The sequence below is a fragment of the Camellia sinensis genome, chromosome 2 (genome assembly GCF_055761805.1).
Source record: "Camellia sinensis isolate YWXY chromosome 2, ASM5576180v1, whole genome shotgun sequence".
NCBI lineage: Eukaryota > Viridiplantae > Streptophyta > Magnoliopsida > Ericales > Theaceae > Camellia > Camellia sinensis.
This window is the reverse complement of record NC_138962.1, coordinates 85,445,402-85,733,759: the sequence shown is the minus strand read 5'-3', so window position 1 is coordinate 85,733,759 and position 288,358 is coordinate 85,445,402.

Sequence of the window (288,358 nt, the reverse complement as noted above, 5' to 3'; positions counted from 1 at the left end):
ACTACAATGTAATATATATGGATATGCTAGGAAGATGGCAATGGATATGGCACGCAGGCCAAACCAAATCTTGCCTAGGAAAGGTATGTACGCATACAGGCCATGTGTAACACAGAAAAGGTGCCGTAACCCTCAACCAACATGTCAGCGTGGAATCGGCGCGATACACATGCAGAACTGTGTTTTAACATGAAAAGTAAGGGCACATACCGAACCAAGCTCAACCTGGAAAGGCGCAAGCCATAGGCGGAAGGCGATGCAATGAATGCATGCAGGCTACAATGCAATATGTACAAATATGCAATGGAATGGATATGGATACAATGAATATGGCACGCAAGCCAAACCAAATCTTGCCTAGGAAAGGCAAGTACACATACGAGCCATGTGTAACACAGAAAAGGTGCCGCAACCCTCAACCAACATATCAGCGTGGAATCGGCGCGATACACATGCAGAACTGTGTTTTAACATGAAAAGTAAGGGCACATACCGGACCAAGCTCAACCTGGAAAGGCGCAAGCCATAGGCGGAAGGCGATGCAATGAATGCATGCAATCTACAATGCAATATCTACAAATATGCAATGGGATGGATGTTTATAAAAATGCATGACAATGCAGTGCAATGCGACTACTGGGAAAAATGCAATGGATGCATGCAAGCTACAATGGAAATGCATGACAATGCACTATGATTGTTTTTTGTTTTTTTTTTGAGATGCACATGATGCAAGTGCGACACGCGTGCCATACGGAATGTAAGGTGATACAAATAAGACACGCATGCCTCATAAGATGCGAGAATGATATGAAAGAAGATTTTGACAATTGGACTTATACGCTACGCGAAGCCGGTTTGTGTTCAAAACAATGCAATGTACTAATAAGTACAAGCGAGGTGCGCAAGATAGCGCGATAGGATGCATGCAAAATGCAAGTAAGGTGCACAAAACAGTGTGATGCGCAAGAAAGCGCGAATGATTTGAAATGCACAAGACAGTGCGATACGCTAAACAGCGCAAGTGAAATACAATGCACAAAACAGTGCGACAATTTGAAATGCACAAAACAGTGCGCCGGTTCGAAATGCACAAAACAGTGCGCCGATTTGAAATGCACAAAACAGTGCAATTGATATGCGATATACATGGGGCAACTTTTGGACCTTGTAAAAGTCAAAAGGATATGAAAAGGATACACCTTGCATGGGTTGAAGTGCTACGCACGGCAGATGCAGTCCGAAGTCAAAACGGAGGCCGGTTGAGCAACGGAGATGCTCTTTCTTGCACTTTCTTGAGCTATGAAGACCATAAACTTCTCACATGGCCTAAACAAGGCTGTGGGAACACCACCGGCCGGAAGGGGAGGCCACCGGCTGTCCACCGGCTGAGGAATAATTCCATCGGCACAAAATATTGCCGGCCGGCACAAAATATTGCCGACCGGCAAACAGTTGCTGAGTCGGGGCAGATTCGACTTTTCACTTTGGGTGTTTTAAAATAGGGCTTCAAACCCTATTTCCTCACTTCTCCACCACCGAAAACTCTAACCCTCTCTCTCTAGAGTGTTTTGCTCACATTTTTCGCCCATTTCTTCGCGTTCTACGCCCGTTTCGTCGTCGGATTCGCGATTTTCTTCGCGTTTCGGACATTTTCAACCGATCACATTTTTGTTTCGGTGCCTCGTTTGGCGTTTCCGCCTTTTCGGGGTTTATTTCCCTTGTTTTCCTCTTCATTCCTGTGCCTTTTCACATTCTGTCCTTTTCGGCCATTTCTGACCCTCTCGGGAGTTGACTTTTCGGTTGACTCTTCGTATTCCGGCCCGATTTTCCTTCCTCCGACCATTTTCTCATCATTTTCGATATGGCGGACGACATTCCACGTGGCGGGACTCCCCCGAACCACGAGATGGATCCCGGGGTCGAGCTCTTACCGTTGAGCGAGCGCCCGTTCGACCCGGCGACCTACCGGCCGGCGATCCATGTTCTGCCCCCCGACGGCCTGCGTCAGTTCCGGAGCTTCGAGAGGCACATGGCGCCTGAGCTACTACTGCGCGAGCCTACCTCCCACCTTTCATTCGGCACTTCCGAGGTAATTCTTTGTCTTCTGCTTTACTTTCCGCAATGTAGGATACAAAACTGTCATAGTTAGTTGTACTCTTTAATTGCTTGAATCTGACATGCTGTAGACTGTAGTTGACTGTAAACATACATACAACTGATATCTGCTTGAGACTGACACATGCACACACACTGCACTAGCCCTAAATCACTCAAACACACTGCACTCACTGTATTTCACTACATACACACTGGCACCCAGCATTTGTCTGAATCTGACAAACCTGCACACGATGCTATATCTGTTCTGAAACACCCAAACACGCTGACACATCACACGTATTATTTCACTGTAAGCACACCGGCACCCGGTATTCCTTTAAATCTGACAAACCTGCACACATGCTTCATCTGTTTTTTCAAAACTGCATTTTGAATGTTGTCTTGCAATCGTTATTTTCTGTTTACAGGAGGGTTCCCATACCATTCGCGGGTATGGGAATACTGGTGCTCGGGAGTGGTATGATGAGCTCCCTGGCGCGGTCCAACGTATCGTGGATCGAGCGGGTTTTGACGCCTTCTGCCGAGGACTCTCCAGGCTCTCCACCTGCAGGCCTCTCCTTGCTGCTCTGGCGGAGAGATGGTGGGACACCACCGATTCTTTTCACTTTTCTGCTGCAGGGGACATGACGATGACCCCTTATGACTTCTCGATGCTCACTGGCATCGAGGTAGGGGGTGATCCGATCCCTTTTGACATCGCGATGGATGAGTGGACCGCTGCTCAAGTCCATCTACTGGGGGAGGCCCCACCTCTTGCTTGTCCAGGCTTCGTGCGGTACTCCTGGTTCGAGGTACAGTTTCGGGTTCAGCCCGTGTTGGAGGAGGAGGCGCAGATGACCCAGGAGGACGTGGAGAGGTATGCTCGCGGCTTCCTCATGTTCCTGTTTGGGACTACCATCTTCGCCGACCGGGCGAACACCGTGCCTCTCTGTCTTCTCAGCGCACTGGTGGACGTCCGAGACATTTTGCACTACGACTGGGGTGGCGCCGCTCTGGCCACTCTTTATGGATACATGAGCTCGGCTTCTCGCTGCAGCGGCCAGCTACTCGGAGGCTACTGGCGGGCTTGGGAGGTACACTTCTTCTTCGCTTTTCATTTCTGTCCGATATTCTCTGTACTCTGTACACTGCACACACTGTAGTCTGCTCTATACCTGCTGTATACTGTACACACGGCACACACATACATTCTGCTTCACACTGACTGTACACTGCTCACACTGTACACTGCACACAATACACTGCACAACACACGGCTCTGCCATTTCTGCTTTATTCTGCATTCTGCTTCAACTGATAAATGCACTGGCATTTACCTTGCAGTTGTGGGTTTACGCCTACTTTCCTAGGCTTGCTCCTGTGCCAGTTGCGGAGACTCCTCTGGCCGTCCCGTTTTCGAGTCGCTTTGACGGGAGGTGCACCCGGCGACCACGAGAGACATTCGGCTTCTTCCGCCGATACTTCGATACCATTACCCCTGCCGAGGTATGTTTTACTTACAGTTCATTTAAGCTTCGCTTTTCCACTGTATATTTCCAAAACAGTAGATAACAAACTATCTGTCACTTTCAGATCACATGGCGGCCGTGGGCTCCCTTGCCGGCGGCGATGCGGGATCGGTTCGCTGGTGCGGAGGAGACCTCGCGTTTCCGGATCTTGCTTGAGGGCCCGGTCCGTCGGGCTTGGTACCTGGGGGAGCGTTTCCTACGCCAGACCCTGGGGTTACCTGAGCAGATAGTCCCGGTTCACCCCCCCGCAGATATGAGGGAGACCGAGAGGCTCACCAGCGAGCAGATGGACGACTACACCATTGGCTGGGAGGAGGCCGGCTTCAGAGGTACCGGAGACTATCAGGAGTACGTGCGGACGTACCTGATGCGACCTTTGAGCGGCCGTCGAGCAGAGGGGGCCAGGCCTGTGGCATCGACGGCTGGGGCCGGAGCGGGAGTTGGAGTAGGGGTTGCCAGGAGGGCCCGGGTCCGTGGCAGGGGCGGAGTGCAGGGAGGACGAGGAGTTGGCTGGCCTGCCCTGCCCGCTGTACTGACTTTCCAGGGGCAGGGTGGGGCGACCTATCAGATCCCCTTCGCCCCTCCACCGGCTGGTCACGATTTCATCGACGTCCCCGACTTACCACCGGTACATATTACTGCACTTTGTATAGTCATTTCATTTCAGTTTATTTGATATTCCACAGAATACTAATGCATCTGACACTTTTGCAGGCTTCTCCTGGGTATACCCCTCAGTCGTTGGCGATGAATGCCTCGATGATGGGGATGCTTCAGCAGACTTTTGACCTCCTAGCCCTCTACAGCATACCGGTATGTTCTTCTGACACTGGCCTCAAACCATTCATACACTGCTTCACATAATCTGACGCACGGCACAACACCTGATACACTGATCTCGCAGTATCTGACACACTGCATACACTGCATTCTGCACCGTACTCTGCGATGATAAACTGCTCACGACATTCATATACTGTACTCAGACACTGCATTCTGCACTGATAGACTGCTCACGACATCCTCATACTGTACTCATACACGGCATTCTGCACTGATGGACTGCTCACGGTATTCATACACTGAACTCTGCATTGCATTCTGCACTGATAAACTGTCTACAATTTACTGATGCATTTTCCTTTTATGTACTTTTTCAGCCTCCTTTCCAGATTCCCATGGCAGGAGGTGCTCCAGCTGGGCCTTCTGTCCCTTCCCGGGGGAGAGATGAGGAGGGCCGGATATTTCCCTGTACCAGGGGAGGGCGTACTCATGTCGGGAGTAGCTCGCGAGCTCCAGTCCCGGACGATGATGATGACGAGGAGTCAGAGGCGGAGGCAGAGGCGGAGTCCGAGTCATCGGAGGAGGAGACCGGAGGCGGTTCCAGCTCGGGCTCTGATCACGACGCTGATGATGCTCCTGTACCCTCGTCCAGGAAGAGGACCAGGACAGACTGACGGCCCTTGGAGTGCTCGATACAGATGCGGATTTTTGTCATTTTTCTTCTTTCTTGTACTTTTGCTTTTTTGTTGGTAGATAGATTACCTTGTATTGCCGCAGGCAGATTTTGTTTTCTTCGAAACTTTGTACTTGAAAAAGATTATGAAATGAACAGATTTTTGCTTAAAAAAGTGTTACATTTACATATCTCGTGCATTGCATCGCATTCTATCATGTTACACCTCAATGTAGATGAAATTGATTGGTTATCTGAAAATTAAAAACTTGCACTGTAATAATCAAATAACTAAACAGCCAACAGCAAAATAACCCAAGCAACCCACTGCCTGATTCTTGGACACACTGCCCTTACTCTGTTAGGGATTAATCTGCATACAGCCCATAACACAGCATTCGATTCATTCTGCACACAGCAAATTCTGAACAAATGGCCCAATCTAACAGGACGGACCTCAAAGATGGGACCGGTTGGAGTCGAAACACGTTCAAATGTAGAGAATGGCACAGCATTCCGAGTGTAAATGATTTTTGAAATCGAATGAGGGTTTTTCAAACCGGGATATCGAGCCTACAACTGAACACAGCGGGGAGGACTCAAACAAAGAGGTACACGACCTAAACACAACGAGACACGCTCGGGAAAGACTACAAACAAAAGACAAGACCGTCAAATGAAAGAGACACGACACACAGACGCGTTAGCGAAGATGGGGACCTCGGACCGCGAGGAGCCAGTTCAATCTGGGTAATGTTTCCCGCCCTCTCTGATTTGTGATTCTCACATCACTCGGCTCTCGAGCTCGGATTTTCTCTCAAAACCCTCTTCCTCACTTTTCTCTCTACTTACACCTCTCTATTCTTCATTCTCTCATTTTTTGTCCCTCCCCGGGGTGATTAATGGATGAATAAGAAGACGTGGGTTCATGCTCAACACCGTTAGCTCACGGCCATTTCTTCTGACGGGTAGAGCGCTCTTCTGGCAAGTATGTCGATGACGGGGGAAAGACAGAACGCCTGGCTCAACTGTGCCCCTAGTTCATCATTTTAACCATTTTTTCGTTTTTGCTTTCTACTAAAACGGTTTTGATCAAAATGAGAGTCGGATTAACGTACTTGTTCGATTTTTGATTTGAAAACCGTGCAAGTAAGGCATGTAAGCACTGAAAATTTTCCTTTTTGGGTCCAAGACAATGGTCCGGTTTTGGAAAATGAAATAGTTTTCGAGAAAATAGTCAGCCTCAGTAAAAATTTTCAAAAACTATTTTCCAAACAGTCAATGCTCAACAGGCATGGAACTTACTCTTCGAGATGCGCAACCTCGGATCGGAGGCAATGGAAAATTGCCCCCGGTTTGAAAAGGGGGGGGGGAGGCAACGGAAAGTTGCCCCTAGTTTGAACGGTGGCTCACAGCGGCTCGTGGCAACGGAAAGTTGCCCCTTGTTTGGGATGGTGCCGCAGCAATCCGCAGACAGTCTTCATTGGCGGTGGTCGAGCTCTTGGACACAGCGATGACGAAGACGGTCACAACACATATATGGACACAATCACCATGAAGGGTGTTGGCAACTGGACTTTGGGATGAAATCGAAACCATTGCATGGACTGAGACGCTATGAAAGCGTTGGGGGCTGGACTTCATGATGAAGTTGCCTACGTATCCCAAACATGGGAATCAAGCCTCACGTAGTTCCGGTTAAGGTACACTCGGGTATTTTAACCTTCATTTTGTTTGGCTCTCACTTTTGCCAAGGCGCCCAATGCGGGTTTTCGACCTTGCGAGCTTCTTATCATTTTTTTTTTGTTCATTTCTTTTTGTTTTTCGCATTTTTTCTTTTTCTTTTCATTTCTTCTTTTTTTGTATTTTTTTTTTTGCTTTTTTTTGTATTTTTCTCTTGCTCTAACTTTTGCCTGGGTCGCCCTTCCGGGTTTTCGACCCAGCGAGCCTCTCAAAGGGTAAAAGTGTAACAAGTCCATGCCAAATGGTTTTTGAAATTGAAGCCTCTCTGTGTCTAGGAGAACGGCTGTTGCAATGATTTGCGGAGAATCTATCCCGGTTACTCCACAAGCTTCCTCCGGTGAGATCTACTCCTTCTGATTCGGTTTTGGTGCCTCTTACTCGAGGGCTGCTTCGAAACTGGCCATACAGACCTTTCATGGCGTTTGTCCGTTGAACTTTCTGAACGTTCTGAACGGGTTCAAAGTCGGAAAACAAACGGGTTGAATCTTGAGGCTGAGAGCGATCCTAGGCCGTGCGACCTCAAGAGGGATTCCACACAAGTCTTCACAGGGCCGCGTAAAACATTTGCTTTGAAAGTTTTTAAGAAAGCGACAAATCGCTCGCGTCGAAGATAGTGTGGAACCAATCTGGATCAAGCCAGGATCCTTCTCAGTACTCACACCGACAAGCATGATTTCATTCATAAAAAGGCTTAGCACGCCTTTCTTTCTCTCAAAATGATCAAAATTTTGCAAAACCCGAGGAATTCCTTCCTCTTCGTTTTTATCACCGCGGTGTTCAAAAGGTTTGTTTTTTGAAAAACTTAGGTTAATGCAATGAGTTTGGCGAGCAGGAGAGCAGGCGAGATGTACTGTCAGCCCGATCAAATTCTCTGGCACTTATGCTGAAAGCAAGCATGAAGTTTGAGATAGCAACAGCTGTTTCATTCGGCTTTGTTGGTGCAACTGGCCCCTCGGCAGAAACAGAATCAAAACAAAAACAGATAATTACAAAACAAAACGGTGTTCGGGACAACAACCCCAGAATCACCTGGTATTATATACAACGGGGACTGACTCGATACAACAAAACAGACCCTTAAGCAAAAAAGAATGACTCAAGACAAAGAGACAGACTCAAAACAAAAGACTGACTCGATATCCAAGCCAGGATTTACAAAACTCGGTTTCACCGATGCTCAAAAATGCGTGCCAGACGCTTCATCCAAAATATACCAAATGTCGCCCGCAGGCGGTTCACTTTACATACTCGCAGTATCTGAGCCCTCGAAATCCAACAACTGGGTGGTAACGGACTTGCCTGGGGTGGGTGGGAGGATAACCTTGTTATCGATAAAATCCTGCACTTCATGACGAAGGCGGGAACATCCATCGGTACTGTGACCGGACTGTTGGTGGTACGCGCAGTACAAGGTAGCATCATGAGTGGCGGGGAGATTCTTCGGGAGTGGCCGAGGCTCCAAAGGTTTAAGATGCCCATTCTTTGCCAATATTAGTAATGCCCTAGACAAAGGCATGTGGAGGTCGTGAAAGACCCTGCGCCCTCGGGGCAGGTACTTTGAAGTTTGAGGATTCTTGCCAGATGCGCTAGCGAAAGGGTCGGCTGGCACTGCCTTGGCTTTTTGACCCTTTCCCGGTGCAGGGTTGGGAATGACAGGAATTGTCTGGGCATGACGGGGCCCATCTTGATTTTCTACTTGGCTTGAACTGCCTTTGATTGGAGTAGGGAAAGCATCATCCACAGCTTTGGTCACGACCGCAGATGTTTGTTGCTTGTTCATCCCTCTGACTTTCAGAGCCTCGACTGCCCACAGCAGTTGTTCAATAGGATCGGCGTCTACCTTTGCCTTGTCTTTTCCTTTGGCCTCAGCCTGATCAAGGGTCTGGGTTGATGCTGGCATGTCGCGACTGTAGCTGGAAGCCACCTCTGGCTGGCTGAGCTCTATCACGATCCGCCCCAGTAGCGGGGGCTCCTGTGGTATGAAATTCCCGGCATATGGCGCCGCTGGCGGCGAAGCCGACATTCCATAGGCTAGATCGGCCACGGTCCTCTGGAGGTCACCTATCATTCCCATCAATTCGAAGGTGGTGGGCTCACGAGCCTGATATAACTGGGGAGCCTAGACCGGGTGCACAACGGGCGACCTGGGTGGGTGTGACATACTGATGCTGGCCTCACTCTGCGGAGCAGTCCCCTGCTCTAATGCAGCCGTCATAACCACAACTTCTTCTGAATTTTGTGCCGCCATAGGTCCTGCCTCGGCAAAGGGGAGACACTGACTATTCTGTATCAACTCTGCGACTCTCTGAACCTTGAAAGGAGAAACAAACAGCATTTCAGCCCCAATCAGATCAAATACGGGTGTAGCCGAACAACTGTACCCTACTGCTGATCACTGTTCCCAGAAATCACTGTTCCCAAAAACTGAACCCGATACCCGCAGATAACTGATCCTTATAACTGACACTGATACTGGTGTCCTCAGGTTTGATACTCAAACTTGCAAACTGACATGTACTTTTCCTGTAGAAATACATTCTAGAAGCACATAGCAGGTAAAGAGAACCAAAACACCCCTATGTTGGGGTAGGGTTTCCCTGTCCTATTTTGTCAGGAGCTAGGGTTTCACTATGCACACAGCGGTTTTCAAACAACCTAACATCGGGTAAGCAACCTGTCCTAACTTGGAATGGTCACTATGGATTTCGAATATGCACTAGGTCGAATGGTCAAAAAGGGTGCCCCGGTAAACCGGGGTTTGCGTTCCCATGCTGTCAGAGCCCATAGCCGGTCAGCCTTATGGACATGCCCTGACAAGACAAGCCTCCGGCAAACCGTTCAGGAATGGCAGATGGCAAACATTGTGTTCCTAGGCGCACCAGTGCAAATGCAATGCAAAGAAACACATAAGCGAAATCAAAACAGGATATCATGAGTTCGAGTCAAGCTCTCTAAAAATCCCCAGCAGAGTCGCCAGAAACTGTAGACGCGCCCGCGGAGGGAGGCCTCGCTGCTACAGTTCGGACTCGATTTGTGTCACGGTTCTTAATCTGAACCAAAGAGTCCAAATCTGACAAATCGTTTTGAGAAACAGATTTTTGAAAAAGTAGTGCCAAACATGGACTGCTTTGCCAGATACAGAGTCGCCACCTAAATATTTTTTAAAATGGGGGAATTTAGGAAACCCTGACTCGGTGCCGAAGGCCACATGTCCATCATCACCGGAGTTGTCTCGGCTCGGGAGCTTGTGTACGATTGGGGAAGGTCAGCTATGAGCACCCCCTTTCACCCGGTCCAAAGACCGGCCTCTACTAACCATGATGTCCGATTTTGAAAACGCTTATGTATTCTTATTCCATTTATTAGCCTAGAATTACTATGTTATGCGCGCAGCAAACAAGTATAGACTAGATTGCCTAATTTGGAAATAAGCATTGCATATCCGTTTGTTTTGGAAAATGTTTTGGATTTGCTACTCGCAAGTAGGCTAAAATACGGATTTCAACGAGTTTTTCCAACTCAAACAATCCAACCTCCACCCACAGGCATTCAAAATAGTTTAACACATAAACACTTAGCCGCATGGCAGGCATACTGTCATGTTAACATTCACACGCATGCGAGATGCTAAAGCGAAAATACTTACATCGTACTCCGTGCCAAAACAGTAAACTAGTTAGCAAACATGCGTGTCCTAGTTCATGTTGAATTGCCTAATGCAACACATACAGGATGCAATTAGATAGACTCGGCTAACCTAAGCATGGCATCTGAAATGCGATCAACTATCACATAGTCAATTTTTGAATTGAAGTACAAATGCAGTTAGCGTGATGTACTGAGCCTAATGCATGCAATACAAATGCATGGATGCACGCATGCATAGCATGAGGTATGCTAATTTAAACGTGCCCTAATCTACCATCATAAGCAGGTAAATAAAAGGGAAGAAAGACGTGAGGTTGGAAGACATACACACACTCACGCACACTTATTACATATTTACCCTCACTCGGAGGGACCAAATAAATATTACAAATTAATTAACTAGGCAAGCTAATTAAATATTACAAATTAATTAATTTAATTAACAAATTAAATTAAGCTAAGAAAACAGATAAACTGCCTCGGGAAACGCGCCGCCATGCATAGGCTGCCTCTGTTTTCCTTCCTTCACTCCTGTGGAGGCTGTCAAAACCTCAGGACTGCGTCCTTGGGCACTGGGGAGTGCCACCGGCTGAGTGGAATTACCACCGGCAGTGGTGTGTGGCCATCGGCATAAAATGAAGCTGTCGGCAGAGAAATTGTTGCCGGTCGGCACCTTACACTGCCGGTCGGCAAAGTGTTCCTGCAGAATCTGCAAATGACAGCAACAGAAGGCAAGGCAAAGCATGGCAGCACAATTCAAGGCATATATGCACCAATCATGTCCCTTATCATGACAATGACTCAAAGGGGCATGTGCCTCGATTCTTGGACCACCAATCACGCATTTCCATGCATTATGGCCCAAAGAACCAAGTATGCAACTTTGATTTCAAATGCAATGCAAACCAATCAAACCAAACAAGGCCCAATTCCTATCATCAAGTCAAGGAACAAGGCATGCATGCAAGATGCAATACAACCTAAGCATGCAAGCTAAGGATGCAACATGGCATGGCAACTAACTTATGCAAGCATACAAGCAAACATAGGGGCATGCAAATGGATGCAATGATGGACTTATGCATGAATTAGGCAGCTCTAAATAGGCCTAAAACAGTAGCCAAAATGCTATAATGAGGGACCAAATACATGCACACATGCACCTAATTGAAGGCCAACACTTAAGCACAAATTGAACAACCCTCAAACATATTTGAAAGGGGGAATCATAGACTAATTAGCATGCAACATAAGCATTGAAATCATGCTAAAACATGGTGCCAAACCAAGCAATACATCAAGCCAAATATGCAACAAATGGCCTAAGTGCTCAAAACAAACCAATGGAGCATTGGACTACACTAAGCAAGACCAAACATGGCATGAGCTTATTGACCAAAAACAGAGTTTTGGGACATTAATACAAGGACTAAGGATCACTTAGATGGCATCCAAATGACTCAAAACAAAGGCATGCATAATCACCAAAACATGGAGCATGAGATGACAACCTTACAAGGCATTAAAGGGACATCAAATGCGAGCTCTCAAGAATACAATAAGGTCTGAAATGGCATGGTGGATGGTCCCAAATCACCAAAACAATGCAAGGATGGCATGCTATACATTCACATACTTAAGGCCAACAAGCCGGCATGCAAAGGGGCTATATGATGCATGCCAAATTCGACCCAAACAACCTAGGACAGACCTAGAACATGGCAAAACATGCATAAAAACTTCACAAGACTAAGCCTAAAACATGCTCCAACAAAGGCTAACAACCTAAGGCACATTGAGGCAATAACATGGCATTACAAGGCAACTATGCTAAGCATGCATGGAGTACCAAAACCAATTTAAAATCATGTTATATTATGGATATATAAGCATGAAAAACAGCCTAAACATGCTCAACACACACTCAAGCATAATGCTCTCTCAAGAGGCCAAAACATGCCCTTTTCAAGGACGACAAGGAGAGGGGGTGACCCTCTCCTTCTTGGGACTTCAAGGCATCACCTTCACCACTGAAATCCCTCAAGATTTCAGTGGTGAGGAGACCCCAACACCAAAATCCCGGAGCTATCACAAAATGGCTCAAAATGAGGCCTTTCAAGGCCTAAGAGGGGTCAACCACCCTCAAACAACAAAACACTCTTAATAAACAATAAAGAGGGCCTGAAAATAGAACTTTTTTGTATTATACACTAAGCTCAAAAAGGAATTCAAGATAGGTAGAAATACAAAGCAAAAATGGGGTAAAAAGGGGTGAGATTCTTACCCTTGAAGCCTTCTTCAACAATGATGCTCCAATGGCCTTCCTTAGCTTGAATCCAACACCAAAACTTCAAAACCAGTCCCTTAGAACCTCAAGAGCCAAAGGAAGGTGAAACACTATGTGTTTGTGTGCAATAGTATGGACTAAACACACTAAAACACACACAAGAGGGAAAAAGAGAGAGATAAGGTGTAACAAACCCTAACCCCAGATCTCAAAACCTAACAATGGCTGTCTAAGCTCTCAAAATATCTTAAAATGTCTAACCTCTCAAGCCAAGAGACCAACCTCTCCCTTTTTGGCACTTCTTGTCTTGTAAAGCTTACAAGACAAGCTTCATAAGAGGGAGATCCCGCCATACACGTGTATGGAGGGGAGCAAAAGCAAGACAACTGTCTTAAAATATCTGTAAAAGCAGATGCACAGTAATCGGCTGGCCAAAAATGCCATCTTGGCCAAAAAGAGTGCCGGCCGGCACTAAAAAGTGCTGACCGGCAACAAATAGTGCCGGCCGGCAATATACATTGCCGGTGGCAGCAAAAACCAGCCGGTGGCCTTTAGCCACTGCCGGTGGTGGGTGGGGATGGTCTACAAGCCCTACCCTGCCTCTCAAAGGCAAAACACAAGTGTTTGGTGTGAAACCAGACACTAAACGGTTGAGTTCGGAGATCCTGAGGCAGGGCACGCGAGCCGAGACCTCCGGGAACTCCAAACGAACACAAACATGGATAATCACCGAGTGTTCCAAGCGGTGACGTCCAAGTCTTGAGGACGGTCAAAAATGGGGTGTCTACACCAACATGGACTGCTTTGCCAGATTCAGAGTCGCCACCTAAATATTTTATTTTGGAAAATTTAGGAAACCCTGACTCGCGCCAAAGGCCACGTGTCCGTCATCACCAAAGTTGCCTCGGCTCGGGAACTTGGGTACGAGAGGGGAAGGTCATGCAATGAGCACCGCCGCTCGCCCGATCAAAGATCGGCCTTTACTAACATGATATCTTGTTTTTGAAAACACATGAGCTCTTATTCCAGTTATTAACCTAGAATTACTGTGTGATGCGCACAACATACAAGTATAGACTGGATCGCCTAAGTTGGAACAAAACATCTCATGTTTGTTTTTGAAAGCGGTTTACCACTCGCAAGTAGGCTAAAATGCGGATTTTGCCACCCTCAAGTGGGCTTAGGAAACATGGTGATTTGCCACTCTCAAGTGGGCTTAAAACTCGCAATCAATGAATTGTTCCAATTTAAGTAATCCAACCTTCACCCACAGGCATTCATGCAGTTATATAACATAAGCAGTTAACCTCATGGCAAGCATGCTATCATGGCAGTCACTCACACACATGCAAGGATGCTAAAGCATAAACACTTACCGAGTACTCCGAGCCAAAACAAAAGCTATGTTAGAAATCAATGCATGATCCTAACTATGTCAAGAATGCCTAATGCAACACATGCAAAGTGCAACTAAGATAAACTTGACTATTCTAAAATATCATGTGAAATGCAATTTGATACATGTATTCAAACAGGAATTGAAATACAATGCAGTTAGTATAATGCGCCGAGCCCGGTGCATGTAACACAGATGAATAGATGCAAACATGCGAGCATAAGGATGCTAATTGAAACATGCCCTAAAACTAACCATCAAAAGCTGGTAAATAAAAGGGAGAAAGAAATGGGATTGAAAGGCATGCATCACACACACGCACACTTATTACAACAATTGTGCCCTCTCGACGGAGGGTCCGAATAAGTAATACAGAACCGACTAATTAACTAACTATTCTAGCTAATTAATTATTACAAAACAAATTGAAACAAACAACTATTCTAAGTTTAACAAAAGCACTGAAATGGCCTCATGACGAGGGATGCATGCATGCTCGAATCGCCTCGCCCGGAAATCCATTGCGATGGCCCAACTTGCCTCTGTTTGCACTTGTTTCCAGAACACTGCACAAAACTCCAGAAAGCTGAAACACCACCATGGGGACCTATAGGAGGGCTGCCGACCAGTTGTTGGCGTTGGAGACCACCTGCCGACCACTTTCTGTGCTGAAAAACCAGAAAAAGTGGTCGGACAGCTAGTATTACTGGTCGACCAACTAGTTGTTGCTGCCAAACTCCACTTTGCTGCAACAGAGAGCAAGAAAGGGCATGGCAAAGTATTTGCTACATATGTATGCACAACCACCCTCCCTATCATTACATAAGCTCAAGGGAGTGTAGTTCTCGACCCTCAGGCCGTCAATCACGCACCTCGATGCATGATGGCCGAGAAACCAAATTGCACAATTCAATATGAAATGAATGCATAAGTAAACACATAAAGCCTAACACTTTATCATGGATGATCAAGAGCGTCGACGACCGAGAATTGAGGCACGTTTCATCACTTTAATTATGAAACGTCCCTCGTTTCTCGTGTTCAGATTAATGCTTAATCCAAACACAATGCAACACGTAACATGACATACACAATGCGACTCAAGCATGCAAACATGCAATGTAACCTAAGCATGCAAATATACAAGGGACATGATAGCATACACAATGCCAATATGGAATGCAACATGAACAACCTAACAAGGCTAATGGCATGCATAATGCACAATGCTAATGTACGCATACTCAATGCAAGACAACATAAGCATGCGACAATATGACACAATGCAACTAGCATACACAATGCGAATGTGAAATAGCATACTCAATGCAACGAACTACATGGCATGCGCAATGCTAAGTGGACTTAAACCGAAATGGACAGACCTCAGTCATGTCCAAATCAATGGCCAAACATGCTGAAATGAAGACTCTAAGGACTAGCCAAGCATGCGTACATGTTAATGCAAGATTAAGGCACAAGACACAACTCTCCAAAGGCATTGAAAGGATGAAACATGGAGTACAATGGCATATGGTCCAGCACTGAAATGTCATGCTAAATGACTTAAAATCATGCAAACAACTCATGTGATGCATGTTGCAAGGCATAAGCATCAAAGCTAGTGAAGTATATTACACTAGAGGCATGCAAGACAATGCTCAAATGGACGAACCAGCCCCAAACAGACCTTATGCAGGCCAAAACAGTAGCCAAAATGGACTGAGATGATGGCTTGAAAGGCAAGAAAATGAGGCTCATACGATGGCTCATAAACAAGGCATAAAGGTGCAACTCTCAAACACATTGAAGGAGTGACAAACATGAGAGTGTGGCAAAGATATAAGCTTTGAAATATCATTTAAAATGATGCCAAGGCATGCAAACATCACAAGTATAGCATGGTAGAGGCCTCAAAACTCAAGACTAGTCAAGGCATTTGCACTATAGCTATGCAATGCATGAAGCATATGGCCAATATAACCCAAAATAATCCTAGAGCATGCCAAAAAAATGACAAAACATGCATGGAGCAAAGCCAAAACAAGCTAGCATGAAGGGTCAAAACATGGAGTATGTAAGGCCAATAAGGAGGTTTACACTACACCTACCAAAGCCAATCATGTGATGACTTAACCAACAAAAATTAGAGTTATGACATGTCAAACTAACACCAAAAATGGGCTAATACCAAGTCAACACATGCTAGAATAACAAGCTCACTCATTAGGCATGCAAGACTAGTAAAGAGGACTTACACTACAAGTGTAAGAAGCAAATGAGGGATGCCCTAACCAACAAAAAATAGAGTTATATCATGGAAAAATAAGACCCAAAACACACTAAAATGGTGGTCCAAAAGCCTAGGCAAGATGGCATACACATGGGCTCTTTTTAAGACATAAAGCATGAACCCTTCAAAGCATTGAAAGAGTGAAACATGTGAGTGCATGGCAATGAAACATGCTCTAAAATATCATTCCAAATGATTCTAAATCATGCAAATAGCCCAAGCAATGCATGCTAGTGGCTTAGAAACCCAAGGCTAGTGAGCTAAAATGCACTATGGCTATACAAAGCATGGCATGCATGACCAAAACAACATAAATTAGACCTTCACAATGCTAAAACATGACGAAAAGTTTCTTGGAGTTAAGCCAAAATCACATTAGAATGATGGTCTAAAACATGATGCATGTTGGGCTAGTGTGCAAGTTTACATTACAAGTGTATAAAGCATGCAAGAGGTGAGTAAACCAGCCTAAAATAGAGTTATGGAAGGTCCCAAAAGTCACAAAAATGAGCCCAAACAAAGACACAAAGAAGTAAAAACACATGCTCATTTGGTTGGCCATCAACACTAGCAAACAAGACAAGAGGAGAGGGGACCACCCTCTCCTATTTGGGCCCTCAAAATAGGGTTTTTACCACTAAAAATCCTTTGGATTTCAGTGGTTCTAAGACCAAAAGAAGTTGTTTGAAAAGTTTAAAAGTTAGCTCACAAGGCATTACAAGCCAAGGAGCAAAAAGGAGGACAACCCCCTAGCCAACCAAGGCACAAACCAAGACTTTTATGACTGAAAAACAGAGGAAAAGCAAAGGTTTTTGTAGTTCAACACTTCCCCAAAAAACAGCCCCAAAGTGGTGTGAAAAGATGGCCAAGCAAATGTGTAAAACAAGCTTAAAGGGAGAGAGATGTTACCCTTGATGCACAGCTGCAAAACCAGCCCAAAATCTGAGCCAAAACACCTTTTGAAGCTCCAACAAAGTCCCAATTAAGCTTCAAGCAACCTCCTTCCAAAGATGGACCACTTTCACCAAGGATGTCTAGGCAAAAGAGAGGTATTTCTCTACTTCCATGCACAAAAGACAAGAGGGAGAGACTTAAGAGAGAGAGGTAGAGATTTTGGTCTGAAAATTCTAGAGAGAGAGGAGTTTTTAGAGAGAGAGGCTCTCAAACTTGCTCTAGAAGTTTCCCCTTACAAAATGGGAGATATGGCTCATATATAGCAAAAAGCAAGAGTTGGTTCGAAATATCTGTTTTCAGGACAGTTGGAGGTTGTGGAGAACAGCTGGAGAGAAAATATCTTCAAAAAATCTGAGTTTGGGACCTGCCAGCCACTTTTCTAGTCGACCGACCACTTTTCTGGTCGGCCAGATACTTTTTCTGGTCGGCCAGCTACTTTTCTTGGTCGGCAGGAAAATTCTGCTTTCCAAGTTCAACTTCAAATGGGCATAACTCCTTCATCTGGACTCTTTTTCAGGTCATTCTTGTGTCCACATTGAAGCCCCGGAAGTAAGATTTCCAATGGTGGCAGCCTTGCATCAAAATTTTAGCTGTGCAAAAATTTATGCCTGTTTTGGTGAAGCCATGCAGTTTTGGTCCTACCCGGATTCATGCCGAACTTCTCCCAAACTAGTTTTCTTCTCTCCTTTCCTCTTTTCTTCAACTCCAAACCCCTAAACAAAGTGTTTTGAAATATTTTTCAAAGATTTCTTCTCCCTTTCATTCATTTCCACTTTGTCCTTACTCGGTTTACCGAAAAGCACAACATTTAACGAAATGCGAGCGTTGGAACATCGTAGGAACTTTATTTTTAAAACATTTTGAAAGAGAGGGTTTTAAGGTCTAAAATCTTTTGATCAAGATTGTTTTGGTCCAATAGGGGTATGAAGTTGGGATTTGACTCTCTCCTTGGTGAAGAAACTAAACCTTTGCCCTGCACACCTTTCTCCACCAAGTAAACCATCAGTAGTGCCCAAGTCTTAAGGGTGGTCAAAAATGGGGTGTCTACAGTTGCCCCTCTTTGACAGAACTCGGAAGTCATGAAGTGATGGGAGTGGATGTCAAAGCCCAGAGACGACCCTTTTTTGACAAGGCCGAAGACTTGGACAAACAAACAAAATATAGATGCAGTTGGTTGAACCCGCAGGCTGCCTACGTATCCCTTTGCAAGGAATCAAACCAGCGTAGTTCAGGGGCATGACGCAAAATGTTATGCAAGAAGATTTTGATAATTGGACTTATACGCTACGTGAAGCTGATTTGATAATTGGACTTATACGCTGTGTGAAGCCGGTTTGAAAATTGGACTTATATGCTACGCGAAGCCGGTTTTAAAATTGGACTTATACGCTGCGCGAAGCCGGTTTGATAATTCAGGATTTATGCAATACAATGCAATGTAATAGCTAGGAAGTGAAGGTACCTTACAGGGCAATTGGAAATGACTTACCTCATGCTGCTGGGGACCTTCCCCTTCTTCTTGGTTGCACCGCAGGTACTACTTTTCTCCCTGACTATGGTCGCAGCTTTCCCTATTCTCCAACAGGGTGACAGACTAGGTTTGTTCAGTATCTAGAATTGAGGCACATACACATGCTATCTCAATCTATGGGGCTGCCATACAGATTTCAAGCCGAGGATATACCCCTAGGTATTTAAACCAGACTTTAGTCTCGAAAATCCCGAACCTTTGCGTTCTAGGCATGAGCCATTCGAACTCTAGTTTCCACCGTCTCAGTTGGTCTCCTGGGAACTCACCGCAAACACAGGAAGGTGGCTATACCAGACCACCGGAAGTCGTTCGGGCACGACAAACACTAAAGGAATTGCACCTTTAGAGGATTTAAGGTCTCCTAGACCAGAGAGTGCACAAGACAGTACGAACGAAGATGCAGGATTTAAGGTCTACTAGGCCAGAGGATTTAAGGTCTCCTAGACCAGGGAGTGCACAAGACAGTGCGAATGATACAAAAATACAATGTGCACAAGACAGTGCGATGCAGAATGAATGCATAAAACAGTGCCAAGAAGATGGGTGTGCAAGACAGTGTGAGCAATGCAATGCACTAACAAGTGCAGGTAAGATATGCAAGAAAGCGCGAACAATGCAATGCATTAACTAGTGCAAGTAAGGTGCGCAAGATAGCGTGATGCAAGGCAATGCATTAACAAGTGCATGTAAGGTGCGCAAGACAGCGCGATGCAAGTTCAATGCAAAAGATACAAGCATTTTTTTTTTTTTTTGCAAGATGAGAGTATGTAATGAAATGCATAGGATAGTGCGATGCGCAAGAAAGCGCGAGTATGAACTGCACAAAACAGTGCGATGTGCGAGAAAGCGTGAGTGTAAACTGCACAAAATAGTGCGATGCGTGAGAGAGCGCGATTGTAAACTGCACAAAACAGTGCGATGCGCAAAAGAGCGTGAGTGTAAATTGCACAAAATAGTGCGATGCACGAAATAGCATGATAAAATGCATGCACAATGTAAGTAAGGTGCACAAAATAGTGCGATGCGCAAAATAGCGCGATGCGCAAAATAGCGCGATAAAATGCATGCACAATGGAAGTAAGATGCATAACAATGCAAGGTAGACGTGCGTGATAATACGACAAGTAGTGTGCATAACAATGCGCTTAAAATGTGCATAACAATGCGAGAAAGGTGTGCAAAACGATGCATTTTGCATTTCTTGCACACTTCATGCTTTTGCTATGTATTATATCTTCTCGTTCTGAACACATTCATATGCACAATACTTCTGTTCATTCTGGCATACAGCTCGCACATAGCACAATACTGATTTGGCACGCAGCTTATTTAGAATACGATGATAACTTGGCACACAGCTCACAGCACAATATTCTATTAATTTGGCACACAGCTCACTTGGGCACACGACACATTTGGGCACACAGCGGATTTGGGGCACACAGCGGATTTTCGCACACAGCGCATTTGGGGCACACAGTACATTTGAGCTGTAGACACCCCATTTTTGACCGTCCTCAAGACTTGGACGTCACCGCTTGAACACTCCGTGATCATCCATGTTTGTGTTCTTCTTGAGTTCCCGGAGGCCTCGGCTATGCGCCTTGCCTCAGGATCTCTAGACTCGACCGTTTTGTGTTTGGTTTTGCACCAAACACTTGTGTTTTTGCTTTGGAGGGCAGGGAATGGCTTTTGGGACATCCCCATATTCCACCGGCCATGGCTTCAGGCCACCGGCTGTGTTTTGTTGCCATCGGCCAAATGTGATGGCCGGCCGGCCAATTTGACTGTCGGTCGGCCACTTTGATGGCCGGCCGGCCAAGTGTGGTTTTCAACAGATATTTCTGTAGACAGTTGGCACCTGTCATTCTAGGCCATACCCCAGCCCATACCTGGACGTGGGTGTTCTGAGGAGCTGCAGATTGATACATATCTATATCAATAAAGCTCTCTCACATAGGAGAAAGAGAGAGGAAGGAAGAGAGACAACTTGGAGCAAAAAATCTCTCTCTCTCTCTTTCTCTACATTTTTTGCCTCTCTCTCTAAGGTTTAGGGCTTGTTTGTGCTCAAAAGTGCATTTTCTTTGCACTTTAGCATACAAACACCTAGTTCTCTACTCCCTTTATTGAGCTGAGGTCCTTTGAGGTGATTTTTGGGGTGATTTGAAGCCTTTTTTTGGTCCAAAAGTTGCTGATTTGCTGCTGTGCTTCAAGGGTGAGCTTTTACCGCTTTTAAGCCTTGTTTTCATAGCTTGTTTTTCCATATTTGCAATTGTTTTGAGCTTAACATATAACATAGAAAAGTCTTGTTTTTGAGTGCTCTAAATAGTTTGTTAAGGGTGTTTTAAGCTTTGGGGTTGTTTGACCCCTCTTAAGGCTTGTTTGGCCTTTGTTTTGTGCCATTTCAGTTGAGCTCCGGGACCATTGTGTTTGGGCCTCCTCACCACTGAAATCTTGAGTGATTTCAGTGATGAGGATGGTGCCTTGAGATCTAAGGAAGGAGAGGGCCACCCTCTCTCCTTGTTGTCCTTGAAAAGGGCCATTTTTGCCTCTTGAGGGAGCATCTTGTTTAAGTGTATGTTGGCCATGCTTTAACTGATTTTTGTGCTTATTATGCATAATATAGCTCTGTTTTCAGTTGGTTTGGACACACCTTGCATGCCTTGCATACATGTCTTGTAATGCCACATTTTTGCCTTAACATGCTTTAGGTGTAGACCCTTGTTCTAGCATGATTTAGGCTTAGCTTTGTGAAGCTTACATGCATATTTTGATGTGCTAAGGGACTGTTTTAGGTCATTTGAGTCATTCATGTCTTGCTTTGTATAGCTACCATGCAATCCCTCTTGAATGCCTTAAGTTGTGGCTTATCTAGCATGCATTACTTGCATTGTTTCAGTGGTTTGGAACCACTTACCATGTTATTTCAGTCCTTATAACATGCTTGTATGCTTGCCTTTGATGCCTCTTTGATGCCTTATGAGGTTGTGCCTTGTGCTCCATGTTTGGTCATTGTGCATGCCCTTGAATTTAAGTCATTTAGAGACCATCTAAGTGGTCTTTAGGCTTTGTTTTAATATGTTGAAACTCTGTTTTGATCATTTAATTCATGCCATGTTTGGTTTTGCTAAGGGTAGTTCAATACCTCCTTAGCTTGCCTTAAGTACTTGGACTATTATTGCATGCTTTGCTTGTTTTGATTAATTGGTTTGGCACCTCTCTTTCATGCAATTTCAGAGCTTATGATACATGCCATATGCCCATGTTTGTCTTCCTATTAAGTGTGGTTAAAGGTTGCTTATGTGATGTTCAAGTGTTAGCCCATTTGCATGCATGTGTGTGTGTGTATTGGTTATCATTTCCATAGCATTGGCCACTGTTTTAGGCTTTTTTAAGGGCTGCCTAATTTAGTTTAAGTCCACCCTTTGGCATGTTGTTGCATGCTTAGCTTATGACATGTTGTTGTATGTTGAAATGATGCTGCATTTGGCACGTATTCTCCTCATTGTTTTGGTTGCTTAACATACCATATGTTTTGCATGCTTGTGTGTTGACATTGTGCCTTGTATGCTCATTTAACTTGCATGCTTGGTATATGCCTTGCATGCTTCCCATATGCTCATGTTGCATGCCTAGTTAACATACTTAGGTTGCATTGCATTTGCATGCATGCTTCACCTCTTGATCAAGCCATGATAGAGGTTGAAAGCCCCTTGGTTTGTTTATGTGCATTGCATTTCATTTGAAATCAAAATGCACACTTGATTCTTTGGGCCATCATGCATGGAAATGCGTGATTGGTGGTCCAAGAATCAAGAATCATATCCCTTTAAGTCATGAATATGATAAGGGGTGTGATTGATGCATACATTGCTTGAAATACATTGTCATGCCAAGTTCTGTCCTCTGCTGCTGTCAAAACAGATTCAACAGGAAGATTTGGCCGGCCGGCAGTGTTTAGTGCCGACCAGCAAAGAATGTTTGGCCGAGAGTTCAATTGATGGTCGATGACCACTTCAAAATGGCCGGTGATGATCCCACTCAGCCGGTGGTGTTCTACAACACTCAGAGAAGCAACCTTGGGAGTTGTGCAATTTTCAGAGAAGCAGAACAGTCAAAACAGAGGCAAACTTGTGCATGGCGTTGGATTTCCGAGCAAACCCAAGCACGCGCGCATTGGATCCTCTTCCCGAGGCCTTTACTGCTTTCTTAGCATAGTTAATTTGCTTAATTAATTAGGTGGTCAGTAATAATTAATTATCTTGTAGGTTAATTAATTTGTATTATTCTTTTGGTCCCTCCGAGCGAGGGTGAATTTGTAATAAGTGTGGGTGCGTGTGTGCTTGTTTTCCAACCCCCACTTCTTTCTCCCTTTTACTTACCTACTTTGATGGTTAGTATTAGGACATGTTTACTTTAGCATACCTTATGCTATGCATGCGTGCATCATTCATTAGTCTTGCATGCACCAGGCTCGGCGCATCATACTAACTGCATAAGTATTTCAAATCTAACTTGAATACGTGCTACTTGTGCATTTTAACATGTCATTTATAGACTAGCCGAGCCTACTCTAGTGACATTCCGTATGCGTTGCATTAGGCATTTAAACATGGACTTGGATCATGCATGATTACTAACATGTTCTTGTTTTGGCACGGAGTACTAGGTGAGCTCTTTATGCTTTACATCTCACATGAGTGTGAACGTTAACATAATAGCATTACTACCATGAGGCTAGATGCTTATGTGATATAAACTGCTTGAATGCCCGTGGGTGAAGGTTGGATTGTTTGAGTTGGGATAACTTGTTGAAATCCGTATTTTAGCCTACTTGTGAGTAGCAAATTCCAAAGCGTTTTCCAAACAAACGGATACGCAATGTTTTGTTCCAATTTAGGCGATTTGGTCTATACTTGTTTGCCGTGCGCATAACATAGTAAATCTAGGCTAATAACCGGAATAAGAACACATAACGTTTTCAAAACAAGATATCATGGTTAGTAGAGGCCGATCTTTGATTGGGCGAGAGGGGGTACTCATAGCTGACCTTCCCCAATCGTACCCAAGTTCCCGAGCCGAGGCAACTTTGGTGATGACGGACATGTGGCCTTTGGCACCGAGTCAGGGTTTCCTAAATTTCCCAAAATAAAATATTTAGGTGGCGACTCTGTATCTGGCAAAGCAGTCAATGTTTGGCACTTCTTTTAAAAAATCTGTTTCTCAAAACGATTTGCCAGATTTGGACTCTTCGGTTCAGATTAAGAACCGTGACAATTTGAGAGTCCTGAACTGTAGTGAGCCCAAAACGAAAAGAACGGGACTCGTCCTCCCGGGGCGTTCGGGGACGTCTACAGTTTCTGGCAACTCCGCTGGGGATTTAGAGAGCTTGACTCGAACTCGTGATATCCTGTTTTGATTTCATTTATGTGTCTCTTTGCATTGCTTGTGCATTGGTGCGCCTAGGACATCGTGTTTGCCATCTGCCATTCCTGAACGGTTTGCCGGAGGCTTGACTTTGTCAAAGCATGCCATAAGGCTGACCGGTTGTGGGCTCTGACAGTATGGGAACACAAACCCCGGTTTTACCGGGGCACCCTTTTCGACCATTCGACCTAGTGCATATCGAAATCTGTAGTGACCATTCCAAACTAGGACAGGTTGCTCACCCGATGTTAGGTTGTTTGAAAACTGTGGCGTGCATAGTGAAACCCTAGCTCCTGACAAAAATAGGACAGGGAAACCCTACCCCTCCATAGGGGTGTTTTGGCTCTCTTTACTTGCTATGTGCTTTTAGAATGCATCTCTACAGGGAACATACATATCAGATTGCAAGTTTGAGTATCAGACCTGAGGGCACCAATATCAGTTTATGAGAATCAGTTATATCTGTGGGTATCTGATTCAGTATTTTGGGGGCAGTGATTTCGGGCAAAAGTGATCAGCAGTAGAGTACAGTTATTTAGCTATACTAGCGTCCGTTCTGATTGGTCCGAAATACTGCGCGTTTTCTCTTTCAGTTCAGAGAGTTGATACAGAATAGCTAGTGTTCCTCCTTGCTAAGACAAGATAGATATCTGATCTGTCAGTCACCGTTCAGTACAACGAACTTATCATGACGCAGAATTCAGAGGAGATTGTGGTTATGACGGCCGCATCAGATCAAGGAATCACTCTGCAAAGCGAGACCAATGTCGATGTACCGCATCCACCCAGGTCGCCTGTCGCGCACCCGGTCTGGACCCCCCAGTTGTATCAGGCTCGTGAGCCCACCACATTTGAATTGATGGGAATGATAGGTGACCTCCAGAGATCCGTGGCCGATCTGGCCTATGGAATGTTGGCTTCGCCACCAGCTGCACCGTATGCCAGGAATTTCATATCACAGGAGCCCCCGCTACTGGGGCGGACTGTGATCGAGCTCAGCCAACCAGAGGTTACCTCCAACTACAGCAACGACGTGTCAGCAACAACCGGGCTTCGCTCTGATGTAGTAACCGAAAACCCCGATCAGGCTGAGGCCAGAGACAAGAACAAAATGAAGGCAGATGCCGATCCCATTGAACAATTGTTGTGGGCAGCCGAGGCTTTGAATGCCTGGGGGATGAATAAGCAACAAGTATTTGCAGTCATGACTAAAGCTGTGGATGATGCTTTCCCCACTCCAACCGAAGGCGGTTCAAGCCGGGCGGAAAATCGGGATGGGCCCCGTCATAACAAGACAGTCCTTGTCATCCCTAACCCTGTACCAGGAAAAGATCAGAAAGCCAAGGCAGTGCCTGCCGACCCTTTTGCTAGTGCGTCTAGCAAGAACCCTCAGACTTCAAAGTACCTGCCTCGAGGGCGCAGAGCCTTTCATGCCCTTTACATGCCTCTGTCTAGGGCATTTCAAATATTGGCTAAAAAGGGACATCTTAAACCCCTCGAGCCTTGGCCTCTCTCGAAGAATCTCCCTCTCTCGCATGATGCTACCTTGTACTGCGCGTACCACCAACAGTCCGGTCACGGTACCGATGGTTGTTTCCGCCTTCGTCATGAGGTGCAAGATTTGATCGATAATGAGGTCATCCTCCCAACTACCTCAACAAAGTCTGTTACCACTGAGCTGTTGGACTTCGAGGATATTGCAAATTTGTGATCAGGGGTTGGACCACCTGCGGGCGGCGCTCGGTGTATTTTGGATGTGGCGTCTGGCACGCATTTTTGGAGCATCTGCGAATGCTAGTTTTGTAAATCCTGGCTTCTATGTCGAGTTAGTCTTTTGTTTTGTTTTGAGTCTGTCTCATTGTCTTGAGTCCGTCCTTTTGCTCATGGGTCTGTCTTGTTGTAGCGAGTCAGTCCCCTTTGTATAGAATGTCAGGTGATTCCGGAACTGTTGCCTCAAACACCATTTTGTTTTGTAATTATCCTTCTGCTTTTCTTTTGAGTCTGTCTCTATCGTGGAGCCAGTTGCAACCAGGGAATCTGAATGAAACAGCTGCGGCTATCATGTCTGATATTAAAATAATATAACAAGATGGGCTTTTAATATGGGCACTACACACCCAATCACTCTCCTTTAAGCTTTACTTGGTTGATCATAAACACTAAGAAAAGGAGAGGGTCGGCTAGAGAGAGAGAGGGTGAAGGAAAATTGAAGTTTTGGCCTCAAAGCTTGGTGATCTTGAAGGCACACTCAAGAATTTACCATAGATTGTAAGGATTAAGCTCCTAGGTGAGTAATCATCCCTTGATTCATAAGTTTGGACTTGTGATTTTGTGTATTCAAGCTAGTTGGGTAATCAAGAGTGAGAATTGACATAATTTGAGTTGTATGTGTTGAATTTAAAGTCAATAGATGCATGCATGTAGGAAATTACTATGAATTTCCATATTTGAACATAATGTGTGTAATCTCTGTTGAATCTTGTTTGAAATCCATGTATTTGACCATCTCTTCACCTATTAAGTTGACATGAATGAATATTTCTCACATGCAAGAGTAGATCATGGAGGTATGAGCTTTGCATGTTTGAATTTGATGTATTGGTGATGAGTTTGGGTTAATTTGAGGCGTGCATGTAAGTAATTCAAGAAATGGAGCTTCATTGTGTCATGATTTGGTGTTGGTATCATGTGGGTATATGTATGTGTGAAATTGAAGCCATAATATGCAAGAAATGTGGTTGAAATGTCGAAATTGAACTCAAGAAACCATTCTAGAAAACCCTGAATTTATGATGTCCGCTCGAGTGGGGGAACCGACGCTCGAGCGGGGAATTCATGCTCCCAGTATTTTTTTGCAGGCATGGGTCCGCTCGAGCGGGGAAGTCCACGCTCGAGCGGGGAGCTATGTAGACAGACCTTCTGCTCGAGCGCCCGAGTTCACGCTCGAGTGTGAATTTGATACAACCATCACTTTTGCAGACCTAATGGGTCCGCTCGAGCGGGGACCCTATTTTCTGAAATTTTGAAAGTGTATTATGTGTTTCGTTTTCCGTTCTCTTTCACTTGCAAGCACTCTTAGGCATGCATTAAGCATTGTAATTGAGTTAAAGAGATAAGAATGAAGCCTAAAGAGAAATATGTGAATTAAAGAACGGATTGAATCGTTTGTGACCCATATGTGCTATATGATGTGTAGGGTCAAGCTCCAGGGCAAATCCACAAGCCGATCACTGTGAGTAATATCTTAACTAAGATATTTGAAATATGTTGTTGTCCAAATTGCTTACTTCTATGTAAGTTTTATAAGTTCATTGATTCGATTGGTGGACAATGGTTGTTATACTAAATGATTGGGCCAGAGTTCGTTTTGATAAGAATGAATAAATGGGCCAGAGGCCGTTTGGACAAGAACGAATGGATGGGCCGAAGGCCGTTTTGACATGAATGGATGGGTCAAAGGCCGTTTTAACATAAATGAATGGGCCAAAGGCCGTTTTGACATGAATGGATGGGCCAAAGGCCGTTTTGACATAAATTAATGGGCCAAAGGCCGTTTTGACACGAATGAATGAGCCGAAGGCCGTTTCGACACGAATGAATGGGCCGAAGGCCGTTTTGACATGAATGGAAGGCCTAAAGGCCAGTTTGATATGAAAGTTTGAAAGGCCTAAAGGCCAACTTGATACGAAAGTATAAATGGGCCAAAGGCCAGTTTGACATGAAAGTTTGAATGGGCCGAAGGCCAGTTTGACATGATAGAATGAATGGCCCAGAGGCCAGTAGGATCTATATCTATTTTGATATGAAAGTTTAAATGGGCCAAAGGCCAGTTTGACCTGAAAGTTTGAATGGGACGAAGGCCAGTCTGACATGATAGAATGAATGGGCCAGAGGCCAGTTTGATATGAAAGTTTGAAAGGCCTAAAGGCCAGCTTGATACGAAAGTATAAATGGGCCAAAGGCCAGTTTGACATGAAAGTTTGAATGGGCCGAAGGCCAGTTTGACATGATAGAATGAATGGGCCAGAGGCCAGTAGGATCTATATCTATTTTGATACGAAAGTTTAAATGGGCCAAAGGCCAATTTGACATGACAGTTTGAATGGGCCGAAGGCCAGTTTGACATTATAGAATGAATGGGCTAGAGGCCAGTAGGATCTGTATCTATTTATATGCTAGATAGAAATATGAATTGGGCCTAAGGCCATCTGATGTATATTGTTCCAATGTATTTTCGTTATTCGATATTATTCACTAGGCTTTCGCTCACGCTCATTCATGTGTTTGTAGGTGAGCCAAGAGAGGTCCAAACCCAGCCCCAGTGAAATCTGTATGGAACAACTAAGGTTTTGAAGAGTTAGCCCTTGCATCTCACGCACTAGACACGTCTTCGCCCTCCTGCCATTCTATGTTATTATGTCATGTTGGCGAGGACTTTGGTGTACGTTTGTATATAGCTTTGTTTTGGCTGACTTAAATTTGAATGATCCTGTCTGTATAGAACTTTATGTTACTATACTTTCTGTTGTGAGTTATTAACTTATGTATGTATGGAATGTTATGATGTGCATATAAGCACGGCTCTATGGACAAAGTTTTAAATTGCTTCCGTTTGGCCCCCATTAACTCTGTTAAAATATGTCTGGTTTGGTTTGAGGCTGTAGGTAATCTCATGATTACTGGCCGGTTATGTCCTTAACCCACGGGGGCGGGTTCGGGTCGTGACACAAAGGCCAACCAAACCAAACCTTAACAGAGGTATGACATGGCAAAACATCACCAAAAACATGCTGAAATAAAATCAAATTATGCTAGAAAGGCATGCTACTTCATGAAGCATACAAGACTAGTTAAGAGGATTTACACTACAAGGGCAATAAGTATGCAAGAGGTGACCAAGACAGCCAAAAACAGAGTTATGGCAGGTCTGATAAGTCACAAAAATGAGCCTAAACAAAGCCATAAAGAAGTAAAAACACATGCTCATTTGGTTGGCCATCAACACTAGCAAGCAGGACAAGAGGAGAGGGGACCACCCTCTCCTATTTGGGCCCTCAAAATAGGGTTTTTACCACTAAAAATTCTCTGAATTTCAGTGGTTTTAAGGCTAAAAAGAAGTTGTTTCAAAAGCTTAGGAAGATGGCTCAAAAGGCTTTACAAGCCAAAGAGCAAAGGGAGAGACAACCCCCTAACACAAAATAGGCCTAAACCATCACTTTTAGGACTAGAAAATAGAGGTTTTCTTACTTCAAAACAAACCAAAAACAGTTTACAAATGTGGTAAAACAAGTATGCAAAGTTGGCCAAGATAGTGTACAAAATGAGCTTAGAAGAGAGAGATGCTTACCCTTGAAGCACAGCTACAAAATAGGTCCAAACTCTGAGCTAAAATCAGCTTTTGGAGCTCAAAATGATCCTCAAAGAACCTCAGCCCAATGGTGGTTGAGTTTGATCAAGGATGCCTAGGCAAAGGTGAGGTATATCTCCAAGTATAGCTCTTGTTGTGCACACAAAGGCAAGAGAATGAGAGAGAGGTAGAGATTTGGCTCTGAAATTTGTAGAGAGAGAAGGACTTTTACTGAGAGAAGCTCTCAAAACTTGCTTAGGAAGTTCTCTCTTTTGTTCTCCTTTGAAAATGAGATATAAGGCTTCATTATATAGCAAAATATCAACTTTGCCGAAAATATTTGATTTGGGACAGCTGGAGCAAGTTGGAAACAACTGGAGAAGAAATATCTGCCAATTCTGGGCTTTCTGGACATTTTTGGCCGATCGGCCAACATTTGTGGCCGATAAGGTTCAATTTTGGCCGACCTATGGTCGATGAGGTCAAATTGTGGCCGATGGACTCCCATAGAGGCCGATGGAAAAAATCAGCCTTAGTCCCTGACTTGAAGCAAGCCTAACTCCTTCATCTGGACTCCTTTTCAAGTCATTCTTGAGCCTAAACTGTAGCCCCGGAAGTCTTATTTCCAAATTTGGAAGCCTCACCTGAAAATTCCATGTGTACTAAGAGATATCCATCTTTTAGGGAAGGTTGCTCAGTTTCGGTCCAACCAGAATGATGCTCAACTTCAACCAATCATATCTCTCCCATTCGGACATGGCTTTAGGGGATTCTTGGGTGTAAAATGAAGCCCCGGAAGTAAGATTTCCAACGGTGGTGGCCTCATAGCTGAAATCCAAGTATTCAAAAGGATAGGCCTGATTTAACGAGGGTTGCCGGCTCTCTCTCTTAACGGTTCATGCCCATCTTCTTCCTCAACTAAGTTTCCTCCCTCTTCTCCTCTTTTATTCAACTCCAAACCCCCTAAACAAGGTGTTTTGAAAGATTTTTCAAAGATTTCAACTCTCTTTCATTCATTTCCACTTTGTCCTTGCTCGGTTTACTGAAAAGAGCAACATTTGACAAAATGCGAGCCTCGGAACATCGTAGAAACTTCTTTTCAAAAATATTTTGAAAGAAGAGGGTTTTAAGGTCTAAAAACCATTCAAAATATCTTTTGTCCAAAATGGGATGTGAGGTTAGGATTTGACTCTCCTCTTATCGAAGAAATCGAACATTTGCCCTGCACATCTTTCATCACCAAGTAAACCATTAGTAGCGCCCAAGTCTTAAGGTCGGTCAAAAATGGGGTATCTACAGTTGCCCCTCTTTGACAGAACTCGTGAGTCATAAAGTGACGCGAGTGAATGTCAAACCCTAGAGACGACCCATTTTTGACAAGGCCGAAGACTTGGACAAACAGATAAAATACAGATGCAGTTGGTTGAACCCGCAGGCTGCCTACGTATCCCTTTGCAAGGAATCAAACCAGCGTAGTTCAGGGGTAGGATGTAACATGATATGCAATATAACAAAACAATGTAATGATATAGAACATATTTGAATCATCAAACCACTAGCAGTGCAAAACCGCACAAATATCATAAAGGGATGGAGATGCAAAATCAAACTACGTTTAACATAGAAAAGGTGTCGGAACCCTCAAACCACAATTGTCTTTAGTGGGATAGGTGTATGCACATGCAGAACTATGTGTTTCACAAAAAGAATACAAGTAATTGGGTGGCATGATACAAGTGAGAAATGGCCTGCTGAGGAAAGATCGTGATCCTACATGCTGAATGCAACAAAAAAACTACGATGTAATGGATGCAGTGGATGCAATGAATAAGGTGTGCAACCAAACCACATTTTGTCTAGAAAAGGCATAGACACCAAACAGACCACGTCTAACACAGAAAAGGTGCCGACACCCTCAGACCACAATTCTCTTAGTGGAATAGGCGCGTACACATAATCACAGAACCATGCTTTAACGCAAAAAGTATGGGCACATGCCAGACTAAGCTTAACATGGAAAGGATGCAGGTGATACAATGGACAATGCAGTAGATGCATGCCATAAATGCTATATACAATGTGATAGATGCAATAGACGATGTAGTAGCTAAAATGCAATGTAGCTGGGAAGTGAAAATATCTTACAGGGGCAATTGGCGATGACTTCCCTCATGCTACTGGGGATCTTTCTCTTTCTAGTTGTGTTTCCAAATCGCTGGTACTACTTTTCTCCCTGGCTATGGTCGCAGCTTTCCCTATTCTCCAACAGGGTGACATACTAGGTTGGTTCAGTATCCAGAATTGAGGCGCATACACATGCTATCTCAATCTATGGGGCTGCCATACAGATTTCAAGCCGAGGATACAACCCTGGGCATTTAAACCAGACTTTAGTCTCAGAAATCCCGAACCTTTGCGTTCTAGGCATGAACCATTTGAACCCTAGTTTCCACTATCTCAGTTGATCTCCTAGTAACTCACTGCAAACATAGGCAGGTGGCTATACCAGACCACCGAAAGTCGTTCGGGCACGACAAACACCAGAGGAATTGCACCTTTAGAGGATTTAAGGTCTCCTAGACCAGAAAAAAAAAAAAACAGATATGATGCAATAGATAATAGATGCGATGCAATAGATAATAGATGTGATGTAACAGATAGTACAGTAGATGCAAAAGGTGACATACTCCAACCATGCTGGAATCATGAGAGGAGGAAAAACAAATCCCAAAAACGCTGAAATCGTGTGAGGAAAGGAACACTCAAACCACGTTGAAATCGTGAGAAGAGGTCAGAAATCGCTCAGGCTCGCGCTTCACGCGTCCCGAGATACTCTAATCACGTCGAAATTGTGAGAAGAGGAAAACAAAATTCCAAACACGCTGAAATCGTGTGCGGAAGGGCACACTCTAACCACGCTGAAATCGTGAGAAGAGGAAAACAAAATTCCAAACATGCTAAAATCGTGTGAGGAAGGGCACACTCTAATCACGCTGAACTTGTGAGAAGAGGAAAACAAATTCCAAACACGCCGAAATCTTGTGAGGAAGGGCACACTCTAATCACGCTAAACTCGTGAGAAGAGGCTCTAAGAAGAAAACAACTCAAAGGCGCGCTTTACGCAACCTAAGAAAAATTCCAAACACGCTGAAATTGTGTGAGGAAGGGGACACTCTAACCACGCTGAAATTGTGAGAAGAGGTGCAAAAATAACCGCTCGGGCTCATATTTCACGCATCCCGAGATAAAACACGCCCACAGCAGCGCTTTACGTGTCCTGAGATAAATTCCAAACACGCTGAAAATGTGTGAGGAAAAGAACACTCTAACCACGCTGAAATCGTGAGAAGAGGTCTGAAAACAAACAATTAGCAGTGTGTTCCACGCAACCTGAGAAAGCCCCGGGGGACAACAATCCTAAACACTGCTCAGCGTAAAAGGATAAATGATACAAGATAACCCAAGATGCAAATAAATGCAATAAGTGTGATGATACGAGACATGTTACAACATGTTACAAGCAATGTAGTGCATGATGTTTAGGGAATACAATAAACAAACAAAGTGGCACTTTAGAAAGCACCTTAATGGGATGAGTGGCGATGAACCGCTATACTCTGATGGGGATCTCCCCTTTGTGTTCAAAGAGATAAGAATGAAATGCTGACAAGGGGTAACTTCTGCATGTAGAAACCACAAATGTCGTTTTCCTTCCTGATCATATTCACAACTTTCCCTAGGAACTCATTGCAAACACGGCCAAGATGCCCCTGGCAGGGAATGATGCTCAGGGAGAGGACTTCTGATCGCCTTTCTGGCTTGAAGTAGGCTTGATCTTAAGCTTGAGGTAGAGGCGCACTCACACTTCGGAGCATTGACAAGGCCTGAGGAGGTGCATATGGAATGCAGTCTCGGAATTTTCTGAAATTGAAACAAACTCAGATGCTTCAATTTTCCCTCTTTTCTTTTGCTTTGTAGTCTGGAACCCATATAGCTTCAGATAGGTCCTAGTTTTATTGTTCTGACATGACTTGGGTTGAACCTTGCAGCTTTATGAAAGAACAAATTCTGTTTTGCACATATGTAGAGAATGACACAGCACTCTGAGCACAAAATGATTCATTTTGAAATTAAAAAATGAGAAAAAGGGTTCTCAACAGGGTATTGAGCCTACAACTGACCACAGCAAAAATGACTCAACAATGGAAAACAAAGGTAAAACAACCTAAACACATCTATTGACACACGAAATGACTCAAAACAAGAATCGAGACAGACAAGGACACAACAAAACACAAGACTCAAATGTGCACAGGGAGCCTGTTTCTCCAGGTTTTGTTTCCCATCCTTCCTCATTTGTGATTCTCACATCACTCGGCCCTCAGGCTATGTTTTTCCGAAAAAAAAGCCATTTTCTCACTTTTTCTCTCAGCGCACATCTCTCTATTCTTCAATCTCTCTGATTTTTTTATCCCTCCCCTAGATGGTTGATGGATAAAGAAGAAGTTGCGGGCTCTTGCCCCTAGCATTCCGCTAGATTCTTCTTTTTCTGCTCACACAGTGAACTTTCCCACAAAGGGGTTGCGCTACAACTGGGTGTGTAGCAAATCTGCAGCTAACCAGACCTTTTTGAACAAGGGAGTGGAATATCCTGCTCCTTTTCCAGTTCGTGCTTTGCACTTGACTTGATACCTCGCTGCTCGGCGGATGAGAGAGCTTTCGGCCCTTTGCTCTTTGTTTCAGTTGTGCCCTTTCTGGCAGGTAGAGTGCCCTTTCTGGCAAGTAGAGTGCCTTTTCTGGCAAGTATGTTGACAATGGGAAAAGACAGAACACCTGACTCAACTATGCCCCTAGTTCATCATTTTGACTATTTTTTGTTTTGGCTTTCTACTAAAACAATTTTGACCAATATGAAAGTTAGATTAACATGCTTGTTCAATTTTTTGATTTAAAATCATGCAAGTAAGGCTATGAGCACTGAAAAATTTCCTTTTTTGGGTCCAAGAAGTGGTCCAGTTTTGGAAAAATAGAATAATTTTTGAGAGAAGATTAGTCAATCTCATTAAAAATTCTCAAAAACTCTTTTTACAAATGGCCACTGCTCGACCAACACCGAATTTACTCTTGAGATGCACAACCTCAGATCCAAAACAAAGGAAAATTGCCCCTTGTCTAAATGGCACTACATGGCAACGAAAAGTTGCACCTTGTCTGAATGGCACCACAACGCACCATAATCAGTCTTCAAAGTGACGATCACAACCGAACTCTCGGATACAGAGAAGACAAAGATGATCAGAACCATTACATGGACAGAGTCGATTTGGAAGTGTTTATGGCTGGACTTCAGAACGAAGTTGCCTACGTATCCCAAACATGGGAATCAAGCCTGACGTAGTTCCGGGTTAAGGTACACTCGTCTATTAACCTCTCCTTTTACGCTCTAATTTTTGCCAAGGCCGCCCTTTCGGGTTTTCAACCTTGCGAGCTCTGCTTTTCTTTTCTTTTCATTTCTTTTCTCATTTTTTCATTTTCTTTCTCTTTGCATTTTTTTTTCTGTTTTCTTTTCTTTTCTTATTTTTTTCTTTCTTTTCATTTCATCTTTTCTTTTCTTTTTCATTTGCTCTAACTTTTGCCTGGGTCGCCCTTCCGGGTTTTCGGCCTAGCGAGCCTCTCAAGGGTGAAAGTGTAGCTTTGTCCACGTTGATCGGTTTGAGATCTCGAAGCCATCTGAATCTAGGAGAATGGTTGTTGTTCGCTGATGATGTACAAGTCCATCCAATGCAGGCTGAATTTGCCCTAGTGTTGTGGATAGGAACTCAATTGTCCTTTAGCAATACTTCCTTCTTTCCTCCCTTTTGAGATTTGGCATTCTTGCTGATCTTCGTTGGCTTGAGAAATGTCACAATTTTTGACTCTTTGAGTACATCGGACATTTTTGCCCCTATTTCAAGGGGGGGCTTTTGATCTAGCTTCGCAAGCTTCCTTTGATAACATCTGATCTACTTGATCCGACTTCCTTGCCCCTAGTTCGTGGGCAGCTTCAAATCTGGCCACACGGGCCTCACGTCATGATTGACCTTTGAACATTTTGAATCCAAGTTCAAGGTTTGAAAGCAAAAAGGGGGCGAGTCTCAAGGCTGAGAGCGATCCTATGCTGTACAATCTCACGAGCGATTCCACGCAAGTCTTCGCAGGATCACGGAAAACATTTTTTGAAATCTTTTAAGAAAGCAACTAGTCGCTCGTGAAGACAATGTAGAACCAATCTGGATCAAGCCAGGATCCTTCTCAGTACTCACATTAACAAACATGATCTCATTCATTAAGGGCTTAGCATGCCTCTCTTTTTCTCAATTGATCAAATTTTTGCAAATCCCGAGGAATTCTTTCCTCTTTGTTTTCGATACATTGTTCAAAAAGTTTTGAAAAACTTAGGTCAATGTAATGATTTCAAGGCACAGAAAAGTAGGCAAAAAGCACTGTCGCTTCATTCAGATCTTCTAGCACAACTGGCTTAAAGCAAAAACAAACTCAAGATTATGAAAATCACTGTTGTTTCTTTCAAATTTTCTGGTGCAACTGGCCCCATGGTAGAAATAAACTCAAAGAGTGTAAAAGACAGACACAAAACAAGCAAGTGATGCCCAAGGTAACACCTCCGAAATTGCCTGACTACAACGCAACAGGACTAACTCGATACAACAAGACAGACTCAACTGACTCAGTATGAAAGGACTGACTCCATACAAAACAACAAGACTGACCCAATACCCAAGTCAGAAAGTACAAAAACTAGCATTTGCACAATGCTCAAAACAGTGCGTGCCATATGCCACATCCGAACTAAACTGAGTGCCATCCGCAGGTAGTTCATCCCCCGATCACATCACATTATCCCCCAAGTTCACTGATCTAGTGTCGATAGACTTTGCAGGACTCGGTGCGACGATGACCTTGTTATCAATCAGATCTTGTACTTCATGGCGAAGATGAAAACACATGTCAGTGTCATCACCGGTTTGTTGATGGAAGGCACAGTACTTGGCGGCATCATATGAGAGAGGGAGGTTATTTGGTAATGGCCGCGGCTCCCGGGGCTTCAGATGGCCTTGTCCTACAAGGATTTGGAAAGCTTTGGACAAAGGCATATAGAGGGCATGGAAGACCCTCTGGCCTCGGAGTGGGTACTTCGAGGTTTGTGATTTTTTACTAGATGCACCAGCAAAGGGTTTGATAGGTGCCGACTGGGTTTGCCGATCTCTTCTGAGTGTAGGATTAGAGCTAAAAGGAACATTTTTGGTACAACGACCTTTCTCCTAGCTTGCCCCTTGATTCAAACTGCCCCCAACTTGAGTGGCAAAAGTATCATCCACAGTTTTTGCAACCACTGCAAGTACTTGCTGTTTGTTCAGCCCTTCGGCTTTTAAAGCCTTAATAGCCCACTGAAGGTGTTTATGGGGACCAATGCCTGCCCCTACCTTGTTCTTACACTTACCTCCATTTTGTTAAAGGATCGGGTCGCTATATCAGAGCGATGCCCAGTTGTTGTCGACATGCCAACACCCAAATCTGAGATGGCTTCAGGTTGGCCTTTTTCAGTTGCAGTTTGCCCCAAGATCGAGGAGCCTTTCAGATTGAAACTTCTAGCCTGTGATGTAGTCGACGATGGAGCCAAAATTCCAAAGGCTAAATCTACCACAGTTCTCTGAAGATCTTCGATCATCCTCATCAACTCAGAAGTAGTGGGCTCACGGGTTTGAGATGATTGGGGTTCGGGGGCATCCATCATGCACAAGTCCATGCTTTCTGGAATGAACACCTCAGGCTTCGGTAGATGGGCTGGGGTGATGTATATGCTGGGGTTGTAGTCGGATGGCAATATATGGATCTGATTGAGATGCAGAGATGACGGGTTAGTACTAGCCCGAGGTCCTTTAGGTGGAGGTATGGTCTCTTCGTCAATAAGATCCTGAATCTTATGACGGAGGCGGATGCAATGGTTCATATCATGACCGTGTTGTTGATGATAGGCACAGTATTTAGTTGGGTCATATCTTGGTGGAAGAAGATTTGGAAGGGGTTGAGGTTCTAGGAGCTGTAGGTGCCCTTCCTCTCGCAGCATTTTCAAAGCTTGAGAGAGACTCATGTAAAGAGGGTAAAAATTTTGGGCTTGGGGCCGATTTGAGGTGGTTAGTTTTTTGCCATTGAGGGAAGTGGTGACAGTGTCTACTTCTGAGCATTTCGCAGCTGTGCTACCTTCAGTAGTAGCATTGGAACTGTGAGCAACATTTCTCTTCAAAGGCTCATTATTTTCTACAAAGATCCCTTGTCGGATGGCATCCTTGATTTGAACCCCCATACCATGAAGGTCTGGAAAGGTAAACAGTGGTAGAATGATCATCTTCTGCAGCAACTTGCCATGTAGATTCCGAACAATCACCCTGATCTGATCTTTGTCGGAAGGCCTTGTAGTCATCATCAAGGCCTTTGCTCTCCATCTCGTCACGAACTCTGAGAAACCTTCATTTGGCTCTTGGCGGGTGACTTCAAGATCACGAGTTGTGACCTCGATCTGTGTGTTATAGGAGTATTGAGCAATGAAGGTCTCAGCCAGCTCTTCCCAGTTCAATTTCACAGAGTCCTTCAATTTCGCATACCAGATTGCGGCTATCCCAGACATGGTCCGGCCAAAGAGAGATAACTTCTGGCTGTGGTCAAACACATTGGCCTCAAGATATCAGAAAACAGGTGGAGATACACCATTGGGTCTCCAGAGCCATCGAAGCAGTCGATACGCGGCATTTTAAACTGCTCCGGTAAGGTAACTACAGATTCAGTATACCTATCCTCTAAATCCAGGATGGAGTTCACTCCCTGTGCTCGTCTGAATAACTTCTTCAATTTATTGACCTTAAGTGCAGTTGGGTCAACCTCAAATCCAAACGGAGCTTCAGCTTGATAGACAGGTGCTTAAGAGACTTGCTCTGGGATTGGCTCCGCCAGATTACCCTAAGTCTCTTGGACATTTGCAGTATGGGCAGTGGCTCCGAGTGTCGGGTTACCCGTGAGAGGTGCATGAGATGTAGAAGTCACCGCCTGCTGTGGCTATTGTTGTTGTAGCTGGGTTATCACTTCGGCCTGATGAGCCATGACTTCAACCTGATGAGCCGTGACTTCAGCCTGACGGACTGCGTTCTGCTGTAGTGCCTCGATTGTTTGTTGCAGGTACCGCATCTATTCTTCCACATTGGCTGGGGGATACAGAGCCATGGAAATGGATGATTGATCTCGTGCTGAGCTGAATGCAGACAATTGTTCCCAAACCAGACTAACCCGAGTGAACTGAGGGATGACTGCCGTAGAAACTGTAATGGTGAATTCTGCCTGAACCTCCTTCGTCTTGTAACCGGTGGGGGTAAGGCAAACACAGGTTGCTTCTGAACCAATTCTGACTTGAAAAAGTCTATCGAAACAAGTCCAGTGTACTCAGGGGATATTGGAGCCTTCTGAAGCTATGGTTCCAAGACAACCTTGCAAAAGAGAAAACAGACAATATCTCAACCTGATTTTACCAGAACAAATATGAGCACAGCTGAATGACTGCACCTCTTTACTGAATTCTTCCTGTAAACTGATACCCTTAGGTAAAACTAATTCCCCCAAACACTGATGCCCATAGGCCTGATACTCAGACTTGCAAATTGATACACACATTCTTATAGAGGCACACTCTAAAAGCACATAGCAAGCAAGTGAGAGCCAAAACACCCCTATGGAGGAGTGGGGTTTCTCTGTCCTATTTTGTCAGGAGCTAGGGTTTCACTACGCGCACAGCAGTTTCAAACAACCTACAATCGGGTAAGTAACCTGTCCTAGCTTGGAATAGTCACTACAGTTTTTGATATGCACTAGGTCGAATGGTCAAAAAGGGTGCCCCGGTAAAAACCACGGTTTGTGTTCCCGTCGTGGCAGAGCCCGCAACGGGTCAGCCTTATTGCACGCTTCACAAAGCGAGCCTCCGGCAAACCGTTAAGGAATAGCATACGGCAAACATGGTATCCTAGGCGCACCAATGCAAATGCAATGCAAATGCAATGCAAAGAGACACATAAGTGTAGTCAAAACAAGATATCATAAGTTCGAGTCAAGTTCTCTAAGTCCCCAGCAAAGTCACCAGAAACTGTAGACGTGCCTGAACATCCCGGCTCCACGCGCGAATTGGCGCAAAAATCCCATTTTGTTCATTGGGCTTACTACACTTTGGACTCAAGTGTCACAGTTCTGAATCTAATCTTGCAAAGTGCAATGCAAAATCGATAAATCACCAAAGAGTCCAAATCCGACAAATCGTTTTGGAAAACTGATTTTTATAAAGAAGTGCCAAACATGGACTGCTTTGCCAGATACAGAGTCGCCACGTAAATGTTTTATTTGTGGAGAATTTAGGAAACCCTAACTCGTGCCGAAGGCCACGTGTCCGTCATCACCAAAGTTGCCTCGGCTCGGGAACTTGGGTACGAGAGGGGAAGGTCATGCAATGAGCACCCCCACTCGCCCGATCAAAGACCGGCCTGTACTAAGCATGATATATTATTTTGAAAACATATGTGTTCTTATTCCGGTTATTAGCTAATCTTTACTACGTGATGCGCACAACACACAAGTATAGACTAGATCACCTAAGTTGGAACAAAACATCTCATGTTTGTTTGAAAATGGTTTGAAGGTGCTACTCGCAACTAGGCTAAGACGCTAATTTTGCCACCCTCAAGTGGGCTTTGAAACAACGTCATTTTGCCACTCTCAAGTGGGCTTAAAACTCGTATTTCGATGAATTGTTCCAATTCAGGTAATCCAACCTTCACCCACAGGCATTTAGGCTGTTATATCACATAATCAAGTAGCCTCATGGCAAGCATGCTATCATGGCAACACTTACACGCATGCAAGATGCTAAAGCATAAACACTCACCGAGTACTCCGAGCCAAAATAGAAACTAATTAGTAGTCAATGCATGATCCTAGTTCATGTTAAGATGGCTAATGCAACACAGACAAAAATGCAACTAGAGATAGGCTCGGCTATTCTAAAATGGCATATGAAATGCAATTCGATAATCATGTATTCAAGTAGAAAAGATGAGACAAAAAAATGTCTCATTATGAGTAACACTTTATTTTATTATTGGAAGATGGTTGCAAAATTTTTAAGAATTTACTTGAATATCGAGAATGTAATTTGGTTGTGGAAACCTTCAAAGAAAAGGAGAAAATGTGGAATTTTTTTTCCTACATGGTTGTGTTCTAAAAAATGTCACCTTTTTGTGGGTGGTTTGCCTTGTGCTACGATGTGTTCTTGATTTCGGGGACGAAATTTTCCAAGGTGGGGAGGTTGTAGCACTTGTATCTTTTAAAACTTTTGGGAAGTGTATTTGAATCCTTTATTTTATTTTGGGAATCTTTGGAGCTGTTGTATCTTGGTTTTGGAGGAGTAAAATTCGATTTTAATTTGTCAAGATTGTTCGTTCGCAGTTGATTTTATTGAAAAGTTGTTTGGGAACTCAGAAATCTTGTTCTGGGGTTGACACTAATCTTGGTGGTGTCGACACTTGCCTTTTGTTGTTGGACTCAAGGATCAACAGTGGTCTGGGAAAGGTCGACCCTTGTCTATTGTTGAATCTGGAATTGGCTTCTGAAATTTAGGGTCAACACCAGGGGTTCCAAGGGTCTACCCTTGCCTGCTGCACATAATTTTTTTGTAGTTGCTGTATTGAGATTGTAAATAATGTGAAGGACATCGAATACTTGTGAACATGTTTCAAAAAGGCAAACCGGTGTAAGTCCGGAAAGTGGGAGAAAATGTAAAGGGCTTTGTGAAATTGTTTTCAAGAATTTGTTATTGCCATATGAATTTTGGAAAATGGTAACAAGAAGAACGAAAAGTGAATTACTTTTGTTGTTGAATGAAATGAATGATTTTAAGAAAAGTTCTTATATAAGTATATTTATATATAAACCGTCACATTATGTATATGATATGATATAAAGCATTCATGGTCATAGCTATCTGTAACGTTGTTATTGTTTAAGATCATATTGGAATTCCTACTGGACTTTATATTTATCCCATGTTGCTAATCCTTTTTGAAGCGCAGTTAAGAAGTGTTCAAGATCGAGGATCATCCTTAATTGTTGGCCACGGGGCCTTATTATTTTTGTGCGGAATGCCATTGTTGTAAAAAGGTTAAACCCTTTCTTTTTCTTAATGTAAGCCTAAGGGCAATTTATTTATTTATAATTCATGTTGCATTCACTTCATATTCGAATGAGAGACCCTTTAATAATAGTACTTGTTATTGTATTGAATTTCCGTGCATGATCTCTGAAATTGTATTATAATAAAAGATTTGGTAAAGGTATCCGTTGGCATAAAAAGTGGGGCATTACAACCAAAGGCATTCTACCGGCTATTAACACAAAGTAAAAACAAAACTAATTAAGATTTTTTTTTTAAAAAAAAAGTGATTTTTTTTTATTTAGTAGTTTCAGAATAAAAAAAATTGCTAAAATTTATAGGTTATTGATACAAAATAAAATTAAAATGAAACTAACTAATATTTTGAAAAGAAAGTGTTGCTATTATTTTTATTTAGTAGTTTCAGAATACAAAAACTGTTGAAATTTATAGGTTATCGACACAAAATAAAATTAAGAAATAAAAAAGTGATCCCCTAAATTGTTTTTAATTAAGTAGCTTTAGAATACAAATATTGTTAAAAATTATTAGTAATGGACACAAAATAGAGTTAAAAATTGTATAATAAGATATCATAAATACTTATTTTTTAACTACACAAAGTTTAAATTTTCAAAAATTATAGGTGCCATTTAACTCTTATATAATTTTTAACTTACTACACCGCAATTCTTATTTTTTAGAATTTTTTTTTTACAATATTTAAAAAATTATAGGTGACATTTCACTCTTATCCAATTTTTAAACTACTATTTTATTTTGTTCTGTTATGTTCTCATTTCATATGCTTATAGTTCATCCTCAAATTTAAATTTGATTTTTTTTTTATCTTTATCTTATATTTACATAATCTACTCTCGCTCTTAATTTTTAGTTGAGTTTATTCTTTTTCAAAGATTTATCTAATTTTCCCTGTCCATATTCATTTCAAAACTGTCACACCCCGGATTTACATGGTCCAGCTCACTTGAATAAGCCACCTAACGATAACAATAGATAACAACTCTCATGCAGGTGTATATAATATAGTCACACAATATATGTGTTTATCCAATTTCATACATTCTTAGTTATAACATCTAAGTCGAATGGATGTTCTATAACTAAAATATACACAGATGTTATAAAATTAAATTGAACGTCCAAAGGCTTACATCTTGTACAAAGGGTGTAACCCTCACAAGAATGGCACACAACAAAATATGAATTCAAACACAACTTTACGTCTCAGTCCACATCCGCACATGCACACTTGAAAAATATTTTCAGCTACGTGGGGTGAGCATAAAGCCTAGTAAAGAGTATTTATAGTGATTCTAATTTAGACTTGACCTATTTGATGTTTTTGATTTGAGATTTACTTCCTTCTACTGATGTTCTTGTCTTGTTTTCCCTTATCTCTCTTTGAGTTTGGCTATTGAGATGTGTTGGTTGCGTTTGGAACAGATTGGTAGCTTGTTTTTCAAGCTGTTGTTGCCTAGAATTTTGTTCCTTCGCTTTGAGCGATACTTTTTGCGCTCGAGCGGTCTTTGTGAACTCTCAGTACTTTTACAGGTCTGTAAAACTACTAGGAGATGGTATGCTTTGCTCGAGCGATGGTCTTCTATCTATAAAACTTATTCAGTTTGTATTCTTCGCTTGAGCAAAGCTTCTTGCATTTGAGCAATGCAACTTATTTTGTCTGGTCGCTCGAGCGACACATCTTGCGCTCGAGTGATTTGTGCGTATATCAATTCGTAAAATCACTTTTTTGAGACACTTTTTCACCTCACTCTCTCTTTAAACATTTCAAAACTCTATTTTCTCTCACTCTCTCTGTAAAACTCATTTGTTTCACTCAAATCAACCTAGATACGTCGATCTTTTCACCCGTGTCCCTTTGTTAGAAAGGTAGAGTTTGACGAGGGCTTCATTCTAATCAAAACAAAGTTGATTTTCGGTGCCTTTGAGTTTCCTACACTTTGTCTCTTGCCTTCAAAACTTAAGGTTTCTTCGCACTGCCTATGTGGTTTCTAGGGTCGACACCAGCCTTCCTAAGGGTCAACCCTTACCTGTTGCTGAAATTTCTGCAAGTGTTGCTAGAGTTTAGGGTCGACAGTAGCCTTGGTGGTGTTGACACCTGTCTTTTGTTGTTGGCCTCAAGGGTCGACACCAGTCTGGGAAAGGTTGACCCTTGTATATTGTAGAATCTGAGTTTAGTTGCTAAAATTTAGTGTTAACCCTTCCAGTCCAAGGGTCAACACCTTGCCAACTACCAGCATTCTCATTTTTACCTGAAGGGTCGACACCACCACACCAGGGGTCGACCCTTGTGTGTTTATTTTCAAAATTTTGGGTCTGAATGGGCCCTACTTTTAGGGGGGGGTTTTGGACTTATTCTTTTCAATGACCTTAGGGCTACTTTTCTACTATTATAAATAGACCCAAAACACATCTCTCTCATGATTTTCTTCTTCTTTTTCCTCTCAAACCGTGAGTCTCTCGTATTCTCTCTCTAAACTAAACTTTTTCCCACTTAGATCTTTAAATCTACTCACCTAGAAGTATCTTCTCACCTGGGTCCTTTGGGAAAGGTTATAGAGCACGTCAAGGGCTTTCTTTTGATCCGAGGACTTCGAGATTTCATCAACTTTGGGCTTCCCCATGTTTTCTTTTCACTTCTTTAAGGTAGGATACTTTTACCCTAGTATTTCTTTTGCTTGAAATTTCTTTAATCTCTCTTCTCAAAACATGTATATAAATGTTGTTAAAACCCATATCTATGATGAAGGAGAAAAATCTCCAAATTTGGTAAAACCTTAAATTCTCAATTTTAGTAGAAAACACCAAATTGAATGGAATTTCTTTGATTCATGAAATATTGTGAATAATAAGGAGATTAAAGATGTGGATGTTGATATGGTAAAGGAATTGTGGCTTGGATGTTATTTTTCTTTGAATGTGGTGTAAAATTCTATTCTTTGGTAATGTTGGATGTTTGTTGATGGAATAAAATGTGATTGAATTATTAATTGTCATGATTCTGGGTAAGAGTCAGTTTTGGAAATGTGGTGTTGTGTTGGTACCCGCGCAGGGAGTTTAAAAGGTGCCCAAAAGCCTTGTCTAGGCTTATTGCTGGACGAATGTAGGAAAAATGTTTTTGGGAGTCCACAAAGTGCTGCCGTATTGTAGCCAGCAAAAGTGGAAAAACAAATGGTTTTCTTTGGGTACCCATTCCCTACCGTATAATAGCTGGCAAATGTGGGGGTAGTTTTAAAACAAAAGCAAAGGGTGTTTGGAATTGGATGCTTGCAGATAGACTCATGGCTTGTTTTCTATGGTGGTTATTGTTTAATTGTTGTGCTTGATAACATGAGTTATAACTGTCACTATTTGGTTATCATGTATCCATATATGGTCAAATAGGTTACTACTGTCGATTTGTAAAGAATTTTTCTTCCTTAGCATCACCATTAACTAGATTGACCCGTAAGGGAGTAAGGTTTGTTTGAAACGAAGCTTGTGAGAATTCCTTTCAAGAACTAAAGCTTAGATTGACCACCGCTTCAATTCTTATCATTCTGGAATGAGGCTTAAGTTATATCTCTAGAGAGGGATTGGGATGTGTTCTAATGCAAGAGAGTAAAGTGGTAGCATATGGCTCGCGCCAACTGAAAACTCCTGAAAGAAACTACCCAATGCACAACTTAAAACTCACTGTTGCTGTTTTTGCCTTGAAGTTATGGAGACATTATCTATATGGTGAAAAGCTTAAAGTTTTCTCCGACCACAAAAGCATCAAATACTTATTCTCCACGAAAGACTTGAATCTACGCCAACGACGATGGATGGAGTTTCTAGAGGACTATGACTTTGAGACACACTACCATCCCGGCAAGGCCAATATAGTAGTAGATTCTTTGATTAGAAAATCTATAAGTATGATAACTAGTCTAGCGATGAGGGAATGGAATATGAAGGAGGATTCCAATGAATTTGCTTTACAGCTTGGTAAATCCTCGGAACAAGCTACCCTCTTCTCCACCATCGCACAACCTACCCTTGTTGCGAGAGTGGTTTAAGCACAACTGGGTGACCCAGAAGTGGATGCAATTAGAGGGAAAATTTTTCAAGGGAAAAGAGAAGAGGGCCTGAATATCCACTCAGACTCCAGTGTCCGTTACCTCAGCCGGTTATTTGTACCTGAATCCATGAGAAATGAAGTTTTGAGGGACTTCCATCATTCTTGCCTAGTTGTGTATCCTAGAGGCACCAAAATGTATCATAACCTAAGCCACCAATTTTGGTGGAGGGGCACGAAAAAGAATGAAGCCTCATTTGTGTCCAAATGTTTGACATGTCAACAAGTTAACACTGAACACCAAAGACCAGTTGGATTGTTGCATCCTCCCAGTTATTGAATGGAAGTGGGAACACATTAACATGGACTTTCTGGCCTCCCTGGAACTCAAAGAAGCAATGGTGCAGTATGGGTGATTGTAGACAGACTTACTAAGTCGGCTCGCTTTCTCGCTAAGAGCATGGGAGATTCCATAGAGTTTCTAGCTGAGCTTTACATCCGTGAGATTGTTCATCTCCATGGAGTACCAGTGAGCATAGTGTCTGATAGAGAGCCTTGCTTTACAGCTAGGCTATGACAGAGTCTTCAAAGTGAATTGGGTACTCAATTGAATTTTAATACTACTTACCACCCACAAACCGACGGGCAATCTAAACATACTATCTAGATTTTAGAGGACATGTTGAGGGCATGTGTGCTAGATTTTAAAGGTTCTTGGGAGAAGCACCTACCCTTAGTTGAATTTGCTTATAACAATAGCTACCAAGCAAGTATTGAGATGACACCTTTTGAGGGACTGTATGGGCATCCGTGTAGATCATCAATGTGCTGGACTGAAGTGAGAGATTCACCCTTGCTAGGCTCGGATCTTGTTCATGAAACTACCGAGAAAATAGCTCTCATTTGGAAAAGGTTAGTCACCACTCAAAGTCAGCAAAAGAGCTATGCAGATAGAAGAAGACGATCCTTATCCTTTGAAGTTGGTGACCATGTCCTTTTGAAGATATCTCCTAGAAAAGGGTTGTTGAGATTTGATCGGAGTGGAAAGCTATCACCTAGATTCATTGGCCCCTTTGATATCATTAAGCGGATTGGAGAAATTGCTTATCGCCTTGCATTGCAGCCATAACTCTCCAAGGTCCACAAAGTGTTTCATGTGTCTATGCTTTGCAAATATGAACCCGATCCCTCTCATGTGATAGATTGGATGGAGATTGAGATAGATAAAGATGTGTCCTATGAAGAAAAAACAACTCCAAATCTTAGATACTAGAGAACAAGTTTTGAGGGGTAAAACAATCCCCTTAGTTAAAGTGTTATGGAACCATCACGGTGTGGAGGAAGCTACATGGGAGCGTGAAGCTGAGATTCGTGAGAAGTATCCAGACTTATTTTATAACTTGTGATGTGCTTGTTTTGTTGCTCCTTCTTTGTACTTAATGAATTGGAAATTAACTAAAACCTTCTATTATTTCCTTGTCTGGGAGTCAAATTGATATATATATATATATATATATATATTGCTTGGTTGCGAGATTGCGGAGGATTGATAAGTATATCGTCATTGCCATATTTTAGTGCCATATTGGGAATTGTTAAGGATTGAATAAATATGATATTGTTACCATACCTTGTTATCTTGGTGAGAACGGATATTATTTCGAGGGCAAAATTTCCTAAGGTGGGGAGGTTGTAACACTTGGATGTTTTAATCCATTGGAAGGTGTATTTAATCCCTTTATTTTCTCTCTGGGAGTCTTTGGAGTTGTTGCATATTGGTTTTGAAGGAGTACAATTCGATTTAAACTCGTTGGGTTTGTTCGTTCCCACTTGTTCTTGTCGAAAAGTTCTTTGGGAACTTAGAAATTATGTTCTGGGGTCGACACCAGCCTTCCTAAGGGTCAACCCTTACCTCTTGTTGAAATTTCTAGAAGTGTTGCTAGAAATTAGGGTCGACACCAACCTTGGTGGTGTCGACACCAGTCCGGGAAGGGTCGACCCTTGTATATTGCAGAATCTGAGTTTAGATAATGAAATTTAGTGTCGGCCCTCCCAGTCCAAGGGTCGACACCTTGCCAGCTGCCAGCATTCTCATTTCTTCCTAAAGGGTCGACACCACCACACCAGGGATTAGCCCCTGTGTGTTTATTTTCAGAATTTTGGGTCCGAATGGGCCCTACTTTTGGAGGTATTTTGGACTTATTCTTTTCAATGACTTTTCTACTACTATAAATAGACCCAAAACACATCTCTCTTATGATTTTCTTTTCTATTTTCCTCTCAAACCATGAGTCTTTCGTCTTCTCTCTCTAAACTCAACTTTTTTCCACTTAGATCTTTAGATCTACTCACCTAGAAGTATCTTCTCACCTGGGTCCTTTGAGAAAGGTTATAGAGTGCGTCAAGGACTTTCTTTTGATTCGAGGACTTCGAGACTTCATCAACTTTGGGCTTCTCCATGTTTTCTTTTCACTTCTTTGAGGTAGGGATGCTTTTACCCATGTATTTCTTTGTTTTGAAGAGATTTCATAGTGTGGTTGTGACTTATGAGCGAATTTGAGGATATTGTTGGATTAATCCCATATTTTACCTAAATAAACCATTTTACTTGACTTTTTCTTGAAATTTCTTTACTTTCCCTTCTCAAAACATGTATATAAATGTTGTTAAAACCCATATCTATGATGAAGGAGAAAAACCCCCAAATTTGGTAAAACCCTAAATTCTCAATTTGAGTAGAAAACACCAAATTGAATGGAGTTTCCTTTGATTCATGAAATATTGTGAATAATAAAGAGATGAAAGATGTGGATGTTGATATGGTAAAAGAATTGTGGCTTGGATGTTTTTTTTTCTTTGAATGTGGTGTTATATTCCATTCTTTGGTAATGTTGGATGTTTGTTGATGGAATAAAATGTGATTGAATTGTTAATTGGCATGAGTCTGGGTAAGAGTCAGTTTTGGAAATGTGGCGTTGTGTTGGCACCTGCACGGGGAGTTTAAAAGGTGCTCAAATCCCCTATCTAGGCTTATCGCTGAACGAATGTAGGAAAAATATTTTTTGGTGTCCACATAGTCCTGCCGTATTGTAGCCGGCAAAAGTAAAAAATAAAAAATAAAAAAAAAAACGGATGGTTTTCTTTGGGTGCCCATTCTCTGCCGCATAATAGCGGGCAAATGTGGGGGCGGTTTTAAAACAAAAGCAAAGGGTGTTTGGAATTGGATTCTTACTGACGGACTCATGGCTTGTTTTCTGTGGTGGTGATTGTTTAATTGTTGTGCTTGATGACATGAGTTGTAACTGTCACTGTTTGGTTATCATGTATTGATATGATTGATAAAGATTACATGTGAAGACAAATTCCTTTTTAATGTTTTGTCGCAACGATACCATAATCCTATTCAAAAGATTAAATACTTGGTTAAATGTATTCCTACTAGGCATATAGCTCAACCCTATTTTATTTTTCAGGAATTGACAAAGTATCACCTCACTGATGGATTAGAACAAGCAATAGCTCCTTTTGGTAGTGGTGCTACATGCACAATGCTACAAGCAATAGCTCCTTTTGTAATTTGTATAATGACTGGGGTCAATCATAAGTTTTGCCACATCATCAATTGGTACACTAGTTAGTATACTAATTGGTGGATATAGCATTACTTATAGACTCAAAGTTAGACTTGTGAATGTATACCTGCATATGTTACCCTTTTGTACGAGTAACTGAGATTAATGGAAGATACTTACCTTATCATTGTTGTTATTTATTAATGTTATGGGTGGGTTATTGTATTTATTTCGGGCATTACAGTATTTCAAAAACTAAACATGCTCCATAAACATAAATGATCATAATGCAATACATATATACAATATGCCCAAATGCATTTCCAAATCCATCTGATTTCTCAATAAGATCCTTTCTTTCCAATTGCCAAAAACCTTACGTTTAATCAAAATGTTTTTCGAGTTCAGAACATCTGTTTGAAACAAAAATCCATTTCCAAAAACCAATCCAGGTATCTCAATACCAACCAGCAAATACATTGCTAAATCAAATGTGAATACATCGCTAAACAAAAGAAAATAAATTGCTAAAACTATTTCCAAAACATCCTGATCCAAAACCAAAACGATAATAAATAAAATGGGTAAATCTCCAGTGCTAGTGTTCATGCGGGTAACTATACAAGTCATAAGGTCATTTTTACCAGTGCTAACAGAAAGGCTCAACACCTATTGCACGGGTTTAGGTCTTGCATGAGCCAACTTAATTCAACTTTAACACCCCCTCATAGCATCACCATTTTATTTACCATTTTTCCAATAGCACAATACGTTTGATTCAAAATATTGTTTTCCAAAACAACGCAAATGTTCTAAAACATAACATGAGAATTTCCAAAACCTCTTTCCAAACATACAGTTTCAATTTCCAAAAAAGAATCCATTGCATGCTCCATGATATGAATGATTTCAATTTGCCTAACCCACATGCAATTTCTATAGCGATAATGCTTTAGACCAGACCCATTTTGTATTCCGGACTCGGGTTTCATAGTTATATTTTGTTGTTCATGTCTTGCTTCCCTTGTACACCCTTAAATTTGGTTATTGGACTGTGGTGGTTGTGTTTGGAACAAGTTGGTTGCTTGGTTTTCAAACAGTTGTTGCCCAAGATTTTACTCCTTCGCTCGATCAGCACTCTTTGCGCTCGAGCGGGCTTTGTGAACTATCAGTACTTTTGCACATCTGCAAAACTACTAGAAGAGTGTATTCTATGCTCAAGTAGTTCCTTCTATACTCGAGCGGCCTTTCTTGTGCTTGAGCGTTGGTTTTTCGTCTGTAAAACTAGTAGGAGTGTGCATTCTGCACTCGAGCATCACTTCTTGGGCTCGAGCGGAACAACTTATTTTGTCTGATGCTCAAGCATCACTTCTTGCACTCAAGTGGACTGTGTTTATATCAGATCATGAAAGTGACTTTTTACATCATTTTTTCATATCTTTTCTCTCAAAATCCTAAAGTTGAGACCCTCTCTCTCTAAAACCTACATTCTCCCTACATTTTCATCTAGATCTAGTGGTTTCTCCACCTGTGTGCCTGTGTTAAAAGGTAGAGCGCGTCATGGGCTCTCTTTTCATCCGAACAAAAGTGGGTTTCTGTTCATTTGAGGTTTCTTCACTCTCTCCTTGATCTCTAGCTTCGAGGTAGGGACTTTCTATACTCTTCTATGAGTTTTAACTTAGTTTTTTGTTGATGTGTAAGAAATATTGGAACTTGGGGTGATTTTGAACAAACTTAGGGTTTTGATTTGAAATCGAATGAGGGTTTTTCAAATGTATGTATTGAAAATGGTTATGAGAGTAGATGTGAGGTTGTGTAGAGATAAATTTGTTAATTTGGATACCCGTGATGAATTTTGGAAGAAAATGGAGTTTGCCCTAAAATGTCTCAAATAGTTATTTGGTATAAATAAATGAAATTGGCATTAGGAATATGAAATTAGATGGATGTTTATATAAATAGTGGAGTTGGGTATGTATTACCTCTCACCTATGGAAATTTGGATAATTTATCTGTCTTGAAGATTGTTTATCTATTTTGGGCTATTGGTGAAGGATAGCTACGATTGTTGTAGAAATTGCATGAGGATTAGGTGAATTGAAACTAATCTCTTATCCGTTGTCATTGAATATGACTATGTTTTAATAAATGTATGATGTGTGGGAAGAGAAAAGGGATGTACTTTATGTTTGGGAGAAGAAAAGGGATGGACTCTGTCGAATTAAGTTACCCTGTGTGTCCAGGGTGAAAGTCCCGAAAACCGTGCATATACATGGGTGTCGATTCTGCGGACGAAATATCCGTAAATGGCAAATGGAAGTGTTTGTATAATGGTTATGTTGGTTAGAAACTCACTGAGTTGTATCCTCAGTTGGTTATTTAAACGAATTGGTGAATGACTCATAAAATGAGATAAAATGGAGAATGACACATGAATTGAGATAAGATGAATTGGAATAACATGAATTGTGATATAAAGCTTGGCATGACACTGTTTTGTAAAAGAGTTGTAAATGGTTTTATCATGGGCATTAGATATGCATCTCATACTCATATCTTTGTTAAGATTCATATATTGTGTTAGATTGTTTCTACTGGGTTTTGGCTCACCCTATTTGGTAAAAACCATTTTCAGGTGATAGAAATATTTATGAATGAGTATTGGGATATTGGATTGTATTTTCTGCCAAGACAGTAGCTTACAGGGATTTGGAGCAAAAGCTTCTTTTGATTGTATTTACTTTGTATAGCCAAGGGCTTGATTGTATTGAGCTAGACTCATTTTTGTTTAACCAAACACTAACTTGGAAAGATGTAAGCCTTTAGGGCATACGAATATCTGTTTAGATTTCATTCCTTTTTACTATTTGTAACACATACTGTAGATTCAGGATGAATTATTTATGAATGTATATCGCATGTGTCACCTTTTATATATAAACTCTGATGAATGAAAGTACTTTGTTTCAACTTTATTTCTGCTTATGAGATGGGTTTAACATATTTATTTTGGGGTTTACAATTTCTAAAATACTGTAATGCTAGCCTCCACTGATAGCCAAAACAGTTATCTCTAATGCAATGATTACAAGATAAAAAAAATACGAATATACAATCCAATATCCCAATCCTCATTTATAAATATGCCCAATAACCCAATATTTTCCAAAAAGGGTAAAAATACCCGCCATTTCCAAAATCCCATAACATTTTGTTTCCAACCAAACTCTTTTCCGAAATCCGTCCAATTTCCAAAACAAAATCATTCAAGGTATTTCACAAATCGTGGCTTTTTCACTTTTAGAAATCCATATGCAATGTTATATAGCGAAAATAGATTTAATAGCAAAGTCATAATCAAACAACCCCTAATTTGGAACAAACCCTCAACCTCCAAATCATAATTCCAAAATCAACTAAATGACTACGAAATCTAAATAACAAAATACGCCACAAACACGCTGCTGAACTCATATTGAGTTAAAGAAATAGATCCTACCTCTTGAAGCGAAGAGAAGACAAGCCGGAAAAACCATCGGCGATGAAAATACGATCCACTCAGATTAAATGGAAGCCTTCACCGAGCTTTACCCCAAGCTTAAAAGTTTGAAAAGGGTAAACAGTTGTCATGCCCTGGATTTACACGGTCCGACTCACATAAATAAACCACCCAATGATAAAACAATAGATAGCAACTCTCTTACAAATGTATATAATACAGCCACACAATACATGTGTTTATCCAATTTCATACACTCCTAGATACAACATCTCAGATGAATGGATGTTTTGTAACTAAAACATACAGCAGATGTTATATCAAATTGAAATGCTTAAAGGCTTACATCATATACAAAGGGTGTAACCCTTATAAGAATGGCACACGACCTAATAAATAAAATAAATGGCCAAGGCCTACATGAAATCGAACCCCCTACTCGATTCCAAGCACAACTCCAGCAACTAAAATTCATATCCACAAACCACACCATATACCTGAAAAACATTTTCAACCACGTAGGGTGAGCATAAAGTCCAATAGAGAATATTTCAAAAACTAAACATGCTCCACCAGCATAAATGTTCATGATGCAATATATATACAATATGCCCAAATGTATTTTCAAATCCATCTGATTTCTCAACAAAATCCTTTCTTTCCAATTGCCAAACCTTACGTTTAATCAAAACTTTTATAAGTTCAAAACATTTGTTTGATATAAAATCCCCTTCCAAAAGTCAATCCAGGTATGACAATACCAACCTGCAATTACATTGCTAAATCAAATGTGAATACATCGCTAAATAACGACAAATACATTGCTAAAACAATTTTCACAACACCCTGTTCCAAAACCAAAATGATAATAAATAATAGGGCAAATTACAAACACCCCCCTCGAGGTTTGGTGAAAATACAGATTCCCCCCTGAGGTTTGAGAAATTACATCCTACCCCCTGAGGTTTATATTTCCATAACAAATTGCCCCCTGTGGTTTTTATTTTCATACAGATTTCCCCCCTAATTTCCCCTAATTTGTTATGAAAATTTGACACTCAGGGGCAATTTGTAATTTCTCAAACCTCAGGGGGGAATCTGTATTTTTACCAAACCTCGAGGGGGGTGTTTGTAATTTGTTCTAAATAAAATGGGTAACTCTCCAAGGCTAGTGTTCATACCAGTAACTATATAAGTCCGAAGGTCATTTTTACCAGTGCTAACCGGAAGGTTCAACACCTACCGAGCGGGTTTAGGTCTTGCACCATGGACACACCTCAATTCGGCTTTAACACCCCCCATAGCTTCACCATTTTATTTACCCTTTTTAATAGTACAATACATGTAACTCAAAATATGATTCCCCAAACGAAATGAGTGTTCTTAAAAACATAACACAAGAATTTCCAAAATAACCTTTTTGAAAATACACAATTCCAGTTCCAAAAATTTGTTTTCAAAATCCATAACATGCACATGACATGTATGGTTTTATAACATTCTGGTTTGTCTAATCCACATACAATTTCTAATAAACGGCAATGCTATCCTCCATCGATAACCAAAACAATTATTTCTAATACAATAATTAAAAGATAACAATACAGATATATTTTCCAAAAGAGTACTAATACACTTTTTCAAAATCTCACAGCCATTTCCTTTTCATCTCTTTCCAACCAAACCATTTACCAAAAATCAATCCAACTCTCAAAACAATATCATTTAGGATTTTTCTAGAAATTAGTACTTTTCCACTTTTAGAAATCCATATGCGATTTTGTATATCCAAAATAGCTGTAATAGCAAAACCATAGCCCAACGACCTCTCAATTTCACAAAACCTTCAAGCCCAAAATAAATTTTTGAAATCAACCAAATGACTACAAAATATAAATAACAATGTACGCCACAAATACGCTACTGAACTCATATTGAGTTAAGGAAATAAACCCAACCTCTTAAAGCGAAGAGGAGACAAGAGAGAGAATGGAGAAACCTCAAAGACGCCAAAAACCAACTTTGCTCTGATTAGAACGAAGCTCTAGGTGAGCTCTATCCTTTTAACAAAGGGACTAGGGTTATAGCGATCCCGGATTTTCCCCTTTATGTACAATATTTTGGACTTAGGTTCCATGGTTGAGTATTGTTGCATTTGTTTCATTTCTGTCCTTTAATTCTTTATGTATGAGTTTTAGGATGTGTTGGACAGGTTTGTAACAGGTTAGTTGTGTTTGGGAACAAATGGTTGCTACCCAGATTTTGGTGTCTTCGCTCGAACGAGGCTTTTGCCGCTCGAGCGAGATCTTTGTTTTAATTCCTTCGCTCAAGCCAGGGTTCCTTCGCTCGAGCGAGAGTTGAGTTTTGTGTCTGGTAGCTCGAGCAAGAAATCTTGCGCTCGAGCTTATGTCTGCTTCTGGTTCTGGACCTGAGAGTTGCATTTCTTGGCTCGAGTGAACTTTCCTTCGCTCGAGCGAGCGAGGTCTATGTTTTGGGATTCTTGGCTCAAGAGAGCTTTTCTTCGCTAAAGCGTGCTTCTGGTTGCAGACCTGAAGCTTCGAATTGTTGGCTCGAGAGAGGATTTCTACGCTCGAGCAAGGTATCTTTGTGTCTGGTCGCTCGAGCGACCACTCCTTCACTTGAGCGAGCCTCTGTTGTATTAGTACATAGCAGCCATCCCCTTCATCATTTTTTGATACACTTTTCATCTCAAAACCCTAGATTCGGCTCTCTCTCTCTCTCTACACTTACCTTCTCTCTAGGGTTTCATTTATTTCTAGTGTGTTCCTACCCTAATCTCTTTGTAAGAAAGATAGAGGGTCGTGTGGGCTACCTTTTAATCTGAAAATTTGGGGATTTGGAGCACTTTGGATTTTCATCATCTTCTCCTTTGGTCTCTTCATTTTGAGGTAGGGATACCCTACTCCATCTTATGAGTTTTGTCATAAATTTTGGGCATTTTGATTAGTTGGTGTTGTTGGGTAATTTTTGGAAAAGTTAGGGTTTGATTTGTAATTTATAGAAAAGGGGGTTTTCAACTGTGTTAAATCCCATGCGTATAAGAGACCTTGGAAAATGGAATTATTGTTGTTATATTGATGAATTTGAACCTTAGGGTTGATATTGAGAATCAGGGAAAAATGCCCTAGTTATGTGATAAATTAATTTGAATAATTAATTTGTGGGAATATGAAATTAAGTTGGAAATTATGAAACTGGAGAATTATAAAGTTGAATGGTGTAGTTGGATTGATTAATCGCTCACCTATGTAAATGTTGATATTATATCTGTTTAATGTATTTATTTTTTGTTTAGAAATAACTGCTTTGGGCTGTCAGTGGAGGATTGTCTTGATTGTTGTAGACATTGCATGATGATTAGGTGAATTAAAACTAATCGGTTGAATATGGCATTGAATATGACGGTTGGAATAATACATCGAATATGTGTATTGATTGATCATGTATATGGTAATTGTTTATATACATTGTATTGTGTGAGAGGAGATAGGGGATGTACTCCACGGTTTGAGGGAAGATAAGGGATGGACTCTCAAACCCGTTTGGGAGGAGATAGGGGATGGACTCTATTAACACAGCAAATATGTGTATTAAATTGAAGTATTGATACAACAAATATGTGTATCATTTGAAGTATGGAAGTGTTTTTTTTAAAATGAGTTGTGATCTCATTTGAATTATAAATTATGTAAGTGTTTTAATTTGAGATATAGTCTCATTGAATTGTTTAGCCACGTTCTGAGCCATGTTTATGAAATGATTTGGATAAGTAAAGGAAAGTGAAATGTAACATGGACATGATTGTCATGGAACTGTATTGTGATATAAATTGGTTTATAAGTGTTTACCATCTATCAAATGCTATTGTTTTAGTCATTGCTCATTTTTGGTTTAGTATATCTCTACTGGGCTGTGGCTCACCCTGTATGGAACATCATTTTCAGGTTCAGGTGACATGCTACCTCCAAGGACATAGCTTGGAAGGTTTTGGGAGTTGAAGACTCTTTTGGTTGTTTTGTCGTTTTGTCGTTTTGGTATTACATGTAACTTCAAGCCGAGGGCTTAATGTGTATGAGTTAGTACTCTTTTTTTTGTAACCAAGTGTTGGCTTGGAAAGTTGTAAGCCTATAGAGCATTTACTTTTGTTGTCAACGTGTAATACTTTTGTAATGAATATTCTAATAAATAGAAATATGTTTTATTCTCTTATGTCTATGCATGTCAAGAATGGGGGTTTATATGTATTATTTTTTAGGGCGTTACAAGTTGGTATCAGAGCGTACTGGGTTCGAATACTTTGGGTACGCGGGAAGTGGTTAGTACCACAATGGGTTTGTCTCGCTTGTTAGAGACTTTGGTATAATGTTATGTGCTTATGTGATAACATGTTTATGTGGTTATATGGGAATGGAATGTAGTTTCTAGGATGTTGATTGGATCCTTGGGTTTCTGGGAGTCTTGTTGGAAAAGCACTTGATCAATGCTGCTTCTAACCGGAACTCTAGCAACGCCTCGGGACTGTCATTATCCGGGAATGAAATTCGTAAGTGCTTATGTGATTATGTGCTTACGTGGAATGAATTACTATTGTCCATGCATTAGGACGCGAGTGTTATAGCTTTAGCACATTTGTGAATGTGCTAATGTTCTTCCTTACCTTTATCAGGATGTCAGGACGAGGACGTGGTGGTAGACGAGGTAGGCCTAGGAGGCAGGAGATGCCTATACCGGATGATATTCCGACGCAGCAGCAGAGGGTTGGCCAGGCCAATGTGGCCGAGCCAATAGGTCAGCAGGCCATGGGCGCCTTAGTCCACGAGATGGCAGGAGCATTGAGGGAATCTATGGGCATTCTCAGGGCTGAGAATCAAGCCCAGGCCCATGTAGTTGAGGCAGGGCCTTCCTTTCTGAAGAGGGAGTTCTTCCGGTCTAACCTGAACGAGTTTGTTAGAGATCCTAAGGAGTCACTTAAGACTGATGAGTGGGTTGAGCAGATGACGAAGACGTTTGAGATGCTTGGCATCAAAGACGGGGCTTTGAAGGTGACCTTGGCGTCCTTCCAGCTGAAGGGAGACACGGGTCAGTGGTGGAAGTTTGTTCGGGGCCGTATTGGTGGGACTTGGGAGGCTTTCGTTGACGTCTTCTAGGAGAAGTTTTTGTCTCCCGCTGTCAGGGAGAAGTTGAGAAATCAATTCTGTCAGCTCAAGCAGCTGAGTTCATCAGTGGCTGAGTTTGAGGCCGCATTTACCTGTTTATCCAGGTTTGCACCTGAGCTTGTGGCGTCTGTGGAACGTCGTTGTCTTGAGTTCGAGAGGAAGTTGAGGCACGGACTCAAGGTTAGGGTTGCTGGGCCCATGACTCGGGAGTATGGACGCCTTGTGGATGCTGCAGCCCATATGGAGATTATTATGCACGAGGAGGAGGAGAGGTTGAGGGACTCCAAGAGGAGTCAGGATGGCTAGGGGGATGGTAGGAGGCAGAAGGGTTCTAATCCTCAGCAGTCCTAGGGTGCTTTTGCTAGATCTACCTTTCCAGTGCTGAGTTCAGGCTCTGGGAGAGGCAGTCAGGGAGACGTTACTTGTTACAAATGTGGTCAGCTGAGCCACAAGTCTCCATCTTGCCCGCAGAGGGGAGGAGGTCAGAGAGCAACTTCATCTTCGGCTCGTCCTCAGAGCTAGAGTCAGGGCAGAGGTCAGCCGCTCTCTTGTTACCAGTGTGGTCAGGCGGGACACCTGAAGAGGTTCTGCCTGCAGTTGAGTGGCACATCGGGTGCGTCTGGTTCAAGGCAGACGTAGAGTTCTTAGCCAGCACAGTCTGTTCAGGCCTCGAGGGCCAATCAGGGGGTGTCATCGTCTCAGTCTGTGCAACAGTCTTTTGCTCCTAAGGGTGAGCAGGTAGATCAGAGACCTTCTGGGTGTGTGCATGCTGTTACCGTGCAGGATCTTGTACCAGCTCCATCTGTTGTGAGAGGTACCTTTTTATTTTGTAACTCGGTTTCCAATGTATTGATTGATACGAGTTCATCCCATTCCTTTATATTTGTTGCATTTGCTTCTGTTTTGGGGTTGGAATTGGCACAGTTAGCATCTCCTATTTGTGTTGTATCACCTGTTGGGGGTGAATTGATCTTGAAACAAGGGTGTCGGGGCTGTGATATTGAAGTCGCCGACCGCCGGTTTCCATTTTCTTTTGTAGTTATGGCTATGTCGGGTTTTGATGTGATTTTGGGTATGGACTGGTTATCGTCATACCGGGCTGTTATTGATTGCTACCACCAGAGGGTGGCTGTATGTACCTTGAGTGGGGGTTGTTTCCACTTCTTGGGGGATCGGGTTGTAGTGTGTTGCCACCAGTGTATGATCCGCGAGGGCGGAGTGAGCATAGTGGTCTTCTCGCTAGCTTTATGAGTAGTGAGTGTGACGAGACTCAGATTGTATTGCCTAGAGTGGTTTGTGAGTATTCGGATATTTTTCCCAAGGGCCTTGTTAGCTTACCACCTCATCGAGAGATTGAGTTCTCTATTGATCTAGTGCCCGACATGGCGCCGATTTCTATGGCACCATATCGTTTTGCCCCGGCCGAGTTGATTGAGTTGAAGATTCAGCTCCAGGAATTGCTAGATAAGGGCTTTACTCGCCCTAGCACTTCACCGTGGGGAGCACTAGCCCTCTTTGCTAAAAAGAAAGATGGGGCTTTGAGACTTTGTATCGATTACCAGAAATTGGATCGGGCTACGGTTAAGAACAAGTACCCTATGCCTCGTATTGATGATTTGCTTGACCAGTTGAAAGGGTCCCGTTGTTTCTCTAAGATAGACTTGAGATTGGGTTACCATCAGTTGAGGGTCAGGGAGGAAGATATTCCGAAGACGGCATTCCGTATGCGGTATGGCCACTATGAGTTTCTGGTGATGCCTTTTGGGCTCACCGACGCACCGGCAGTCTTTATGGACTTGATGAACCGGATCTTCTGGGAGTTCTTAAATCACTTTGTGATCGTCGTCGTGGACGACATTCTGATTTATTCACCTTCTGAGGAAGAGCACGATGAACACTTGAGAATAGTGCTTGAGTTGCTTAAAGCCCATAGGCTGTATGCCAAATTTGGAAAGTGTGAGTTCTAGCTAAGAAGGGTCAAATTCTTAGGCCATGTAGTCTCCAATGAGGGGGTGTCTGTTGATACATCCAAGATTGAGGCAGTACAAGATTGGGCACAGCCTAAGAGTGTCTTTGAGATCCGCAGTTTTCTGGGATTAGCTGGGTATTACCGCCGGTTTGTGAGAGATTTCTCCAGGCTAGCTTCGCCGTTGACTAGATTGACACGAAAAGGGGTCAAATTTGTATGAAGTGAGACTTGTGAAAAGTTGTTCCAAGAGTTGAAAGTTAGACTTACCACCGCTCTAGTGTTGATTATTCCGGAGAGGGGTTTGGGTTATGCGGTTTATTGTGATGCCTCACGAGAGGGTTTGGGTTGTGTGTTGATGCAAGAGGGGAAAGTGGTAGCCTATGGCTCACGGTAGTTGAAAATACACGAGAGAAATTACCCTACACATGACCTAGAGCTAGCAGCTGTAATTTTTTCCTTGAAGAGTTTGAGGTATTACCTTTATGGTGAGAGATTCGAGGTATTCGAGGTATTCTCGGATCATAAGAGTCTGAAGTATCTATTTACACAGAAAGACTTGAATTTGAGGCAGAGGAGGTGGATGGAGTTTATTGAGGATTACGACTTCGAGTTGCATTATCATCCGGGGAAGGCCAATGTTGTGGCCGATGCCTTTAGCAGGAAATCCATTAGTGATGTAACTTATATAGCCATCCGGGAGTGGGAGATGTTGGGTGCACTTGGCGAGTTTGATTTACTTTTGGGCAAATCTGTTGAGACTGCAGCCTTGTTTTCTGTAGTTGCGCAGCCTACACTTGTGACTTGAGTGTTAGAGGCACAGAGAGGTGACCTTGAGGTAGAATCCCTCCGAGAGAAGATCTCCAGTGAGAAGGTCAAGAAGGGTTTGACGGTGTATCCCGACCTGAGTGTGAGATATCGAGACCGTTTGTTTGTGTCAGAGCCTTGCCGAGAGGAAGTACTCCGAGAGTTTCACCATTCACGCCTTGCGGTGCATCCAAGAGGCACTAAGATGTATCGTGATTTGGGTCGCCAGTTTTGGTGGCGGGGCATGAAGAAAGATGTGGCAGTTTTTGTGTCTAAGTGCCTTACTTGTCAGCAAGTGAAGGTCGAACATCAGAGGCCAGCAGGTTTGTTACAACCCTTGCCTATTGCCGAGTGGAAGTGGGAGCATGTCACTATGGACTTCTTTGTAGGTCTTCCGAGGACTCAGCGGGGTAGTGATGCTTTTTGGATGGTTGTAGACCGGTTGACTAAGTAAGCGCACTTTATCCCTATGCGCGTGAAAGATTCGGTAGATCATCTTGCCGACTTATATATTCAGGACATAGTAAGGTTGCACGGGGTCCCAGTGTCGATCGTCTCAGATAGAGATCCATGTTTTACTACTAGGTTGTGGTAGAGTTTGCATAATGCCTTGGGTACTAGATTGACCTTTAGCACGGCTTATCATCCTCAGACTGACGGACAGTCTGAGTGTACTATTCAGATCCTTGAGGATATGCTTCGAGGTTGTATCCTTGACTTTAGTGGGTCATGGGAGAGACACTTGCCCTTAGTGGAGTTTGTCTACAACAATAGCTTCCAGTCGAGTATCGGTATGGCACCGTTTGAGGCCTTGTATGGTCGACCTTGTAGGTCTCCAATGTGTTGGGCTGAGGTGGGTGATGTACCTTTGTTGGGCACGGAGTTGGTTCGGGAAACGACGGAGAAAGTTGAGCTTATTCGTAGGAGGTTTGTTACAGTCCAGAGTCGTCAAAAGTGTTATGTCGACTGTAGGAGGAGGCCTTTGGTATTTAAGGTAGGTGATCATGTCTTTCTGAAAATATCACCTAGGCGGGGTTTGATGAGGTTTGGGAAGAGTGGGAAGTTGTCCCCTCAGTTTATTGGCCCTTTCGAGATCCTTGAGAGGATTGGCGAGGTTGCCTACCGTTTAGCTTTGCTGCCGCAGTTGTCCGGAGTGCATGACGTGTTTCATGTTAGTATGCTTCAGAAGTACAAGCCGGATCCATCGCATGTATTGGATTGGACTGACTTAGAGGTTGATGAGGATGCCTCATATGAGGAGAGACCGGTGCGGGTCTTGGACAGGCGGGATAAAGTCTTGTGAGGCAAGACCATTCCCTTGGCAAAAATTTTGTGGAAACATCACGGAGTTGAGGAAGCCACTTGGGAACGTGAGTTGGAGGTTCGTGAGAAATATGTGGGCTTGTTTGTTAATGTTTAACCCTGTATGGGAATTTTGTTGTATTAATAAGCTTTAAGAGTATTGAATATGTCTTAAGTTGTAAAACATTGTACGTGTTTCGGTTTATGGAGGTACTGTGAATTATGCCTTGAGAATGGAAGTTTATTTTAACATAGTGTATGTTAAATATGTTATAGAAACGCAAATATATCATGAATATTGAATATGTTATGAAATTATGAATCATGGTATTAGAAATTGTTGAATTTCAAGGAAGTGTATGTTGATAATGCATGTTGTAACTTATGTTATAAATTGCCTCTTGAATAGAGATGGGATGACCGGTAATGGGTCAGGATGTGGAATGTTGAATGGCAATGTTGTTAAAAATTGAGAAAAACATATTTTTGAAAACTTGTAACTAATTTCAGGGACGAAATTCTTTAAGGGGGGGAGGTTATAGCGATCCTGGGTTTTCCCCTTTATGTACAGCATTCTGGACTTAGGTTCCGTGGTTAAGTATTGTTGCATTTGTTTCATTTCCGTCCTTTAATTCTTTATGTATGAGTTTTAGGATGTGTTGGGCAGGTTTGTAACAGGTTGGTTGTGTTTGGGAACAAATGGTTACTGCCCAGATTTTGGTGTCTTCACTCGAGCAAGAACTTTGTTTTAATTCCTTCACTCGAGCCAGGGTTCCTTCGCTCGAGCGAGAATTGAGTTTTGTGTCTAGTGGCACGAGCAAGAAGTCTTGTGCTCGAGCTTGTGTCTGCGTCTGGTTCTGGACCTGAGGGTTGCATTTCTTGGCTCCAGCGAGCTTTCCTTTGCTCGAGCGAGCGATGTCTATGTTTTGGGTTTCTTCGCTTGAGCAAGCTTTTCTTCACTTGAGCGTGCTTCTGGTTGCAGACCTGAAGCTTCGAATTGTAGGCTCGAGCGAGGATTTCTATGCTCGAGCGAGGTATCTTTGTGTCTGGTCGCTCGAGCGACCACTCCTTCGGTTGAGCGAGCCTCTGTTATTATTAGTACATAGCAGCCGTCCTCTTCATCATTTTTTGATACACTTTTCATCTCAAAACCCTAGATTAGGCTCTCTCCCCCTCTCTCTACACTTACCTTCTCTCTAGGGTTTCTCTATTTCTAGTGTGTTCCTACCCTAATCTCTTTGTAAGAAAAATAGAGGGTCGTGTGGGCTACCTTTTAATCTGAAAATTTGTGGATTTGAAGCACTTTGGATTTTCATCATCTTCTCCTTTGGTCTCTTCATTTCGAGGTAGGGATACCCTACTCCATCTTATGAGTTTTGTCATAAATTTTGGGCATTTTGATTAGTTGGTGTTGTTGGGTAATTTTTGGAAAAGTTAGGGTTTGATTTGTAATTTATAGAAAGGGGGTTTTCAAATGTGTTAAATCCCATGTGTATAAGAGACCTTGGAAAATGGAATTATTGGTGTTATATTGATGAATTTGAACCTTAGGGTTGATATTGAAAATTAGGGAAAAATGCCCTAGTTATGTGATAAATTAATTTGAATAATTAATTTGTGGAAATATGAAATTAAGTTGGAAATTATGAAATTGGAGAATTATAAAGTTGAATGGTGTAGTTGAATTCACTAATCGCTCACCTATGTAAATGTTGATATTATATCTGTTTATTGTATTTATTTTCTGTTTAGAAATAACTGCTTTGGACTGTTGGTGGAGAATTGTCTTGATTGTTGTAAACACTGCATGATGATTAGGTGAATTAAAACTAATGGGCTGAATATGGCATTGAATATGACGGTTGGAATAATACATCGAATATGTGTATTGATTGATCATGTATATGGTAATTGTTTATATACATTGTATTGTGTGGGAGGAGATAGGAGATGTACTCCACGGTTTGAGGGAAGATAGGGGATGGACTCTCAAACCTGTTTGGGAGGAGATAGGAGATGGACTCCATTAATACAGCAAATTCGTGTATTAAATTGAAGTATTGATACAGCAAATATGTGTATCATTTGAAGTATGGAAGTTTTTTTTTTTTTAAATGAGTTGTGATCTCATTTGAATTTTAAAGTATGGAAGTGTTTTAATATGAGATATAGTCTCATTGAATTATTTAGCCAGGTTCTGAGCCATGTTTATAAAACGATTTGGATAAGTAAAGGAAAGTGAAATGTAACATGGACATGATTGTCATGGAACTATATTGTGATATAAATTGGTTTATAAGTGTTAACCATCTATCAAATGCTATTGTTTTAGTCATTGCTCATTTTTGGTTTAGTATATCTCTACTGGGCTATCGCTCACCCTATATGGGACATCATTTTCAGGTTCAGGTGACATGCCACCTCCAAGGACATAGCTTGGAAGGTTTTGGGAGTTGAAGACTCTTTTGGTTGTTTTGTCATTTTTGTATTACATGTAACTTCAAGCCGAGGGCCTAATGTGTATGAGTTAGTACTCTTTGTTTTGTAACCAAGTGTTGGCTTGGAAAGTTGTAAGCGTATAGGGCATTTACTTTTGTTGTCAACATGTAATACTTTTATAATGAATATTCTGATAAATAGAAATATGCTTTATTCTCTTATGTCTATGCATGTCAAGAATGGAGGTTTATATGTATTATTTTTGAGGGCGTTACAAGGGTGTAAAGATCAACAGATCTAGGTGTATTTGAGTGAAAAATATGAGTTTTAGAGAGAAAGAGAGTCTCAACCTAGGGTTTTGAAATGTTTAGAGAGAGAGAGATGAAAACTGACTCAGAAAGTGATTTTTACGATCTGATATATACGTAGACTGCTCAAGCGCAAGAAACACCGCTCGACCGACTAGACACAATAAGTGAGACTGCTCGAGCAAAGAAAGTACCACTCGAGCAAAGAATATAAACTCCCAAAAGTTTTATAGACATAAGACCATCGCTTGAGCTCAAGAAATACCGCTCAACCCAATACTGCTCGGGCACAAGAATGACCGCTTGGGCGAAGAATGCTACCCTCCTAGTATCTTTATAGGCCTACAAAAGTACTGAGAATTCTTAAAGACTACTCGAGCGCAAGAAGCACCGCTCGAGCGAAGAGGCCAAAATCTGGGCAATAACCATTTTAGAAAACAAGCTACAAACCTGTTCCAAACTCCACCACGACACTCCAATAACCAAACTCAATGAAGTACAAGATGAATAAGACATGAACAACCATATAAGACAATGAAACCTGAATCCAGAACAGCAAATTGGTCAGGTCTAAGCCAGAATCGCTATAACAATAACGAGAGAAGGAGAGAAAAGATCTGAAAAAGTGATATTTTCTACGCACTTGCAGCTTAGATAAGCGCACCTTTGCGACCGCGATCTATAACCTCGTGCGTGCAAACCAGTCACGCAACACAATCGCGGGCACGATCTACCAAAGCATGACTAGTACCTTCGCGGGCACTACTGGCTTACTCGCAGCCTGGCACCGCGGCCTCTCCCAGTCCACAGACCCAACTACTAGGCCAAGGGACCTAAGAGCCACTTTGGGTCACAGCCCACTCGCGAGCGCGACCTGTAGAAGTGCCCATCGCGAGCGCGGTCATACTGGTCGTGGGTGCAACCAGCCTAGCTTCAACACACTAGGCTTCTGCCCAACAGCCAGCCCAAGGTCCTCTCACGGTCCAATCTACCCATAATGGTCCACGTCACTCGGGACAACCCCGTGTCCGAACTGAAAAAGAAAAAGCGTCGGGTTAAACTAACCCAGGCCACTACAAAAACACTTGAATTTAAAGGATTTAGGATAAACAGAACTAAAGCATAGTACATGTAGTGAATTTTTAGTAATAGTAACAATAGAAGTAGATGAGAAGTGAAGTGTGGACAATTTCGTTATTTAGGATCGATTATCGCAACGGTTGGAGAGATTGGTAGCAGATATGGTCCATAGAATTAAGGTGGGGTGGATTAAGTAGAGGAGTGCGTCTAGGGTAATATGTGATAAACGAGTATCCACTAGACTGAAAGAAAATTTTTACAGAATGCCTATTAGACCAACGATGTTGTATAGGATGGAATGTTGGGCAACTAAGAAACAACATGTAGATAAAATGAGTGTTGCTGAGATGAGGATGCTAAGGTGGATGTGTGGAAAGACTAGAAAAGATAAAATTAGGAATGAGTGTATTCGTGAATGGGTAGGATTAGTATTGATAGAAGATAAGTTAATAGAGAATAGATTGAGATGGTTTGGTCGTATACAATGGAGACCAACAGAGACAGTAGTGAAGTGATATGATACACTAACAGTAAATGGAGACCAACAGAGACAGTAGTGAAGTGATATGATACACTAACAGTAGATGGAAGTGTTATGGGAAGGGGTAGACCTAGATTGACGTGGGAGAGTGTAGTAAATAGAGATATGAATTTCCTTAATTTGACCAACTAAATGGCTGTTGATAGAGTCAAATGGAGAAGAAGGATTCATGTAGCCGACCTCATTTAATAGGACTTAAAGTTTGGTTTGATTTGGTTTGGTTTGGTTATATTCATCTTCAAAACTATTATTTTATCTTTATCTTATATTTATAGAATTTCACTACTACTCTTCCTTTTCAATTGAGTTTATTCGATTGAGTGTATTCCAAAAAAAAAAAAATAATAGTAATAATTAGTCCAGCATATCTATGTAAACCTAGTGAAATCACTCAAATCTATTATTTAAATACCCATCTAAATTAATATCACAATATTTAGTTAATTTTTAACATCTTTAGTATTGTTTATCATATTTTGTTATTTGTCCATGTATAGCATGGGGTTTTACGTTGGCATAATATAAATGCAAAGATAAATATAAGAACATAACTTTCAATGTTTGCCTTAGTTCTTTGATAATAATAACATAGTGACTTAAAGTAATAAATTTTGTTAAATTTATGTATCCTTGATTGCATCATGCATGTCCCTTGTAGCTACATAATTAACAAGAGAATATAACAATAGTAAAATTAAATATCAATAAATTACTAAGCAAATAAACTTGTATACAATATTTTTTACTACTACAAAAAGAAAAAGTACAGAGATAAGTTGGATTTATTGACAATGTTTGCTATTTTTTTATTACAAAATGTATAAATTTGTTCAAAAATACTAATTTTTTCTCAACACAAAAAGTAAATTTAATTACAAAAATTAATAAATTTTATTATAAAGGTCAGAACTTTTTTATGATGTGTAATTGCACATAATAATATTTTTCTTTGTGTAATAGATTCCAATACTCATATATATATATATATATATATATATATATATATATATATATATATACGTATCATGGAAGTTGTTTGGAATAATCTAAATAAGTATATTTTTTGACTTTTTACGAAAAGATATATAGAAAAGTAGAGAGGTGATGTGATTCAAAAAAAAATATACAAAGAATATATATATATATATATACTATTTTAATACACTCCAAACAAGCTCTAAATAATAAGACGTTGTAACACCCCAAAAAAATATACAAGGATTATAACAACAATCATGACTCTTAAGAAATACCAGAATAATCCCCAACACCTTTCATTACATGATCCCTGTGTCTATACAAAATAATCCCACATGCAATTATACATTCAAGGAATTCTAGCACTTGAATCTATAGCATGTAGACTATTCCATCAAAATAAATAAATGCCCTTGAGGGCTTACAAGTTCCAAGGCTTAAGCCCGGTTACACAAAATGGTCTCTCGGACCCATACATGAATAGCCCTTGGCTTACAAAAATTACAATCACAAACAAAATAGAGTCTTGTGCTCTTAATACATACTTCCACACCCTAGTTCGGCAGGTTCACCACGTCTTTTTCTGCACCAAAATCTCATAGGGGTGAGCATAAAGCCCAGCAGAGAATTCTTAACAAAGTATATGCATTTATACAAGATTCCCAATATGAAATGCACATACCATGCTATGTCTTAGAAAAAGATTTCATTTACATCTTTTGAAAACCACCATGCCAATGATAACTTGAAATCTCTACAATTCAGAAATTTACAAATTAATTCAATGGGGCGTTAAATACGACTCAGGTAATCCGTAGGTTGGTATCTGCAAGTAGGCATAACTAGCACTACCAAAAACTCCACTTTACCGGTTGCTAACCGGAAGGGAAGTCGTACCTCCTCTGCGCGTGTTTTCGGTCTTTCACCCCGGACACTCAGGCCAACTTAATCCATTTCATCTATACCTCCTATCTGGACTTACCAACGTATTTACTCCAAAACATTTCAATAATTCCCATTTAAAAAATATTCTTTTCTCAATGTAAACTATTCCAAACTCAAATTCAAAATGTATAATTATCAATTGAAAGAGAATGTAATGCAATAATTAACAATGCCTCATAACAATCCCCCATTTTTAAATATCTCAACAACGATACGATGATAACCACAATTTCCCATTTTCCTCTCTTCAATATTATTTAACAAAATACCACATATTTAATTCAATCTATCAACATGTAGTAACCTTTCCACATCTTGTACAATTCTCAACATTTTAGTCATTTCAAGACTATATGCATTATTTTTGAACATCAACTTCCCAAATCACAATTCTCATATTTCATGGAACTTAACAATGTGCCAATTCATAACTACACATGTATATGCATTTAACAATAAATTCAAGTATGGTCTCCAAATCCTCATACATCAAAAAGTTGTCATATTTGCGAACAACAATATAAAATTTTCACTCACTCCTTCATTTAACCCAAAAAAATCTATAAATCCCCAACATTTTTCCAAAACCCCCAATTTCTAGGTTTTTCACAAAAACTAAACATTTCCTCATCTCTTAGCAAAACCTCACTAAAAACATCATTCTTAAACAAAAGATGAACTTCTTTTACAAAGCCACTAATTTCTTGAGTCAAAACCAATTTTTTAAATAATCAAAGAGGAACTCTCAAAATCAACCAAAAACTTGCAAAACATATATATAACTCTAAGAAATTCTCTACCTCAAGTTTTTATGGAGATGAGAGATGAGAAACCCCCAAATTTGACGGTGTTGAAACGAGAACTCCACCGCACATAATGAAGCTCTCTAGAAGCTATCCAACTTTAATGAAGAAACTATAGGCAAATTTCTAATGGATGTAAGGAGATCAAGGATTTGATCTTGTTTTGGTGTAGGAAATGTAGAGAGAATGGAGAGAAAAAAGTTTCTAGAGAGAGAAAGATGCAACAAAAGTGAGATACAACCAGCCCAAAAAGAAGAAAAAGTAGAAAATTTGAACTCACCTGTCACCTCACGTGCGGGACCCATGCTCGCACGTACGGAGCGTGCCTTCCGCACATGCGGCCCTCCCTCCTTCGCACCTGCTGCTCCAAGTGCTTTTATTCTAGTATGCACTCAGTCACTCCCCTTGTTTCCACACATGCGGCCTCACCTCCCACACGTGCGGCCCCTCTTCCGCATGTGCGGCCCTGGTTTCCCCAATCCAGAAATTTTTTCAGTTTGATTCTAGACACTCCGGACTTGACCGTGCACCCTCCGAAACAAGTGACACTCAAAACCGAAATGAACAAGGACATGAATTTGAGAAAAACTTCTGAACGCAACGAACCCAATGAAGACAAATGAGTGAAGTGACGTTGTAATACCCCTGTCCCGTAATATGTTAATTGGTCCTTAATAAGATGTGATTATGTGTTTGTTATGGTTTTGTATGCCATTATGTGAAAATATGTGGTTTTGAATTTCTATCTGTTCACCGTAGGAATATCTGTTTGATTTTACCACTTCGGAAATTAAATTGGGGGCCTTATCGGCCGCAGAACCCGAAATTGATTGCGCCATTGTGGTCGGCATAATTTTTAGAGCCTACGGTGAAATTTAATTAGAAATTGATTCGGGTCAGATTAAGTTGATTAAATTGATAATTTAGTGCCCAATTGTTTATTATTATTATTTTGGAATAGTGGGGTTTGATGCAAAAGGGCACTACACCCTCAATTCCTTCCCTTATGTGGCTTTGGCTGATTAAACTCTCTAGAGAGAGTGAGAGACCCGAAATTGAGAGAGAAAGGGGGAAATCATCTAAGTTTGCTCTTGAAGCTTTGGAGTCTTGAAGGCTAGCTCAAGAATTAACCATAGTTGTGAAGATTGAAGCTCCTAGGTGAGTGATCAACACCTAATTCATGAATTTGTGTATGTAATAATGTGAATTCACAGAGGATATCTGATCAAGAACATGAATGGTGTTGAGTATGATGAAATTGAAGTTTATATGCACATGCATGCATAGAATTGCCATGAAATGTATAATCTAGCATGTATTGAGTTAAACATGGAAATAAAGGTGTTAAATCTTACATGCAAGCATGTTTTTGTTGAGCTCCATGAGAATGAGCACCATTTGCATTATTTGGAATGAAAATGAAGTCAAGATTAGCATGCATGTTGAATAATTAAAGATAGGAGCTTTGGAAGGCATGAATGTGTATGATAGAATTGAGCTTGAATTAAATTGAGCCATGCATGTATTTGATTTATGAAATTGGGCTCCATGAAGATGTATTTTGGTGTTTATACCATGTTAGTACAAGTATATGTGAAATTGGAGCCACCAAAAGCATGGAATGACGGTTTGAATGTTGAAGGGAGCTCAAGAACACAATCTGGAAAACCCAGAATTTTGATGTCCGCTCGAGCGGGAAACCTGACGCTCGAGCGGAGAAATCGAGCTCCCAGCACTTTCTGCAGACATGGTTCCCGCTCGAGCGGGGAAGTTGACGCTCGAGCGGGGAGCTATGTAGACAGGCAGTCCGCTCGAGCGGCCGAGTTCACGCTCGAGCTGGAATTGAAGGCAACTAGTACTTTTGCAGACCTAAGGGTCCGCTCGAGCGGGGGAAGTCCACGCTCGAGCGGGGACCCTATTTTCTGAAATCCTGTTTTTGCATTTTGTGTTCTGTTTTCCGTTCTCTTTCACTTGCAAGCATTCTTAGGCTTATGTTAAGCATTGTAAATGAGCTAATGAGATAAGAATAAAGCCTAAAAGAGGAATATGTGAATTAAGGAACGGATTGAATTGTTAATGACCCCTTTCGTGTTCATGGAATGTGTAGGGTTAAGCTCCAGGGCGAATCCACAAGCCAATCACTGTGAGTAATATCAATATTTGAATGCTTGCGAATGTCCAATTGTTTAATCCCTTTTAAGCTTTATGAATTGCTAATTGGGTTTGTGGACGTAAGTCTGATATGGATGAATGAATGGACCTAAGGTCGTTTTGAAATGAATGATTGGACCAAAGGTCGTTTTGATGTGAATGAATGGACCAAAGGTCGTTTTGATGTGAACAAATGGACCAAAGGTCGTTTTGATGTGAACGAATGGACCAAAGGTCGTTTTGATGTGAATGAATGGACCAAAGGTCGTTTTGAATTGAATGAATGGACCAAAGGTCGTTTTGATGTGAATGAATGGACCAAAGGTCGTTTTGATGTGAATGAATGGACCAAAGGTCGTCCTGATATAAATGAATGGACCAAAGGTCGTCCTGATGTAAATGAATGGACCAAAGGTCGTTTTGACACATGTGAGTGGGCCAAAGGCCGTTTTGACATGAATGAGTAGGCCGAAAGCCGTTTTGACATGAATGAATGGGCCGAAGGCCGTTTTGACAGAAATGAATGGGCCGAAGGCCGTTTTGACAGAAATAAATGGGCCGAAGGCCGTTTTGACATGAATGGAAATCTGAGTGGGCCAAAGGCCAGAATGGTTGGAACTACAGTCACTTGATTTGAATTTCGTATACTTATATATCTGTTAAGTAGAAATAGGAATTGGGCCTAAGGCCGTTTGGAACCTGTTGTTCTACATTGTTTACGTAATTTCTGTATTTGATATTATTCACTGGGCTATCGCTCACGCTCATTCATGTGTTTGTAGGTGAGCCCGGAGAAGTCCAAACCCAGCCCCAGTGAAGTCTGTGAGGAACAACAGAGGTTTTTGGAGAGTCAGCCCTTGCGTCTCACGCACGAGACCCGTCTTCGCCCTTCCGTTATGTATTTATATCTTGTCATGGTGGCGAAGTTTTTGATTATGTCTGTATATAGTTTCATGGGTTGACTTAGTTGGACGATCCTGTCTGTATAGAATTTTATGCTACTACATTTCTGACGTGAGTTATTAACATGAGTTGGTATGGAATGTTATGATGTGCATATAAGCACGGCTCTATGGGCAAAGTTTTAAATTTTGCTTCCCTTTTGGCCCCTTTACTCTGATGTGTTAAGTCTGTTTTGGTCTGAGGCCGTAGGTAATCTTAGGATTACTGGCCGGTTACGTCCTTAACCCATGGGGGCGGGTTCGGGTCGTGACAGACGTACAACAAAACCGGTCATCACAGACGTGACAAGTGTAGATTATTACTTATTAAAACATAAAATTATTAAATAGTGCTTATTTAAAACCGACCTCCTAATAAGTATTTCATTATTATTTTCCAAATCAAAGGCACAACAATGAGAGGCACACACAAACAGTTCATCGTATATAAAACAATAATAAAAGACTTATTGTCTTTATGGCCTTGATATCTATGTAATTAATAACAAAATATAATAATAGTAAAATTAAATAATAATAAATAACTAAACAAAGAAATTTGTATATAATATTTTTTACTAATATAATAGAAAAAAAAGTACAGAGATAAGTTGTGAATTATTCTATTACTGCAATATAAATATATTAGACTTGATATTAAAATAAAATATTTGTAAGAAGGTGGTTATTTCTGCCCCAAGCGAGGATGCGCCTATGTATTTAATATCTAATTCTTTAAGATAAATATTTTGCATATAATATTATAGTGTGATTTCCTAACATTCTTGAATTTATGTCCAACTCGCTATTAATAATTTAAAAAATGTATATATTTTTACAAATGTATCATAGCTGCACTCGTATACTATTTTTTTTAAATTTTGTTATATTACCGTATCTGTATCCATATCTATATCTATATCTATATCCATATCCATATCCATATCCATATCCATCCTTCATCGACTATATCTATCTAACTACTTCACATGTCGACTATATCTATCTAACTACTTCACATGTTAAGTTTTGATAATTCCTTCAGCTTTTTTTTTTTTTTTTTTTTTTCCACTTCCTAACTGATTGATTTTCATAGAACACTGGTTAATTATTATTTATGGGTATGCAGAGATATCAATTGAATTAATCTTCTATAGATAGTTTCTCAGATCTCCAACCATACCTTGTTTGATTTACTTCGCTTTTCTGAAATTTATTTTTTTTTTTATTTTTCGCATTTTTTATGTTTAGTAAATTTTTTAATATTTTAAGTAATTTTTTTAAAATTTTTAGACGGACCTAATCTAAATGCACTTAAACAAATATAATATTTATGAAAATTTTCTTTAAAAAATTCACTAAGTACAAAAATATAAAAAATTACAAAAACACAAAATTTCAATAAACCTTTGAATTTATTGATTTTTCAAAATAATTTTTCACAAATATTTTATTAAGTGTATCTAGGTTAGGTGCACCAAAAAAAATTTAAAAAATGTTAAACTATTAAAAACATTCACTAAAAATAAAAAAATAAAAAAACTCAATTTAACAAAAAAAATAATCTAAACCAAAATTTATTTATTTATTTTCTTTCTTATTTTATTTTTCTTTTTGTGGAGAAAATGAGAAGCAACATTCAGTCATAAGAGAGGATGAAATTGTAGAATTCACTTCTCTCCTAGGCACAGAAACAAACCCAAATTGAAGAACATACAACAACAAATAATGCACAAATCTAGGGATTAGAATTTGCGACACGATACGATAACACAATTCGAATCGTGTACAAAATTAATGGGTTAGGGTTTACCATTTTTTGACACGAACACATATATGATACGACCCGATAACATGAAATTGACACTAAACAAGTCAAGTTAGCGTCAAATCTGTATAACACGAAATTGACACGAATAACTCGTATAATGAAGAATTAGTTACATATTTTAATATTATTTCCACTAAAAAGTATCATAACATTTTTTAATATTTTATGTAATTACATCCAATTTATTAAGAAGTATAAATTTAATGTATTTTTTGTCTATTATTTGAGTTAATCTAGTAAAAAAAATATAATAATTTTAATTTTTTTAAATTAAGAAAATAAAATTAAGTTGAAATCAAACATTTTTATAAATAATTATATTTAATAGAGATTAGTTTCATTAAATTTAACTTATGAAGAAATTTTCAAATTTTTTCATACATTTGATATTTTTAATTAATAGTGAAATTGTTTGACATGACACCTTAACACAAGCTGAATCGGACACGAGCTGAAAATGACATGCCACGATAACATGAAATATTAGACGGGTCGAGTTAGTGTTAAGATAATTCTGACATGAACCTGAGATGACACGACAAGAGCAGAACCCAACATGACACAATGCCCACCCTTACACAAATTAGTGAAAAAAAATACCTAAAAACTAATAAGATTAATTTTTTTTTTGGTTGCTTTAGAAAAGTAATAAGATTAATGTATTAAACTAAGAGAGAAATAATGCAAAGGAAAAATCATTGAAAAATTTCCAAATTAGGAGATATAAATCTAGAGAAAGAGAAACCTAAGATTTGAGATAAATGAGAGATCTAAGAGAGAGAGAGAGAGAGAGAGAGAGAGAGGGAACATAGATGGATTGGTCGAGGGAGTCCAGATCCTCTCTAGCCTCCTCTTCGGGTGACAGCCTAGATTGGGCCACGTCACCCCTAAAAGAATCTGCAAATCAGATTAGCTAAAAAAATTCAAATTTCATTCAACAAAATAGAGGCCAAAACATAAAAGAGACAACAAACAAAAAAATAGAGAGGGAGAGGGAGAGGAGATACATATTGGGCCACCATAGTCGTTCTCCACCGACAACTACCATCCATCATTCTTCACCGGTGACCACCGTTCATCGGTCGTTATTGTCCACCAAAGTGAAGAAATCCAATTTTTTAGATCGTCGGTCTTTATCCATTGTTGTCTCTAAAACCATAGATTGAACCAGGTTCCTCCTCCAAACTCTGACATCTAGATAGGTTCCTCCTTCAAACTTTGAAATCCAATTTTAAATCTAGATTATAAAGTTAAGGTTTTGATTGAAAAAGTAAAGTATACTTGAAATTAAAAAAATTAGGGCTTTGATTTAGGGCTTTAAAAAATTAAGGTTCTTGATAGTGGTTCTGCATTTAATGTATAAATGGTGTTCATAATTTCATATTGTTCACAGATTTATAATTTCATGTTAGATTTGTATTGTTGTTTCAAGAGAGTATATATATATATATATATTGTTGTTGTTGGTGTATTGTTAATGAATACATTGACTCATCCTCGTTAGTAATCTTGTTAATTTGATTTTCTGGTTGTGAAATTTAATTCATTGCATTAAAAAACTCGTTCAAGTCTTAATCTCCCCAACCTTACTTATATGCAAGATTATAGGTAGGCAACAAATTAGAGATTGATGAATGGATTAGAGATTGTGCATAAATTGGAGATTGCTGAATGCTTTTTGCTCTCTTAATCCATTGGATGAAGATAAATTGGAGATTGGGGATTTATTAATTGAGAGGGGAAAAAAAGAGAGAGAAATAGGGACATTGATGAATTTTGTATTGTTGTATTTGAACATTGCTAAATTTGCTGATGTTCTTTGCTTCTCTTTGCTCTTTGCTAAATCTTGGAAGTTGGTTGATATTATAAATGATTTTTGCTATTTGATATTTTTTTGTAGGTCAATGTCAATATCAACGTCAAATGCAAGTATGGGCAACATTAATGAAATTAGATTCGACAACCGTAATTGTCGATGTGGCAACAAAGCTATGGTTAAGATTTCTCAGTCAACGGATAACCTAAATTGCTTATATTTTTTATGCCCCCATTTCTGTGAATGGTTGTAAATTATATGAGTAGTATATCCCTCCACATATGCAGCATAACTTGAAGGTGGTCGATAATGATATTCTTGAAGAACTCATAGATGTCTTGTCTACTCTTAGAGAAGTAATTATCTTGAACAAGAAGCTTATAGACATGATTGAGAAGAGTAGGAAACGATATAGAGACTTAGCAATGGTGATTGAAAGAGTTGGTGATGAGTTGAATTACACCTTTGCTTTTATTGTTCTGTTGTTGGTGGTAGTTCTCATACTAGTAAATTTGAAATAGTGTATGTAATGTAGGGTAGAATGAGTATGACTTGTATTGTAGGTTGAATGTGTATTTAATGTATGGTGGGCCACTACTATTTTGTTAAAGTGGTAATGAATGTAATGGCTTTTTTTTTTTTTTTTTTTTTTTTTTTGTTTAATGAAGTGGTAATGATTCTTTTTGTTTAAGGGTTGAATGTAATGGCTTGTTTCTTCTTATCAGCTAAAAAAGGTTCAGTGTGTAAATTTTATTTTTGCCTTACAACCATGCTGCATTCTTTGCTATGATCTTTTGGAGATACTTGTAAATAGTGAGATTTAATCTCAAATACTTGGAGGAGGAATTGAAGTACCACCCATGGCAAAGGAATTAGGAGGAGGAGGAGGAGGATGAACATTTTCATGAATGTAGACATATCCTCCAATAGATAATGGAGAAGGTCTAACTGTTGGAGCTGCAACAGGTTTTGAAGAACTCACAAATTTAGCAAGTGATTTGTTTTTAAAGCTTGCTTCCAATGCCAGCTCACATGGACCTTTTATCCTCCTTTTGCCCTTACTAGTTGGGTGCTTTTTCTTTAATCATGTTAGAATTTCTACAACATGATTGTTGTCTTCAGAAGCCACTTCCAAGCTTTGATGTTGATCACCAGTACTTCATTTTCGGTACAAAAACGGGCACTTAACTTGCTTTCAAGATTTGCACCTAATGTAGTGACTTGTGAATAAGAAAAATCATAAGTTTTCCTCAGTTTCAGCAGCTTTACATGCTATTACTCTAAATGCAGTCATCAATGTCTTATACCTAGAGGCTTGTTGGAACTTGACATCTACTTGAATCTCATTCCCCAACTTGTCCTTCACAGCTTCTTCTCGTGCTTGTTTGGTCGACCTCTTCATAATGAATTGTAAAGAAACCTCTTTCAGCTTCAATATTTCTCTCACAACCTTCAAACAGTGACCGCACAAAATCCTTTTCATTTCAAACTTTGTACATCTACAAGCCAAAGAGCCATCCATCTCCATCTTCACTTTCCTTGCCTTTTTCCCAATAGCATCAACAATTGTGTATAGGGTACAACCATCCCCATATTCAATTACTTATATGTCTTATTCAACAGAAAGAAAATACTCATCTTGAAACTCCTCAAAAATATTTTTAGTGTATACATTACCCATTTGACTTAACATTCTGAATGGCACTGTCACCCTTGGCAAACTTTGGCACAAAGTATATCCTGCTTCTAACTCCTTGTACCACTTCTCACAAAGTACCCTTTTAAAATGCACGAAGAATTCATTTAAATTAAAATCAGAACAAATGTAATTTTTCAAAAACACATTAAAAGATTCACTGAGTTGTGTTGTACTCATTCCTGCAGCCCATGTTGATCTAACATATGTCCTGCCTCCTTTTTCATCCGATCCCATTTTTACTTCACCCTAAAAGTCAACTTCAACCAATGATTATCATGAGCATCATATGTATCAAGTATTTCCCCCAACTTCATTTTCCATTCATTTTCATCCTCAATATCAAACATAAATCTATTTAATACACATTTCACCCCCTTATCTTGAAAAAGATAATTAACATGCCTTAATGCATTTTGCATCAAAGGCCAAGTGCACAAACAGTGACTCGTGTCACACATAACAATGGGTATGGCCTTAACCATTGCAACATCTTGATCGGTAAACAAAGTTTTTGATGCTTTTTTGACATAGCCTCTAAAAAAGTTTGAAATAAACATACAAATGTTTCGGCAGTCTTATCATATAACAAAGCAACACCAAAAACAGCTATTTCTCTATGATGGTTAAATGCCACAGAAGATACAAATGGCCGATGCTCTTTATTTAACTTGTAGATAGTATCAAATTTAACTACATTGCCAAATTGGACATAATCCCTGATCATTTGTGCATCGGCCCAAAACATATATTTGTTATTTACTCCTTATTATCTAATTGGACAGCAGAAAAAAAAAAAGATGGATTCTCCAAAGATTTTTGTTGAAAGTATTGCAACACATTACCTACTTCCCCATACGCTAAACTTTTTTACCTTTTAGTTCTCAAGTAATTTTTTTGATCTAATTTCAAAAACCCAAGAGACTGCCTCTCACCAGCTTCCCTACCGATGAGTTCAAAAGACTGCCCTAAAAGAATACCAGACTATAAGGCTAAGTCTAACTGAATTGCTTGGGTTACTGATATCTTTCTCTGCGATGGCAACATATGGGCACAATCAAGAGATACAAGTTCACGGTTGTGTTTTTCTTTAAAATCAATCACAACAAATTTCCCAGTACTGGCATCCAATTTAACAAAAAGTTGGGCCTCACAACCAGTTCTAGTTTCAGCTCTAGGGTTTTTTGTCAATGGGTCTCACTTGTCAACCTTCTCAAATCCCTCCTTGTTGCAAACAAAATTTCTAGAAATAATTTGTTTAGTAAACTTCTTTTTCTTACAATATTCACTTCTATGCTAAACCCCATTCTTCCTCCATAAGCATTATAAAAATCATATGCACCTTCTTCTGAATCAAAGGTCATTCCTTCTTTTGGCTTCTAACCATAATCATTGTCAGGTTCCATATCCATATGAAAACGCAACTAAAAAGCAAAGGCAATGAAATGGGAGAAGTATTAATACACAATAATAAAGTAAAATCAGTTGGGTTTTAGAGTTTTTATGGGTTTAGGTGTCAAATGGTTCCAAACTTTCTCATAGATCTTATTCATGTTTGTGTTTCAAATCATCCACCTAATTTACAAACATCAGAGTAGAAATTCTAGAACATTAATGCTGGTTCATTGGTACTAATACCTATTTAGCTCAATCGCTCTTTTGTCAAAAACCAAAATTTACAAACATCAGAGTAGAAATTCTAGAACATTATTGTTGGTTCATTGGTACTAACATCTATTTAGTTCAATTGCTCTTTTGTCAGTAATTCAAGACTGGCCTCTTTTTTTTTTTAAGCTGAATATGAAGTCAATTTGCATATATTAGCATAATTTTCTTCTCTTGCTTTTGTAAATCATATTTTGAATTGCTTTCTAAGAACCATCAGAATTGATATTTACAAGAACTCAAGTGACCACACCATGGAATTCTTAGGTTCAACTTTTGAAATTGTGAAGAATTTGGGGGAAACAACTAGAAAATGGTTCAAGTATATCAATAGGCTTGATGCAAACATGAAAAATCTTAAAAGAATGATAGAGGAGTTGAGCATTCAAGAGGATGATATAAATACCGAACTGAGCAATGCAGATTAGCAATTAGGAAAAAGATTAAAAAAAAATCACTAAAAAAACATATTACCTCCAGGGCTCTGGTTCACGGTCGCCGATGCTCTGGTTCACGGTGCAAAGCTTAGGAGTAAGGATGATGTGCTGAGGGAGAGAGGGAGAAACTGAGAAAAAGTCGTTGATGTTCGCCATTGATTTCACGAGATGGGGTTGTCACTAGTGAAGAACACAATAGGGAGGGAAAAAGTGGATGGGAATATATTGGAGGAAAACCTCTGTTTTGATGAATGAAATTTAAATTTTTTTTATTTAGCTAATCTGAGCCGCAGATTCTTTTAGGGATGACATAGCCCAATATGGGCCATCATCCGAAGGAAAGGCTGGAGAGGAGGGTTGGAAAGGATCTGGACTCTGGTCGAGGGCCTTGAGGCCGTGGTCGGTCATTCGACATCGATGGTGTTTGTTGTTTGATGGAGAGCTACAGTATGGAAATCGATAGAGAGAAAATTGCAAATGCATTTTTTTGTAATTGTTTTTTATTTTTGGTAAATGTAATATGGGCACTCAATTCATGAATTCAATTTTGGATTTTCTTTGCCCAAAAATCCACACTTTAAAATACTTTGTTTATAAGGACAAGTTCTTGTAAATTGACCAAACTACCAAGGTATATATATATTGTTTACTAACCAAACCCTAATCAAACACCTTTCTCTCTCTCTCTCTCTTTCTCCATAGCTCTTCTCTCCTTTCTCTCTCACCGCCGCTCCACCACCACCTTCATCGCTCCTCTCTCTCTCTCTCTCTCTCTCTCTCGACATCTTCGTCCCCAAGTCAGCGAGCGTGAGACGACCGTTCTCTCTCCTCATCATCATGAACTACGATAAGATTTCAAGCTTTAATGCTTGACCTGAGTGAACTGGTTTTGGAGCCATGGATCTAGATCAACAAGGCTACCAATGTTACCCTACGGATCCCCCGCTTCACGCTGATGCGATCTACCACTTCTCACTCCAGAAAACCACGTTAATCTGATCTGATCTCGTTGACTGCTAATCGACGAAGAGATACCCTTGGGAGCCACTAAAGTCTGTCACCGTATCTGGAATCGTCGCACATCTAGATTTTCAATGCTTCCTTCAACAACATGTATAGAAACATATATACATCGTTATACAGATATGCATACAAAATCGAACTGGTGAACAATAGATCTACGATTTTTTTTTTTATTGTTATTGTTGTGTGTGTATGTAGTAGTGTTTTTTTTTTTTTTTTGTTGATCGTTGATAGTTTTGTCTTAGTTACATAGGTATTGTTTTGCTTGCATCCGGAAGATAAGTTTGAGATGACTGTTCAAGCTACAGAGATGGTGTTCGATGAAATACATAATAGAGGAATAGAGCGCGACATCACAAGTTACTCAATTTTTTTTTTTAGTGGTTGTTGTTGTTGATTATTATTGTTGTTGTTGTAGTAGATCTAATCCAGATTTGTAGAGGAGGCCACCAATCTCAGATCTGTATTTTATTGTAGTTGATTTTTTTATTTTTTTTTATTTATTATTATTATTCTTGTTCTTGTTTTTGTTTTTGTTGTTGAAACCAATTGCAACAAATAAGGAGGAGAGAGAGAACATATATGGACTTTTTTGTTTTGTTTTTTTTTTTTTTGAACAGATCGGGGTTGGTTTGGCTTGACATTTTAACAGATAGAAAAAATAAATAAAAAAATGAGGAGATAGAATTAATTCAAGAAAAAATATTAAATAGATAATAAAATTTGGACAAATATTTGAATAGATAAGGGGAAAAAATTGAACAAATAGTCACAAAATTAAACAGATAAAAAAACATTTAAATTGATAGCTAAAAAAATTCAACAGATAGTCAAAAAAAATTCAACATATAGTCAAAAATTAAAAATAAAATTAAAAAGATGGAATTTTGACAAATATAAGTTAGGGAAAAAAATGAGTAGATAATAAAATTTAGATAGATATTTGACTAGATAAGGGAAAAAATTAAACATATAGTCAAAAGAATTAAACATATAAAAGATATTTGAACAGATAGTCAAAAAAATTTGAACATATATATATAAATTTGAACAAATAGTCAAAAAAGTCAACAGATAAATTAAGGATAAAATTGAAAACAAAATATCCTCCAAAATAATAAAAAGGGTTTCTCACCAAACTATTTCATAAATGATGGACTTCTCACCAACAAAAAATATCTACTGAATCTAATGCCTTATATCATTCTTAGGTTGGACATTTCAACAATTATCTCATGTAATATATTGTAAAATTATATTATTTTCTTGTTGATGTTTTGAAATAGGGGTGTAAATTTGACCTGGCCTAGCCCGACCTACCTGAGCCTAGGTTTGGGCCGGCCCATGTTAGGTCGCGTGGGCTCTTGTCAAAATTCAAGTCTGACCGGGCCGGTCCATGAGCAAGAAAATTACGGCCAGGCCCAGTAGGTATTCGGGCTTGGGCCTAGGCTTGGGCTCTGGCTTGAACATTTATTTTATTTTTTTTCTATTTTTTCAACCAAAAATTTATTCTTTTCCACTAAAAATGACACTAGGCCTCGGGCCGAGCATTGAGTGAGCCACGAGTCAGGCCCACAGGTCGGATCGGGTTTCAAAATGACAACCCAGGCCCAAGCTTAAGATGTTGGGTTAGACTTGGGCCCGGGCCTAACTAGGCCGAGCCCACCCTAGGCTGTGGGCGGGCTTCAAGGGTGGTTAGTATGATAATTTTGTAATTTGAAAAAAATATTTAATTTATAATGTTGGGTTGAAATAAAATTTTGAGACTTCATTTTTAAATTAGGTTTGAGATAAAAACTAATAAAAGTTAACACAACCCTCCTCACCCTGCCCCACCCCTCATTTATAATATATATATATATATATATATATATATATTTAAATTTTTTAATAATTAATAGTCTTTTATGAAAATAAAATAAAATAAAAAAATAGCAACACATCTCTATTAGGTTAAATTGATAAGTTTGGAACTTAGAAGTTTTTTTAGGATTGGGATTAAGATGGTTATATTAGACCCAATGTTAGGTCGGACCAAGCTTAGAGTGATACACATGCTCTTACTACAGTGCAGACCCAGTCGGAACTTGACCCTATCCAACGTTTATTCACCCCTAGTTTGAAGTGAAGTGTATTAATGTCGTTAATTTAAGGAATAATTCTTTAAAAGACAAATTATATTGACATCTTTTAAACTTTGAAAAAAATACAGAAAGAAGTCATTAATTTAAAAAATAATTGCTTAAAGGGTAAATTACATTGATATTTTTTAAGATTTGAATAAAATACAACAAGCACCACAATTTTGATATAATTATACCGACTTTCATTTTAATAAAGTTAGAGGGATTGAAACTAATATAAATGGTGTGTGTGTGTGGAGGGATAATACATTGGTCCAAGTCCAAACACAATTGTGCAGAGCGGCGCAAAGGAAAGGAAAAAAAAACTAGATTGCTCAGGGGCCCATTAGAGACAGCTGGAAAGACCATGGCACGTGATTGAGTTCATGAAGCACAAAGATCTCTTTCTAGAAGGAGATCAACAATAAGCTAAAGGATCGTTGGATTTATCCTCATCTAATAGTAGATTGGTCTGTTGTCTGCAAAACTGCTAGAAGTGTGCATTCTGCACTTGAGTGTTATTTCTTGTGCTTGAGTAGAACAAAATGTTGTGTCTTATGCTCGAGCATCAATTCTTGCACTCGAGCAGACTACACGTATATCAGTCCGAGAAAGTCACTTTTTACATCACTTTTTCACATCTCTTTTCCTCTCCACTTTTCAAAAACCCTAGATCTTCATCCTCTCTCTCTCTCTCTCTCTACATTTTCTTCTTGATCTAGTGGGTTCTCTACCCTAGTGCCTGTGTTAAAAAGTTAGAACGTCGTAAGGGCTCCGTTTTGATCTGATTGAAGTTTGGTTTCAACATCTTTGAAGTTTCCCCATCTCTTCCTTTGGTCTCTCAACTTTGAGGTAGGGATTCTCTACACTCTCTGTGAGTTTTAACTTGGTTATTTTGTGACGTGTGAGAACATTGGGTTGTATGGTGATTTTGACAAACCTAGGGTTGTGATTTAACTTCAAAAGAGGGGTTTTCAAAAAGTACGTCATGGAAATGGTTATGGGAATAATTATGAACTTGTGATGCATCAAATTTGTTATTTTCGACATTTGGGTTGGATCATTGTAATTATTTTGGGGGCATTACAACTTGAGATTAGAGTGTACTAGGTTTGAATACTTTGGGTACGTGGGAAGTGGTTATTACCACAATGGGTTTATCTCGCTTGGCAGGGATGTTTGTATGTTTGTAATGCTATGTGGTAACATGCTTATGTGATTATGTGAGTATGGAATTTAAATTTCTAGGATGCTGGTTGAGTCTATGGGTTTCTGGAAGTCCTGTTAGAAGAGCACTTGATCATTGCTATTTTTAATTGGAACTCTGGCAACGTCGCGGGATGGTCATCATCCGGGAATGAAATTCGTTTATGTTTATGTGACTATTTCCTTATGTGGAGTGAATTACTGTGGTCCATCATATTAGGACGTGAGTGAGTTAGCTTCGGCACATTTGTAAATGTGCTAATCTATTTGGTTTCCTTCCTTAGGATATTAAGACGTGGACGTGGATGTGGAAGTGGTGGTGGCAGGCGTGGTAGGCCTAGAAGGCATGAGGTGCCCACACTAGATGAAATTTTGGCACAAGAGGAAGGGGTTGGTCAGGCCAACATGGCAGAAGCAGTAGGTCAACAGGCCATGGGCGCCTTAGCCTGTGAGATGGTCAGAGCATTGCGAGAATCCATGAACATTCTCAGGGCTGAGAATCAAGTCCAAGCCCAGGTTGCTGAAGCGGGGCCATCTTTCTTGAAGAGGATTTTTTTTTTGATCAAATCCGGACGACTTTTTTGGAGATCCCAAAGAACCACTGAAGGCGGACGAGTGGCTAGAGCAGATAGTGAAGACGTTCAAAATGTTTGGCATCGAGGACGACCAATTGAGAGTGACCTTGGCATCCTTCTAGCTGAAGGGAGATGCGGGTCAACAGTGGAAGTATGCGCGTAGGCGCATTGGGGTGACTTGAGAGGCCTTTGTCAACGCGTTCCAGGATAAGTTTTTGCCTCCTACTATTAGGGAGAAGTTGAGAGATCAGTTCTCTAAACTGGTAAAGTTGAACACACTAGCGGCCAAGTTTGAGGCCACATTCACCAGTTTGTTAAGGTTTGCACCAGAACTCGTGGCGACTAAGAAGCGCCGTTGTTTGGAGTTTGAGAAGCGGTTGAGGACTGAGCTCTTGTTCAAGGTTGTTAGGTCAATGATTAGGGACTATGGGTGACTCGTAGAGTCGGCGGCTCATCTCGAAACCGTGATACAGGTAGAAGAAGAAATGATGAGGGGCTCCAGGAGGAGTTAGGAGGTTTAGGGAGACGGTAAGAGACAGAGGGGTCATAATCCCCAGCAGTCCTAGGGAGCTGAATCGAGGTCCACTTTCTAGTGCCAAGTTCGAGTTCTGGGAGAGGTGGTCAGGGGTAGTTCACTTGTTACAAGTGTGGCCAATTGGGCCACAAGTCTCCAGCATGGCCAGTTGGGGCAGCGACCTACATCGTCTTTGGCTCGTTCTCAGAGCCAGAGTCAAGGAAGAGGCCAGTCACTCACCTGTTTTCAGTGTGGGCAGGAGGGGCGCATGAAGAGGTTTTGCCTATAGTTGGGTGGCACACCTAGTGCATCTGGTTTCAGACAGACATAGAGTTACCAGCCAGCCCAGTCAGCACAAGCCTTGAGGGCCACTCAGGGAGCCTTTTCGGCTCAATCCGTATAGTAGGCTTATGCTCTGAGGGTAGACCAGAGGCCATCAGGTCGTGTGTATGCTGTTATAGCGCCAGATCTTGTACCCGTGCCTTTGGTAGTAAGAGGCACCTTCTTGTTTTGCAATTCAGTTGCTAATGTGTTGATTGATACGGGTGCATCTCAGTCTTTTATCTCATCTGCATTTGCATTAGTTTTGGGATTAGAGTTGGCTTGGTTAGCATCTCTTATCTATGTAGAGTCACCTATTTGTGGTGAGCTTGTTTTGAAACATGGATGTCGGGGCTGTGACATAGAGGTTGTTGATTGCCGATTTCCCTTTGCATTTGTATTGCTCAACATGTCTAGTTTTGATGTTATACTAGGTACAGATTGGTTGTCATCCTACCAAGCTGTTATAGATTGCTACCGTCAGAGGGTTACTCTATGTACCTTGAGCAGTGAGTGCTTTTATTTTTTAGGGGACCGGGTGGATAGGGTCTTATCACCGGTGTATGATCCGGATGGACGGAGTGAACTCAGTTACCTTCTTGCCAACTTCTTGAGTAGTAAGTGTGATGAAATCTGAATCGAGCTGTCGAGGGTGGCTTGTGAATACCCGGATGTTTTTTCGGAGGATCTTACTAGTTAACTACCTCACCAGGAGATCGAATTCTCTATTGACTTAGTGCCTGGCATAACACCGATTTCCATGGCACCGTACTGGTTTGCACTAACTGAGTTGAGTGAGTTGAAGATTCAACTCCAGGAGTTGTTAGATAAGGGCTTTATCCGCCCTAGTACTTCACCTTAGGGAGCAGCCGCTCTTTTTGCCAAAAAGAAAGATGGTGCATTGCAGCTTTGTATAGACTACCGGAAATTGAACCGGGTAACTAGTAAGAACAAGTACCCAATGCCTCATATAGATGATCTGTTTGATCAGTTGAAGGGGTCTTGTTGTTTTTCTAAGATAGACCTGAGGTTGGGTTATCACCAGCTGAGAGTAAGGGAGGAGGATATCCAGAAAATGGCATTCCATATTCGGTATGGCTATTACGAGTTTCTTGTGATGCCCTTTGGGCTAACCAATGCACCGGTCGTGTTTATGGATTTGATAAACTGGATCTTCCGTGAGTTCCTAGATCACTTTGTGGTCGTCTTTGTGGATGCCATCCTAAGGAGGAGCACAAGGAACACTTACGAGTAGTGCTTCAATTGCGTAGAGCCCACAAACTATACGCTAAGTTTGGGAAATGTGAATTTTGGTTGAGAGAGGTTAAATTCTTAGGCCACGTAGTATCTGGGGAAGGGGTAACTGTAGATTCATCCAAGATAGAGGCAGTACAAGATTGGGAGCCACCTAAGAATGCTTTCAAGATCCGTAGTTTCTTGGGGTTGCCTGGGTATTATCATCAGTTTGTAAAGGATTTCCCCAGGCTAGCTTCACCGTTGACTAGGCTAACGAGGAAGGGAATTAAGTTTGTGTGGAGTGAGACTTGTGAGAAGTCTTTTAAGGAGCTTAAGTTTAGATTTACCACTGCTCCGGTATTGATTATTCTCGAGAGAGGGTTGGGCTATTCAGTATATTGTGATGCCTCGCGGGAAGGTTTGGGTTATATATTGATGCAAGAGGAGAAGGTAGTAGCCTATGGCTCGCGGTAGTTGAAAACTCACTAAAGGAACTACCCTATTCATGATTTAGAGTTAGTGGGTTGATCTTTGCCTTGAAGATTTGGAGGCATTACCTGTATGGAGAGAAGTTTGAAGTGTTTTCTAATCATAAGAGTTTGAAATATCTATTTACACAGAAAGACTTGAATCTGAGGCAGAGGAAGTGGATGGAGTTCATAGAAGATTATGACTTTGAGTTACACTATCATCTTGGGAAGGCCAATGTTGCGGCTGATGCTTTAAGTATGAAATCCGTCAATAGTGTAGCATATATTGGCGCTGTTTGGGAATGATGATTTAAGGCTATTATAGCCTAAATTGCAAAATTAGCCCAAAAGTAAATACTGTTCATAATTTTCCAAAAAAAAAAAAAAAAATTTATAGGCTGCAGCCCTACACTGCCACAGCCGAAAATTGTAACATCATGGGCTAAATTACCATTTTGCCCCTTTATATCCAATTAAAAAAATATAATTTAGGGACAAATTTGTCATTTTAAATTCAAACATCATTTCAACACACTTTTCAATACAACAACTCAACTAAAAATTCATCTCATCTTCCCAAACACAAAAACTAAAATAGCCTACTAAAATAGCCAAAAAGCCAAATAGCCTACTAAAATAGCCACTTCCCAAACGAGGCCATTGCCATCCGAGAATGGGAAATGTTGGGTGCTATTGTGGAGTTTGACTTGCATGTTGGCAAGTCTGTTGAGTATGCAGCCTTGTTTTCGGTAGTAGCTCAACCCACACGTGTGAGCCGAGTGATAAAAGCAAAGAGGGGTGACCATGAGGTAGAGTCCCTCCAGGAGAAGATCTCTAGTGGGAGGGTAGAAAGAGGCTTGAACGTATATTCCGACTCTAGTATTAGATATCTTGATCGCCTTCTTGTGCTGGAGTCTTGCCGAGAGGAAGTACTCTAAGAGTTTCACCATTCAGGCCTTGCGGTGCATCCGGAATGCACGAAGATGTATCACGACCTTAGTCGCTAGTTTTGGTGGAGAGGTATGAAGAAGGATGTGGCTGTGTTTGTATCGAAGTGCCTTACATGCCAGCAAGTGAAGGCTGAGCATCAGAGGCCAGCAGGTTTGTTGCAACCTGTAGACATCCCATTTTTGACAGCCCTTAAGACTTGGGTGCAACTGATTGCTCACTCAATAATGAATGTGTACGCTTGTCAAATGCTTGATTTCCTCAGCAGGAAATCTCAGTTTTTACCCACAAAACTTGGGTCTTGTTTTGGACCAAAATAGCAATTTTTCAAGCCTGATCATCCAGGGACCTGCAAACCCACTAGTGTGGCCTGCCGCCCACGATTAGTGGCCTATCAACCAATAGACACCCCATTTTTGACCATCCTCAAGACTTGGATATGCTTGCAGGTACATCCAATGACAAGTTCGATTACTCGTTGAGTATTCGAGTTCGCGACAGAACGTCAAAGGTTTGAGCTTCCCAAACCATGTTTTCTTTCTATCTCATTTTTGGACCATGTGTTGGCCCTTTCTGCATGCTTCTGGTGAGGCACTGCTGACCATATTTTGGCCCTGTTGGCCATGGTTTTCTCTCTGGCTGCCATTGATGAAGCCTGCCGGTCATCAATGAGGCACTGCCGGCCACCATTGATGGCCGGCAGAACACTTTGTCACAGCAGATTTCACTCCAGATATTTTGAGCCAGCTGGTTTCCACTCATCCCTCCTCCATACGTGTATGGAGGGATGAAGCCCCTTTTCAAGCTTGTTGAACAAGTTTTGTATTGCTTTCTTCTATAAGGAGAGGCTCTTCCTCTCCAGCAAAGGTCAGCATTTTTGGAGAAGTTATATCTCTCTCTCTCTCTTTATTTCTCACTCTCTCTCTATATTGTATTGAATAGTGTCTCAAAGTGTGTTTTCCTCTCACTTTTGCACTACAACACGTAGTCATACACCACCATCTTTGAGTTGAGGTTCTTGGGAGTGTTGTTTAAGCTCTGAAAGTTTATTTTTGGCCCCTGAGATTGCTGGTTTCGAAGTTGTGCTTCAAGGGTGAGTGTTTTCCCCATTTAAACTTTTCTTTGTATACCATTTTGGCCATCCTTGCATATTGTTTTAGGCCTTGCTTTCATTTGAAAAAATTTCTGTTTTTAAGTGCTTTTGATGTTTGTTTAAGGCTTCTTTGGTGTTAAGGGTGTTCTACTCTCTTGTTTCCCTTGTTTGGCCTTGTTTTGTAAGGCCTTTGGGTTAGTCTTTGGTTGGCCTTTTAACCACTGAAATCCAGTGGATTTTTAGTGGTAAGCATGTGGCTTTGAGGCCTCAAATCAGAGGGGGTGAACCCCTCTCTTTTTGTTTTTGTTTGCTTGTATTATTGGCCAACCAAGTGAGCATGTCTTCTTACTTCTTGGAGGCTTTGTTTAGGATCATTTTGGTGACTTTTAGGACCTTCCTTGACTCTGTCCATGGCCTGTTTGGTTACCTTGTGCATGCTTCTTGTATGTATAGCCATTTGTGGCTCACCAAAGTAGCATGTCTTCCTATCATGCTTATTTTGACATACCATAACTCTGATTTTTATTGGTTAGGCCATGCCATGTTTGGTTGTAATAGGTGTAGTGCAATCCCCCTTGTTGGCCTTACTTGCACCATGCTTTATGCCTTTCATGTTGACTTGTTTTGGCCTTGGCCCATACATGTTTTAGATTCATTTTGGCATGATCTAGGACTGTTTTGATTGTCCTTGGTCCTTTGGGGTTTGATTCATGGCCTTGGTACAAGCTCCTTAGCTAGCCTTAAGCTTTGAACATCCTAGCATGCTATGCTTGCATTGTTTAGTTGATTTGGCATCAATTTACATGAGATTTCAGAGCTTACTTCATTGCCATATTATCATGATTGTCACTCCTTGCTTACGTATGAGAGTTGTGTCCCTATGCCTTAATTCTTAGTCCATTATATGTGCATGCTTTGCTTTGCATTTCATACCATCATTTCATCATCTTGGCCACTGATATGGGCATGACTGAGGTCTACCCATTTTTAGTTTAAGTCCATTTACCATGTTGCTCAAATGTTGTTACATTGCATCATGCTCGCATGCTTGAGTTGCATGACATTTGCATGCTTGTTGCATTGCATGGTACATTGTATGTGGTGGCATGTTGTTGCATGCTTGAGTTACATTGCATACTTGCATGCTCATATTGCATTAGCATTGTGTTTGGCACACCTTGCACTGTATTGTGTTTGGTTTGGGTGTTAAGCCAAACACGAGGAATGAGGGACGTTTCATACTTGAAGTGATGAAACGTGCCTTAATTCTCCGTTGCCGATGCTCTTGATGACGCATGATAGAGTTTTAGGCTTTATATGTTTATTTGTGCATTCATTTTACATTGAATTTGCACAAGTTGGATCTTTGGCCATCATGCATCGGGATGCGTGATTGATGGTCTTGGATCCGACTATGCCTCTCCCTTGATGTTTTGTGGTGATATGGGGTGGCATAATGCGTGCATACCCTTGGGAGACCCTCTCTTTTCTCTATTTTGTGCTCTGCTGCAGCTTGGTGTCACAGCACACCAGTGGCCGGCACCCTCTTGTTGTTGGCCGGCAGTCCTTCATTCTTGGCCGGCAGTACTTGCTCTTGGCCGGCAAGGGGGTCAGTAGAAGCTCTCCATGGCCGGCAGGCCACTGGTGCACTCCCCAACAGTGTTTTGGTAAGTTTCAGTAGCAAGCACTGGAAGACACCTTGCAAGCAAAGCCTCAAGAGAGCAACCGGAGAGATTTTTCGGGACGGCGACCGAGCATGCATCCTCTTCTCCTTTAGGCAAATCTGAGGCAGCCTAGTTTACATAATTTAATGCTTACTTGTTAGTTAGTATTCGAATTTGTAATTTAATTAGTTAATTTGTTAATTAATTAAGTTTTGTAATAATTAATTAGCTTGTTAGTTAGTTAATTAGTCGGTTTGTATTATTCATTCGGACCCTCCGTTGAGAGGGCATATGTTGTAATAAGGGTGCGTGTGTGTGTGCATGTCTTCCTACCCCCATTTCTTTCTCCCTTTTATTTAATCGCTTTCGATGGTTAGTTTTAGGGCATTTTCAATTAGCATACCTTATGCCTTGCATGCGTGCATCCATTCATTTGTCTTGCATGCATCGGGCTCGGCGCATCATGCTAACTGCATTGTATTTCAATTCCAATTTGAATACATGTATCGATTGTTGCATCTCATATGCCATCTTAGAATAGCCGAGCCTATTTCTAGTGCATTTTGCATGTGGTGCATTAGCCATTGTTGACATAGTTAGGATCATGCATTGATTACTAACTAGCTTTTGTTTTGGCTTGGAGTACTAGGTAAGCTTTTATGCTTTAGTATCTTCCACGAGTGTGAGTGTTGCCATGATAGCATGCTTGCCATGAGGCTAACTGCTTATATGATATAACTGCTTAAATGCCTGTGAGTGAAGGTTGGATTACCTAAATTGGAACAATTCATCAAAATGCGAGTTTTTAAGCCCACTTGAGAGTGGAAAAATCATGTTTTCTAAGCCCACTTAGCGGTGGCAAATCCACGTCTTAGCCTACTTGCGAGTAGCATCTTCAAACCATTTTCAAACAAACAAACACGAGATGTTTTGTTCCAATTTAGGCGATCTAGTCTATACTTGTGTGTTGTACGCATCACATAGTAATTATAGGCTAATAACTGGAATAAGAACACATGTGTTTTCAAAAACAAGATATCATGTTAGTAAAGGCCGATCTTTGATCGGGCGAGCGGGGTGCTCATTGCATGACCTTCCCCTCTCGTACCCAAGTTCCCGAGCCGAGGCAACTTTGGTGATGACGGACACGTGGCCTCAGGCAACGAGTCAGGGTTTCCTAAATTTCCCCATAAATAAAATATTTAGGTGGCGACTCTGTATCTGGCAAAGCAGTCCATGTTTGGCACTTCTTTAAAAATCAGTTTTCCAAAACGATTTGCCGAATTTGGAATCTTTGGTGATTTATCGGTCTTGCATTGCACTTTGCGAGATTAGATTCAGAACCGTGACATTGAGTCCGAACTGTAGTAAGCCCAATAAAGAAAAATGAGATTTCTGCGCCTCATTTCGCGCGCGGGGCCCGGGACGTTCAGGGCGCATCTACACAGCCACTTGTGTAAATTTTCAGATCTTTTTGCCAACTGTGCCAGTTGTCTCCACAGATGCATGCACTGCACTAGCTGTGTCTATAGAGATATTTCCGAGATAGTCTCATATATTTCTATATATGGATGACTCCCTCTCACTTTTTTAGGGTTAGAAAAATTTAAAGAGCAAAAAGTTTTGCAAATTATTTCTCTCTCTACATTTCTCTCTCTTCCTTGCAACTTACATAGCCTTCGCCTAGGCACTCTATACCAAACCTTGAGGGATCTTGGCTGAGGTGCTTTCGCTTTCATTTTAACACTTGAGAGTATGGAATTAGTGGTTTTGGGAATTCAAAGGGTCATTCTTCTTCAAGAAGTATACATCCTAGGTCTCTTGTATCATCTCTTTCCTATCTTTTACTGCTGTTTTTGCACTATTGTTCACCTATTTTGGAGGGCTGAAACTTGTGGTTTAAGGCCATTAAAAGTAGGGGGTAGATCACCCTTCTTTGTACCTTGTTTCATAGGCTTTTGCCCTTGTGTTTCCCACCTCCTTATCAAAATTTTTTGAGCTTTTTACCACTGGTTTTCAGAGTTTTCCATAGGTTAAAAATCCTGTTTTGAAGTCCTAAAAATTGAGGGGGTAGCCTCCCCTCCTTCTGCTTGCTTACTAGCTTGAATTGCTCCATGTTGTAGCTTACTCTTTTAGCTCTTTTGACTTCCATTCCAGCACTATTTTAGCCTATTTTAGGACTTTTTTTATGTGTTTGTTCCATTCATGCTTTGTTTGATAGGTTTGTAGTGTAATGGTCCTCATAGGTTTGGTGTTTTAAGCATTGGACACCAATCTATTTGAGTTGATAGCATTTATTTCAAGCTTTCCATATTTGTGTTCATCTTTTAATCACCTCTGCACCCTCCCTCTTTTCTTGGCTATTATTGTTTTAAAAGTCGTTTCAAACCGATTGTTTGTTTAAGCTTGAGATAGAGATATTGTGCTTAATGGTTTAATCCCTTTGGGGGTTCATTACCAATGGCATGGTGTCTCTCTCAAGCCCAAAACAACTCTTTGTTTGATGCTTTTTTCCATTAGTGGACTTAAAACTCATTATTAGACTTAATGAATTAAGGAATGAGGGGTAATTAAAATGGAGTAATAAAATTGGAACTAAAAGTGGTACAAGATAACAAACTAATTTGGTGTTCAATCGTGCGTTAATTGAATACATGGAGACTTGGGTCATTTCATACTTGTTAGTGATGAAATGGTTCAAGTTTCCAAAGTCAACCACTTCCCTTGATCAATCCATAATAGGGAGGAGGTTTTGTTGGTCTTTCCTTACCATTTTATCCCTTGATTCATAAGTCGTCACGTAATGAATTTGTGCTGATTAATGGCTTACAAATCAAGGTTACCACTCATTTAAGTTGTTCGATGATAAGGAGGGGTAAGGTGGACAAACATCCCCTAAAGATTCTCTGTTTGTGCTCTGTTGCAGTAGGAAAGAACCAATATTAGCGGCCGACAGACCACTTTTACTAGGCGGCAGGCCACTATTAGTGGCCGGCCGACCACTACTTCTTGGCTACCGGCCACTTTTTCCAGCCAAGCAATGTCCTTTTTCCAACAGAGCAGAGGATGAGGTAGATAAGCAATGCAATTTCCTAACTGTGCAACAGAGGCATTCCAATAGCAAAATGGAGAGCATTTTGGGTGGAAATCTACATCCATGTATGAACCATCCTTCAATTCTCGAGATCCGTTGAAATAATGTTGTAATAGTAGTATGTCGTACTTAAAGTAACGGACTTGTAACTAATTAGTTGATTTAGTTAGAATAGTTTTGTATTGTACTTAATTAATTAGCTAAAGTAGTTAGTTAATTTGTGGTAATAATTAGCTTAGCTAGCATAGTTAATTCATTCATTTTGATTTATAATAGTTAGTTAATTAGGTAATTAATTAGTTACTCCATTCATTCGGCCCTCCTGGGCGAGGGCAAATTGTAAGAAGCATGTATGTCTTCCAACCCCACGTCTTTCTCCTTTTTATTTATCTGCTTATGATGGATAGAATAGAGCATCATGCTACAATTAGCATTTCCCATGTATAAAGCATCCACTTGTCTTGCATGCATGAAGTTCGGTTCATCATGCTAGCAAACATTGTCGTTTAAATACTTCTTTGAAAACGTGCTTAAAAATGCATGCTAACAAATCGATTCATATGTCATGCTAAATAGCTTGACTTCTAATTACATATTGCATGTGTTGTATTAGGCATAATTCATAGTTAGGATCATGAATTTTTCTAACTAGTTTCTCTCTTTTGGTTCACCTCGGGAAATGGGGTAAGCTTTTATTGCTTTAGCATATTGCATGCGTGTGACTATTGCCATGACAAGCATGATTACCATGAGGCTAAGTGCTTAATTGATATAATTGCTTGAATGCCTATGGATGGAGGCTAATTGCTTAAACTGGAATAGTTTGATCAAAGTACATATGAGATCACTTTTTCAAGTAGTACATGTTCGAAACAATTTTCAAAAACAAACTTGAAATCAAAGTATTACAATTTTTGCAAATTAGTCAATACTTGTGTGCAACACATAGCAAGGTTAGCCTAATAAATCGGAACAAGAGCATATAATGTAAATAAGAATCACATCATGATTAGCAGAAGCCGATCTTTGATCGGGCGAGCAGGAGTGCTCAATTCATGGCCTTTGGCACAAGTCATGGGTTTCCTAAATTTTTCAAAAATATTTAGGTGGCGACTCTATATCTGGCAAAACAGTCCATTTTTGGCATTTTGATTCAAAATCAATTTTCCAAAAGATTTGTTAGATCTGGACTCTTTAGTGTTTATCAATTTCACATTGTACTTGTGAGATTAGATTCAAAATCACGGGAGTCTGAACTGTAGGGCTATCGTATCCGAAACGAGCACGAAAAGCGAGCTACAGTTTCTGGCAACTCTGCTAGGGAAATTAGAGAACTTGACTTGAAATTCATGATGCGAATTTTTGTCAACATGCATATGTGTAGATCGCCCGAACGTCCGCCCTGTGCGCGAAGGCGCGAATCGTTTGTTCGTTAGCTACTACAGTTCGAACTCATGTCACAGTTCTGAATCTAATCTCACAATGTACGATGTAAGATCGATAAATCACCAAAGAGTCCAAATCCATCAAATCAAACTGATTTTTATAAAGAAGTGTCAAACATGGACTGCTTTGCAAGATACAGAGTTGCCACCTAAATATTTTATTTTGGGGGGATTTAGGAAACCCTGACTCATGCCTAAGGCTACGTGTCCGTTATCACCAAAGTTGCCTCAGCTCAGGAACTTGGGTATGAGAGGGGAAGGTCATGCAATGAGCACCCCCGCTCGCCCGATCAAAAGATCGGCCTTTACTAAGCATGATATTTTGTTTTTGAAAACACATGTGTTCTTATTCCTGGTTATTAACCTAGAATTACTATGTGATGCGCACAACATACAAGTATAGACTAGATCGCCTAATTTGGAACCAAAACATTGCACGTTCGTTTGTGAAAATGATTTGAAGTTTGCTACTCACAAGTAGGCTAAATCCGGGATTCGATGAATTGTTCCAATTTAAGCAATCCAATCTTCACCCACAGGCATTCAGGCAGTTATATCACATAAGCAGTTAGCCTCATGGCAAGCATGCTTTCATGGCAATATTAACACACATGTAGTATGCTAAAGCGTAAACACTCATAGTGTACTCCGAGCCAAGACAAAGAACTAGTTAGAAATCATGCATGATCCTGGTTCATGTTAAGATGGCTAATACAACGCATGCGAAAATGCAGCTAAAATAGGCTCGGCTATTCTAGAATGTCATGTGAAATGCAACTTGGTACATGTATTCAAATTGGAATTTAAACACGATGCAGTTAGTATGATGCGCCGAGCCCGGTGCATGCAATACAGATGAATGGATGCACGCATGCAAGCATAAGGTATGCTAAATGAAATATGCCCTAAAACTAACCATCGTAAGTGGTTAAGTAAAAGGGAGAAAGAAATAGGGATTGGAAGACATGCATCACACATACGCACGCTTATTACAACAATGTGCCCTCTCGAGGAAGGGACCGAATAAGAAGCCAACTAGCTAATCTAAGCTAATTAAACTAATTATTACAAAACAAACTAATTAACCAATCCTAGTCAACTAATTATTACAAAACAAATTGAAATAGCTAAACGCATTAACTATTAAAGTATAAAACAAAGCATAAGCTAGCTATCTAAGCATGGTAGCTAAGGAAAGCAATAAAACAGGAACCTCGAAAGGGAAAATAATGCATGCATGCCCAGTCACCTCGTTCGAAAATCCTATGCGATGCCCTGATTTGCCTCTATTTTCAATTGTCCTCAGAACCTTGCACCAAACTCCAGAAAGCCGAAACTCCACCTTGGGAACCTATGGGAGGGTGGCCGACCACTTATTGGTGTCACCAGCCACTGGCCGACCACCTGTCTTTGTTGAAAGCCAGAAAAAGTGGTCGGCCAGCTAGTTTTTCTGGCTGGCCGACCAGTTGTTGCTGCCAAACTCCAGTTTTCTGCAACAGAGAGCAAGAAAGGGCATGACAATGTATTTGCAAGATATGTGTGCACAACCACCCTCCCTATCATTTCATAAGCTCAAGGGAGTGAGGTTCTCGACCCTCAGGCCACCAGTCACGCATCTCGATGCATGATGGCCAAGAGGCGAAGTTGCACAATTCAATATGAAAATGAATGCACACATAAACACATAAAGCCTAGAACTCTGTCATGTATGATCAAGAGCGTCGGCGATCGAGAATTGAGGCACGTTTCATCACTTTAAGTATGAAACGTCCTTCATTTCCTGTGCTCGGATTAACACTTAATCCAAACACAATGCAACATGGCATACACAATGCGACTCAAGCATGCAACATCATTAACTTAAGCATGCAAACATGCAATGCAATATGAACAACCTAACAAGGCTAATGGCACGCACAATGCACAATGCGACTACATTGTCATGACCTAAACCCGCCCCCATAGGTTAAGGACATAACCGGCCAGTAATCCTGAGATTACCTATGACCTCAAACCAAATCAGACATAACTCATCAGAGTAAATGGGCCAAACGGAAGCAAAATTTAAAACTTTGTCCATAGAGCTGTGCTTACATGGCACATCATAACAAATGATACGTATACATATTAATAAGTCACATCAGGAAATACAGTAGCATAAAGTTCTGTACAGACAGGATCATTCAAGTCTAAGTCAGCCTACCAAAACAATATACAAACGTGTCCAAAGTCCTCACCAACATGACAAAATACAATAAAATAACAAAAGGGTGAAGACGAGTCTTGTGCGTGAGACGTAAGGCTGACTCTTCGAAACTTGGTTGTTGCACACAACTTCACTATGGCTGGGTTTGGACCTCCCTTGGCTCACCTACGGACACATGAATGAGCGTGAGTGAAAGCCCAGTGAATAATATCAAATAAAGGAGTTACAAAAATGGTATTTAGAACAACGTACTTCAAACGACCTTGGGCCCAATTCGTATTTCTATTTAGCATATATATATATATATATAAATATAGGTCAAGTGACTGTGGTTCCAAACACATCATATGGCCTCGGGCCCAATTCATTCGTGTCATACGGCCTTTGGCCCATTCGTTCATTCATGTCAAACTGGCCTTCGGCCCATTCACTCTATCATGTCAAACTGGCCTTTGGCCCATTCATTCTATTATGTCAAACTGGCCGTTGGCCCATTCATTCTATCATGTCATACTGGCCTCTGGCCCATTCATACTCTCATGTCAAACTGGCCTTTGGCCCATTCATTCTATCATTTCAAACTGGCCTCTGGCCCATTCGTACTTTCATGTCAAACTGACCTTTGGCCCATTCACGTATTGCAAACATTTGTCCACAATTGAAGTTAAGAAACTCATAAACTTATAGAGAGACAAGTAATTGGACAAATGACGTATTTCAAATATCTCTGTGAAGGTATTACTCACAGTGATCGGCTGGATGATTTGCCTTGGAGCTTGACCCTACATATTGCATAACACACATGGGTCACAAACGATTCAATCCGTTCCCTAATTCACATGTTCCTCTTTAGGCTTCCTTCTTATCCTTTCAACTCATTTACAATGCTTAATGCATGCCTAAGAGCACTCAGAAGTGAAAGAGAACGGAAAACGAAACACAGAATGTATTTTCAAAATTTCAGAAACAGGGGTCCCCGCTCGAGCGTGGACTTCCCCGCTCAAGCGGACCCATGAGGCGTGCAAAAGTACTGGTTATGACATATTTACGCTCGAGTGTGAAGTCGGGCGCTCGAGCTGGAGGCCTCACTACATGGCTCCCCGCTCGAGCATGAACTTCCCCGCTCGAGTGGACATCATGTCTGCAGAAATTATTGGGAGCCCGAATTTTACGCTCGAGTGGCGGTTCTCCCGCTCGAGCGGACATCAAATTTTCTGGATTTTCCAAAACTTGTTCTTGAGCTTCAACTTGACATTCAAAGGCTCTAAACACATGATTTTGGCTTAAACTCCACATAAACATGTACTAACATGGTACAAGCACCAAATTACAACACAATGAAGTTCAATTTCATTAATTTCTTACACGCATGACTCAAATTAACCCAAACTCATCACCAACTCATTAAATTCAAACATTCAAAACTCACACCTCTATGATTTGCACATGCATGTGAGAGATACTCATTATTCCCAACTTAATTGATGAAGAGATGATCAAATACATGGACTTCAACCAAAATTTGACATGGATTACACACTTTAAACTCAAACATGGAAATTCATAGCAATTTCTTACATGCATGCATCTATTGACTTCAAATTCCACAAAACTAACTCAATTTCATCATAAGCAATTTAATTCATGCCCTTGATTATTATTCAACCTTAAATTCACAAAATTACAATTTAAAATCCATGAATTTACTTACCTAGAGGCTTTAATCTTCACAAATTCTAGTTGAATCTTGAGTCCAACCTTCCAATTTCTCAAACTTGAGCCAAACACAAAATTTTCTTTCTTTCTCCCTCTTTAGCTGACCCTCTCTCTCTCTCTCTCTCTTAGAGTTCATATCAGCCAAATATAAGAAAAGAGAGGAATTGAACATATAATGGCCCATTAGTAAGCTCCTATAATTCACATTATTTTAGTATTAAATAATTGAGCACTTAATTCATTAATTTAATCCATTTAATTTGATCAGAATCAGTTTTCAATTAAGTTTCACCGTAGGCTCTAAAAATTATGCCAATCACAATGGCGTAATCAATTTTGGGTTTGGTGGCTGATAAGGCCTTCAATTTAAAATTCCAAGATAGATAATCAAACAGATATTCCTACGGTGAACAAATAGAAATTCAAAACCACATATTTTCACATAAATGGCACACAAAATCATATCAAACACATAATTACATTCATAATAAGGACCAATTAGCATAATACGGAACAAGGTTATCACAATCTTCCCCCTTTTAGGAAGTTTGGTCTTCCAAACTTATTTTACCTTCGTCGGGAAACAAATGTGGATAGCGTAGGCGCATTTCATCTTCTTTTCCCACGCGGCATCCGTCCCATAGTGTTCTTTCCATTCCACTTTCACCATTGGGATGGATTTGCTTCTCAATTGTTTCACTTGCCAGTCAACGATTCGTTCCAGCGATTCGGCGTATTCCATATTTTTATCAATGGCTACTCGGTGATAATCAATCACATGAAACGGGTCTCGGAGGTAACCCCTCAACATCGACACATGAAACACGTTATGGATTTGTTCAAATCCCGGTGGCAAAGCAACTCTATAGGCAACTGGACCAAGCCTTTCCAGAATTTGAAACGGCCCAATGTAACGGGGCGACAACTTGCCCTTCTTTCCAAATCTGACTTGGCCTTTCATCAGAGACACACGGATGAACACATGGTCACGAACCTCATACTCAAGAGGTCTTCTCTGAACATCTGCATAATTCTTTTGTCGGTCCTGAGCTGTTTTGAGCCTTTGCCAAATAGTTTTAATCTTCTCAGAAGTGTCTTGCATAATTTCGGGCCCAAGTAAAGCTCTATCCCCGACTTCTGTCCAACAAATTGGTGATCTACACCTTCTACCATACAAAGCCTCGTATGGTGCTATACCGATGTTGGAGTGGAAGCTATTATTGTATGCAAATTCTGCAAGTGGCAAATAGTCTTCCCAACTCCCCTGAAAATCCAAGGCACACATCCGAAGCATATCTTCCAAAGTCTGTATTGGTCAGTCTAATTGCCCATCTGTCTATGGCTGGAATGCAGTACTAAACCTTAGTTCTGTTCCCATAGCTTCCTACAAACTCTTCCACAATCTAGATACAAATTTCGAATCTTTTTCGACACAATAGATACTGGAACTCCGTGTAAACGGACAATCTCGTCAGCATAAATGGTAGTCAATCTATAAGCATTAAATGTAGTTCTAACAGGTAGAAAATGTGCAGATATAGTCAGTCTATCAACTCTAACCCAAATAGAATCCATACCTCGAGGAGTTCGAGGTAGGCCGACATTAAAATCCATAGTCACATGCTCCCACTTCTATTCAGGAATGGGGAGAGGTTAAAGTAGACTGCCCGGTTTCTGATGTTCAGCTTTAACTTGCTGACATTGAAGACATTTGAACATATATTCTGCAATTTCCTTCTTCATCTTAGGCCACCAAAAGCTTTGCTTCAAATCCCGATACATTTTGTTGTTACCTGGATGCATAGCAAACATCGATTTATGGGCTTCGTCTAGAATTCTTTTCTTTAATTCCGGAATATCTGGGACACACATATGGTTTCGAAACCTCTACACTTCTTTTTCAATGCTGAACTCTACTTTTGGAGTTGTCTCATATTCATCAATCACTTTCTTGAGGAATTCATCCTCATTTTGTTTCTGCTTAATTTCATCAATGATTGTCGGTTCGACTGAAATAGTGGCTATCAATCTGCCCTGTTCACACAATACCACTTCAATTTCAGACTTCTCAAAATCTCGCAAGATTTCTTTCTGTTCAGTAAGCAAACAAGCCATACTCCCTGTTGATTTTCTGCTCAAGGCATCAGCAACTGTATTAGCTTTCCCAGGGTGATACTGAATCTTAAGATCATAGTCCTTTATCAGTTCCAGCCATCTCCTCTGTCGCATGTTCAACTCCTTCTGTGTAAAGAAGTATTTCAAACTTTTGTGATCAGTGTAGACTTCACACTTTGCCCCATGCAAATAATGTCGCTAGATTTTCAAAGCAAACACCACTGCAGCCAATTCCAAATCGTGTGTTGGGTAGTTTTTCTCATGTGGTCTCAATTGTCAGGAGGCGTAAGCAATAACCTTTCCGTTCTGCATTAATACACAACCCAAACCTTTATAAGACGCATCACTGAAAATCACAAAATTTTTCGTACCTGTGGGCAATGTCAATACTGGTGCAATAGTCAGTCTCGTTTTCAATTCATGAAAGGCTAATTCTCTTTCGTCGCTCCATTCAAACGATTGCCCCTTACGTGTCAACTAGGTAAGAGGTACAGCTATCTTGGAAAAGTCTTTCACAAATCTCCTGTAACAACCAACTAAGCCCATGAAAATGCGGACTTCTGTCACATTTGTCGGTGTAGGCCAATTCACAATTGCCTCTATTTTCTGTGGGTCCACTAAAATCCCTTCCTTGTTGATAACATGCCCTAAGAAAACAACTTCATCCAACTAAAACTGACATTTCTTCAGTTTAGCAAATAATTTCCTTTCCCGAAGTATTTGTGAGACAGTTCTCAAATGATGTTCATGTTCAAGTCTATCTTTAGAATATATCAAAATGTCATCAATAAAAATCAGAACAAATTCGTCAAGGTAGGTTTTAAAAATTCGGTTCATTAAGTCCATAAATGTTGCCGGAGCATTAGTCACTCCAAATGGCATAACAAGAAACTCAAAATGTCCATACCTCGTTCTAAATGCGGTTTTCTCAACATCTTCTGCCTTTACTTTCAACTGATGATACCCGGATCTCAAATCAATATTGGAAAACACTTGTGATCCCTACAACTGGTCAAACGGGTCATCAATACGGGGTAAGGGATATTTATTCTTTATTGTTACCTTGTTCAATTCCCGATAATCGATACACAAGCGTAAGGTTCCATCTTTCTTTTTCACAAACAACACCGGTGCACCCCACGGTGAAGTACTAGGTCGGATAAACCCCCTGTCAAGCAGGTCTTGCAACTGTTTTTTTAATTCTTTCATTTTGGCAGTAGCCATTCTGTAGGGAGTTTTAGAAATAGGCTGGGTGTCTGGCATAATTTCAATTGTAAACTCTATCTCCCTGTCTACCAATTCCCTTGGTAGTTCATTTGGAAACACATTTGGAAATTCTCTAACAATAGGGATATTTTTCAACTCAACATCTACAGATTGTTCAGACAACACATAACACAAATAACGCTGGCACCCTTTCCTGATTAATTTGCATGCCTTCATTGCAGATATTAAATAAGGTGGAGGTACTACCCCATTACCCACAAACACAATTTCTTCTTGTTCTGGTGGTCTAAACACAACCCGTTTTGTCACACAATCAATGGTGGCACAATATTTAGTTAACCAATCCATGCCCAGAATTATATCAAAATGCCTAAAGTTCAAGGGTAACAAATCCACATATAGAATGGCATGCCCAACATGCATGTCACAAAAGCGATATACAGATTCACACAATACAGATTCCTCGGATGGAGCAGATACATGTAACGACCCCAAAATCCGTATTAGAGATTACCTTTACGGCCTTATGGGTTAATGCATTTTAATTTATTGATATGTGTTCAAATTGAGGAATTATCTGTTGAGCCACGGTTGTAAAATTGAAATTACCGACCTTTACAGGTTCAGAAATCACAATTGAGGACTTGGATGTGTTAATGAAATTTTTTAAAACTATTTGGGAAACTTAATTGGAAATCTAATTTGTCTGATTCGTTAATGTGCGTTTGGGTGGTTGACATGGTACTGCAAATTGAAGGCCTTAGAGGCTTCAGAAACCAGAACATAGAACATATTTCTGATCATCATAATTTTTAGAATCATCTGGAAAGTTTAATTGAAATTTAATTTTTCGCGATTCGTAAGGGCGTGTTTGGCTCTCCCTTGTGTTAAACTTAAGTATGTGATATATACATATATGGATAGGCCATGTGAGTTGGGGGTTTTATCATTTTGAAGTCAAATAAAATATCTAAGGGAGAGGGAGAGGGAGAACCATGAAAGAGAGATAGAGAGGGAAAGAGGATCATCCATGGAAGCTTGGAAAATTGAAGAGATTAAAGGGGAAAAACAAGGAATAAAGTTAACGTATGTGGATTCAACTATTATCTTTGTAAATAATGCATCTACTACATGAAATCAATGATGGATTTGGGGAAAATTAATATGCAAATGAACAAGTGTGTTGGGTTATGAATGAAATGAGTTAAACTCAAGGAATTGAACCTTGATTTCTTTAAATTTGCTTGAATTGGGTTCAATCTTAAGAATGATTCATGGAATACCAAGTTGTGGTGTGAATATCAACCATGTGTATGATGTATTTGTATGATTTTGGAGTATATATTATAGAAGCTTGATTATATAGAAGATGAGACTTGAGTTTCTAATTTTGAGGCAAAGATTGATTTGTTTAAAATGGAATTGCACTTGATTGATGCTAGTTTATCATGTTATGAGATAATTTTACATGTTTTTGAGTGGTTTATGTTAAGAACCAAGTTTAAAAATGGAAAAAACCAAGTGTTGGAGAAAAAAGAGCCATTTTTGGACAGCAAACTGCCCAGAGCCGCACGTGCGGCTCTGTTTCCCGCACGTGCAGGAGACAACTTTGTCCAGCCAACTTTGAATAAGCATATCTTTTTCCTCGGGACTCCGTTTTGAGTGATTCTTGAGCCTAAAATCAAGCCCCAGAAGTCTAGTTTCCAATGGAAGTGATCTCACTCCCAAATTATAAATACAGAAATAGTTATACCTAAATTAGTGACAACTATTCACTTTTTGTCAGCCAGGTTTGTACCATTTCTTCACCTAAACCATTTCCCATCAACTTCTCCTGTTTACTGAGACATGGATTACAACTTATTAAGGAATAATGAGCTTGGTACCACCATGGCTAATTGATTGAACGATCAAAGAGAATAAGTAAAGGATCGAATATAATCTCATATTATGTGTTGTGCACTGTACTTGTAGGTCGAGACGAGGACATCGTCCTATTACTACCGGGAGCAGATCACTGTGAGTAGTAGTACGGTAGTCGTACGTTCAATTATCGTTAATGATTTTTATCATTAATATGCTGTTCCTTGCAAGTAATTAAGTTAACAATGTGTCGATTGGAAAATCTAGAGGCATTATTGAGCGATATTACTGTTGACAAAGAAGACTAACATTCTATTATTTGCAAGATAGCTATAGTGATTCATGATGAACAAAGGGAACGTATAAGCACTATGGAACCATGGTATTCACGTATCTTTGAAATCATTCAATCTGTAAATGTGCTTATCTCTCACTAATAATTATCAGGAATGTCATGTTAAACTTAAGTTAACTATGTTAACTCATGTGAATGATGTAACGGCTACAATTAGTACTTTGTTAAGTACGAGTCAACTATGGTAACATATATGAACGATCGAACAAAGGTGTATGCTTCTATATGCTATTAATAGATCAAGTGAACTACGCCATTTCTTAATGAATAATTAATTAAGACCACGGATTGTTTTATACGTTAATACCTGCTAAGAATTATGAGAAACAACGGATTGATTTACGGATGACTCAACCTGAAGACAGAATTAAATATCAATGACCTTGTCATGTGGCTCACGTTATGATGTAAATTGTTCTGTCTTTGTTAAGTGTACTGTAATGACATGATATAGCAAGAAATACTCTATGTTCTGATATGTTACGTTTTGACTTAATGAACAGTTGTCCATATATGTAAAGTATTCATGACATCCGTAGCACACGGCCCTTACCCGGGGGTAATAATACCGTGGTTCAAGGATGTTACAAGTTTACATATGTTACAAGTTCAAGTATGTGCAAGTTTAAGTATGTTACAAGTTCACGTATGTTATAAGTTCTCAGTATCGGGGGATTCCTTTATGGAACTAACAAGAATGCTTTATATTGATTTGTTAGCGCTAGCGAAGTGCCAAGTATAATCAAGTATGAATTCTGATTTCTGTTTATGATTCAAGTATAATGCATATGTATGAATTTGTTTCCGTTTATGGTATGACATGATATGTATGGTTTGGTCTGTAAGACCCATTAATTACTGGTATGGAACAAAGTGCTACTTGGAACTACATCGTGAGCCACCTCTAGAGTCCATGTGAGACACCTCTTGAATCCATACATATATGAACTGGGCTTAAAGCCAATCTGGGCCTATGGCCATTCTATATGATCTATTAGGCTAGAGGCCATTCTGTGTTTTAGGAATGGAGCAACGTGCTGTACGGAACTAAGTGCTACAGTGCGAGTTACCTCTAGAATCCGTACGGGCCACCTCTTGAGTCCACACATATGTGAAAGTTTTGAGGCTGAAAGCTGTTCTGTGAAAGTTATGAGGCCTATGGCCATTTTGTATGATTTGTAAGATCTGTTAATATGAAACAAAGTGTTGTACGGAACTAAGTGCTGCAATGCGAGTCACCTCTAGAATCCGTGCAAGCCACCTCTTGAGTTCATACACACAAGTTCAAGGGCTTAATGCCAACATGTTCAAGGGCTCAATGCCAACACGTTTAAGGGCTTAATGCCAATATGTTCATGGGCCTATTGCCACTCTGTTCAAGGGCTTAAAGCCATCATGCTTCAAGATATTATGTTTTAAGTCATTATGTTTCAAGACTGGGCCTAAGGCCATTATGAAATTAGTGCAGAATCAATTAACCTTATGCCCTCTTTATTTATGTATGCATTGATATGTATTATACTTCAAGTTGAGCATTGAATCATTTATGTACTATTATTCACTGAGCTTCGCTCACTTTGTGTTATGTCTATTCTGTAGGTAATTACTTTGGGAGTCCGTCTTAACCCTTGATGCTCACCCTCCAATTGTCAACCTCAGTATGCCCAGACTCCCAGACCAAGCCCATGCATTTATGTGAAGTTTTGTTAAGATTTTGGCTTGCACTTTAATTATTTACTTAAGGTTAATATGTATGTATATACCCCCTTTCTTTACCAATGTTCGAATATACGCTCATTTATATGTATGGGTATGTATATAGATAAATAGCTCTCACGTATGTGATCCTGGCATGTTAGTTTTAGCTCAATGGATGTTATTCTATGTTAATTTGTAACATTAAATGCTTCCGTTCAGGCCCCATATATTATGTATATCAGGTTATCTGTCTGTATCTGCATAGGTCATGCCTGAACTTTTAGGGGCGAGTTTGGGGTGGGACAAGTGGTATGAGAGCACGAGTTGCTATCTCACACACGAATCCATCAGGCTATAGGATGTCTAGAAAAGACTTAGGTATCATGCATGACATCCTTATTGCATATGAAAGGAAATGATGGCAACGTTAAATGTAATCTGTTAACCCTAACGATTATGATCCATGTCTATTGTACATTTCTTGTGTATGTTGTAATTAATTGTTGAGCATAACATGACAAGAATAAGGATAGTGGATCAGGAGGATTCTACCTCCGTCTGGTTAGACAGAATGAAAAGGGAAAATGCTTGGTAAGGCAACTATTTTTTATGCAAATAATTAAGTAAAATGTATGTTATCGGTGGTTTTTTTTTGGACTGATAGTTGAATTGTTTAAACACTAAGTATGGAATATGTTTAAGACCAAAGAAAATGATATATGTGATACTCTAACTTTTATGATATAGTTATGTCTTCCGTGCCGTAGTAATGTTTGGATCCATGATTTTGAAAAACTATTGTGTTAGGTATTTTGGTAAGTTGTGTTTTACATGATAGTTGAATTATATTAAGTGTAACCGGCTGTAAGAGAAGGTTATGTATCAGTGCTCCCCCTTTGAATTGTGTAAAAGGTTAATTCAATATAATCTGTTTTGTTATGTGAAATTTGTAATCCGTAATCAGGATTTTGTAGAAAGAATTATTGAACGACATGAAGAACTTTACCGACATTATGTATCCGCCTACACGAGACTTGTAAAGAAGAGGCAGTTAAAATCCTGTTTCTGTATATCAATGACTTAAGATTGAGAAACCATTTTTGTGAAATATTTTTATGTAAATATGCAAATGTTCGATATTACAAATTGCCCCTCTGGTCCTCTATTTTGTATTGGAAGCTATAATATGAACTGTTCTGTATGATGAGGTAAACTTTGTTCAAAAGAAAGGACATGGAGATATTCTATATTGATGGTACCGATATGTACCCCACTCATGATATGATTACGAATTGACTTACTGTCATATTGAACTGACCTTTGCTAAGAATCCAAACTCTGATATTAATGGTCAAATCATTTTGTTGCTATATTATTGAATTCCTAGACATTATGGAATCTGGATGGACGTGATTACTGGCTATTGCTGACCCATGGTAATTATAAGTTGTGAATGCGAAACCATGTGGTTGATCTCGTGTCTGATAGTAGGAAAAGAAAGAACCATCTGAATAGTGGGATATTGAAACGATTAAAAAGAGGCCAAATTAATTTGTGCTGTCACAAGAAGATGTTCCACCTTATAGTTATGGTTAGGAATCTGATTTTAAGTGATAAGTTAATTCTGATTATTTGAGCCTTCATTGAAGTTGAGGATTTGAGCCTGACTTTGAATATTCAAAATTTAGACCTCACTTATCCTATCTGTTATGGAAGTAAAGCGCTTGAGGATACTTCAAAGTATTGAAACCATGGTTTTGAATATTTAATTTATCAGTGAGCAAGTCGTTAATGTAGAACTCATTAATTTATTCCAGGCCTAATTGTTGTAGTATGTTTGTACCATTGGGAACCCGATTAAGTAATGAACACTTCCTTAACCTTTGAGGAATTATGATAATGGGGGTTGTTGTGAACCTAAAGAATTTGAATTATGTTTGATAGGTTATGAGTCGCATGCAATCGAATACTCGAGCAAATTCATTTCTGTGAGCAATAACTTGAAATGTACAAGATTCATGAATAATGAGATGATGTTTTGATGATATTGAGTATTTTTATTAATTGGGTTACCAATTAGCTAGTAAAGATGAATTACTAGTGACTCTTGGAGCAAACTCCACTGAAATTGACTATATAGGATTGTGAATTGTTAAATAATTGAGAAGTGTTGTATACCCAAGACGAAACTGGACTTGTGGCAAGGTGAATCAAGTTTGGAGGATCAAACTTTTTAAGGTGGCGAGGATGTAACGACCCCAAAATCCGTATTAGAGATTACCTTTACGGCCTTATGGGTTAATGCATTTTAATTTATTGATAGGTGTTCAAATTGAGGAATTATCTGTTGAGCCACGGCTATAAAATTGAAATTACCGACCTTTACAGGTTCAGAAATCACAATTGAGGACTTGGATGTGTTAATGAAAATTTTTAGAACTATTTGGGAAACTTAATTGGAAATCTAATTTGTCTGATTCGTTAATGTGCGTTTGGGTGGTTAACTTGTTACTGCAAATTGAAGGCCTTAGAGGCTTCAGAAACCAGAACAGGGAACATATTTATGATCATCATAATTTTTAGAATCATCTGGAAAGTTTAATTGAAATTTAATTTTTCGCGATTCGTAAGGGCGTGTTTGGCTCTCCCTTGTGTTAAACTTAAGTATGTGATATATACATATATGGATAGGCCATGTGAGTTGGGGGTTTTATCATTTTGAAGTCAAATAAAATATCTAAGGGAGAGGGAGAGGGAGAACCGTGAAAGAGAGATAGAGAGGGAAAGAGGATCATCCATGGAAGCTTGCAAAATTGAAGAGATTAAAGGGGAAAAACAAGGAATTAAGTTAAGGTATGTGGCTTCAACTATTATCTTTGTAAATAATGCATCTACTACATGAAATCAATGATGGATTTGGGGAAAATTAATATGCAAATGAACAAGTGTGTTGGGTTATGAATGAAATGAGTTAAACTTAAAGAATTGAACCTTGATTTCTTTAAATTTGCTTGAATTGGGTTCAATCTTAACAATGATTCATGGAATACCAAGTTGTGGTGTGAAGATGAACCATGTGTAAGATGCATTTGTATGATTTTGGAGTATATATTATAGAAGCTTGATTATATAGAAGATGAGACTTGAGTTTCTATTTTTGAGGCAAAGATTGATTTGTTTAAAATGGAATTGCACTTGATTGATGCTAGTTTATCATGTTATGAGATAATTTAACATGTTTTTGAGTGGTTTATGTTAAGAACCAAGTTTAAAAATGGAAAAAACCAAGTGTTGGAGAAAAAAGAGCCATTTTCGGACAGCAAACTGCCCAGAGCCGCACGTGCGGCTCTGTTTCCCGCACGTGCGGGAGACAGCTTTGTCTAGCCAACTTTGAATAAGCATATCTTTTTCCTCGGGACTCCGTTTTGAGTGATTCTTGAGCCTAAAATCAAGCCCCGGATGTCTAGCTTCCAATGGCAGTGATCTCACTCCCAATTCTAAATACAGAAATAGTTATGCCTAAATTAGTGACAACTGTTCACTTTTTGTCAACCAGTTTTGTACCATTTCTTCACCTAAACCATTTCCCATCAACTTTTCCCGTTTACTGAGACATGGATTATAACTTATTAAGGAATAATGAGCTTGGTACCACCATGGCTAATTGATTGAACGATCAAAGAGAATAAGTAAAGGATTGAGTATAATCTCATATTATGTATTGTGCACTGTACTTGTAGGTCGAGACGAGGACATCGTCCTATTACTACCGGGAGCTGATCACTGTGAGTAGTAGTACGGTAGTCGTACGTTCAATTATCGTTAATGATTTTTATCATTAATATGCTGTTCCTTGCAAGTAATTAAGTTAACAATGTGTCGATTGGAAAATCTAGAGGCATTATTGAGCGATATTACTGTTGACAAAGAAGACTAACATTCTATTATTTGCAAGATAGCTATAGTGATTCATGATGAACAAAGGGAACGTATAAGCACTATGGAACCATGGTATTCACGTATCTCTGAAATCATTCAATCTGTAAATGTGCTTATCTCTCATTAATAATTATCAGGAATGTCCTGTTAAACTTAAGTTAACTATGTTAACTCATGTGAATGATGTAACGGCTACCATTAGTACTCTGTTAAGTACAAGTGAACTATGGTAACATATATGAACGATCAAACAAAGGTGTATGCTTCTATATGCTATTGATAGATCAAGTGAACTACACCATTTCTTAATGAATAGTTAGTTAAGACCACGGATTGTTTTATACGTTAATACCTGCTAAGAATTATGATAAACAACAGATTGATTTACGGATGACTCAACCTGAAGACAGAATTAAATATCAATGACCTTGTCATGTGGCTCACGTTATGATGTAAACTGTTCTGTCTTTGTTAAGTGTACTGTAATGACGCGATATGGCAAGAAATACTCTATGTTCTAATATGTTACGTTTTGACTTAATGAACAGTTGTCCATATATGTAAAGTATTCATGACATCCGTAGCACACGGCCCTTACCCGGGGGTAATTATACCATGATTCAAGGATGTTACAAATTTACGTATGTTACAAGTTTACATATGTTACAAGTTCAAGTATGTGCAAGTTTAAGTATGTTATAAGTTCTCAGTATCGGGGGATTCCTTTATGGAACTAACAAGAATGCTTTATATTGATTTGTTAGCGCTAGCGAAGTGCCAAGTATAATCAAGTATGAATTCTGATTTCTGTTTATGATTCAATTATAATGCATATGTATGAATTTGTTTCCGTTTATGGTATGACATGATATGTATGGTTTGGTCTGTAAGACCCATTAATTACTGGTATGGAACAAAGTGCTACTTGGAACTACATTGTGAGCCACCTCTAGAGTCCATGTGAGACACCTCTTGAATCCATACATATATGAACTAGGCTTAAAGCCAATCTGGGCCTACGGCCATTCTATATGATCTATTAGGCCAGAGGCCATTCTGTATTTTTGGAATGGAGCAACGTGCTGTACGGAACAAAGTGCTGCAGTGCGAGTTACCTCTAGAATCCGTACGAGCCACCTCTTGAGTCCATACATATGTGAAAGTTAAAAGGATGAAAGCTGTTCTATGAAAGTTATGAGGCCTATGGCTATTTTGTATGATCTGTAAGTTCTGTTTGTATGAAACAAAGTGTTGTACGGAACTAAGAGCTGCAATGCGAGTCACCTCTAGAATCCGTGCGAGCCACCTCTTGAGTTCATACACACAAGTTCAAGGGCTTAATGCCAACATGTTCAAGGGCTCAACGCCAACACGTTTAAGGGCTTAATGCCAATATGTACAAGGGCCTATTGCCACTCTGTTCAAGGGCTTAAAGCCATCATGCTTCAAGATATTATGTTTTAAGTCATTATGTTTCAAGACTGGGCCTAAGGCCGTTGTGAAATTAGTGCAGAATCAATTAACCTTATGCCCTCTTTATTTATGTATGCATTGATATGTATTATACTTCAAGTTGAGCATTGAATCATTTATGTACTATTATTCACCGAGCTTCGCTCACTTTGTGTTATGTCTGTTCTGTAGGTAATTACTTTGGGAGTCCGTCTTAACCCTTGATGCTCACCCTCCAATTGTCAACCTCAGTATGCCCAGACTCCCAGACCAAGCCCATGCATTTATGTGAAGTTTTGTTAAGATTTTGGCTTGCACTTTAATTATTTACTTAAGGTTAATATGTATGTATATACCCCCTTTTTTTACCAATGTTCGGATATACGTTCATTTATATGTATGAGTATGTATATAGATAAATGGCTCGCACATATGTGATCCTGGCATGTTACTTTTAGCTCAATGGATGTTATTCTATGTTAATTTGTAATATTAAATGCTTCCGTTCAGGCCCCATATATTATGTATATCAGGTTATGTGTCCGTATCTGCATAGGTCATGCCCGAACTTTTTGGGGCGAGTTTGGGGCGTGACAAGTGGTATGAGAGCACGAGTTGCTATCTCACACACGAATCCATTGGGCTTTAGGATGTCTAGAAAAGACTTAGGTATCATGCATGACATCCTTATTGCATATGAAAGGAAATGATGGCAACGTTAAATGTAACCTGTTAACGCTAACGATTATGATCCATGTCTATTGTACATTTCTTGTGTATATTGTAATTAATTGTTGAGCAGAACATGACAAGAATAAGGATAGAGGATCAGGAGGATTCTACCTCCGTCTGGTTAGACAGAATGAAAAGGGAAAATGCTTGGTAAGGCAACTTTTTTTAATGCAAATAATTAAGTAAAATGTATGTTATCGGTGGTTTTTTTTTTTGGACTGATAGTTGAATTGTTTAAACACTAAGTATGGAATATATTTAAGACCAAAGAAAATGATATATGTGATACTCTAACTTTTATGATATAGTTATGTCTTCCGTGCCGTAGTAATGTTTGGACCCATGATTTTGAAAAACTATTGTGTTAGGTATTTTGATAAGTTGTGTTTTACATGATAGTTGAATTATATTAAGTGTAACCGGCTGTAAGAGAAGGTTATGTATCAGTGCTCCCCCTTTGAATTGTGTAAAAGGTTAATTCAATATAATCTGTTTTGTTATGTGAAATTTCTAATCCGTAATCAGGATTTTGTAGAAAGAATGATTGAACGACATGAAGATTCGAAACACAAAGCATGAAGGATATGGCAAAGGCAACAAAACACAGCTATAACATGCATGAGTCAACAAAACACAAAGTTAGCAAGACCAATTGCACTACTGCTATACAAAGCATGAAGGATATGGCAAAGGCAACCCAAAACAGTCCTAGAACATGTTAAAATGAGTTTAAAACATGCATGGAAGGAAGCCAAAACAAGCTAGCATGAAAGGCATAAGGCATAGTGAATGTAAAGCAAATAAGGTGGTTTGCACTACCAAGCATGGAATGACTTAACCAACAAAAATCAGAGTTATATTAGGGCAAAATAACCCCAAAAACACATTGAAATGATAGATCGCAAGCTTAGGCATGAAGACATACGCAATGGTTCATGTTAAGGCATAAAGGGGCCAAACCCTCCAACGCATTGAATGAGTGACAAATGCGAATGCATGACCACAAAACATAAACTAAAATCATATTACAAATGATTCCAAATCATTCAAATAGTTCAAGCAAGGCATGCTAGTAGACTTGATACGCAAAGCTAACAAGCTAAAATGCACAATAGCTATACAAAGCATGGCATGCATGGCCAAAACAACACAAATGAAAGCTAGAGCATGCTAAAACATGGGCAAAATCTTCTTGAAGTTAAGCCTAAAGCATGCTAGAATGACATGTTAAAGCATGAGACATGTGAGGCTAAATCATGGAATTGCACTACAAGTGCACGGAGCATGCAAGAGGTGACCAAACCAAACCCTAACAGAGGTATGACATGGTAGAACATCACTAAAAACATGCTGAAATGGACTCAACATAAGCTAGAAAGACAAGCTACTTCATGAAGCATACAAGACTAATTTATGAAATTCATACTACAAGTGTATAAGGCATGCAAGAGCCAACTAAACCAATCCAAAAAAGATCTAAGGTATGTTAAAACAACACCAAAAACCCAGTGAGATGGCCCCAAAACGAGCTAGAAAGACATGCTCAAACATGAGACACAAAAAGCTAGTTTGTAAGATTTACACTACAAGTGTATAAGGCATGCATGGAATGACCAAACCAAGTCAAAAGAGATCTGAGGCATGCTGAAATAACCCCAAATATATGCTAGGATATGGCCAACAAAAGCTTAACAAACATGCTCAAACATGAGGCATATGAAGCAAGTATTCAAGACACAAGTAGAGGGGATGACCCTCTCCTATTAGGGACCTCAAAACCACCTTTCCACCACTGAAAATCCTTTGGATTTCAGTGATAGAAAGGTCATGCAAAGGGTACAACAAGAGCCTAAAGGGATGGCTCAAAACAAGGCCTAACAAGGCCAAAGAGGGGGTAAACCACCCCCAACCAAAAAGTGACCTTAAACAAACTTCACAAGGACTGAAAAATAGAACTTTTTGTAGTTTAAAGTCAAGCCAAAAACAGCATGCAAATAGGTCTGAAAGCTTAAGCAAAAATGGGGGTTTAAAAGGTTAAAAGCTCACCCTTGAAGACCACCTTTAAAGCTGCAACTCCAGCAACGTTTCCAAGCTCAAACTGAACCAAAAACTCTAAAACCAACCTTAAGAAGCCTCAGCAACAAGAGTAAGGTGTTTTAGTGAGTGTTTTTGTATTAAAGTATGGTAAAACTACACTTTTAAAGCACAAAAATGAAGTAAAGGGAAAGATAGATACAAGGGTGTATCTATATCTCTCAAGGCAATTTTTCTGAACTTAGAGGAAGGAGGAGGTGGTTCTCTCTTATAGATAACAAAAGGTAAAGCTTCTTGAGGAAGCTAAGGCTCAAGGCCATCCCTCCATACACGTGTATGGAGGATGGTTTCAGTGCCCTCCAGCTGTGCCAACTGGAGGAAAATATCTCCAACAAGGTGCCAAAAAGTAGCCGACCACTTGAAGTGGTTGGCCAGCTACTTTAAGTTGTCAGCCGACCACCACAAGTGGTCTCCCAAGACGACAAGTGGTCGGCTATGGTGGGAGATGATCAACACACTGAAAACAAGTTAGGGGTGGGGTGGCCGACCAGAAAAGATGGCCCAAAGACCAAAGAGACCAGTTGTCAGACCAGAAAACTGGCTGGCGGGAAGAAAAGTGGTCTCCAAGGGAAAATACTGGTCTCCCACCCTTGTACCGCCTTCCAAACAAGGAAAACAAGGTTTGTACCAAAAACAAACCAAAACGGATGCAAGACGAGAGATCGGGAGGCAAAGCAAGCGGCCGAAAGCCTCGAAAACTAGTCTACGGGCAACAAAAGTGGTATACAACCACAAAAGTGGTCTCCTGGACCACAGTGTTCCTCTAGGCAGAGAAAACAAGGTGTGGTTCAAAAACCATGCCAAACGGAGAACGTTAAGCAGTCTTGAGTCCAGGCGCGCGGCCGAAGGCTCCGAAAACTAGAAACTGGTCTCCAAACAAGAAAAGTGGTCCACGACCACAAAGAGATGGTCTACCAGACCACTCCCTCCCTTCAGGAAAGAGAAACAAGGTTCAGTCCGCAAACCGAGCCAAAGCACAAAGAGTTCGGAAGCCCGGAGGCAAGACTCTTGGCCGAAACTCTGAAACCTTTGAATGGACAGAACATGTACTATCACCGAGCGTTCAATCGATGACGTCTGAGTCTTAAGGTCGGTCAAAAATGGGGTGTCTATAGTTGTCGCTCTTTGACAGAACTTGAAAGTCATAAATGACGGGAGTGAATGCCAAAGCCCAGAGACGACCCATTTTTGACAAGGCCAAAGACTTAGTCAAACAGGCAAGATAACAGAGAGATGCGCTCGCAGCCAGGGGTAGGATGCAAATGACATGCACAAAGCTGAGCATAACTTATGATCATGCAAAGAAAGCTGTAATGAAGCAATTATACACAATAAATACAACAGTTTAAGCAAGCGAATACAAATCAAACTACAATGCATGAAGAAAGGATGTAAGAGAATTATACAATTCTCGCTACGTCTCACGCGGAGTACATACAATACCGTCTGCTTCGTCTGGTCGCGTCAGCTTCAAATGAACCATACATACAATATCGTCTGGTCGCACCAGCCTCAAATGATCTGTACATACAATATTGCCTGGTCGCACCAGCATCAAATGAACTGTACATACAATATCGTGCCTGTAAAAGAAAGAAACTTAACAGGTGCAATGTCGTTAGAAACATGCATAGCAATGCAAGTGAAAAGTGCGTGATAACGCAAGTAAAGTGTGGGTGCATTACAATGCAACCAGAACGAGCATAACAATGCAAGTAGTGTGCATAACAATACAAGCGAAACGTGCGTGACAACGCACGTGAAGATTGCACGACAATGTAGGTGGAAGGGGTGCACGACAATGCAACCTAAGTGTGACGCATAACAATGCGGAAAGGGGTGCATGACGATGCAACCTAAGTGTGACGCATAACAATGCGGAAAGGGGTGCATGACAATGCAACCTAAGTGGGACGCATGACAATGCGAAAAAGAGGTGTATGAAAATGCAATGCATTAACAAGTGCAAATAAGGTGCGCAAGATAGTGCGATAAAATGAAAGCATAATGCAAGTAGGGTGCACCAAGTAGTGCAATGCGCTAAACAGCGCAATGCGCTAAACAGCGCGAGTGCATAAGAAAGTGCGAATGCACAAGACAGTGCGATGCGATAAACAGCGCGAGTGCACAAGAAAGTGCGAATGCACAAGAAAGTGCAATGCGCTAAACAGCGCGATGCAAAGCAAAGGATGACATATTCCAACCACGCTGCAATCATGAGAGAACGAAAAACAAACAATTAAGCGTGTACTCAACGCAACCTGAGATAAATTCCAAACACGCTGAAATCGTGTGAGGAAAGGGACACTCAAACCACACTGAAATCGTGAGAGGAGGTCCAAAAACAACCCGCCCAAGCGCGTACACGACGCAACCTGAGATAAATTCCAAACACGCTGAAATCGTGTGAGGAAAGGGACACTCAAACCACGTCAAAAAGCATGAGAGGAGGTCCAAAAACAACCCGCCCAGGCGCGTAAATGACGCAACCTGAGAAATATTCCAAACACACTGAAATCGTGTGAGTAAAACGACACTCAAACTACGCTGAAATCGTGAGAGGAGGTCCAAAAACAACCTGCCCAGGCGTGTACACAACGCAACCTTAGATAAATTCCAAACACTTTGAAATTGTGTGAGGAAAGGGACACTCAAACGACGCTGAAATCATGAGAGGAGGTCCAAAAACAACCCGCCCAAGTGCGTGCACGACGCAACCTGAGATAAATTTCAAACACGCTGAAATCGTGTGAGGAAAGGGGAAGAGGGAGAAGCATAGGGATATATCCTCATGTTTCGGAATGGCTCAAGCATTGGAATACATTCCAAATGCTCTTAACCGAAAAGGGAGGAACATAGGGACGTATCCCGGTGTTTCAGAAAAAGAAACATAGGGACATATCCCCATGTTTCAGAAAGAAGGAGAAACATAGGGACATATCCCCGTGTTTCGGAATGGCTCAAGCATTGGAACATATTCCAAATGCTCTTAACCGAAAAAGGAGAAACATAGGGACGTATCCCGGTGTTTCAAAAAAAGAAACATAGGGACATATCCCCGTGTTTCAGAAAGAAGGAGAAACATAGAGACATATCCCCATGTTTCGGAATGGCTCAAGCATTGGAAAATATTCCAAATGCTCTTAACCGAAAAGGGAGAAACATAGGGATGTATCCCGGTGTTTCAGAAAAAAGAAACATGGGGACATATCCCCCTATTTCAGAAAGAAGGAGAAACATAGGGACATATCCCCGTGTTTCGGAATGGCTCAAGCATTGGAACATATTCCAAATGCTCTTAACCAAAAAGGGAGAAACATATGGACTTATCCCTGTGTTTCATAAAAAGAAACATAGGGACATATCCCCGTGTTTCAGAAAGAAGGAAAACCTCCCAGCGTATCACACGCGAGAGAGGAAAGGGAAAACCTTTCAACGTATCACACTCTAGAGAGGAACGAGAAAACCTCTTAGCGTATCACACGCCAGAGAGGAAAGGGCTGAGCCAGAAAGTGCAGTCATCCAAACGCCTGTCAAAGGCGAGAGGAGAAGGGTAGGTCCAAACGCATGCCAAACGCGAGAGGAGAAAAGTATCAGTCAAACTTAACTGGAACTTCTCTGAATGAACAGTACATACAATACCGTGCATGAATGAGAAAGAAACTTGATAGGTACAATGCAATACAATGCATGATGTTTAAGGAATGCAATAAACAAACATAGCGACATTTTAGAAAGCACCTCATGGGGTGAGTGGCGGTGAACCGCTCTACTTTGATGGGGATCCCCCTTGTGTTCTTCAAACACTTACCTTTAACTCACAGTATAAAGGCTCTAAAATGTTGACAAGGAGCAACATCTGCTGACGAAACCACGGATGCCGCTTTCCTTCCTGATTATACTCACAACTTTCCCTATTCTTCAACGGGATGGCAGACTAGGTTGGTCCAGTATCCAGAATCGAGGCACACACCTACTACCTCAACCTATGGGTCTTCCATATAGATTTCAAGCTGGGGATACACCCCTGGGTATTAAAACCAGACTTTAGTCTCGGAAATTCCAAACCTTTGTGTTCTAGGCAACAGCCATTTGAACTCTAGTTTCCACCGTCGCAGTTGGTCTCCTAGGAACTCATTGCAAACATATCCAAGATGCCTTTGGCAGGGACTAGTACTCAGGGAGAGCACTTCTTATCGCCATTCTGGGATGGAAACAGTCACTACAGTATTCTTTTCACTTTGAACACACAGCTCGTACAGCACACTGCTCATTCTGAACACATAACTCATAACACAGCATTCTAGTTTATTTAGCACACAGCTCATGGAGCACACTGCTCATTTTGAACACACAGCTCAAAACACAGTACTCGATTTATTTGGCACACAGCTCATACAGCAGACTGCTCACTCTGAACACACAGCTCATAACACAATATTTTACTCACTTTGAACACACAGCTCAAAACACAGTATTTTGCTCACTTTGAACACACAGCTCATTCTGAACATACCGGATGTAGTGACAAAACTTGCGGAAGTTGAAACAAACTCAGATGCTTCAAATTTTCCGTCTTTTATTTTGCTTTGCAGTCCGAAACCCATATAGCTTCAGATAGGTCCTGGCTTTACTGTTCCGACATGAACTGGGTTGAACCCTGCAGTTTTATGAAAGAACAAATCCTGTTTTGCACAAATGTGGAGAATGACACAGCACTCCGAGCATAAAACGATTCATTTTGAAATTGAGAAATGAGTTTTTTAACTGGGTATTGAGCCTACGACTGACCACAGCAAAAACGACTCAACAAGGAAAACAAAGGTAAAACAACCTAAACAAATCGAGAAACACTCGAAACGACTCAAAACAAGAATAGAGACGAACAAAACACACACACAACACTCAGATGTGTTCCAAAGGCGTGAGACCTCTTGGTTCGCAATGAGCCAGTTTCTCCGGGTATTGATTCCCACCCTTTTCTCATTTGTGATTCTCATATCACTCTGACACTCAGTCTCTTTTTCTTTGAAAAGCCCTTTTCTCACTTTTTCTCTCAGCGCACAGCTCTCTATTTTTCAATCTCTCTTCTTTTTACCCCTCCCCCTGGGTGGTTGATGGGTAAATAGGAAGTTGTGGGGTCATGCCCAGCATATTCAGCTCGCAGCTATTTCTTCCGGCGACGCCTAGTAGATGCCCCGGATGAGGGAGTGGAATATCTTGATCCATTCCAGTTCGTGCTTCGCACTTAACTTGATACGTCTCAGCTTGGAGGATGAGAGAGCTTTCAACCCTTTGTTGTTAGCTTCAGTTGTGCCCTTCTTGGCAAGTAGAGTGCCCTTTCCTGGTAAGTATGGTGTCCTTTCTTGCAAGTGTATTGACAACGGGGAAAAGACAGGAAGCATGACTCAACTGTGCCCCTAGATTATCATTTTGGCCATTTTTTGTTTTGGACTTCTGCTAAAACAATTTTAATCAATATGAGAGTTAGATTAACATACTTGTTCGATTTTCTGATTTGAAATCATGCAAGTCAGGTTATGAGCACTAAAAATTTTCCTTTTTGGGTCCAAGAAATGGTCCAGTTTTGGAAAAATGAAATAATTTTCTAGAGAATTAATCAACCTCAGTAAAAATTCTCAAAAACTATTTTTTGCAAATGGCCACTGCTTGACCAACACAGAATTTACTCTTGAGATGCACAACCTCAGATCCAAAACAATGGAAAATTGCCCCTTACTTAAGAGAGCTGCATGGCAACGGAAAGTTGCCCCTCGGTGAATAGCATCGCGGCACACTGTACGGCAATGGAAAGTTTCCCCTTGTTTGAATGGCACCACAGCACACTATAACCAATCCTCAAAATGAAGCTCACAACCGAACTCTCGGATACAGAGATGACAAAGATGACCCGTTCAATCTCATGGACACAATTGATTTTAAAAGTGTTTATGGCTGGACTTCAGGATGAAGTTGCCTACGTATCCCAAACCTAGTTCCGGGTTAAGGTACACTCGGGTATTTAACCTCTCCTTTTGCGCTCTAACTTTTGCCAAGGTCGCCCTTCCGGGTTTTCAACCTTGCGAGCTATGTTTTTCTTTTCTTTTCAGTTCTTTTCATTTCTTTCTTCATCTTTTCTATTTTTTCATTTCTTTTTCTTCATTTTTTACATTTTTCTTTTCTTTTCTTTTCTTTTCTTTTCTTTTCTTTTCATTTGCTCTAACTTTTGCCTGGGTCGCCCTTCCGGGTATTCGGCCCAGTGAGCCTCTCAAGGGTAAAAGTGTAGCTTTGTCCATGTCAAATGGTTTGAGATCTCGAAGCCATCTGAATTTAAGAGAATGGCTGCTGTTCGCTGATGATGTAAGAGTCCATCCGATGGGGACTAAATTTGCCCCTAGTGTTGTGGATAGGAACTCGGTTGTCCTTCAACAATACTTTCTTCGTTCCTCCTTTCTGGGATTTGACATTCTTACCGATCTTCGTTATCTTGAGAAATGTCTCAATTTTTGACTCTTCGAGCACATTTGACACTTTTTTGGGGGGCCCCTAGTTCGAGAGGGGGGCTTCTGATCTAGCTTCGTAAGCTTCCTTTGATAACATCTGATCTACTTGATTTGACTTTCTTGCCCCTGGTTCGTGGGCTACTTCAAATCTGACCACACAAGCCACACATCATGATTGACCTTTGAACATTCTAAATCCAAGTTCAAGGTTTTAAAAGCAAGGGGTCGAGCCTCGAGGCTGAGAGCGATCCTAAGCTGCATAATCTCAAGGGCGATTCCACACGGGTCTTCGTAGGACCGCGCAAAACATTTTTTTTGAAATCTTTTAAGAAAGCGACAAATCGCTCACGCTGAAAACATTGTAGAACCAATCTAGATCACCCTAGGATCCTTCTCAGTACTCATATTAACAAGCATGATTTCATTCATTAAGGGCTTACCACGCCTCTCTTTCTCTCAATTGATCAAATTTTTGCAAAAACCGAGGAATTCCTTCCTCTTTGTTTTCACCACAGTGTTCAAAAAAAGTTTTGAAAAACTTAAGTCAATCCAATAATTTCAAGGCACAGAAGAGCAGGTGGAATGCATTGCCGTTTCAATCTAAACTTGCTGGCACAATAGGCTTAAAGCAGAAATAAGCACAAAAACATGAAAACCACTGATGTTTCATTCAGATCCTCTGGTGTAACTGGCTCCACGGCAAAAATAGACTCAAAAAAAATTGAAAAGACAAACACAAAACAAAATAGTGATATTCGAGGTAACACCCCTGGAATCACTCGACTTCTATACAACAGGACTGACTCGATACAACAAGATAGACCCAACTGACCTAGTAAGAAAAGACTGACTCAAAACAACGAGATAGGCTCAAAACAACAAAATAGAACCGACTCAATACCTCAGCCAGAACGCAAAACAAACAGCATTCGCAAATGCTCAAAACAATGCGTGCCGTACACTACATCTGGAGTAAACTGAGCGCTGCCCGTAGGTGGTTTATGTCCTGATCACATACTCGTACTAGCCCCCAAGTTCACTGATCCAGTGACGATAGACTTCGCTGAGCTTGGTGGGATGATGACCTCGTTGTCAATCAAATCCTGTACTTCGTGGCGAAGACAGAAGCAATTGTCGGTGCTATGACCGGTTTGTTGATGGTACGCACAGTACTGGGTAGTATCATGACCGGATGGAAGACGACTAGGGAGAGGCCGAGGCTCGAGGGGTTTGAGATGGCCTTTTTCAGTAAGGATTTGAAGAGCCTTGGACAAAGGCATATAGAGGGCATGGAAGACCTTACGACCTCGGGGTAGATACTTCGAGGTTTGTGGATTTTTGCTGGGCGCACTAGCAAAGGGATCGACAGGTGCTGATTTGGTTTTATGATCTTTCCCGAGTGCAAGTTTAGAGTTAAAAGGATCGTTTCTGGTATGACTGCACTTCTCCTTGTTCTCGTCTTGATTTGATCTGCTCTCATTCTGAGTGACAAAAGTGTCATCCACAGTTTTTGCAATAACTGCGAGAACTTGTTGTTTGTTCAGTCCTTCGGCTTTCAAAGCCTCAACAGCCCACAGAAGGTGTTCATAAGGATCAATGTCTTCCCCCACCTTGTTCTTTCCACTTGCCTCAGCTTGGTCAAAGGTTTGGGTTGCTACGTCAGTGCGAAGCCCGGTTGTTGCCGACACGTCATTGCTCGAACTTGGGATGACTTCAGGTTGGCTGAGTTCAATTACAATTCGCCCCAACAATGGGGGTTCTTCTAGCATGAAATTTTCGGCATATGATGTGGTCGATGGCGGAGCCGATAGTCCAAAGGCTAGACCAGCCACAGTCCTCTGAAGATCGCTGATCATTCCCATTAGCTCAAAAGTAGTGGGCTCACGGGTTTGAAATGATTGGGGTTCCAAGACTGGATGTGTAATAAGTGCCCTAGATGGGCATTGCATTTCAGCATCGGTCTCACCCTGCATGGTGATTCCATGGTTTAATGTCATCGTCATGACCATAATTTCTTCTAAACTCTGTGTCATCATGAGTCTGCTGAACTGAACAGAGGTGATGTAACTGGTGACTAACGGATCAGATGAACCGGTGAGCCTTGACTGGCTTTCCTCTACCTTGCCTCAGCGAAGGAAAACACTGGTTGCTTTGAACTAAATCTCTGATCTGACAAAGTCTATTAGCACTAGTCCGGTGTACTCGGGGGATATCTGGAGCCTTCTGAAGCTATGATTCCAAGACCACCTAGCAAAAGAGAAAACAGGCAGCATCTCAGCCCAAATTCACTGGAACAGATACAACCAAAGCTGAATAACTGTGCTCTCTACTGAACTCTGCCTAAAATTTTTCCCTGTAAATCGATACCCACAGGTAAAATTGATTCCCCCAAAATACTGATGCCCGCAGGCTTGATACCCAGACTTGCAAACTGATACATGCATTCCTGTAGAGGCACGCTCTAAAAGCACATAGCAAGTAAATGAGAGCCAAAACACCCCTATGGAGGGGTAGGGCTTCCCTGTCCTATTTTGTTAGGAACTAGAGTTTTACTATGCACGCAGCGGTTTCAAACAACCTATAATCGGGTAAGCAACCTGTCCTAGCTTGGAATAGTCACTATGGATTCCGATATGCACTAGGTCGAATGGTCAAAAAGGGTGCCCTAGTAATAACCGGGGTTTTGTTCCCACCGTGGCAGAGCCCGTAACCGGTCAACCTTATGGCATACAGCCTCAGGCAAACCATTCAGGAATAGCAGACGACGAACATGGTGTCCTAGGTGCACCAATGCAAATGCAATGCAAAGAGACACATAAGTGTAGTCAAAACAAGATATCATGAGTTCGAGTCAAGTTCTCTAAATCCCCAGCGAAGTCGCCAGAAACTGTAGACCGCCCGAACGTCCGCCCCGCACGCGAATGCGCAAATTGTTTATTCGTTAGCTACTACAGTTCAGACTCATGTCACGGTTCTGAATCTAATCTCACAATGTGCGATATAAGATCGATAAATCACCAAAGAGTCCAAATCTGGCAAATCATTTTGGAAAACTGATTTTTACAAAGAAGTGCCAAACATGGACTGCTTTGCCAAATACAAAGTCGCCACCTAAATATTTTATTTTGGGGGGATTTAGGAAACCCTGACTCGTGCCTAAGGCCACTTGTCCGTCATCACCAAAGTTGCCTCGGCTCGGGAACTTAGGTATGAGAGGGGAAGGTCATGCAATGAGCACCCCCGCTCGCCCGATCAAAAGATCGGCCTTTACTAAGCATGATATTTTATTTTTGAAAACACATGTGTTCTTATTCTTGGTTATTAACCTAGAATTACTATGTGATGAGCACAGCATACAAGTATAGACTAGATCGCCTAATTTGGAACCAAAACATTGCACGTTCGTTTGTGAAAATGATTTGAAGTTTGCTACTCGCAAGTAGGCTAAATCCGGGATTCGATGAATTGTTCCAATTCAAGCAATCCAACCTTCACCCACAGGCATTTAGGCAGTCATAGCACATAAGCAGTTAGCCTCATGGCAAGCATGCTTTCATGGCAACATTAACACACATGCAGTATGCTAAAGCGTAAACACTCACAGTGTACTCCGAGCCAAAACAAAGAACTAATTAGAAATCATGCATGATCCTAGTTCGTGTTAAAATGGCTAACGCAACACATGCAAAAATGCAATTAAAATAGGCTCGGCTATTCTAAAATGGCATATGAAATAGGAGCCTCGAGAGGGAGAAGAATGCATGGATGCCCGGTCGCCTCGTTCGGAAATCCAATGCGATGCCCCGATTTGCCTCTGTTTTCAATTGTCCTCAGAACCTTGCACCAAACTCCAGAAAGCTAAAACTCCACCTTGGGAACCTGTGGGAGGGTGGCCGACCACTTATTGGTGTCACCAGCCACTGGCCAACCACCTGTCTTTGTTGAAAGCCAGAAAAAGTGGTCGGGCAGCTAGTTTTTCTGGCTGGTTGACCAGTTGTTGCTGCCAAACTCCAGTTTTCTACAACAGAGAGCAAGAAAGGGCATGGCAATGTATTTGAAAGATATGTGTGCACAACCACCCTCCCTATCATTTCATAAGCTCAAGGGAGTGTGGTTCTCGACCCTCGGGCCACCAATCAAGCATCTCGATGCATGATGGCAGAGAGGCAAAGTTGCACAATTCAATATGAAAATGAATGCACACATAAACATATAAAGCCTAGAACTCTATCATGTATGATCAAGAGCATCAGCGACCGAGAATTGAGGCACGTTTTATCACTTTAAGTATGAAACGTCCCTCGTTTCCCATGCTCGGATTAACACTTAATCCAAACACAATGCAACATGGCATACACAATACGACTCAAGCATGCAATATCATTCACTTAAGCATGCAAACTTGCAATGCAATATGAATAACCTAACAAGGCTAATGGCATGCACAATGCACAATGCAACTACATGGCATACACAATGCAAGGCAACATAAGATTCTAAACACAATGTAATGCATGCATGCGCAATGTAATGCAACAAGGGCAACTTATCAATGCTAGGGACATGCATACTTAATGCAAAGCAAGATAAACATGCAAACAACATGCAAGTAAACATGGTAAATGGACTTAAGCCAAAAGGGGTAGACCCCAGTCATGCCCAAATCAATGGCCAAAATGCATCAAAACTAAGGTATGAAAGCATATACAAGCATGCATGACAATTGGCTCACCAAATAAACCTAAGAGCACAACTCTCAAGAGTGCTCAAGGAGTGACAAATGCGGAAGTGTAACAACACTAAGTTCACTGAAATAAGGTGATAAATGATGCCAAATCATTTAAATAGCTCAAGTATAGCATGCTTAAATAGCTCAAGTATAGCATGCAAAGGTCCTAAAGCAGGAAAACTAATGAGGAGGACTACAAAGGAGGCATGCAATACATGGCACAAATGCATGAACCAAACATGGACACGGCTGAAATAGGTCAAAACAAAGGCCTAAACATGCTGAGGTAGGGGCTCAAAGGCCTAGGCATGCAAGCATACAAGCTAAGCCATAAGCAAGGCAACAATGCACAACACTTAAAGGCATTCGAAGCATGAAAGAAGTGGGAATGTGGCAATGCTATAAGCTCTGAAATGAAGTATTAAATGATACCAAATCATCTAAATGGCACAAAGACAGCATGCATGAGCCAACAAAACACAAAGCTAGCAAGGCCAATTGCACTACAGCTATACAAAGCATGAAGGATATGGCAAAGGCAACCTGAAACAGTCCTAGAACATGTTAAAATGAGTCTAAAACATACATGGAAGGAAGCCAAAACAGGCTAGCATGAAGGGCATAAGGCATGGTGAATGCAAGGCAAGTAAGGTGGTTTGCACTACACCTATTAAGACCAAGCATGGAATGACTTAACCAACAAAAATCAGAGTTATATCATGGAAAAATAACCCCAAAAACACATTGAAATGATAGTTCTCAAGCTTAGGCATGAAGGCATACGCAATGGTTCATGTAAAGTCATAAAGGGGGCAAACCCTCCAACGCATTGAATGAGTGAGAAATGCGAATGCATGACCACGAAACATGCACTGAAATCATATTACAAATGATGCCATATCATTCAAATAGGTCAAGAAAGGCATGATAGTAGACTTGATACACAAAGCTAACAAGCTAGAATGCACAATAGCTATACAAAGCATGTCATGCAAGGCCAAAACAACACAAATCAAAGCTAGAGCATGTTAAAACATGGGCAAAATCTTCTTGAAGTTAAGCCTAAAGCATGCTAGAATGACATGTTAAAGCATGAGACATGTTAGGCTAAATCATGGAATTGCACTACAAGTGCATGGAGCATGCAAGAGGTGACCAAACCAAACCCTAACAGAGGTATGACATGGTAGAACATCACTAAAAACATGCTGAAATGGACTCAACATAAGCTAGAAAGACATGCTACTTCATGAAGCATACAAGACTAGTTTATGAAATTCACACTACAAGTGTATAAGGCATGCAAGAGCCAACTAAACCAATCCAAAACAGATCTAAGGTATGTTAAAACAACACCAAAAACCCACTGAGGTGGCTCCAAAACAAGCTAGAAAGACATGCTCAAACATAGGACACACAAAGCTAGTTTGTAAGATTTACACTACAAGTGTAGAAGGCATGCATGGAATGACCAAACCAAGTCAAAAAAGATCTGAGGCATGCTAAAATAACCCAAAATATATGCTTAGATATGGCCAACAAAAGCTTAACAAACATGCTCAAACATGAGGCATATGAAGCAAGTGTGCAAGACACAAGGAGAGGGGATGAACCTCTCCTAATAGGGACCTCAAAACCACCTTTCCACCACTGAAAATCCTTTACATTTCAGTGGTAGAAAAGTCATGCAAAGGGTACAACAAGAGCCTAAAGGGATGGTTCAAAACAAGGCCTAAGAGGGGGTAGACCGCCCCCAACCAAAATGTGACCTTAAACAAACTTCACAAAGACTGAAAAACAGAACTTTTTGTAGTTTAAAGTCAGGCCAAAAATAGCATGCAAATAGGACTAAAAGCTTAAGCAAAAATGGGGGTTTAAAAGGTTAAAACCTCACCCATGAAGACCACCTTTAAAGCTGCAACTCCAGCAACTTTTCCAAGCTCAAACCGAACCAAAAACTCTAAAACCAACCTTAAGAAGCCTCAGCAACAAGAGTAAGGTGTTTTAGTGTGTGTTTTTGTGTTAAAGTATGATAAAACTACACTTTTGAAGCACAAAAATGAAGTAAAGGGCAAGATAAATACAAGGGTGTATCTATATCTCTCAAGGCAATTTTTCTGAACTTAGAGGAGGGAGGAGGTGGTTCTCTCTTATAGATAATAAAAGGTAAAGCTTCTTGAGGAAGCTAAGGCTCAAGGCCATCCCTCCATACGCGTGTATGGAGGATGGTTTCAGTGCCCTCCAGCTGTGCCAGCTGGAGGAAAATATCTCCAACAAGGTGCCAAAAAGCAGCCGACCACTTGAAGTGGTCGGCCAGCTACTTTAAGTTGTCGGCCGACCACCACAAGTGGTCTCCCAAGATAACAAGTGGTCGGCCATGGTGGGAGATGATCAGCACACTGAAAACAAGCTAGGGGTGGGGTTGCCGACCAGAAAAGATGGCCCAAAGACCAAGGAGAGCAGTTGTCAGACCAGAAAACTGGCTGGCGGGAAGAAAAGTGGTCTCTAAGGGGAAATACTGGTCTCCCACCCTTGTACCACCTTCCAAACAAGGAAAACAAGGTTTGTACCAAAAATAAACCAAAACGGATGCAAGATGAGAGATCGGGAGGCAAAGCACGCGGCCGAAAGCCTCGAAAACTAGTCTACGGGCAACAAAAGTGGTATACAACCACAAAAGTGGTCTCCTGGACCACAGTGTTCCTCTAGGCAGAGGAAAAAGGTGTGGTTCAAAAACCACGCCAAGCGAAGAACGTTAAGCGGTCCCGAGTCAAGGCGCGCGGCCGAAGGCTCTGAAAACCAGAAACTGGTCTCCAAACGGGAAAAGTGGTCTACGACCACAAAGAGATGGTCTACCAGACGACTCCCTTCCTCTAGGGAAGAGAAACAAGGGTCGGTCTGCAAACCGAGCCGAAACACAAAGAGTTTGGAGGCCCGGAGGCAAGTCTCTCAGCCAAAACTCCGAAACCTCTGAACGAGCACAACATGCACTATCACCGAGCGCTCAATCGATGACGTCTGAGTCTTAAGGTCGGTCAAAAATGGGTTGTCTACAATATGTTCTTTTCATTGCATTTGCATTGGTACGCTTAAGTCACTGTGCTTGCCATCTGCTATTACTGGACGGTTTGCCGGAGGCTTTGCCCAAAAGCTTGCCAAAGGCTGATCGGTCATGGGTTCTGCCATGTTGGAAACACAACCCTTGGATTTGGACAACCGCTATACCGCTTGATCCTCCTTTCATTTCTCCATGTTAGGTGTGAGAGGTCTGTTAGGTAGTCTTGCTGAGGTACCCTTTTTGATGATTCGGCCTAGTTGCATATAGTAAAGTCTTGGTGACTGTTCCAAACTAGGACAGGATGCTTAGCCTTATGCAGGATTGCATGAAACTGCTTGATTGAAATAGTAAATCCCTAGTTCATGACAAAAACTAGGACAGGGTAACCCTACCCCCGCATAGGGGTGTTTTGGCTCTCTCTTAACTGGCATGTGCTTTACAATGAAACTATACAGGAATGTGCGTATCAATTGCAAGTTGGTATCTATTTTGGGTCAGAATTTAGTGTGCAGTACAGTCCTACAGGTCTGATCATGTCTGTGTTGATAGCATCTTAGCTAAGGTGTTGTGCGATTTCTGATTGCTGCTTTTTTTGCTTTATTTCTTTTGCTAGGTAGTTTAAAACCATAGCTTCAGAAAGTTCGGATATCCCCCAAGTACTCTAGACCTTCGTCGAAAGACTTTGCAAAGCCAAGGATCTTATTCAAGGATAGCCCGTGTTTACCTCACTACCACCGGTCACAACGTGAAGTAGGATTAGGAAAAATTCACCAATCTCGTTCTTCCAACAGTCACTTCTCAACTCACCTGTGTTCAGTCCAATTCAAGGACAGTCATCCACTTCTAATCTAGCCCGAGCACATTCACCCATTCTGATGACACAGTATCCCCCAGCCAATATGGAGGAATTAATACTCCAGTTGCAGCAAACAGTGGAAGCACTACGGCACGATGCAACCAATTAGGCCGAGGTTATAACAAGGCTACAACAACAGCAATCGCAACCGGCCTCAGCTTCTGCTTTCCATGTACTCACCACAGCTATCCCTGTACCTGGAGCCACTACTAATACCACCGTGGCTCAAAATCCACAAAATCATGGTGTTTTGGTTTTCCCAGTCCCAATGAAACCCATCTCGGCACAGGCTTCCAAAGCCCAGGCTTATCAGACTGAGGCACTGTTCGAGTTCAAGGGTGACCCAACTGCACTTAAAGTCAATAAACTGGAGAAATTGTTCAAAAAGGTGCAAGGGGTTAATTCTGCTCTAGACATAGAGGATGGATACACTGATTCTGCGGTCACATTGCCAGATCGGTTTAAAATGCCGCACATTGATCGTTTTGATGGATTCAGGGATCTGATGGTTCACTTGCGACTATTTTCAAATATCTTGTGACCAATGGACTTAACTAGACTACAGAAGTTATCTCTTTTTGGTCGCAACATTGCAGGTATAGCGGCCATTTGGTATGTTAAGTTAGAAGATTCCGTCAAACAGAACTGGAAGGAGATGACCGAAGCCTTCATTGCTCAGTACTCTTATAACACACAGATTGAGGTCACAACTCATGACCTCGAGGCAACACGTCAAAAGCCAAAGAAGGGCTTCTCTGAGTTTGTGACAAGATGGAGGGCTAAAGCCTCTATGATGACCACTCGGCCTTCAGAGAAGAACCAGATCAAAATGGTTATCCGGAATCTACATGGCAAGCTGCTACATAAGATTATTGTTCTACCTCTATTTACGTTCACAGAGCTTCATGAAATAGGGGTTCAAATTGAGGATGCCATGAAGCAAGGGCTTATTACTGATGATAAGGAGCTGGCCAAGAGGCCTCTTGTTCGCAGTTCCAATGCTGCCAGTGGTAGCCCAGCTTCGAGACCATCGGATGTGAGTGTTGTCACCACAACCAAGACCGCTAGCCCCTTTGCCAACACAGGTTCACAAACATCATCCAACCATACCCAACCTCAGAGGACCTTCAACCAACTATATATGACCCTGTCCAAAGCCCTGCACGTGTTGATCAAAAAAGGATACCTAAAACCCTTAGAACCTCGCCCACTTCCTGATCCTCTTCCATCCAAGAAAAACCCTGCAAAGTATTGTGCTTTTCACCAGTAGCATGGTCATGACACTGACCAGTGCTTCAACTTACGTCATGAGATTCAGGATCTCATCGACAACAAGGTCATCGCACCCCCCAGCCACCCCAATTGCCAAATACAACTACTAACCCGCTGTCAACCCATAATCAAGTCCCCTCACCCCGAAATCTTCATCTCATCCACACACTGCCCATCTCCTATGACCCCAGCATATATATTACCCCCTCCCACTTACCGAAGCCAATATTGTTCATTCCTGAGGGCACTGACTTGTGCATGATGGACACATCTAATCCACAACCTAAGTGTCACGATATGGCAACAATACATGTGGTGGAGAAAGTTTTGGTCCTGGAAGGAGGTACTAATCTATCAACGGAGTACTCTGAGGATCTATTTGACAAAGTGTATGACCCGAGTGGCTATATTATGCCAAACACTCAAACCAGGTCCGATGTGGCACTACCAATCTCGGTAGGTGTTAATGTGGTTAAAGAAAACAGCTCGAACTTGGGGTTGGATGATCTGGCAGACCTCAAGGACAATTTGGATAATCTGTAATTCTTCGATGAGTAGGATTAGGGAGATGTACAGATTGGGTGGTTCAACTTGCACAAATCAACCGATAATGCTGGATAGCTGAGTGATGAGCCAGACAAGGAAGAAGAAACTGTGATTAAGCTAGAGAGAAAGGAAATAGAGGTAGCTGCAGTAACACGAAAGGCTGATGAGAAAGGAAAACTTTCGAGGGGCACCTAGGTGGGAAACCCGACCCAAGAAGTTGGTATTGTGAAAACCGTAGATATCTAACGGGAAGCTGCATTGAGGTAGTTTAAGAGAGAAAGATTTGAAAACAAAACCGCAACTGTCTGTCACCCCGAGGGGGGCACCTGTACTATAAAAATGATTCAAGTAGGGCCCGACGACTGCTTGTCAACAGTTGATGGCAAGTGGTGGGATGACAATGATTTGCATTTAGCCCATACTGACGAAGATTGGGGAGGCTGTCTCCCGGATAATACATGGTATACTGAGGAAATAGACCATCTCACCCGCAATGGATCGTATTTTACACCACTGCACCTGGATCAAGCGGAGGCATCTGGAAAGGATAAAGAGGTCGAGAGACAGAGGGAGAAACAACTAGAAAAGGAGTCAGTGCTGAAGCAGCTCAAGAAAGTCCAAGCTGATATCTCTATCTGAGGCCTTCTCATGGCTTCATGGGTGCACCGACAGGCAATATTATCGACAATAGACGAGGCTAAACTGTCCATTGATAGTACCCCAGAACAACTTGTGGGCTTGGTCTTTCCAAGTGGTGCTAAGCCAACACTTACTTTCTTAAACAAAGAGCTACCGCCAGAGGACTCAACTCACAACAAGCCGTTGTATATTTCTGTGGAATACAGAGAGAAATGAGAGCCAGTGGTGTTGGTAGATACTAGTTCTGCCATTGACGTCTGTCTGTCCTGTACTGCCTACGCAATCGGCCTCAAGCCGACATACTTCATTCCCACAGCCCAGGTTATACGGGGCATATGACAATACAAGCAGAGAAGTCATGGGTACAGTGAAAGTTCAAGGTCAAGTGGGTCCAGCTGACCAAGAGATCGAGTTTCACGTCCTAGATGTAACAGGCTACCTTTAACCTACTATTAAGGAGGCCTTGGTTACATCACGTGAAAGCTGTGTCCTCCACCCTTTATCAAATGTTGAAGTATCCTCATGGGGGAGGAGTAGCAATTATTTTTGGGAACTCATCCATCCATCCACCTCCAGAGGTAACTACGCCAGTGCTGGAGATCACTCATGGCGAGAAGGACATGTTCCTCTCGAGATTCACTCTGGCGGAAGCCCAAGTAGTGCAAACCATTCTGGCTGCGGATAAAGGCATGTATGTCAATGCCCAGTCTGTCTACTTCATGAATAAACTACAGAACATCTTAGGAATGGGGCTTGAAAAGAGTGGGTGTAAAGGTGTTGCAACATTGGCAGAGGTGTCACATAACCCGCATGCTTTTGAACTAGGCTATGGGCCCACCAAAGAGGATTGGGCAAGAAAGGGGGAAGAAATAAGAGGCAAAGCCAAAGCCAAGAGATCTAGGAAGTAGTATGAGCTCGTCCACAGGCCAATCCAAGGGACCCTGTTCGAGAGGGAGGGGATTTCCTTTTTTGCGGCTTTCCTGAGCTTTGGGTAAATTCCTCGAAAAGGCATATCCCTGGGTTCGAGATCTTCTTTGATCTACAGTTGCAGAACAATGATGAGGAAAGGGCTAAACAAAAATCAGAGCTAACCAGCACACGGAAGATGACTCAGACAATAACGAGCTTCAAGTAGGGGTAGTACTGGCCAATCTCCTTACAGGTCCCGCGGCTGATCTGGAGAACTTGGGAGGTAACTTTACTGTCTCCATGATCGGGAAAGAACCGGGTGTGGACCCAACTAGTGGCATTCTGGATGCATCGAGGGCACTGCATCTTACTTGGCAGCTAGAGAAAGGTTATCTTTCCAGTTCTGAATCGGGTAATGAGCCAAAATTTGATTCCACGGAGTCTATCGGGTCGAGATCAGATTCAAGCCTTTCTGGGGGGTCTGAGTCTGGCATTCCTGGGGGTGGTAACCCAGATGCCAAAGTCTTGTCTAGGTCTTCATTCAGCTTTTCTTATGAGTCTGTAATCGAAGATCTGGGCCTTTTGAATGAGAATGCTGCGGATTCTGTGTACTTCTCTGTGCCGCTTATTTATTGCATTGACCAAGATTTTTTAGAATTTTAATGAAAATGAAGAGGGTGAAATTCCTCTGGCTTTGAAAAACTTGATTAATCGAGAGGATGAGAGGTTTGCTAAACCCTATATTGATGAAATCATTGCCATTAATGTGGGCACTTAGGAGGATCCACGCTTGGTCCAGATCGGGTCCACATTGTCTTCAAAGGAACGCGAGCGCTTAGTCGCTTTATTAAAAGATTTCAAAGATGTTTTTGGGTGATCCTATGAAGACATGCCTGGAATAGACCTTGAGATCGTACAGCACCGGATCCCTTTTGACCTTGAGGCTCTCCCAGTGAAATAGAAATCGGGCAGAATTTGCCCGGATTGGGCACTGAAAATTAAGGAAGAGGTCACCAAGCATATTGATGCAGGATTCTTGTTGGTATCCGAGTATCTAACCTGGTTGGCCAATATCATTCCAGTGCCAAAGAAGGATGGCAGAATTCAGGTTTGTGTCGACTTCAGAGACCGGAACAAAGTGAGTCTGATGGATGACTTCCCACTGTCGCATATTGATGAGTTGGTAGATTTCACTATGAGCCATGCCTTGCTCTCCTTTATGGATGGGTTTTCTGGGTACAATCAGATTCTGATGGCATCAGAAGACCAGGAAAAGACTGCATTCACAACGCCGTGGGGCACCTATTGCTACTGAGTCATGCCGTTTGGATTGAAAAATACAAGGGTGACCTATCAGAGGGCAGCGACCACCATTCTGCATGATATGATCCACAAAGAGGTTGAGGTGTACATGGATGACATGATAGTCAAATCCAAAGAGCGAGAAGGCCACTATACTGCTCTGGAAAAATTCTTTCAACGTATCAGGGAATACTGGCTGAGGTTAAATCCACAGAAGTGCACCTTCAATATAACGGCAGGGAAAATGTTGGGCTTTCTGATCACACAGAGGGGAATTGAAGTAGATCCTTCCAAAATCAAGGCCATCCTAGAAATGCCACCACCAAGTACTGAAAAGAAGGTGTATGGATTTCTGGGTAAAGTGCAATTCATAAGATGGTTTATTTCTAAATTAACCTTCACTTGTGAACCACTATTTGGTCTCCTGAAGAATGGAAAGAAATTTCGATGGGACGATCGCTGTAAGTTTGCCTTTGAGCAGGTTATGCAGTACCTACCGAATCCACATGTGTTGTCACTGCCAAAGCTGGGAAAGCCTCTGATTATGTACCTGTCGGTAACAGATACAACTATGGGGTGTATGCTCACTCAGGAATCCGAAGATAAGTGGAGAAGGCTATCTATTACTTGAGCAAAAAGATGTTAAACTATGAGACCCATTACACTCCCCTCAAGAAAACTTGCTTAGCCTTGTTATGGGCTACCCGGAAGCTGAGGCACTACTTGTTAGCTCACTCTGTAATCCTGGTTTCGAGATTAGATCCCATCAAATATCTCTTTGAGAAACCAGTGCTTACGGGTAGGCTAGCCCGTTGGTTGCTTCTCCTCTCCGAATTCGATCTCAAATATGTCACCCGCAAGTCGGTCAAGGGAAGAGTTGTAGTGGAATTCTTGGCGAACCACCCAGTAGAGAGAGATGAGGCAGTGGAATACCTATTCCTAGATGAAGACATTCTACATGTGGAAGAGCAAACTTGGACGATGTACTTTGATGGAGCATCGGATTAATATGGTTATGGGATTAGTGTGTTGCTAATAGCACCCGATGACTCCCATATACCTTTAGCCTTCAATCTCCGATTCAAAGTATCCAACAACGAAGCGGAATATCAAGTGTGTATTGCTGGTTTAGAAGCTGCCCTAAAACTAGGGCCAATAAGGTTGGATGTCATTGGGGACTTAAATTTGGTTGTTTCTCAAGCGAACGAGGACTGGAAAGTCAAAGAAGAGAACATGAAGGTTTATCATCAGACTTTGGATGTCCTGATTTCGAGGTTTGAAAAAACTGGCATTTACATATTTGTTGAGAGAGAACAACTAGTTCGTTGATGCACTAGCAACTTTATCGTCCATGGTAGACATCCCATTAGGAGTGAGGATGCGTCCAATCATCATCAAGCAGAAATACACGCTGGCCTACGAGACCATCGCCATAATAGATGAAGTTCAAGAAAAAAAACCCCTGGTATTATGATATTTGGAACTTCCTGGAAAATGAGACGTATCCACCAGGGGAAAATGCCGAGGACAAACATGAAATACGGCGTCTAGCCATCTAATATATCATCTACAAGGGTAAGCTCTATAAAAGAGTTCATCTGGGAATACATAAGTTGTGTGTTGAAGAAGAGAAATCAAAGCGCCTTATGGAGGCCATCCATGGAGGGGAGTTGCAGCTTGCCTTTCGTGCTCCTTTCGGATATGACTAGCCTTACAGTTCAGACTCTCGTGGTTCTGAATCTGATTTCACAAGCGCAATGTGAAATAGTGAAAATACAAAAACAGTCAAAATTTGACAATTCTTTTGGAAAATCAATTTGAATAAAAAATGCCAAAAATGGACTACATTGCCAGATTTCAGAGTCGCCACCTAAATATTTTTCAAAAATTTAGAAAACCCGAGACTCATGCCAAAGGCCACTTATCTATCATCACCAAGAGTGTCTCGGCTCAGGAACTTAGGTACGAGAGGGGAAGGTCACGAATTGAGCACCCCATTCGCCCGATCGAAGATCGGCCTCTACTAATCATGATGTGAATCTTATTTACATTATATGCTCTTGTTCCGATTATTAGGGTAACATTTACTATGTGATGCACGCACACAAGTATAGACTAATTTGTAAAAATTAGAACATTTGATTTCATGTTTGTTTTTTAATCGTGCCACTTGAAAAAGCGGGCTCAAATGTACATTAATCAAACTATCCCAATTCAGGAAACTAGTCTTCATCCACAGACATTCAAATAGTTTATCACTAAAGCAATTAGCCTCATGGAAATATGCTTGACATGGCAACATAACCGTTCGATGAAAGATGCTAAAACTCAAAATTGCTCACCTAGTACTCTGAGCCAAAACAAAGCAAAATAATTAGAAAATATGCATATTCCTAGCTAATGCAATATGATCAATGCACACGTTGTGTATTTTTAATAGACTTGGCTATGAACATGGCATATGATTTCATTCAAAACATGTAATGAATTACGTACTCAAGCAATGAATTGAAGCATTTGGTTAATATGATGAGCCAAACTTTGGATGCATGCGAGACAATGGATGCAAGGCATAAAAAAAATGCTAATTTGGGGAGAAAAACGCATGCATCCAAAGTAAAAGGGAGAAAAACGTGGGGTTAGAAGACATACAACTTATTACATGTATGCCCTCGTGCAAGAGAGTGTGAATCAATGTCCGAGAGTCTGGATTAAACTAATTATTACAAAACTGAATGAATGAATAAGCTAAGCTAATTACTTATTACAACAAGGATGGCAATGAGAAATAAACTAACTACCTAAGTTAACTAGCTATAACAACTACAAATAAACAATAATAATAATAATTACAACAATAATTACAACAAAACTAATTGTAACAATAATCATATACTACAACAATAATAAGTAAATAATTAATTACAACAATATTCGGAGCATTAATCTACAACATTTATGTAAGCAAGGATGCACAAGGGTTGTATGCACAATGTCCAGGAACAGCTTTGTCTACCTAGGCTTGCTCTATTTCATCTCCAGCCACTGCCCTCTGTTTTCTGCAAATCATACTGCTGACCAAACATTGATGGCTGGCCATGCCATAATGAGGCCCGGTTGAGTCCAAAAAGGGCCAGTCGTGCCTTAATTTTATGCAAAACCCTGATTTGTGCTCTGAGGTGAAAACAGTGCAGACAAAGTTTTCTGAACTCTGTTTGTCCCTTTCACACTCCTCTGTCATGGGAAAGCCTTAAGAAGAGGTTGGAATCGTTTCCAAAACCATCAATGAGCAATTTGTTTGCTTGATGATTTCGGCCACAATTTGGACAAAATTCAATGAATGCAATGAAAAAAAAAAAAAAAATCCCTTCCCTTTATCATGGAATGAGCTCAAAAGGGGAAGTAAAGGGTCGCCAAAACATCATGAATTGACTTGTGACAACCCTTGACACAATGGACTCAACATAACGTCCGGCCGAACCCAAGCAATATGACTCATTTTCTTTATGTTGGTTCCTTTTAAGTCAATTTTCTTAGTCATTTCCATTCTTTAGTCCATTTGTCCAAGGTAATGATTACGTCCACTACACGAGAAACGTGTCAAACGGGAAGTGATTCTCAACATGAAAGAGAGACTATGTCGTCGGCGATGAACCTCTGTAGAGATTAAGCCATTAAGCATAGATCTGTAGCTCATGTTTTGAACAACCATCAACCGGTTGGAACAACTCTCAAATGAAAGAAATGAATGATTGATTGTTTGTTAGAGTGAAGCATCTTAACATGGAAATTACTTAAAGAAAAGCTAGAACAAACATGCAATAAGCTATGAATGTGAACATATGAGACAACAAGCAAACTAATCAAAGCATGAATTAAGTAAACAACCTAGGACAGCCCTAAAACAGCCTCTAAAAGGTAAAAAAATAATGGCTCAAAGTGCATGAGAAAAGCCTAAAATGCTAAACAACAAAGAAAGAAAACAAGCCTAGTAAGCAAGAACAAGGAGGGGTGGCTAACCCCTCCACTTTTGAAACCAAAAAGCATGATTTTTAGCCTCTTTTAAACTCTAAAAATCAATTTAGAGAGCAAAGGACAGGGTGTAAAAAACAAGGATTTGAGCTATAGGTGAAGGTGTAAGAAAGAGTGTTAACTCTCTCTACCCTTTTGGTAGCTCTCCAAATCCAAGCTTAGACACTTAAAGGAAGATCAAAAACAACACAAAACTACAAGAACTTGATAGCAATAGATAGAACAATAAGTAAAAGAGAGGATAACAAGCTTATACCTCTCAAAGAAGTGAGCTTTTGTTTGTGAATCAAACTAAGTCCAAACACACACTCAAGCTTGAATTGTGGTGCTCAAGGCTAAGGTGTGAAGGTGAAAATGGCGTATGGATATAAGTTCAAGGTTGTAAGTTTGTTCAAAGGTTTCTTACACAAGAAGAAGGAGCTCTCAAGATGGTGTACAAGCTTTTTAGAAATTTTTCAGCCCTCAAAATAGAGGTATAACCTCGTTTTTATAGAATTTGAGCCAAAAAGATCATAAATATCTTAAAAAATAGACAGCTGGCGGGCTCCCGCCTAGAACAGTGTTTCTCGCTGTAACGCCCTCAAAATAGTACAATAAATATAACCCCAAGCATGCGTAATTGATAATGTAAGTCAGAGTAAATAGTCCTTTCATTACATAAAGTTAATGATACAAAAGCGTTTAATGTAAATAAATGCCCTATTGACTTACACATTTCCAAGTCTTAACTTGGTTACAACAAAATGAGCTTCGCTCTATATTACCAAAAGAAATAAACAAAATAGAGAAGCCCTTGCTTCTGACAATCCCTCCAAGCTATTGCCTTGGCGGAGACATCTCACCAACATGTGAAAATGTTATTCCCAAATAGGATGAGCCACATTCTAGTAGAAATCATCTAACACAATATATGAAATTTAACAAAGATATAAGTACAAGGAGTGTATGCAATGTCTACGATGACACGTCTACGACTTATATTCTCATAAAACATCAAGTCGCAAATCAGAATCCGACTTTTCCCTAATTCATTCTCAATTCATTTATCTATCTCAATTCATGAGTCAATTTCTTTATTTCTCAACAACCAAACTGAGGTCACAACTCTATGGTTTCCAAATCATACAACACATATACATAAACACTTTAAACTTCCATTTCAGAAATATTTCGTCTGCGGGCAACGGTCAAACGGGACCCATGTAAACGTAGGCTATACAAGCACTACAATCGCCATTTTACGGATATTTCATCCGCGGGCTAGGCACCCATGTATAATTTCAGAACTTTCACCCAAGACACTCTGGCCAACTTAATTATATTGAAGTTTATCCCCTTTCTCCTCCCAAACAATGGAGTCTATCCTCTTTCTCCTCCCAAGCAATCATTCATATATGTGCAATGTATTTAAACAAGTAATCATCCATGAAGCACATCCCCTTTCCACTCCCTAATAACCATACATATACAATGTATATAAACATAGTCATGTTCAATGACAACCAACAAAAGATTAGTTTCAATTTACCTAATTCGCATGCAATTTCTACAACAATCATAGCTATCCTCCACCAATAGCCCAATACAGTTATTTCTAAACAGATAGATAATTTATTCAAAACTTTCAAAAAAATGAGATAATTCATAACCAATCTCACCATTCATACCAATAATCCTCCAATCTCACAAGTTCAATATTAGTTTCAAACATTTATACAAAATGATAATTTGATTCAATTAGGGCAAGCTCCCATCTTTTTCCAAATATTAACCAAGTGCCAAAATCATCAAATTAGACACAACACAACATCATTTTCAAAAACCATAATCATTTATTTCACCTTCACCCAAAACCCCGCTTTCCATTTTATACCCAAACTGTAGGTTTTGCTTAAAGCATCCCCAAATCACCGCATTGTTGCACAAATGACAAATAACTAACCTAAATATCATATGAAGGTGTAGAAAGATCTCTACCTCAAAGGAAGAAGATGAGCCACGCGAGAGAAAAACTCCAAGAACACCTAAACCCACTTCTATTCAAATCAAAATGTAGATCTTGAGATGGTCTACCTTTTTCTCAAAGACACCAAGGTGAGGAGATCAACGAATCTAGATGAAATCGAAGAGAGAATGTGTATTTTAGAGAGAGAATGTGCAGATCTAGGTTTTTGGAGAGTTCTAGAGAGAGTGAGAGAAGTGAAAAAGTGATTTAAAGCATCATCTTCATGGACTGTTATACACGCAGTCCACTCGAGCATCAGACACAAAGTTCCGCTCGAGCGTGAAAAGTGATGCTCGAGTGTAGAATACGCACTTCCAAAAATTTTGCAGATGAAGACTCCCGCTCGAGCGTGAAACTGGACGCTCAAGCATCCAATGCATTCTCCCAGCATTTGCAGACTTGCAAAAATGCTAAAAGTTGTCGAATCCTGCTCAAGCGCGAGAATGGCCACTCGAATGGAGGAGCAAAATTTGTGAATCCCGCTCGAGGGCAAGAATGCATGCTCGAGCGGAAGGGCCAAAATCTAAGCACCACAAGTTTGGATAAACAAGCAACCAACCTATTCCAAACATGCAACAAAAATTCGATAATCAAGATAAGGGGAGACAAAGGAAACAAGACATGAATAACTATTCTAAACCATACCAACCTGAGTCTAAAATGCAATAGGTAACGGGTCAAAACCGGAATCGCTATAGCCTCCCCACCGTAAGGAATTTCGTCCCCAAAATTTCAAATCAAGTTCAAGTTCAAAATTTACTTTAGACCATCCATAACAATATTATTCTCACAAATCCAATACCATGACCCACCCTCCTGTCATCCATTCTCATTGACTCAATACACAAGTCCCAAATTAAAATGAAATTTACAATTTCCCAAAACATTTACACTATTAAGCTAATTCCACGTCTTCAAAATTTATCTAGCATATACAATGCCTCCAAAAGTGATACAACACTCAATATTTCACATTCTCAAAACATATGCAATGTTTATATAGAATCCATGTTTCCAAAATGCTCATAACATATATAATGTCCTCATAATTTAAAACATATACAATGTTCATACTTTTCATCATCATAATCGAAATCTCAATACAAAATGAAACATTAACAAATAAGTTTGGATATTTATCTCGGACTTCCAATTCACGTTCCCAAGTCGCTTTCTCAACTCTGTGATGTTTCCATAATACTTTAACTAAGGAAATTGTCTTGCCCCGCAAAACTTGGTCCCGTCTATCCAAGACTCTCACCGGTCTCTCCTCATACAAGGCATCCTCATCTACCTTCAAGTCAGTCCAATCCAACACGTGCAATAGATTCGGCTCATACTTCCGAAGCATACTAATGTGAGACATGCCATGCACTCCGGAAAGTTGTGGTGGCAATGCCAACCGATAAGGAACCTCTCCGACTCGCCCAAGGATCTCAAAAGGCCCAATGAACCAAGGGGATAACTTCCCACTCTTCCTGAATCTAATCAAACCCCACCTAGGTGATATTTTTAGGAACACATGATCTCCTACCTCAAAAGACAAGGCTCTCCTCCTACGGTTGGCATAACTTTTCTGGCGACTCTGAGCCGAAATCAATCTCATACGAATAAGGGCTACCTTCTCCGTCGTTTCCCAAACCAACTCTGGGCCAAACAATGGTGCATCACCCACCTCAGCCCAACACACTAGGGATCTACACGGTCGGCCATACAAGGCCTCAAATGGTGCCATGTCAATACTCGATTGGAAACTGTTGTTATAGGCAAATTCCACTAAGGGCAAGTGCCTCTCCCAAAACCTCTTGAAGTCAAGGACACAACCTCAAAGCATATCTTCAAGGATCTGCATAGTATGCTCAGACTGCCCGTCAGTCTAAGGATGGTATGCAGTACTAGAGGTGAACCTAGTGCCCAAGGCACTTTGTAAGCTCTACCACAATCGAGCTGTGAAACACGGATCTCTATCCGAAACAATCGTCACAGGGACCCGTGCAACCTCACTATGTCCCTGATATACAAATCAACAAGATAATCTACCGAGTTACTCACGCGCATAGGTATGAAGTGTGCAGACTTGGTTAACCGGTTAACTACCACCCAAATGGCATCGCTACCCCGTTGAGTCCTCGGAAGGCCCACAACAAAATCCATCGTAACATGCTCTCATTTTAACTCAGCTATAAGCAAGGGTTGCAACAAACCCGCTAGCCTCTGATGCTCGGCTTTCACTTGCTGACAAGTAAGGCACTTCGATACAAACACAGCTACATCTTTCTTCATACCTCACCACCAAAATTGGTGACTCAGATCATGATACATCTTTGTGCCTCCCGGATGCACCGCAAGGCGTGAATGGTGAAACTCTCGGAGTACGTCCTCTCAGCAAGACTCCGGCACGAGCAAACAATCACGGTATCTCACACTTTGGTCGGAATACACATTCAGACCCTTCTCCACTTTCCCACTGGAAATTTTCTCCCTAAGGGTCTTTACCTCAACATCACCCTTTTGCGCTTCTAACACTAGGTTCACAAGTGTAGGTTGTGCAACTATCAAAAACAAGGCATCAGATTCAATGGACTCACCATGATGTAGGTCAAACTCCCAAAGAGCACCCAATATCTCCCATTCCCGAATGGCGATACAAGCCACACTGTTAATTGATTTCCTACTCAAGGCATCGGCCACAACATTGGCATTCCCCGGATGATAGTGCAACTCAAAGTCATAGTCCTCTATAAACTCTATCCACCTTCTCTGCCTCAAATTCAAGTCTTTCTGCGTAAACAAATACTTCAGACTATTGTGATCAGAGAACACTTCAAATTTCTCACCATACAGCTAATGCCTCCAAATCTTCAAGGCAAATATCACCGCTGCTAACTCTAGGTCATGACTAGGGTAGTTCCTCTCATGGTTTTTCAATTGCCGTGAGCCATAGGCTACTACCTTCCCCTCTTACATCAAAACACAACCCAAACCCTCCCGTGAGGCATCACAATACACTAAATAACCCAAACCCCTCTCTGGAATAATCAAGACTGAAGCAGTGGTAAGTCTAACCTTAAGTTCCTAGAACGACTTCTCACTAGTCTCGTCCCATACAAATTTAACTTCGTTCCTCGTCAACCTAGTTAAAGGTGAAGCTAACTCAGAGAAATCTTTCACAAATCTCCGATAATACCCGGCCAACCCCCAAAAACTACGGATCTCAAAGGCATTCTTAGGTTGTGCCCAATCTTGCACTACCTCTATTTTGGATGAATATATGGCCACCCCTTCCCGGATACCATATGGACTAAAAACTTAACCTCTTTCAGCCAGAATTCACACTTCCCAAACTTAGCATACAGCTTATGAGCTCTAAGAAACTCAAGCACTACTCACAAATGCTCCTTGTGTTCCTCCTCGGAGGGTGAATAAACCAAGATGTCATCCACAAAGACAACCACAAAACGATCTAGGAACTCGTGAAAAATCCAGTTCATCAAATCCATAAACACTGCTGGAGCATTGGTTAACCCAAAAGGCATCATTAGGAACTCATAATGGCCATACCCCGTACGAAATGCCGTGTTCGGAATGTCCTCCTCCGTTACCCTCAACTGATGGTAACCCGACCTCAGGTCTATCTTGGAGAAACAACAAGATCCCTTCAACTGATCAAACAGATCATCTATACGAGGCATTGGATACTTGTTCTTAACAATAACCCGATTTAACTTCCGATAATCAATGCAAAGTTGCAAGGCTCCATCTTTCTTTTTAGCAAAGAGAACCGATGCCCCCCAAGGTGATGTACTAGGGCGAATAAAACCCTTATCTAACAATTCCTAGAGTTGGACCTTCAACTCACTCAACTCAGCAGGTGTAAACTGATACGGTGCCATAGAAATCAGTGCCGTGCCAGGCACTAAATCAATAGAGAACTCAATCTCTCGGTGAGGTGGTAAACTAACAAGGTCCTCGGGAAAGACATCCAGGTAGTCACAAACTACCCTTGGCAACTCAACCCGAACTTCCTCACACTCACCACTCAAGAATCAAGAAAGGAGACAACTGAGTTCACTCCACCTAGGCGGATCATATACCAGTGATAAAACTTTATCCATCCGGTCCCCCAAGAAATAAAAGCAGTCACCGTTCGAGGTACATATAGTAACTCTCTGCCGACAGCAATCTATAACAGCCCGGTACGACAATAACCAGTCCATACCCAAAATAACGTCAAAGCTAGACATGTCAAGGAAAACGAATGCAAATGGAAGTCGACGACCGGCGACCTCTATGTCACAACACCGACACCCCTGTTTCTGGATAACCTCACTACCAATAGGTGACTCTACACAAACAGGAGATGCTAACTATGCCAACTCCAACCCCAAAACTGATGCAAATGCAAACAAAATAAATAAATGGGATGCACCCATATCAATCAACACGTTAGCAACAGAATTGCAGAACAAGAAGGTATCTCTCACTACAGAAGGAACAGGTACAAGATATGGCGTCGTAACTGCATACACACGCTCTGTAGGTCTTTGCTCAACCTACTCACCTCTTGGAGCATAAGCCTGATGCACTGACTGAGCCGAAGAGGCTTCCTGATTGGCCCTCGAGGCCTGTGCAGACTGTACTGGCTAGTGACTCTGCGTCTGCCTTGAACCTGACGCACCAGATGTGCCACCCAACTATGGGCCAGACCTCTTCAGGTGCTCCGCCTGACCACACTGATAGCAAGTGGGCCGCTATCCTCTACCCTGACTCTAGCCCTGAGAATGAGCCGAAGACGAAGCTGCTCGCTGCCATTCTCCTCTCTGCGGGCAAGATGGAGACTTGTGACCCAACTGGCAACATTTGAAACAATTCACAACTTCCTGACCACCCCTCCCAGAGCCTAAACTCGGAACTGAAAATATGGACCTCGACTGAGCTCCCTGGAACTGCAGAGGGCTAGAACCCCTCTGTCTCTTATCGTTTCCCTGACTATCCTGACTCCTCCTAGAGCCCCTAATCTTCTCCTCCTTAGCCTGCATGATAGTCTCGAGATGGGACGCCGCCTCTACAAGACGCCCATAATCCCTAATCATAGATCCGGCCACTCTGAACATAAGCCCAGTCCTCAGCCTCTTCTCGAACTCCAAACAACGACGTTCCTCAGTCGCCACCAACTTAGGCGCAAACCTAAAGAGGCTAGTAAATGTGGCTTCAAACTCAGCCGCAGGTGTGTTCAACTACTTGAGCTAGGAAAACTGATCCCTCAACTTCTCCCTAACCGTGGGAGGTAGAAACTTGTCCTGGAAGGCGTCGATAAAGGCTAGGAGTGGCAATGAGGCGGGGCGGGGCCGGGGATCACACTTCCCGTCCCCGATCCCCGATGGTGAACATGGCCCCGTCCCCGGCCCTGATCCCCGACGGGGAACCTTTCCCTCTTCCCACCCTCGCCCCCGATCGGGGATCGGGTTTCCCCGATCCTGAAAATTCCCCGCCTAAATTTGTTTTAACATCAACAACATCACATACATTTTCAACAACATACAGAAAGATCAACAACATTAAGAGACTAAAGTGAGAGAGAGAGAGAGAGAGAGATGGACGATTAACAACATCACATACAATTTCAACTAGATCAACAACATACAGAATATAAAAAAATAAAACAATAAAATATAAAAAAAAAAATTGACAGAAAGATCTGAGAGAGAGAGAGAGAGAGAGAGAGACAAACTAGGTCTGGTGGAGTTCATGGAGGAGGACAATTGGTGGCAATGGACGATCTGAGAGCATCATCGGCGTCGCGATGGGTGGCTGTGGCTGACTGCGTCGCGACAGTGGCGATGGACAACGGAAGGACTCCTCCGGCGTCGTGGACAGTGATGATCGACGTCGCGAACTCCACCAGATCTAGTTTGGTTACAGTGATGATCGACGATCGACGTGATGATCGATGATCGACGATCGACGTGATGATCGATGATCGACGTCGAGAGAGAGTAGAGGAAGAGAGAGAGAGAGAGAGAGAGAGAGAGAGAGAGAGAGAGAGAGAGAGACAGAACTGGAGATGATGAGATGAGGGTTTGGTTTGGTTAGGTCACAGTGTGTGTATATATATATCTAGGGGTAGATTGGTAATTTCATTTCGGGGACAAATCTGGCCGGGGAACGGGGACGGGACCGGGCCGGGTACGGGGCTGGGACACTTATCCCCGTCTCCGGCCCGAATCTGTTCAGGGATTGAATTTTAAATACCATCCTCGTCCCGTCGGGGGTATTTTTCAGGGAAAACCCGCACAATTCGGGGCCGAGGGGTCGGGTCCGCGTTGGGCCGGTTTCAAATTGCCATCTCTAATAAAGGCCTCCCATGTCCTTCCAATGCGCCCCCGCGCATATTTCCACCACTGACCCGCATCTCCCTTCAACAAGAAAGACGCCAAAGTCACTCTTAAACCTCCATCTTCAATGCCAAGCATCTCAAATGTCTTCACCATCTGTTCTAGCCACTCTTCAGTCTTTAGTGGCTTCTTTAGGTCACCCACAAACTCATCCGGATTAGACCGAAAAAACTCCCTCTTCAAAAATGAAGGCCCTACTTCAGCCACTTGGGCCTGGACTTGATTTTTAGCCCTGATAATGTCCGTGGATTCCCTCAGTGCCCCGGCCATTTCACAGGCTAAGGCACCCATGGCCTGCTAACTTACTGGCTTGGCCACGTTGGCCTGACCAACTTCCTCTTCCTGCGCTGGAATGTCATCTGGTATAGACACCTCGTGCCTCCTAGGCCTATCATGCCTGCAACCACGACCACGTCCTGACATCCTAATGAAGGTAACAAAATAAGTTAGCACATTCACAAATGTGTCGAAGCTAATTTCACTCGCGTCCTAATACGATGGACACCAGTAATTCACTCCACATAAGCACAAAGTCACATAAACATATATAGATTTCGTTCATTAGATTTCCAATTAGAAATAGAAGTGATCATGTGCCTTTCTAACAGGACTCCTAAAAACCCGTAGACCAAATCAACATCCTAGAAATTTAATCCCATACCCAATAATCACATAAGCATGTTGACATAGAAACACATATCGTTCCTACTTAAGTCTCTGACAAGCGAGATAAACCCATTATGGTACTAACCACTTCCAACGTACCTAAAGTATTCAAACCCGGTACGCTCCGATACCAAGTTATAACGCCCTCCAAATAATACAATAAATATAACCCCAAGCGTGCATAATTGATAACGTAAATCAGAGTAAATAGTCCTTTCATTACATGAAGTTAATGATACAAAACGTTGAATGTAAATAAATTCCCTATTGGCTTACACATTTCCAAGTCTTGACTTGGTTACAATAAAATGAGCTTCGCTTTATACATTTTAAGCCCTTGGCTTTACCAGAAGAAATAAACAAAAAAGAGAAGCCCTTGCTTCCAACAGTCCCTCAAAGCTATTGCCTTGGTGGAGGCATGTCACCAACACCTGAAAATGTAATTCCCAAATAGGGTGAGCCATAGGCCAGTAGAAATCATCTAACACAGTATATGAAATTTAACAAAAATATAAGTACAAGGAGTGTATGCAATATCTATGATAACACGTCTACAACTTATATTCTCATAAAACATCAAGTCTCAAATCATAATCCAGCTTTTCCCCAATTCATTCTCAATTCATTTATCTATCTCAATTCATGAGTCAATTTCTTTATTTCTCAACAACCAAACTGAGGTCACAACTCTATGGTTTCCAAGTCATACAACACATACTCATAAACACTTCAAACTTCCATTTCACCGATATTTCATCCGCGGGCAGCCGTCAAACGAGACCCATGTAAGCGTAGGCTATACAAGCACTACAATTGCCATTTTACGGATATTTCGTCTGCGGGCTAGGCACCCATGTATAATTTCGGGACTTTTACCCAAGACAGTTTGGCCAACTTAATTATAATGGAGTCTATCCCCTTTATCCACCCAAACAATGATTCATATATGTGCAAAGTATTTAAACAAGTAATCATCCATAGAGCACATCCCCTTTCCACTCCTTAATAACCATTCATATACAATGTATATAAACATAGTCATGTTCAATGACAGCCAACAAAAGATTCGTTTCAATTTACCTAACAATCATCGCTATCCTCCACCGATAGCCCAATACAGTTATTTTTAAACAGGTATACAATCTCATGATAGATAATTTATTCAAAATTTTCAAAACAAATGAGATAATACATAACCAATCTCACCATTCATACCAATAATCCTCCAATCTCACAATTTGAATATCAGTTTCAAACATTTATACATATTGAAAATTTGATTCAATTAAGGCAAACTCCCCTCTTTTTTCAAATATTAACCAAGTGCCAAAATTATCAAATTAGACACAACACAACATCATTTTCAAACACCACAATCATTTATTACACTTTCACCCAAAACTGCTCTTTGCATTTTATACCCAAACCCTAGGTTTTGCTTAAAACATCCCCAAATCACCCGATTGTTACACAAATGACAAATAACTAAGCTAAATATCATATGACGGTGTAGAAAGATCCCTACCTCAAAGGAAGAAGATGAGCCACACAAGAGAAAAACTACAAGAACACCGAAACCCACTTCTATTCGAATCAAAATGTAGATCTTGAGATGGTCTACCTTTTTCTCGAAGGCACCAAGGTGAGGAGATCAACGAATCTAGATGAAATCGAAGAGAGAAGGTGTATTTTAGAGAGAGAATATGTAGATCTAGGTTTTTGGGGAGTTTCAGAGAGAGAGAGAGAATTAAAAAAGTGATTTGAAACGTCATCTTCACAGACTGTTGTACACGCAGTCCGCTCGAGCGTAAAAAGTGGCGCTCGAGCGTAGAATACGCACTTCCAAAAATTTTGCAGACAAAGACTCCCGCTCGACCATGAAACTAGACGCTTGAGCGTCTAATGCATTCTCCCAGCATCTGCAGGCCTGCAAAAATGCTGAGAGTTGTCGAATCCCGCTCAAGTGCGAGAATGGCCACTCAAGCGGAGGAGCAAAATTTGTGAAGCCCGCTCGGGTGCAAGGATGCCTACTCGAGCGAAAGGGCCAAAATCTGGGCATTACAAGTTTGGAAAAACAAGCAATCAACCTGTGCCAAACACGTAACAACAATTCGATAACCAAGATAAGGGAAGACAAAGGAAACAATACATGAATAACCATTCTAAACCATACCAACCCGAGTCCAATATGCAATAGGTAACGGGTCAAAATTAGAATCCCTATACTTGCTACTAAGGCACAACCGGCCATCAATATCCACGGCCGAGCCTCAAGGAGGCACGTCCGGGCCTTTATGTGATCCCTTGTCTCTCTGCTTCAGACTCAGCATAAGATGGCACAATGTGTAGAAATGGATTTCTGGGGTACAAACAATAGGAATATGGCATATTTAGGATTGTTTTGGAGCTTAACCATAGCCCCTTCGTTGAGACCTCAAAACACGCACAGCACCACTTTCATCATCGAGTGTACCAGGCAACGTGCTCAAGCCTTATGGGCGGTCAAAAATAGGGTGTCTACAATTGCCCCTCTTTAACAAAACTCGAAGTCATAAATTGATATAAGTGAATTTCAAAGCCCAGAGACGACCCATTTGACGACGCAGCAAGGCTTGGGCAAGAAATCAAGACAAAAATGCAAAGATTGAACTTGAGGGAAAAGCACAAAAACAAAATGCAGCAAATAACTTATGATCATGCAATGAAACAATGCAATGAAACATTTGAATGCAAATACAAGCAACAAAACAATGCTACAATCTAAACAAGAATGCAATGTTCAACGAAAGCATAAATCAAAGCAAAACAAATCCCGCTATGTCTCACACGGAAAGAAATAAACAAACAACCATGTCTCACGTGGAAAGGACGAAGAAAGCATAAACCAAACTACGTCTCACGTGGAAAAGATGTAAGAAAATGCAAACCTAACTACGCCTCGCGTAGGAAAGGGTGAAGAGCGATATAACCATCAAGCGCACCCGAGGTTTCAACTGAGATCCTAATGTGTCTTACACGATAGAAGGGCAGGTGGTGTGAACAAACAGGCGCGCCTACTGCTTTTAACCAAGTGAAATAATCCTAGCGCATCTCATGCGAGAGGAGGAGGATAGTATAAATAAACAGGCACACCTGTTGTTTTCAACCGAGGTATAATCCTCACGCATCGCACACGAGAGGAGGAAAGGTGGTGTGAACAAACAAGCGCACTTGTTGTTTTTAACCGAGGTACAATCCTCATGCATCGCACGCGAGAGCAGGAAAGGTGGTGTGAATAGACAGGCGCACCTATTGTTTTTAACTGAGGTACAATCCTAACGTGTCATGCGTAAAAGAAGGAAAGGTGGTGTGAACAGATAGGCGCACTTGTTGTTTTTAACTGAGGTACAATCCTAACGTGTCTCACGCGAGAGGAGGAGGATGGTATAAAAAAATAGGCGCACCTATTGTTTTTTAACCGAGGCACAATCCTAACGCGTCTCACACGAGAAGAGGATGATGGTATAAACAAACAAGCGCACCTATTGTTTTTAACTGAGGTACAATCCGAACGCATCTCACGCGAGAGGAGGAAAGGTAGTGTGAACACTGAGCACACCCGATGTTTTTAACCAAATAGAAACAATCCTAACGCGTCGCATGCGATAGGAGGGGGAAGGTGGATTGACAAAAGAACAAACATATTTTCAGATCGGTAAAACAAAACTATCTCCCCCCAGGAAGGCCTCAGAAAATGCAGTCCATGGAGGTAATTCAAAACAAGAGACAACGCGTAAATGTGAATTAGAAGTAAACACAGATTCTACACAAAGACATGTAAATCCAAGCAATCAAAACGATGTAGTAAAGTGAAAGCCAATTTGCCCATGTGTTAAACCATCGGGTTTTAATCTAAACACAGCACTCAGCGTTTCAATTTGGTTGTAAGAAAAAAGAATGATGACTTTACTGTGGCATGAATGATTTTATCTGGAACTCCTTTGAATGAACCGTACATACAATATTGTGTGTTACGAAATAACAGAACAAATTACAATTTAGGCAAAACAATTTATAAACTAACAGAACAGTTTAAACAAATTAAAAGTTTGAAACAACACAAATCAAATTATGAGTTTAAACTATGAGTTAAATAAATGAGTTTAAACAAAACAAATTATGAATCAAATAAATCAAATTATGCCTTCACACAATAAAACAAAACAGAATAAACCAAAATTCCTTTCTTTTGTTTTCTTCTCCTTTTTATATTTTATTTTCTCTTTTTCTACTAACTTTTTTTCTTTTCTCATTTTCCTTGGCTCTTCTTTTTTTTTTCATTGTTTTCTCTTTTTTTTTCTTTTCTCCCTTTTTTATCCTCTTCACCTCTCTTTTTTCCCTGTGTTCTTTTCTGTTTTTTTTTATTATTTTTTTTTTTCAAATTAAAGCTCCATAATACAAGAAATAAAAATAACAAAATTGAATGAATTCACATTGAGGACCAGCCGGGCCTCAATGAAGCACGGCCAGGCTTCAATAACGGCAAGGGCAGTTTCAGGCATTCCGCGAGCCAAACACGTTTTAAACAAACTCAAACCCTTATTTTCTCACACCCTCTCATCCAAAACTCCCTCTCCTCTCTCTAACCTCCCTCTCTCTAACAATCCTCACAAAGTTTTCTTTGAAACCCTTCCCCTCCTCTGCATTTTGAACCAAACAAAACTTGATTTGGTGGAGTTTGAGCTTTTCCCATGATTTTTCTCACATTTGCCCACATTTTCCTTCTTTCCCCCTTTGATTTTCCACAATTTCTTTATTTTCTCTCTCCTAACATTTGGATTTTGGGATTTTCACCCATTTTCACTCATCCCCTCACATTTTCTTCACTTTTTCCTCTATGGCTAGTGACAAAATCCCCATCTCGGACCCTGCCATTGGTATTGGGGCTGTCTTAGGTGCAGATATGGAGACCGAGGACACTCCTGCATTGCTTTCCCTCATTGACAGACCACTCGATGCGGTTACCTACCGGCCACGTACACATGTTCTACCCCTAGGCAGTATCTTGAGAATCAAGGGCCTCATCCCAGGGATAGATGAGGACAGTCTGCTATGAGAGCCCGCGGAGCACTTCTTCGTTGATGCTTCTACAGTAAGCCACTTTTCCTTTGCTTTGTACATACACTGAATTACTCGTCAGTGCTATTCATATATTGATAGCTAGGAGGATCAGCGGCTACGGATCCATATCTGACCCCAAGCGCTGACTTCCCACAGAGATCTCCACCCTGGTTGATGCTGTCGGCTTTGCGCCTTTTGTTCAGGGCTCATACAGATAAGGGCTGAGTCGCTACTATACGGGGCCCTAGTAGAGAGATAGTAGGACACCATGAACTCATTCCACTTCTCATCGATTGGGGAGCTGGCCCTGACTCCATATGATTTCGCGATGCTCACTGGCCCACGGGTTAGGGTTGGCGGCCCGATCCCATTCGATCCTTATATGACACAGTGGAGGGCCACACAGCTTTAGCTTCTTGGAGCGATTCCAAACACTACCAGCCATAGGATGGTGAGGTACAGTTGGTTTTCGAAGCATTTCATTGACCTTCACCTGTTACTCCAGATGAGGTCGCCCAGTACACCCGCGACTTCCTTATATATCTCCTCGGTACTACCCTGTTTGCGAACAAGGAAAATAGCTTGGGGTTATATCTTCTGGGGGCATTGGTGTACCTATCACAGATGACAGAGTATGACTGGGTGGCACTGGCCTGGCCACCTTATGCCGTTATGTGAGCTCCGTATGCCGCCGAAAGGTGGATTCACTTGGTGGCTACTGGAGAGTTTGGAAGGTACATCTCACACCTACTTTTCCGTACAGGTTTACATTCTGTTTACTTTTGCATTTGTATTTGCATTTTCTGTCCATTATTGCTTTGTATTTCTTGTTTGTATCTTCTCATTTACTTCATCCATCTTTTTCTGCTTGCAGCTATGGTTTTACACATATTTTAACTCTTTAGCTGTGGTTCCAGTGAGGCCGATTAAGTTGACAGTACCCTGCTCCCAGTACTATAACTCCCGATTTGAGCGTTGCCACTGCGTTAACCAAGACTTCCCCAACTTTCGCCACTTCTTTGACACGATCACTGCAGATCAGGCAACAAAATATCAGCCTTTAACTTTTACATACTGTAATTACACTGTTTCCCATACTACACAGTCATTCTCATACTGCTTATATCTTTGATATCTGACGTTTGCTTCCATAAGTCGACTGGCATCCTTGCGCAGGCATCCCCCTAACGTCGAGGACGACCTATGTCACTGCATGGCATGCCTCTACCTTGTGGATTCTGTTTAAGGGTCCCTTCGACAGAGCTTACTACATGGGGGAGAGATTCATCCGCCAGACACGAGGTGTTGCTGACCCTAACATTTCACATCCTCCTCCTCCAGGCATGAGGGTTGTCGATGAGCTTCACGACGGTCCTCAGATCAACCTTCTGATGTTGGGAAAGGATGGTGACCAACATCATGGGCTCGGTGACTTCACTACTTTCTTACAGACTCTGGTGATGGCTCCTCTTATGCCAGGCGTGGACCACGTTGTTCCAGAGGTTGTTGCTATTGCTGATGCGACTGGTGATGTCCCTGCTGAAGGTGCCCCTGCCGTTGCTCCTATTCTTGGGTTTCCCGTGATTCCCACTGAGATCATGTACATGCATCCAGGTGGAGTAATTGAGCAGATCCCTCCTGAGCATATCGAGGAGAGGGATCGCAGGCTAACGTTCGCTCCTAGCATCAAACAAGTACACATTTCTTTATGATTCTACTCACTGCACTTTATCTTGTTTTGTCTTATATCATCTCTATTCATTGTCCTCTATTACTTCTATCCAATTTTCTCAAATTCTATTCCTTTTGAAGATACCCCGGGCATATGCTGATGACCTCTTTCGGAAGATCGACCAACTACTCCTTATGGTGCGGAGGAGACAAACCGCTTTAGTCACTCATGGGATCGACGTGTTCTCTGTCTATAGTTCACTGTTGTTACCATACTGTTTATACACTTGTTAGTCCACACTGATACCTATATTCTTTTCAGCTTGAGCCAGTCTTTTCAGCTTGAGCCAGTGCCAGTAGCACCCGCAGGACCTCTTCCAACTGGGAGGAGAAGGAGACGGGGCCTAGTGAGAGGCCGAGGAGGAGTTGATCGAGAGAGGCTAAGCAAAGCAGTACTCACCTTCTGAGGAGTCTTTTGACGGGTCTACGACCCCTATAGATGAGGGAGAGGAGGTTGACTTGCAGTCCAGTAGCCCCAGTGATGACAGCGATGCACCTCCTCCACAGTCGAGGAGGAAGAGAGCGATAATGGGTTACTGATGATGATGATGATTTTATATTTTTGTTGTTGTTGTTGTTGTTTTTTTTTTTGCTTTGTAGTTAAAGACTAGCTTTAGATAGACACTTTTGTTTGTTAAAGGATTTTCTTTTGATTTTATTGCTTTGTAAAACAATGATCGGGGTTGGACCCACTAGTTTATAAAAGACAAGTTTTTCGAATGATCTCCTTGCATATTTCCTTTTGTGTATTTGCATATGACGAATGGATGACACTTTCATGATAATCTTCAGAACTGTGAATGTTTGTTCTTGAATTGATTCATGAATCGGATAATAACTTACAAATGGTCAAAATGTAAAATACAACTCGATAACAGGAAAACAAAATGAAAATAACTCGAAAATACTAAAAAACATTTGGTGCAAACAAAACGAGACTTAAAACATAACCACGGTACGCCAGGACAAAGGCTAGCCCTTTCTGAAATTGCACTAACTTGGGCCCTCATTTAGACCTGGCCAGGCCCAAATAGGCATGGTTGGGCCTAAATATGAGATCGGTCAGTGTTGTCCAGTTGTCATGCACTACCCCTTTTCAACCTCTATAAATGGTGCTCCTATGCTGTTTTTCTGGCAGAATAACAAGTCCTTGGTATTTCGCTCTCAAGATGGAGGTATTGCCCAACAATAGGTTCTAAGACTAGATACCCACTTTAGACGGCTCGGAAAAGATGAACTTTCGCAGTTTTGACCTAAACGCCCTTTTTCCTCTGAGCCGCACTTCGCTTTGCTTTCCATTCCTCTATGCCGCTGTTCGATGTTGGAACCCGATCAAGCATGTGTTTCGCTTTGGTTCACAAGAGGTGTGTCCGACGATCAAAGAATTTCAAGCATTGATGGAATCCTGGCACGACAAAGAAATCATGCTGCAACATCATTTTGGCCATGCTCAAGCTTTGGGACAGATGTGCAGGCTAGCATTACACGAGGCTCGGTCTTTGGCACATGATGGGGAGCTAGACACCCCCGATTTAGTTCATCAATTTTTCGCTATTAGAGACAGGAGTGATCTTCTTTGGCGAGGCCACCGACAACATGCTCTCTTTTTATGCCTTCTTACACAATTCTGCCTTGCCTCTAGATTCGGCGGAGCTAGCATTCGATTGATCGAAGTGGCCCAATGTCTAAAAGAGGGTAAGAGTAGTATGGGTTTGGCACTGGCCGAAACCTTAATGGGTTTGGATGCCTTGCATCAACGAGAGACTACCCGCTTTACAGGGAGTCTGTTACTTCTCCAGGTATTTATTTCTCACCCTTCTAATTTATGATTCTCACAACACTCGGCACTCAATCTCTGTTTTTCTCTTATAACATCTTCCTTACTTTTCTCTCATCGTACACATCTCTATTATTTAATCTCTCTGTTTTTTCATCCCTTCCCAGGTATGGTTGATAAATAAATTGCAAGTAGTGGACTCTTGCCCCGAGTAATCAACCCGAGCTTACTTTTTTCGCCAGCAGCTGATCAATTTCCCCTAAGAGGGGTTATGGTGTTACTGGATGTGTAACCGATCTGCAACTAACATAGCTTGGTGTTGCCCCTGGTTTAATTTTCCTAAGATGAGCTACAACATATCCCGCCAGCCGGGTATACAATTGATTAGCCTCACACACTGCGTGTTTTATTTTCCATTCCGGTTCAGACGCCAGTCTGGCCGTGATCAAACTTGTCCAGATGAGGAGATGGAATACCTAGCTTCATTTCCTATTCGCACTTCGCACTTGCCTCAATACCTTACTGCTTGGAGGACAAGAGAGCTTTTGAGCCTTGCCCCTAGCTTCAGTTACACCCTATCTAACGAGTGTTTAGCTTAGTTTGAAAATGAAGAACAAGTTGGGCTATCTTTAGCTGTGGAAACTTCCACGAGTGCAAGTAGAAGATATAGAGCTACCTGACTTAGCTGTGCCCCTAGTTTTACTACTTTGATCTTTCTTTTCAAGTTTTATGATGTAGAAACAACTTTGATCTACATCAAAGAGGGTGAATGTACTTGTGTTGAAATCAATAAAATTAAAGTTGTGAGTACTAAAATTTTTCCTTTCAGTCCCAGAAATGGTCCAAGTTGTAAAAAGGTAAAATTTTGAACAAAATCAACTTTTATTAAAACTTTTTAAAACAATTTTCAAAAACAATCACCACCTGACACACACGAAATCAACCCTCGAGATGTACAATCCCAAATCAAAAGATCACAACTGCCCATAACTGCATCAGTTACACCTGCTCTTCTGCCAATATAAAGATCACACAACCAAACTAAATGATAATGGAGAAAAAATGACCTGATTGAATATAAACGAATAGGACAGTTGAGCTGGAGATGGTTACAGCCGAACTTCGAGATGAAGTTGCCTATGTATCCCAAAAATGGGAATCAGGCCTTACGTAGTTTGGTTTTGGTTCACTCGAGTATTAACACTCTCCTTTTACGTTCTAACTTTTGCCAAAGTCGCCCTTTAGGGTTTTCAACCTTGCAAGCTCTGTTTTTCTTTGTTTCTAATTTTTTATGCTCTAATTTTTGCCTAGGTCGTCCTTCCAGGTTTTCGGCCTAGCAAGCTTTTCAAGGGTAGTATTTCTTCAACTTGTCCATATTGATCGGTCATGAAAACTTCAGACCATCTAGATCCATAAGTATAACTGCCCCGCCTGACCAAATAGATTTGATAATATAAGGGCTAGTCCAATTGGGTCAGAACTTACCCCTAGCGTCATGGATAGGAGCCCGGTTGTCTTTCAGCACCATGTCCCCTTCTTTAAGGTTTCTGGACTTAACTTTCTTGTTAAAAGCCCTAGCGATTCTGCGTTGGTAGCCCTAGACGTGATACAGAGCCTTCAACCTTCTGTTATCAAATAACATTAACTCATCGAACCTACTCTGTTGCCAGTCTGCCTCTACTATCTAACACTCAGCCATAACTCGTAACCATGGTACTTCAATTTCAATTGGAAAAATAGCCTCCATCCCATAGACGGGAGAATAAACGGTTGTAGATGTCAAGATTGAGGTTCTGTAACCCCAGAGACCAAACGGCAGTTTGTCTGGCCAATCCCTATAGGTCTCAACCATCTTCTGCAAAATTCTCTTGATATTTTTGTTCGCGGCCTCAACGGATCCATTGGTCTGTGGCTTGTATGTGGATGACTTATGAAAGGCTACGTTGTATTTCTCCAACAAGTCTATCACCTCTTTCTTGAAGTGCGAGCCATTATCAGAAATGATCTCGCTCAGAACTCCATATCTGTAGATGATGTTGTTTTTGATGAACTTAGCCACAAGCGATGCTTTCGCGATGCTTTCAATACAGAGTAGGACTAGGCCTCCACTCATTTCGTGAAGTAGTCGATTGCTACCAGAATGAATTCATGCCCATTTGAACCCTTCGGCGTAACTGCGCCAATAACATCTATCCCTTAAACAAAGAATGGCCATGGTGAGGTCATGTTGTAGAGCTTTGACGGCGGGATGTTTATACGATTGGCATGAATCTGGCATTTGTGGCAGCGCCGAACAAAACCAATACAATCCTCTTCCATGATTGACCAGTAATAGCCTTGCCTAAGGATTTTCAAGCGAGCATTACACCATTCATGTGGGCCCCACATTCTCCTCCATGAATAGCCTCCATAAGGCGCTTTGATTCCTCTTCCTCAACACATAGTTTATGCATTCCCAAATGACCTCTTTTGTACAACCTGCCTTCGCAAATGATAAATTGGACGGCCAGATGCCGTATTTCCCTTTTGTCCGTGGCATTTGCCCCTGGTGGATACAGCTCCTTCTCTAGGAAATTCCAAATATCGTAGTACCATGGGTTCTTGTCTAAAGCCTCATCTATCACAACAATGGTTTCATAGGCTGGCATGTACTTCTATTCAATAATGATTGGAGGCATCCTGGCTCCCAATGGAATGTCTACCATAAAAGATAGAGTTGCTAGTGCATCAGCAAATCGGTTGTTCTCCCTTAGTAGCTGGGTAAACGTTAGCTTTTCAAACCTCAGAATTAACATATCCAAGGCCTGATGGTAAACCTTCATTTTCTCCTCTTTAACCCGCCAATCTCCGTTGGCTTGAGACACAACCAAGTTCAAATCCCCAATGACGTCCAACCTTTTTACCCCTAGCTCTAGGGCTACTTCTAAACCAGCAACGCACGCCTGTTGTTGGATACTTTGAACCGAAGTTTGAAGGCTAAGGATATATGGGAGTCATCAGGTGTTATCAGCAACACACCAATCCCATAACCATATTGATTGGCTGCTCCGTCAAAGTACATCATCCACGTTTTCTCCACTACTTGCAGAATACCTTCATCTGGGAAACAGTACTCCACCACTACATCCCCCTCCACTTGGTGATCTACCAGGAATTCCGCTATAGCTCTCCCTTTAATCGACTTGTGCGCAACATATTTGAGATCAAATTCGGAGAGAATAAGCAACCAATGGGCTAGCCTACCTGTAAGCACTGGTTTCTCGAAGAGATATTTGATGGGATCTAATCTTGAAACCAGAATTACCGAGTGAGCTAATAGGTAGTGCCTCAACTTCCAGGTAGCCCATACTAATGCTAGGCAAGCTTTCTTGAGGAGAATGTAACGGGTCTCGTAGTCCAGCATTTTCTTGCTCAAGTAGTAAACGGCTTTCTCTACCTTGGCCTCTGACTCTTGAGCTAGCATACACCCCATGGTTGAGCTCGTCACTAACAGATACAAAATCAATGGTTTTTCCGATTCTGGCAGTGATAACACAGACGGATTCTGCAAGTATTACTTGACCTGTTGAAAAACAAACTGACAGTGATCATCCCATTAGAATTTCTTCCCTTTCTTCAGGAGACCAAATAGTGGTTCACAAGTCAAGTTTAGTTTCGAAATAAACGGTCTTATGAATTACACTTTATCTAGAAAGCCACACACCTCCTTTTCAGTCCTCGGTGGTGGCATTTCTAAGATGGCCTTAATTTTGAAAGGATCTACCTCAATTTCCTTCTACGTGATTAGGAAGCCCAGCATTTTTCCTGTTGTTACACCAAAGGTGTATTTTTGCAGGTTCAACCTCAACCTATACTATCTAATCCATTGAAAGAATTTCTCCAAGGTGGTATAGTGGCCCACTCATTCTTTGGACTTGACAATCATGTTCATCCACATACACCTCAACCTCTTTGTGGATCATGTTGTGGAGAATGGTGGTTGCAGCCCTCTGATAAGTGGCCTCGACATTCTTCAACCTAAACGGCATAACACGGTAGCAGTAGGTGCCGCACAGAATAGTGAAAGTGGTCTTTTCCCTATCCTTGGGTGCCATCAGAATCTGGTTATACCCGGAAAAACCATCCAAAAATGAGAGCAATGCATGCCCCATAATGAAGTCCACTAATTCATCAATATGCGGTAGGGGAAAGTCGTCCTTCGGATTTGCCTTATTCAAATCCCTGAAGTCGACACAAACTCTGATTCTGCCATCCTTCTTCAGAATTGGAACAATATTGGCCAACCACGTTGGACACTTAGATACAAGCAAGAATCCTGCCTCAATCTGTTTGGTAACTTGTTCCTTGATCTTCAAAGCCCAATCTGGGTGAACTCTGCGCAGCTTCTGCTTAACTGGTTGGGCCTCAAGGTCAAGAGGGATTCGATACTATACAATCTCAGGATCGATTCCAGGCATGTCTTCGTAGGACCATGCAAAAATATCTTCAAAATTTTTCAATAAAGTGATTAAACGGCCGTTTTCCTTCGAAGACAGCGTGGACCCGATCTGGACCAAGCAAGGATCTTCCTCAATACCCACATTAATTGATACAATTTCATCTGTACAGGGCTTAACACATCTCTCCTCTTTATGATCAACCAAGTTTTTCAAAACCTGAGGAATTTCTTCCACTTCGTTCATGTCAAAATTTTGAAAATTAAGATCAGTACAACAAACCAAAGGCATAGAGAAGTAGGCAAAGTCCACAGGATTCCCATTCAAAAAGTCTAGATCTTCGGTTACAGTGGACTCAAAAGAAAAGCTAAGAGACGACCTGGACAGGACTTTAGTATCCGGGTTACCACTCCCGGAAGTACCAGACTTAGAGGAACTCGAATCTGACTTCGACTCCATAGACTCAGTGGAATCAGATCCGAACTAACTATCCCATCCAGAACTATTGATGACGCCTATAGACACCCCATTTTTGACCGTCCTCAAGACTTGGACGTCACCGTTTGAACACTCGGTGATTATCCATGTTTGTGTTTGTTCGGAATTCCCGGAGGTCTCGGCTCACGCGCCTTGCCTCAGGATCTCCGAACTCAACCGTTTAGTGTCTGGTTTCACACCAAACACTTGTGTTTTGCCTTTGAGAGGCAGGGTAGGGCTTGTAGACCATCCCCACCCACCACCGGCAGTGGCTAGAGGCCACCGGCTGGTGTTTGGTGCCACCGGCAATGTATATTGCCGGCCGGCACTATTTGTTGCTGGTCAGCACTTTTTAGTGCCGGCCGGCACTCTTTTGGGCCAAGATGGCATTTTTGGCCGGCCGATTGCTGTTCATCTGCTTTTGCAGATATTTTTAGACAGTTGTCTTGCTTTTGCATCCCTCCATACACGTGTATGGAGGGATCTCCCTCTTGCAAAGCTTGTCTTGTAAGCTTTACAAGAGATATAGAGAGAGGCTCTCTCTAGAGGCAAGGAGAGAGGACTTAGGGAGGGAGTTTAGATATTTTTTAGAGCAAAAACAGCCATTGTTACATACATTTTCTATCTCTCTTTCCCTCTCATTTGTGCACTAGGTGTTTTGTGTCTTACTATTGCACACAAACACCTAGTGTTTCACCTTCCTCTTGGAACTGAGGTTCTAAGGGACTGATTTTGACATTTTGGTGTTGGATCCAAGCTAAAGGAGGCCATTGGAGCACCATTTGTGAAGGGATCATCAAGGGTAAGAAACTTATACCTTTTTTCCCCAATTTTGTATTGATTTTCTACCTATCTTAGAGCTGTTTTTGTGCTTATTGTATAACATAAAAAAGTTCTGTTTTTAGGCCCTCTTTATTGTTTATTAAGAGTGTTTTGTTGTTTGAGGGTGGTTGACCCCCCTTAGGCCTTGAAAGGCCTCATTTTGGGCCATTTTGTGCTAGCTCCGGGATTTTAGTGTTGGGGTCTCTTCACCACTGAAATCTTGAGGGATTTCAGTGGTGAAGATGATGCCTTGAAGTCCCAAGAAGGAGAGGGCCACCCCTTCTCCTTGTTGTCCTTGAAAAGGGCATACTTTGGCCTCTTGAGAGAGCATTATGCTTGAGTGTGTGTTGAGCATGTTTAGGTTGTTTTTCATGCTTATATATCCATAATATAACATCATTTTAAGTTGGTTTTGGTATTCCATGCATGCTTAGCATAGTTGCCATGTAATGCCTTGTTTATGCCTTAATGTGCCTTAGGTTGTTAGCCTTTGTGGGAGCATGTTTTAGGCTTAGTCTTGTGAAGATTATGTGCTTATTTTGCCATGTTCTAGGTCTGTCCTAGGTTGCTTGGGTCGAATTTGGCATGCATCATATAGCTCCTTTGTATTTGGGCTTGTTGGCCTTGAGCATATGCATGTATAGCATGGCACCTTTGCATTGTTTTGGTGATTTGGGGCCACCCTACATGCTATTTCAGTCCCATTTTCATGCTTGCTTGATTGCCTTGCATGTCTCTTTGATGCTTTGAAAGCTTGTGTAGCAATGCTCCATGTTTTGGTGTTTATGCATGCCTTTGTTTTTGGGTCATTTAGATGCCATCTAAGTGGTCCTTAGGCCTTGTATTAATGCCCCAAGACTCTATTTTTGGTTGATAAGCTCATGCCATGTTTGGTCTTACTAAGTGTAGTTCAATGCCCCATTGGTTTGCTTTGAACACTTGGACTATTTGTTGCATGTTTGGCTTGATTTTGTTGCTTGGTTTGGCACCATCCTAACATGCATTTTTAGAGCTCATGTTACATACTAATTAGTCCATGATTCCCCCTTTTAAATGTGTTTGAGGGTTATGCAATTTGTGCTTAAGTGTTGGCCTTCAATTAGGTGCATGTGTGCATGTATATTTGGTCCTTCATTATAGCATTATGGATACTGTTTTAGGCCTATTTAGAGTTGCCTAATTCATGTTTAAGTCCACCTTTCCATCTATTTGCATTGCCATATGTATGCTTGTATGCTTGCATAAGCTTGCCCCATGCCATGTTGCATCCTTAGCTTGTATGCTTAGGTTGCATTGCATTTTGCATGCATTCCTTGTCCCTTGATTTGGTGATAGGGATTAGGACTTTGGCTTGATTTGGTTTGCATGCATTTGAAATCAAAGTTGCATACTTGATTCTTTGGGCCATCATGCATGGAAATGCGTGATTGATGGTCCGAGAATCGAGGCACATGCCCCTTTGAGTCATTATCATGATAAGGGACATGGTTGGTGCATATATGCCTTGAATTGTGCTGCCATGCTTTGCCTTGCCCTCTGTTGCTGCCATTTGCAGATTTTGCAGGAACATTCTGTCGACCGGTAGTGTAAGGTGCCGGCCGGCAACAATTTCTCTGCCGACAGCTTCATTTTGTGCCGATGGCCACACACCACTGCCGGTGGTAATTCCACTCAGCCGGTGGTACTCCCCAGTGTCCAAGGATGCAGTCCTGAGGTTTTGACAGCCTCCAGAGGAGTGAAGGAAGGAAAACAGAGGCAGCCTATGCATGGCGGCGCGTTTCCCGAGGTGTTTTTTTTCTATTTTAATTAATTTATTTAATTCGTTAATTAAATTAATTTGTAATATTAATTAGCTTGCGTAGTTAATTAATCTGTAATATTTATTTTGGTCCCTCCGAGTGAGGGCGAATCTGTAATAAGTGTGCGTGAGTGTGTGTATGTCTTCCAACCTCACGTCTTTCTTCCCTTTTATTTACCTGCTTATGATGGTAGATTAGGGCACGTTTAATTTAGCATACCTTATGCTATGCATGCGTGCATTCATGCATTTGTGCTACATGTATTAGGCTCGGTACATCACGCTAACTGCATTTGTGCTTCAAATTCTAAACTGAATATGTGATAGTTGTGCATTCTCACATGCCATGTTTAGGATAGCCGAGCCTATTCTAGCAACTTTGTATGCGATGCATTAGGCACTTAACATGGACTTGGATCATGCATGTTTTCTAACGAGTTCTTTGTTTTGGCACGGAGTACGATATAAGTATTTCCGCCTTAGTATATCGCATGAGTGTGAATGTTGCCATGACAGCATGCTTAACATGTGGCTAGATGCTTATGTGTTATAAACTGTTTGAATGCCTGTGGGTGAAGGTTGGATTGTTTGAGTTGGAAAAACTCATTGAAATCCGTGTTTTAGCCTACTTGCGAGTAGCAAATTTCAAAGCATTTTCAAAACAAACGGATATGCAATGTTTCTTTCCAAATTAGGCAATCTAGTCTATACTTGTTTGCTGCGCGCATAACATAGTAATTCTAGGCTAATAAATGGAATAAGAACACATAACGTTTTCAAAATTGGATATCATGGTTAGTAAAGGCCGGTCTTCGGACCGGGCGAAAGGGGGTGCTCATAGCTGACCTTCCCCGATCGTACCCAAGCTCCCGAGACGAGACAACTCCAGTGATGACGGACATGTGGCCTTCGGTACCGAGTCAGGGTTTCCTAAATTTCCCCATTTTAAAAAATATTTAGGTGGCGACTCTGTATCTGCCAAAGCAGTCCATGTTTGGCACTACTTTTTCAAAAATCTGTTTCTCAAAACGATTTGCCGAATTTGGACTCTTTGGTTCAGATTTAGAACCGTGACACAAATCGAGAGTCCGAACTGTAGCATGAGGCCCACGCGCGGGCGCTGTTACAACGCCTTGCTTTAATTTTGAAACTAGGCGTGGATCCTCAGATGCATCCACGATAAGATTGAAGAAATCCGCTGATGGGTTATCCTCGATCATTGAGATAGTAAAACTATCCCCCAAGTTCGTGGTCTTACCTCTAGCAGTAGAACTTACCAGTGGGTCAGCTAGCGTTTTTCCTAACAGCTCTTCCTCTTCATGTCCAAGCTTACAATCCTGCTTTGATCTGTGCTAAGGCTCAGGTCTGCTTGTTCATCCTCCTCTTCTGGTAACTGGTGTCCGAAGAAGATCTAGAACCCTGGATACCTTGTTTTTGTTTCCTTGTCGAACCAGGGTTCTGGGAATCCACAAAAGGGGAAGTCTTCCCCTTGGCGGACAAAACGTCTGTTTAAGGTCCCCTGTATTGGTTTGTGGACTAACTCGTACTGCCTTCTAGTCCTCTTTGCTTTCAACCTTTCTCTCAACTCCTCCTCCTTTCTTTGCCAATCTGCAATGGTAGGTTTGTATCCTAGCCTAAAAGCGTGGGGATTGTGACTGATCTCCTCGGTGATAGTGCCACCTGCTTACCATTTCGGCCTAGTCCTAATCCGAGCATATGCCCTTGTTTATTCATCATATAGATGGATTATACACTTACGTGGTTCCCATCGCCATCAGCCATGATGGTTTGAACCAACCAGGCCTCTTCTAGGGAGAAGCCAGAAAGGAACACATCCTCTTCCCTATGTATGATTTCCAATAACGGCGCGGTGGTTCCCTAGGGAGGATGGATCGTAGAATTACTATACACAGTGGCAATCCCGCCTTTGAAGGGGTACTTCACAAACTGACGGATCATTGATGATATAGCCCTCATCTGATGTATCCAGGGCATTCCCAGTGATAGATTAAAAGTGGCCAAAATGCCCATGACATGAAATTCCACCTCATGTTTGGACGGGCCGATTAGGATATGGCTCTTGAACATTCCCATAACATCCCAGCTTGTATTATCATATGCCCGGATTGCTTGGGTCGTGAGTGTAAAGTCAACCGGCGTCAAATCGATGGCATAAGCAGTTCTCACTGGACATGCATTGATCGCCGATCTGGTATATTTACTAATACCATCTGAATCTACTTTTTCTGACTTTCCAGGGTTACATGTAAGGGTTAATTGTGGTTAGCACCCTCAAGTCGTAATTCCTTATCTGTAAAAAATACCAATTGGTCAGCAATGGTATCAATACAAAGTTTGGTTTGGTTCGGTTCATTGCCTCTAACAATGCTTGCTTATGCTCTCGAAAAGCCATTATCAGCCCCCAGATTGATATGTCAGCCAAAATCTTCTTGAGCTGTTTCAAAACCAGACTTTTTTCAACATCATTCTCTTTTGATCTCTCAAACTCTTTGTTGGAAGACTCAGGCTGATCTATGGCCGCGGGTTTGAAGTACCGACCTCTCCGGGTCATATGATTGCTCTCATCAGTATAGCAGGTGTCATCCGGAGTATCAGCTTTCCATCCTTCGTCAGTGTACGCATGACTTAGGTCACTATCTTTCCACCACTCTCCTACAGTCATGGCCGGGCTAGAATCAGGTTCTATCTGGAGCATGTTAAACGTTACATGCTCTGTCATCATACCATTCTTCCTCCACCACAGTCTTGGTTTCTGCATCCCGATATTTTCTGAGCTTCCTCAACATCCTTTTCCGATCACTAGGCTCCCATTCAACTTTTTTGGTAGTTTGGACATCACCCACTATTGTCTCGGGTTCTTCTTTCCCTTTTCCTTTTCCCTACTACAGAGCTATCTTCATCTGGATCTCTTCTAACCTTTCCCTTTGAAATTGTTCCAGTGCTTGTTCTTTCTCAGTCAGAGGCGCAGCCTCGGCCTTGCCACTACCACTAATTTCCTCTTCCTTTCTAGTCTCTCCCATCTGTTCCTCTACATCTGACTCCTCACTCAACCATCCATTGCTTGTTTCTGGTTAGCTCGGGTCCCACCATTATATCTGAACATTGCTTGTATCCCCATCCTCGTCAAAGAAATAGAGGTTGTCTAGATACTCTTCCAACTCAACCAAGTATTCTTTATGTTCAGCGAAGACATTTAAGCCTTGTTCCGACCAATCGTTTTGATTCTGCCCAGACTGGCCCTTCCCAATAGCGTTAATGCTGAGGGCGTCCGACAATATGACTACTAGCTTTGGCTGATTAGTGGTTATGATGTATAAACTGGGATCGTACTCCTCTGCGAGTGAGACCCCCTTCTCTATGACAGGGGTGTGAGACGACATAGTGTTCAGTGCATTCTCTTCTTCCTTCATTTCTACTGCCACGGGCTTGGGTTGGGTTTGTGGTGTTAGATCCATCATGCACATGTCTATGCCTTTTGAAATAACCACCTCCGATTCGGTAGGTGGGATAAGGTAATGTATGTGATAGGGTTGAAGATGGGTGGTAGTGTATGGATGTGGTTAATATTTCTGCGCGAGGAAACTTGGTAATGTGCAGGAAGTGAGTTGGTTGTTAAATTTGGTTTGGCGGGTGGAGCTATGACTTTGTTGTCGATGAGATCCTGGATCTCATGACGTAAACGGTAGCAGGTGTTTGTGGGATGGCCATGCTGTTCGTAAAAGAGACAGCACTGGATTGGATCATGTCTAGGTGGTAGTGGGTCTGGGAGAGGTCAAGGATCGAGAGGTTTAAGATGCCCTATTTCCATTAACATTTTGAGGGCGCAGGCTAGGCTCATATGGAGAGAAGTAAAGACTCTTTGGTTCTAGGGTGAGCTGGTGTTTTTGTGATGGTCGTGAGGTTGTGGCAGTAGCAAAGGGATTAGCTATCTTGGCCATTGAAACAATAGTACTGACATCTGCAGGCTGCAGAATAATGCTACTACTAGCATTAGTACTCCAGGAGAATGGCCTTCTGGCAGATTCACTTGTTTTGTGAATGATACCCTTTTTTAATGCACTCTCAATCTGGACCCCCAACTCATGTAAGGAAGCAAATGTGGACAGTGGTGCCACTATCATCCTCTACAGCATATTTGGTTCAAGATTCTGGACCACCAACCTGACTTGCTCTCTTTCAGCTGGTCTATTTGTCATTCGGGCTGCCTTCGCTCTCCACCTGACGACAAAATCAATGAATGATTTTTTAGGGTTCTGGTTGGTAGCCTCCAGCTCACTAATGGTTACCTCTATCTGGGTGTTATATGAATACTGGTTGACAAATGCCTCAGATAACTCCTCCTAATTTCACTTTGCTGAATCCTCCAACTTAGTGTACCAGATGGTCGCCACATCAAACAAGGTTCTTCCAGACAACGAGAGCTTCTGAGCCCGAGACAAACCCATCGGCCTCAGCACATCTTAAAACAAGCAAATGTGCACAATCAGATCCCCGCTTCCACTGAATCTGTCCATGTGGGGCATCTTAAATTTCTCTTGTAATCTAACCGAAGCCTCAGTGTACCTATCTTCGATATCCAGAATAAAGTTGAAGCCCTGAGACTTTTTCAGCGCTTCCTCTAGCCTAGTAGTCTTGATCAGAGTTAGTTCAATTTCATTGATATCAAAAGGAAAGATTCCTGTGGGGGGCTGAATCGGAGGCCAATAGGTTACAGCCAGGGAAAACATGTCCTGAAGATCTGGGATTGGCAGATTTTCAATCGGTAGGGGTAGATCAGGGTTTGGCTAGGCAACTGGGACTGGGTGCACGATTGATGCTGATGCCCCAAATGTACGTCGTAGATCGGCAATAATTTTATCCTGTGCAGCCATCCTTTGGTTTATAGTATCCATGGTTCTCTAGAAAGGTGCTATCATGGCAGCAAATTCCTCCACGTTCTGTGTTGTATTCTGTGCCACTACTGGTCTGGGTGAACTAGATACTGGTGAACTGATTGAGTGAGGTTGGACTAGTGTTTGCAAAGTGCTTTGTACCGATGCTGCTGACTCTCTATTCCTTCTACGTCAAGTAACTGACGGAAGTGAGACTAACACGGGCTGACCACTAACAAGGTCTTGAGCTTTGCAAAGCACGCTGAAATAAGTCGACATAACTTGGGGAATATCGGGTCTTTCTGAAGCTATGATGGTAAACTACCTAGCAAAAGAAAGAAAGAAAAGCATAATCAAAATTGGAAAGCACTTCGGCCCTAAGTTGCAACAATCATAACACACAGCTAAACTGCAATCCCCATTGAACTTTTATTCTCAGCTGTTACTCATTTGTACCATTGATATGAACCATCCTGTACAGTTTCACTGTAAAAACACATACCAGGTAAAAGAACCAAAACACAGCTATGAGGGAGTACGGTTACCCTATCCTAGATTTTTCACATGATCTAGGTTGCACTACTTGAAGCAAGTGGTTTCATAACATCCAACAAATGGGTGGCACCTTGTCTTAAGTATGGAATAGTCACTATAGCTTCACTATATGCAACTAGGTCGATTGGTCCAAAAGGGTACCTCGGAAAGATTACCTAATATACCTCCCACACCTAACACTGAGAAGTGAAAGGAAGATCAAGCAGTACAGCGGTTACCCAGATCCAATGGTTGTGTTTCCAACATAGCAGAGCCCATGACTGGTTAGCCTTTCAGTAAGCCTTTTGGGCAAGCCTCTGGCAAACTGTCCAAGAATAACAGATGGAAAATACAGTGACTTAAAGTAACCATGTAAATGCAATGCGAAGAACATAGAAGTGTAGATAAAATTTCACATCGTGAGTTTCAAGTCAAGTTCTCTAAATCCTCGGTAGAGTTGCCAGAAGTTGTAGCTTGCTTTTCATACTCCTTTTGGATACGACTAGCCCTACAGTTCGGACTCCCATGGTTTTGAATCTGATTTTGCAACTGCAAAGTGAAACAGCGAAAACACAAAAAGAGTCCAAATCTGGCAATTCTTTTGAAAAATCGATTTGAATCGAAAATGCCAAAAATGGTCTGCGTTACTAGATTTCAGAGTCGCCACCTAAATATTTTTAGAAAATTTAGGAAACCCGAGACTCGTGCCAAAGACCACTTATCCGTCATCACCAAGAGTGACTCGACTCGGGAACTTAGGTACGAGAGGGAAAGGTCATGAATTGAGCACCCCACTCGCCTGATCGAAGATCAGCCTCTACTAATCATGATGCGAATCTTATTTACATTACATGCTCTTGTTTCGGTTATTAGGCAAACATTTACTATATGATGTGCACACACAAGTATAGACTAATTTGAAAAAATTGGAACATTTGATTTCATGTTTGGTTTTGTAATCATGTCACTTGAAAAAGCGAGCTCAAATGTACATTAATTAAACTATCCCAATTCAAGCAACTAGCCTTCATCCATAAGCATTCAAATAGTTTATCACTTAAGCAATTAGCCTCATGGAAATATGCTTGGCATGGCAACATAAACATTCGATGCAAGATGGTAAAACTCAAAATTGCTCACCTAGTACTCCAAGCCAAAAGAAAGAAAAATAATTAGAAAATATGCATATTCTTAACTAATGCAATATGACTAAATACAACGCACATGTTGTGTATTTTTAATAGGCTTGGCTATGAACATGGCATATAATTTCATTCAAGACCTGTAATGAATCACGTATTCAAGCAATGAATTGAAGCATTTGGTTAGTATAATGATCCGAACCTTGGATGCATGCAAGACAATAGATGCAAGGCATAAAAAATATGCTAAGCTAAGCAAATTACTTATTACAGCAAGGATGATAATGAGAAATAAACTAACTACCTAAGTTAACTAAGTATAACAACTACAAATAAACAATAATAATAATTATTACAACAATAATTACAACAAGACTAATTGTAACAATAATAATAAACTACAACAATAATAAGTAAATAATTAATTACAACAATATTCGGAGCATTAATCTACGACATTTATGTAAGCAAGGATGCACAACGGTTGTATGCACAGTGTCCAAGAACAGCTCTGTCTGCCTAGGCTTGCTCTGTTTTACCTTCAGCCACTGCCCTCTGTTTTCTACAAATCATACTGCTGACCAAACATTGATGGCAGCCGTACCACAATGAGGCCCAGCCGGGTCCAAAAAGGGCCGGCCATGCTTTAATTTTATGCAAAACCCTGTTTTTGTGCTCTGAGGTGAAAATAGTACAGATAGAGTTTTATGAACTCTGTTTGTCTCTTTCACACTCCTCTATCATGAAAAAGCCTCAAGAGGAGGTTGGAATCATTTCCAAAACCATCAATGAGCAATTTGTTTGCTTGATGATTTCGACCAAAATTTGGACAAAATTCAATGAATGCAATGAAATAAAAATAAAAAAATCCCTCCCATTTATCATGGAATGAGCACAAAAGGGGAAGTAAAGATGCTTCAAGGGTTGTCAAAACACCATGAATTGATGTGTGACAACCCTTGACACAATGGACTCAGCATAACGTCCGGTTGAAGCCAAGCAATATGACTCATTTTCTTTATGTTGATAGGTTCATTTTAAGCCAATTTTCTTAGTCCTTTCCATTCTTTAGTCCATTAGTCCAAGGTAATGATTACGTCCACTACATGAGAAACGTGTCAAACGGGAAGTGATTCTCAACATGAAAGAGAGACTATGTCGTTGGCGATGAACCTCCGTAGAGATTAAGCCATTAAGCATAGATCTCTAGCTCATATTTTGAACAACCATCAACCGGTTGAAACAACTCTCAAATGAAAGAAATGAATGATTGATTGTTTGTTAGAGTGAAGCATCTTAACATGGAAATTACTTTAAAAAAATCTAGAACAAACATACGTAGAAACCCCATTTTTGACTGTCCTCCAGACTTGGACGTCATCGTTTGAACACTTGATTATCATCCATGCTTGTGTTTGTTTTGAGTTCCCGAAGGTCTCGGCTGCGCGCCTTGCCTTAGGTTCTCTCAACTTGTCTGTTTTGTGCTTGGTTGTGGACCAAGGACTTATGGTTTTGCTTCCGAGCGAAGAGAGTGGCTTGTTGGCCATCCCTACAACCCATTGGCCAAGGCATGATGCCATCGGCCTTGTTTTCTTGCCATCGGCCATAAGAGTTAGCCGATCGGCACTCTTTTTGGTCGATCAACCATATTTTTGAGCCGAGGCCTTTCCATCTTCTTTTTGTAGATATTTTCTGCCAGCTATGACAGCTGGTGGGCACAATTCTCATCCTCCATACACGTATGGAGGGATTGCATTCAAGACTCAAGCTTGTTCAACAAGCTTGAGAATTGAAATTCTATAAGAAGGGAGCCTCCCCTCCCTTTCCAGAGGTTCTGGAAATATGAGATACAAGTTCTATATCTCTCTCTATATTCCTATCTCTCTCTCTCTCTCTCTCTTTCTCTCTCTCTCTCTATATATATATATATTTGTGTGAGTTTGTGCTTGAAAGTGCATTTTGTTCATACTTTTGCACTAGAGCACCTACTAGAACACCATCCTTTGGTCACTGAGATCCTTAGGAGTTGGTTTTAGAGTTCTTGGAGTGGTTTAAGCTCAAAAAAGGTGCTGGAGTAGTGTTCTTGAAGGTGTTCTTCAAGGGTGAGTAAACTACCTTTTAATCCCCCATTTTGGCTTAAGCTTTTAGACCTACTTGCATATTGTTTTAAGCTTAACTCTAAACTACAAAAAGTTCTATTTTTTATGCTTGTGATGTTTGTTTAAGGTCACTTTTTGGTTGGGGGTAGTCTACCCCCACTTAGGCCTTGTTTGGCCTTGTTTTGTGCCTTCCCTTTTGAGCTTTGGAACCATCTTGTTTTGACCTTCTCACCTCTGGATTTCAGTGGTGGAGAAGTGGTTTTGGAGTCTTGAATAGGAGAGAGACACCCCCCTTTCCTTGTGTCTCATATGCTTGTATATATGGCTCATAATGGTAGCATGTTTGCTTAGCTTGTTTTGGCTCCATTTTACCAAGTATTTGGTGTTATTTTTTCATGCTATACCTCTATCTAAGGTTGGTTTAATAGCCTCTTGCATGCTCCATATACTTGTCTTGCAATCCTCTCTATTGCCTTAACATGTATCATGTGTTTGGACCATCATTCTTGCATATTTTGGCTCAACTCAAACAAGCTTTCAGTCCTGTTTTACCATGCTTGAGCTCTGTTTCATGTTGTTTTAGTCATGCATGCACTGTTTTGTATAGCCTTGGTTCAATCTAGCTTGTTGGCTTTGGGTGTCCAAGCCATTAGCATGCATTGCTTAGACCATTTTCATGATTTGGCATCATTTCATATGTGATTTTAGTCCATGTAGTGTAGCCATACACTTGTATTTGTCATCCTTTCAACGCTTTAGAGAGTTGGTGTTTAATGTCTCATGAATGGATCATTGTGCATGCCTCCATGCTTAGGCTTTTGGCATGCCATCGCAGTGGGTTTTTGGGCTTATTTTGACATGCCATAACTCTGTTTTTCATTGGTTAAGTCATGCCATGCTTGGTTGTAATAGGTGTAGTGTAACACCTCTTCGTTAGCCTTGCATGCTTCATACTTTTGGTCTTTTGTTCTAGCTCGTGTTGGCTAGGTTCAAGCTTGTTTTCGGTCTTGTTTTGACCTACCTTGGGACTATTTTGGTTATCCTTGGCCCTTTGGGGCATGCCTTGCATGGCCATGTGTAGACACCCCATTTTTGACCGTCCTCAAGACTTGGACGTCACCGTTGGAACACTCGGTGATCATCCGTGCTTGTGTTCGTCTCGAGTTCCCGGAGGTCTCGGCTGCGCGCCTCGCATCAGGATCTCTCGACTCGACTTTTCAGTGTCGGGTTTTGCACCAAACACTTGTGTTTTTGCCTTGAAAGGAAGGGAATGGCTTGTTGGCCATTCCCACACCCCACCGGCTGTCCCCTCACATCACCGGCCGTTTATTGGTGCCACCGGCAGTGGTTTCTTAAAACCAATGGCCGGTCGGCACTATATTTTGCCGACCGGCACTTTGTTTTGGCCGGTGACCTTTTTTTGCTGGCCGGTGTGACCCTTTTGCACCCTTTAGACTTGGTGCATGCCAGCTGTGCCAGCTGGAATGCACCAACACTCCTCCCCGTGCATGAAGTGCCTGTTTTGAGCCTTTGCACACCTGTTCTTTCTAGAAGGTTGAACCCTTTGCTGTCCTAGCTTCCTCAAGAAGCCTTGACTCCTTTGCCCCCTTTGCCCCTTTTACTTAGCTTCTTTGAGAAGCTTAAACCATTTCCCTTTGTCTATATAAGGACCCCTCTTCTCCCATTGTCAAGGGTTGGTGGTTTTGAAAGAAAAACCAGAGCTTATATATATATATATATCTGATATATACACCCTCTCTCTCTATATTTTACTCTCTCTCCTCCCTTGTGTGTGTTTTGTGGCCTAAAAGTGCATTTTTACCTTAGTTTTGCACTAAGACACACACTACCACACCTTGCTTCAAGTTTGAGAGACATTGAGGGTTGATTCTTAAGGTTTTGGACTAATTTTGGTCAGAAAAGAGTGGCTGGACCAACTGTTCTTGAAATGTTCTTCAAGGGTGAGTTTCTTGCTTTATTTTCTCCAATCTTGCATTGGCTTTTGACCTATCTTGCATATTGATTTAAGCTTTGTGTATAACTAAAAAAAGTCTTATATTTTCATGCTTAAGAACTTTCATTAAGGTTGTTTTGGCATTGGGGGTCGAAATCCCCCTCTTAGGTCTCTTTTGCTTTGTTGTATTAGCCTTCTCACCACTGAAATCCAGTGGATTTTCAGTGGCAAAGAAGATGGTTTGAAGTCTTGTATAGGGGAGGGACACCCCTCTCCCTTTGTGCCTCATTTGTGCATGTTTTGGGCTCATAAGGGTAGCATACATGCTTGGTTGTTTTTGGCTCCATATCAGATGTTTTTGGTGCTATTTAGGTCACATGTTATCTCTGTTTTTGGTTGGATTGGTGGCCCTTTTCATGCTTAACATACTTGCTTTGTATTCCCTTGTTTGTGCCTAGAAATGCATCATGACTTTTGACTACCATGCTCTCATATTTTGGCTTCACTTTGTGAAATTCTTGACCATATTTTGTCATGCATGAGGTCTGTTGGCCACTGATTTGGTCTTGTTTAGCATGCTTGATATAGTTGCTTTGCATTTTGGATCATGAGCCTTGAGTGTATGGATCATTAACATGCCTAGCTTGGCCTATTATCATCATTTGGCATTAGTTGAGATCATATTCCAGTCCATATAATGTGGTCTTACATTGTCCTTTGTGTCTCTTTCAATGCCTTGAAGTGTTGTGTTTTCTTGCCTTGACATGTGCATTGTGTATGCCTATGTGTTTGGGTCATTTTAGGGCTGCCATACCAGCGGGTTTTGGAGCTATTTTGTATGCTAAAATTCTGTTTTTGGGTTGTATAGTTCATGCCATGCTTGTTTGGGTTAGTGGTAGTGGAGTGCCCTATTGTTATGCCTTAGCCTTGGGCCCCTTTTGACTTGCATGCTTGTAGTGCATTTTGTCCATCACTTGAGACACTTTTGGCCACTGTTTTGGGGGGTGTTTGAGGCCTCCCATTTCAGTCTAAGTCCCTTCTCGGACATTGTTGTATGCGTGACTTGTTGCCTCTAATCGCATGCTTGCATTGTACCATATTAGCATTGCATGATGAGTTGCATTGTAGCATTGCATGTTAGGAACATTGCATGCTTGCCATGATATGTTGCATTACATTTGGCATGCTTTGCATTTTAGTGATATGTTGCATTTTCGAGCCATGTTTGCATAACATGCATTGCATTGCTTGGTTTGGGGTGTCAAACCAAGTGTGAGGGGGGAGAAGTGTTCATACTACAAGTGATGTAACGCGTCTCAACTCTCGGTCACCGAGGCCCTTGACTTTGGCATGATGGGGTTTTTGTATTCATTTATATGTTGCATGCATTTTCATTGAATTGCAACCTTGGCTGCTTAGGCCGTCACGCATCAAAATGCATGATTGATGGCCCAGGGGTCGAGGGTCATGCTCCCTTGAGTCCCTTGCATGATAGGGAGTGTGCCCGCGCATACATTTGCTTGAAATTCCATGCCATACACTGTCTATCCTTGTTGCTGTCAAAAACCAGTTTCTGCAGGGAGTTTTCGCCGACCGGCATTGTAGAGTGCCGAGCGGCCATGGATTGGTGGCCGATAATATGAAACCCCAGCTGATGGATAAGTTGCATGGCCGGTGGGTATTCCCTTCAGCCGATGGTGTCCTACAGGGTTCAGGGAACCTGTCCTAGGATTTTGGCAGTTTTCAGAGAAGCAGGGCAGTGTAAACAGAGGCAGCAGTGGTATGGTACGGGCTTTCGGGGCAAGATAAATCCGAGCATGCATAATTCACGCATCTTGAGACGGGGGCTGCGGCCATCTTCTCTTTGCATTTAATTTGTTAATTAGATTAGAAATTTTGTAATAATTAATTTAGTATTATTTATTCAGATTGTAATATTTCGGACCCTCCGAGCAAGGGCAATTGTGTAATAAGTGTGCGTGAGTGTGTGTATGTCTTCCAACCCCACGTCTTTCTTCCGTTTTATTTACCCGCTTATGATGGTAGACTAGGGAATATTTAAATTAGCATACCTTATGCTATGCATGCATGCATTCATACATTTGTCTTGCATGCACCGGGCTCGGCGCATCATTCTAACTGCATTTGTATTTCAATTCCAAATTGAATACGTGATTAGTTGTAGCATTTCACATGTCATTATAGATTAGCCGAGCCTATCTTAATCGCATTTTGCATGTGTTGCATTAGCCATCTTAACATGAACTAGGATCATGCATATGATTACTAACTAGTTTTTGTTTTGGCTCGGAGTACTAGGTAAGCATTTATGCTTTAGCATACCGCATGCGTGTGAGTGTTGCCATAACAGCATGATTACCATGAGGCTAGCTGCTTATGTGATATAACTGCTTGATTGCCTGTGGATGGAGGTTGAATTACCTAAACTGCAATAATGCATTAAAACTGTGAGTTTTAAGCCCACTAGATAGTGGTAAAACCATCTTTTCTAAAAGCCCACTCGAGGGTGGCAAAACCTGCATTTTAGCCTACTTGCGAGTAGCAAACCATCTTCAAAACGAACATGCAATGTTTTGTTCCAATTTAGGCGATTTGGTCTATACTTGTTTGCTGCGTGCATAACATAGTAATTCTAGGCTAATAAATGGAATAAGAACACATAACGTTTTCAAAACTGGATATCATGGTTAGTAGAGGCCGATTTTCGGATCGGGCGAGAGGGGGTGCTCATAGCTGACCTTCCCCAATCGTACCCAAGTTCCCGAGCCGAGGTAACTTTGGTGATGACGGACACGTGGCCTTTGGCACCGAGTCAGGGTTTCCTAAATTCCCCCTTAAAAAATATTTATGTGGCGACTCTGTATCTGGCAAAGCAGTCCATGTTTGGCACTTCTTTTCAAAAATCTGTTTCTCAAAATGATTTGCTGGATTTGGATTCTTTGGTTCAGATTAAGGACCGTGACACAAATTGAGTCCGAACTGTAGTGAGGCCCACGGGCGCGTCTACAGTTTCTTGCGACTCTGCTGGGGATTTTAAGAGAGTTTGACTCTAACTCGTGATATCCTATTTTGATTTCATTTATGTGTTTCTTTGCATTACATGTGCATTGGTGCGCCTAGGACACCGTGTTTTCCATCTGCCATTCCTGAACGGTTTGCTGGAGGCTTGTCTTGTCAAGACATGACCATAAGGCTGACCGGTTGTGGGCTCTGACAGTGTGGGAACACAAACCCCGATTTTAGCAGGGCACCCTTTTTGACCATTCGACCTAGTGCATATCGAAATCCATAGTGACCATTCCAAGCTAGGGCAGGTTGCTTACCCGATCATAGGTTGTTTGAAACCGCTGTGTGCATAGTGAAACCCTAGCTCCTGACAAAATAGGACAGGGAAACCCTACCCCAACATAGGGGTGTTTTGGCTCTCACTTATCTGCTATGTGCTTTAGAGTGTATCTCTACAGGAACATACATATCAGTTTGCAAGATTGAGTATTAGGCCCGAGGGCACCAGTATCAGTGTTGTTGAGAAATCAGTTATCTGCGGGTATCAAGTTCAGTTTTGGGAACGGTGATTTGAGAACAATGATCAGTATTGAGGAACAGTGTGTTCGGCTTATTTATTGCTGTCCGATTGTCCGATTGTCTAGTTATTTATTGCTTTATTTATCTTTTTGCTAGGTAGTTTAGCATAATTGCTTCCAACCCGGTAGATATTCCCTAAGCACTCTGGACTAGAGGTCGTCGACTCCATCGATCCAAGGATCTGGTAGGCGGACAACCAGTGTACCATTCTTTACCCCCGGTTACTAAACGAAGGGCAGTTAGGCCAAGGGCATCAGTTCAGCAGTCAGTTCAGAGGGCCTTATCTATCCCACCAGAGTACAGTAGGGATCAGGGTTCTGTTTCACCCACAGAGAGGGAACATATACCGATAATTCAGTCAGAACAGAACAGTATGGCTAGTTTAGAGGAGATGGTGCGCCAACTCCAAGAAAGCATGAAAGTGATGCAGCAGGATATTGTCCGACAGGCAGAGTTCGCCAAACAGCAGGCCACAGTTATGAATGAACAAGCAGAGTTAATCGTGAGGTTACAACAGCAAACCGGAGCATCTGCTTCACAGCAAGTCCCTCCCCCACTAAGGGTTCCGATACCCGAAGAAACACCGAATGTCCGGAATGTCCAAGAGGATACAGACCTTCCAGCGGGGCCAGCTCCGCCCCCGATTCCACCACAACTATCCAAGGCGCCCACGCCTATCAATATACCGGACTCTCCTTTTGAGTTCGAAGTGGACCCCACAGCCTTAAAATTAAGCAAGTTGGAAAAGATGTTTAAGAAGTCCCAGGGAGTCAAGACCATCCCTGACATCGAAGATGGATACACCGACACAGCTGTGACGCTGCCTGACAGATTCAAAATGCCGCACATTGATCGATTTGATGGGTCCGGGGACCCCATGGTGCACTTGAGGTTGTTTTCAGATATCCTAAGGCCAATGGGCCTCACTAGACTGCAGAAGCTGTCTCTATTTGGCCGGACCCTGTCGGGTGTAGCGGCCATATGGTATGCCAAATTGGAGGATGACGTCAAGAGAAGCTGGGACGAAATGGATGAGGCCTTCATCTTGTAGTACTCATACAATACACAAATCGAGATTACGACCCGGGATCTCGAGACAACGAGGCAAGAACCTAAAGAGAGCTTCTCAGAATTCGTGACCAAATGGCGGGCTAAGGCTTCGATGATGACCTTAAGGCCCACGGACAAAGATCAGATTCGAATGATTGTGCGCAATCTTCAACCCAAGTTAATGCAGAAGATGATCGTACTCCCCTTTCCTGCCTTTTCCGATTTACATGAAATGGGGGTACAGATTGAGGATGCACTGAAGCAAGGCTTAATTGATAATGACCGGAAGCAACCCTGCAGAACATTCAATCGTAACACTAATGTAGGCCCGAGTAGCGCTACAACTACCAGGACCTCCGAAGTGAGTATGGTCGTCACCAACCCTCCCCCAAGAACTATGGCGGCCGCACCATTCTCCGGTGCATCCGGAAGCAACCCACAAACAGCCAAACACCCACCCAAAAACACCAGAACCTTCGCTCCGCTTTATATGCCCCTGTCCAAAGCTTTGGGGGTTTTAATTAGAAAAGGGCATCTGAAGCCCCTAGAGCCGCAGCCCTTACCAGAAAGGCTCCCCGCTACCCACAACCCAGCCAAATATTATGCATTTCACCAACAGCACGGTCATGACACCGATCTGTGCTTCCGATTACGTCATGAGATTCAAGATCTCATCGATAACGGGGTGATTTTGTCTCCTGAGAAACCCAATGTTACTACAAACCCTCTCCCCACACATAACCAAGCTCCACCACCCAAAAGAGTCAACTTCATCCAAACTGGGGTCATGCCTTACGATCCAAGCATCTATATCAATCCTTCCCACCAGCCTAAGCCGGAAGTGTTCCTTCCCGATTGCACCGATTTGTGCATGATGGACATCTCCATAACCCAACCTAAGCCAGCGGTGATGACTGTCGAGGACAGGAGAGAGAAGATTCCAAAGGAGAAGGGGGTTGTTGAGCCAGAGTCTGTGGAATCTGGGAGTGGTGTTGAGAAAGCTTATAGTCCAGGTGACTACATTTTGTCAAGAGGTCAGGATAGGCCAGATATGGAACTACCAACAGAGGGGGAGCTGTGTGTGATCCAAGGGGACAGTCTGGGACAAGGAACGGATGACTTAACGGCTATGGAAGAGGACCTTGCCAAGCTCCAATTTTACAGTAACCAAGATCCAAGAGACTCAGCCGTCAACTGGTTCAATTATGAGGAATCAACAGAGGCTACAGGATGGTTGGACGATCAACCAGATGTGGTAGAAGAGTTTCAGCCACAACAAGGCCCGGCAGGGGGAAGAATGTCAGTGACAACCGGAAGGGTTGAAGAACAGAGTGCATCGCTAGAGAGCGCTGGTGTCAAGAATTTCGCTCGGGATTGGAGCATTTCGAGTACAGGGATTATTGAACAGTCGGCTGCATTGACACAGTCGGAACAGGAATGATTCGAAGATTTCGAGAGAATCAGGAAGGCAAAAGCCCATGTGGGGACTGAGACTGCTGTGAGCACAGAAATGGAGAATGCCACGAGCATAGGGATAGAAGGTACTGCGAGTATGAGAACAGTCATGCCAGAGCCAGACAGGTGCCTGTCGGCTGCAGATGGAATGTGGTGGGAGGACGATGATCTATGTCTTGCCCACACAGACGAAGATTGGGGGAGTAACCAACTAGATGATACCTGGTATATCGGCGAAGTCGATCACATGACTAGGAGTGGACGGTATTTCAAGCCTCCACACCTAGATCAACCAGAGGCATCTGGAAAAGATAGGGAGGCAGAGAAGCAAAAAGAAAAGCAACTCGAGGATGAGGCCGTATTGAGACAATTGAAAAAGATACAAGCAGACATCTCCATCTGGGGGCTGCTTATGGCTTCTCGAGTACATAGACAGGCTGTCCTTTCAGCCATGGCCAAGGCCAAACTCTCGATAGAGACTACGCCGGAGCAGTTGGTTGGCTTGGTTTTTCTGGGAGGAGCTACCCCGATGCTGACATTTTCCGACAAGGAATTACCACCCGAGGGGCAAACCATAACAAGCCACTCTACATCTCTGTGGAGTGTAGGAATAAATGGATAGCGGTGGTCCTTGTTAACACAGGGTCCGCCATCAACGTCTGCCCGGCAAGGACAGTGTATGCGATCGATTTGAAAATCACGGACTTTGTGCCAACAGCGCAGGTGATTCGGGCGTATGACAACACAAGCTGGGAAGTAATGGGAACAGTTAAGATTCTAACAAAGGTTGGGCCGGGACAGCATGAGATAGATTTCCATGTCTTGGAGGTTCCTGCAACTTTCAACCTGTTTTTGGGGCAGCCGTGGCTGCATCAGGTAAAGGCAGTCTCCTACACCCTACATCAAGTGGTGAAATACCCCTATGGGAATGGAGTAGCCATTGTTTTTGAAAATTCATCGATTCATCCGCCGCCGAAGGTATCTACGCCAGTTTTGGAAATTGAGCACGGCATGGAGGACGTGTTTATGTCAGGTTTCACCCTTGCTGAGGCTCGGGTTGTATAGGACATCATGGCCGCTAACGAGGGGGTATATGTCAGTGCCCAAGCGGTATACCTCATGAACAAGCTTCAATATATCCCTGAGATGGGATTAGGAAAGAGCGGCCGGAAGGGCGTCGCAGCATTGGCCGAAGTGCCACATAACCCACATACCTTTGGCTTGGGTTATCTTCCCACTAAAGAGGATTGGGTGAGGAAAGGAAAGGAAATGGCCAGAAGAGCCAGAGCGAAACAGATGGGGAAGCCTTTTGACTTAATGCACCGGTCCATTTAGGGTACCCTAAACGAACGCTTCGTCCGGGAGGGGGAGGACTTTCCGTTCTGTGGCTTCCCAGAGCCGTGGCTGAACGCGGGGAGGAAGCGCGTGCCGGGGTTTGAGATTTCTTTGACCTACAGTTACCTGGGGATAACATTGCCGAAGAGCAGACAGACCCATTAGCTGAGGCTGAGTAGAGTAAGGAAGTGCAGTCTGAGGACGCTGAAAATGAAGTGGGGGTAGCGCTGGCATGTCTACTTTCAGATTCTCCGATCGAACAGAAGTGCTTGGGGGATAACTTCTCGGTATACATGATCGGGAATGAAACGGGTGCGGGCCTACCATCAACTATTTTGGATGCATCCATCGCACCCTCTCTCGTTTGGCAATACGAAGAGGGATTTTTATCAAGCAGCACCGGGTCGGGTAATGAGCCAGAATCTGATTCCATCGAGTCTTGTGAGTCGGAATCAGGTTCCAGCTCAACTGAGTCTGAGTCCGGTATTCCTGGGGGTGATAACCCGGATGCCACAGTCCTATCCAGGTCGTCTTTTTCTTTCTCCTTTGAGTCTGTTGTAACAGAAGAATCAGACGGTTTGGAAGTATTTAATGAGAATAATGTGGATGTGGTTTCCGAGTACTTTTTTGTGCCTTTGATATATTGTTTAAATCAGGACTTTCAAAATTTTGACAACAACGACGAGGAAGAAATTCCTCCGGTTTTGCAATGATTAATTGATCAAGAGCAGGAAAGATTTGTTAAACCTTTAGTTGATGAAATCACTACTGTGAATATTGGTACTGAGAAGGACCCGCGGCTGGTCCAGATCGGGTCCACGTTGTCTTCGGAGGAACGCGAGCGCTTAGTCGCTTTATTAAAAGATTTCAAAGACGTTTTCGCGTGGTCCTACGAAGACATGCCTAGAATCGATCCTGAGATTGTACAGCACCGGATCCCTCTTGACCCCGAGGCCTGACCGATCAAACAGAAACTCAGGAGGATCCGCCCGGACTGTGCTCTCAGGATTAAGGAAGAGGTCACCAAGCAAATCGACGCAGGCTTCCTGTTAGTATCCGAATACCCGACTTGGTTAGCCAACATTGTTCCAGTGCTGAAGAAGGATGGCAAGATTCGAGTATGCGTCGATTTCAGGGATTTGAACAGAGCTAGTCCGAAGGACGACTTTCCCTTGCCACATATTGATGAGTTGGTGGATTTTACAACGGGGCATGCTTTGCTCTCGTTTATGGATGGTTTCTCAGGCGACAATCAGATAGTGATGGCACCCGAAGATCGGGAGAAGACTGCTTTCACTACCCCGTGGGGGACTTACTGCTACAGAGTGATGCCGTTTGGGTTGAAGAATGCTGGAGCTACGTATCAACGGGCTGCGACCACAATATTGCATGATATGATCCATAAAAAGGTTGAGGTGTACGTAGACGACATGATTGTCAAATCCAAGGAAAGAGAGGGCCACTACACCGCCTTGCAAAAGTTCTTTCAAAGGATCAGAGAATTTCGGTTGCAGCTAAATCCTCAGAAATGTACATTTGGTGTTACAGCGGGAAAAATGCTGGGGTTTCTAATTACACAAAGGGGCATCGAAGTCGACCCTTCCAAAATCAAGGCCATCTTAGAAATGCCACCACCGAGGACTGAAAAGGAGGTGCGAAGCTTTCTGGGTAAAGTGCAATTCATAAAACGGTTTATCTCAAAATTAACCTTGACTTGTGAACCACTTTTTGGTCTCCTGAAGAAAGGAAGGAAATTCCAATGGGATAGCCGATGCCAAGCTGCTTTTGAATAGATCAAAGAATATTTACAGAACCCGCCCGTGTTGTCGCCGCCAGAGCAGGGGAGACCGTTGATATTGTATCTTTCAGTGACTGAGACCTCGATGGGTTGCATGCTTGCGCAAGAATCAGAGGACAAAGTGGAGAGAGCCATCTACTATCTGAGCAAGAAAATGCTAGAGTATGAGACTCGCGACACACCGTTGGAGAAGGCTTGCTTAGCCTTAGTATGGGCTAACAGGAAGCTACGGCACTACCTGTTAGCTTACTCCGTAATGTGGGTTTCACGACTGGATTCCATCAAATACCTTTTCGAGAAACCAGCACTTATGGGTAGGCTAGCTCGTTGCTTGCTGTTGCTCTCCGAGTTCGATCTGAAGTATGTGACGCGTAAGTCAGTAAAAGGAAGAGCAGTAGCAGAGTTCTTAGCCGATCATCCAGTAAAAGGAGATAAAGCAGTTGAATACTTATTCCCAGATGAAGCCATTTTGCACATCGACGATGAGTATTGGACGATGTACTTTGACGGAGAGTCAAACCAATACGGGTACGGAATAAGAGTGTTGCTAATAGCACCCGATAATTCTCGTATCCCTCTAGCCTTCAAACTCCGGTTCAAAGTCTCAAACAACGAAGCAGAATATGAGGCATGTATTGCCGGTTTAGAAGCAGCCTTGGAACTCGGGGCAAGACGGTTAGACGTCATCAGGGATTCAAACCTTGTTGTGTCTCAGGCAAAAGGAGACTGGAAAGTCAAAGAAGAAAAAATGATAATTTACCACCAGACCTTGGACTTGTTAATTCCTCGGTTTGAGAAGCTAACTTTCACTCATCTAGTAAGAGAGAACAACAGGTTCGCAGATTCACTAATAACTGTATCTTCCATGATAGACATCCCGTCTGGAGTCCGGATGCGTCCGATTATCATTGATTAGAAGTTTGTGCCGGCGTATGAATCAATCGCTACCATAGACGAAGTTCAGGACGAAAACCCCTGGTATTACGACATTTGGAACTTCTTGGAGAAAGAGACGTATCCACCAGGGGCAAATGCCAAGGATAAGAGGGCGATCAGAAGAATGGCCATTCAGTTCATCATCTGTAGGGGTAAGCTGTATAAGAGAGGTCATCTGGGAATGCACAAGCTGTGTGTCGAAGCCGAAGAATCGAAGCGCCTGATGGAGGCCATCCATGGAGGAGAGTGCGGTGCACACATGAACGGAGTAATGCTAGCACGGAAGGTCCTCGGACAGGGTTACTACTGGTCCACCATGGAGGAGGATTGTATCAGTTTTGTTCGGCAATGCCACAAATGTCAGATCCATGCAAACCGCATGAACATCCCGCCGTCGAAGCTGTACAACATGACTTCACCATGGCCATTTTCAGTTTGGGGAATTTATGTGATCGGGACTGTCACTCCGAAGGGATCGAATGGACATGAGTTCATCCTGGTCGTGATAGATTATTTCACAAAGTGGGTCGAGGCCCAATCATACGAGGTGTTGAAGGCGTCGCACATCGCAAAGTTCATCAGAAACAACATCATCTGTCGTTATGGGGTCCCGAACGAGATAATTTCAGACAACGGTTCCCATTTCAAGAAGGAAGTGATTGGCCTGTTGGAAAAATACAGCGTGGCTTTTCATAAGTCATCCACATACCGGCCGCAAACCAACGGAGCGGTCGAGGCTGCTAACAAGAATATCAAACACATACTGCAGAAGATGGTGGAAACCTACCGGGACTGGCCAAATAAGCTTCCGTTTGCTCTGTGGGGCTACCGGACCTCAATTAGAACTTCTATCGGAGCGACTCCGTATTCTTTAGTTTATGGGATGGAGGCCGTTCTACCTATCGAGATTGAGGTTCCGTCATTGCGGGTATTGGCTGAGGGCCAAATAGCTGAAGCAGATTGGCAGCAGAGCAGATTTGAGGAACTCATGCTCTTTGATGAGAGAAGACTGAAAGCATTGTACCATGTTCAAGGTTATCAGCGCAGAATTGCTCGGGCTTTCAATAAGAAGGTTAAGTCCAGGAATCTGAAGGAAGGAGATTTGGTGCTCAAGGACAACCGAGCTCCCATCCACGACCCTAGGGGCAAGTTCAGACCCAATTGGACCAGTCCCTACATCGTCAAGTCTATCTGGTCAGGTGGAGCTGTGGTTCTGATGGATCTAGATGGCCTAGAGTTCTCCCAACCGATCAACATGGACAAGTTGAAGCAATATTACCCCTGAGAGGCTCGTTAGGCCGAAAACCCGAAAGGGCGACCTAGGCAAAATTTAGAGCATATAAAAAATTGGAAAATATAAAAACTGAGCTCGCAAGGTTGAAAACCCGCAAAGGGCGGCCTTGGAAAAAGTTAGAGCACAAAAGGAGAGTGAAAATACCCGAGTGAACCCCAGGCCTGAACTACGTAAGGCTTGATTCCCATCTTTGGGATACGTAGGCAACTTTATCTTGGAGTTCAGCCGTAACCTTTTCCCCGATCAACTCTGTCCTTTTGATCATCTCGGTCATCTTTATCTATCAGCATTCAAGAACTTTGATTAAGGTCCCCAGTACAGTGCTTCGCAGACTAGAGGCAACTTTTCGTTGCTATGCAGTGCTGCGGCACTATTCAGACTGGGGCAACTTTCCAGTGGCAGAGATCCAGCGTTGTACATGTCAGAAACAGATCTCAGGTGTGTCCAGTTCTGATCCATATCGAAAATGATTCTGAAAAGTTTTAATAAAAGTTGACTTTGTTCAAATTAATCTTTTACAACTAAGACCATTTTTGGACCAAAGCGGAAAATTTTCAGTGCCACAACCTTCAATTTCATTGATTTCAAAACAGAGTTCTCCTGCTCTTGCATACAATCGAAGTTGCTTTTTATTACATTCATAAAGAAAACTTGAAAGTACTAATAAAGCAATAATCCGGGGCATAGTCAAGTCAGGTGCTCCTGCGCCCCCTCCCAGAGCCGGTCGACACCTCTGACGCCAAGATGGGCCCGACCTGTGCCTCCTCATTAAGCCAATCCAAGCACTCATCAGATAAAGTGCAATTGAAAGTGGGAGCGGGGGCCAGGAGTTCTCTCGTTCTCCACGCGGTGGCCTGCCGAGCAAGCTGTGCGCCTCGGGCTGGGAATGCAGCAGGATACTCTATCCCCTCTGGCGGGCAGGTCTGATCATGGCCAAATTGGTGTCGAATCCGGAATGGAAAGTAGAATACACAGTGAGTGAGACCAATCAATTGAATCCCAGTCTGCCGGGACATGTTGTAACTTATTGCCGAAAGGCTGAGCCAAGGGCACCGCCAAGCAATACGGTCTGTGGACAAGCGGCACATCCAAGCAAACCACCATCCCTCATCGAGGGCATTGACTAGACGGTGCCGGAAGAAGTAGCCGCGAGCTGAATATGCTGGGCAAGAGTCCACAACCTGCAGTTTGTCCATCAACCATACCTTAGAAGGGATGAAAAATGAGAGAATAAAGAATAGAGAGATGTACGATGAGAGAAAAGTGAGAATAGGGTTTTTGTGAGAAAAACCAAGCTTGAGGGCCGAGTGATGTGAGCGATACATATATGAGATTGGGTGGGAAACATTACCTGTAGTAGTAGTGGACTCCCTGCTAATCTGGTCGTCTCACGATGATAAAAGGCGTCTAAGCCCATCAACGTCTCAGCCAGAGTCATGGCAATACAGCTCTTGCCCTCCTTCAAGCCTTGGGCAACCTCGGTCAGCCGGACACTAGACCCTCCGGAGCCTGAGACAAATAGAAAATGAGATAGCATGCACAAACAAAGGGCGTGTCACCGGAAGCCTTGCCAATGATGGTTGTTGCGGTCACCGGTATCTGAAAACCGATGAATCAAACTCGGAATATCTAGCATTCTGTCACAAATCAGAGACCGAGCGTCACGCATAATGAGTCCACACATTTTCCCTAAGGATTGGGCATGGCCAAAATTAAGTTAGGGCAGGAGCTCCTCGTCGCGCTCGGACTCCATTAAGGCTCGAAAATCTTCGAAGGTAGGACATATCTCTTGCCCAGCGAAGCTAAAGACATGCATCACCGGATTCCAAAACCTCGCCGCGACATGGAGAAACGGAAGGTACAACGGGGTACGACCCAGAGTGAATAGTGCATTTATGTCAAAACCCTGGAAATTCAACTTTTCCGAGCCATCTAAGCTAGCAATCCAAGCTGTGAGATTTTGAGCAAGAAACTCTTCCATTAGAGCAAATCAGTGTGGAATTGAGAAAAACTACGAAGCTGAGGTCTTTTGTAGGAGATAAGGTTGTGTGGAGGACAGGTGTCAACATGCTGGTGATTCCTTCATTCATGGTCGACTGGCCAAATATTGTGCCGAACGGCCATCACTTTTTGCCGACCGAGCAAATTTCTGGCCGATGGCCATTTCTTGTGGCCGATGGCCTCTACCCCTGGCCAATGGTCTTCCTCCTTGTTCCCTAAGCTGTTTATGCTAGGGATTGGGGAACTCCACCACCTCCAATCCCCCCCCGGTGATCGATTCTTGCGGAGTCACACCTGTCTGCTTATCGAGTTATTGTACATTTGCTTATCGAGTTGTATTTCACTCTCTTTAAGTCTTTGATTTGTTTATCGAGTTGTACTCACACTTGATTGGTTATATCATGCCTTTGTTTTGCCTATCGAGTTGTAAGTCGGTTCACTACCTGATTATTACGATGCAAGTACTCAATGTTCAAAACAGGTTCAATTTCGTTCACATTGTGGTATGATACCTTGCGATGCGATGCATAGAAAATTTACAAATGCAACATCTTTTAAACGAAATGGTCGTTTCATTCCCATCACGTGTTTTGCAAAATATGTAATTTTGAGAAAGAATAAAACCTGCCCGAGGCAGTGCAATGTGCTTAAACTACCAGTAAAAAGGAAAGTAAAGCATAGAATGGCAGGGTAGGAAAGTGTCGGAATTGATACCAGTAAAACTCCCCTTGCGGTCAACGCACCTTCCGCACCTTTGTTCGGGTTAACTACATGGTTTGGCACCTTCATCACTCGAGACAATGCGGGAAAGCATACTTTTGAAACGTGAACCTTCGAGTTGACATCAAGCCACAACTTCTACGAGCGATGCTCGGTACGTGCGAAGAACATCCCTTCCCGTATCCTTTTCATGTCTTGTGGATTCCACAAATCGTTTCAATTATGCTGTGTTACAGTACTTTACATTCCAGCATCGTGAATAACATGTTTTTACTTACATGTGTACATTCAACTCTTCTCATACACACTACTTGCGTAGACCACATGTTTTGCTTGCGTAGACCGCATGTTTATAATTAATTACGTTACTTGCGTAGACCGCATGTTTGTAATCAATTTCATTACTTGCGTAGACCGCATGTTTTGCTTGCGTAGACCGCATGTTTATAATTAATCAGGCTACTTGCGTAGACCGCATGTTTGTAATCAATTTCATTACTTGTGTAGACCGCATGTTTTGCTTGTGTAGACCGCATGTTTATAATTAATCACGCTACTTGCGTAGACCGCATGTTTGTAATCAATTTCATTACTTGCGTAGACCGCATATTTTGCTTGCGTAGACCGCATGTTTTGCTTGCGTAGACCGCATATTCTGCTTGCGTGGACCGCATTCTATGTTCAAATTCATTACTTGCGTAGACCGCATGTTCTACTTGTGTAGACCGCACGTTTGAAACCAATTTCATTACTTGCATAGACCGCATGCTTGTGATCAATTTCGTTGCCTGCGTAGACCGCGTGCTCCACTTACATGTCTGTGCCTTCACAACATTGTTATGCTTCCCACTTGCTTTGCGTTGTCACGCATTTTCAAGTACATTAATATGCATGTTGTTAATCACATTGTACCTGTTAAGTTTTTTTTTTTTGCAGGCACGATATTGTATGTACGGTTCATTTAAGGCTGGTGCAACCCGACGAACCGGACAGGTATGGTATACTCTGAGTGAGACATATCGAGAATCGTATAATTCTCTTACATCCTTTCTGCAGTATAGTGTAGTTCGGTGTATGCTAGCTTAAAACTGTTGCATGTGGGCTTCGTTACAGCTTTCTTTGCATGATCATAAGTTATGTTCGGCTTTGTGCATTGTCTTGCATTTTGCCCCTGCCTTCGGGCACATATCCTGCTTGTCTTGCATGTCTGTCTAAGTCTTCGGCCTTGTCAAAAATGGGTCGTCTCTGGGCTTTGACATTCACTCCCGTCATTGTTATGACTTTCGAGTTCTGTCAAAGAGGGGCAACTGTAGACACCCCATTTTTGACCGTCCTCAAGACTTGGACGTCACCGTTGGAACACTCGGTGATCATCCATGCTTGTGTTCGTCTCGAGTTCCCGGAGGTCTCGGCTGCGCGCCTCGCCTCAGGATCTCTCGACTCGACTTTTCGGTGTCTGGTTTTGCTCCAAACACTTGTGTTTTTGCCTTGAAAGGTAGGGAATGGCTTGTTGGCCATTCCCACACCCCACCGGCTGTCCCCTCACATCACCGGTCGTTTATTGGTGCCACCGGTAGTGGTTTCTTAAAACCAATGGCCGGTCGGCACTATATTTTGCCGACCGGCACTTTGTTTTGGCTGGTGACCTTTTTTGGCTGGCCAGTGTGACCCTTTTGCACCCTTCAGACTTGGTGCATGCCAGCTGTGCCAGCTGGAATGCACCAACACTCCTTCCCGTGCATGAAGTGGCTGTTTTGAGCCTTTACACCCTTTTTCCTTCCAGAAGGTTGAACCATTTGGCCAAGCTTCTTGAGGAAGCTTGGCCAGCTGTCCTAGCTTCCTCAAGAAGCCTTGACTCCTTTGCCCCCTTTGCCCCTTTCACTTAGCTTCTTTGAGAAGTTTAAACCATTTCCCTATGCCTATATAAGGACCCCTCTTCTCCCATTGTCAAGGGTTGGTAGTTTTGAAAGAAAAACTAGAGCTTATACATATATATATCTGATATATACACCCTCTCTTTCTATATTTTACTCTCTCTCCTCCCTTGTGTGTGTTTTGTGGCCTAAAAGTGCATTTTTACCTTAGTTTTGCACTAAGACACACACTACCACACCTTGCTTCGAGTTTGAGAGACATTGAGGGTTGATTCTTAAGGTTTTGGACTGATTTTGGTCAGAAAAGAGTGGCTGGACCAACTGTTCTTGAAGTGTTCTTCAGGGGTGAGTTTCTTGCTTTATTTTTCCCAATCTTGCATTGGCTTTTGACCTATCTTGAATATTTATTTGAGCTTTGTGTATAACTAAAAAAGTCTTATATCTTCATGTTTAAGAACTTTCATTAAGGGTGTTTTGGCATTGGGGGTCGAAATGCCCCTCTTAGGTCTCTTTTAGCCCCTTTTGGTGTCTTTTTCTTTAAGCCTTATTTGCTTTGTTGTATTAGCCATCTCACCACTGAAATCTAGTGGATTTTCAATGGTGAAGAAGATGGTTTGAAGTCTTGTATAGGGGAGGGACACCCCTCTCCCTTTGTGCCTCATTTGTGCATGTTTTGGGCTCATAAGGGTAGCATATATGCTTGGTTGTTTTTGGCTCCATATCAGATGTTTTTGGTACTATTTAGGTCACATGTTATCTTTATTTTTTGTCGGATTGATGGCCCTTTGCATGCTTAACATACTTGCTTTGTATTCCCTTGTTTGTGCCTAGAAATGCATCATGACTTTTGACTACCATGCTCTCATATTTTGGCTTCACTTTGTGAAGTCTTGACCATATTTTTTCATGCATGAGGTTTGCTGGCCACTGATTTGGTCTTGTTTAGCATGCTTGATATAGTTGCTTTGCATTTTGGATCATGAGCCTTGAGTGTATGGATCATTAACATGCCTAGCTTGGCCTATTATCATCATTTGGCATTAGTTGAGATAATATTCCAGTCCATATAATGTGGTCTTACGTTGTCCTTTGTGTCTCTTTCAATGCCTTCAAGTGTTGTGTTTTCATGCCTTGACATGTGCATTGTGTATGTCTATGTGTTTGGATCATTTTAGGGCTGCCATACCAGCGGGTTTTGGAGCTATTTTGCATGCTAAAATTCTGTTTTTGGGTTGTATAGTTCATGCCATGCTTGTTTGGGTTAGTGGTAATGGAGTGCCCTGTTGTTATGCCTTAGCCTTGGGCCCCTTTTGACTTGCATGCTTGTAGTGCATTTTGTCCATCACTTGAGACACTTTTGGCCACTGTTTTGGGGGGTGTTTGAGGCCTCCCATTTCAGTCTAAGTCCCTTCTCGGACATGGTTGTATGTGTGACTTGTTGCCTCTAATCGCATGCTTGCATTGTACCATATTAGCATTGCATGATGAGTTGCATTGTAGCATTGCATGTTAGGAACATTGCATGCTTGCCATGATATGTTGCATTACATTTGGCATGCTTTGCATTTTAGTGATATGTTGCATTTTCGAGCCATGTTTGCATAACATGCATTGCATTGCTTGGTTTGGGGTGTCAAACCAAGTGTGAGCGGGGAGAAGTGTTCATACTACAAGTGATGTAACGCGTCTCAACTCTCGGTCACCGAGGCCCTTGACTTTGGCATGATGGGGTTTTGGTATTCATTTATATGTTGTATGCATTTTCATTGAATTGCAACCTTGGCTCCTTAGGCCGTCACGCATCAAAATGCATGATTGATGGCTCGGGGGTCGAAGGTCATGCTCCCTTGAGTCCCTTGCATGATAGGGAGTGTGCCCAAGCATACATTTGCTTGAAATTCCATGTCATACACTGCCTGTCCTTGTTGCTGTCAAAAACCAATTTCTGCAGGGAGTTTTTGCCGACCGGCAATGTAGAGTGCCGACCGGCCATGGATTGGTGGCCGATAATATGAAAGCCCAGCCGATGGATAAGTTCCATGGTCGGTGGGTATTCCCTTCAGCCGATGGTGTCCTACAGGGTTCAGGGAACCTGTCCCAGGATTTTGGCAGTTTTCAGAGAAGCAGGGCAGTGTAAACAGAGGCAGCAGTGGTATGGTACGGGCTTTCGGGGCAAGATAAATCCGAGCATGCATCATTCATGCATCCCGAGGCGGGGGCTGCGGCCATCTTCTCTTTGCATTTAATTTGTTAATTAGATTAGAAATTTTGTAATAATTAATTTAGTATTATTTATTCGGACTGTAATATTTATTCGGACCCTCCGAGCAAGGGCAATTGTGTAATAAGTGTGCGTGAGTTTGTGTATGTCTTCCAACCCCACGTCTTTCTTCCCTTTTATTTACCCGCTTATGATGGTAGACTAGGGCATATTTAAATTAGCATACCTTATGCTATGCATGCGTGCATTCATATATTTGTCCTGCATGCACCGGGCTCGGCGCATCATTCTAACTGCATTTGTATTTCAATTCCAAATTGAATACGTGATTAGTTGTAGCATTTCACATGTCATTATAGATTAGCCGAGCCTATCTTAATCGCATTTTGCATGTGTTGCATTAGCCATCTTAACATGAACTAGGATCATGCATATGATTACTAACTAGTTTTTGTTTTGGCTCGGAGTACTAGGTAAGCATTTATGCTTTAGCATACCGCATGCGTGTGAGTGTTGCCATAACAGCATGATTACCATGAGGTTAGCTGCTTATGTGATATAATTGAATGCCTGTGGATGGAGGTTGAATTACCTAAATTGGAATAATGCATTAAAACTGTGAGTTTTAAGCCCACTAGATAGTGGTAAAACCATCTTTTCTAAAAGCCCACTCGAGGGTGGCAAAACCTGCATTTTAGCCTACTTGCGAGTAGCAAACCATCTTCAAAACGAACATGCAATGTTTTGTTCCAATTTAGGCGATTTGGTCTATACTTGTTTGCTGCGCGCATAACATAGTAATTCTAGGCTAATAAATATAATAAGAACACATAACGTTTTCAAAACTGGATATCATGGTTAGTAGAGGCCGATTTTCGGATCGGGCGAGAGGGGGTGCTCATAGCTGACCTTCCCCAATCGTACCCAAGTTCCCGAGCCGAGGCAACTTTGGTGATGACGGACACGTGGCCTTTGGCATCGAGTCAGGGTTTCCTAAATTCCCCCTTAAAAAATATTTAGGTGGCGACTCTGTATCTGGCAAAGCAGTCCATGTTTGGCACTTCTTTTCAAAAATCTGTTTCTCAAAATGATTTGCCGGATTTGGACTCTTTGGTTCAGATTAAGGACTGTGACACAAATTGAGTCCGAACTGTAGTGAGGCTCACGGGCGCGTCTACACCATGGTTTAAGTTCCTTGCCTAGTCTTAAGCTTTGAACCTCCTAGCATGCTTTGCTTGTATTGTGTGCATGATTTGGCATCATTCCTCACATGATTTCAGAGCTTACTTCATTGCTACATTCTCATGTTTGTCACTCTTTACTCATGTTTGAGAGTTGTACTGCTTATGCCTTGTTTGTGGATCAATATGTGTGCATGTTTATCTTGCCTTTCGGTGCCTTGGTTTTGGCATTTTGGCCATTGATTTGGGCGTGGCTGAGGTCTGCCCACTTTGGTTTAAGTCCATCCTTGCATGTTGTTGCATGCTTGACATGTTGCATGTTGTTGCATGCTTGCTAGTTTGCATGTTGTTGCATGCTTGCTAGTTTGCATGTTGTTGCATGCTTGTCCATCTTTGCATGCCACGCATGTTTGTATGTTTAGGTTGCATTTTGCATGCTTGCTAGTTTACATTTTGTCACATGCTTGTTTAGGTTGCATTGCATTTGACATGCTTGTTACCTTAGCCTTGTGTGTATGTTTGAGTCATATTGCATTTGGCATGCTTATGTTGCATTGCATAGCTTTTCCATGTTGCATGCATTGCGTTGTGTTTGGTTTGGGGTGTCAAACCAAACACGAGGACCGAGGGATGTTTCGTACTTGAAGTGACGAAATGTGCCTCAATCCTCGGTCACCGACACTCTTGATCCAACATGATAGAGTGTGAGTCATTCATGTGTTTTTATGCATTCATTCCATATTAAATTGTGCAATTCGGCCTCTTTGGCCATCATGCATCGAAATGCGTAATTGATGGCTCGAGAGTCGAACACTACACTCCTTTGAGTTCTAAACATGATAAGGGGTGTAGTTGCACAATATTTTCTTGCAAATGTATTGCCATGCCCTTGTTTGTCCTCTACTGCAGCAAAAGGAGCAGTCTGCAGGAAGAGATGGCCGATCGGCTATCTGAAGTGCCGATCGGATAACAATTTTTGGCCGATATCATCAAGCTTGACCGATTGCCATTGTTCTCTGGCTGATGGCCTCTCAGCATGACCATGAGGTGGTTCAGAAGCATCACAGAGATTCTCACAGTTTTCAGAGGTGCAGAATAGTGCAAACAGAGGCAACAGAGGCATGGCAACGGATTTCCGAGCGAAGCCGACCGAGCATGCATATGGCCCTTCTCTCGAGGATACTTTAAATGTTTTGTAACTTGATTAATTTGTTTAATTAGTTAAGAGCTTTGTAATAATTAATTAGCTAGGGTAGTTAATTAATTATTTGATTTGTATTTTTTATTCGGACCCTCCGTCGAGAGGGCGAATTTTGTAATAAGTGTGCGTGAGTGTGTGAATGTCTTCCAACCCCACGTCTTTCTCCCTTTTATTTACCAGCTTTTGATGGTTAGTTTTAGGGCATGTTTCAATTAGCATACTTATGATAGCATGTTTGCATCCATTCATCTGTATTGCATGCACCGGGCATAGCGCATCATACTAACCGCATTGTATTTCAATTCCTAATTGAATACATGTTATCAAGTTACATTTCACATGACATCTTAGAATAGCCGAGCCAATCTTAAATTGCATTTTGCATGTGTTGCATTAGCCATCTTAACATAAACTAGGATCATGCATGATTTCTAACTAGTTGTTGTTTTGGCTCGGAGTACACTGTAAGTGTTTATGTTTCAGCATCTTGCATGAGTGTGAGTGTTGCCATGATATCATGCTTGCCATGAGGCTAACTGCTTAATTGATATAACTGCCTGAATGCCTATGGGTGAAGGTTAGATTACTTGAATCGGAACAATTCATCAAAATGCGAGTTTTAAGCCCACTTGAGAGTGGCAAAACCATGTTTTCTAAGCCCACTCGAGGGTGGCAAATCCACGTCTTAGCCTACTTGCGAGTAGCACCTTCAAACCATTTTCAAATAAACAAACATGAGATGTTTTGTTCCAACTTAGGCAATCTAGTCTATACTTGTGTGTTGTGCGCATCACATAGTAAATTCTAGCTAGTAACCGGAATAAGAATACATGTGTTTTCAAAAACAAAATATCATGCTTAGTAAAGGCCGATCTTTGATCGGGTGAGCGGGGGTGTTCATTTCAGGACCTTCCCCTCTCGTACCCATGTTCCCGAGCCGGGGCAACTTTGGTGATGACGGACACATAGCCTTAGGCAACAAGTCAGGGTTTCCTAAATTTCCAAAAATAAAAACATTTAGGTGGCGACTCTGTATCTGGCAAAGCAGTCCATGTTTGGCACTTCTTTATAAAAATCAGTTTTCCAAAACGATTTGTCGGATTTGGACTCTTTGGTGATTTATCGGTCATGCATTGCACTTTGCGAGATTAGATTCAGAACCGTGGCATTGAGTCTGAACTATAGCAGCCTAATCAACATACCGGATTTTTGCGCCGTTTCGCGTGCGGAGCCCAGGGCGTTCGGGCGCGTCTACAATTTCTGGCGACTCTGCTGGGGATTTAGAGAACTTGCCTCGAACTCATGATATCTTATTTTGATTACACTTATGTGTCTCTTTACATTGCATGTGCATTGGTGCGCCTAGGACACCGTGCTTGCCCTATGCTATTCCTAAACGGTTTGTCGGAGGCTCGCTTTGAGAAACGTGCCATAAGGCTGGCTGGTTGCGGGCTCTGCCACGATGGGAACACAAACCCCAATTTTTACCGTGACACCCTTTTTGACCATTCGACCTAGTGCATATCGGAATCCATAGTGACTATTCCAAACTAGGACAGGTTGCTTACCCATTATAGGTTGTTTGAAACCCCTATGTGCATAGTGAAACCCTAGCTCCTGACAATAGGATAGGGAAACCCTACCCCTCCATAAGGGTGCTTTGGCTCTCACTTGCTTGCTATGTGCTTTTAGAGTGTGGCTCTACAGGAATGCATGTATCAATTTGCAAGTCTGGGTATCAAAGCCTGCGGGCATCAATGTTTGGGAATCAGTTTTACCTGTGGGTATCAGATTCAGATTTGGGGCAGTGATTTGGGAACAGTGATCAGTGGTTGAGAACAGTTCATCCAGCTTGTATTTGCCAACTGTGTATTGTCTTTATTTAAGCTATTATGCTGCCCGTTTTTCTGTTCATTGTTTCCTTATTATGCTTTATTTATTTTTTTGCAAGGTAGTTTAGCACCATTGCATCCGACCAGGCAGATATTCCCCGAGCACTCTGGGTTAGAGGTCGTAGACTTAATCGATCTAGGGATCTGATAGACGGACAAGCAGTGTTTCTTTCTTTGCCCCTGGTTACCAGACGGAGGCCAAGAGGGCGCAGTGTATCGGTACAGCGGTTGCCAGATCCGTGGTCCTTATCTACCCCACCAGTGAACAATCAGGTTGAGGTCTCAGTGTCTATTGCAGGGACAGATATACCGGTTGTTCAGATAGACCAGCACAATATGGCAGGTCTGGAGGAGATGATGCGTCAGCTCCAGGAAAGTATGAAAACCATGCAGCAGGACGCTACCTGTCAGGCAGAATTTTCCGCACGCCAAGCCGAGGTTATGGCCCAACATACAGAATTAATTGCCAGGTTATAGCAGCAAATCGGAGCATCTGCTTCACACCCACCTCCTCCCCCGCCAAGAGTTCCGCTACACCGGGAGACCGCTAACGTCCAGGAAAATACGGACGATCCAACGGGGCCAATTCCGCCCCCAATCCTATCCCAGCTATCCAAAGCACCTATCAACCTACCGGATTCTCCCTTGAGTTCGAGGTGGACCCCACAGTGCTAAAAGTGAGCAAACTAGAAAAGTTGTTAAAGAAGTCTCAGGGCGTGAAGTCCATTCCGGATATTGAGGATGGGTACACCGACTCGGCCGTGACTCTACCAGATCGGTTTAAAATGCCACACATAGACCGTTTCGACGGGTCCAAAGATCCTATGGTACATTTGCGGCTGTTTTCGGATATACTAAGGCCAATGGGCCTTTCCAGATTGCAGAAGCTTTCTCTGTTTGGCTGGACCCTGTCGGGTGTAGCGGCCATTTGGTATGTAAAACTGGAGGACTCTGTTAAGAGGAATTGGAAGGAGATGGCTGAGGCCTTTGTAGCTCAATACTCCTATAATACACGGATCGAGGTCACAACTCGTGATCTCGAGACAACTAGGCAAGAGCTGAAGGAGAGCTTCTCCGATTTTGTGACCCGGTGGAGGGCCAAGGCCTCAATGATGACCATCAGGCCTGTTGACAAAGATCAGATTTAGATGGTTGTGCGCAACCTCCAGCCTAAGCTCATGCAGAAGATGATCGTTCTCCCCCTACCCACCTTTGTAGATCTACATGAGATAGGGGTGCAAATCGAGGACGCCATGAAACAGGGCCTCATTGATCATGAGAGAGAGCAGCCCAAGAGGGCATTCAACTGCAGTACAAATGCAGGCACAAACAATGCTGCAGCTGCCAGATCTTCAGATGTGAGTATGGTCACCACCACCACCACACCGAGAACCCTTACGGCTACCCCATTCACTAGTGCGTTCGGAAGTAGCTCACAAACAACCAAATTTGCACCCCGAGGCCAGAGAACCTTTACCACGCTGTATATGTCTCCGTCCAAAGCTTTGGGGATTTGGATTAGGAAAGGGCACTTGAAAGCCCCTAGAGCCGCGGGCCTTACCAAGTAATCTCCTAACCACCCATAACCCGACGAAGTACTGCGCCTTTCACCAACAGCAAGGTCATGACACCGACCAGTGCTTTAGATTGCGTCACGAGATTCAAGATTTCATTGACAATAGGGTGATCGTGCCTCTGGAGAAACCGAATGTCACAACCAGCCCTCTCCCACCACATAACCAAGCTCCACCTCCCAAACGCGTCAACTTCACCCAAACTGGGGTTGTGTCATAGGACCCTGGTATATATATCACCCCTTCTCACCTACCCAAGTCGGAGGTGTTCATTCATGACAGCACTGACATGTGCATGATGGACATCTCCCAAACCCAACCCGAAACGGTGGTGGTGACTACCGAAGATAGAAGTGGGTTGACTGTGGAGGCAGATGAGAATGCAAATACAGAGCCTGAGAGGTCTGCAAGCTTCATGTATAACCCGAGCGGTTACATTACATCAACAGGCCAGGCTAGACCAGATGTGGAATTGCCAGTGGGAGCAGAGATTTGTGTAGTACGGGAGGATAGACCTAATCAGGGGCAGGATGACCTGGCAGAACTCGATGAGGACATTGCTAACCTTCAGTTTTTCAACGAACAAGATCCGGGAGAGGTGATAGTCAATTGATTTGGTCTGGAAGGGTCATCGGAAGCTTCAGGGTGGCTCAGTGACGAGCCGGATGTTGTTGAACAACCTCATCTAGAACGGGGTCCGTCAGGGACGGGGACATCAACAGTGGCTGGAAGGGCCAAGGAACAGAGTGCATCGCCGGAGAGCATCGGTGTTAAGAATTTCGCTCGGGATTCGGGCGGGATTCGGGCAGTTTGAATATAGGAAACATTGAACAGCATGCTGCACTGAAGCATTTTGAACAAGAAAGGATCGAAGATTCTGAGAGGGCTAGAAAAGCCAAAGCCCCTGCGGGGACAGAACGTGTTGTGTGCACAAGAACGGAACGTGCTGTGAGCACAGGAACGGAAGGTGCTGTGGGCACAGGAATAGCTGTAACGGAATCGGACAGGTGTCTATCGGCTGCCGATGGCATGTGGTGGGAAGATGACGACCTATGTCTTGCCCACACAGATGAGGACTGGGGGAATAACCAGCCGGATAATACCTGGTATATTGGCAAAGTTGACCACATGACTAGGAGCGGGCGGTACATCAAGCCCCCGCACTTAGATCAACCAGAGGCGTCTGGAAAAGACAAGGAGGCGGAGAAACAAAAGGATAAATTGCTCGAAGAGGAGGCTGTGCTGAGACAGCTGAAGAAGATACAAGCAGACATCTCCATCTGGGGACTGCTTATGGCTTCAAGAGTTCATAGACAGGCTGTCCTTTCTGCAATGGACAAGGCCAAACTTTCAATAGATACCATGCCTAAGTAGCTGGTAGGACTAATTTTTCCTGGAGGAGTTTCCCCGATGTTGACCTTTACTGACAAGGAGCTGCTGCCTGAGGGCGCAAATCATAACAAACCACTCTACAACTCTGTGGAGTGTAGAAACAAATGGATACTGGTGGTTCTTGTCGACACGGGATCCGCCATTAATGTGTGCCTGTCGAGGACAACATATGCAATTGGGTTGAAGCCCATGGATTTTGTGCCAACTGCCCAGGTGATAAACGCCTACGACAATACCAGTAGAGAAGTGATGGGGACCGTGAAGATTCAGACTCAGGTTGGTCCAGGACAACACGAGATTGACTTTCATGTCTTAGACGTTCCCGCAACCTTTAACCTACTCCTAGGGCGGTCGTGGCTGCACCAGGTGAAAGCGGTCTCTTCCACCCTACATCAAATGTTGAAATACCCCTACGGGAAGGGGGTGGCTGTTGTTTTTAGAATTCGTCAATCCATCCACCGCCAAAGGCGTCTACACCGGTTTTGGAAATCGAGCATGGCACGGAGGATGTGTTCCTGTCAGGATTTACCCTGGCTGAGGCCCGGCTCGTACAGAATATTTTAGCTGCTGATGAGGGATTGTATGTCAGCGCGCAGTCAATGTACCTCATGAACAAGCTCCAGCACATCCCTAGGATGGGACTAGGAAGAAGTGGCCGGAAGGGCATTATAGTATTGGCCGAAGTGCCGCACAACCCGCATACCTTTGGTTTAGGTTATCTGCCTACCAAAGAGGATTGGATGAGAAAAGGCAAAGAGATGGCTGGGAGGGCCAGAGCCAAACAGACCGAGAGGCATTTTGAGTTGATGCATCGGCCTATTCAGGGCACCCTGAACGGACGCTTTGTCCAGGAGGGGGAAGACTTTCCATTCTGCGGCTTCCCAGAGCCATGGCTGAACGCAAAGAAGAGGCGCCTACCGGGGTTCGAGATATTCTTTGACTTACAGTTGTCCGGGGATGATGCTGCCGAAGAGCAGACATACCCATCAGCTGAGTTTGAGCAATGTAAGGAAGTGGATTCCGAGAGCACTGAGATTGAAATGGGGGTTGTGGGAGCCGAATATATTGGATCAACAGGAGTGGACCAGTCCGGTCCAGAACATAACCTATATTCGGCATTGACCCTATTCAGTTGAAGGGCCGAATAAAGTGGCTGGCATTCCTTCCAGTGAAACAAGGGCCGAGCAGAAGTACATGTGAAGGATTAGGGTTGGGCCAGACCCCAAGGCCCAAAGAGAATACTGTAAATACGAGATCTTCCGTTCTAGAAAGGGATGTGAGAACTATTGTGCTTAACTTAGAATACAAGTAATCTTGAGTGCAGAGACTAATTTGCCCGTCGGAGTGCTAATTCCGGCACCCCCGATCAGAGTGTTTATTCCTTTTCAGGTGTCTAGCAGAGGATCACTAGTGTCCCCCAGGATCAGAAGAGTATTTCCAAACCACATTTCCCACAATTGGCGTCGTCTGTGGGAATACTCAAACACATCCATGGCGGGCGTAACGGAAGACCCTCTGATAGTCACTGATGAAACCACACAGAGAGACGACCTTACTCCAACAAACATGCTTGGACCGGAGACTATCCCTGCAAGACGCGCTTTGAACTTTGCCTCACCCTCGACTTCAGAGCATGAGGCAATGTAGGCGATCATGGAATAAGCACAGCAAAACGAACAGAGGTTGGAGAACATGATTGCAAAGAATGAACGTCTCCGTCAGGATTTGGCCTTGGAAGTGGCAAAGTCCAAACAAGCTGTACACCAAGATCCGACACGACTTGTGAGGGTAGGTGGTCGACGATCTCGAGCCCAACAACAAGACACCGATAGCGACTCCGACTCATTATCCCTGGAGCCCAAGAAAAAGGGACGATCTGAAACTTCCAGTTCTTCTGAAGAGAGTCCCCGTATAAGGCATAAGCGAAGAAGAAACAGTTCAGATGAAGATCAACAGGATCCTTTTGTACAACGGATTGCAAAGCAATGCTACCCAAGAAATTCAATGCACCGTCATTCACCTTGTACGATGGTAAATCAGACCCCACCGATCACATCTGCCATTACAAGCAAGCTATGACACTGCATGCAGATGACGAGGCTTTGATGTGCAGAATATTTCCGAGCAATTTGGAACCACTAGTCGTCAGATGGTATTATAAACTGGAGTCGACTTTGATTAAAAGCGTCCACCAACTTCAAAAATCCTTTAGCGCAAGGTTTATCACTAATGAGGTCCAGCCAAAGCAAGCCGATTCCCTCTGGGCAATGTAGATTCAACCAGGGAAAACCCTTCGTGCCTACTCGGCGCGGTATTGGGAATGTTTCAATCTGGTAGACGATGCTTGCAATGACTCCATGGCCATCACTACCTTCAAGATGGGGCAGCATCCTGACAATGCCCTCCGCAGCTCTTTGACCAGACGGCCCCCTAAAACAGTTTGGTCGTTGATGAAGAAAGTTGAAGAATACTATAAACTGGAAGATGATGCCTTGAGGATTAAAGCCGGCAATGTGACCAACAAGCCAGCTCTTGCTGAAATTGCTCAGCCGTTAAATTCTATAGCACCTCGAAGCCCTGAACCACGGCATCGGACGAAATGAGATAAGCGACGAGATTCTCGCTGTTCAAGCAACCACTGCTCCCACCGAGAAAGTGAACAACTGCAAGTTGACAGCAAGCGCACGAGGCGCGCCGACAAGAAATATATGTAGTTGACGGAGCCGATCAATGTGGTTATGACCAAAACCCAACATCTTCCGTTCTTCAAGTGGCCGTCGAAAATGGTGGGACCTCCTGACACGAAAAGATAGGATAAACAGTGTGAGTATCACAAGGACCGTGGCCATGATACTGAGAGTTGTTATGCATTGAAGGATCACTTGGAGGAATTGGTACAAGATGGCCGCCTACAACAGTATGTCCGAAAAGGCAACCCAACCAAAGCAATAGCCTTAAGATAGGATTCACCTCCGCTCGGTGTGATCCACGTGATATACAGCCTGCCAATGTCATCAGCGGTGCATACGATTCAGTCGAACTTCGACCCTCAAAATCAACTCACTCCAGCTAAACGACCCCATGAAGCCGCAGGCATTACTTTTGATGATTCAAATTTGGCCGGAGTGACGCTGCCCCACATTGATCCCTTGGTAATTGAGTTACGTGTAAACCGATTCACAGTTAAGCGTGTACTCATTGATCCGGGGAGCACATCGGAGGTCATGTACTACAAGACATTCACCAAACTCAGCTTCTCCGAATCAGATCTCTCACCGGCTCCTTATCCATTATTTGGCTTCAACGCCAATCCAGAGTACCCATTGGGGAAAATCACACTACCTGTCCGAGCGGGCTCCAGAACAGTGGATGTTGAATTCTTGACTGTCAAGCTACCATCGCCGTATAATCTCATTATGGGGCAAACTTGGTTGCACACCATGGAGGCCGTGCCGAGTACGTATCATCAGCTTCTATGCTTCCCGATGGAACGCGACATTGAGCAAATCCGCGGCTCCCAGAAATCAGCACAAGCATGCTATCTCCTCGCTGGAAAGACGGCAAAGGATTTGCAAGTAAATTCCATTGAGTTGGCGGATCGAGAAAGCCTTGACGATGTTGGGCGGCTGCCAAGTGAAAAGGCCACGGAAGGCCTAGACCTGGTTGAAATTGATGGAAGCCCAGAGAAGTTATTCATGGTCGGCGCCTCCCTGAGTCAAGCCGACAGACAGCAGCTAATCTCTTTCTTGCTGAGCACTTTGACATTTTTGCATGGACTTCATACGAGATGCCGGGTATAGATCCGTCCATTTCACAGCACCGTTTGAATGTTGACTGTAAATGCAAGCCGATTATTTAGAAAAGCTTGCGGTCAGCCACAGAGCACACTGCCGCCGTTGTTGAGGAGTTTGACAGACTGCTTGAAGCCGGGGCAATCAAGGAAGTAACCTACCCTACATGGCTCTCTAATACAGTGGTCGTGAAAAAGAAGAATTGGACTTGGCGAGTGTGCGTCGATTTCACGGATCTAAACAAAGCTTGCCTGAAGGATTGTTTTCCCCTACCCAGAATTGACCAACTTGTGGATGCAACGGCACGCCATCAACGTATGAGCTTTCTCAATGATTGCAGAGGCTACCATCAGATCGCCACGCATCCTGAGGACTAAGAAAAACTGCATTCCTGACTAGTTAAGGTTATGCCTTTTGGGCTGAAGAATGTAGGGGCAACTTACCAAAGACTGGTTACGACTATGTTCAAAGAGCAACTCGGTCACACTATGGAAGTGTACATTGATGACATGGTAGTCAAGTCCAAAGAAGAGCAAACCCACCTAGCCGATCTAGAAGAGACGTTTGGTATCTTACGCAAATACAAAATAAAGCTGAATGCTTCCAAATGCGCGTTTGGGATCAGCTCCGGCAAGTTTTTGGGTTACATTGTCAACCACTGAGGAATCGAGGCCAACCCAAGGCAAATCACAACAATCTTGGAACTCAGCCCCCCTCGTTCAGTAAAAGAGGTTCAAAAGTTGATGGGGATGGCCGCCACACTCAACAGGTTCATCAGTCGGTCTACAGATCGCTGCTGACAATTTTTCCATACACTATGACAAGTCAAGGCTTTTGAATGGTCCGTCGAATGCGAAGCCGCCTTCAACGGCCTCAAGACTTACCTCCGCTCAGTACCACTCCTAATAACACCTGCTGCCGGTGACCCGCTCATTCTGTATCTAGCAGTTTCCGACAGGGCCGTCAGCGCCGTACTAATAAGGGAAGAGCTGGGGGAGCAGCGGCCAATGTATTATGTGAGTAAGGTAATGGTTGACACCGAAACACGCTACCTTCCACTAGAAAAACTCACCCTAGCCCTAGTCATGGCGGCAAGAAAACTGATGCATTACTTCTAAGGACATAGCATTGGGGTGCTAACAGATTATCCCCTCCAATCAGTACTACGAAGTGTAGAAGCATCAGGACGTGTTTCAAAGTGGGCTCTTGAACTCAGCCAGTACGACATTCAGTTTCTACCAAGAACCTCAATCAAGGGACAAGTGCTAGCCGACTTTATTGCCGAATTCACTGAGGGTCTTGCCAATTTCAAGTCCGATAAAATTCGACCGAAGTCGAACTAGAGAATTTATGTTGGGGACATCTAGCAATTGTACTATGATAGATCATCCAATCAGCGGGGCAGCGGAGCCGGAGTTGTGATCATGGCCCCCGACGACGCAATAATTGAGCAGGCCGTCAAGCTCGGCTTCGAAGCATCAAATAACGAAGCCAAGTACAAAGCCCTTCTAGCCGGTTTGCGGAATGCACATCTTTTGGGTGCTCGGCGCTTGCTTGTATTTTGCGATTCAAAACTGGTCATCGACCAGCTAAAGGGGGAGTATGTAGCAAGAAACGACCGAATGGCGGCTTACATGAAAACGGCCAACTCCTTGCTGGCAAAATTTGACCATCATGAATTGAACCAGATAACACGTGATCAGAGCACACATGCAGATGCCCTTGCCTGCCTAGCCTCTGCCATTAACTCAGAGATTAAACGGAACATCGAAGTAGGTTTCATCCCGGAGCCAAGCATCAGCCCTTCGAAGGAAGTCCAGGTCAGTGTTATAGAATCTGGACCAAGTTGGATGGATCCCATTGTTGCATTCTTGTCTTCCGAATAGCTCCCAGAGGACAAGAAAGAAGTGCACAAGCTGCGAAACAAAGCCCTGCGATATTATTTGGATCCGCAAGGAAGGCTTTATAAAAAATCCCTCTCTGGTCCATATTTGGAATGCGTGCACCCTGACAAAGTCGAAGAGTTTTTGACTGAAATACATGAAGGCAGCTGTAGTGCCCATTATGGCGGTCGATCTTTGGCCCATCGAGCTATAACACAGGGGTATTGCTGGCCGACAATGAAAGTTGACGCTGAATGCTATGTGAAGAAATGTGAACAATGTCATAAGTTCTCCCCGCTAACCCACCTACCTACTGAAGAGTTGAGCTCCATTACCAGTCCCTGGCCGTTTGTCCAAAGGGGGCTTGATATCGTAGGACCACTGCCGAGGGCCCCAGGGAACAAGCGGTACTTGATCGTCGCCACCGATTACTTCACAAAATGGCTCGAAGCGGAGGCATTAACGCACATTCGAGATGCTGATGTTAAGTGTTTTGTGTGGAGAAATATCATAACACGATTCGGTATTCCAAGAGCTCTCATCTCAGACAACGGCACACAGTTTGATTGCGGCGTCTACCGAGAGCTGTGCAGCAAATATGACATCCGGCCCTACTTTTCTACGTCGGCTTACCCACAAAGCAATGGTCAAGCCGAAGCCTCTAATAAATCCATCTTGGACGGCATCAAGAAGAGGCTAGAGAAAGCTAAAGGCAAATGGGTCGAAGAATTGCCAAGTGTATTGTGGGCTCATCGGACTACTCCGAGGCAATCTACTGGAGAAACGCCGTTTGCTCTGTGCTTTGGAACCCAGGCGATCATATCCCTGGAGATCGGCCACCCAACCCTGAAATCTCAAGTTTTTTATATGGGCCGAAACGACATAATGCTGGCATTGGATTTGGTTCTGATCGAAGAACGAAGAGACCGTGCCCTTGCGTCGATGGCGCGGTACCAGCAGCAGCTTGCCAAGTCATATAATCAGCGTGCTCAGCTGCGCCACTACACACCAAGAGAGTTGGTCCTAAAGAAGGTACTTCCAGTTGCCAAGAAATCGACTGATGGAAAATTGGGTCCTAACTGGGACAGCCCCTATCAGATTGATTCAATCGCAAAAGTAGGGGCATATCGGCTCAAAGACATGTCAGGGAGGAGTCTTCCACGACCTTGGAATTCGATGCATCTACGCAAATTTTATCATTGACCCGACTTGTGGGGCATGATACTTGTTTTGAAAGGTTCGCCGTGCACATTTCATTTTTTGTAATGCAAAGATACCTATTTACTCTCAATATCCAATTCAAAGGTGTTCCGAAAAAACCTCCGTTTCGAAGCGCCCTTCGTGGATATCACGATTGGCCAATTAAAGTCTCCAGATTCGGAGCCCCATTGGCGCATGACGTCTTTGGGCCGAAACAGCCTTCGGATTCGGAGCACCCTTCGTGGATATCACGATTGGCCAATTAAAGTCTCTGAATTCGAAGCCCCATTGGCACATGACGTCTTTGGGCCGAAAAAGCCTCCGGATTTGGAGCGCCCTTCGTGGATATCACGATTGGCCAATTAAAGTCTCCGGATTCGGAGCCCCATCGGTGCATGACGTCTTTGGGCCGAAACAGCCTCCGGATTCGGAGCCCCATCGGCGCATGACGTCTTTTGGCCGAAACAGCCTCCGGATTCGGAGCCCATCGGCGCATGACGTCTTTGGGCCGAAAAAGCCTCTGGATTCGGAGCGTCCTTCGTGGATATCACGATTGGCCAATTAAAGTCTCCGGATTCGAAGCCCCATCGGGGCATGACGTCTTTGGGCCGAAACAGCCTCCAGATTCGAAGCGCCCTTCGTGGATATCATGATTGGCCAATTAAAGTCTCCGGATTCAGAGCCCCATTGGCACATGACGTCTTTGGGCCGAAACAGCATCCGGATTCAGAGCGCCCTTCGTGGATATCACGATTGGCCAATTAAAGTCTCCGGATCCAGAGCCCCATCGGCGCACGACGTCTTTGGGCCGAAATAGCCTCCGGGTTCGGAGCGTCCTCGGCGTGTGACGACTTATGCCGGTCAATGTTTATACAATTATCTCAATGATTATGCAATGTTTATACACTTGTTCAAACACGCATGTGCCGAATAAGATTGTTCAACGAAACAACGTACTACTATCCAAATTAAAGCCTCCGTAAACAAAGGCCGAAAAATGGAACTATTCAAAGAAGATTGTTCAAGCCGTATAAATGTAATCGAAAACGTGTGCACATTTGGAATAAAATATGTACTAATAAGCATTTTATTAAAATCAGCCAATAAATACAGAATTTCGCTTTCAATCCACATAATCATTACAAGGTTTTCTTTGGTTCGTTGGCTTCTTCAAAATCACTCTTCTCAATTTCGAAAGTGGAGAAGCAAAAATCATTCTGTTGGTACAACGGAAACGCCAGATCCAACCCTGCCTCCTAGAGACACTTAGCTCGCTAAAGTGCCTTAATCCAACAGTGCCTAAATCCACGATTTTTGCATCGGTAAACTTCTTCGGTGAGTTTCTCCTTGGTCTTCTGAATTCCGACCTTTCGGCCGTCGTGAAAGCCTCTTTCACAAGCTGCAGTCCTCGCAGTCTCGATCGCGAACATGCTGGCCGTGTTCCGATCGGCAATTGCATCACTAATCAACCTTTAAGTAACCCTCTCTTCCACGATTGGGTTTGGGTGGCTGGCCGATTGAGGCTCGGTGGACTTGATTTTCCTGAGCTCACGCTCGGCCTTCTCGGCACGAGCTTATAACTTCCGAATGCGTTCATCTCTTTGTTCTATATCGCGACGAGCGGCTCGGAGACACGTGCCGATCTCATAAGCCGTGTACAGTCCCCTCACCGCCCCGTGAACGCCTTCACGAAACACTTCGAAGTCCTGCCGACCTACCATCGATTGCTGAACTTCGGGCGAAAAGATCTGTTGAGCGATCTCGACTGCCACATTTGGATCTCGAACGATCGAATCCGCCTCTGTCATTGGTCTATTACCCACAAAGACCGCAAAACTTAACGGGCAAGGAGTCGCATCGAATTCCCTTCCGGGACGAGATTGAGGAGACTTGCGTTGTGGCTGCTTGTCCCTTCTAGGCAGCCTACGTCAACGACGGGGAGATTGGTGTCCCTCCCGATCGCTCGAAGTCCTACTGCCCGTACGTGAAGGTTCACCACTTCGATTCATGTTTCCTCCCAACTCAGCTAGCGTCTTCGCTTCACCTTTGCTGTTGAAGAAGAGTCTATTCGACATTCACACTTGTTTAATTTTCTACTAAGAACTGGACTGAGTTGCTGTCAAAACATATAAATAAGACCTTCGTTCACGAAGTACACACCGTTTTACTCCCTACAAAGGCAGCACCTCCGAGGCAATTTCATTAATATCAAAACCTCAACAGCCCGGCGCCAATCGAGTCACGTGCCCCAATCGCCCCCTCTGTTATTCGGCGTCTAACATTCATGAACCAGCAGGGGCAAGGGCAGATTCATCAATCTATTCGGCTCGAATGCCCCAGCCGCTCCAAGAATCAATTTCAGTACTTCATGAGTACGCGTTATTCGGCATCTAACATTCATGAACCAGCTGGGGCAAGGGCAGATTCATCAATCTATTCGGCTCGAGTGCCCCAGCCGCTCCATGAATCAATTCATCAGTACTTCATGAGTACGCGTTATTCGGTGTCTAAGGTTCATTAACCAGCTGGGGCAAGGGCAGATTCATCAATCTATTCGGCTCGAGTGCCCCAGCTGCGCCATGAATCAATTCATCAGTACTTCATGAGTACGCGTTATTCGGCATCTAACGTTCATGAACCAGCTGGGGCAAGGGCAGATTCATCAATCTATTCGGCTCGAGTGCCCCAGCCGCTCCATGAATCAATTTATCAGTACTTCATGAGTACGCGTTATTCGGCGTCCAACATTCATGAACTAGCTGGGGCAAGGGCATATTCATGAATCTATTTGGCTCGAGTGCCCCAACCGCTCCACGAATCAATTCATCAGTACTTCATGAGTACGTGTTATTTGGTGTCCAACGTTCATAAACCAGCCGGGGCATAGGTAGATTCACTAATTTAGTCGGCTCGAGTGCCCCAACCGTCCCATGAACCAATTTACTAGTACATTACCCATGAACTAATTCGGATTTACTTATTCGGATGGATTTACTTATTCGGATTTACACCGTTATCTATTCGGCAACTATGCAACGAGATAATTTACACATCTCATGATCCTATTTCCTATCGAATCGATAATTAGCAAGCATAACATACAATGATCATCTTATCCAAAGTAGTGAAAAGCAAAAGCAGAACTCTTCGTTAAATATCAAAAACTGCGTACAATGAATTATGAAATGAAAAGGAAATTTTCGTTAATAAATTAGGCGCAGATAGTAACCAATTTATACATGAAAATTACCTTGAACTAACAGAAATCTACTAAACAAAAACATATAGTGAAATTGAGAAAAACCTAACAAAACAAGAATGTCTCCCAAATCAAGTCTCAGGGTCAGACTCAAGCGGCTCAACGTCCATTTGCTCGTATGGAAGAGGGCTTTGAGTCAGCCGTGTTTGAATCCCCGATTCTCGAATTTGGGAACTTCTTCTACATAGTCATTAAGGGCAGAGCTCTTCCTAGCCTCGAACGCCGCCGAAGCCTCAGAGTCGGGTTTTTCCTTAGCCTGCTTCAACTCTCCCAACTCAGCCTCCAGTTTGGCAAGCGCCTCATTGGCTAACTTGAGCGATTCCTCGCTCGCGTTTGCCCTCTCCTCGGCGTCAGATCTGAGTTGATCAGCAGTCCTGGCCCTTTCCTTCTCAGCCTCAGCCAGCGCACTTTCCATCGCGGCTCTCATTGCCTCAAACTCTGCCCTGCTCCTTTGACCCTCTACTTCATATTGCAAACGGCCAATCTTTTCAACAGTGTCATGCTGGCGGCGGCCCAATTCGGCGATCCTTCCAACCGTCTGCAAAACAAAGGACCGTCATATGCCAAGAAACATCGAATGCAAACCAAACCAAAGAGTTAGTCACATACTAGAAGAGCCGACTAGGTGGCTAATGCTATCATCACCAAATCCGGCTCAGTACAAAAGGTCGCCTTGTCAGCCGGCAGGGAGACCGAGGCAGCCAAGTTCAGTGCCACAGCTGGATCTTTCAAAGTTGACGCTTCGGAGGAGATCGGCATATTTTTCATCTTTGGCTTAATAACGAAAGGACCAACCACAGCCGACTCCTCCAAGCATGGCTGTTTTTCGATAGGGCCCTCTTCGGAGCCGTCCTCGCCCTCAACGCTTCGTTTTTCACCCCGATCCTCCGAAATTGGCTGCCCTTCCGTAATCGGGCGCTCGACCTCCTTTTCCGTATGGACCACGACAACGTGAGCCATTTTTTCTACAACAATAGGGGCAACATTTTTAGTCGGGACAAGTCCAGAACGGATGGCTACGGCCTTCTGTCAGGCAGCCATGCGTTCGGCGTTTCTTTTTCGTGCCATCTGCGTGAGATTTTCCCCAGCCATATCTTCAAAAAATCACCGGGAAGGTCTCCCAAGTTTGAAAAAATATCTTCAAAGGCGTCCCCTCAGCCTGATGTAGATGGAAGGTCAGAAGAGTCTAATCCAGCTTCCTCGAAGGCCGAATTAATAGCTTCGTCAACTTTCGCAGCCAACCAATCCGAGTCCTCGGCAATTGGTTCGGCCACTTGTTCTTCCACGTGTTCAGGATCAGGTGATTCTAAGCCGATCTGTCTCAAGTTTCTGAAGCTGGGGAAGATGAGGGCTGTAAGATGGTTGTCGCCTCGCGCGATCGGAATATTGTCTGCTGCCGAGAACGTCGCGTAGGTTGGGTCGTACCTCAATAGAATGTGGGCTGCCCTCTCTTATTTTTGAAGGTTTGGACGGCCGATGAACTGCATCGCAGTTTTAATATCGGCGAGCACAATGTCGTCGTCTGAAACCAATACTCTCTTCAAGTCGCTACCTGCATAAACAAAACGATTAGATGAGCATAGTTCCGAATACATACATATGTAATCTGATCGGCCACCTGGTTCGCCTTTTCGCCTTGGCACAGGGTCTAAGCGATCTTTGCCTTCGCCGAATTCCCAATTGCCGCGGACAATGACCATCACATCATCGACACGCTTGCCGGAGCTGGCAAGCATGGTCACTAAGTGATGATCAGTATCCTTGGCTCTGAAAAAGTAGCGTCCTAGCCGGCCGGTAGATTTGGCTAGGACATAACAGTGCCGAATGGCGGGAATACCTAAATTAATTCTAAGGCGCCTATTTATCTCTACAATCCCCATTATGATGCGAAAGAAGTTCACATTGGGCTGGGAAGGGATAAGACCCCAATACCGAAGAATGGCCCTCAAAAGTGGGTGGAGAGGAAAACGGACGCCGCCCTCAGCAATTGATAGGAGAGGAAAGATGATTGTGCTCTCATCTTCCCTCACCATATCAGTGGTGCTGTCTGCCAAAAGTGACAGATGGACGTCGTCGGGGATGGAGAAATAGCGTCGAAAGCCAGAGATTCGATCCGCAGAAAGGAGCTCCTTCAGATGTTTTGCTATTTTGGCCAACCCAAGGATTATGGAAAACTAAAAGCAGATAAAGAAGGGGGATCAAAAATGAAGGAGAAGAAAACTTACAGGAGATGAAGGAAAGAGCGAGAAACAAAGGGTTACAAAAGTCGCAGAATGTAAGAGTTGCACTAGAAGGCGAGCCAGATATCTTTGAGTATTCAGAACATACATTCGAAGAGACAAATTCAAATTGCATTAAATAGAGGCAGTATACGAAGGGGCGAGAAAGCGTTACAATGATCAAAAAGCATGTACGTGTCCTGACGCGCATCGGGAAGAGGAGTCACCACCGAATTTTGGACCTCCAAACTAAAAGCCAAACACGCCGACTAACTGATGCTAGTGGGGTGTTTGGGGGGCAACTTTGGGAGCCGAATATATTGGATCAACAGGAGTGGACTAGTCCGGTCCAAAACATAACCTATATTCAGTATTGACCCTATTCAGTTGAAGGGCCGAATAAAGTAGCCGGCATTCCTTCCAGTGAAACAAGGGCCGAGTAGAAGTACATGTAAAGGATTAGGGTTGGGCCAGACCCCAAGGCCCAAAGAGAATACTATAAATACAAGATCTTCAGTTCTAGAAAGGTATGTGAAAACTATTGTGCTTAACTTAGAATACAAGTAATCTTGAGTGCAGCGACTAATTTGCCCATCGGAGTGCTAATTCTGGCACCCCCGACCTGAGTATTTATTCCTTTTTAGGTGTCTAGCAGAGGATCACTAGTGTCCCCCAGGATCAGAAGAGTATTTCTAAACCACATTCCCCACAGGGGTAGCACTGGCTTGTCTGCTATCAGATCCTCCAATCGTACATGAGTGCTTGGGAGATGACCTCTTAGTGTCTATGATCGGGAATGAAACGGCTGTGAGCCCATCTTCAAACATTCTGGATGCGTCCATCGCACCCTCCCTCGTCTGGCAGTACGAGGAGGGATTCTTATCGAGCAGCACCGGGTCAGGTAATGAGCCGAAATCTGATTCCACTGAGTCTGTGGAGTCAAAATCAGGTTCCAGCTCGTCTGAGCCTGAGGCCAGTATTCCTGGGGGTGACAACCCGGATGCCACAGTCCTGTTTTAGGTCGTTTTTTTTTTTCCTTTGAGTCTATTGTAACAAAGGAATCAGGCGACTTAGAAGTGATTAATGAGAATGGAATGGCTGTGGCCTTCGAGTATTTTTCTGTGCCCTTGATTTATTGTATTAATTCAGACTTTCAAAATTTTGATGAAAACGACGAGGAAGAAATACCTCCTGTTTTGAAATATTTGCCAGATCAGGAGCAGAAGATGTTTGTAAAACCGTTGGTTGATGAAATCACCACAATTAATGTGGGTACTGAGAAGGACCCGCGGCTGGTCCAGATTGGGTCCACGTTGTCTTCGGAAGAGCGCGAGCGCTTAGTCGCTTTATTAAAAGATTTCAAAGATGTTTTTCCGTGGTCCTACGAAGACATGCCTGGAATCGATCCTGAGATTGTATAGCACCAGATCTCTCTTGACCCCGAGGCCCGACTTGTTAAGCAGAAACTCAGAAGGATCCGCCCAGACTGGGCTATCAAGATCAAAGAAGAGGTCACCAAGCAAATTGACGCAGGATTCCTGCTGGTATCTGAGTACCCAACTTGGTTGGCCAACATAGTTCCGGTGCCGAAGAAGGACGGCAGGATTCGGGTATGTGTGGACGTCATGGATTTGAACAAAGCCAGTCTCAAGGACAACTTTCCTCTGCCGCATATCGACGAATTAGTGGACTTCACTGCTAGGCATGCGTTGCTCTCATTCATGGATAGGTTTTCTAGCTACAATCAGATTCTAATGGCACCCGAAGACCCGGACAAGACTGCTTTCACCACCTCGTAGGAGACCTATTGTTACAGAGTTATGCCGTTTGGACTGAAGAATGCTGGAGCTACATATCAACGGGCCGTGACCACGATATTGCATGGCATGATCCACAAAGAGGTTGAAATGTACGTGGACGACATGATTGCCAATTCCAAGAAAAGAGAGGGCCACTACACCGCCCTGCAAAAGTTCTTCCAAAGGATCAGAGAGTTTCGGATGCGGCTGAATCCTCATAAATGTACGTTTGGTGTTACAGTAGGGAAAATGCTGTGGTTCTTCATTACACAGAGAGGTATCGAGGTCGACCCTTCCAAAATCAAGGCCATTTTAGAAATGCCACCACCAAGGACTGAAAAGGAGGTGCGAGGCTTTCTTGGTAAAGTGCAATTCATAAGACGGTTTATTGCTAAATTAACCTTGACTTGTGAACCACTCTTTGGTCTCTTGAAGAAAGAAAAGAAGTTCCAATGGGACGGCCGATGCCAAGCTGCTTTTGAACAGATCAAGCAATATTTACAGAACCCACCTGTGTTGTCACCGCCTGAGTCGGGAAATCGTTGATTTTGTACCTTTCAGTGACTGAAACTACGATGGGCTGTAGACATCCCCGAACGTCCCGGGAAAATCCTGTTCTGTTCAGCGGGCTTACTACAGTTCAGACTCAAATGTCACGGTTCTGAATCTGATCTCGCAAAGTGCAATGCAAGATCGATAAATCACCAAAGAGTCCAAATCCGGCAAATCGTTTTGGAAAACTGATTTTTGTAAAGAAGTGCCAAACATGGACTGCTTTGCCAGATACAGAGTCGCCACCTAAATATTTTATTTTTGGGAAATTTAGGAAACCTTGACTCGTGCCTAAGGCCACGTGTCCGTCATCACCAAAGCTGCCTCGGCTCGGGAACTTGGGTACGAGAGGGCAAGGTCATGCAATGAGCACCCCCACTCGCCCGATCAAAGATCGGCCTTTCCTAACATGATATCTAGTTTTTGAAAACGCATGTGCTCTTCTTTCGGTTATTAACCTAGAATTACTACGTGATGCGCGCAGCATACAAGTATAGGCTGGATCGCCTAAGTTGGAACAAAACATCTCATGTTTGTTTTTTAAAGCGGTTTGCTACTCGCAAGTAGGCTAAAATGCGAATTTTTCCACCCCCAAGTGGGCATAGAAAACATGGTGATTTGCCACTCTCAAGTGGGCTTAAAACTTGCAAACAATGAATTGTTCTAATTTAAGTAATCCAACATTCACCCACAGGCATTCAGGTAGTTATATCACATAAGCAGTTAACCTCATGGCAAGCATCCTATCATTGCAGTCACTCACACACATGCAAGGATGCTAAAGCATAAACACTCACCGAGTACTCCGAGCCAAAACAGAAACTAGTTAGTAATCAATGTATGATCCTAGTTCATGTTAAGATGGCTAATGCAACACATGGAAAATGCAACTAAGATAGGCTTGGCTATTCAAAAAAATGGCATATGAAATGCAGCTTGGTACATGTATTCAAATTGGAATTGAAATACAATGCAGTTAGTATGATGCGCTGAGCGCAATGCATGCAATACAAATGGATGGATGCAAGCATGCGAACATAAGTATGCTAATTGAAACATGCCCTAATCTAACCATCAGAAGCTGGTAAATAAAAGGGAGAAAGAAATGGGGGTTGGAAGACATGCATCACACACACGCACACTTATTTACAACATTGCCCTCTTGGAGGAGGGTCCGAATAAATAATACAGAACCAGCTAGCTAATCTAAGCTAATCCTATTAAACTAGTTATTACATGATGAAAGGAATAACAAGTTACAACTACTTATTACACAACATTAACTAAGTAAGCAATCTAAAAGAGCATGCAAACTAAATGAATGTGGGCTACCTCGGCACTGTTTTGAATGACAAAGGATGCATGCATGCTTGAATTGCCTTGTTCGGAAATCCTTTGCGACGCCCCGACTTGCCTCTGTTTGCAATTGACCTCAGAACAGTACACAAAGCTCCAGAAGGCTGAAACTCTACCTTGGGAATCTGTAGGAAGGCTGCCGACCAGCTCTTCGCCTTGGAAACCACCTGCCGACCACTTTTGTGGTGAAAAACCAGAAAAAATGGTCGACCAGCCACTAAATATGGTCGGCCAACCAGTTTTTGCCCCTAGTTTTAGGTTTTCTGTAACAGAAGGTAAGAGGGAGAGAGGGCAAAGTAGTCGCAACACATGTATGCACGACCACTCTCCCCATCATTGCATAAGCTCAAGGGAGTGTAGTCCTCGACCCTCGGGCCACCAATCATGCATTTCGATGCATAATGGCCGAGAGGCGAATTTGCACAATTCAATATGAAAATGAATGCACAAGTAAACAAATAAGGCCTAGAACTCTATCATGTATGATCAAGAGCGTCGGCGACCGGGAATTAAGGCACGTTTCATCACTTCAAGCATGAAACGTCCCTCGTTTCCCGTGTTTGGACTAACACCTATTCCAAACACAAATGCAAAGCAAGCATGGCATGCACAATGTGACTCAAGCATGCAATCCTAATGCAATGCAACTAAGTGATGTAAACATGCAAGGGATAACGTACAATCATGCAACTAGCATACACAATGCCATAAGCTACATGGCATGCACAATGCTCATGACACTAGCATACACAATGCACATAGAACTAATATAGACAATGAGATGAACAAGGCATGCACAATGCAATGATCAATCATGCGACAACGTGGCATACTCAATGCTATGAACTACAATGGCATACTCGATGCAAAATGGACTTAAACCAAAATGGATGGGCCTCAGCCACACCCAAATCAGTGGCCAAAGATGATGACAACAAGGCTCCAAAACTCATGCAAACATGCCCAATGCAATGGCCCCAAGCCTAAGGCATAAAACACAACTTTCCAAATGCATTGAAAAGGATGAAATATGGAGTGCAAGGACACATGTTCCCAGCTCTGAAATGGCATACAAAATGACTCCAAATGATGTAAACAACTCACATAATGCATGTTGAATGGCTCAAGCACCGAAACTAGTGAAGTGTATTACAATATAGGCATGCAAGGCAATGCTCAAATGACAAAACCAACTCCAAACAGACCCTATGCAGGCCAGAATAGGGGCAAAAGTGAACTCAGATGATGGCTTGAAAGGCACAAAAATGAAGCTCATGCAATGGCTCACAAATGGGGTATAATGATGCAACTCTCAAGCACATTGAAAGAGTGACAAACATGAGAATATGGCCAAGAAATAAGCTCTGAAATAACATTCCTCATAATGCCAAAACATGCAAATACCTCAAGTTAAGCATGCAAGGGACCTCAAAAACTCAAAGCTAGGCAAGGCTATTACACCACAAGCATGCATGGAAAGCATCATTCGACCAAGAGGCCTCAAAAAACAGCAAAGGCAGCCCAAAATATGGACAAAATCAGTTTGGATCAAGGCCAAAATATGCTAGAATAGAGGGCCAAAACATCATGCATTTCAAGCTAGTAAACATGATTTACACTACAAGCATATGAAGCATATGAGAGGCTACCAAACCAGCCAAAAAAAAATCATGGCATGCCAAATTATGGCCAAAAACCCATTAAGACATGACCAATACATGCAAGAATGAGATGCTACTTTGATAAGCCATGAAAGGGATTATTCTACACATGCAAGAGGCAGACACAACGTGACCAAACTAGCCATAGACAGAGTCTAGGCAGGTCCCAAAAGTCACCAAAAAGGGGCCTGAACCAAGCCTTGGAAGTATGAAAGCATGTGCTCCTTTGAAAGGCCAAAAATGCAAACAAACAAGGCCAAAAGAGAGAGGGTCTCCCCTCTCTGATTTAGGCCCTCAAAATCACATGCTAGCCACTGAAAATCTGCTGGATTTCAGTGGCTAAAAGGCCAAGCAAAGATCAACACAAAGGTCTCATGGCATGGCACAAAACAAGGCTAAATAGAGCATGCAAGAGGGTAGATGACCCTCAACACCAAAAGAGCCTCAAACAAACATGAAAAACACTTAAATATGAAGCTTTTTTCAGTTGACAACCAAGCCTAAATATGCATGCAAGTATGGCTAAAAGAATGATCAAGATAGAGCATAAAAGAAAGGAAAATGAGTTACCCTTGAAGCTCAGCAAAACCAACAAGTTTTGGGACTAAAAACCAAATCTTCAACCTCTGAAAATACCCTCCAAGAACCTCAGATCAATGATGGAAGTGTATGGCTATGAGGTGTGGTGCAATAGGTCAAGAACAATACAAACTTTGAGCCAAAATATAGAGATACAGAGAGAGATATGTATTTTTTCCTTCAACAAAAATCTGAACCTGTGGGAAGAAGATGGAGGGCCTCTCTTATAGAGGTTTGAAGCTAAAGCTTCCTTAAGAAGCTAGAAGCTTGGATGCAAATCCTCCATATACGTGTATGGAGGATATAGTCTGTGCCTTCCAGCTGGCACAGCTGGCATCTACACAATCTGACAAAACAGGAGGAAACCAGCCGACCAGAAAAGGTGGTCGGCCGACCACTTTCCCTAGTCCGCCGACCCGGGCAAGTGGTCTCCCAGAAAAAAGGTGGTCGGCCAGGGAAATTGGTGGCCTCCACACTAAAACCAAGCCAATGGTATGGTGGGAGACCAGTAAATGTGGCCTAAAGACCAAGAAAACCAGTTTCCCGATCAGAAAATCGGCTGGCGGGGAGAAAAAATGGTTTCCAAGGAGAAAGCTAGTCTCCCACCCTTGTACCACATTCCAAACAAGGAAAACAAGGTTCGTGCCAAGAACGAACCAACACGGATGCAAAACGAGAGTTAGGGAGGCAAGACGCGCGGTCGGGAGCCTCGAAAACTGGCTGTTGAGCACAAAAAGTGGCGTACGACCACAAAAGTGGTCTCCCGGACCACAGTGTGCCTCTAGACAGAGGAAACAAGGTGTGGCCCAAAAACTGAGCCAAACGGAGAATGTTAAGCGGTCCCAAATCGAGGCGCGCGACTGATGGCTCCAAAAACTGAAAACTAGTCTCCAAACGAGAACAGTGGCCTATGACCACGAAAAGTAGTCTACGACCACTGGGAGATGGTCTACAAGACCTCTCCCTCCCTCTGGGAAGAGAAAACAAGACTTAGTCCGCAGACCGAGTCAAAGCACAAAATGTTCCGAGGCCCGAAGGCAAGGCTCTCAGCCAAGATTTCGAAACTTCAGAACAAGCACAACATGCACCATCACCGAGTGCTCAATCGATGACATCTGAGTCTTAAGGTCGGTCAAAAATGGAGTGTCTACAGTTGCCCCTCTTTGACAGAACTCAAAAGTCATAAGTGACGGGAGTGAATGTCAAAGCCCAGAGACGACCCATTTTTGACAAGGTCGAAGACTTAGACAAACAGAAGAGATAATCAAGAAATGTGCCCGCAGCCAGGGGCGAAATGCAAAGGACAAGCAAGATGCCGAACATAACTTATGATCATGCAAAGAAAACTATAATGAAGCAATTATACACAATAAATTCAACAGTTTAAGCAGGCGAATACGAAACGAAACTACATTACATGCAAAAAGGATGTAAGAGAATTATACAATTCTCGCTACGTCTCACACGAAGAATACAATACCGTCCGGTTCGTCTGGTCGCACCAGCTTCGAATGAACTGTACATACAATATCGTGCCTACAAAAGAAGGAAACTTAATAGGTACCATATAGTTAGCAACACATGCTCAACGCCATATCAAACGCGGACACATATGGTGCCGGTGGAAAAGTGCATAGCAATGCAAGTGAAACGTGCGTGACGACGCATGCAAAGTATGGGTGCATGGAAATGCCAGTGAAATGTGCGCAACAATGCAAGTAGCATGCATAACAATGCAGGACAAGTGCAATTTCAAAAGCATGTTTGAAACAAAATGCTGAGTAAAGAAGTCCCAGCCTTAAAGAGAGCAACTCAAACGCGATCTCCAATTTACCTCTAGGAGGGGTCGCAACGTACTCAAAAAGGATACACCTTGCTCTTGGTGAGTAACGACGAGCCACACGTCGAAGACTTGAATTGAAATTCCCACGGAGACATCTCGCGTCGAAAAGTGCACTTCCTTGTACTTTCTCGAGAGTCGAGGACTCCAATCATCACCAAAATGCACAGGGATAACTAAGGGACCTTGGAGACCAACTAGGGGGGATGGCCGACCACCTAGAATAGCCACCGACCAGTTTTTGCTCACAAGGTGGTCGGCCAGCCAAAAAAACTGGTCGGTCAACCAGTTTACAAAAATTGGGGCAGTTTTGTCCTTTTAGGTTCAGATCTTTAAGTTGACTTGTCCAAATCACTTTTGCTCACACCTCTAAGGCTGAAATCAGCTTCTCTTGCTCCCTAGACCATTTTCCCCCTCAGATCTACGCTTTATACGTGTTCTAACGCCCTACGCGAAGCTGTTTTGCGAAAACTTTCGATTTTCTTCACTTAGAACCGATTAAAATTTGATTTTGGAGTTTCTTCATTTTCACCACCCGAGGTATGTTTGTCTCGAAGTTTGGCACATTTTCTCAAGAGTTGACTTTTGTTGACTTTTTCCTTTCCCGAGAGTTGACTTTTGTTGACTTTTTGCAATTTTGACTCATTTCGCTCATTTTTGCTCATTTTCCAGATTTCTTCGGATGGTGGATCATTTTCATCACAAGGGAGGTTCTCCACATGCCGAGGACGGGCCAGACATCATGTCATTGCTTCCGAGGATTCAGTCTTTCGACCCGGAGAGGTACGACCCTTTAGAGCGCGTCCTACCTCCTACCACCTTCTATCAGTTTACCGACTTCGAGCAGCGAGCACCCCCGGACTGACTGCTACGGGAGCCAGAGTCTCATCTATCTCACCAGGCGCGAGAGGTACGTATCTTCCTTTTACATTCTCTGCAATGTATTTTTGCATTTCTTGCACACTTCATGTTCTCACTGTGTATTATATCTGCTTGTTCTGAACACATTTACATACACAACATCTGGTCCATTTGGCACACAGCTCATACATAACAATGCTCTGTTCCTTTAGCACGCAGCTCCTAACACAATATTCTGTTTATTTGGCACGCTGCTTACTCTGAACACACGGTTCATTTTGACCGCACAGTTTATCTCAGGCACATGGCACATTTTCGGGCACACAACTCATTTTTTCTAGCACACAGCTCGTTCTTCGGGCACGCAGCTCACCTTCCCGGCACGTAGCTTGTTCTTTGGGCACACAGCTCATTCTTCGGGCACACAGCTCATTTTTCTGGCACACAGCTAGTTCTTCGGGCATGCAGCTCATTTTTCTGGCACACAGCTCATTCTTTGGGCACACAGCTCATTCTTTGGGCACACAACTCATTTTTCTAGCACACAACTCATTCTTCCGGCACACAGCTCACTTTCCGGGCACACAGCTCATTTTTCGGGCACACAGCTCACTTTTCAGGCACACGGCTCATTTTTCGGTTTGAACGCACAGCTCACACATTTCATTTGCACGCGGCTCATACTGGACGCACAATATTTGATTTAATTTGCATGCAGCTCACGCATTCCATGTTGAACACGCAGTTCATACCCTTCAATTCTGAACACATAGCCCATAAATTTTTGTTTGCACGCAGCTCATTCATTCCGCTTTGAACACACAGCTCAGACTTTTCAATTCTGAACACACAGCCCATACATTTTTTGTTTGCATGCAGCTCATTCATTCCGCTTTGAACACACAGCTCAGACCTTTCAATTCTGAACACACAGCCCATACATTTTTTGTTTGCACACAGCTCATACATTTCACTTTGAACACGCAGTTCATACATCTTCATTTCTGATCACACAATTCATTTACTTCATTTGCATGCAGCTCATACATTTCATTTTTAAACTGAATACATCTGTTCATTCTGAATGCATGTATCTTCCCATTCCACATGGGGTTATCGATCTATCCTTGCTAGGGAGTGGTATGCAGAGCTCCCAGATATTGTACGTTACATTGTGGACGAGGCAGGATTTAGACCTTTCTGCGCGGGGATATCTCGTTATCCAGTGAGTAGGACCCTCATGGGGGCACTTGTGGAGAGATGGTGGGACACCACCAACTTGTTCCGCTTCTCAGCTACTAGGGACATGACGATGACCCCGTATGACTTTTCTATGTTGACGGGCCTTGGCGTGGTCAGTCGACCGGTCCCCTATGATGCAGACATGGGTGAGTGGGAGGCGGCTTGGATTTATTTGCTGGGAGCCCGCCCGCCGAAAGATAGATCATCAGGTAGAGTCAGGTACACCTGGTTCTCCGAGCAGTTCAAGAGGACTTTGCCCGAGACTGTCGAGGAGATAGAACAGTATGCTCGGGGTTTTTTGATGTTCCTCATCGGGACCACTCTGTTCTCCGATAGGGGGAACACAGTTGGACTTTATTTGCTCAGTGCTTTGGTAGACCTATCACAGGTCAGCCAGTATGATTGGGGTGGTGCCGGCCTCGCTACCCCTTACTATTATATAAGCGCGACCTCCCACGGGTGAGCGAACATAGTAGGTGGCTACTGGAGAGCTTGGGAGGTACATTCTGCCCTCTTGATTTACATCTTCGCTTTTCATTATCTGTACACTACACGCACAGCACATATGTCATTCTGTATCCTACATTCTGCACTCAGCATTCTGTATTTTCTGTACATTCTATATTCTGACAGCCACTATCTTGTTTTCACAGCTATGGGTTTATGCCTACTTTTTGACATTAGCCCCTGAGCTCAAGGTGGAGGTGCCTCTTGACATCCCCAACTCTCTCAGATTTGAGGGTCAGTGTCGGCCGAGGACTCGAGAGGCTTTGCCCTATCTCCGACAATTCTTCGATACCGTACGGCCGACGGAGGTAATCCAAAACTCTCAATTCGTCTTGTTTTCATCTTTGGTTCATCTCGCATATTTACAACATCTAACCAGTTTTATGCACTTGTTATCCGCAGATCTCTTGGCAGCCCTAGGCACCCCTGTCAGGAAATGCCCGATTTCGATTCCCTGGGTCGTGGGCCGCTTCTCGATACAGGACTTTATTTGAGGGGCTGGTTGGTAGGGCTTGGTTTCTGGGGGATCGCTTCATGCGTCAGACGATGGGCAACCCTGATCAGGGTATCCCCTCAGCACCTCCAGATGACATGCGATCGACTGAGAGACTCACTCCCGAGGAGGTCGAGGAGCTCATGTTGGGTACTGATGCAGTTCTATTGCTAGAGGAGGGAGAGTACGCGACCTACCGCTGTACATACTTGATGCCTCCGCTGTCAGATGTTCGTGCCCCCAGGAGGAGGGCTGCCGACGTGCCTTTCTCAAGTCGTGCCCGAGCTAGAGACATTCCTTCGACCAGCAGAGCCGGCACATCGAGGGGTGGGGCTGGATGGATGCCTTCTACTTGCCAGTATGCCGAATGGCCGGATCTTCGATCGGGCTGACAGGTTGGGAGTATGGGACACCATACCAGATCACGCTAGAGCCTCCGCGGCCGGATCACCGATACGTCAGTGACCCTGACTCACCTCTGGTATGTTCTGCATTTTTCATTTATCACTAAGATATTTAGACATTCATTCATTCGCTGATGACTCGAACTTGCATCTACAGCCTCCCAGAGAGTACACTAAGGGGTTACTCGGAGTGGTGGCCTGGCTCGAGAGCATGCTCCTGCGGTGGGAGACGCTGCTGTTCGCATCTGGCATCTCGGTACTTTTCAATTTCCATGCATTTATCATACTTCTGATGACATACTGCAATCGAACATTTCACTACATCGGTTGACTGCATGTGTAGAGCACACCTGACACACGACCTTCACATACTGCATCTGCATGCACAAACTCTATGCAGCATTCTCGTATCTGCATCTGATATACATATTTTTTCAGGTCCCATCGCTACCGGCTGGGCCATCCAGGCCTTCCCGAGGAGCTAAGAGAGGGAGCTCGACTCGCAGCCGAGGCAGACATAGAGCGCCTATCAGAGATGACGAGGAGTCCAGCGAGGAGGAGGAGTCTGCGCATCCTCAGTCAGAGACATCCGCAGGCAGAGAGGACGACTCTGGTTCCGGTTCTGAGAGCAGAGGTGATGCTGGGGAGGATTCCGATGACGGCAGCTCCGATTCAGATGGTGGTGCTGGTGGAGGTATTGCAGAGGCTGCTTAGCTGAAGAGGATGAAGAGAGCCTCTCGATCTTGAGCCCGAGAGCACTGATGCAGATGTTCCTGCTTTATTTTCCTTTTTGCATGTAGTTGTAGCACATTGTACAGCTTAGGCAGTTTTATTTTTCTTTAAAACTTGTACCCGGTTATAAAATGTTGAAAGCAAAAGCTATGATGGAATGAAACAGCTTTTTGTTCAAAAAGTGTTGTATTTTTGTATTCTCAGCATCGCATCGCATCATTTTGCACAAAAAAATGAGATTGAATGGAATTTGAGCACCATGCATTGCCAATTCAGGAAATGAGCCAACAAAGCAAATTTAAACAACTTAACTCATTAAGAAACAACAAAACCTTAGCAAGTTTACAATTCGATAAGCAAAAACTTAACAACTTGATAAACAAAGAGCAACGACGCGATGAGCAAAGCTTAACAACTCGATAAACAAAACTTAACAACTCGATAAGCAAAACTTAACAACTCGATAAGCAAATGCAATTCAGACAAACGGGGCGACGGAACGCATCCGAAACAGAGGTAAACTCAGACCTTCAACACTCCCGACACATTGAAAGGCTAGGAGCTCTCTTCTAGAGACTAGGAAAAGGCCAAAAAGCAGCTTTTCTCCATGGCCGACCACCAAAAATGGCTGGCCGACCAGTTTTTTTCTCAGTAGGCCAATTATGTGGTCGGCTGACTAGAAAAACTAGCTGGCCGACCAGAAAAAGTGGTCGGCCGACCAGTTGGCATGGCGACCTTTAGATTTTTGACACTTGTCCTCCAAACAGTGCCTTATCCTCCATAAGAGTTCCAGCTTCGTGGTTCTCTCATTCCATCTTAGTTTTACATCGAAATGGAGGCATTTCTCATCCAAATTCTCACAACTTGGATTGCTACCTTAGACGGCTCAGAAAAGTTGAAATGCAATACTCACACTAAGTCACACTCCGCTACACCTTCCGTTTCTCCATGCCGCGGCAAGGTTTTGGAACCCGGTAACACATGTCTTTAGTTTTGGCAAGCAAGAGATGTGTCCTACCTTCGAAGACTTCCAAGCTTTGATGGAATCTGAGCGTAACGAAGAAATCTTGCCCCCAGCTTCGCTTCGGCCACACCCAAGCCTTAGGACGAATGTGTGGGCTCACTATGAATGATGCTCGGTCTTTGATCTGCGACGGAGAATTGGACATCCTCAGCTTGATTCATCGTTTCTCCAATGCCGGTGACCACGGTGATCACCACTGGCAAGGTTTTCGGTGACATGCCCTTTGCTTGTGCATGTTGTCTCACTTTTTGCTTGCCTCAGGCTTCAGTGGGCCCAGCGTTCGTTTGATCGAAGTTGCCCAAGGCTTGAAAGAGGGCAAGAGTTGCGTTGCCATGACATTGGCCGAGACATTGATGAGCTTGGATGCTTTCCATCGCCGGGAAATGACCAGATTTGTGGGGAGTCCACTACTGCTGCAGGTAATGTTTCCCACCCTGTCTCACATATATATTGCTCACATCACTCAGCCCTCAGGTTCGATTTTTCTCACAAAACCCTTTTCTCACTTTTCTCTCAACGTACACCTCTCTATTCTTTATTCTCTCATTTTCCATCCCTCCCCAGGAGTGGTTGATGGACAAGCTGCAGGTTGTGGACTCTTGCCCTACATACTCAGCTCCCGACAACTTCTTCCGGCAACGTCTAGTTGATGCCCTTGATGAGGGATGGTGGTTCGACGGGATGTACAGTTTGTCCATAGATCGTATTGCTTGGTGTTATCCTTGGCTCAATCTACCGGCAATGAGCTACAGCATGTCCCGGCAGACCGGGATTCAGTTGATTGGCCTGACACGCTGCGTGTTCTACTTTCTTTTCCGGTTCCAGCACCAGTTCGGCCATGATCAGATTTGTCCCGCGGAGGGGATAGAGTATCCAGCCGCATTTTCGGTCCGAGGCGCACAGCTAGCTCGGTATGCCACAGCATGGAGGACGAGAGAGCTTCTGGCCCCTGCTCTCACTTTCAGTTGCACCCTCTCTGATGAGTGCTTAGATTGGCTCAATGAAGAGGCACAGGTCGGGCCCAGCTTGGCATCAGAGGCTTCGACCAGCTCTGGGAGGGGACGCAGGAATACCTGACTATGCCCCGAATTTATTTGCTTTAATTAGAACTTTCAAGTTTTCTTTATGAGTGTAATGAAAAGCAACTTCAATTTTGTATTCAAGAGCAGGAGAACTCTGTATTGAAATCAATGTAATTGAAGGTTGTGGGTACTGAAAATTTTCCGTTTGGTCCAAAAATGGTCTAAGTTGTAAAAAGATTAATTTGAGCAAAATTAACTTTTATTAAAACTTGTCAAAGCCATTTTCGATATGGATCAGAATTGGACACGCCTGAGATCTGTCACTGAGAAGTACAATCCCGGATTCTAGCAACTGGAAAGTTGCCCCTAGTCTGAGTAGCGCTATACCGGAGATCACAACCGAAGCTCTTGAATGCGGAACAGACAAAGATGACCGAATATGATCACATGGACAAAGTTGATCGGGAAATGTTTATGGCTGGACTTCAAGACGAAGTTGCCTACGTATCCCAAAGATGGGAATCAAGCCTTACGTAGTTTGGCTCAGGTTCACTCGTGTATTAACCCTCACCTTTTATACTCTAACTTTTGCCAAGGCCGCCCTTTACGGGTTTTCAACCTTGCGAGCTCAATTTTTGTAATTTCAAATTTTTCATGCTCTAACTTTTGCCTAGGTCGCCCTTCGAGTTTTCGGCCTAGCGAGCCACTCAAGGGTAGTATTTCTTCAACTTGTCTATGTTGATCAGTTGTGAGAACTCTAGGCCATCTAGATCCATCAAAACGACAGCTCCACCCGACCAGATAGACTTAATGATGTAGGGGCCCGTCCAGTTGGGTCTAAACTTGCCCATTGGATTGTGGATAGGAGCTCGGTTGTCTTTGAGCACAAGATCTCCTTCTTTCAAATTCTTGGACTTAACTTTCTTGTTGAAAGCCCTGGAGATTCTTCGTTGATAACCCTGAACATGGTACAGTGCCTTCAGCCTTCTTTCATCAAAGAGCATGAGTTCTTCGAACCTGCTCTGCTGCCAATCTGCCTCAGCTATCTGACACTCAGCCAGTACTCGCAGTGACAGAACCTCAATTTCGATAGGTAGAACGGCCTCCATCCCATAAACCAATGAATACGGAGTCGCTCCAGTAGAAGTTCTAATTGACGTCCGGTAGCCCCACAGAGAAAATGACAGCTTATCTGGCCAGTCCCGGTAGGTTTCCACCATCTTCTACAAAATGTGTTTGAGGTTCTTGTTGGCGGTCTCAACTGCTCCGTTGGTCTGTGGCCGATATGTAGATGACTTATGAAAAGCCACGTTGTATTTTTCCAACAAGTCGATCACTTCCTTTTTGAAGTGGGAACCATTATCTGAAATGATCTCGTTCGGGACCCCATAGCGACAGATGATGTTGTTCCTGATGAATTTCGTAACATGCGATGCCTTCAACACCGCATAAGATTGGGCCTCAACCCACTTTGTGAAATAGTGTATCGCGACCAGAATGAACTCATGCCCATTGGACCCCTTCGGAGTGACAGCCCCGATCACATCAATCCCCCAAACTGAAAACGGCCATGGCGAAGTCATGTTGTACAGCTTCGACGGCGGAATATTCATGCGGTTTGCATGGATCTAACATTTGTGGCATCGCTGAACAAAACCAATACAATCCTCCTCCATGGTGGACCAATAGTAACCCTGTCTCAGGATTTTCCGAGCTAGTATCACCCCGTTCATCCTCCATGGATGGCCTCCATCAGGCACTTTGATTCTTCAGCATCAACACATAGCTTATGCATCCCCAGATGACCTCTCTTATATAGTTTTCCTCCGCAGATGATGAACTGAGCAGCCATTCTTCGGATTGCCCTCTTGTCTTTGGCATTTGCCCCTGGTGGATACGCTTCTTTCTCCAAGAAGTTCCAGACATCGTAATACCAGGGGTTCTCATCTTGAACCTCTTCTATGGCGGCAATCGACTCGTAGGCTGGCACAAACTTCTGGTCAATGATGATCGGACGTATCCAGACTCCAAAAGGGATGTCTATCATAGAAGATAGAGTTGCTAATGAATCTACGAACCTGTTACTCTTTTAACAAATGAGCGAAGTTCAGCTTCTCGAACCGAGGAATCAGCAAGTCCAAGGTCTGATGGTAGATTCTCATCTTTTCTTCTTTGACTTTCCAATCTCCTTTAGCTTGAGATACAACCAGGTTCGAGTCCCCGATGACGTCCAACTATTTTGCCCCTAGTTCCAGAGCTGCTTCTAGCCCAGCAATGCACGCTTCATACTCTGCCTCGTTGTTCGAGACTTTGAACCGGAGTTTGAATGCTAGAGGAATACGAGAATCAGCAACACTCCTATCCCGAACCCGTATTGGTTTGACGCTCCGTCAAAGTACATCGTCCAAAACTCTTCTTCGACATGCAGAATGGCCTCGTCTGGGAATAAGTACTCAACTGCTTCATCCCCTTCAACTGGGTGATCGGCTAGGAACTTTGCTACCACTCTCCCCTTTACTGACTTGCGAGTCACATACTTCAGATCGAATTCGAAAAGCAGAAACAACCAACGGGCTAGCCTACCCGTTAGTGCTGGTTTCTTGAAGAGATATTTGATGGGATCTAATCTTGAAACCAACATTACAGAGTGAGCTAACAGGTAGTGCCACAGCTTCCTGGTAGCCCATACCAAGGCCAAACAAGCCTTCTCGAGTGGGGTGTAGCGAGTCGCATAATCCAACATCTTCTTGCTCAGATAGTAGATAGCCTTCTCCACTCTGTCCTCAGACTCTTGTGCAAGCATGCAGCCCATCGTAGTTTCAGTCACTGAAAGATACAAAATCAACGGCTTCCCCGGCTCAGGCGGTGACAACACGGGTGGGTTCTGTAGGTATTGTTTAATCTGTTCAAAAGCAACTTGGCATCAACTGTCCCATTGAAACTTCTTTTCCTTCTTCAGGAAACCAAAAAGTGGTTCACAAGTCAAGGTTAATTTTGCGATAAACCGTCTTATGAATTGCACTTTACCCAGAAAGCCTCGCACCTCCTTTTCAGTCCTTGGTGGTGGCATTTCTAACATGGCCTTGATTTTGGAAGGGTCGACTTCGATACCTCTTTGTGTAATCAAGAACCCTAACATCTTCCCTGTTGTAACACCGAATGTACAATTTTGAGGATTCAGCCACAACCGAAATTCTCTAATCCTTTAGAAGAATTTTTGCAAGGCGGTGTAGTGACCCTCTCTTTCTTTGGACTTGACAATCATGTCGTCCACAAACACCTCAACCTCTTTGTGGATCATGTCGGGCAATATCGTGGTCGCAGCTCGTTGATATGTAGCTCCAGGATTCTTTAGCCCAAACGGCATTACTCTGTAACCGTAGGTCCCCCACAGGGTGGTAAAAGCAGTCTTCTCTCGGTCTTCGGGTGCCATCACAATCTGGTTGTAACCTGAAAAGCCATCCATAAATGAAAGCAATGCATGCCCCACTGTGAAGTCCACTAACTCATCGATATGAGGCAAAGGAAAGTCATCCTTCGGACTGGCTTTGTTCAAATCTCTGAAATCCACACATACCCCGATTCTGCCATCCTTCTTCGGCACTGGAACGATGTTGGCCAGCCAAGTTGGGTACTCAGATACCAGCAGGAACCCTGTGTCAATTTGCTTGATGACCTCTTCTTTAATCTTGAAAGCCCAGTTCGGGCGGATCCTTCTGAGTTTCTGTTTAACGGGTCGAGCCTATGGGTCAAGAGGGATCTGGTGCTGTACAATCTTAGGATCGATTCCAGGCATGTCTTCATAGGACCACGCGAAAACATCTTTGAAATCTTTTAATAAAGCGACTAAGCGCTCGCGATCCTCCGAAGACAACGTGGACCGGATCTAGACCAGCCACGGGTCTTTCTCAGTACCAACATCAACTATAGTGATTTCACCAACCAAGGGTTTAACAAATCTTTCCTACTCTTGATCAATTAAACGTTGTAAAACCGGAGGAATTTCTTCCTCGTCGTTTTCATCAAAATTTTGAAAGTCCTGATTAATACAATAAATCAAAGGCACAGAAAAGTACTCAGAAACCACAGTCATTTCATTCTCATTAGTCACTTCCAAATCATCTGATTCCTCTGTTACAACAGACTCAAAAGAGAAAGAAAAAGGCAATCTAGACAGGACTGTGGCATCCGAGTTGTCACCCCCAGGAATACCGGACTCAGACTCAAACGAGCTGGAACCTGATTCCAACTCCACAGACTCGGTTGCATCAGATTCCGTCTCACTACCTGACCCGGTACTACTTGATAAAAATCCCTCCTTGAACTGCCAGATGAGGGAGGGTGCGATGGATACATCCAAAATGTTTGAAGGTGGGCTCGCAGCCGTTTCATTCCCAATCATGGACACTGAGAAGTTATCCCCCAAGCACTTCAGTACGATCGAAGGATCTGAGAGTAGACAAGCCAGTGCTACCCCCATTTCAGTCTTGGTGTTCTCGAGATCCACTTCCTTGTACTGCTCAACTTCAACTAATGGGTCTGTCTGCTCCTTGGCAACATCATCCCCGGATAACTGCAGGTCAAAGAAGATTTCAAACCCTGGCAAGCAACGCTTCTCTGCATTCAACCATGGCTCTGGGAAGTCGCAGAATGGAAAATCCTTCCCCTCTTGGACAAAGCGTCCGTTCAGGGTGCCCTGAATAGGCCGATGCATCAACTCAAAATGCCTCCCGGCCTGCTTGGCTCTGGCTCTCCCAGCCATTTCTTTGCCTTTTGTCACCCAGTCATCTTTGATGGGCAGATAACCCAAGCCAATGGTATGCGGGTTGTGCGGCACTTCGACCGATGCTGCAATGCCCTTCCAGCCACTTCTTCCTAGTCCCATCCCAGGGATGTACTGGAGCTTGTTCATAAGGTACACTGACTGCGCACTGAGATACAACCCCTCATTAACAGCTAAGATGTTCTGAATGACACGGGCCTCGGCTAGGGTAAATCCTGATAGGAACACATCCTCCGTGCCATGCTCGATTTTCAAAACTGGTTTAGACACTTCTGGCGGTGGATGGTTGACGAATTCCCAAAAACAATAGCCACCCCCTTCCCGTGAGGGTATTTCAACATCTAATGTAGTGTGGAAGAGACTGCCTTTACCTGGTGTAGCCATGGCCGCCCCAGGAGTAGATTGAAGGTTACAGGAACATCCATGACATGAAAGTCAATCTCGTGTTGTCCTGGACCAACCTGAGTTTGAATTTTCACAGTCCCCATCACCTCTCTACTTGTGTTATCATATGCCCTTATCACCTGGGCGGTTGGCACAAAGTCCGCGGGCTTCAACCCGATTGCATATGCCGTCCTTGACGGGCACATGTTAATAGCGGATCCTGTGTCGACAAGAACCACCGGTATCCATTTGCTTCTACATTCCACAGAGATGTAGAGCGGTTTGTTATGATTCGCGCCCTCAGGCGGTAGTTCCTTGTCGGAAAAGGTCAACATCGGGGAAGCCCCTCCCGAAAAGACCAATCCCACCAGCTATTCAGGCGTGGTGTCTATCGAAAGTTTAGCTTTGTCCATTGCAGAAAGGACAGCCTGTCTATGTACTCTTGAAACCATAAGCAGTCCCTAGATGGAGATGTCTGCTTGTATCTTCTTCAATTGTTTTAGCACAACCTCCTCTTCGAGCAGCTTATCTTTTTGCTTCTCTGCCTCCTTATCCTTTCCGGACGCTTCTGGTTGATTTAAGTGAGGGGGTTTGAAATATCGCCCACTCCTAGTCATATGGTCAACTTCGCCAATATACCAGGTATCATCCGGCTGGTTGTTCCCCCAGTCCTCATCGGTGTGGGCAAGACATAGGTCATCGTCTTCCTACCACATGCCATCGGCAGTCGACAGACACCTGTCCGGCTCCGTTACCGATGTCCTTGTACCCACAGCACCTTCTGTCCATGTGCTCGCAACACGCTCTATTCTTGTGTACACAGCACGTTCAGTTCCCACAGGGGCTTTGGCCATTCTGGCTCTCTCAGAATTTTCGATCCCTTTCCCTTCAAAATATTCCAGTGCAGCCTATTTTTCAACCTTTCCTATATTCAAGACGCCCAAATCCCGAGCAAAATTATTGGCACCGGCGCTCTCCAGCGATGCATTCTGATTTCCAGCCCTACTGGCCACAGTTGATGTCCTTGTCCCTGACATGCCCTGTTCTGGCTGAAATTATTTAACAATATCCGGTTGGTCATCAAGCCACCCTATAGCCTCCGCTGGCCCATCAAAATCAAACCAGTTGACTGTCATGTCTTCTGGATCCTGTTCGTTGACAAACTGAAGGTTAGCAATGCCCTCTTCCAGATCGGTTAAGTCATCTAGCCTCTGATCAAATCCATCCCCCTGTATTACACAAATCTCTGCCCCCGCTGGCAATTCCATATTCGGCCTAACCTGGCCTGCTGACGTAATGTAGCCACTTAGGTTGTATACCTCCTCAGCAAAGCTCCCAAATTCTTCAGACCCTGAATCAACAGCCCCATTTTCCTCCGAAATGATCCCTGTCCTATCTTCGATGATCACCACCATTGGTTCAGGTTGAGTTCAGGAGATGTCCAACATGCACAAGTCAGTGCTGTCAAGAATGGACACCTCTGGCTTGGGTAGGTGAGAAGGGGTAATATATATGCTAGGGTCGTATGACACGACCCCAGTTTGGATTGAGTTGATGCGTTTAGGAGGTGGGGCTTGGTTATGTGGTGGGAGAGGGTTGGTTATGACATTGGGTTTCTCCGGAGGTACAATCACCCTATTATCAACGAGATCTTGGATCTCATGACGCAATCTAAAGCAATGGTCGGTGTCCTGACTATGTTGTTAGTGAAAGGCACAATATTTAGCTGGGTTGTGGGAGGAGGGAAGTGTTTCTGGCAATGGCCACGGCTCCAGGGGCTTCAAGTGCCCTTTCCTGATTAAAACCCCTAGAGCTTTGGACAGGGGCATGTATAGTGGAGTGAAGGTTCTTTGGCCTCGAGGTAGGTACTTAGTTATTTGTGAGTTACTTCTGGATGCACCGGTGAATGGTGTGGCTGTAAGGGTTCTTGTGGTGGTGGTGGTGACCAAGCTCACATCTGAAGCTCTAGCAGCTGCAGCACTGCTTGTGCCTGCATTCGTACTGCGGTTAAAAGTCCTCCTGGGCTGCTCTCTATCATTGTCAATCAGACCCTGCTTTAAAGCATTCTCGATCTACACCCCAATCTCATGTAGATCTCCAAAAGTGGTGGGAGGGAGGACGATCATCTTTTGCATGAGCTTGGGCTGGAGATTGCACACAACCATCCGTATTTGATCTTTGTCAGTCGGCCTAATGGTCATCATTGAGGCCTTGGCCCTCCAGCGGGTTACAAAGTCTGAAAAACTCTCCTTCGGCTCCTGCCTAGTTGCCTCGAGATCACAGGTTGTAATCTCGATCTGTGTATTGTACGAGTATTGAGCCACGAAGGCCTTAGCCATCTCATCCCAGTTCCTCTTGACAGAATCTTCTAATTTTGCATACCAAATGGCCGCTACACCTGACAGGGTCCGGCCGAACAAAGAAAGCTTTTGTAATCTGGTAAGGCCCATCGGCCTTAGTATGTCCAAAAATAGCTGCAAATCCACTATGGGATCCCCAGATTCGTCAAAGCGGTCAATATGTGGCATCTTAAATCGGTCCGGCAAAGTTACGGCCACATCGGTATACCCATCCTCAATGTCCGGAATGGACTTCACACCTTGAGATTTCTTGAACAGCTTTTCCAGCTTGCTCACTTTTAACGCCGTGGGGTCCACCTTAAACTCAAAAGCGGAGTCTAGTAGATTGATAGGTATGGGTGCCTTGGATAGTTGAGGTAGAATCGGGGGCAGAGGTGGCCCCGTTGGGATGTCTGTATCCTCCTAAACATTTGTCGTCTCCCCGGGTATTGGGATTCTTGGTGGGAGAGGGACCTAGTGTGAAGCAGATGCTCCGGTTTGCTATTGTAGCCTGGCAATTAACTCTGCCTGTTGCGCCATGACCTCGGCCTGTTGTTTAGCAAATTCTGCTTGGCAGGCAGCGTCTTGCTGCATGGTTCTCATACTTTCCAAGAGCTGACGCATCATCTCCTTCATCCCTGCTGTATTGCCTTGATCTAACTGAACCACCAGTATATCTGTCTGTGCAGTAGGTTCGGAAATCTCAACCTGACTACTCAAGGACCACTGATCTGGGAACCGCGGTACCGATACACTCTGTCTCACTGATCTCCGTCTAGCAACCGGGGGTAAAGAATAGAACACTGGTTGTCCGTCTATTAGATCCTCAGATCGATGGAGTCTACGACCTCTAGTCCAGACTGCTTGGGGAATATCTGCTTGGTCGGAAGCAATTGTGTTAAACTACCTAGCAAAAAGATAAATAAAGCATAATAAGGAAATAAACAACCAGAAAAACGGACAGCATAACGGCTTAAATAAACACAACACACAGTTGGCATGACAACACACAGTTGGCGTTTGTAAGCAGAGTATACTGTTCTCAAATACTGATCGTTGTTCCCAAATCATTGTCCCAAATCTGAATATCTGCGGATATAACCGATTCCCAGGTACTGATACTGATGCCCACAGGCCTGATACCCAGACTTGCAAACTGACACATGCATTCCTGTAGAGACACACTCTAAAAGCACATAGCAAGAAAGCGAGAGCCAAAACACCCCTGTGTTGGGGTAGAGTTTCCCTGTCCTATTTTGTCAGGAGCTAGGGTTTCACTACGCACACAGCGGTTTCAAACAACCTATAATCGGGTAAGCAACCTGTCCTAGTTTGGAATAGTCACTATGGATTCCGAATATGCACTAGGTCAAATGGTAAAAAAGGGTACCCCGGTAACAACCGGGGTTTGTGTTCCCATCGTGACAGAGCCCGTAACCGGTCAGCCTTATGGCACGCTTCTCAAAGCGAGGCTCGGGAAAACAGTTCAGGAATAGTAGACGGCAAACACTGTGTCCTAGGCGCACCAATGCAAATGCAATGCGATGCAAAGAAACACATAAATGTAACCAAAACAAGATATCATGAGTTCGAGTCAAGTTCTCTAATCTCCCCAGTGGAGTCGCCAGAAATTGTAGACGTCCCCGAACGTCTCGAGAAAATCCTGTTCTATTCATTGGGCTTACTACAGTTCGGACTCAAATGTCACGGTTATGAATCTGATCTCGCAAAGTGCAGTGCATGATCGATAAGTCACCAAAGAGTCCAAATTCGGCAAATCGTTTTGAAAAACTGATTTTTGTAAAGAAGTGCCAAACATGGACTGCTTTGCCAGATACAGAGTCGCCACCTAAATATTTTATTTTTGGGAAATTTAGGAAACCTTGACTCGTGCCTAAGGCCACGTGTCCGTCATCACCAAAGCTGCCTCAGCTCGGGAACTTGGGTACGAGAGGGAAAGGTCATGCAATGAGCACCCCCACTCGCCTGATCAAAGATCGGCCTTTCCTAACATGATATCTAGCTTTTGAAAACACATGTGCTCTTCTTCCGGTTATTAACCTAGAATTACTACGTGATGCGCGCAGCATACAAGTATAGGCTGGATCGCCTAAATTGGAACAAAACATCTCATGTTTGTTTTTAAAGCGATTTGCTACTCACAAGTAGGCTAAAATGCGAATTTTTCCACCCCCAAGTGGGCATAGAAAACATGGTGATTTGCCACTCTCAAGTGGGCTTAAAACTTGCAAACAATGAATTGTTCTACTTTAAGTAATCCAACCTTCACCCACAGGCATTCAGGCAGTTATATTACATAAGCAGTTAACCTCATGGCAAGCATGCTATCATTGCAGTCACTCACACACATGCAAGGATGCTAAAGCATAAACACTCACCGAGTACTCCAAGCCAAAACAGAAACTAGTTAGTAATCAATGTATGATCCTAGTTCATATTAAGATGGCTAATGCAACACATGAAAAATGCAACTAAGATAGGCTCGGCTATTCAAAAAAATGGCATATGAAATGCAGCTTGGTACATGTATTCAAATTGAAATTGAAATACAATGCAGTTAGTATGATGCGCCGAGCCCGGTGCATGTAATACAAATGGATGGATGCAAGCATGCGAACATAAGTATGCTAATTGAAACATGCCCTAATCTAACCATCAGAAGCTGGTAACTAAAAGGGAGAAAGAAATGGGGGTTGGAAGACATACATCACACACACGCACACTTATTTACAACATTGCCCTCTCGGAGGAGGGTCCGAATAAATAATACAGAACCAGCTAGCTAATCTAAGCTAATCCTATTAAACTAGTTATTACACGATGAAAGGAATAACAAGTTACAACTACTTATTACACAACATTAACTAAGTAAGCAATCTAAATGAGCATGCAAACTAAATAAATGTGGGCTGCCTCTGCACTGCTTTGAATGACAAAGGATGCATGCATGCTTGAATTGCCTTGTTCGAAAATCCTTTGCGACGCCCCAACTTGCCTCTGTTTGCAATTCACCTCAGAACACTACACAAAGCTCCAGAAGGCTGAAACTCTACCTTGGGAATCTGTGGGAAGGCTGCCGACCAGCTCTTGGCCTTGGAGACCACCTGCCGACCACTTTTGTGGTGAAAAACCAGAAAAATTGGTCGACCAGCCACTGAATATGGTCGGCCAACCAGTTTCTGCCCCTGGTTTCTGGTTTTCTGCAACAGAAGGTAAGAGGGAGAGAGGGCAAAGTAGTCGCAACACATGTGTGCACGACCACTCTCCCCATCATTGCATAAGCTCAAGGGAGTGTAGTCCTCGGCCCTCGGGCCACCAATCATGCATTTCGATGCATAATGGCCGAGAGGCGAATTTGCACAATTCAATATGAAAATGAATGCACAAGTAAACAAATAAGGCCTAGAACTCTATCATGTATGATCAAGAGCGTCGGCGACCAGGAATTAAGGCATGTTTCATCACTTCAAGTATGAAATGTCCCTCATTTCCCGTGTTTGGACTAACATCTATTCCAAACACAAATACAAAGCAAGCATGGCATGCACAATGTAACTCAAGCATGCAATCCTAATGCAATGCAACTAAGTGATGTAAACATGCAAGGGATAACGTACAAACATGCAACTAGCATACACAATGCCATAAGCTACATGGCATGCACAATGCTCATGACATTAGCATACACAATGCACATAGAACTAATATACACAATGAGATGAACAAGGCTTGCACAATGCAATGATCAATCATGCAACAACGTGGCATACTCAATGCTATGAACTACAATGGCATACTCGTTGCAAAATGGACTTAAACCAAAATAGATGGGCCTCAGCCGCACCCAAATCAGTGGCCAATGATGATGACAACAAGGCTCCAAAACTCATGCAAACATGCCCAATGCAATGGCCCCAGGCCTAAGGCATAAAACACAACTTTCCAAATGCATTGAAAAGGATGAAATATGGAGTGCAAGGACACATGTTCCCATCTCTGAAATAGCATACAAAATGACTCCAAATGATGTAAACAACTCACATAATACATGTTGAATGGCTCAAGCACCGAAACTAGTGAAGTGTATTACAATATAGGCATGCACGACAATGCTCAAATGACAAAACCAACTCCAAACAAACCCTATGCAGGCCAGAATAGGGGCAAAAGTGAACTCAGATGATGGCTTGAAAGGCACAAAAATGAAGCTCATGCAATGGCTCACAAATGGGGTATAATGATGCAACTCTCAAGCACATTGAAAGAGTGACAAACATGAGAATATGGCCAAGAAATAAGCTCTGAAATAACATTCCTCATAATGCCAAAACATGCAAATACCTCAAGTTAAGCATGCAAGGGACCTCAAAAACTCAAAGCTAAGCAAGGCTATTACACCACAAGCATGCATGGCAAGCATCATTCGACCAAGAGGCCTCCAAAAAGAGCTAAGGAAGCCCAAAATATGAACAAAATTAGTTTGGATCATGACCAAAATATGCTAGAATAGAGGGCCAAAACATCATGCATTTCAAGCTAGTAAAACATGATTTACACTACAAGCATATGAAGCATATGAGAGGCTACCAAACCAGCCAAAAAAAAATAATGGCATGCCAAATTATGGCCAAAAACCCATTGAGACATGACCAATACATGCAAGAATGAGGTACTACTTTGATAAGCCATGAAAGGGATTATTCTACACATGCAAGAGGTAGACACAAGGTGACCAAACCAGCCATAGACAGAGTCTAGGCAGGTTCCAAAAGTCACCAAAAAGGGCCTGAACCAAGCCTTAGAAGTATGAAAGTATGTGCTCTGTTGAAAGGCCAAAAATGCAAACAAATAAGGCCAAAAGAGAGAGGGTCTCCCCTCTCTGATTTAGGCCCTCAAAACCACATGCCAACCACTAAAAATCCGTTGGATTTCAGTGGCTAAAAGTCCAAGTAAAGATCAACACAAAGGTCTCATGGCATGGCACAAAACAAGCCTAAATAGAGCATGCAAGAGGGTAGATGACCCTCAACACCAAAAGAGCCTTAAACAAACATGAAAAACACTTAAAGATGAATCTTTTTTCAGTTGACAACAAAGCCTAAATATGCATGCAAGTATGGCTAAAAGAATGATCAAGATAGAGCTTAAAAGGAGGGAAAAGAAGTTACCCTTGAAGCTCAGCAAAACCAGCAAGTTTTGGGACCAAAAACTAAATCTTCAACCTCTGAAAATGCCCTCCAAGAACCTTAGATCAATGATGGAAGTGTATGGCTATGAGGTGTGGTGCAATAGGTCAAGAACAATACAAACTTTGAGCCAAAATATAGAGATACAGAGAGAGATATGTATTTTTTCCTTCAACAAAAATCTGAACCTGTGGGAAGAAGAGGGAGGGCCTCTCTTATAGAGGTTTGAAGCTAAAGCTTCCTCAAGAAGCTAAAAGCTTGGATGCAAATCCTCCATATGGAGGATACAGTTTGTGCCTTCCATCTGGCACGGCTGGCATCCACACAATCTGACAAAACAGGAGGAAACCAGCCGACCAGAAAAGGTGGTCGGCCGACCACTTTCCCTGGTCGACCGACCAGGGCAAGTGGTATCCCAGAAAAAAGGTGGTCGGCTAGGGAAATTGGTGGCCTCCACACTGAAAGCAAGCCAATGGTATGGTGGGAGACCAGTAAATGTGGCCCAAAGACCAAGAAAACCAGTTTCCCGACTAGAAAATCGGCTGGCGGGGAGAAAAAGTGGTTTCCAAGGAGAAAGCTGGTCTCCCACCCTCGTACCACCATCCAAACTAGGAAAACAAGTTTGTGCCAAGAACAAACCAACACGGATGCAAAACGATTGTTCAGGAGGCAAGACGCGCGGCCGGGGGCCTCAAAAACTGGCTGTTGAGCACAAAAAGTGGCGTACGACCACAAAAGTGGTCTCCCGGACCACAGTGTCCCTCTAGACAGAGTAAACAAGGTGTGGTCCAAAAACTGAGCCAAACAGAGAATGTTAAGCGGTCCCAAACCGAGGCACGCGGCCGACGGCTTCGAAAACCAGAAACTAGTCTTCAAACGGGAACAGTGGCCTACGACCACGAAAAGTAGTCTACGACCACTTGGAGATGGTCTACAAGACCTCTCCCTCCCTCCGGGAAGAGAAAACAAGACTTAGTCCGCAGACCGAGTCAAAGCACAAAAAGGTCCGAGGCCCGGAGGCAAGGCTCTCAGCCAAGATTCTGAAACTTCAGAACAAACACAACATGCAGCATCACCGAGTGCTCAATCGATGACGTCTAAGTCTTAAGGTCGGTCAAAAATGGGGTGTTTACAGCTGCATGCTTGCACAGGAGTCTGAGGACAAAGTGGAGAGAGCTATCTACTACCTGAGCATGAAAATGCTAGATTACGAAACCCGCTACACTCCGCTGGAGAAGGCTTGTCTGGCCTTGGTATGGGCTACCAGGAAGCTGCGGCACTACCTGTCAGCTCACTCTATAATACTGGTTTCGAGATTCGATCCCATCAAATATCTCTTTGAGAAATCGACACTTACGGGTAGGCTAGCCCGTTGGTTGCTTCTGCTTTCCGAATTCGATCTGAAGTATGTGACGCGCAAGTCAGTAAAAGGGAGGGTGGTAGCGGAGTTCCTAGCCGATCACCCAGTTGAAGGGGATACAGCAGTTGAGTATCTGTTCCCAGACAAGGCCATTTTGCATGTCGAAGAAGAGTTTTGGACGATGTACTTTGACGGAGCGTCAAACCAATACGAGTATGGGATAGGGGTGTTGCTGATAGCACCCGACAATTCCCTCATACCTTTAGCATTCAAACTCCGATTCAAAGTATCGAACAATGAAGCAGAGTACGAGGCATGTATTGTTGAATTAGAAGCCGCCCTAGAAGTAGGGGCAAAATGGTTGGACGTCATCGGGGACTCAAACCTTGTTGTATCTCAAGCTAAAAGAGATTGGAAAGTCAAACAAGAAAGGATGAGAATCTATCACCAGACCTTGGACATGCTGATTCCTCAGTTGAGAAATTGAACTTCGCTCATCTGTTAAGAGAGAACAATAGGTTCACAAATTCCTTAGCAACTCTATCTTCTATGATAGACATCCCTTTTGGAGTCCGAATGCGTCCGATCATCATCGAACATAAATTTGCGCCGGCCTACGAGCTGATTGCTGCCATAGATGAGGTACAAGATGAGAACCCCTGGTATTACGATGTCTGGAACTTCTTGGAAAAAGAGACGTATCCACCAGGGGCAAATGCCAAAGATAAGAGGGCAATTCAAAGAATGGCTGCTCAGTTCATCGTTTGTGGGGGTAAACTGTACAAGAGAGGTCATCTCGGAATGCATAAGCTGTGTGTTGATGCCGAAAAATCAAAGTGCCTGATGGAGGCCATCCATGGAGGAGTGTGCGTAGCGCACATGAACGGGGTAATGCTAGCCCAAAAAATTCTCGGACAGGGTTACTACTGGTCCACCATGGAGGAGGATTGTATAAGCTTTGTTCGGCGATGCCACAAATGTCAGATCCATGCAAATCGTATGAATATTCCACTGTCGAAACTGTATAACATGACTTCGCCATGGCCATTTTTAGTTTGGGGGATTAATGTGATCGGGGCTGTCACTCTGAAGGGATCCAATGGGCTTGAGTTCATTCTGGTCGCGATAGACTATTTTACGAAGTGGGTTGAGGCCCAGTCTTATGCGGTGTTAAAGGCATCGCACGTTGCTAAGTTCATCAGGAACAACATCATTTGTCGCTATGGGGTCCTGAATGAGATCATTTCAAATAATGGTTCCCACTTCAAGAAGGAAGTGATCGACTTGTTGGAGAAGTACAGCGTGGCTTTTCATAAGCCATCTACATATCGGCCGCAAACCAATGGAGCGGTTGAGGCCACCAACAAGAACGTCAAGCACATACTGCAGAAGATGGTGGAAACCTATCGAGACTGGCCAGATAAGCTGCCATTTGCTCTGTGGGGCTACCAGACTTCAATTCGCACTTCTACTGGGGCGACTCCGTATTCTTCGGTCTATGGGATGGAGATCGTTTTGCCTATCGAAATTGAGGTCCCGTCATTACGAGTACTGGCTGAGTGTCAAATAGCCGAGGTAAATTGGCAGCAAAGCAGGCTCGAAGAACTCATGCTCTTTGATGAAAGAAGACTGAAAGCACTGTATCATGTTCAGGGTTATCAACGACGAATTGCCAGGGCTTTTAACAAGAAGGTTAAGTCTAGGAATTTGAAAGAAAAGAATGAGATTTAGTGCTCAAAGACAATCGAGCTTCCATCCACGACCCTAGGGGCAAGTTCAGACCCAATTGGACTGGTCCTTACAACATCAAGTCTATCTGGTCAGGTGGAGCTGTCGTTCTGATGGACCTAGATGGCCTAGAGTTCTCCCAACCGATCAACATGGGCAAGTTGAAGAAATATTTTCCCTGAGTGGCTCGTTAGGCCAAAAACCCGAAAGGGCGACCTAGGCAAAAGTTAGAGCACAGAAAATTTGAAATGATAAAAACTGAGCTTGCAAGGTTAAAAACCCGAAAAGGACGGACTTGGCAAAAGTTAGAGCGCAAAAGGAGAGATTTAATACACGAGTGAACCCGAGCCGAACTACCTAGGCTTGATTCCCATCTTCGGGATACATAGGCAACTTCATCTTGAAGTCCAGCTATAAACACTTCCCCGATCAACTTTGTCCATGTGATCATGTTTGGTCATCTTTGTCCATCCTGCATTCAGGAGCTCGGTTGTGATCTCCAGTACAGTGCTATTCAGACTAGGGGCAACTTTCCAGTTGCTGGGATCCGGCGTCGTGCATCTGAGTGATAGATCTCAGGCGTGTCCAGCTGTGATCCATATCGAAAATGGTTTTAAAAAGTTTTAATAAAAGTTGATTTTGCTCAAATTAATCTTTTTACGACTTAGACCATTTTTGGAACAAATGGAAAATTTTCAGCACCCGTAACCTTCAATTACATTGATTTCCATAAAGAGTTCTCCTGCTCTTAATACAAATTGAAGTTGTTTTTTATTACATTCATAAAGAAAACTTGAAAGTACTGATTAAAGTAAACAAATTTGGGGCATAGTCAGGTGTTCCTGCGTCCCCTCCCAGAGCTGGTGTAAGCCTCTGATGCCAAAGTGGGCCCAATCTGTGCCTCCTCATCAAGCCAAGCTATGCACTCATCAAAGAGGGTGCAACTGAAAATGGGAGTGGGGGCCAAAAGCTCTCTCATCCTCCATGCCGTGGCATACCGAGCTAGCTGCGTGCCTCAGACCGGAAATGTAGCAGGGTACTCTATCCCCTCTGCCGGGCAAGTCTGATCATGTCCGAACTAGCGCCGGATCGGAATGGAAAGTAAAAAACATAGTGTGTCAGGCCAATCAACTGAATCCCGAGCTGGCAGGTCATGTTGTAGCTCATCGTCGGCAGATTAAGCCGAGGGCAGTGCCAAGCAATGTGGTCCACGGACAAACTGCACATCTAGTTGCACCACCGTCCCTCATCAGGGGCATCGACTAGACGTCGTCGAAAGAAATAGCTGCAAGCTGAATATGCTGGCCATGAGTCCACAATCTTCAATTTATGCATCAATTATATCTGGGGAGGGATGAAAAATGAGAGATTAAAGAATAGAGAGGTGTATGTTGAGAAAAAAAGTGAGAAAAGGGGTTTTGAGAGAAAAACCGAGCCTGAGGGCCGAGTGATGTGAGAAATATATGTGAGATGGGGTGGGAAACATTACCTGCAATAGTAGTGGACTCCCCGCGAATCTAGTCGTCTCCTGGCGATGAAAAGCGTATAAACCCATCAATGTCTCGGCTAAGCTCATGGTAATGCAGCTCTTGCCCTCTTTTCAGCCCTCGGCAACTTCAATCAAATGGGTGCTAAACCCACCGGAGCCTGGGGCAAGCAAGAAATGAGACACCGTACATAAGTAGAGCGTATGTCGCCGATAACCCTGCCAATGATGGTCGCCGCGATCACTAGCATCAGAAAACTGACAAACCAAGCTTAGAATGTCCAGCTCATCGTCGTGAATCAATGACCGAGTGTCATGCAAAGTAAGGCCGCACATCCGTCCCAAGGCTTTGATGTAGCCGAAGCGGAATTGAGGCAAGATTTCTTCATCGTGCTCGGATTCCATTAAAGGTTGGAAGTCCTCGAAAGTGGGACACATCTCTTGACCGCCAAAGCTAAAGACGTGTGTCGCCGGATTCCAAAACCTTGCCGTGGCATAGAGGAACGAAAAACGCAACGGAGTGCAACTCAACGTGAACAGTGCATTTATGCCAAAGCCCCGGAAATTCAGCTTCTCCGAGACATCTAAGTTAGCAATCCAATTTGTGAGATTTTGGACAAGGAATGCTTCCATTTGGTGCAAGAACTGAGCTGAAATGGAGAAAACTATGAGGCTGAGGCTTTTGTAGAAGATAAGGTGTTGAGTGGAAGACAGGTGTCAGCATTCTGGAGGTGCTTGCCATTTTTGGCCGATTGGCCAAAAATAGTGCCGACCGATCATCTTATTTAGCCGATCGGCTAGTAATGCTGGCCAATGGCCATTTCTTGTGGCCGATGGCCTCTCCTTTTGGCCGATGGCCTCTCCTCTTGCTCTCTGAGTTGTCTATGCGTTGAATATGCTGAGAACTTGTGACTAGTTCCACTTCCAATGCCTTCCGGTGATGATTTTGCGAAGTTCCTGTGTTACTTCAATTTGTTTATCGAGTTGTTGTATATTTGTTTATCGAGTTGTATTTACAATTGGTTAGCTTGTCAAGTTCTTTGTTTTGCTTATCGAGTTGTTTTGTTGTTAGTCGGTTCACTACCAGATTAATGCGATTCGAATGTTTAGTTTTCAAAACAAAAGTTCAATCTCATTTACATTGTCATGTAATGCGATACGATGCATAGAATGTATAAATACAACACTTTTTTAACAAAAATAGCTGTTTAATTTCATCATATGTTCTTTTAGAGAAGTACATAGCTTTGAAGAAAATAAACCTGCCTGAGGCAGTACAATGTGCTAAACTACCAGTAAAACGGAAAATAAAGCAAAAAAGGAAAAGCAGTAAAATGTCTGGATCAGTATCAGTCGCCTCAAGCATGGGAGTCTGTCCTCGTCCTCTTCCTGGACGAAGGTCCAAGATCACCACCGCCATCACCGTCGTCAGAATCTGAGCCATCTCTAGCCTCATCAAGAGACGACTCTGCCTCCTCGTCAGACTCGTCATCCTCTGGGGTAGGCTCTCGTGAACTGCTCTCGGTACGAATACATCTATGTCTGCCTCGGCTGTGGATCGACATCCCCTGTCTGGCTCTCCCTGCTCCTCGGGCAGGAGCAGCTGGTCTTGCAGGAGCACCCCCTGCAGCCGGTATCTGAAATGGGGCCTGAAAAGAACAGTTGACAAATGCATCGGTTATGCTACACAAAGTCAAGTATAAATACCGAATGCAGTGTATGAGTACAGTGTATGGATGCCGTGAGCAGTGTATGATTACAGTGTATCAGTGCCGTGAGTGGTACGTAAGTGCAGTGTATCAAGTGTCATGTTGACAATGCGATATATCAGATAAGTATGGAACAGATGTGCAGAGTTTTGAAACTGAGATTGAAAGAACTCACCAGGATGCCATAGATGGTGAGCAGGTCCATGCTCCTCTAAAGCATCCCCATCACCGAAGCTGTCAACTCCAGTGCCTGCCCGGTGTACTCGATCGAAGCCTGCAAGAGTGTTGAAGTCATTAGTATTCTGCGGGATATCAAATGAAATGAAATGAAATGAAATGACTGTACAGAATGCAAAGTATACATATATACCGGGGTCAAGCCGCGAACTCCGACGAACTCATGATCAGCCGGAGGAGGAGCGATGGGTATCTGATAAGTCTCCCCACCCTGTCCTCGGCATTTCGTGGTGGTGCGCAGAGCTGGCCACCGAACTCCCTATCCCCTCCAGGACACGCTCCCGTTACGGGTCTGAGTCGCCCTCGGTGCTCCCATTCCTCCCACAGGCGCTGCAGGCCTCTGCCTCTCAACTCGGCGAGCACCGGTCAAAGGTTGCATCAGATAATTCTGAACGAAGGTGGTGTAGTCCCCCTCATCTCTGAAGAACTCAGAGTCCCAGCCAATCGTGTAGTCAATCATCTCCTCTGGGGTGTACCTCTCTGTGTGCCTCATGTGAGTGAGAGGTGGCCTCGGAACTATCTGCTCCAGTAAGACGAGGGTCTGCCGCAAGAAGCGCTCCCCCAGGTACCAAGCCCGGTAGACCGGTCCCTCCAGCAAGACCCTGAACTGGGCTGTCTCCCGAGCACCCGCGTACTGGTCCCGAACTGCCTCCGGTAGCACGGCCCAGGGTTGCCAGGTGATCTACAAATGATATACAGTTGGTTATCTGTTATTGAAAGTACAATGCAAAGTGAAGCTTAAATAAACTGTGATGTTTAACATACCTCAGCTGCGGTGATGGTGTCGAAGTATCTGCGGAAGAACAAGAAGGACTCCCGTGACCTCCGCTCGCACCTCAAATCAAATCGATGAGAGAATAGGACAACGAGGGGCATCTCCACCTCCGGCTCTGGAGCAAGCCTAGGAAAGTAGGCATACACCCACAACTACAGAGTGTAACAGGATAACAATAAGTATGCTTATCAAATAAAGTAGAATGCAGATAAAGCAGAAATCAAAGAATGTGTGCAGTGTATTGTGCAGCATGTGAAGTGTATTGTGTAGTGTGTGCGGTGTACAGCCAGTGTAAAGTAGATTGCGTGTGTACAGTGTGTGTGGTGTACAGATAGCATAAAGCAGAACTGTGAAACAAAAAAGGAAAAATGTACCTCCCAGGCCCGCCAGTAGCCTCGAAGCAGATGTTCGCTACGGCGGGATGAAGAGCAGTGTTAGACAAATAGATGCAAAGCAGTGTTAGAAATGCAGTGTTTGAATGTGTTCAGAATTGATGAAAATGCAGTGTGTGTGCATGTGTTTGAGTTTACACAGATATCGGGTGTGGGTGTGCTCACGGTGAACTAAGCATGTCATGTATCAGTGTGTTAGTAATGATCAGTTGAAGAACAGTGTCGGCTATCGAAGGTATTTAATCTACATTGCAGAAAGTAAAATAGGGAGAGAGTATACCTCAGCGGCACCGAAGGATAGATGTGACTCTGGCTCGCGTAGCAAGAGCTCCAATGGTGTGCCTCGCGCGTAGCTCCTGAACTGACGGATGCTATCAGGAGGCAATATGTGTATCGCCGGCCGGTATGTCGCCGGGTCGAACGATCGAATGCTCATGGGTAAGAGCTCGACCTCGAGGTCCGTATCCATCTCTGGGGGAGTCCCACCCCGTGGAATGTCGTCCGCCATCTCAAGAAGGGTGCAAAAATGGCCGAGGGTATGGAAAATGGGTGAAAATGCAAAAAGTCAACCCCGAGGGGTGAAAAACAGAGGAAAATGACAAAGTGCGGAAGAGGGCACAAAAATCAAGGTAAACTCAGGGGAAACAAACCCCAAGTAGTGGAAATCAAGAAGGGGACACCGAAAACGCGTTTCGTTCGGTTCGAAGTGTGTAAAACAAAGAGGGTTTCGTGAATCGAACGGCGTGAGAGGCTCGAAAACAAGAGAAAAGCTCGGATCTAAGGTTGGAAAATGACCTAGAGAGAGAGAGCACTGATTTTTAGCTAGGGTAGAGTGAAAGAATAGGGTTTGAGGCCCTATATTTAAAGACCCGAAGTGAATGGACAAAACTGCCCCGAAATTGCCATTTTTGGCCGATCAGCCAAATTGTTAGCTGATCGTCTAAATTGTTGGCCAATAAGCTCCTTTTGTGGCCGATGGATGGCCGGTGAACTCCTCTTGTGGTCGATGCACCTTTAATGCCCTTGTTTGGGTCAGTTTTGTTGATTGGTACCTTCATCTCTCAAGAAAGTGCAAGAAAGTGCACTTTTGATGCTTAACCAGCCTTCATGTTGACCTCGAACCGTGTCTTCCGTGTGTGGCACTCGATACGTACGAGGTGTATCCTTTTTCGTATCCTTTTGTAAATTGCGAGATTTAAGAATTGCCCGAGAATTGCCTTGAATATGTTGCATTACAAAGTTTTGTCGTATTTAGGTGCACTTGTTATACGGCTTCTCGTTCTTGCATTGTGCATGCCTCGTCTTGCTTTGAAGTTGCATCTCTATATTATGGATAACATGCCTTTACCATGCTTACATTGAATATGACATCGCTTTGTCGTTGCGTAGGGCATACATCTTGCCTTGAGCATACATCTTTGTTGTTGTTTTGCATAGAATGTGCATTTCTCTCTCTCACATAGAATACGCACCATAATATTACATGGAGTATACATCACCACTCGTTGCATTGTTATGCACTTTTCACTCGCGTTGCTACGCATCTTTTCGCTTGCATTGCGTATGCACGCTTCTCTTTCATATTGGAATTGTATCTTGACGTAATGTTGAACATGTGTTGTTACTATATTGTACCTGTTGAGTTTCTTTCTTATGCAGGGCACGATATTGTATGTACGGTTCATTTGAGGCTGGTGCAATCAGACAATACCATGTTTGCGGTTCATTTAGAAGAATTCCAGGTGAGACCTTTCCTATCGTTTGAGTTCGTTTTGTTTCAATTAGAAACACCCCGACACGCTCGATGTGATACGTTGAGTGTTGCTCCTTCCCTTCTCTTGCGTGTGACACGCTGAGAATTGTTGTTTCCTTCCCTTCTCTTGCGTGTGATACGTTGAGAATTGTTTCCCTTCTCTTGCGTGCGATACACTGAGAATTGTTTCCCTTCTCTCGTGCGTGATACACTGAGAACCGCTTCCCTTCTCTTGCTCGTGACACGATGAGAATTGCTTCCCTTCTCTTGCGCGCGATACGCTGAGAATTGTTGTTCTTTCCCTTCTCTTGCGTGTGATACGCTGAGAATTGCTTCCCTTCTCTTGCACGTGATACGCTGAGAATTGCTTCCCTTCTCTTGCGCGTGATACGCTGAGAATTGCTGTTCTTTCCCTTCTCTTGCGTGCGATACACTAAGAATTGCTTCCCTTCTCTTGCACGTGATACACTGAGAATTGTTGTTCTTTCCCTTCTCTTGCGTGCGATACGCTGAGAATTGCTTCCCTTCTCTTGCGCGTGATACACTGAGAATTGCTTCCCTTCTCTTGCGCGTGATACGCTGAGAATTGTTGTTCCTTCCCTTCTCTTGTGTGCGATACACTAAGAATTGCTTCCCTTCTCTTATGCGCGATACACTGAGAATTGCTTCCCTTCTCTTGCGCATGATACGCTGAGAATTGCTTCCCTTCTCTTGTGCGTGATACGCTAAGAATTGTTGTTCCTTCCCTTCTCTTGCGTGTGATACGCTGAGAATTGTTGCTCCTTTCCTCTCTTGCGTATGCTACGTTGAGGGATGTTGTGTTTGAGACTCCGGGTGTCCTCGGTAGTCGCTTTTAGTCTTCTCCGCATGAGACGCAGTGAGAATTGCATATTTTCTTACATCCTTTCTGCATGAAATGTAGTTTGATTCTTATTCGCTTGCTTAAACTATTGCATGTTATGCTTCATTACAACTCTCTTTGTATGATCATAAGTAATGTTCAGCATCGTGCATATCCTTTGCATTTTGCCCCTGCCTACGGGCATATCTCTTTGTTATTTTGTATGCTTGTCTAAGTCTTCGGCCTTGCCAAAAATAGGTCGTCTCTGGGCTTTGACATTCACTGCCGTCATCTTATGAATTTCGAGTTCTGTCAAAGAGGGGCAACTGTAGACACCCCATTTTTTACTGTCCTCAAGACTTGGACGTCATTGTTTGAACACTCGATGATCATCCATGCCCGTGTTCGTTTTGAGTTCCCGAAGGTCTCGGCTGCGTGCCTTGCCTTAGGATCTCTCAACTTGTCTGTTTTGTGGTTGGTTGTGGACCAAGGACTTGTGGTTTGGCTTTTGAGGGAAGAGGGTGGCTTGTTGGCCATCCCTACAACCCATCGGCCACGGCATGATGCCATCGGCCTTGTTTTCTTGCCATCGGCCATAAGAGTTGGCCGATCGGCACTGTTTTTGGTCGATCGGTACTCTTTTTGGTCGATCGACCATATTTTTGAGCGGAGGCCTTTCCATCTGCTTTTTGCAGATATTTTCTGCCAGCTGTGACAGCTGGTGGGCACAATTCTCATCCTCCATACACGTGTATGGAGGGATTGCATTCAAGACTCAAGCTTGTTCAACAAGCTTGAGAATTGAAATTCTATAAAAAGGGAGCCTCCCCTCCCTTTCCAGAGGTTCTGGAAATCTGAGATACAAGTTTTATATCTCTCTCTATATATTCGTCTCTCTCTCTCTCTCTCTATATTTGTGTGAGTTTGTGCTTGAAAGCGCATTTTGTTCATACTTTTGCACTAAAGCACCTACTAGAACACCATCCTTTGGTTGTTGAGATCCTTAGGAGTTGGTTTTAGAGTTCTTGGAGTGGTTTAAGCTCAGAAAAGGTGCTGGAGTTGTGTTCTTGAAGGTGTTCTTCAAGGGTGAGTAAACTATCTTTTAATCCCCCATTTTGGCCTAAGCTTTTAGGCCTACTTGCATATTGTTTTAAGCTTAACTCTAAACTAAAAAAAGTTCTGATTTTTTATGCTTGTGATGTTTGTTTAAGGTCACTTTTTGGTTGGGGGTAGTCCACCCCCTCTTAGGCCTTGTTTGGCCTTGTTTTGTGCCTTCCCTTTTGAGCTTTGGAACCATCTTGTTTTGACCTTCCCACCACTGAAATCCAGAGGATTTTTAGTGGTGGAGAAGTGGTTTTGGAGTCTTGAATAGGAGAGGGACACCCCTCTTTCCTTATGTCTCATATGCTTGTATATATGGTTCATAATGGTAGCATGTTTGCTTAGCTTGTTTTGGCTCCGTTTCAGCAAGTGTTTGGTGTTATTTTGTCATGCTATACCTCTGTCTAAGGTTGATTTAATAGCCTCTTGCATGCTCCATGTACTTGTCTTGCAATCCTCTCTATTGCCTTAACATGTATCATGTGTTTGGACCATCATTCTTGCATATTTTGGCTCAAATCAATGAAGATTTTAGTCATGTTTTACCATGCTTGAGCTTTGTTTCATGTTATTTTAGTCATGCATGCACTGTTTTGTATAGCCTTGGTTCAAGCTAGCTTGTTGGCATCCTGTGTCCAAGCCATTAGCATGCATTGCTTAGACCATTTTCATGATTTGGCATCATTTCATATGTGATTTCAGTCCATGTAGTGTAGCCATACACTGGCATTTGTCATCTTTTCAATGCTTTGGAGAGTTGGTGTTTTATGTCTCATGAATGGATCATTGTGCATGCCTCCATGCTTAGGCTTTTGGCATGCCATCTCAGTGGGTTTTTGGGCTTATTTTGACATGCCATAACTCTGTTTTTCATTGGTTAAGTCATGCCATGCTTGGTTGTAATAGGTGTAGTGTAACACCTCTTCGTTAGCCTTGCATGCTTCATACTTTTGGTCTTTTGTTATAGCTCGTGTTGGCTAGGTTCAAGCTTGTTTTTGGTCTTGTTTTGACTTGCCTTGGGACTGTTTTGGTTGCCCTTGGCCCTTTGGGGCTTGCCTTGCATGGCCATGGTTTAAGTTGCTTGGTTAGTCTTAAGCTTTGAACCTCCTAGCATGCTTTGCTTGTATTGTGTGCGTGATTTGACATCATTCCTCACATGACTTCAGAGCTTACTTCATTGCTACATTCTCATGTTTGTCACTCTTTACTCATGTTTGAGAGTTGTACTCGTTATGCCTTGTTTGTGGACCAATATGTGTGCATTCTTATCTTGCCTTTTGGTGCCTTGGTTTTGGCATTCTGGCCACTGATTTGGGCATGGCTGAGGTTAGCCCACTTTGGTTTAAGTCCATCCTTGCATGTTATTGCATGCTTGACATGTTACATGTTGTTGCATGCTTGCTAGTTTGCATGTTGTTGCATGCTTGTCCATCTTTGCATGCCATGCATGTTTGTTTGTTTAGGTTGCATTTTGCATGCTTGCTAGTTTGCATTTTGTCACATGCTTGTTTAGGTTGCATTGCATTTGGCATGCTTGTTACCTTAGCCTTGTGTGTATGTTTGAGTCATATTGCATTTGGCATGCTTATGTTGCATTGCATAGCTTTTCCATGTTGCATGCATTGCGTTGTGTTTGGTTTGGGGTGTCAAACCAAACTTGAGGACCGAGAGACGTTTCGTACTTGAAGTGATGAAATGTGCCTCATTCCTCGGTCGCCAACACTCTTGATCCAACATGATAGAGTGTGAGGCATTCATGTGTTTTTATGCATTCATTCCATATTAAATTGTGCAATTCGCCCTCTTTGGCCATCATGCATCAAAATGCGTGATTGATGGCTCGAGAGTCGAACACTACACTCCTTTGAGTTCTAAACATGATAAGGGGTGTAGTTGCACAACATTTTCTTGCAAATGTATTGACATGCCCTTGTTTGTCCTCTGCTGCAGCAAAAGGAGCAGTCTGCAAGAAGACATGGCCGATCGGCTATCTGAAGTGCCGATCGGCTAATAATTTTTGGCCGATATCATCAAACTTGGCCGATGGCCATTGTTCTCTGGCTGATGGCCTCATATTTTGGCCGATGGCCTCTCAGCATGACCATGAGGTGGTTCAAAAGCATCACAGAGATTCTCACAGTTTTTAGAGGCGCAAAACAGCGCAAAACAGTGCAAACAGAGGCAACATGAGGCATGGCAATGGATTTCCAAGCGAAGCCAACCGAGCATGCATATGGCCCTCTTCTCGAGGCCGCTTTAAATGTTTTGTAGCTTAATTAATTTGTTTAATTAGTTAAGAGTTTTGTAATAATTAATTAGCTAGGGTAGTTAATTAATTAGTTGATTTGTATTATTTATTCGCACCCTCCGTCGAGAGGGCGAATTTTGTAATAAGTGTGCGTGAGTGTGTGAATGTCTTCCAACCCCACGTCTTTCTCCCTTTTATTTACCAGCTTTTGATGGTTAGTTTTAGGGCATGTTTCAATTAGCATACTTATGATAGCATGTTGCATCCATTCATCTGCATTGCATGCACCGGGCTCAACGCATCATACTAACCGCATTGTATTTCAATTCCTACTTGAATACATGTTATCAAGTTGCATTTCACATAACATCTTAGAATAGCTGAGCCTATCTTAAATTACATTTTGCATGTGTTGCATTAGCCATCTTAACATAAACTAGGATCATGCATGATTTCTAACTAGTTGTTGTTTTGGCTCGGAGTACACTGTAAGTGTTTATGTTTCAGCATCTTGCATGAGTGTGAGTGTTGCCATGATAGCATGCTTGCCATGAGGCTAACTGCTTAATTGATATAACTGCTTGAATGCCTATGGGTGAAGGTTAGATTACTTGAATTGGAACAATTCATCAAAATGTGAGTTTTAAGCCCACTTGAGAGTGGCAAAACCATGTTTTCTAAGCCCACTCGTGGGTGGCAAATCCACATCTTAGCCTACTTGCAAGTAGCACCTTCAAACCATTTTCAAATAAACAAGCATGAGATGTTTTGTTCCAACTTAGGCGATCTAGTCTATACTTGTGTGTTGTGCGCATCACATAGTAAATTCTAGCTAATAACCAGAATAAGAACACATGTGTTTTCAAAAACAAAATATCATGCTTAGTAAAGGCCGATCTTTGATCGGGTGAGCGGGGGTGCTCATTTCAGGACCTTCCCCTCTCGTACCCAAGTTCCCGAGCCGCGGCAACTTTGGTGATAACAAACACGTGGCCTTAGGCAATGAGTCAGGGTTTCCTAAATTTCCCAAAAACAAAAACATTTAGGTGGCGACTCTGTATCTGTCAAAGTAGTCCATGTTTGGCACTTCTTTATAAAAATCAGTTTTCCAGAACGATTTGCCGGATTTGGACTCTTTGGTGATTTATCGGTCTTGCATTGCACTTTGCGAGATTAAATTCAGTACCGTGACATTGAGTCCGAACTGTAGCAGCCTAATGAACAAACGGATTTTTGCGCCGTTTCACGCGCGGAGCCTGGGACGTTCGGGCACGTCTACAACATGCAATAAACTATGAATGTGAACATATGAGACAACAAGCAAACTAATCAAAGCATGAATTAAGTAAACAACCTAGGACAGCCCTAAAATAGCCTCTAAAAGGTAAAAAAATAGTGGCTCAAAGTGCATGAGAAAAGCCTAAAATGCTAAACAACAAAGAAAGAAAACAAGGCCAGTAAGCAAGAACAAGGAGGGGTGGCTAACCCCTCCATTTTTGAAACCTCAAATCATGATTTTTAGCCTCTTTTAAACTCTGAAAATCAATTTAGAGAGCAAAGGAAAAGGTGAAAAAAGCATGGGTTTGTGTTATAGGTGAAGGTGTAAGAAAGAGTGTTAACTCTCTCTACCCTTTTGGTAGCTCTCCAAACCCAAGCTTAAACACTTGAAGGGAGATCAAGAACAACACAAAACTATAAGAACTAGATAGCAATAGATAGAACAAGAAGTAAAAGAGCAAATGACAAGCTTATACCTCTCAAAGAAGTGAGCTTTTGTTTGTGAATCAAACTAAGTCCAAACACACTCTCAAAGCTTGAATTGTGGTGCTCAAGGCTCAACCAGGGTTCCAAGACTAAGGTGTGAAAGTGAATATGGTGTATGGATATAGGTTCAAGGTTGTAAGTTTGTTCAAAGGTTGCTTGCACAAGAAGAAGGAGCTCTCAAGATGGTGTATAAGCTTTTTAAAAATTCTTCAGCCGTCAAAACAGAGGTATAACCTCGTTTCTATAGAATTTGAGCCAAAAATATCATAAGTACCTTCAAAAATAGACAACTGGCGGGCTCCCACCCAAAATTTTGTTTTCGCTACTAAGGCATGGCTGGCCATCAATATCCATGTCCGGGCCTCAATGAGGCTTGGCCAGGCTTTTATGTGATCGCTTGTCTCTCTGTTTCAGACTCAGCATAAGATGGCACAGTGTGTAGAAATGGATTTCTGGGGTACAAACAATGGAAATATGGCATATTTGGGATTGTTTCGGAGTTTAAATATAGCCCCTTCGTTGAGACCTCGAAACACGCACCACCGCTTTCATCATCGAGTGTACCGGGAAAAGCACTCGAGCCTTGCGAGCGGTCAAAAATAAGGTGTCTACAGGAGTGTGGGGCGCACATGAACAGTGTGATGTTGGCTTGGAAAATCCTCAGACAAGGGTATTACTAGTCTACTAAGGATTGTATTGGTTTTGCGCAGCGATGCCACAAATGCCAGATTCATGTCAATCGCATGAACATTCCGCCATCTAAACTCTACAACATGACCTCACCATGGCCATTCTCCGTCTAGAGGATAGATGTTATCGTGGCAGTTACACCGAATGGGTCAAATAGGCATGAGTTTATGCTGATAGCGATCAACTACTTCACTAAGTGGGTAGAGGCCCAATCCTATGCCATTCTAAAGGCGTCGCATGTGGCCAAGTTTATCAGGAATAACATCATCTACTGATATGAGGTTTCGAACGAGATTATCTCCAATAAAGGTTCACATTTCAAGAAAGAGGTGCTGGATCTGCTCGAGAAGTATAATGTGGCTTTTCACAAGTCATCAATATATAAACCACAGACCAATGGAGCCGTTGAGGTTGCAAACAAAAATATCAAGAAAATTCTGCAGAAGATGGTGGAGACCTACAGGGACTGGCCGGTGAAACTGTCATTTTCACTTTGGGGCTACAGAACATCGATTCGGACATCTATAGGGGCGACCCCCTATTCTCTTGTTTATGGCACAGAAGCTGTTCTGCCAATCGAAATCGAAGTACTGACACTGCAGGTTATGGTTGAGTGTCAGATAGCAGAGGCGAACTGGCAACAGAGCAGATTTGCGGAGTTGATGCTGTTTGATGACAGAAAGCTGAAGGCATTGTATCATGTCTAGGCTACCAACGCATAATTGCTAGCGCTTTTCACAAGAAAGTTAAGTCTAGAAATCTCAAGGAAGGAGATCTGGTGCTCAAAGACAACTGATACCCCATTCACGACCTTAAGGGCAAGTTCAGACCTAATTGGACTATTTCTTACATCATCAAGTCTATCTGGTCCAGGGAAGCAGTTATTCTTATAGACCTAGGCGGCCTAGAGTTTTCACAGCCGATCAACATGGATAAGTTGAAGAAGTATTACCCCTGAGAGGCTCACTAAGCAAAAGTTAGAGCATGAAAAATTAGAAATAAAGAAAAACTAAGCTCGCAAGGTCGAAAACCCGGAAGGGCAACTTTGGCAAAAGTTAGAGCGCAAAAAGAGAGAGTTAATACTCCAATGAACCTGAACCGAACTACAGAAGCCTGATTCCCATCTTTGGGATTCATAAGCAACTTCATCCTGAAGCTCGGTGTAGACCACCCAAACTCGCTCCGCGAGCCCCCCTTTTCGGAGAGGGCGCGGATTGGGTTCTAGCTACTACAGTTCGGACTCCTGTCACAGTTCTGAATCTAATCTCACCAAGTGCAATGTAAGACTGATAAATCACCAAAGAGTCCAAATCTGGCAAATCATTTTGGAAAAATCGATTTTAATCAAAAAAAGTGCCAAACATGGACTGTTTTGCCAGATTTCAGAGTTGTCACCTAAATATTTTGTTTTGGGAAATTTAGGAAACCCTGACTCGTGCCTAAGACCACGTGTCCGTCATCACCAAAGTTTCCTCGGCTTGGGAACTTGGGTACGAGAGGGGAAGGTCCTTAAATGAGCACCCCCGCTCGCCCAATCAAAGGATCGGCCTCTACTAACATGAAATGTTATTTTTGAAAACACATGTGTTCTTATTCCGGTTTATTAGATAACCTTACTATGTGATGCGCACAGCATACAAGTATAGACTAAATCACTCAATTTGGAACAAAACATCTCATATTTGTTTTTTCGAAAATGGTTTGAAGATGCTACTCGCAAGTAGGCTAAAACGCGGATTTTGCCACCCTCGAGTGGGCTTAAAACAACATGATTTTGCCACTCTGCAAAGTGAGCTTAAAATGCACATTTTGATGAATTGTTCCAATTCAAGCAATGAAGCCTTCATCCACAGGCAGTCATGCAGTTATAGCAATTAAGCAGATAGCCTCATGGCAAGCATGCTAACATGGCAACATACACATTTATGCAGTATGCTAAAGCGTAAACACTCAGAGTGTACTCCGAGTCAAAACAAAAGCTAGTTAATAATCAATGCATGATCCTAGCTATGTTAACAATGCCTAATGCAACACATGCAAAAATGCAACTAAAGTAGGCTCGGCTATTCTAAGATGGCATATGAATGCAACACTCGATAACATGCTTTGAAACACGTATTCAAGTAAGTATTGGAATACGATGCAGTTTGAATGATGTGACGAGCCCGGTGCATGCAATACGAATGAATGATGCACGCATGCAAAGCATAAGTATGCTAATTGAAACATGCCCTAAAACTAACCATCGAAAGCTGATAAGTAAAAGGGAGAAAGAAATGAGGTTGGAAGACATGCATCATACACACGCACACTTATTACAACATTTGCCCTCTTGACAGAGGGTCCGAATAATGAGCTAAGCTAACTAAGCTAAGCTAACCAACTAATCTAATTAAACTAATTAGACTAATTATTACAAAACAAAACTAATTAACTATTACTAGTTAACTAAATATTACAAAATTGGAACAACTAGCTAATCTAAGCTAATTAGTTACAAACCAAATTAATTAAACACATTAACTAATCAATTACAACAAAGAATAAGCTAACTTAGCTAAGCAAAATAGTTAGAAGGCCTCGGAATGAGGGATGCATGCATGCTCGATCGCCTCGCTCAGAAATCCATTGCTATGCCACCAATTGCCTCTGTTTGCACTTGATTTGATCTCTGAAAATTGCACAATCTCCAGAATGCTTTTTCTCCAACACAGGGACCCTCTGGTGGGCTGCCGACCAGAAAAGGGGGCTATAGACCAGAAAAAGTGGTCGGTCGACCACCCCTACAGGTCGGTCGACTACTTCTTGTGGTCGGTCGACCAGCATGATTTTCCAAACTCCAGTTTTCCTGCAACAAAGAACAACAAGGGGCACAGCAGTGTATTTGCACGACATGTGTGTGCAACTACTCTCCTTATCATTTCTCGAGCTCAAAAGAGCGTAGTACTCGACTCTCAGGCCACCAACCAAGCATCGAAATGCACAATGGCCGAGAAGCCAAGTTTGCACGAGTCAATGAATGCACAAATATCACATAAGAGCCTCCACCTCTATCATGCATGATCAAGAGGGTCGGGGACCAAGAAATGCTACACGTTTCATCACTTGGAGTACGAAATGTGCCACATTCCTTGTGTTTCGATTAACGTCCGATCCAAACACAATGCAATGCAAACAACATGCTTATCTTTCACATGTTTTACTTTGTTCATTTTGTTTACTCTTTTTATATTCCCAATTAGTCCCTTAATCGGTTAAGTCCAAAAATGAGAGTCCTCTAATTTTCAAAGAGGATCTAAGCCACAAGCACCTTGAGCGTGAAAGAAGCCTCATGCTTTTGGTTAGTAGAAACCCTCAAGAGAAGGCTAAAACCATTAGGCATGAGAGCCTCAATTCCATGCTCAAGCCAACAAGGGGCTTAAGACCACTGTAGACACCCCATTTTTGACCGTCCTCAAGACTTGGACGTCACCATTTGAACACTCGGTGATTATCCATGTTTGTGTTCGTTTGGAGTTCCCGGAAGCCTCGGCTCGCGCGCCTTGTCTCAGGATCTCCGAACTCGACCGTTTAGTGTCTGGTTTTGCACCAAACACTTGCATCTTTCCCTTGAGAGGCAAGGTGGGGCTTGTAGACCATCCCCACCCATCACCGGCAGTGGCTAGATGCCACCGGCTGGTTTTTGCTGCCACCGGCAATATAGTTTGCCGGCCGGCACTATTTGTTGCCGGTCAGCACTATTTTGTGTCGGTCGGCACTTTGTTTGGCCAAGATGGCATTTTTTGCCGGCCGATTGCTGTTCATCTGCTTTTGCAGATATTTTTGGACAGCTGTATTGCTTTTGCTCCCCTCCATACACGTGTATGGAGGGATCTCCCTCTTGCAAAGCTTGTCTTGTAAGCTTTACAAGAGACATATAGAGAGAAGCTCTCTCTAAGGTAGGGGAGAGAGGAGCCTTTAGACATTTTTGAGGAGAGAAGACAGAGGAGAGCTCTGGTTTTCTAGGGTTAGGGTTAGACATACACAACCTATCTCTCTTTTCCTCCCATTTTGCATACTAGGTGTTTTGTGTCTCATTATTGCACACAAACACCTAGTGTTTCACCTTCCTCTTGGAGCTGAGGTTTTAAAGAGTGTGTTTTGAAGTTTTGGTGTTGGATTCAAGCTCAAGGAGGCCATTGGAGCATCTTTGTTGAAGAGGACTACAAGGGTGAGAAACTAGTCCTTTTTTTTCCCCTTTTTTGCATTGATTTTCTACTAGTCTTAGAGCTGTTTTTGTGATTATTGTATAACATAAAAAAGTTCTATTTTTAAGCCCTCTTTATTGTTTATTAAGAGTGTTTTGTTGTTTGAGGGGTGTTGACCACCCTTAGGCCTCAAAAGGCCTCATTTTGAGCCATTTTGTGTTAGCTCCGGGATTTTGGTGTTGAGGTCTCTTCACCACTGAAATCTTGAGGGATTTCAGTGGTGAAGATGATGCTTTGAAGTCCCAAGAAGGAGAGGGCCACCCCCTCTCCTTGTTATCCTTGAAAGGGACCTATTTTGGCCTCTTAAGGAAGCCTATGCTTGAGTGTGTGTTGAGCATATTTGGTTTGTTTTTCATGCTTATATATCCATGATATAACATGATTTCAAGTTGGTTTTGGAACTTCATGCATGTTTAGCATAGTTGCCATGTAATGCCTTATTTGTGCCTTAACATGTTCTAGGTTGTTAGCCTTTGTTGGAGCATGTTTTAGGCTTGCATTTGTGAAGTTTATGTGCTTATTTTGCCATGTTTTAGCTCTGTCCATAATCGTTTGGGTTGATCTTTGCATGCATTATATAGCTCTTTTGTATTTGGGCTTGTTGGCCTTGAGTATGTGCATGTGTAGCATGCCATCTTTGCATTGTTTTGATGATTTGGAATCATCCTACATGCTATTTCAGTCCCATTTCCATGCTTGTTGGATTGCCTTGCATGTCTCTTTAATGCTTTGAAAGCATCTGTTGCAATGCTCCATGTTTTGGCCATGGTGTATGCCTTTGTATTTGGGCCACTTAGATGCCATCTAAGGAGTCCTTTGCCCTTGTTTTAACATGCTAAAAATCTGTTTTTAGTTGTTTAATGCATGCCATGTTTGGTCATGTTAAGTGTAGTTCAATGCCTCATTGATTTGCTTTGAACACTTAGGCCATTTGATGCATGCTTGGCTTGATTTGTTGCTTGGTTTGGCACCATGTATTAGCATGATTTCAAGGCTTATGATGCATGCTCATTGTTCATGTTTGTCCCTTTCAAGTGTGCTTGAATATTGTTTGTTTTGTGCTTAAGTGTTGGTCCTTATGTGCATTTGTGTGTATGCCATTTAGCCTTCACTCTTTAGCACTTTTGGCTACTGTTTTAGGCCTATTTCAGAGCTGCCTAATTCATGTATAAGTCCATCTTGCCATCCATTTGCATTGCCCTATGTATGCTTGCATGATTGCATAAGTGCCTTGCCATGTCATGTCGCATTCCTAGCTTGTATGCCTAGGTTGCATTGCATCTTGCATGCATGCCTTGTCCCTTGACTTGGGTGATAGGGATTGGGAGTTTTGTTTGATTGGTTTGCATTGCATTTGAAACCAAAGTTGCATACTTGGTTCTTTGGGCCATCATGCATGGAAATGCGTGATTGGTGGTCCAAGAACCGAGGCACATGTCCCTTTGAGTCATTACAATGATAAGAGACATGGTTGGTGCATACATGCCTTGAAATATGCTGCCATGCCTTGTTTTGCCCTCTGTTGCTGTGAGTTGCAGGTTCTGCAGGAATACTCTGCCGACCGGCAGTGTAATGTGCCGACCGGCACCATTTTCTCTGCCGACAGCTTCAACTTTGTGCCGATGGCCATACAACACTGCCGGTGGAAATTTCATCTAGCCGGTGATGATCCCCTCTGTCCAAGGATGTAGTCCTGAGGTTTTGACAACCTCCAGAGGAGGAAAGGGAGGAAAACAGAGGCAGCTTGCGCATGGCGGCGCGCTTCTCAAGACGTTTTACTGTTTTCCTAAATTAGTTAATTTGTTAATTAATTAATTTGTAATATTTAATTAGCTTGCGTAGTTAATTAATTTGTATTATTTATTCGGTCCCTCCGAGCGAGGGCAAATCTGTAATAAGTGTGTGTGGGTGGTGTGTATGTCTTCCAACCTCACGTCTTTCTTCCCTTTTATTTACCTGCTTATGATGGTAGATTAGGGCACATTTAATTTAGCATACCTCATGCTATGCATGTGTGCATCCATGCATTTGTATTGCATGCATTAGGCTCGGTACATCACGCTAATTGCATCAATACTTCAATTCCCAAACTGAATATGTGATGATTGTCATTTTCACATGACATGTTTAGGATAGCCGAGCCTATTCTAGTAACATTTTGTATGCGATGCATTAGGCACTTCACATGGACTTGGATCATGCATGTTTGCTAACAAGTTCTTTGTTTTGGCACGGAGTACTATGTAAGTATTTCCGCTTTAGCATATCACATGAGTGTGAATGTTATCATGACAGCATGTTTAACATGTGGCTAGATGCTTATGTGTTATAATTGCTTGAATGCCTGTGGGTGAAGGTTGGATTGTTTGAGTTGGAAAAACTCGTTGAAATCCGTATTTTAGCCTACTTGCGAGTAGCAAATTCCAAAGAATTTTCAAACCGAACGGATATGCAATGTTTATTCCCGAATTAGGCAATCTAGTCTATACTTGTTTGCTGTGCGCAAAACATAATGATTCTAGGCTAATAAATGGAATAAGAACACGTAAAGTTTTCAAAAACGGATATCACGGTTAGTAGAGGCCGGTCTTCGGATCGGGCGAAAGGGGGTGCTCATAGCTGACCTTCCCCGATCGTACCCAAGCTCCCAAGCCGAGACAACTCCGGTGATGACGGACATGTGGCCTTCGGCACCGAGTCAGGGTTTCCTAAATTCTCCCATAAAAAATATTTAGGTGGCGACTCTGTATCTGGCAAAGCAGTCCATGTTTGGCACTACTTTTTCAAAAATCTGTTTCTCAAAACGATTTGCCAGATTTGGACTCTTTGGTTCAGATTAAGAACCGTGACACAAATCGAGTCCGAACTGTAGCAGCGAGGTCCCCCCCGCGGACATGTTACAACCACTTTCAAGGCAAATGAGAGAGTGAAATAATGGAGTGCAATGACACACATTTCGGCACTGGAATGACATGCTCAATGACTTAAAATCATGCAAACAACTCATGTAATGCATGTTGGAGGCATGAAGCATCAAAGCTAGTGAAGTGTATTACACTAGAAGCATACATTATCAAGCTCAAACAACAAAACCAACCATGGACAGACCTAAAACATGCCAAATCAGTGGCATGAACATGTTGAAATTGAAGCCCAAAAGACTAGACTAACATGCACACAAATTGGCTCAGAAGTAGGGCATAAGGCACAACTCTCAAAAGCACTTAAAGAGTGAAAGAAGTGAGAACATGGCAATGACATATGCTCTGAAATTACATGCCAAATGATGCCATATCATGCAAACATCACAAATAAGGCATGTTAGGGGCTTCAAAACACAAGACTAGCAAGGGCCTTTACACACAACCATACTAAGCAATGCTCAAATGGCCTCAACCATTCAAAACAGACCTAACGCAGGTCGAAATAGTAGCAAAAACATGCTAGACTCGCAGCATAGATGGCAAGAAAGATATGCTCATGTATTAGCTCACAAACACGGCATAAAGGCACAACTCTTAAACACAATTAAAGAGTGATAAACATGAGAGTATGGCAAAGATATAAGCTCTGAAATACCATGCCAAATGATGCCAAGGCATGCAAACATCCCAAGTATGGCATGGTAGGGGCCTCAAAACTCAAGACTAGTGAAGGCACTTGCACTATAACTATACAAAACATAGCTCATATGACCAAGAAGGCTCAAAACAGTCCTAAAACAGCCCAAATGGAGTTCTAAAACATGCTTTAAATAAGCTAAGAATGGCTAGATTTAGAGACCAAAACAATAGCACATGTTAGGCAATTTAGCACAATTGCACTACGAGCATACAAAGCAAAGCTTGAGTGATCAAACTGGCTCAAAACAGAGTTAAAGCATGTTAAATAATGGCCAAAAACATGCTGGAGTGGAGCATACACATGCTAGATTAATATGCTAAAACACCAAATACACTAGGCTAGTGAACAGAATTGCACTACAAGTGCAAGGAGCATGCAAGAGGCAACCAAACCAACCCAAAATAGAGTTATGACATGGCAAATAATGCTAAAAACACACTTGAACTAAGCAAATTCAAGGCACAAAGACATGCTACTTTGCAAGGCTACAAGTAGGATTACACTACAAGTGCAATAAGCATGCAAGAGGTGACCAAGACAGCCAAAAACAGAGTTATGGTAGGTCTGAAAAGTCACAAAAATGAGCCTAAACAAACACTCTAAGAAGTAGAAATACATGCTCTTTTGATGGGCCATCAACACATGCAAACAAGAGAAGAAGATGGGGGGACAACCCCCACTCATTCGGGACCTCAAAACCACCTTTCTACTACTAAAATTCCTTTGGAATTCAGTGGTTTTAAGGCCAAAAAGAAGTTGTTTGAAAAGCTTGAAAGATAGCTCAAAAGGCCTTACAAGCCAAGGAGCAAAAGGAAGGAAACACCCCCTAGCCAAACAAGGCTCAAACCAACACTTTTAGGACTGAAAAATAGAGGGAAAATAGAGGTTTTTGTAATTCAACACCACCCCAAAAATAGCCCCGAAGTAGTTGAAAACTATGGAAAAAGAATGGTGACGCAAGTGTGAAAAAAACAAGCTTGAAAGAGGGAAGTTCTTACCCTTGAAGCACCTTGAAGGACAGCAGCAAAACCAGCCAAAATCTGAGCCAAAATCAACCTTTTGGAGCTCAAAAAGACCTCCAAGAATCTCAGCCCAAAGGTAGAGGTGTTTGGTCTAGGGCCTCTTTGCAAGAGTGTAGAGAATTCTAAGCTTAAGGCTCAAAAACAGGACGAGAATGAGAGAATTCTAGGGAGTGAGAGAGTTTTGCTCACAAATCTTCTAGAGAGAGAGGATTCTAGAGTGAGAAGCTCCCAAATTTTATAACCCCCAAAATATATGAGATATGGCTCAATATATAGCAATATATGAGCATTGGGACAGAAATATCTTAATTTAGAAATATCTGGGACAGTCTGGAACAGCTGGAGCAAAATATCTGCCAATTCTGGGCTTTCTGGGAAAAAGTGGTCGACCGACCACCTCCACTGGTCGACCGACCACTTTTTCTGGTCGACAAGGATCATTTCTGGCCGGCATATGGTCGGCATGCTCCATTTGTGGTCGGCACACTCCCTTAGTGGTTTGCAGCGAAAATCAGTCCTGGTCCCTGACTTGAAGCAAGCCTAACTCCTTCATCTGGATGCCTTTTTAGGTCATTCTTGTGTGCAAATTTAAGCCCCAGAAGTAAGATTTCCAATGGTGGTCGCCTCACATCAAAATTCAAACTGTGCTAAGAGATATGCTTGTTTTGGTGACGCCACTCAGTTTTGGTCCTACCCGGATTCATGTCGAACTTCTCCCAAACTAGTTTTCTTCTCTCCTCTCCTCTCCTATTTTCTTCAACTCCAAACCCCTAAACAAGATGTTTTCAAAGATTTTTCAAAGATTTCACCTCTCTTTAATTCATTTCCACTTTGCCCTTGCTCGGTTTATCAAAAAGCGCAACATTTAACGAAATGCGAGCATCGGAACATCGTAGAAACTTTATTTCAAAAACATTTTGAAAGAGAGGGTTTTAAGGTGTAAAAACCATTCAAAATAGCTTTGGTCCAAAATGAGGTGTAAGGTTGGGGATTGACTCTCCTCTTGCCAAAGGAATCGAACCTTTGCACTGCACAACTTTCACCACCAAGTAAGCAATTAGTGACGCCCAAGTCTTAAAAAATGGGGTGTCTACAGTTGCCCCTCTTTGACAGAGCTCGGAGTCATGAAATGACGTGAGTGAATGTCAAAGCCCAGAGACGACCCATTTTTGACAAGGCCGAAGACTTGGACAAACAAACAAAATATAGATAAATAAATGGTTGCGCCCACAGGCAGCCTACGTATCCCATTGCAAGGAATCAAACCAGCGTAGTTCAGGGACGGGACGCAAAATGATACACAATATAACAAAACAGTGTAAATGATATATAATGCAATGAAATAATTAAACCACAAGCAGTGCAAAACCACACCAATATCATAGAGGGATGGAAATATAAAATCAAACTACGTTTACCACAGAAAAGAAGTGGGCACGAGCCGAACGACGCCTAACACAGGCTAAGAGCATCTCCAATGGTGGTTCCTATATTGCTATTGCTATTGCTATAATTTGGCAATGAATAGTATTGTTTTGCCAAATTATAGCAATGGTGCTCCAATGGTCATTTGCTATTTTTGGCAAATCTCAACAAACTTTCCCTCCAAATTTTTAGGTGTTGTTTGGATATAGGTTTTTGGTGATTTTATTTTTGTTTATTTTTTGTCTTTTGTGATATTTTTTTACCTGTTTGTTAAAAAAATTATATATTTATATTATTCCCAACTAGACAAATATAAAAAAAATAAAAAAATTGAAAAATTGGAAAAATTGAAAAAAATTATATATTTATATTATAATGTCTTTTTATTATAATAAAATTATCTTCATTTAATATCAGCTAATGTATTATACTTTATTGAAAATATTAAATTATAATACAAATTAGTGAACATTATACATTGAAAAAATAATATTACATTGTGAAGTACAAAATACTCAAAAATAAAAAAATAAAAACACATGAAATTTCATTACAAAATAAAAATTACATTACAAATAAAGACTAACAATTACATTAAAAAATAAATGATATTGCAAATTTAAAAAATACATTATCCCGTAATTATTCATCAGGAGGTAGGGGAGATAAAAATTTGGACTGCTCACATTTTAGGACCACTTGGCGAAAATCTCATTTTTTTGCATTATGTAATACGCTTGCATCTGAGGGTCCAAATGAGAAATGTCCTTAGTCATTATTTGGTGTTCTTCCTTTCTCATCTCAAACTCATGTTTTTTCATTTCAAGTTCTTTCATCTACTGTAGTGCTTGAATCCTTTGTTCTTCTCTTTCCTCTTTTTTCTTTTCTTTCTCAACAAGGTGTTGGTTAAATGTGTCTAATTGAGTACTCATTTTTTGGACTTCGGTTTCAAGGACTTGATTTTTTCGAAATAATTCTTTTGCAGATTTCCTACCCATCGGCCTTTTACCCCTTGCAAAGACACTGCCCTCACCAACAGTTGGATTGTTACCAACACTCAGACTGGTGTTATCTTCAAGAGAAATGTAATTATCCATAGGGGAATCGGGGGTTGAATTAGGGGAAAACGGTGTATGTATTCTTGACTTCACCGTGTTCGAAGGAGTTACATCTTGCCACCTGATATTGTTTTGCAAAATTGGCCAGCAATGTTCAAAAACAAAATGTTTGTTTTCATCTTGATGGTATAACCATTTTGCTTGAAGCATCTATATCAATAAAATATTAAATTAAATTAATTAGTTAATTTTAATGTAAGACAAAATAAAAATAAAAAAAACTAACATAATAAATGGAAATGAAATCTTACTATATCAACTTGGATGTAGATTTTCGACTTGCGCTAGACACCCACGAAATTTGTTGCAACATTTCATGATTACACCCCATCGAGATAAGATAGACACTTGTGTTCTTGAGTGATCATTCTGCAATGAACAATAATTTTCAAAAATTCTTCCCAAAAAATGAGCATGAGATTGTGAATTCCCAACAATTGGGTCTTCAGTAATGTGACACCAATCTTTACAAATTGCCACATCTTCTCGAGGGGTGAATGATTTTCCTCTCTTTATTTTTGATGAACCTTCCATAGTGATTGTGTGAAAAAACTAAGAAGAAAATAATTTGTGAAGTTTGGTGTGAAATAAAATTCAGATAAAGAGAAGAGAAAAGAAAAATGAAATTCGAAATGTTTGGTGTGAAATGAAATTGAGATTAAGGGTTTTTATTTATAGAAATACAAAATATGACCGTTTGTAAAAAATGACCGTTAATTTATAGTTGTTGTTTGAAAAAGGAAGAAAAAGAGCCGTTGCTCAAACCCATGTGCATTCTGATAACAAAATAACGCCGTTGGATTATATAATCCAACGGCTCATCTATCTATCTATCTAGAACAATCCATGTGCATTCCAATATCTATCTATCTATATACCCCCTCCTGCTAAGTCATTTCCTCTCTATGGCACCAATCTCTCTCTCTCTCTCTCTCTCTCTCTCTCTCTCTGCTCTCTCTTCATTCCCCTCACCGATCTTCATCTTTCTCTCCTCTTTTCTCGTCTCCTCTCCTCAGATCTTCCAAATTAAACCTCTATGGCAAAGTCTATGTCCCTCACTCTCACCTCTTTCTCTCACCGATCTAGTTTCATTCACTGATCTCTCTACCCCGTCTGGTTTCAATCACTGATCTCTCTCCACTGATCTAGTTTCAGTCACCGATCTCTATCCACCGTCTAGTTTCAGTCACCGATCTCTCTATATCTCTTGGTCGATTAAACCGTCTCTCTCTCTATCTATATACATATATATATATATTTCCGTCTCTGTCTATACCTCTCTCGGTCTACATCGATGAAGCCTCTTGGTTTTAGTCACCGATCGATGAAGCCTCCCAGTCTCTATACCTCTCTCGGTCTCCATCGATGAAGCCTCTTGGTTTCAATCACCGATCAATGAAGCCTCTTAGTCACCGATCGATGAAGCCTCTCGGTCTCTATACCTCAAGGTATAATATATTTATTTTTTATTTTTTTAATATCAATCTAGTAGAGTAAAAATCAAATCTTTGCGATCCTAATGAAGATATCTGAGAATCGATTTTTAGATGTTATTCTGAGAATAATTTTGATTTTGTTGAATGTTGTTTAAATGTGGTTGTTGCTTCAATGTTGTTGTCCATCTCCTCAAATTTTTGGTTGAATGTTGTTGATTTAGTGGAATGTTGCTGATTTAGTGAATTTCTGTTTTTAAAAAAAATTGTGAATTTCGCAAATGAAAAATTGTTCTGTTTTTGTTTGAGTTTTTCTACAAACGGATGAGAAAAGGAGGGAGGGAAGGAAGAAAATCAGTTGGTTTGGGGTGAGCTGGTAGATTTGCCATTTGCCAAAGTTGTTGTCAAACTTGGCAACTGGTTTGGCATTTGCCATTTTTAACAGATGCTATGTCTCACCATTGGAGAACCCTTTCTCCTCAAATCTGCTATATTATAGCTTTAGCAGCTCCAATGGCAAACCATTGGAGATGCTCTAAGTGCCTACATCCTCAATACTGGCCTCAGCCCAGCATAGATGCTTACACATAATAGAACCGTGTTTCAACGTGAAAAGGGTGCGAGCACATGCAAAACTATGTGTTTCGTAGAAAGAATACAAGATACCAGGAATTGAGGTGGTATGATATAAGTGAGGAATGATCTGCTGTGGAAAGATCATGATCCTAAATGCTGAATGCAACAAAACAAAGTACAATGCAATGGATGCAATGGATGCAGCGAATAAGGCACGCGGCCAAACCACATTTTGCCTAGAAAAGGCATGGACACAAAACAGACCACGTCTAACACAGGAAAGGTTTCGACACCCTCAGACCACAATTCTCTTGGTGGAATAGGCGCGTACACATTATCACAGAACCATGCTTTAACGCGAAAAGTATGGGCACATGCCAGACTAAGCTTAACGTGGAAAGGATACAAGCGATAAATGGACAATGCAGTACATGCATGCGATAGATGCTATGCAACACAATAGATAATAACTATGATGTAGCAGTTGGGAAGTGAAAGTACCTTACAGGGCCAATTGGCGATGACTCACCTCATGCTGCTAGGGATCTTCCTGTTCTTTTTGGTTGAACCACAGGTACTACTTTTCTCCCTGACTATGGTCGCAGCTTTCCCTATTCTCCAACAAGATGACAGACTAGGTTGGTTTAGTATTCAATTCAGCTTTCCCTATTCTCCAACAAGATGACAGACTAGGTTGGTTCAGTAACCAGAAAGGCGCATACACGCTACCTCAACCTATGGGGCTGCCATACAAATTTCAAGCCGAGGATACACCCCTGCGTATTTAAACCAGGCTTCAGTCTCAGAAATTCCGAACCTTTGCGTTCTAGGCATCGGCCATTCGAACTCTAGTTTCCACCGTCTCAACTGATCTTCTAGGAACTCACCACAAACATAGGCAAGTGGCTATACCAGACCACCGGAAGTCGTTCGGGCATGACAAACACCAAAGGATTTGTACCTTCAGAGGATTTAAGGTCTCCTAGACCAGAGAGTGCACAAGAAAGCGCGATGCACAAGAAAGTACGAGTGCACAAGAAAGCGCGAGTACACAGAAAGTGCGAGTGCACAAGACAATGCGATGCGCAAGAAAGCGCGAGTGCACAAGAAAGTGTGAGTTCACAAGTAAGTGTGATGCGCAAGAAAGGGCGAGTGCACAAGAAAGTGCGAGTGTACAAGAAAGTGCGATGCGCAAGAAAGCGAGAATGCACAAGAAAGTGCGATGCGCAAGAAAGAGCGAGTGCACAAGAAAGTGCGATGCACAAGAAAGCGCGAATGCCTAAGAAAGTGCGATGCGCAAGAAAGCGCGAGTGCACAAGGAAGTGCGATGCGCAAGAAAGCGCGAGTGCACAAGAAAGTGCGATGCACAAGAAAACGCGAGTGTAAACTGCACAAAAAAAGTGCAATGCGCAAGAAAGCACGAGTGAGATACAAAAAGTAAGTGCACGAGACAGTGCGAGTGAGTCACAAAGTGTAAATGCACAAAACAGTGCGAGTGAGATACAATGCACAAGAAAGTGCGAGGAAGGTGCACAAAAGAAGTGCGATAAAATGCATCTTCTATGCAAGTAAGATGCACAAAAAAGTGCAATAAAATGCGTGTTCTATGCAAATGAGGTGCATTTTCTATGCGAAAAATACGAGGATCTTCTATGCAAGTATGGAAGAGTGCATTTTCTATGCAAAAGATACGAGCATTTTCCATGCAAGTATGGGGGCATTTTCCATGCATGAAACAAGAGCATATTCTATGCAATATTGAAACCATATTCTATGCATGAGGCAAGCATATTCTATGCAATATTGAAACCATATTCTACGCATGAGGCGAGCATACTCTATGCAACAGTGAAAGCATATTGAGGGAAACAAGCAACACTCAGCGTAATGCGTCATGTACATTATGAGATGAGTATAGGGTGCTCTGCCACAACCTATTAAAACGTACTACAGAGGGAGGCAACTCAACAAAACTCTGTTAAGCACAAAACAAAGTCAATAGCAAGAGCAGCCAATCACGCAGTTCAAAGCAACCCATATGTATGAACACGTAGGCATAACACACATGCATTAATCAGAGGGAATATGGCAATCCCCAAGAGAGTTTCGAAATGGTCGAAGATAGTTTTCAAAAGTTGAATCATATCAGAATCATCATGGGGGTAAACCCACCCTGATCGAGGGAAAAGTGCCCAACAGATGACTTTGGCAATCTAAGAGATAGGTTGGATCTATGCCCCTTGTTCAATTGATGACCCAATCAAGTGCACTGAAAATTGCCCCTAGTGTCCAGCCATTGGCCACCAATTGGGTTTATGCCCCTTGTTCCATTGATGACCCGATCAAATATATTGAAAATTGCCCCTAGTGTTCAGCCATTGGCCATTGTTTTCAATATTATGCAGGCACAAGTAATGGGGATCATCAAAGTCGTTGTCAACCCATCAGACTCATGGTTCTCTTCTGCCATATTAAGAAACTTACTCCAGTCTCCTCCAAAGCAGTGATAGATTCCTTATATACACTGATCATAAATGTGTTGCCCCTTGCATGGGCACTCTCAGCTCGTTTATGGATTCCACACATGGACTTGTTTTCGAGTAAGAGCGAACACTTGTGTATGGAATTTTGACAATGCCACTCTGTTGAATCTTTTGAGTGACGGACCTGCTAGGGTGACTCGATGAATAGCACTTTTTGACAACACAACAGATTTGTTATGGTGACCCGAATAACGACATGCTATGGTGACTCGATATAGAGCGCAAACTGAGAAAAACACTAGGCATAACACAACAAAATCCACATCTGACCCAAAAGCAGAAAAAGACTCAAGGTAATTGATCATTCATAGTGCCCCTAGTTTTACTGCTCCCTTTAAAATTCAATTTTAAATCCTGTTTTGCTCAAGATAGAGATTCTACTGATAAGTTCAAGTATTGAAAATTGCTTCATTTGTCGATTAAAGCTAGTTCTTTCTTATCCAGCGCAAGTATATGATATGCACAGCAGTCGATGTAGCTCATGGATTGATGTGAAGCTGACAACATGACTTGGGCAAGGTGATTGAGTTGAGACAAAATGAGATGGATATGATTAAGACCGAACTTCAGGATAAAGTTGCCTATGTATCCCAAGAATGGGAATCAGGTCAACGTAGTTCATGGTTGAGGTTCCTTCGGGTATTTAACCTCTCCTTTTACGCTCTGACTTTTGCCAAAGTCGCCCCTTCGGGGTTTTCAACCTTGCGAGCTCTATTTATTTAATTTCTCATTTTTCATGCTCTAACTTTTACCTAGGTCGCCCTTTCGAGTTTTCGGCCTAGCAAGCCTCTCAAGGATAATGTTACAACATTTGTGGTGAATGTGGTGAATTTGATCAATGGTCACCTTTTCCCTAATCACTGGAACTGACTTCGCCTTGATTTGAGCTTGGTTCTCCAGCATGTCTTCTTCTTTTCTCTTGCTCCATTTTGAAGGTAGGCCCTTCTTGCACTGTGGTACCTCCGCACATCGGCTTCTCCAAATTCAGACAGAAGTTCCTTTCCTGATAGTTAATTGGATTTCATTCCAATGGATGCCCCTGGCTTGACGATTGACTTCTTTCCTCTCTTTTTTTTCTTTTTTTTTCTTTTCTGTTCTTCTTTCTTTTCATTTTTTCTCTTCATTTCTTTTCAATTTTCTTTTCTTCTTTCTTTTTCTTCCTCCTTTTGTTTTTTTTGTCCATTTCTTTTCTCTTTGAAATAAAAAACGCCAAGAGGAGAGATTTTATGATTTGTGAAATCTGAAAGTTGTTTTATACTTATAGGTCTGAAAGCCACATTGTGCTTGTCAAAATGATCACCTAATGGCGAAGAGAATCCCTAGGACAATGTAAAATACCACACACAATTCTAAACCTAACTTCACAAGCTTTGCAAAAGAAACAGTTGAAAATTCTTGAAATCGTGAATGACTTTATGCCGGCAAGTCAGAATTCACTCAAACTATTCAAGGGATCCTTCTCAATACTCGAGCTTATGAGCAGAATTTCATTCAAAAAACAATTTCAAAAACAAATTCAAAGTCTTTTTCTATTTGCAAAAGGTCGCACATGCATCACTATAGGCACAATAAAATGATCAAAAACTTGACTCCCATTTTCTTATAAAGATGAAGACCTGAGGGTACATGAGAGCGACTCAAAGGAAAAGACTCAATTGACGCTACAATGCAAGAAAATGAAGAAAATAGCACTCACAACAAAACTATTTACAAGACACACCAAAACAAAATAAAGCATTTCTGAGACCAAAAGGGGATTACCCTTCTCCCAAGTCCATCCGCAGAATTCAAAAACAACTTGAAGTAGCCCATAGGAAGGCCCGGACCTACCTTCAATACACATCCACACCTAAAAGGATTAATTTCAGACTTTTTCCCTAGTTGAACCTAAGGTCCACCCTAGTTGAGACTGAGGTTCCTCATTCCAACCACCAGTGTTGGTAGCACTGCTTCATAAATCTTCCACACATCAAGATCAAGTGAATTTTTCATCTCTTCAAAGACATTGTTCCTTTTGCTCAGATTGGAATCAGAAGATTCTGGGGTGAACTCAATGGGTTCGGGCTCATTAACGGGTATGATATGTTGGCTAGGGGAATGTTTGGCCATTGGCAAGCTATTTGTGGGTTTTATGTTATGGCATGGCAATCTATTATGGTCAGGGAGGAGGTCATTGACAGCTTTGGGATTTTCAGGTGGAGTGATGACTTTCTTATCAATCAAGTCTTGAATTTCATGGCGAAGGCGAAAGCAACGATCTGTATGATGACCGTACTGCTGGTGAAATGTGCAATATTGGGTAGAGTCGTGTGTAGGTGGGAGAGACTTAGGGAGAGGCCAAGGATTAAGCGGCTTGAGATACCCTTTCTCCATCAGTACCCTCAGTGCACAGGTTGGGCTTATATAGAAGGGAGTGAAAGTTCGTTTCGGGGAGGGAGAAGCACTAGGTTTAGAAACGTTGGCAAAAGGAGTACCGAGTGTTGGTCCGGTATACATAGGCTTGGGACTGGAATTAGGATGGGTGTTTCTAGTAGGGCATCCCTTTCCGTTATTTGTCCCCTGATTCAAAATGCTCTCATCCTGAGCGTCAAAAGTGTACTCCACTGTTTTTGCAACAACTGTAAGCACTTGCTGTCTACTTAGCCCTTTGACCTTCAATGCCTTGATAACCCACTGAAGTTGTGCATAAGGATCAATACTTGCCCCGACTTTGTCTTTGCCACTTGCTTCTGCTTGGCCAAGGGATTGGATTGCTATGTCGGAGCGGAGCCCAGTTGTTGTTGCCATGTCACCACGCAGACTTGGAATAGTTTCGGATTGGCCTTTTTCACCTATAGTTTGCCCCAAGGTTGAGGACCTTGGTGACTGGATCGAAATGCCAAATGTCAAATCTGTCACTGTTCCTTGAAGGTCTTCAATCATTCCCAACATCTCAGCAGTAGTGGGTTCACTCATGTTGCGCCTTCGGCGTTCCTGAACCGGATTGGGTGCATCCATCATACACAAATCAGTACTTTTCGGAATGAACACCTCAGGCTTGGGTAAATGGGCCGAGGTGATCTATATGCTGGGGTTAAAGGTAGACGGTAGTGTATAGATGAGGTTAAGGTAGGCAGGAGATGTTTGGTCATTGGGGTCTGGAGGTGGAGCTATCGTCTGGTTATCGATGAGATTCTGGACCTCATGACGAAGGCGGTAGCAACGATCGGTGCCATGACCACACTGCTGATGGTACACACAGTACTTGGTGGGGTTATGTCTGGCAGAGAGTGGGTCAGGCAGAGGTTGAGGATCGAGAGGTTTGAGATACCCTCTTTCCATCAAAACTTTTAGTGCGCTGGTTAGGCTCATATAGAGGGGGGTGAAAATTCTTCCTTGAGCTCGGGCTGGGTTGGCTGTTTGTAGGCTTGGTTTGGCAAAAGGGTTGACTGTGGCAACTGTATTGATTTCAGTGGGTTTGGGAGTAGTGCTACTACCAGCATTGGTACTCCCGGTAATCACCTTCCTTATCGGTTCACTTGTTCTGGGAATGATCCCACTGTTGAACGCACTCTCAATCTGCACCCCTAATTCATACAAAGTTTTGAAGGTGAGTAGTGGAACAACTATTAACTTCTGCAAGAAGTTAGGCTCAAGGTTCTACATGACTATCCGCACTTGGTCCCTCTCAGAAGGGCGATCCGCCATCTGTGACGCCTTTGCTCTCCACCTTACAACAAATTCTGCAAAAGACTCTATAGGATTCTGACGGGTTGCTTCAAGCTCTTGAATGGTCACTTCAAGTTGGGTATTGTAAGAGTACTGATTGACAAACGCCTCAACCAACTCTTTCCAGTTCTGCTTTATTGTATCCTCCAACTTGGCGTACCAAGCGGCTGCTATACCCGATAGGGTTCTCCCATACAGAGAGAGCTTTTGAGGCTTAGTCAGACCTACCGATTTTAGGATGTCCAAGAAAACCCGAATGTGTACCATAGGATCTCCAAACCCGTCGAAACGGTCAATGTATGGCATTTTGAATCTATCTGGGAGCCGTACGGTAGCCTCGATGTACCCATCCTCAATGTTGGGAATGGAATCAAGTCCCTGTGCCTTTTTAAATTGCTTCTCAAGATTAGTAATCTTTACCGAGGTCAGGTTGAGATCATAAACATCAAGGGGATAAAGCCTCTCATTAGACTGCACCAGGGGTCTGAAAACTCGAACTCAAGCCACTCCTCCTCGGGGATCCGGACCTTGCACATTTTCAGTTGGCAGAGGTAGGTCAAAGTTCAGCTGGGGACCCAGGACTGGATGTGTAGTAGATGCCCCAGATGGGCGCTGCATTTCAGCATTGGTCTCATCTTGTATAGCAATTCCCTAGTTTAGGGCCATTCTCATGGCCACAGCTTCTTCTGGACTCTAAGCCATCACGGGTCTGCTGAGTCTGATAGATGTAACCTAAATGCTGACCAACAAGGATTTCGACCTAGTTATACCTGATGTATCTGAATTGGATTAGTTTAGACAGGTTTAACTAGATTGGGCTTTTTCAGAGTGGGCCTTTTGACATTGGCTGGCTCTTTTCTGAGCTAACCTTTGGCAGATCAAATGGATTAGGCCTTTGCTAAGTGGGTTTTTTTCGTGGATTTGAATAGACCATGGTGGGTTAAGGTAAGTACTGCTCCTTCTCTGGCTCAGACAAACCAAGCATTGAAAACAAATGCTCTATTAGATCGAGATACCGGATATGCTGGTCAAAACAAAGCAAGATACAATTTTTCCCCGGGTTCTGGTTCTGGTATATTTCCACCATATCGAACACAAACCCCTGGATTTTGGCCCAAATCTGATTCTGATATGATCCCCAAGGTTTGAAGAAGTCCTCTTCCATATTAAGACTCTCAAAGGATTGTGTCACACATTCTCAACGAGTTCACATTCTGCACAAAAGCACTCAGAACACCCCTATAAGAGGTTAGGGTTTCCCTGTCCTATTTTGTCAGGAACTAGGGGTTCACTATGCAAACACGCAGTTTCACACAGTCCTGCATTCGAGTAAGCAACCTGTCCTAGTTTGGAATAGTCTCTAAGGCTTCCGATATGCAACTAGGCCGAATGGTCAAAAAGGGTGCCTCGGTAAAAATTAAGATTTGTGCTCCCTTCGTGGCAGAGCCCGTAACCGGTCTGCCTTATGGCACGCTTTTCCAAGCAAGCCTCCGGCGAACCGTTCAGGAATAACAGATGGCAAACACAGTGTCCTAGGCGCACCAATGCAAATGCAATGCAAAGAATCACATAAATGTAGATAAAACAACATATCATGAGTTCAAGTCAAGTTCTCTAAATCCCCAGCAGAGTCGCCAGAAATTGTAGACCGCACGAACTCGCTTCGCGCGCCCCCTTTTTCGGAGATGGAGCAGATTAGGTTCTAGCTACTACAGTTCGGACTCCTGTCACGGTTCTGAATCTAATCACACAAAGTGCAATATAAGACTAATAAATCACCAAAGAGTCCAAATCTGGCAAACCGTTTTGGAAAAATCAATTTTAATCAAAAAAAAGGCCAAAGATGGACTGCTTTGCCAGATTTCAGAGTCGCCACCTAAATATTTTGTTTTGGGAAATTTAGGAAACCCTGACTCGTGCCTAAGGCCACGTGTCCGTCATCGCCAAAGTTGTCTCGGCTCGGAAACTTGGGTACGAGAGGGGAAGGTCTTGAAATGAGCACCCCCGCTTGCCCAATCAAAGGATCGGCCTCTACTAACATGATATGTTATTTTTGAAAACACATGTGTTCTTATTCTGGTTTAATAGCTAACCTTACTATGTGATGCGCACAGCATACAAGTATAAACTAAATCACTCAATTTGGAACAAAATATCTGTAGACACCCCATTTTTGACCATCCTCAAGACTTGGACGTCACCGTTTGAACACTCGGTGATCATCCATGTTCGTGTTCGTTTTGAGTTCTCGGAGGTCTCGACTACCCGCCTTGCCTCAAGATCTCTCAACTTGGCTGTTTTGTGCTTGGTCATGGACCAGACACTTGTGTTGTTGCTTATGAGGGCAAAAGGTGGCTTGTTGGCCATCCCTACACTCCACCGGCCAATGCTTGAAGCCACCGGCCCCATTTTATTGCCACCGACCAAATATTTGACCGGTCAGCACTGTTTTTAGTCGGCCAGCCACCTTTATTGGTTAATCAGCCATTTTGGCTGGCCGAACCCTGTTCATCTGCTTTTGCAGACATTTTTATGCCAGTTGGAACAGCTGGCACCCACAATTGCCCCCCTCCATACACGTGTATGGAGGGATTTGCCTCTTGTTTAGCTTCTCTTGGAAGCCTTAGAAATTGGATTTCTATAAGAGGGGAGGCCCTCCTCCCTTCTTAGAGGTTTTGGAATTTAGGGTTAGAGTTCATATATCTCTCTCTATATATATTTGTGTCTGTATTTGTGACCAAAAGTGGTTTTTGTTCACATTTTTGCACTAAGACACCTAGTGTTACACCATCCTTGAGTTGCTGAGGTGCTAAGGAGTTGGTTTTGGAGTTCTTGGGTTGTTTGAACTCAGAAAAGTGCTGGAGTGTTGTTCTTGAAGAAGGTCTACAAGGGTGAGAAACTTACCCTTTTATTCCCCATTTTTGCACAAGCTTTTAACCTATCTTGCATCCGTTTTTAAGCTTAGTGTATAACTAAGAAAAGTTCTATTTTTACTTGCTTTTGAACTTTGTTTAAGGTCATTTTGAGGTTTGGAGTTGTCTCCCCCCTCCAAGGCCTTCTTAGGCCTTCTTTCAGGCCATACCTTTTAGCCATTGTTCTTAGCTTTGCATGACCTCTCTACCACTGAAATTCAGAGGATTTTTAGTGGTGGAGAGGTGGTTTTGAGGTCCTAAATGGGAGAGGGTTGTCCCCTCTCCATGTTGTCTTTAATGCTAGCATAAGTGGCTTGTGTTGTAGCTTGTATGCCTAGCTTGCTTTAGCTTCATTTCAGTAGGTGTTAGGCTTTTTTTTGCCATGTTATACCTCTGTTTCAAGTTGGTTTAGACATGCCATGTATGCTTCATACACTTGTCTTGTAATCCCATGTTTTAGCCTTAACATGCATCATGTTGTAACACGTGTTTTTAGCATGATTTTGGTTCAATCTCATGAAGCTTCTAGCTTTGTTTTAACATGCTAAAGCTCTGATTTTGGTTGTTTGGGTCATCCATGACTTGCTTTGTATAGCTACCATGTAATCTTGCTTGTTAGCTTCGAGTATTTAATCCTCTAGCATGCTCCATTTGGATCATTTCAGTGGTTTGGCACCACTTATAATGCTATTTCAGTCCATATGTTATGCTTGTATGCTTGCATTTATAACTCCTTTAATGCTTTAAAGAGTTAGGGTTGTATGCGTCATGGATGTGTCATTGTGTATGCCATCATGTCTAGGCATTTGGGATGCCATCTAAGTGGGTTTTTGGGCTCATTTTAGCATGTCATATCTCTAATTTTGGTTGCCTAAATCATGCCATGCTTGGTTGTCTTAGGTGTAGTGTAATACCTCTTTGGTAGCCTTGTATGCCTCATGCCTTGCCCGTTTTGTTTTAGCTTGTTTTAGCTTTGGCCATTGCATATTTTGGGCTTACTTTGGCATGATTTGGAGCTGTTTTGGTCCACTTTGGTCATTTGCTTCATGTGTCACATGTTCATGGTTTGAGCCTTTGGGCTAGGTTCAAGCTTTTTGTGCATGACTTGTTTGCATTATTAGGTTGATTTGGCATCATCCTTTGCATGTTTTCATAGCATTAAAATGCTTGCCATATGTCCATGTTTGTCCCTTTTAAGTGTCCTTAAAAGTTGCCCTTTCATGCTTAAGTGTTGGACCATTATACATGCATGTTTGTATGTGACTTCGTCTCTCATCCCTTAGCATATTGGCCACTAGGTTGGACCTATTTGAAGAGTTATCCATATTAGTTTAAGTCCTTCCTTTGCATGTTGTTGCATGTCTGCCTTGAATGTCGTTGCATACTTGGCCTATTAACATGTTGTTGCATGTTTCAGTGATATTGCATTTGGCATGCATCTTTGATTAAGTTGCTTAACATGTTGCATGTCTTGCATGTTTGCATGTTGCATCTTGCATGCTTGTTAGCTTGCATACTTGTTACATACTTGCATGTTTGCATGCTTGTTCACATGCTCATATTGCATTCTTAGCTTGCATGTTTAGGTTGCATAGCATTGAGCATGTTTGCATCCCTTGCCTCTTGACCAATTACGATAGAGGTTAGGGTCTTCTATTATGTGTTTGTGTGCATTACATTTGATATTGAAATTGCACAACTTGGCATCTTGGGCCATCATGCATTGAAATGCGTGATTGGTGGCCTGAGGGTCGAGGCCTACACTCTTCTAAGTCTCAAACATGCTGAGGAGGGTGGTGGTGCATAAATTGCTTTGAAAATGCATTGCCATGTCTTGTCTGTCCTCTGTTGCAGCAAACCAGTCTTCTGCAGGAATAAATGGCCGGTCGGCAACTTTCAGTGCCGGCCGACTATAAATACCCAGCCGGTGATCTAATTTTTGGTCGATGACCATAATTCCATGGCCGGTGGTGTTTTCTCTTGGTCAGTGACCTCCCACAGTAATCAGGGAGTGGTTCAGAAACATCCTGGAAACTTGTACAGTCCTCAGAGGTGCAGAGCAGTGTTAACAGAGGTAACATGTGACATGGTGGTGGGTTTCCGAGCGGAATCGAGCGTGCATGCATTCGTCCCTCTTCCCGAGGCTATTTTACTACTTTCAGTAATTTAATTAATTTGTTTAATTAATTAAGGGTCTGTAATATTTAATTAGCTTGTTAGTTAATTAATTTGTATTATTCATTTGGACCCTCCGAGAGAGGGCAATTTTGTAATAAGCGTGCGTGTGTGTGATGCATGTCTTCCAACCACCATTTCTTTCTCCTTTTTACTTAACCGCTTATGATGGTTAGTTCTAGGGCACGTTTCAATTAGCATCCTTATGCTATGCATGTTTGCATCATTCATCTGTATTGCATGCACCGGGCTCGGCGCATCATACTAACTACATAGTATTTCAAATTCCAAGTTGAATACGTGTATCGAGTTGTTGCATTTCACATGCCATCCTTATATTAGCCGAGCCTATTCTAGTTGCATTTTGTATGCGATGCATTAGCCATCTTAACATGGACTTGGATCATACATTTGATTACTAACATGTTCCTTGTTTTGGCTCGGAGTACATTGTGAGTATTTATGCTTTAGCATCTTGCATGTGTGTAAGTGTTAACATGACAGCATGCTTACTATGAGGCTATGTGCTTATATGATATAACTGCCTGAATGCCTGTGGGTGAAGGTTGGATTACTTGAATTGGATCAATTCATTGAAATCCGTGTTTTAGCCTGCTCGAGAGTAGCAAACCCCAAACCATTTTCCAAACAAAACGGATATGCGATGCTTTGTTCCAAATTAGGCGATCTAGTCTATACTTGTGTATTGTGCGCATCACATAGTAAATTCTAGCTAATTAACCGGAATAAGAACACATATGTCTTCAAAACTCGATATCAAGGATAGTAGAGGCCGATCTTTGATCGGGCGAGCGGGGGTGCTCACGAAGTGACCTTCCCCAATCGTACCCAAGTTCTCGAGCCGAGGCAACTTTGGTGATGACGGACACATGGCCTTAGGCACGAGTCAGGGTTTCCTAAATTCTCCCAAAAATAAAATATTTAGGTGGCGACTCTATGTCTGGCAAAGCAGTCCATGTTTGGCACTTCTTTCTAAAAATCTGTTTTCCAAAACGATTTGCCAGACTTGGACTCTTTGGTGATTTATCAATCTTGTGTTGCACTTTGCGAGATCAGATTAAGAACCGTGACATTTGAGTCCTGAACTGTGGTGACCCCCAATTGAACGAAACGTGATTCCCTCCTGGGACGTTCGGGGACGTCTACAACATCTCATGTTTTTTTTTTGAAAATGGTTTGAAGATGCTACTCGCAAGTAGGCTAAAATGCAGATTTTGCCACCCTCGAGTGGGCTTAAAACAACATGATTTTGCCACTCCGCAAAATGGGCTTAAAATGCACATTTTGATGAATTGTTCCAATTTAAGCAATGAAGCCTTCATCCACAGGCATTCATGCAGTTATAGCAGTTAAGCAGATAGCCTCATGGCAAGCATGCTAACATGGCAACATACACACTTATGCAGTATGCTAAAGCGTAAACACTCAGAGTGTACTCCGAGCCAAAGCAGAAGCTAGTTAATAATCAATGCATGATCCTAGCTATGTTAACAATGCCAAATGCAACACATGCAAAAATGCAACTAAAGTAGGCTCGGCTATTCTAAGATGGCATATGAATGCAACACTCGATAACATGCTTTGAAACACGTATTCAAGTAAGTATTGGAATACGATGCAGTTTGAATGATGTGATGAGCCCGGTGCATGCAATACGAATGAATGATGCACGCATGCAAAGCATAAGTATGCTAATTGAAACATGCCCTAAAACTAACCATCGAAAGCTGATAAGTAAAAGGGAGAAAGAAATGAGGTTGGAAGACATGCATCATACACACGCACACTTATTACAACATTTGCCCTCTTGACAGAGGGTCCGAATAATGAGCTAAGCTAACTAACTAATCTAATTAAACTAATTAGACTAATTATTACAAAACAAAACTAATTAACTATTACTAGTTAACTAAATATTACAAAATTGGAACAACTAGTTAATCTAAGCTAATTAGTTACAAACCGAATTAATTAAACACATTAACTAATCAATTACAACAATGACTAAGCTAACTTAGCTAAGGAAAATAGTTAAAAGGCCTCGGGACGAGGGATGTATGCATGCTCGATCGCCTCGCTCGGAAATCCATTGTTATGCCACCAATTGCCTCTGTTTTCACTTGATTTGATCTCTAAAAATTGTACAATCTCCAGAATGCTTTTTCTCCAACACGGGGACCCTCTCGTGGGCTGTAGACCAGAAAAGGGGGCAGTAGACCAAAAAAACTGGTCGGCCGACCAGCCCTACTAGTCAGTTGACTACTTCCTGTGGTCGGTCGACCAGCATGATTTTCCAAACTCCAGTTTTGCTGTAACAGAGAACAACAAGGGACACAGTATTTGCACGACATGTGTGTGCAACCACTCTCCTTATCATTTCTCGAGCTCAAAGGAGCGTAGTACTCGACTCTCAGGCCACCAACCAAGCATCGCAATGCACGATGGCCGAGAAGCCAAGTTTGCACGAGTCAATGAATGCACAAATAACACATAAGAGCCTCCACCTCTATCATGCATGATCAAGAGGGTCGGCGACCAAGAAATGTTACACGTTTCATCACTTGGAGTATGAAACGTGCCACATTCCTTGTGTTTGGATTAACGTCCGATCCAAACACAATGCAATGCAAACAACATGCTTATCTTTCACATGTTTTACTTTGTTCATTTTGTTTACTCTTTTTAGATTACCAATTAGTCCCTTAATCGGTTAAGTCCAAAAGTGAGAGTCCTCTAATTTTGAAAGAGGATCTAAGCCACAAGCACCTTGAGCGTGAAAGAAGCCTCATGCTTTTGGTTAGTAGAAACCCTCAAGAGAAGGCTAAAACCATTAGGCATGAGAGCCTCAATTCCATGCTCAAGCCGACAAGGGGCTTAAGGCCACTTTCAAGGCAAATGAGAGAGTGAAATAATGGAGTGCAATGACACACATTTCAGCACTGGAATGACATGCTCAATGACTTAAAATCATGCAAACAACTCATGTAATGCATGTTGGAGGCATGAAGCATCAAAGCTAGTGAAGTGTATTACACTAGAAGCATACATTATCAAGCTCAAACAACAAAACCAGCCATGGACAGACCTAAAACATGCCAAATCAGTGGCATGAACATGTTGAAATTGAAGCCCAAAAGACTAGACTAACATGCACACAAATTGGCTCAGAAGCAGGGCATAAGGCACAACTCTCAAAAGCACTTAAAGAGTGAAAAAGTGAGAACATGACAATGACATATGCTCTGAAATTACATGCCAAATGATGCCATATCATGCAAACATCACAAATAAGGCATGTTAGGGGCTTCAAAACACAAGACTAGCAAGGGCCTTTACACTACAACCATACTAAGCAATGCTCAAATGGCCTCAACCATTCAAAACAGACCTAAGGCATGTCAAAATAGTAACAAAAACATGCTAGACTCGTAATATAGATGGCAAGAAAGATATGCTCATGTATTAGCTCACAAATAAGGCATAAAGGCACAACTCTTAAACACAATTAAAGAGTGATAAACATGAGAGTATGGCAAAGATATAAGCTCTGAAATACCATGCCAAATGATGCCAAGGCATGCAAACATCACGAGTATAGCATGGTAGGGGCCTCAAAACTCAAGACTAGTGAAGGCACTTGCACTATAGCTATACAAAACATAGCTCATATGACCAAGAAGGCTCAAAACGGTCCTAAAACAGCCCAAATGGAGTTCTAAAACATGCTTTAAATAAGCTAAGAATGGCCAAATTTAGAGACCAAAACAATAGCACATGTTAGGCAATTTAGCACAATTGCACTACGAGCATACAAAGCAAAGCTCAAGTGATAAAACCAGCTCAAAACAGAGTTAAAGCATGTTAAATAATGGCCAAAAACATGCTGGAGTGGAGCATACACATGCTAGATTAATAGGCTAAAACACCAAATACACTAGACTAGTGAACAAAATTGCACTACAAGTGGAAGGAGCATGCAAGAGGCAACCAAACCAACCCAAAATAGAGTTATGACATGGCAAATATTGCTAAAAACATGCTTCAACTAAACAAATTCAAGGCACAAAGACATGTTACTTTGCAAGGCTACAAGTTGGATTACACTACAAGTGCAATAAGCATGCAAGAGGTGACCAAGACAGCCAAAAAATGAGTTATGGCAGGTCTGAAAAGTCACAAAAATGATCCTAAAAAAAACCACTAAGAAATAGAAATACATGCTCTTTTGATGGGCCATCAACACATGCAAACAAGAGAAGAGGAGGGGGGACAACCCCCACCCATTCGGGACCTCAAAACCACCTTTCTACCACTAAAATTCCTTTGGAATTCAGTGGTTTTAAGGCCAAAAAGAAGTTGTTTGAAAAGCTTGAAAGATAGCTCAAAAGGCCTTACAAGCCAAGGAGCAAAAGGGAAGAAACACCTCTTAGCCAAACAAGGCTCAAACCAACACTTTTAGGACTGAAAAATAGAGGGAAAACAGAGGTTTTTGCAGTTCAACATCACCCCAAAAACAGCCCCTAAATAGTTGAAAACTATGGAAAAAGAATGGTGAAGCAAGTGTGAAAAAAACAAGCTTGAAAGGGGGAAGTTCTTACCCTTGAAGCACCTTGAAGGACAGCAGCAAAACCAGCCAAAACCTAAGCCAAAATCAACCTTTTGGAGCTCAAAAAGACCTCCACGAATCTTAGCCCAAAGGTAGAGGTGTTTGGTCTAGGGCCTCTTTGCAAGAGTGTAGACAATTCTAAGCTTAAGGCTCAAAAACAAGAGGAGAATGAGAGAATTCTAGGGAGGGAGAGAGTTTTGCTCACAAATCTTCTAGAGAGAGAGAATTCTAGAGTGAGAAGCTCCCAAATTTTCTAACCCCCAAAATATATGAGATATGGCTCAATATATAGCAATATATGAGCATTGGGTCGGAAATATCTCGATTTAGAAATATCTGGGACAGTCTGGAACAGCTAGAGCAAAATATCTGCCAATTTTGGGCTTTCTGGGAAAAAGTGGTCGACCAACCACTTCCACTGGTCAACCGACCACTTTTCCTGGTCGACAAGGATCATTTCTGGTCGGCCTATGGTCAGCATGCTCCATTTGTGGTCGGCACACTCCCTTACTGGTTTGCAGCAAAAATCAGTCATGGTCCCGACTTGAAGTAAGCCTAACTCCTTCATTTGGATGCCTTTTGAGGTCATTCTTGTGTGAAAATTGAAGCCCCAGAAGTAATCTTTCCAATGGTGGAAGCCTCACATCAAAATTCAAACTGTGCTAAGAGATATGCCTATTTTGGTGAAGCCGCTTAGTTTTGGTCCTACCCAAATTCATGCCGAACTTCTCCCAAACTGGTTTTCTTCTCTCCTCTCCTATTTTCTTCAACTCCAAACCCCTAAACAAGATGTTTTGAAAAAAATTTCAAAGATTTCATCTCTCTTTAATTCATTTCCACTTTGTCCTTGCTCAGTTTATCGAAAAGCGCAACATTTAACGAAATGCAAGCGTCGGAATATCATAGGAACTTTATTTCAAAAACATTTTGAAAGAGAGGGTTTTAAGGTCTAAAAACCATTCAAAATAGCTTTGGTCCAAAATGAGGTGTAAGGTTGGGATTTGAATCTCCTCTTGTCGAAGGAATCGAACCTTTGCACTGCATAACTTTCACCACCAAGTAAGCAATTAGTGACGCCCAAATCTTAAGGGCTGTCAAAAATGGGGTGTCTACACTCGGCCATAACCATCTCCAACTCAACTGTCCTATTCATTTGTCTGATGAGGTCATCTTTGTTCATTAGTTGTTCGCTTGGTTGTGATCTTCATTGGTTATGATCTTCATTTTGGGAAGAAAAGCCAATTGCAATGAAGAATGTAGTGATGTTCGAGCAGGGGCAGTTATGATTTGCTGATTTGGGATTGCACATCTTAAGGATTGATTATGTGTGTGTCAGGTGATGATCATATCCGAAAATGGTTTTGAAAATTTTTAATAAAAATTGATTTTTTTCAAAATTTTATCTTTTACAACTTGGACCATTTTGGGACGAAAAGGAAAATTTTTAGTGCTCACAACTTTAATTCCATTGACTTCAACATCAAGTACATTCTCCAACTCTCTGATACAAATCAAAGTTGCTTGTACATCATAAAAACTTGAAAAGAAATTTTGAAGCAATAAACTAGGGGCATAGGTGAGTCAGGTGCTCATGCGTCTTCTGCTCGTTCTTACGGAAGCCTCTGTAGCCAAAGTTGGCCCAACTTGTGCCTCATCCTCGAGCCAAGCCAAGCACTCACCAAAATAGGCATAACTGAAACTAGGGGCAGGGGCCAGAACCTTTCTTATCCTCCAGGCAGCAAGGTACTGAGGCAAGTGTGAAGCACGAATCGGGAATTAAGCCGTGTATTCTACCCCCTCCTCTAGGCAGGTCTGATTATGTCCAAACTAGCATCTAAACCGGAAGGGGAAATAAAACACGTAGTGCGTGAGGCCAATCAACTAAATACTCAATTGTCGGGCCATGTTGAAGCTCATTTTTGTCAAATTAAGTCAGGGGCAACGCCAAGCTATGTCAGCTGCAGATCTACTACACATCCAGTAACACCACCATCCCTCGTTAGGAAAGTCCACTAGTTGCTGGCGGAAGAAGTAAGCTCGAGCTGAATACTCAAGGCAAGGGTCTGCCACTTTCAATTTATCCATAAGCTATACCTGGGAAGGAATGGAAAAAATAAGAGAGATTAAATAATAGAGAGGTGTACGTTAAGAGAAAAGAAAGAAAAGGGCTTACAGAAAAACAGAGCATAAGTGCCGACTGATGTGAGAATCACATATATAGAAAGGGCGGGAAACAATACCTGAAAAAGTAGTGGACTTTTGTAGACGTGCCCCGAACATCCCGGGAGAAATCCCGTTTTGTTCATTGGGCTTACTAACTCAAATGTCATGGTTCTGAATCTAATCCCGCAAAGTGCAATGCGAGACCGATAAATCACCAGAGAGTCCAAATCTAGCAAATCGTTTTGAAAAACAGATTTTTAGAAAGAAGTACCAAACATGGACTGCTTTGCCAGATACAGAGTCGCCACCTAAATATTTTATTTTGGGGGAATTTAAGAAACCTTGACTCGTGCCTAGGGCCACGTGTCCGTCATCACCAAAGTTGCCTCGGCTCAGGAACTTGGGTACGATTGGGGAAGGTCATGCAATGAGCACCCCCGCTCGCCCGATCAAAGATCGGCCACCACCAAGCATGATATCTTGTTTTTGAAAACATATGTACTCTTATTCCAGTTTATTAGCCTAGAATTGCCACGTGATGCGCACATTATACAAGTATAGACTAGATTGCTTAAGTTGGAACAAAGCATCGCATATCCGTTTGTTTTGAAAATGGATTGAAGTTTGCTACTCGCAAGTAGGCTAAAACACGGGTTTCGATGAATTATTCCAATTCAACCAACCCAACCTTCACCTACAGGCATTCAGGCAGTTATATCACATAAGTACATAGCCTCATGGTAAGCATGCTATCATGGCAGTCACTCACACGCATGCAAGGATGCTAAAGCATAAACACTTACCGAGTACTCCGAGCCAAAGAAAGAAGCTAATTAGAAAACATGCATGAATCCTAACTACGCTGAGATGCCTAATGCAACACATACAAGAATGCAACTAAGATAGGCTTGGCTATTCTAAGATGGCATATGAAATGCTACAGGTAACATGTATTCAACTTGGAATTGAAATATGATGCAGTTAGTATGATGTGCCGAGCCCGGTGCATGCAAAACAGATGAATAGATGCAAACATACGAGCATAAGGATGCTAATTGAAACGTGCCCTAAAACTAACCATCATAAGCTGGTAAATAAAAGGGAGAAAGACGTGGGGTTGGAAAACATGCATCACACACACGCACACTTATTACAAAGTTCGCCCTCTTGCGGAGGGTCCGAATAAATAATACAGAACCAACTAGCTAATCTAAGCTAATAGAACTAGTTATTACACGACCGAAATGAATAACGAATTACAGCT